Source organism: Toxotes jaculatrix, chromosome 2 (assembly GCF_017976425.1).
Source record: "Toxotes jaculatrix isolate fToxJac2 chromosome 2, fToxJac2.pri, whole genome shotgun sequence".
In the NCBI taxonomy this organism is placed as follows: Eukaryota; Metazoa; Chordata; class Actinopteri; family Toxotidae; genus Toxotes; species Toxotes jaculatrix.
The window spans coordinates 13,031,133-13,298,276 of record NC_054395.1 but is presented as its reverse complement, the minus strand read 5'-3'; the positions used below and the strand labels follow the sequence as shown (position 1 = coordinate 13,298,276).

Genomic DNA, 267,144 nt, shown 5'->3' with positions numbered 1-267,144 from the left:
ACAGGAAAACCTACTGATGCAACATAATGAACTATCATAATGACAATTTAATTAGAGGTTTATTATGTTAAGAAAGCCGACTATAGCTCCAAAAGCTGTCTGCTGCACCCGACTGTCTTTTCAACTTTAACACCAAACTTAAGTTTTATAATTTCTTATTAAATAAACAGAGAAACGTACAAGCAAGAACTTTTAGTGATACAGTTTCGCAAAAGACCACCAGATGGACCTATACTGTGTGCAGACAGTGGGTGTCCGGTGATGCTGATTTGACGGCCATATGTAGAATAAATGCTCAGTGAGCCTGTATGAAAACAAGACTGGGCATGTGTTCCTAAAGTTCATTGATGAATTAGTGTTTATCCGTGGGTCTATACCTGACAGGCACCCACCACCACAGTTGTATAACTTTCTCTGCGGGTCTATACTGGGAGGTTTAAGTAGCCTGTTCGTACTGCCCCTTTAACTTCTGAGCCGATTTCCAGAAAGCAACAACCTGTAACAGGCTCAGCGATCCTCCCCCTGATGGATTATTTAACAGGCGCTGAGTGCCATGTCGCCTTCTGCTGTAGGAAGAAAAACACTGCGGAATATTTTCTGAGGCACATGATACACGTTATTCGGAAGCAAACAGGGTAAACAAACAACTTAAACAATACAAAACACTATTGATTACTGGAACACAAAAAAAAACAAACAAACGCGTGCAACAGGTGTTCAGCATCCTGCGGGCGTCAGACAGAAAAGAAGCGGATTACTGGCCCACATCGTCGGGCAAAACATAGAAAGCAGGTTAGTTTATCACTCAGATACAAACTGGCGGACTGAGTTTTATTCCAAGCATGTAAAACGTGTCGCTTATTAAAATGTGCAGCGTATGAACGGTAACGCATCAGGCTTTGAACATTTGGCTCTGGAAAAAATGTGGTGCAGTAACTGATATTTGCAACAAAGTGAACTGACTGAAAATATCTGAAACTTTGTAAAGTACAATGCTGATCCCGTCCTCACCGTGAACTGATCGGGCTCCAGCCAGGCAACCGCAGAGGAAAGGAGTCGCCCGATCTGCAGCAGTCATGGTGGTGGAGGGGGACAGGACGCTGCTCGCCGCAAGGCAAGGGGATGTGCAGACTCTGAAAGTGCAATTAGCGGCAAAAGCGCTCACCGGCGACGTTAAGGATGTGCTGGGGGCTACACCGGTCCACCACGCAGCCCGGGCCGGGAAACTGACCTGCCTGCGTTTTCTGGTGGAGGAGGCAGGACTGTCGGGCAACTGCCTGGCGAACAACGGGGCGAGCCCGGCGCATGACGCAGCCGCCACCGGCAACCTGGCCTGCTTACAGTGGCTACTGACCCAGGGTGGATGTCGCCCAGAGGTGAGTGACCTGAGCTGTAGTCGGACTAGCTGAAGTGTGGCAGACAGTAGCCTAATTCTCTGTTTCCTTTGACCTGGCTGCCATTTCTTAGTTGTGAAGCCTACGTGCCAACCCCCCAGGCACCCAATCCCTCTCCACCACGCAATCCCTTTCCAGTTGGACCTCTCAAACTAGAATCGAAGAGGTCCAACTATGGTCCAGTGGACCTCTTCAGTTATACTCTGACCAGTGTCCATGTAGTTTCATGCTTCAAACATTTAGTGTTTCCTAACACAGTTTGCAGTTGAAAGTGGAAAAAAAGCTCCCGAAACTATATTTAGATCATCATCAGATGCCAAACCTATACTAATAAAATCCAGTGAGTATAGCAGCTTTTCATGGAAGAATGATCCATCTGTTCCTTTTCAGAGTGAAAACCCAGAGATACAGCTCACTGCCTTTAATTGAGAATTACCAAATAACATTTTTCAAATAAATTCTACATCTTTTACAAGATGTTGTGTCTCTTTTCAAAGAGTCACTTCCACAAGTGGTCAGTAGACCACAAGGGCAACATATATGGTCTAAACCTTTCCATGACACTATGAATTCAATTCAACTCCCCAAGGTTCTGAAACTGTAAAACACAGAGTCTTTTTTATCTTGAACGGTGATCAGTTATCAGTCTGATAACAACAAAAGATGACTTCATCCAAGATGGGAACTGCCATCTCTCCACAGAGGTGATCTGACTGAAAACCAGAGATCCTTAGACATTCTCAACAGCCTGAACACTGTTTTGTTGCTATTTTAATGAGACATATTGAAAGGCGGCATGTGCCAACACTCCAGTGTATATAAATTAGTCAACTGTTGGTCAGTGAGGATGCACTAAAAAATTTACAAGTCCTCTTTGTTAGTTTGTGACTTTTTGTTTTTGTTCTGGTTTGAAAGCCACTATGCTGCACTCACCTCATGTTTCTATGGTAATGAGGTATGCAAAGCTGGATTTGCAAATGCAGTATCCTTTATACAGTACATGCTGTGATGCAGAGAGAGCACAGAGGGAAATGCATAATGACAGTGTAGCCTGATGTGATAGTAGGGAAGATGTTTGGCATTGTTAGTATGGTTAAACCTCCACATGACGGATTAAACCTTATGACCTCTTATGACTGAATTACCACGTTTCCATGTCCCTGCTGGTAGAAAGATGCAAAGTATTCAGAGCAGGGAAGAAATGCAGCAGCTACTTTATGGGAGTCATAGTAAAGGATGTACTGTTCTCTAAAGTATACCCCCATGTACCACAAAGTTTATATATGCTAATGTTGAACAGCACTTATATAGCCATTATAGTCTGGGATTATTTTTACAATATGTTGTAAATATGTGTTGTGTTTCTTTAGAAACACAGACTAATAGATGTCCTCTCTATCACACAGACAGGACTCAACATTCTCACTTAGTCTCAGTTTAAGATTTTCCAATTCACCTTTAAGACTGCAGAAGGAAACCCATGCAGACTCCAAACATTAAGGACCCGGCCAGCTCAGTCAGATTCATCGCCAAAGTACTCCTGGTCTGAAAAGACAGTGCTAAGCCAGCATGCTGACCAACAGTTTGTCTACTCTTAGTCAAAAATGATTCCAACACCACAGAAACAGAAGTACCACACTTGAGTCAATCAGGCACTCGATCTGACCTGTAGTAATCTGTGATTCTAAATTTGAAACACAGAGTAATAAGAGCTCTATTATCTACTTACTGTCTCCATTACTTTTGAGGACTGCCTGACAGAGCGCAGAAGAGTGACAAGGAGCACCCCAAGCCAAGAACTAACTGATAAGATACTTGGCTGACATTTAGTAAAACCTATCAATTACCAGTTACAGCGCAATTCACTTGATGGGTGGTCAATAGTAAGCTTCCACTTTTAACTATTGAGTCTTTTGCGCTGTCACTGCAGCATGATACCGATTTTATATGATGTTAATGATGTTCATTTGAGTCATTCTGCTGTCTCACATTACAGTTTTAGATTCTTTGATAAGGCTTGTTGACGTGTTCATATACATCTACCCAAAGAACATGTATATATACTTATTTTTTTTCTGAAATACCTATTTGTCCATCTCTTGATACAAAGAACAAAAAAAGTATGTTTCAGGTAAACACAAGTAAGTTTTATAAGGAACATGTCACGTTTTACATGTCAGGGATGGATGAGAGATTTGAAAAAGCCATGATCTGTGAGTCTTTTTGATGATTTAAACATTTTTAGTCATGACAGGTATTTGGCTTTAATTTCTGTGTTGTATCAGATGCTCTTTTCCAGCTTTGCTGATTATACTTTAGGTTTGAGTGCAATCGTTGGTCTATACTGCTTAGAAATGCAGCAAGTTAGAAGCTCAAGGATATACTAAGTTTCTCATTAAGAATGGGGTGTGTGTGTGTGAGTTTGTGCAACAACGTGGAAGTTCAAAGGTAGTAAAATCTGTATCACAATGAATAAGTCTTTCTTTTGATTGGAAGTTGATTGTTAGGTACTGCTTCCTCAAAACAAAAACTTAAGCAATTAATTTTATAATGTGAAATCACACTGCTGGCTTCTACAGGAACAGTACTCTATATCGCTGATTCACAGTCTAACTCCGTAACTCTTGGTGCTGAATCTGTACTCCAGTAAAGTATTTTGGTTATTAAGCATTTTAATCAATGGGAACTTTAATTTCAGAATACAATATTTCAGCTCTGTTCCTCTTTGGTTTGATCTATAGGACAGGGACAGTTCTGGGGCCACTGTTCTCCATCTCGCGTCCCGCTTCAGTCACCATGAGGTCACCGACTGGCTTCTCAAGAGTGGTGAGGTGGATCCTGGGGCCTCCACCGATACAGGAGCCCTACCTGTACACTATGCTGCTGCCAAGGGAGACCTGTCGTCTCTACGACTTTTACTGGGGCACAGCCCAAGGTAAGAGCAGCTTACCAACTCTTATTTTTTTTCCCAGATGTTTAAGAAATAATTCAGACTGATACACGAACAGCCAGAGTTTTGTCCACTAGATCAGCTTCGGGCTCATGCTGTATTTTTCCATGTACAGTAACTACCAGCGGTGGCGGGAAGCAACATGAACTTTGTTTTTTGATACCTGTGGAGCAATCTACATACTTGTGCACAAATCCCATTTAGGAAAAAAAAACCTCTTAGGGGTTTAACTTTCCCAAAATACTGCACATGACCACAGTCCGCATGTGCTACTTATGTAATACATCTAGAATAATTTCCATACTGTTGCCACAGGTCTGTATATCTGTGAGAGCTACGCCAGAAATCAATTAAGTGTGTGAGATCTGATGTTTGTGTTATCAACCTGCACTGAGAAGCAACAAATTCTCACATTTGAGAACCTGTAACTGACAAATGTTCTGCATTTTTTCTTTAACCTATCAAAATAGTTGCAGATTAGTGTTAATATGTTAATGTATGTAATATGTTAATAGTGTGTGTAAGCATGTGTGTGATTACCCCTTGATTAATATCACCCTTAATCAGTGCATTGTCAGGCCCACCTGTGCCTTACAGAGATAACACTGGTCCATATGAACCATATGATCGCCATGGACACGGGTGAGGACTGAATTGCTGTGTTTGGGAAGCAGCACTGATCACACAGGATAAGCACCAACTAACACCACAAACTCTTTATATGCAGAAGTCATATCACATAAGGGAGGCAGGGTTTAGGGTCACTGCATTCTCCTTTCAGTCAGCTCCACCAACTGCCCCGCACCAAACAGCAGACAGACAAAGCTAGCGACTATCTGGTGAACACAGTGGGCAGCTCAGAAGGTTTTTTTTTTTTTTCTACAACGAACGTCAGAGAGGTTGGTTTTGACTGTAACAAGATGTGTGATGATCACAATGCAGCAACTTAAGTGCAGATTTTGCAGCCCCAGTATTAAACAGTTGTTACGCAAGTTTGGCCAAATGCCAAAAAGTTAGTATAACTGTATTGTTCAGAGTATATAGATAAAAGTATCACTGAAAAAAGCTCCTCTGTCAAATATGCTGCATTGACAAAGTGAACTGCAGTTTTGATGTATAGTGTATTATCATCAGACCACTGTGAACATATTTTGTAAATAAATTCACAGGCACTGCCAAGTAGATCAGTGATCTACAACCGTCTCAGCACGGTGTATATCTGTCTCATGTAATACCACATGTTACTGTGGTCTTATTCCAGAGCATTAACCGGTATCATAGCCAGTGTAAAAGTATTTAAACTGCAGGAGTTCAGCTGACAGTTACAGACACTGGAGTAAACACTGTGAGAGCAGGTGTTAGTTGCTGAAACCGTGCTTAATATTCCATGAAGAGCTCAATGTCCTAACTCGTAATCTTTATGTTATTATCAGATCGTGATTTGTTTAATATTTTTTATGGCTGCATTGCAGCAGTACATACAAATAAATGCATTTCACTGACATATACAGCAAATTCACTGGTAGGGTTAAGTGTCTTGCTCAGGGAGAGAGAGCATTAAATAATGAATGCTTTTTAAACCTTTTTTATTTTAGTCATAAAATAGATCCCTGTGGGTAATGTTATGTAGGCAAGATGACTGGCCTTGTTCATTTTGTTTTTCAGTTTGGCGTTATTGGTAGGAACACCTGTCGGGTTATAAAAGAATAAAAAAGGAAAATATGGAGATAACTGCTGAACTGAAAGATGTTCTCTGTGTTGGTGTGACTTCAACTACCAACAGTGATCAGAGACAGCTGCCATACAGAAATAGAAATGTAGATAATTTACCACACAGAACAGCCTTATCTGTTGAATTGTTTTGACTTTGCTGACCTTGGCAGGATGAACAGCTTCGTCCAGGCTCTAACTCCGTGCTCTGCACCTCCAATATTGTCTGGTTGCACCCCAGACAGGTGCATAGCTGCTGAAAATTTAATGACTCTCAGGGACACGGTAGCTCCCTGATAGCTGGGTCCCATTCACTCTTCTCCACCACCCCTCCCTCTGTTGCTGTTTACCACCATCTCCACGGTGACACACAGTAGCGCCAACCGGCGATAAGATAATGAGGAAAACAAATCCATTTGAATAGACCGCTTTCTAGTCACTAGCCTCAGGCATTGTTTAGACTGGAACTTTGCAGCAGCGAGATAGCATTGTTGTTTCACGGTTTATTACAAGCTACAAATTTGTTTCAGCGGGTTTTAAGATGTAATTGGATGGACTTGAAAAATCACAAGGATAACATGACCCCCTCTGTTACATCATCACTTGAGTAACTGGCAGCCTAGTGATGGTACAACATAATGGGAGTGTTGCTGTACAGAGGTATTAGTACACACACTAATAGTAAACAGTAAACAAGCAACACCCACTACAGGTTAAGTCCTCTGTTGATTTTCTGTTGTCAGTATTATACTATGGTCAGCTCTATTTCACACAGTTAACACCAACACAGCTTCAAGACACAGAAAAACCTCCACACAAGACATCACACTTCGACCAAGGCTTTAACTAATACAGACTTTTGAAGGCTGAGATAGATATCAGTTATAACAGCTATTTTGTAATTGAATGTGACAATTTCATGACAGAAAATGGTAAAATCTATAAGAGTTAACCCCCTCAATTTGATTCTTAACACAGTTTTTTGAAGCAATTAAAACCACTACAACCACAAGAATTCACAAGTACAATTTCCATCTGTCCATTCAACCAGCTTATGATGGAAGACAAGCACCGGTTTAACTTCACATGCAATAGCCACTGAGGTGGTTGCTTATTTTAAAAGTATATACTCACTGTATTTGGATTTAAATATCACAAATGTAACAACAAATATGTTTTCTTCTGAAGGACATGCAGACAAAAGTCCTGTGTGAACTGAGGACAAGCTCTCAGCAGACGCCTTATCATAAAACTGCTGCAGTATTTAACTGCCTGCAATTCTCTGCTCATTATGCAATCCCTGTCTTTTTGTTTGTTTGTTTGTTTTAAGATCAGTGGAACACAGATGCGGCTTTGTTTCCTGACATTTTAGTGTTAGATTTATAAGGCACATCTGAATCGGCAGGTCATTTGCACATTCATCCCAGTGAACCAAAACCAACAGGCTTGTGTGCTGTGCCTCTGCTGATAGCCTCAGTACACAAAAGACTGAATGAATGAGAAAGAGAGAGAAAAAACAGGAGAGACCACAGACAGGTTATGTAATCAGTTAATGCAGATTAAGATCTCTGGCCCAAGCCATAATTCCAACATGTAGTTGAGAAGGGTAGACCTCTACATTAGGATATTCTAGAAAGTTAGTTATCTAAATATACAAGGTGGACTAACAGGGGAAATCACCCTGCACCCAACTATCTGACTCAGTGGCATGTCAAAGCTCAGGTGCTGGAAACACAGAGAAAAGTAATGACAGCATTATGTTAATAAAGACAACACAAAGTGATTAAACTTCAACACAGAGTACTGTCTCAGGATATGACTGCTCTCTCTGCTTCACCTCTAAAGATCATTCACATTATTATGATTAGAAGACACTTTGATGAGCATCTAAAGTTGGACTGATACTTATTGTGTAGCAGCTCGCAGAGGCTCAATTACTGCTTTCTGACTTTGAGCTGATGTTCCGCTTCAATCTTAGATACACAGAGAGTGAGGGGTAAAAAGGAGAGAAGAGTTTTTCAGCCATTTTCTCAGCCATCGTCTAAATTGCCCACATTTTCTCCAGCTTTAATCTCCTTAATAACTTCTTGGTACAAGTTGGATAAAAACCTCTTTCTGTTCTCTTTTACAACAGGGGGTTTAAACTGAGGAAGTGCTATGTAGCGTGACATTTTCAGATGCTTTTGGGCAAAGGGCCTACAGTATTACAACTCCACACTTTGTAAGAGTATTGTTATCAAGTTAAGTACCTTAGATGTGCAATTTTTAAAGTGAAGGATTACACGCTCCTCTACAGGTTTCAAAACTCTCCAGGTAAACTGGCAATATTCAAAAGAATCAAGGTGAAAACAAGGCTGTTTTAGGAAGTTTTGATTATGTGTAGCTTCGGTGGGAAACATAACCTAATCCCTAGTGACACACCTAAGTGTTCTACTTATTTTGGATCACATAAAATGTCAGTATTTTGTGGTCCTCTCATTTTGAGACTCTGTTGTCAACAACTGCCTCTAAAAGAAAATATCGATGAGCAGTATAGATGTGTATCATGCAATCGATACATTTCCATGTTGGTATATGTAAAAACCTTTAACATGTCATACACAAGACACTGAGGTGACATAACTAAAGAAAGCGTATACATTTTCCCACAACAGTTTTCATTATTTAGACAGGAAAAGCCATTAAGAAGGTAATAAGCCTTTATCAGGCAAGAAGACCATTAGTGTGACATCAATTACTTTGCTAGTAATGAAGATAACCTCAGTCTTTGTCACCGTGTTCAGGGGGGGGAGGGAGGGGACGGTGTACAGACAATTACTGAGGTAAATTACTCATCGGAGCTGAACTGGAAATGTATCAAATGTCTTCTACTTCAGAGTGTTTTTTTCCTTTTAGTGACAAAGTGACGGACAAGGCAGCACCACTTGTGCCACTCGCTAGCTGTGTCGTCACACAAGGCTAACCTCTTTCTTAGCTCTTTGAAATCCACACCTGTTATCCAAAAGCACTTCTTGGAGTGGAGAGAATATTCAGGCCGCTTCACTCGGGAGAGCTGAGACAAAGGCAGTGCGTGTTTTGTTCGAATCGTATCCATCTAACCTGGAATACACTCAACTTTGTCACTCTCTAAGAGTTTGCTGTTAGGATTAATGACAATGATGTAAGCTTCCCTCCTACACAGACCCCAGAGCACAGGTGAACGTCAGCCCACTTTGGTTACAGTCATGAATAATTAACCTGTCTGCCCACTTCCTGATGACAGAATCGCATATTACTTCCCCTTCTTATTTTGAAATATTTAAGATGTGCTTGTTTTTATTTGGAACTTTTCCCTCGATCATCCAAACAGGCCTCAACTGTTTTACCTCAAAAACAACCCTGAGAAATAAACTTATCTGACTATCAATTTCTTTGGTATGCTCATAATTTCCACAGAAGATTCCCTATCTACTTTCTGACTCAGGATATTATGCATTTTAGATGTGGATCAGAACAAATCATCATCCACATGTAGTTTTAATGCGGGGTCTTTAGTTGGTAGAGTGTTGGCCTTGAGCTGCATCCTTCTGAGAGAAAGCTTGGCAGGGTCATGTTTGTGTCTATAGGATCCACCCGTCCACTTAAGCCCTGCCTCTCATTTCCCTCACCTTCTCTACTCCTCCTCCCTCACCTGCTCAGTCTGTCTTGGCCACTGGCAAACCTTTCGTTAAGCACATGGCAAGACGGGCAAAGCCAGTGGAGTGGTAATCCTCTTAGGAGACTCGTTGTTCATTTGTCAGTGTCCAAATAAAGCACGACCTTATGGGATTTAGTGCGCAAGCGCTCATTCACTCCCTGACCTCCCGCTGTGACTGAAAAGATCTGGGACAAGGAGGAAAACACGCATTGGATGAGCTTTTGCCTTGGAGGCGGGGCTAAGGGCGTTTGGAAACAAAGGGGAGCAGGATTTGGCTCAGCATCACTGCTGTCTGCTTTTAAAATAGCTGCATGTTGACATTGACAAAGGCACAAAGGCATCTTTTCCTGTCAGTTACCTGTTGCTAGATCTACGCTTTAAGAAAAAAAACTTGCATCGACGTTATTGTTTTCAAGTCATTTTCATAAAGTGTCCATCCACTGAAATGTGGCAACAACAGAAAAACGACAATTTCTTCTTCTAACTACTTGTTTGGTTGGCATGCAAATTTACCTGTGCAACAGAGTATAAAAGTGTATATTTTTGTTTTTGCTGTCAAACAACTGTAAGAGTATAAATACTTTGATGATAAAGTATGTATTGGCTGATTATGATATCTGCATCTGTTTGAGTCTTGCCTCAAACTGTCAACTTAAAATATTTTTCAACATAGAACACACACAGCACAAACTGTAATTATAAATAAGGTACATAATGGAAACTTTAGGTGTTCTGTTTCTTTTAGACAGGCTTTGTGTAGTGGTTTTGCATTCAGTTTAAACGCTACTTTGTCATTTGAAACCCAGGTTCTCCTATTAGTTTATGAGCCTTAAAAAGATTCCTGCAAACAAGCGCACACTGTTGACTACAAACTTTTACTGCTTGATTTGTTTCGGTGTCAAAAGCCTTTTTAGATAATCTACAAAAAATATATGTGGCTAGGTGCTGGGAAGAGTTTTACATTCTGGGCCTGGACATGAAACTAGTTACAGATTCACCAGTCAGTCCTGATTGTTCCAAGGTACTGCAAAGCAGAATCTAGTCACACAATTAAAATCCCAGGGAGCTGAGTGTAACATCCATTTCTGGATGTCAGCAGATGTTAAATGAGATAACACTGATCTGCTTTATTTGATGCAGACTTGTATGCACAATTAACTCTGCTTTTGTTAATGTCAAATAATTTTCTGCAGGTTTAAGTGATAAAGAGAGGATAGGCTGCAGCAAAGAACCTCCATCATAGAAATCTCGTCTCCATGAGTCTTTTATTTACCTCTCCATTTCATTTCCCTACAGCGTTGTCAACTCCCAAACTAAGAATGGTGCCACACCGCTCTACCTGGCCTGCCAGGAGGGTCATCTTGAAGTCGTCCAATACCTGGTCAAGGATTGTGGAGCAGATCCAAGCATCAGAGCCAATGATGGGATGACACCACTGCATGCTGCTGCCCAGATGGGCCACAACACCGTCATTGTTTGGCTGGTATGTTGGAATCGTGTGAGGACACTACTGGTCCAAATCTTGTAAACAAGTACAGAGAGCTTAGATTTGTTCCTAGATCCACATCCCATACTTATTGTGTTATATTTTTATTCTTTTATTTTTTTTTTAACTAAGTCTGATAAAATGTAAACAATGAACTCACAGATGTCTACGATCATGCAAATTAATGGTGGGTAATTTATTTGTTAAACTGATATTGTAATTGATGTTATGTAATGTTACATAATTGATAATCTGAGCTCTAGTCTGAGCCAACCACTTATTTTGTATCCAAAATGACTCTTCATTCACACCAAAAGAACTTTGTTTCATCATGATTTAACTCTATGATCTAAATTTTTCTGAACTGCATACATTTAAAATTTAACTTTCTACTTTCTCTGTTTCATCATTTGTTTAAAAAATGTGCAGAATTCCTACTGTTCTTAAACATGGCTGTGACCCTTATCATTATTCTCCCTCCTTTAGATGAGTTTCACAGAGATCAGCCTGACAGACAAGGATGGTGACGGGGCCACGGCCATGCACTTCGCAGCCAGTCGTGGCCATGCGAAGGTGCTCAGCTGGCTGCTGCTGCACGGCGGAGAGATCGCCACTGACAACTGGGGAGGGACCCCGCTTCACGATGCGGCAGAAAATGGTGAACTGGAGGTGTGTGTTTGCAGCTTATTTTTATTTTGTTTTACTTATGTAGTCCTCAGAGTTAGATTGGAATTAAGAGTGGCATGAAATAAAGGTGAATAAAACTGTTCCCTTTGGCATTTTTTAGTATAGACAGTGAAACAAATCACCAGAGAATGAAATGCTGTTTGATTTTCATTAAGTGATTACAATTACTTCTCAAAACTCAAATAATACAGTAGAAATGTTATGAAGCAGCATGTTAATATTGGAATATTAAGACTTTCCACAGATATTATTTTGTGTTTGATAGGTAAATCTTTAATTGGACAGTGGAGTGACACTGTTTATTACTTTTACTATTTTAAGAATATTATATTCATTGCTCTGTGGGATTGCTTTGACACTTGGTGCTCACATATCCATAATGGGTTTCACACATAACCATCTGTTTTGAATGAAAGTCCTCTAGCTTATGGTTTTGCCTCCACTCCAACCTAATACTTTGACTAATGTTTTGTTGTATCCAAGTCTAGTCAGTTAGCTGTTTGAGCATAATGTATTACATGCAGAGGAAATTACATTTTTGTGTAAGAAGCATCTGGTAGTGACCCTTACAAGCTGCTGGCTGAAGGCTTTGACTGGAGAGAACATTTTAAGAAGCTAACGGAAACACAAGTCAGTGTGGGAACACTAAGGTTGCTCAGTCTGATAACAATAGGATTAATGTGGTTTCCACCTGCCAGTTGACACGAAGGTTTCTAAACAGACGCTTTAAACCAATTCCAAGTTTCTTCTGATTACCAAATAGCCCTGCTTTGTGTTACAAAAGATGTTTCATCCATCATTTAAAAGCCATGGAAGTAAAGTGTAACAATCATATATTCTTATATATTCTTAATCTTCTTTAGGAAGGAAATATTTAGTTGCCTGTTACCTATTATAGTAATTTATGAGTAAGAAACGGGTAATATGTTTCATCCTTCTATGGTCAGGGTGTGATGACTAATAAACTAAAATGTAGTAAGAAACAGGGATGCCCATTTGCCCCGTTAATGTGCATACTATATAACCCGAACATCCATCATTTTGGTTACTTAGAAAGAATATATTTACATTTAGAATCATGGTATTATCAGTATAAATTTATGATAAGAACATTTTTATGCATGGCAGTCACTTTCACTGTCAGTGTAACCTTCTCCATCTTCCTCCTGTCTTCTATCACTTTTTCTGTCTCCTTTGTCACATCACTCTTTAGTGCTGTCAGATCCTTGTGGTCAATGGTGTGGACCTGGGCATCAGGGACCAGGACAGCTTCACGGCAGCCGACCTGGCCGAATACAATGGCCACTCCCAGTGTGCCAAGTATTTGCGCACTGTGGAGAACATGGTAAGAGACAGCGACTCTCAACACGTTTCTACACTGCATCCTGACCTCTAACCTCCCTGTGAACGGGGTCAAACTGAGGGGGAATATGTGAGTGAGAATCACTCGCAGTGAGAATCACAGCATTTTATCTGCACAAACCTCTAAAGTTTAATCTGTCTATTCAAGGAAGTTGTACATTTAGCCTAAGTACACACTTTAACAAAAAACTAATTTCAGCACGACCAGCTTCGGGGTGGGGACCCCTAATGGGGACCAAGACAAATTGGAGGGGTTGCATGATTAAGGGATAAGAAAGAAAACTAGGTAATTTTTTTTTTTTTTTTAAAGCTTTTCTCAAATTTTTATAGTTTTTGTCAAAACCTTGCCTCATTGTAAGGGGTCACAAGCCAAGAAGTTTGTGAACCCCTGCTTTAGGTATCACAATATTTGTCTGCTGAATGATCGGACACTGGGTAATTTCTCATTAAAGGTGGGGGACATGTCTTACCAATGTGTTTTTTGCACTTTCTTACAATAATTGGTCCTGTGGGAGCTCAACTCTTACATGTCAAAACAGGAGAACATACACTATTTGTTCTAGACAGAGAGCACTTGTACAGCATGTGAAATGTTGCTTTGTTCTTTCAATACCACCTCAGTAACCAGACTCCACTTCATGTTACTCTGGATGAAATTATGAGTTATCATATCTGCTATAGTGCCTACATTTCATGACCAAACTGTAGTTCATAATCTGCATGGTATTAGTAAAAGTTTGTTTCAATAATTCTAATGCTAACATGGTTTCTGTCCCTGAACAAAAACAACACAACCTTGAAAAACACAAGTGTATGCACTCTGCAGCCACAAAATAGCTGTCGCTGAGCCAACATGTCCCTTGACTGACATCAGTTTTTCTCAGCTAATTACTACAGCTATTAACACTTGACATTCAGGGGACTCCATAACTTCAACCCACTCAAATCCCCAAGTGGCCAGAGGAATAATAACTCCTCCACACTGAACTCTCTCTGGTGTGCAGGAAACATGCACCCCACCCCCCCTCGTATTCATCCCATAAGGGACACTGTCTCCTGCGCTGTGGGAAAAGCAGAGGGCCCCAGAGCCTTTCTGATCAGCTGTGAGATGTTTCATTAGTGTGAAGTAATTAAATTCATAATGCTGTTCTCCCCATGTAACCCATCAGGGACTGAGGGGTGGTGGGATGGGAAATTATGAATGAAAAAGTGATCCATCTTTTATAATGACGCTGTATCCATTTGCAACTAAAATTAAAAGAACAAGACAGGTTTTAATAATGAGTCATTAATTAAGAATTAATGACTAGATTAATGGTTTTATTGTATTTACTTTGGTGGAAATCATGTCCACATGTTGCACAGTTAAACATAATAGATATAATGGCACTTGTATTCATGAGCTGCATCCTCTGACAGAGTGTTGAGCACCGTGTTTTGTCCCGGGACCCCTCAACGGACCTCGAGTACAAGCAGCCGGACTCGGGCCTATCGTCCCCAAACACCACCATGCCCCCCGCCAGCCAGGTGGCCCACTTTGACATCAGTTCACCATCCAGCTCCCTGTCCAACTATGACTCAGCCAACTCCAGCCAGTCCAGCACTGGGGAGAAGAGGAGCAGCTTAACAACGTCACGAGGCCCACCTGCCCAGCTGAACACAGTTGCACATGCAGGTGTGAAACTTTTTACACTTTAGAGCTTTGTTTTCTAATGTGAGCACTAACAAGGTTTCTAAATTTAAATATCAAAGCTTGATAAGCTCAACAGTCAAACAGATTATTGCTCGGCTCATAATCACAATGTCTGCTGAAACAAGCTTTGCTGTTTTCATTTTGCCATTAATCCTTGACTGTTTCTTTTACATGCCAAGTAAAGCATCTCAGCAATGGTGGAAGCCTCAGCTATTTACTTAAGTAGAACTAGCAAGACGCAGCAGTCTGCTTCCTGTTTTTCCAGGTCACAGGTGCATTACATACTGTTGCTGCACCCTAGTGGTCTGTATGCACAAATTTTGTTATGGATGGAGAGGTGGAGTATCAGAGTAACTCATTTTGAACAATGTATTAAGAGAATTGAATGAAGTAAATATAAAAAAAATCACTTAATGCTTTGTTTTGTTATCTTAAATCAGCAGTTCACCCTGTTTGGTCACCGTGTCAGTAAGCTAGGTCTACATTAAACATGCGTTCATGAACCATGTCCTTGTCACAGGTGCATCAGAGTCGGCCATTTCAGACATGCAGGCGTACATGGACATGCTAAACCCAGACATTGGCTCTGACATGCCCAAGAAGAATGACATACCGGCTGATGTCACCTCCAAGCCGCCGCCACCACCACCAACTTATCCACCCCCACCTCCCCCACAGTGTCCTCCGGTACCCCCACCACCCCCGAGCTACCCAGCACCACAGCCCCCTCAGGAGCCAACATCAGCAGAGTTCCTGAAGGTGAAAAGCAACTTGCGGCACGTGGAGTGCAACACCCGCAAGAGGGAGGTAAGGTGGTGGTGAGCTCCCAACATGATCTCAAAAGATGAATCTGTTTATAAACTGAGCATCAGAGCTGTGCAAAGATTCCCTCTTCTAGACGGAAGTTACTTAAGAATTCCCTCAGTTACATTTTTTTCATGGTGACTGTTGTTGCTGCTCGTCCATGACATTGTAATAATTCCTAGTGTCTTATATTGGATGATGCATGTACCAATATATTATGTGCAGTAGGTTTAAGTAATTGTAAATCAGATATGAACACATTGGTTTATTGCTATTATAGATATCACAAGTTTTGACATCATGAGTGATATGGAACAACCCTCAACAAGCAGAAGGACCAGGGTGTTTGGGATAAATTGGCCATTAACTGCCATTTTCCCTTGTGTCTAATCAGTTGGGCTGTTGGCTCTTGTGTAACAGTGCTCCTAGTCTGGATGTCCACAATGATGTTATTGTGTTAGCATGGTTAAACGAGGCTAACGAAGATGCTCATTACCGTGACAGGCCTCCGGGTTGACACACACTATGGTTGTTGTGATGTGTGTGAGCTTAATTCTAGTAATTAATCTGGCCACAGATCACTCAAAAGTGTGTTTGAAGAGCTGACAAGGAGGAGCAATTAAAACTGAGAACAACAATAGTTTCAGCGCTGCTTCCGATGCTGCTGTAAAGCCCATTAAAACTGGATGCAAAGTTGTATTTTTAATTTAATTGTTGAGATGTTCAGAAAGCAATGTAATTATGACAAAGATAACCAATCAGAGGGATCACTTTCACTTCATGAAGAATTTATTTCCTGATTGTTTTAGTCTTTTCTGCAAATATAACAGAAGAAAAATATATATTTTTGCAATGTTTTCATTTTGCTTGGAAATTGTCAAATGGCACATACCCAAGTTAAAGGTTGCCAGTGCTGCACTGTTTCATCTAAAAGCAAAAGTATGGTAAAAAAAAAAAAAAAAAAAGTTAGTGAACTGCAGAACCAGCTGATTTGCAGGAGAAATAAACTATTCAGACAGAAAGATAGAGGCTCTATGTATGTATCTGCTATGCAAAGTTTCTTTTGGCTGTTATAAAGTCCACAGGTAGCGAAAGTGCCCTGTCTCCAGGGTGAGCTCTATATCTTTGCGTGAACACACATGCGCAATCAGCCATGTGGGGGAGAGTTTTTAATTAGTGCCGCCCCCTCTCCTCTCTCTACCCAGGTAACCAGCCCGGGGCGCGCCCTCATTAACAATTTAACAAAAGGAACACATGTACACATGCGTGCACACACACACAAACACACAATTAAGATCAGCATGTACCATATACATTGGGAAAAACAAGCTACCTTGGGTGCCATGGTGACAGGAAACAGAAACCCCATCCAGAGATAGAGCAGATCAGATGGACCAATCTCACAACCTGTAGACACATTACAGCTTGGTGTGTGGAAAATTTACCAACAAATTCTTACTGACTCACTAAAAAGCAATGCAGGAAACTGGTTGAATGCAGTTTTAGGTGAAGGACGTTTCAGGTTTTTTCTTTTTTTCCCATCAACGTACAGGCTTTCGCAGTAGCTGCTTCTCTTGCCTCATTTGTATGGATTTGCTTTGACTGAAGTCAAATGTTTCGTGTGAACCAGCCAAGCAAATGGCTGCTTTGTCACACTTTTTTTAATTTTTTTTTTTTTTACTTTTTACATCTCCTGCAGTCCCTGCTGAAAACCTGGACTACGATTATTGTATTTTCCACCATTTTTTGCTGCTACACTGGGGCACCAAACTCTAGAATATTCTAATAATCCTAAAGCTTGAAAGATTTGAGGGAAGCCGGCCATTGGTGAGGGCAGCACCAGGGAACTTTGCGTTTTGCATAAGAGGCACTGGGCAGGGTTGGGGAGTGGTTGGTCTGTGGGCTGGTGGTGACATCATTGTCACTCCTGTGGACAGCCCGATAGGTTACTGATGAGGCCTGTGGGTAAAGTGAGAGGGCAGGTAGAGTGACAGGCGTAGCGCTGAGTGGAGAGGTGGCGACGCTCTGGATCTGGTGACAGCTACTCTCTGTGCTTTGCTTTGTGGATAAGGCTCTGTTCAGACTGGAGGAGAGCTACAAGGGAGGAATTGTTACACTGAGGTAAGGTGTTAAAGAGGAATAAAAGAAAGCTTTGTTTTTATTAGTGGCAAAAGTGATGCAGATGCAGCAAACATATTCCAAGTTGCTTTGCATATTTTGGCTAATCTCCAGGTTCTGGAGTTCTGGTTGAGCTGCTATATGGTTGGACAATGAACGTGTAGCACCTGCTGTCATGTTTTAATTGTGCATTTTCCTTTGCCTTTCTATTCTAAATCGGTTGTTGGGAAGTATGTATGTACGTGTTTATTCATTTTAAAATTACACAAACAGCCTATCCGTGTATGACATTTTGTAATCTGAGGCTTTTGCGAAACCACATGCAAATGTTACTGAACCACGTCAAACGGCAACCACTCTAATCAACCTTTCATGATGCATACAAAAACATTAGACTGTAAAAGCAAATATGTAACAATGACTTTATGCTGACAGACAGATCCATATAATGGGAAGAAAGGCCATCTGTGTGTGTGTGTGTGTGCATGCATGCATGTCTGTGCGTGTGTCCGTGTTAGTTCGTGGGGGATGGGAAGGTGCAGCTAAAATGCTTTGTACATTTGCTATTGTTGGCCCACCTCCCTGGGGGATGACAATAAAACCATCTGTAGCACTCCCCTGATCACATTACCCTCCCACCTGATGAGTGCTCAGGGACCATTTCTTTGACAGCAGACATGAGTCAACAAAGCTAAACAAGCTTATAAGAAGTCAGAACATGACACCACAAAGGAGGAGAGGTCAGGGGTCAGCTGTCGATTATTTCCACTTACGTTAGCATCAGACATCTGTTTAACGTCTGGGGGCTCAGGATTTCATAAGAAGTCATGGCATCAGTAAGCAGCAAAATGTATATGAACTCAAGTCAGATTTGAAATGGCGAAGTAACTTTACATGACGATTAAGGTATGATTGTAGTTGACAACATTGAAGGTTAATTTTTGAAAAAATATACCATAAATATTTATATTACTTTTTCACAATTACTCACTACTTTCACTCACAGGGAAAAAAAAACTGTAGGAAAAAATTAAATGCAAAGTTTATTTGGCAGAGTACTGAATGCAAATGCAAGGCTTTTTGCATTAGGAAAATGTATCCCCAGACTGACTACATGGAGCACATTTGTCATAACGACTGCTCCAAATGTAAGGTGAACTTATTCCCTGTTGATGTCAGATTACTTTGAAATATGTACAGTGTGGCCCATATATATTCTAACAGCAGCATACAAGGAGTCTGATATCCTGCCTTTACAGCTCCAGGCTGAGATGGATGTCAGAGCCGAAAGCGAGAGTGCTCAAATAAAAGGGTTAAGTTAGTAACCTCTGACCCTACTCTGTGGACAGGGGGGTCTCTCTTACATTGGACCCAAAGCTGCATGATAACTCATGTTCTGTGGCCCTCTTGTCTTAACATGAAACATTAATGCTAATGTTTCAGGTGAAATGAATTAAAGCCTTGTTCTGCCATTCAAATAAAGCCGCTTTGGTCACATGAGAGAGCTAATCTGGCAACAAAACCAGTGTGTTCACACCAAGATTTAGCCTTATAAATCCAGTGAACCACAGAGTATTTCTGAAATATGATTGTGCTATTTTGTCTGCCAAATATGTATGTTGACAAATATAATTTTAGCATCATAATTTATCACTTCCACTTTCTTTGACTCTTTTTTCCTTGAACACAAGATAATATGGATACAAACAATTGTATATTATTGTACGAAATGTAAATAATTCATGTTTTGCATATTGAACTCCCATTTCTTGTGAGGAAAGGAAATTTACTACCATGTAATCGTAGCCAGTTTCACTTTGGGCTGTAAATTATGATTATTTTCATTTATGATTAACCTGCCAATTGATTGTTTTTCTCTATAAAACACCAGCAAACAGTGAAAGGGTGACGTCTCCAAATTGCTAATTTTGTCCGACAATGTAAAAACAAAAGTTATTCAGGTTTCTATCAATGAAGGCAAATGATTGCCATAAATCCTCACATTTAAGAAGAGGGAACCAGGGAATGTTTTGGTCAATCAAACATCAAAACAGTTGACAATTTATTTTGATCAGCTAATTGATTGATTAAATGGTCATTTCAGCTCTAGTTCCACTTAACCATTCTAAGGAGCTAAAAACAAAAACAAAAAAAAACAAAACATGTTTCTAGCACAAAACTCTATCCAGTTTTATTTACAGTTTCTGGGGTAATTCATCAAAAAAAATTGTAAAGACTAAAGTTTGAAAAACATAATTATTATCTTTATCTCTTAAGCAACTGACTACTGGAGAAAACCACGAGAAATTGCGGCGTGTGGATTCAAACAGGAAGTCGAGAAGCTTCAGCAAGCAGCCCAGCACTGGGGACTACTATAAGACCCTGGGCAGCGACACAGCCGAGCCCCGTGGGAACAAAGGCATGGCGCCCAACGAGGAGGTAAGACAGATCTCTGCATTAATATATTCAGTGTTGTGGCAACATCACACATCATCTGGTTCATTAAAGTATATGGATATATAATATGTTCAATAAGTGTGTTATATTATAAGGTCTCTGCCATCTTGTGCTTGCCAGATATTGATACATCATGACTTTTTAGCCTTTAAGAGGGCATTTGCTAAAACAATTTATTCATGTGCATTATAAAAAAAAACATGGTGATATGTAACATCATGTTTACAGTCATCCCAGACATCCACTGGGAAATAATCTCTCAAAACTAGGTCACCTCACAAACTTAACTAATGTCCTTTTAAAGTGGTGCAGCTTTGTTCATAACAGCAGCTGATTACAGACAACGATTGAGATTATGAAGGGTTTTTTTTTTGGGGGGGGGGGGTGTTTAATGACTAAATTGTAAGATCAACTATAACATATATGGCTATGTAATGTACCAATATATTACATACTAAAGCGTTTGTTAAATTGCAAAACAATAGTGTATGGTCTGCAATTATAATGGTTACAGGTATAGGGTTTGTAAAGGGTTAATATCTTGCACCCTTGCACTCTTTGGGATTGTGTGGGCATCTCAGCTCCTTATAAGGTCCTTTTCAGGATAAGGGTTTGTCGGGTGATGATGCATTGGCATTAGGTTACCACTGTGACTGCACTATTTGCCTGTACGTTGCGCCTTTCAGCATGTTCCTCTTGAGCTTTTGTTTGCCACCTGATGCAAACTGCCCCCTCATTTCCATTGCCTCTTGAGTCTCCACCCCGTTGTGCAAACTGTTCAAGAACGTACAATAGAACAAACTTGGGACAATCCCAGACATGAGAGCACTTAGCAGTTTAAAAAAAAAAGGAGAATATCCCTAAACTTTGTATTTTTCTATGGCCAAAGATCTGTTGTATGCATTAGCATATATTAGTTGCAAGGAGGTTAAGCTACAAACAAATCTGTGAGATCGCATTAAACATATATAAATGTGAAATGTGTGAAAAGATGAATTTATTATTACATTCATAATGTTACATTCACATTTTCTCACTGTGATTTTCTGATAAGTATAAATGCTGCAACCAACTACATTTCTTTTCAGTCAAATTCGGCAATAAAAGCTCACAAATATAAAATGCATTGCACTATTATTTTGATGATGAAATGATATTGAATTGTAAACATTTACAGAACAGAGCACTGGCCATCACCCAATTCAAACATCAAGCCTCTAAACACTGCTCTGACGCGGGCCTCCTGAGATGAAATTTTCTTGAAGACTTTTGCACCACATGAAATAAAATGTTTGTTTTGTATGAAATGCCTAGTGTTTTACTGAAGTTTGATGTTTGATTTTGGTATTTCAGTTACTGAGGCTGGGTAGGCTGTAAGAATAGCATATTTCTCAAACTTTGGGTTGACATCACTCAGAGCTGTCATTGGTTGCTGTTAATCTATTGTGCAACACGCTAGAATAAATTTTCTTGTGAAAGTTTGTATAAGGTGCTAGATTACAAGTCAAAGTAAATTTATTTTTTTATGTGCCGCAATAATATTCATCAACAAAAATATCTGTCTGTAATTGCATGTTTCCCAGGATCATTGGTTAAAACACATTTGCTGTCACATGCCTACACAGGCAGCTGAATGAAGAGAGTCTTTTAGACTCTCATCAGTGTCCCAGGAGATTATATTCTCATGAGTATCAGGGGTGGGGTAATACGGGGTATAATCCACATTTAGCCAATTAAGGCCACAGTGGGGCCCCTCCTGGTCTCAGAGACACCCTAGCAGATGGGCCGGCTAATCAACAGAAGCAACGGCACGTGCTGCCAAGACCCATCTGGACATGGACCTCGCCCCAACCCTCTGGGGGGGTTTGAAAAGTAAAGGGGGCAACAATGACGAGCACACGTCTGAAGAATAAAGGAGGGGCGGGGTCGAGTTAAATGTCACGGTCCATTAACTTGCATCCAGCAGAGTTATGGCACGCTTTCAGAGCGTGTCAGACGCGTGTGTGCTGAGGGAGTGCAGGGTGTCGGGGTTAAAGCACTATCACTTGCAGTGACAGATGGTTTCTTTCCACTTGTTTTCCCTCAGTGTTTCCCCCCAAGAGATTAGGCTATATTAGCGCTGTTAGTAGCAATAGGGTGTTATGTCTTTATGAGTTGATTAAAGATGGCAGGAAGCAGAGGGAAGGCACCTCTATTTGAGCTGCATACATCTGTCGCTGTCGACAGTCTGTGTGCAAGAATTTAATGCTTGCTCAGCCCAGCAGGAGTTTAACTGGCATGCCAACGCAAGGGCAGGGAAAACAAATTCACTGTCACGGTTGATTTATTAATTGTTTTCAGGTAATAAATAAAAACATTACTTTTTATTTATCATTCTGAAGAAGTGATATTTTAAATGATTACCTTTTTTTTTTACATGCTTTAACAATGTAAAAGCTGGCAAATGGAACGCAAAAATCACTTAGTGTAGAGGGGAAAAAAAAAAAGATTTGAGATTTTGATGATCAACTTTTAAGTGGTGTTTAAAATTAAGTGGACAGCATCACTACATGGCCCACCTGTCTCAGCCCTGTAATCAGTGACCAAATATTTGCTAATAGAGTGACAACAATGTGGTTGATATGAGATACCCCACATGGGTAACTACAACAAGTTAATGGGTATAAAATATAACTAATGCCCCTCCTCTTCTCTGACCAGGGCTCCGTGCTACTGGAGGAGCCTAACGACAGCCCCGCCCACAGCTCTGAGAATGGCACCACAGAGGAATCAGTCCCGCCTCCACCTCCACCACCTCCGCCCCCTCTTCCCCCAAGCAACCCGACGCCAACACCCCCTCCACCTCCTCCGTTGCCCCCGGAGACGCAAACCACCCAGAATAATGCCAGTACCACCTCCACCAACAAGCGACGCCCATCTTCCTCATCAGGAAGTGAGTGGTCCTTATATTTTTTTTCCCCTACTTTCTCCATTCTTTACATTTTTTTTCCTTTGTTCTCTTTATTTCCCACTTTATTTTCTGGAATTAAATGTCTATTCAGCATTATTTAACCAAAAAAAAGCAACACATTCATGCACATTTTTTCTGATGTTTTGCTTTCACAACGTTATTGTGCAATTATTCCTAGACAGCAGAGTCACATTGTTATGGGCAGTGTAATCTCACTGGGTATGGATGAGCTAAGTCAGACTCCAGCATCCTAAATAACTGATTATAAATTAATGATGTTGGGCTACAATTACCCTGAGAACTGGTTTAGTGTTCAGCCATTTCCTTAAGTGCCCCGTTGCCCTGGATGCTGGTGTCCGACAGTGTACATGTTGTTCTACTTACAGGGAAATGTTAACTGTGTAATGTTGTGAGTTTTTTAAGTGGTAAAAATGAACTGTCCAAGGTTCTCATGAATCTTGGAAAATGACTCCAAGGCTTTAAAACTCAAAGACTCAAACTACACATTTGAGCCCTAGAATTTCATCCAACAAGCTTTGAGATTTGAGAAGTTCTTAAATTTGAGTACACCTAATAAAATGTGTGATCCTTGCTCAAGTTATCAGTACAGTATCATTTAGTTTCACCATTCCCTACCTATGTACCTCTAAGGACTTTAAAGAAAAATGCCTGCCCCAATCTAACTAATAAGTAATCAACCACAAAATAAAGTAACAAATAATATAGCAAATACAACTGAAAGCAAATTAAGCTAACACACTACCATATGAAAGAAACATAAGAAATCTACATTACTTAGTCCAGCCAGTTAAGCGCTGATAACTTTTGAACCGAGGAAAGAAAAACTTCCCAGACTAATCTTTCTCTGTTACTAAAAAACAAAAAAAACTTTTTATCAGGTTAAAGACAACTGGCCACGCAACTAGTACTCAGACATCAAACAACAGTAACATACAGAGAGATAAGAGCTGAAATATGCATATTTGTCTCTGGTAATAATTATTATACTAATGTTCTATTCTGCTAATATTTCCAAGTCCTTTTCTCCCCATTAACCTTTTAATATACATGTCTGTTTACATGTTCCTTCTTTCACCTGCTCCATTTCCTCCTGTTTCTCTCTTTTGTTTGATTTGTGTGTGTGTGTGTGTGTTTTGTTTTTTTTTATTATTATTCTTTTCGCCTGCCATGGTCTGTCCTCACTGCTGCTCCGTCAAGCTGGGGATAGCTCTGCCTCTCAAGCAGAGGGAGGGGCACTAAGACAGATGAAGAGTAAGTACTGACTGTGAACCAGTCTTTCAGCTAAATCAGTTCACTCCGTTACACATCACATTTATGGTTGACAATAGGCTTTCACACTTTCCTAATAAAGATTTTAAAATGATCTGTCTTTTCATAGAAATATTTTGACTCTTGCTGATTTATATCAAACAACAGTGATTCAACCGGTGTATCCACTTTATTAGTTTTAAAAGAAATATTTCACAGGAGGTTGAGTGTTTTTACTTCCAATAGGAGAAAAAAGGCCTTTGTTCAAAAATAAATAGTGTGTTGTGTGTTGACAGCCTGATGTCCACCATGACTAGGCAGACAAAAAAAGCAAAACCCACAGAACATTTCCTGTGCAAATTCAGTGCAGAATTTCTGGTGATAAGATTATTCGTCATGGACCAGGCATTCGAGTCAAAAGCAAAGTCATAAACAGCAACATAAGTTAAGCTGTTAACTGTTAAATCCTTCACTTAGGCACCTTTTTACAATCTATGTATTTTATGTTGGCGCTTTGTTTGCCAAATATCCAATTGTCTCATCTATTTATGCTCCACCTGCTGCCTAATGGCAGGATAGCAATAAAACACTTAAAGAGTAGTGTATGTTCACTAATGGCATGATTTGTGCTACAGCGTTAATCAGGCAATAAACAGGCTGTTGGGTGGTCATAAAATTGAAAAACCACCAGCTGAGAACAACACATCTGAGAGCTCAAGATGAATTTACAGCTCAGACATTGAGACAATGGCAACAAAACAGTTGGCTGAGTGAAAATGCCGCTGCAACACTGGAAATGGTTATTAGTTCTCTATTGTTTTCTATTGATCAACAGAGGCAACAGAATTGTGCTTTTTATATTGTACAGGACACGTCTATCATGTGCTCTCTAATGATATGTTTTGTTCTATAGCATTAACTGGGTAATAAACAGGCAGCTAGGTAGTTATAAAATTAAAAGCCACCAACACATCTGAGAGCACAAGATGGGTTTACAGCTCAGACCCTCATTGAGACAACGGCAAGACACCAGGTGGCTGATATAAAACACTGCTGCAACACTGTCAACAGTTAGGAGTTCCCTATTGATTTGCACTGATTAACAGGATAGAGAGGATCCTACTTTTATACAACAAGACATTTACAGTACACACCTCCGTCTGATGTGCTGTCAACAGATCCAGCAGCCTGACCACTCTTAAAGTTCTAACCCAGAGCAGAAAACTGTCCATCATGAGGAGCTATTTGTCAAATGTTCCCTACCTGTCACAGCTCCACCCTCCTTTTCACTCTCTCTGGCAGACCTGCTGAGTCCACACCCCTAGCCTAAACAGAATTTAACCAACATACATACATAACCTTTGACTCCGAAAAACACTCAAACACAAAGGTGTATTCAAACAGGTATAAGCGCACCAACTTCTCAAACACATCTGACTGTGGATAATCAACTGTTCAGGGGTTATACAGTGAAGATTTGTGAGGGGTAAAATGGGTGAAGGTAGGCTTTTTATATTGCCAAAATTTGAAACTGTACTGTCTTATGTGACTGATCCGGTTACATTTTAACTAAGAATATTTTTACAAGAATTTGTTTTTAGAAGAGCATTGGCTGCCCTCACTGCATCCGGCAAAGAAGATTTACTGAACAATATAATCTGTTCAACAAAAAGTTAAAGAGCTGTCACATGTTGTGGTGAAAGTGTGTCAGGGTTCAACTGTTTTTTGCTTTTATCCACAAACATTTTACAGGCAACAGTTGTGTGTGTGTATAAGCGAGCATTGTATAAGGCTTGTGTATGGATGTCGGTCACTAGTCTCTCTCTCTCTCTGTAATCCAGTGAATGTGGGGTGAGACTGTATGCCTGTCATGAATGCGTGTATGAGTGAAATGTGTGTCAGAGTTGTTGCGGAGACGATTGGTCCAGTAGGGTGGACTAACGAGCTGGGGATTGAAGGGTGACTCTGCGTGTGTGTTTGCGCATGTGTGTGTGCACACGCCTGTCCATATCCATGTGTGCTCGTGCGCATGTGTGTGTTAATTCCTGGCCGGCTTGCCAATGGCTCATTGTCACTTCCAGTTACTGGTGATTCCTTTAGATTTCCCCCAACTGTGATGATGGGTCTTTAATAGAAAGCTGCTCTCTCCTCCCCAAGAGAGACAGCGAAAGGGAGAGCAAGGGAGAGTGAGGAGGGGTGGCAGGCTAGCGAAGCTCTGTGTCGAGCTAGACCCCATTGTGGTCACCTCAACTGGGAACATTTTTACGGGAGGACTGTTTTTCCATTCCTCAAGTAGAAAATGAGTGATCAATGAGGGACTGAGGAAATTCAACTCATTGGAGGTTTACATTCACTAAAACAGGTGAGGTAGCTGTTGGCTCTTGGTGTATTTGGGTCACAATATTTGAAATTTAAATGTAAAATAAGTGTGTAGCTGCTATAAAAGTTAGTTGTGCACTGCATTATTTCATTATAGCATGTCACAGTTCAATTTTACAGTGCGTCTTAAGTTTGTTGTATATATAATGCTAATAGCTACATTGTCATTGTTACATATTTTAGCACTTTTCCCACTGCTTGAATATTCGTGTTATATGGTTCATCATGTATTAATGTCACCATTTTGAAATGTTTATGTTCTGAAAAACATTTATGGATAAATCAGCAAGTCAAAACGTGGCCACACATGTAAGCACTACTTTACCTTCATTTCAGATTTCTTTAATTTTCTGTCCTGTGAAAACAAAGTTCCTCTGTAGTGGCATTACTAACAGAGACCATAGTTGAAATCTGCCTGAATTCGCTGCATTGTTCACTATAAGCAGATTAGGGTCCATAGAAGCTGAATGTACACATTTTTACCATCAACCTACTTCTTAAAAAGATGAAAGTTCAGCTTAGCTGTGTATATTAACATAGGGTGACACTGAAAGAGATTGTGTGCCACCTTTCTTTGGATTCACTGTAGTGAAATAATTTTGAATTGCTCCTCCCCATCTTATCATGGGTCACTGCAACTATGGGCTGATGCAACAGCTGCCTAATGTGCCAAATTCTCACTGCTTCATTTGCAGTGACTTTGAAATGTGTTCACTGAAGTTTGGTAGCTGGGAGATCATTTGATTAACACAAATACTGTAATCATTCCAGAAAGACATGTCTTAAGCAAACCCTGAACACAAAGAGGTGCAGTATGTGAAAGTAAACAAATCTAAAAAGAAACGTATGAAGCTTATCCATGAGAGACAGTAGCTCAGTACAGCATAATGACCTCCCATCACTGTTCAACCTGCTCCAGGTCAGCATTGTTACCTGCCTGATCGGATGAAATATTTAACACTGAAATGCCACCCAACCCCTCTGTCACTCCCTCTGCTTCAGTGCATCTCTCTCACTCTCTGTTTCTCTTTCCCTCCATTCTGTCTTTCAACCTGGTTTCACTTTTCTGCTCCATCCTTTTGTCTGCAGGCACAAAATCTTTCAACATGATGTCCCCCACTGGTGACAACTCGGAGCTGCTGGCAGAGATCAAAGCAGGAAAGAGCCTCAAGCCCACACCTCACAGTAAAGGCTACACCACCGTCTTTTCCAACAGTGGACCCACAGGCAACAATGTAGGTTCACAGCCGTCCTCCATTACTGACGATACATTTATGTTGCAATCACTGACAAATACAGAATTGCTAATTTAAGAAATTTAGCCATTGCTTTTGCCATTACTTGTGGATTTGTCACTCTGTCTCCATTTTAAATCAAGTACCTGTAAATGCAAACATGCTGGCTTAAATGAATTGGCAAAAAAAGATAGAAATTAAGGAAAATGATCTGAAACCATGACATTAAATTTCCATTAGGATGCTTAATTATGCCTTCTAGCAATGTCCATCTAAGCATGTAGTTAAGAGAGGGGTCTATCTGTGTCTTTATTTTCTTCCAGGGAAACACCCCATCTCCACCAGAGACCCGCACATCTAGCCCACCAGCCAAGGCACCATCACCTCCACCTTCCAATACGTCTGTCACCTCCCCACCCATCACCCCAAGTCCCAGCCCCAGTCCCACCGGCTCTGGATCCGCCAGAACCATGTCGACCTCTGCGAGCTACGAGCAACTGCCCTCCAACTCTGTGATCAATGGGAACAGTGGTAGCAGCATGGCAGGAGCAGAGTCGGGACGCAAGAGTAGCCTTGCGGACGTGGAGGCGCTAGTTCCCACTCATGATGAACAGGGAAAAGCAATACCTGAGTGGAAGAGGCAGGTGATGGTGCGAAAGCTTCAGGCCAAGATGCAAGAGGAGGAGGAGCACAAGCGCAAGGTAGGCATGATGTTGGCAGGCTGTACATAGGTCTGGAAGTTAAGTTAGGTCCTAGCTATCCCCATTTGTGGTCCAGTAAATTTAAAACGCTCTGTGAACTTGATATATGGCTTGAGTTTCAGATAATTAACACCACAAAGGGGATAACTGGAGCTCAAATTTGAATTTGTGGATTTTTATGATTTTGAAAGAAGTTTGTGTGAATGTGTTTTTGGTATTTATGCATGGCACACGCATTGCTCTCTCTTTTTGACTTGTCAGTTAAACGGTTGAGGGTGAAGTCAAGACTACAGGTTCACAAGTTCATTTGGCATGTATGAACGACATGACAGCTTAAGGAGAATGATTCTGTGTTGTCAAATGAGCTGCAAATTAGGATTTATTAGCATTTTTGCAGTTTAATTGCCGTCACATGTCTCACTCTCATCCTCAAAACAAATGCCAAAGTTATTCACAAGGCTTTCGGTCAGCACACTCAATTCTGAACTGCAGTCTTATACTCTTAAATGATCCAGCAGATAGAAATGTCTCTCCGGTGTCCTGATGCTGGAATGTAGTGTTTTGTTTATTGTTGAGCTGCATCATTACAAAGTCTAACTGGCTGTTGGGCCTAAAAGTATTAAACTAAGATGAACATAAAGAATTTATTGATGTATTTCCCCCTGTAAATAACACATCGTAAGAAAACTTGTCAGTAATTGCATGAAATGGCACTGGACCTACCATGTGCTCACTATTTTAGTTACTACTGTGTTTCTTTAGGCATCTCTATGCATGTTTTTTTTTTCATATTTATAAAATTCATAGTCTTTGTCAACAACAACAGGCTTTTTGGAGTGCAGTGAACTGAAAACTTGGCTACAGTGCCCATCACAGCATTAACACACTTGACTAACAGATTCACAGTGTGGGCTGGTTTTTGATGGAGTTTGCGGCTTCAAGTTGTTACATGCTGATTCAGTGGTGTGATGCCGGGCCCATTCACACTACAAGTCAACCAGTACCAATAACAAAAATACAAAAAAATACATAACAATAATAATAATAACTACATTTGTATGGTACTTTAGTCTTAAAATTGCAAAATACTGCAAATAAAATGTGCAAGCAGTGAAAATACAAAGAAACAGTATGCCATCTCTTTCAATTTTTTTTCGTTTTGTTTTGGTTTTTTTGGCAGGCAGATCATGACTACTCTTCAAGAGTAATTCCACACTAAGTTCCTTACTCAGAAAAACCTTTGTTGCACTGACCTCTCTGGGTTGACAGTTTCAACTCTGTTGCACCTTTAACCACACCCAGTGTGGTTTTCTGTCACTGTTGGGTGTGGACTGAAGTGTGTCTGTCTGCTGCACTGGTACCAGTACCCAACACTGATGTAACACTGCAGTCTTACATCATATTTGGGTTGCAGACAGAACAGGCAGCAAGATGAAAAATTCAACAGCTGGATATCAGTGAAAGCAGAATTGTCAGTTTTGTGAAGTCACTCTTTAAACAAAGAGAAAACATCAAAGACTGAATAAATATAGATGGAAAAGATCTGGTCAGTGTCAAAGGCCTAAAAAAATACAAATGTAGACATGTTGTAAGCTTATAACACATCTAAATTCTAGATATGATATATAGGTATAAGTAATATATTAATTAATTTAAAAGGAACAAAGCTTTTTCTGTTCTCTTTGACTCTAAATTAAAGCAGGAAGTTTAGTGCTAATAATGAGGCAGTGCCATTGCACCACTAAATCCATGTAAAACCTGTGTGTCAGGATGGATTTGCACTGAAGCGTGTATTCACACCAGGAACTACGAGCTGAAGGAATCCCTCCCTCCTTCCCTTTTTTCTTGTCCTCTGGTCTCCTTTGACCTCTAGTTTGCGGCAAGTGGGCACTACCAGCCTCAGGAATGGCACTACTCCCATGTCCACAATGCCATTTTGGGCCCATTTGGGGAACTGATGACAGAGCATGACCTAAATCGTATTGAGAAGCAAATTGAGAACCTGCAGGTCATGCACAAGGTCTCGGAAGTCGAGAAGGAGCTAGAAGAACTAGAACGGGAGCTTCACCAGCTCCTGCCAGTTTCTGCTGCCCTCAATCAAGGGCACTTCTCAGTCAATCCAAAGCAGGTACATGGCCAAGCTGAAGACCTTCCAGCCTGGTGCAGCAAGATTTCTACCCTACTCAAGAGTATGGCCATTCTTCTTGCCACCCTGGGGGGAAAAGAGATCGACATCTTGGACCTTATATGTCCTGGATATTCTCAGGAAGAGGCAAGGAATGTGAGCACAGGTCAGACTGAAACGGCAGGATCAGCTGGCACTGGATTTATTGGAAGGTCTCAGTCCTTCTCAACAAGAGAGGATGTGGAGAAGGAGATAAAGCAGTGTGGAGTTTCTGTGAAGAACCTCAAGGCCAATTATGAACTTCAGAATCAGTCGCAGTCTGCCGACAACATAGCAAACAGGGTATACAAACGTAAGAGGTCACTCCCTGTGGTAAGTGAGTCTAGTTACCCTCCAGAGCCAATTCAGGAAGATGTCCCTTGTTCCTCTGCTACAGTCCACGACTCCAATACCAATGGAGATTTACCTTCAGTGGAGGAATCAGTCTTACAACTTGTTGAAGAGCCAGTTATCGTTGCATCTCATGCTCCTCAGACATATGCGCCCCCTGAGATAATGGCTCCAAATAACATTGAACAGTTCAATCAGGTTCTTTCTGCAGACCCTATTTTAAATAATGATCAACTAACAAGAAGTTTGGAGGTGCAGACAGATCTAAGTTATGTCCAGGAATGGATTGAAATGAGGAAAGAGAGAATTGTTTTCCTGTTCCTCGAACACTGGCGGAAGTACACAATCTCCGAATCTTATCGGACCAAATACACAGGCAGGAGAGGGAATCATTTAGATGTGGGCTGGGAGGACTACAACCAATTTAGTGCACAGATTAGCGGAGAGATACAGAGTGAAGACGACAAACTCCTCCTGTTCATGAAATCAAAGCAGGTAGTAGGGAATCTGATTGGCCACTGGAGGACAATCATGAGTCAAGTGCCCACGCGCCAGATACGCCGGCTGAGTCGTGCCCAGATGATCTACTGGCCAGAGCACTTCTTGCCACACATCAATGGGTCACCTGTCAGCTATGAAAGCCTAACCCTGGACCTTTTCATGCTTGGATACTTCCAGCTGCTAGAAATGAACATGTCTCGCAGTGAGCGCAAATTCCGCCACCTGTTGTGCTATGAGATGTTCGATCGTCTTGGGAGCCATAAGTGGGAGGTCATAAGGCAGTTTCACAAGGAAGTCATGGAGGAAATTGAGAGAGGGAAGCGAGATTGGGTGGATGGGTTTGAAGATATAAAGTTGAAGTATTTTGGAGAGTCTAATGAAGGGGGAGGTGTTATGACAGCTTCTCTATATTCCATGTCTCCTGACACGTCTGTTATGACAATGCAGGAATCACTCCCTCCCCCACCTTCGCATCCTCCTCCTCCACCACCACCTACCCATCCTGCACCCCCACCTCCAAAGTCACAGTCTACTTCACCTGCACCACCACCACAACCTTCCCCATCAGTCTCACAATCAGATGTTTCTGTATCATTATCATCACCTGCTTCAGACCAGGATGGTGTATGCAACAATGGCCAGTGTGTGGAGCAGAGAACCCCAAAGAACTCAGTGGAGGACAATGCTCAAGGGGATGTAAAAGCCAGTGAGCAGATGTCATTAAATGAGACTGTGGTTTCTAATGGGAAAAGTTCAGAGCAGGACCATATGCAGAGCTTGGCAACTGAAACTGTACAACAAACTGACACAACAACAAAGGCTGAGACACTGGACACAACAGAGAGCTCAGGACCAGATCCAGGGAAAAATATTACTGTTAATATTATAGAGGAACCTTGTGTTGATAAATCTCCACCAAGAGATGAACCCAATGAAGACTCAATTAAAGTGATCTATGAGCTAAAAGAGTTTAGCAATGAGGAAATCATTAGATACATTGACAGAAGTTTTGCGTTTTGGAAAGAAAAGGAAGCTGAGCTTTTTGATATATAACAACCATGCATTAAAGGTCCACTAAAAACCCAGTTCACCTGTGCAACCAAAGAGGAGAAAGCAGGATCAGGGATATTGACCTGCACAGTGGAGTATGCTGACAGAGGCAACTAATCTGGTGTGCTAGCATTTAGGTCACATAAGGGACTTAACTGGAACAAAGCAAAGAGCATCCACTTAGCTGTACTGACTCTACCGTTTTCATCTGCTTAAGTGGATGAAAAGATAGCGTGTGAAGTCGAAAGACATAAATTTGCTACAGCCGTTTCATTTTGAATTGCGTTGAACAAAGAGCTTTTCGCATGTAGTATGATGGATTGCCCTGGTGCACTGCTTCTAGGAGAACAAGTTTTTAAAGGAAAAGATATGCCATAAAAGTTGTTGTGTATTGTGTTTTAGATCATCTTTTTAATCAACGACATGACTGGTAAATTGGTTTCTATTGAATAATTCAGATTGCATTTCATGTTCACAGAGTCTATAATCCACCACTTCAGAAAGGCTAAGGGATTTACTTCACAGTTGAACTCTGAGTACCTGATTAGAGTACAGTTTAATAAAACTTAACCTTTCACTCTTCCAAAACGCTAATACTATTTCAAGTGCTCTTTATTGCTTCACTCAAAGGCAATGAAAATAGGTCTTAAGTTTGTTTGTCAGAGTTTAAGGTTATTTAGTAGACAAATGGTCCTTGTTTTTAAGTATGCATTACAAGGATTAGTCATGTGGAAAATGCAAGGCCTTTTGTTACTTTTACTATTAATTCAGAACTGCAAATTTCTGTCTATCATCTAAATGAAACATCAACTCAAGAGTTTGTAGTTATTCCATGACGTATGTTCCATCCTTTTGTTAGTCTATTTATAATGTGAGTGTTTAAATTTGTTTTCTTTACCCTTTATTATTTGGTTTCTACATTGCTGTAGGAAATAAAGCGTGGTGACATTTTTGTGATTATAGGATTTCAGTAGTTCTTTCCTACACTATTCTACATTAACTGTTGGGGGTTACTCTACCGGTGAATATTTGAATTATTCAAATGGCCATCAGTCCAAATTAATATATTTTAAAAGACGCTGTTTCTATCACGGTGAGAACCTAAGTAACCCCCCTGATATATGTACCAGTGAAAGAGCCACTGTCAAAGTCCAAGCTCTTGATCCTGTACTGGGACACTTGAAGCTGTCGAGAACTGCACTATTCTCATAGCGCGTCTTCTGCAGCATCAAGATTACCTTCAAATAACCCTCTTAGTACCCCCTGCTGTCATGCTATCCGTGGCTTACAGGAGCCATAAGGAGGTTACAGTGAATCTTGATCATCTCACAGCTCAAAAAGGAAGGCAGTCAGCTGGTAAACTTAAAGGTATAAATATAGATTTGCATTTATGTAGAGCATTTGTGTCAGATTTGATGAATGTAAACAGCACACTACAGAGGGAGAAGTGACACTGTTAATTGTGACAGCGAAGTTAGACAGTGCAAATCATGTGCAGTCAACATTTTTAGCCAAAGTAATGAAGAATATTAGCAAATAAAACAAAGAATAAATGTAAAATTCAGCAGAATGTGTCCATGCTATGCAGAGGTATAAGCACTGTGTGTTTTTATGCAATGCAAAATTGGTAACAGTTCATATTTGATTAACACTAGAGGTCTCCTCAGGCATGAAACAGAAACCCGGCTAAATTCACAACCGATGGTGGCCCACAAGCCCAAATTGCAAGTAGCCACAAACTACCAGAATGTGACAAATCATAATAATAATAAAATACTTGCCTTTCCTGTTAGTAGATATCAATGTCAACTTGCCTTTTACCAACATTGGCCAGATGACTCTGGCTGACGAGCATGAATCAAGAACTACTCACTCAGATGAGACCAACATATTCATAAGCCAGAACAGCGTACAGGCACAATCTCAAGTTTTCCCTGATTCATTGGAAATTTTGAGAAGCTCCTCTGATATGTTTTTAATTAATCTATTATTGATTGTAATGGATTCTGGCCAGGCTAATGCCGTGTACTGGCTACATTCTCTGGCTCATGCAGATGCAGTCTGCTGGCACAACAGATGACACACACGACCCAAATACCAATACTTTTTTGGAAGACCTTCAACAATCCACTGTCCCTTAAATTTCCTTTTCTCATTATTTTCAAAAATGGCCCAGCTACTTTTTAGCAGCTACTTTTCCAACCAATTCAAGTTTAAAGTTGAAAGCAAAAGGGTGTTGATATTTACTGATTCCCTTAAGGAATAAGTCACGTGGTACTCCAACATGTCAGCTTATCACAAGAAGGCCACAGGTTCAATTCTTGCAGAGTCTGTTCACTAATATAGTTCCCTGCTCTAGAAGGTTGTGTGGATTGAGGATTTTGATACCAAGGTATTTATGTGAGTTATGTAATGTGAGTTAAATGAGCAGTGCACAACACTAATATTGGAAAGGCAAGAGGTTCAAGATATAAGCATGGCTTTATATCAATACATTTGTGGTTTGTGGCTAAAAGTACTCATTGCTACAAATGCATATCACACTAACAAGCTGTATTCACGGGATATGACAAAGCCAAAAGAACATCAGTACATCATAGGTTCTATGCTATCAGCCTATACAACTCATTTTAAGGTAACACACACAACAAATCTGAGACTCTTGACTTGGTTCATGTTACTGAAGGATAAACAGTAAATACCCTTATTCCAGTGGTAATACAGTCCATATTTGACCACGTAAATTACTAGCAAATTATAGTTCTAAAGAATCTATCTGCAAATTTTTGTTTATTTTTTTTTTCTTGCGCTGTAATTCCCAGGGGAATCATTAAAAATTCACTGTGTGGATAATCTTACCTCGATTCATGTTTGCGAGGGCAAGTGAAATGCTTTAGTAAAAGGAATGCAAAAGGGTAATGTATCTTGTCAGGTGAAGATGAGATATCCAAGATGGCTGCCCTCTGGCTGCTGCACCTCCGATTACAGCCTGAAAGAGAGTAAAGGATCCAGTTACTGTATGTGTGCACTGTCAGAGAGAATGTCCTGTAAAACAGTGTCCTGTCCATTTGAAAGGCTTTATTTGAATTCAAAGACACAGGAGAAGAGTACCTATTGTGAGTTCTGTTTGCTGTTTTAAGTACATACATCAGTTTACACAGTACGCTATTTCCAGCGCTACATTCAGTTTAGTCTTTTAAGTCTTCCCTAAAGGCTATTTGTCTAAAATTTGACATATGAGAATGTCTGAGTTGGTCTGACTAATAGGTGGACAAATATTTCATTACAGGTTTCTCTCTGTGCAGGTGCTTACCTGCCCTCTCCAACATTTAGAGAGACCACATGTGAACTGCAGGCCTCAATACTGCCTTTTGTGATTGATGTAATTGTGGTTTCAAAACACATGACACAAAAAAATTTATATAAAAAGTATTAACTACTTAGAAACTCCAGTTAACCCAGTTTCAGTAAGGAAGTTTACTGAGTTAACCATTCAGAGTTTAAAATCATGGAACTGCCAAAAAACTGCAACGCAAATTGATGTATTCGGAAACTAAACTGAGTGGTCAATGATTGTTTTACACAGGTGAAGAGTTTCAGACACAAAACTGTGGGACACAGCTAATTGCTTTGAACATCAGTTAGGTCATGTTTTATATGATTTTGCAAACATATTGCTGTAATAATTTCAATTTAGACTGATGACCAAATCTGTGAAGTTACAAGTTACATTGATCATTTTGCTAATACAGACAGAGGCAATGCTGAATGAAGCTGATGCTGGTCAGGTATTTTGCATTATTTGATCCTTAAATCATGAAAGAACCTTGGTCAGTTTTTCATACTTTTTTCTCGTTCATTTTTTTTTTCCTATTTGAAATACAACTTAAATTTCACTTAAACATTCTGTTCAAATTTGTTGGAGGCTGATCTCTTCATTAGGGGATGAGGTAATGTAACGCAGGATAGCAGGGTTTCTGTTACTATTACAATCCTTTAACAACTGGTATGGGTCCCTATCTATCTCTCCTCCCTGTTCTTCTACAGGCGGAGGAGGAGGCAGCACGCCTAGCATCGATGCCAGCTTGGAGGAGAGACATGATGAAGAAGAAAATGGATGAAGAGAGGTGAGTAACGAAGCTGTGTTGCTCTGCATATGATTTTCATCTCACCTTGTTGAATATTAATTACATCTTGAGCCAGTGGGGGAAGATTATGCTCACTGTTTGTGTATGTTAGTGTATGTTAGTGTGTTTAAGCGTCTCTTTTTTAATGTTAGATTATTATGGACCCCAAGAGGCCATTCTGCACAACACTGCAGAATGGCATCAATTGTCATAAATTATTATATTCTATTCTAACTAATTTATTGTAGAGCACAAAGTCTTATTTCTGAGAATGGAACTAGCACATCTGACACCTGTGTTTGCAAAACAGCATGTTCAAAAACTCTTGAGCTCTTGTCCACAGGAATGTAATGTACCTCAAGCAGTGACCTGTGTGTCTTCAGTGTCCATTAAATTTAAGAAGGGGACCATGTTTACAAAGACATTTTTAAAATGAGATGCATCGCTGGAACCAAAAAACAAACAAAAAAAGAAGACATTTGTTCTGTTACATTCTTTAGAGTATTGTGTTAAACGTTTTGTGCATCTGTTTGGAAAGATGTTTTTATTTTTGTAAAACTATATAACTGTTCAACTATTTCCACATTGTTTTAACTTGTGGAATAACTGTTGTTGCTCTTTAAGATATTTACACCTTTTCTTCTTGTGCTTACTTTCTCCTGATGTGACAGGGAACAAAAAAGGTAAGGAAACATTATTTATTCTAACTAGTAATGCTTACATAATATTTGAGACTATAAATCTGAGATCACGGACTCCATCTAGTGGTGAAAAGTGGTCACATCATGTCCCATGTCTTATTGCTAAATCACACGGGTTTATCAGGATTAATTAAAAATTATACGGGGCAAGCAACAGAAATGACTCCCTATCTACAGTAACAGCCACAAACTAGTACCAAATAAACCTAAAACTAGGAAAAAGTAAAAGGGCATGGAGGAATCACTCCAGCAGTCACATGTACAGTCAGGAAAAAATGCAGTGTTGTGCAGTTTTGTTGTCGTAACATCTACCGCCACTAGGTGGCACCTTTCTTTCTCACTGACAAAGGTATGACTACTGAAAACTGAGGAGGAAGTTTTACCTTACACTGAACATAGACTGTATAAGACATGGATGTAGCACCCGTGACGTCACCCAGTTTGTGACCAAACCATGGGCATTTGAGCTGCGCCATCTTGGAGTTTAGTTGAAGTGTACTTTCCATATTTGGCGGAGAGGCGGTTACTCTACGGGTCAGCCGGCCGAGAACCCGGCCACTTAGCTCGGAGCAACCGAGCTAGCCTAAGGCTAATTAGCTAATCAGCTAGGCTAACAAGCTAAGCAGGGTTAAGGTTAGGGGTTAGAGTTAGCTAACCCTAACCCTAACCCACCACGCGACAGTCCCCGAGTCCGACCCGACTAGCTCGACCTCATGTAACCGCGACGCACAGCATCTAACAGAGATCACAATGTTGCTGCTGTGTTTTAAACATGACTGTTTCAGATAGAGAGGTTTTAGGTGGAGCTGCAGGGTTTGGTGGAGTTGTGGGGGGGAATTTATTTATAACTGTGAAACAATCATTATTTCATTTTAATATATATTAAAACGTTTAAAAACATAATTATTGTCATTCTTATTAATGATAGTAATAATAATATATTAAAATATTTAATATTTACCGGCTTTCACCGCTGCCTCTATCCACAGTTACAGCCGCACACAAACAGCAGCAGCCGCTTACTGACGGAGCTGCTCTGTCCATGCAATGTCGGACTTTATAAACAGAAAAATGAGACGAAATAAAATTGTAGCCTAGTATTCCCGCAATAAACGGACTCTGAGAGCACAAAACACACTGCAACGGCGTTCCTAACATTAGCTGCTCTGGTCCTCTACGAAATGAGGACGAAATGCTCCCAAAACTTCTTGTAGCAGCCCTGACTGTGATTGCTGCTGCTTCAACACAGGTGTTTTCGCTCGCTTCCTAAATTAATCCCACGTGACCTCATTACAGAGGGACGTTATGTGACTCTTTTATTCCTTCACCTGCCGACCTCCGTTGACATTACTGATTGACTGATTGATTATTTGATTGATAGGTCAATCCTCCTAATCTGTACATTAATTGTAAACATGGAAAAAAAATCCCTGCTGACCTCAGTGCTCAAATAGACTTTTTCCGCAGCAGACACTTTGTCTTGGCATAGAAGCAAAGGGCACATACAAAATACATACAATAATACATACAAAACATTTAGGTGAGCTAGTTTCAGGGCCCTGTCCGACACGTTCCATTCTGGGACACTTCATGGAACTGTGTCATTCTTAATTAAACGTGTTTCACCTGCACTTTTACTGCTCTGACAAGTCAAAATCTCTGCTGTGAAAAAGACCTGTTCAGGAAAATCAATTCAAAAACACTAAATTAGCAAAAGTAACAGACAAAAAAATACACAAAACATTGTGTACTTTTCATGTCTTGGGATAGGCCTCTAGCTTCAATGAAAAAAAAATGCCTCTTCAGTTTTGTTGCAAAGGCCCTCCCCTGATTCATTTATTTTCAAAGGCTTCTCCCTGATCTACTGTGGCTTGGATTGTGCCTCATTTCATAAAGCGACTGCCAAATGGATACAAGTAATTGTAAATGTAGAAGATGACCAAATTTCATGTGAAGAAAAACTTAGAATATGTAAATTTCCTGTACAATTCTAATTACTTTTGTTTTTGAACCTTTCCTCATGGATCCATGTAGAAAAGCAGAGGAGCAGGCCAAACAGGCCAAGGAGATAGAGGAGAAGACAGAGCTGGAGCGACTGCGGACCCTCGGCTACGACGAGACCAAGCTGGCCCCCTGGCAGCGGCAGATTATCTTGAAGAAAGGGGATATAGCCAAACAGTGAACTGGGGAATGTCCCCCTCCTCTGCCCTGCAGCACTCCACACCCTCACACACTCACCCCAAGGCCTTCACTGAACGCCTCCCCATCCCTGATCCTCCACCCTGCACTGTACACTGGACAGTGGGGAATGCTTGTCCCCTCTGAACCCTGTCTCACTCTTTGGCCACCAGAAACACAGGATCATGATGTGGTTGCTGCTGTCCACAGGGGCTCTGAGGCTCAGCTTGGGTGAAACACAGCAGTGTGACCCTCCACCTCCCACTGAATGTCTCTTGGACACAAACTCTTGGCACTGATTCTCCTGCTCAAGACATTTGCAAGAGATGCATCTGTCCTGAACTAAATTAACTATATCTGTAGTATATTTCCATTGGCTTTCCTGCAAATCAATAGAAGCTATTTTACATACTGTAGAAGATTTAAGTGACTTGCGATAGACAGGATAGAACAGGCTACTTATGAGCATTTTTGCCATTGGGGAAAAAGCCTGTTATTGAATTTATATTTTCCCTTTACTAGCCCCATTAAGAAATGAATGGAAAAGTAGCTCCATTACAGTTTTGTCATCTAAACATGGCATGGATATATCAGCAAAGGCTTGTTACAGCCTAAAGCAGCTAATGCATTATGTATGTAGACAGTATCATATCTTTATCATGTTATATACTTAGTCATGAGACTTTTGTATCAAACTCATAGGAGCACTTTCTAAATTGCTTCATTTTACTGCCAGAGTTGTAATCCTAACACTACTCAAACTAATCTGTTTCTTTAGAAAAGCTTGTTGTCTCTTCTCAGTGGATTTGGAATATTAATATTATATCCTATTTTAAATAATGTAAAGATTATGTAGCTGTGCAAATTGAATTTTATTAATTCTCACTGAAAAACAAAAGCTGCATTGTTCCAATTTCACTTTTCTATATATGTGACCTAAATGTTAAGCTATTGTGATCATGAATGTGAAATGTTGTGTGCATGTGTTGCATAATGTGTATCAAAGCATGTTGTGATGTATTATTCAGCACATTTGACCCCAGGGCCCTGGATTTTCAGAGACAAACAAAGACACATGTGGTTTACCATCCCGCTTGTTTCTTTTTGAAAATGGCCTTTTCAAAAAACAAAAAAAAACAAAAAACAAGTTATGCACATGTGAAGAGTGGCATCTCACACCAGACGTCTCTCTGCACACTGAGTATTGCAAAGGTTCAGAAAAGACAGTTTGTCCTGTGTGCTGTTCCGGCCTTTGTCCCACTAACCTGGAGGATGAATCTTTGATGAGCAGATCTGCTTACAGAGCGCTCTCTGTCTGCCAGAAACAGCCGTAACATCTAAATGGTTCTGGTCCTTAGATAATGTCAGTTGTGTTTTAGTAATCTGCAGCCACTAGTGTGAGGAGTCCTCTCTCAATACTTGACCGTGTCTTCAGTCAAATATCTGATCACAAAAAAGATTAGCAAAGGTTATACAATGTACTGTATAATTAACTCTAGACATAATTTTACATAACAGAACTGACACAAATGCCAAGTTGATTATGATACAGCTAATTTTATTCAGAATTTCTCTGGTCTAAACAGCTCCTCCCAGTTCCAGAGGTTTTAAAAAATTCCCAGGATTCACACATTTTTTGGGCACTGGCTCATTAAATTAGCGGTTGAATATCAAAGTGTGGAAAATCTGAGTTGATTATTTTTGACAGCGCAGGTTTAAAATGTTGGCAAAGCACAAACCTGTGCCGCAATGTTTAAGAGTAACTGAAACTCAAATCATGTCAAATGTCTTTCTGAATACAACACACTGGTATTCCCACATGATGCAAAATATTCTCTATGTTTACTACAGTTATGTTGGATGTACATTTTTACAAATGTAGGGTGTCGGGCGTACATGTCGTCATGAAAGACATGATCCTGGTTGGGGAATCATTTGGAAATCTAATTCACTTTCATCGGATGCCATATGATGTTGAAATTGAAAATGATGTAAACGTCATTGCCATTTGATTTTCTATATATATATATATATATGTCTATCTATCTACCTATATATATATAAACTCTGTATATAGTGACCCTCTCAGAATTTTGACATTTCATTGTTTCCATATTGCATCGTATTACATGTCTCAGCCTTGCTTGAATAGTATGTTGGCAAATTCATGTATAATTATATTTTCAGACTATTAAAAATGAAGAAAATAAATCTTTAATCACCAAAGTTCAGAATGTGTTTCTGTTGCTTCAAACTGAAACCTGTGCACCATGAAATCCACTAGAGTAGTACAACAATAAAACGACAAATGAATAAATGATACTTGACGCTTATAATGTTCAGCTGTGTGGAATTTTGAGCCCTCTTTTTGTGAATCCTTATTCGTATTAGGATTTTACTATGTCACATAATCTCTACATGCACAGTATATCTGACGTTTAGACGTGTTTAGATTATAGGCCAAGGTCTCCTGTTGGTCACCAGAGGGAGCCAACGCACTGCTGCAATGTAGGTGAATAGGATGTCAATAAACATGAGGAAGAAAGAAACATAATAGAAATTCGGTGGAAGAGAAAACAGATGATATTTTATCTTTATGTGTTTGCATAAAAATCCCGACTGTGTGCACAGGTCAAATTAAAACTCCGATGTTTTACATGCATTTGATTGAAAGCTTTACTGGACTGGAAAGTAAGAGCAGCGTCACAGAAACAGCGGTTAAATCCAAACAGTGATATGCTTTTCTGTGGGAATCCTTCACCTGGTTTCACCTGAATGGCCACCGTCTGTCTCATTGATCTGACACTCACCTGTCGTGACGTAGGCAGCTCAGCTTAATGGGCGCTCCTCTGCAAACAGAGGAGGAAGTGAGTGAGTGAGTAAGGAGAAATGTGACAGAGGGGAGCGCAGGACTACAGCTGTTGCCTAAGCTGCACTTCTCAACACACCAGGACAGCAGCTCTCAGACTCTCCGGACTGACCTGTTTTATCGTTTAATAGAGAAGCCTGGTGTTCATAAACTCATCTCACACAGGTAAGACAAGGCGCTCCGAAGCTCGCAGTCTCAGTGTTTGCATGAACTGCGTGTCACCTCGCTGTTATGAACCATGGGAATGTGAGGCAGACATTTTTTTCTCTCTTCCACCCTAATCCGTCTTTCAGCCAGCGAAGTTATTGGAAATCCAGACTACGACTGAACAGGGGGAAAAAACACAAGCCAATAATTTTATTTTGCTCTTTGTCTTATCACAGTTGACTATATATTTTAAAACCGTATTTAAAGCAAACTTCTTATTGTCTGTTATGAATTCCATTTTAATATGTTTATAATAGTGTTAGGCTTGCATAATAACGTGGTGATGTGTCTGCACTTCACTAATAGTCCTTGAACAGGGCAGGTCCGGAGTGTTTATCAGAAAAAAAAAAAAAGTGTGACTTGTAGTTTCTGGTGTGCACAGATTTGTCAGAGCAGATCTCTATATGTGTGTTGTTTTTTTTTCTTTATGTGGGCAAGTGCAGTGTAGGAGGGAGCAGTGAGTCATGGGTTGAGTCCCTTGATATGAGTTTGAGGACTGACACAACTCGCTGCTCTGTCCGACTCACTGAATGTGTGAGTGGGGAATTGGATCATGGGTTAGACTCCCTTCTCTGATGGGAAGAGATTTCGGAGCCCCACTGTAGGTCAGTGGTGGTATTTGAGGGTCATCTGTATTACCCCTGCTGTTTTCCCTTGTCTCCATTTAAGGTGCTAGTTTATACATGTTCTCTGCTTGTAGTTTGAACTCATGTCTCCAAGTTATTCATGCAGCAGCTGTAATTCTTTTTGCCCCTCCTCTTCAGACTCCTCCAATGTTGTAGGTGCTGAAGCGCTCAGTCCGAGGTCACGGGCAGGAGGACATCATGTCCCACAGCCAGTCAGACAAGTGCATGGGCGACAGTGCCCCTCTAATTCTGGAGAATCGCTTCTCCATGGAACTACATATATCTGAGCCAGGTGATGATTGCTACCAGTCACAAAGTCCCTCCACACCCCAACCTGAAACATCCACACCCCAGGAAGATGGAGGAGACAAGCTTGTGGTGCCTCAGCAGGTGGTTTTGAGCACCCAGAGTCCTGCAGCAATGAAGGTTGGAACCCACCAGCTCATCCCTAAGAATTTAGCCACGACTAGTCGGCCGAAAAACCGCCACCACACCACCGTGGTAACATTCCCAGTGGGACTGGAGCACTCCAGCAGTGGGACCCGGGTCCGACACTCAACCCAGGGGCCAGATGTGTCCTGGGAGGATTATGACAGTGATGGAGATGGTTTTGCTTTGAGGAGGAATCGCAGGAACAAGTCATACAGAGCAGCTGTGACTAGCCTGGATATTGATGCCATAGCAGCAGGACAAGGGGCTGTAGCCACACTGAAACCCGTCAGAGAGGACAGAGCACCCAGTCCTGGTCCAGCTCGCAGCCCTGGACGCAAGGTGAATATGAATCAAAGGGCAATATTGTAAAAAGAGAATTATAAAAATCCATTTATCTCTGATATTAGGCTATGAACATATAGTGAAGGGCTACCAGTAGCAGTCATATTCCAGTAATGCAGTTATATTCATTTGAATGAAGTTCTTTTATTTAGAAATCTGGGGTATATTGCAACAGTCTTTGAACCAAACTGGTTGAATGAAGGATTGATGAAAACAGAACCAAAGCTGATAGAGTTTTGTTCTTCTAATAGGCTCACAGGTCACAGCCAGCATAGCCAACAGTGTTGGTGGTGACCTTTGTCAAATTCTCCTTTAGTCATAGGGATAATGGCAACTGTTTCCTATCTTCCATAGCAGTCCTAGAGCTGAGTAGGACCTCAAAGGGTTTTTTTAAGATTTGAAAGAAAGAAGTATGCTGAAGACAAAATGAGATCTTGAGACAAAAAAACAATTAGAAAAACTGAGTGTTATTAATGCACAAGTATTCCACAGTGATAAACTCAGGCTGCACTGCTGTCTCTCCTCTAGCGAACCCTGGGGAGAAAGAGGAAACAGAACCAACGTGGATCCTTCAAAGACGGTATGTTGACTAATGTGTCACTCTGTCCACTGCTCTAAATTTGGCTAAATGACTACAAATAACTGGGAAATAACAATGACGTTTTTTCATTGGGTTTTCAAAAGAATAATGTAGCTAGCTGGATGTGAAATGTAGATGCCATAATCTCCATGTTATAGCTCAGAAAAGATCCCTTCAGGCAACTGGAGAGCACAGGAAATCATTCACTCTGAACGCTCGCAGCATGCTGAATGTCTGTTCAGGCCTGAAGGTGGATACTTCTTCCTTTTGATAAGTGTTTTATTTTTAAAAGCAGTTTTTCAGTTACAATTGTGTGGGTTTGCGTTGAAGAATTGTTTGTCTCCCTTTGTTTGAGATTCATTCTCACCCATGCTGTAATTAAGTAAGTGGTTATGAAAACTGTTCTCTGTGTGATTTCAAAACTCATGTGAACCCAAATCACAAAATCACCGCACACTGAGACCGAAGTGATAGTTTAAGTGATGTTTGTTGATGCTGATGCGATCCTCAGCTACACCACGCCTCTATCAGGAGATCCGTGAGCGAGGCCTGCACTCCACCAACCAGGATGAGCTGCTGGATGACTTTGTAGTGGTGGAGCCTCCTGTGGAGGACCAGGGCATCGTGGTGAAGAGCTACCGGCCAGCACAGCTCACCTGGAGCCAGCTACCGCAGGTAAACCTCTCATTCGCAAAGTGTGAGCATCGAAGGAAACAAAATCAAGTTCAGCCTGTGTTCTGTGAGGGTGCTTGAATTAATAACTGTTATAATTACACAAATGTGCATGTACATAAATCCATTTCAGAGAGACTAACAGCCAGTATGTTCATCTGATAAAATATTGTTCTTTCTTGGTCTTTAACTTTCATTTTCATCAAAACTTACAGTACATGTTCCCGCTGCTGTGTAAACTCCCACACTCCATGACCCTGTGTGGGAATGGTGGCTAACTTTGCTCTAGATGTCAGAACATCCACTGAGCCAGTTTGACTGACTTTTTTTTTTTTTAATCATTTTCAAAACAAACTTCAGAGCATAATGTAGGAGTTTAACATTGGTTTCTTTCTTCATGTCCTACAAAGGTGAAGGACATGGGCATTTTGACAATGATCTCACCTCAGGAGAGAAAGAGACAGGAGGTAAGTATGTGTGTGTTTGCTGGTCTGTGTTTGTGTGCATGCATCACATGCACTTCCAAGTGCGCCTACAGAAATGTCCTAGAAGAGATTGCCATTTACTTTGATGTACCACAGAAAACAGGACAGGTCTTACACAGCTCAATGGCAGAGCATTTTTTGGTAATAAAATATCTGAATGAAGACACAATGGCTTCTTTCTACACTGACTGTTTTACATCAGCATCTAACAGCCACACACACACAAAAAACACTAGAATGTAATTCAACCGTAAGACATATTATACTTCTAATTAGGTGCATTAACATGCTGATGAGATTTCAACAAAGAAACTAACTTTTTTTCACAAAACAAATTGGTATTTTCTGCTTTGTGATAAAAATGATTTTGTTTACATCATCTGTTCTTGTGCTTCTGTTACTGAGCTATAGAGAAAAATAGCCACAGGATGAGGTTACAATATAGACTGTTACTGGAGTAATAAAAATCTGTAGATGTAGTCAATAATAGTTTTTATTATTGAGTTATCCTCTATTTTATTGCACTTCCATAAAGTCAGGGTACCTACAAAAGAAAAAATAAATTGTCAAACATTATGCAACAGAGACTGTGATACCTGGAGTTTTAAGTCCCTCAAAAACACTAGATCCTACATTTCCCATGGTGCAACTCAGTTTAATCTTTCATTTCATTTTGAGACCCAAGATAACCCTGATGACATCAGAGAAGTAAAGTGTTCCCTTTAACGGTTTTTTTCCATCCCAGACCTGCCGAGATCGTATTGAAACAAGCTGAAACTCATTCTCAGAGGCTGTGTCTAAAGGCTTTCTAGGAAATGAAGTGACTCAAAGAGCAGAAACAGGGATAGATAAAACAAGTTTGGGTAAATTTAGTACAACAACAATGCCAGTTCAGTTTTATTGCAAAGTAATTCCAGGAAAGTAATTGACATACTGATACCATCCACACAGTGTAGCACTATCTGAGAGTGGAGTTTCCCTTTTGTAATTTGTCTTCACAAACAGTCTAACAGCAGATGTTGTGTCAATACCAAAGGTCCACCCTGTGTGCACTACAGTCCTTGAATAAAGCCACACCCTGCCAGTGTAATCACACTCTCCCGAGCAGGTGCTTGTCTCAGTCTATTGCACCTTTAGTCACCTCATGGGTCTAAGTTAAAGTGCTTAAGCAGTGCCCTTCAGATTTCTAGCTGTCCGTGGCAGCTTAAATTCTACCTTTTAGGGCTATGAAAGCATTCGGTTGGGGAGCTAAGATCAGCTAAGAGATATTGCTCCTCTGCTGGGCATGCTGTAAAATCAGGTAGATCTGAACAGTGAAAAAGTCCACCTTCTTTAGTTTAAACAGAGTGGAGCTCCACCAGTTTCACGAAGCAGAAAACCCCAGTATTTACTATTCTTTAGAGAAATTGTGAACTTTTAGTCTGGAACATTCATGTTCCTGTCTGAGGAAGTTGTGCTCTCAATTTAGCCCAGGCAATACCCTTTGGTCCTTACAGGAGTGTGGAAGGTGTGCCATCACCACCTGATAGCTCACCTAAGATCCTGATCACAAACAGCAGAGGTTAACTAAACCTGGATTACAGATTATTTATACTGTCATACAGTAAGAACTACTGTACCTTGAACCCTGCTACAAAAAAAAGCCACTGCTGATGTGTCATCCATTTTGGATCTCTTTTGTTGTCTGCTGGTATATTTATGTTTTTTGTTTGGAAAACTGGCAAACCAGTACTGCAGTAGGGGATTTCTGTGAAAAAAACCATTCATACTAAACATCAGCCTTTTGTGTCAGCCTATATTAAAACCTAGATTCACCATTTTTGCACCAATATTCAACATGCAGAGAGAAAATTGTCTTAGAGGAGTGCAGAGGTTCAACAGCAGCCTCAATAGACCAGAATGCATTGCAGTCACAGCATGCTTGGTTTTTTTGTGTCAGGGACTTGTCTGTTGTACGTTGTTGATTTTGAAGACCTCCATTACCGCTTTGCTTTTTCCACCAAGCATAAATCCTCTACATTTGAATGAGGCCATTTTGCTGGATAATGTTAAAGGGGATTCTGGGAAATGCAGGAAAAAACATGGGAGGAGAGAGGTGTAAGAAAAAGTAAATTCAAAACTGACATGACATGATGACGAAATAACTTAAAACCACAACAGGATGTTTTTCCTTTTTAAAGGTTAAAGCTGAAATGTACATGTGGCAAATGTTGTGATGATGTTGTGTCCTCTACATACACACACTCATTCAGGTATGTGTGCTCATTTGACAGGCCATTTTTGAGATAATCACCTCTGAGCATTCGTACCTGCACAGCCTGGGCATTCTGGTGCGGCACTTCAAGAACAGTGAAGCGCTGAGGAAAACGATGACAGCCACAGAGCACCATCACCTCTTCTCCAACATCTCGGTCATCCACCAAGTCAGCCAACGGTGAGCTCAACGCTCTTACAGCCTTACAGCCTTACTGTGTGTGTGTGTGTGTGTGTGAGAGAGAGAGAGAGAGGGCGATGGAAAACTATTTGTGGGGGATGTACACCGCCTCTTACAAAAGGATCTGATGATGCTATCAGTGTGTGTAGCAGTATGCCCGGTATCTACTGATCTACTTTACAGATTTTAAATAGAGCTGCACAATGTGTGTGTACTTATAGACATTATACATTATACATTATATTCCCACTGAGATATGGTTTCAAGTGTAAAACGGGTTGACTTAAAAGTTTCAGGTAGAGCATTGGCCCTTAGCATATCTTTAGTATCCTGTAGGCTCTATCTACATGTTAAAACACGCTAACCAAACTGGTTCTGCTGCCTAGCTGCTCTGAGTGTATTCCTAGCTTTAAGATGATAATGTGCTTGAGAGCAGCCTGTGTTGCTCTGTGAATTGCTGGCTGCTTCCACTTGGATGAATATAGATTCAGTTCTCGCAACAAGAGAAGAAGTGTCCGTCTGTTTTTGATCCTCTTGTTGTCTGGTTCCAAGTAAAACAGTGAAACTAGAAGGCAGAAAGTGTCTCAGGATCTGCTGTATGACATACCTTACTTACAGTATGTGCATTTGAATGGGTGTCCTGTCGTTGCTTCCTGGGTTGGGCTGTTGTTTAGGTGTCATTTTACGCTTTTTGTTAAAAAGGCATTTTCACAAGGGTGGGGCTGAAAGTCATTCAAGTCAGTCAAGTCAGAAGGGGCCACATAGGACTTAGTAAAAATAAAAATTTGACATAAGTTTAGTATTTTAGTTATATTGGGAGCTTGAAATGATCAATCTGTGTGCTTTCAGGATTGTTCTGAAAAACATTCTTCCAGTTACAAACATCATTCAACATTACAGCAAACATAAATTTCAACAGGGGCTCTCTAATGTAAACTGGCTATGATTTGACAAAGCCTCACAGAACTTTATTTGTTGTAGCATAAAGTTTCTAGTTTTATTCAATTGTCAGAACTGACTTGAAATGTTACTGCGTAACAGTGATAATTCATGTGTACACTGATGGTGAAAGTGTGCTAATATTCTGAAATGTATTACCTAAGTTATCACATTCAGCCTGAACATACGCTGTCCTCGCTCAGCTGTGTGGATCCTGCTCAGGTAATTAGTCTGTGGGAGGGAAAACGCAGTCCTCTCACAACCTCCCCCTCTCTCTTCATTTTAAGGTTTTTTGAGGACCTTGAACGGCGTCACTATGACAACGCTGTGATTCGGGACATTAGCGATATTGTTCAGAACCACGCTGCCCACCACTTTGAGCCTTACATTGGCTACTGCTCCAACGAGACCTTCCAGCAGAGGACGCTGCAGAAGCTGCTGTGAGTAGCGGAGCAAACAGTAACATGCTGTTGAGTTTGTGCAGTAAGACGGCAGCTAAACTTCCCTTTTTCTTTGTGTCTCTTAGGACCAGTAACATTGCGTTCAAAGAGACCTTGAAGCAAATTGAAGGGAGCAGTGAGTGCGGAGGCCTCCCCATGATCTCTTTCCTCATCCTTCCCATGCAGCGAGTGACCAGACTGCCACTGCTGCTTGATGTTAGTTTAATCTTTTAATCTTTACTTTTCTACATGCACAGCTCTCAAACCCATTGGGACCCATTTTTTTTTTTTTTTAATATTAGAATTTCTCTTTATATATAAAAAATATAATCATTGCATTACAACTTTGACTGTCCATGGATTTGTTTTTAAAAAGTTGTAGCAGAATACACCTGAGTAATAATATATGGTGTGGTGAGACATACAACGTCCAGCTGACCCACGTTTTCAAAAACTTGTCCCTTTGCAGTCTAAATGACAAAGTTGTGCTTTCCATTTTAAAGAAATCATACATATTATCAGTCTAGCCATGGCAGGTATGGTATGCTGCTAAGCCCCGCGAAAGCCCGCCCCCTAAACCTTACACTTAATCTACTTACATCTAATCATATGCACATACACCATCTCAAAACTTTGACAGCCTCTTTTAAATTATTTTGTGTTATTCAAACAAATCCATGGAAGCTGTTCAGCTTGAATTGGAAACTCCCCTGTTACAGCCTCTTCAGTCTCCTTTTTTTAGTTGATTGGAAGACATGTAACAGCTGCAAATACAAACTATACAACATGTGCATATATACAGTACTAGAGTAATGATCAGAAAGTTTTTAATGACTTAGGAACTCCATATTCTAATTGTTGTCATGTAGAGTGATGCTGAAGGTAGAGAAGTAAATAACTGGAAGTAAATAAGTGGTATTTTTTGTACTTTTTTTTTTTTTTTTCCTCACAGACAATCTGCCAGAAAACTCCAGACAAGACAGCGGAGTACTTTGCTGCTGTTTGGGCGCTGAGCGCCATCAGCAAGGTAGGGATGCTTGGTCGTGTGCCGAATCTCCAACTCTTTAGTGACCACATGAAAGTGGATCAGGAAGCTGGTGTGTTTTTTAAGGTCTAGATTGACATTATTTTCATTATTATCATGAACATCTCAACAGTTGGTCTCTAGCTGCAATGATGGAGCAAGGCGGATGGAGAGGACCGAGCAGATGTACACCATCCAGAAACAGATGGATTTTGGTAAAATCAAGGTAAGAGCTGACCACATGTTCCTGCACCAGCACCCACAAGGAAGAATACAGTCAGTGTAGTGTTTCCTGAGTTTGACACATAAATCTTGTGTCCTCACAGCCATTTCCTCTGGTATCAGCATCACGGTGGCTGAAAAAGCGTGGCGAGCTGACCGTCAACACTGAGGAGCTCAGCATCTGGAGGGCTTTCAGCAACAGGAGCTACTACCTGTTTCTCTTCAATGACGTACTAATTGTTACCAAGAAGAAGAGGTCAGTGGGTGGAAAATACAAAGAGTCTTTTTTGAATATTATTCCTTTAAATTCTAAAATGTTGTGATGTGGAAAAGGGGTTTTACAAAACAGATATACAGATGTTCAAGTTAAACCACAAAAATGTAGGTAAATATTCTCTGGGATGTAAATCACAGTCAGTGAGATACAATCTAATGTCACTGAAGATGCAGTACACCTCATGTAATGATGCAAGAATACAAATCACTTTTTAGAATGAAAAAGTGGAGTTAAACTGGAGTCTAGAGAAGACAAACTTCACTATCACAACCAGTTTATGGAGCAATTCATGAACTTTGGGGTTCTTCCCTGGTGACTGTGGACACTAAGTAGGTCCAGCTGCCGACTGGCAGGGAACTTGAGAAACAGAGAGGAAGGGGACAGAGTAAGGAGAGTATGGATGTGCGTGCATACTTGAGATTCTTCAATATTGCATTCAGCTTGTCAGCTTGGCTGACTGCAGCTTTCTGTTTTGAGTTAGGGAGAAACCAAACAATGTCACCTCAGAGGAAGGAGTTACCCATAACACTGGAGTCATTTTGAGCGTTGTAAAGTCAATACTGTGACTCGGTAATATGTAGGAAACGCTGTTAGCAGATGGCTAAGAAATGTGGTTTGCTTTGCTTTGTGTGTGTGTGTATGTGTATACACATATAGAGAAAAATTGCAGCTGAGTTTAGCTACACTTTATTGTGCAAAAACGTTATTTCATTTAAAGTTACATTATTTCTGTGAATATTTTCTGTTTGTTGCATCCAAGCGATAAAAGTTGTCTATCTGGTTAAAAAATTAAGCCGAAACTGTTTGTATATTCAGTGAGGAGACCTTTGTGGTGATGGACTATGCCACTCTGGAGAATGTGGAGGTGGAGGTCGGGGAGGATAGTGAGGAACGGATGTCTCCACCTGCCAAGAACAGCTCCAGCTATCTTTCCTTCAAACTGCGGATGAGCAGGAACAGCGAGGGGAGATCAGAGCAAATCTCCCTGGTGGCCGAGTCCAGGTACTGCTATCTTCCATTTAATTAACTTAGTATCTCTAAAGTGGGAATTTCCATTTGAAAACACAAGATTTCAGTATTATAAGATTACATTAGGTAGTTTACACCCCTGTCTGTGTTTGTGTCACATACTGATTCATACATAAATTCAAAAACAGTCTTACTATCTCTGAATGTTGATGGTTACATTTAAAGTGGCCTCAGGGAATCTTGGTCCTATTGTGATTTATTCAAAATCACATTCCCTTGCATGACCTGGAAACCATATCTGATAGCTTGTGTCTGGCTCCCTCTACTGACAGAAGTCTGAATACCAACCTAAAATGCTCCCATCCTCTGAGTTTAGAACATAAGAATCTCTTTTTTTTGTTTGTTTTGGACTTCTCACATGTACAGTGGTAGTGACACTATACTGGGTGTGGAGTTGTAGTTAACAGTGCTCTTTTTGTCTTTGTTGCCAAGGGTGGACCGGGCACGGTGGATAGTCGCTCTTACAGAGCACAAGCAGGAAAATGTCTACACTTGTACACATGGTAAGTCTTTTTTTTTTTATTTACCAGGGATGTCATTCTTTGATACACACTGAGTTATCTCTGAGTTTGACCTTAATTTTCAGTGTGTGTGTGTAATCAGAGTGTATGATAAATCTATTCTCTTACCGTCATGTACAAATTATTCGACTGTTGGGTGATGTACAGATAACAGATGATTCCCATTTATATTCTATTTCAAATGATTGTGCAACCATTTAAAATGCTGTCTTGTTCACACACATATCAGACCTGCATAGTTTTTTGCCGTTCTTTTTTGCCGTTCTTTGCCACAATTGTGAAATATTTCCCTACATTTACTTGATCTGTGTGAACCCTGACCAAACCATATAGTTCAAGGAGCTCTCTCTAGACATCTGTGATAAAATTGCTGTGAGGCGTAGATCAGGCCTTCAATAATTATCAAATGAAAGCAGTTTGGAACTGCAAGGACTCTTCCTAGAGTTGGCCATTCAGCCAACTGAGTAACTAGGTAAGAAGGGCCTTGGTCAGGGAGGTGACCAAGAACTGGACGGTCAGTATGACAGTGCTTCAGGTGTCCTCGACATCTCAGCAAAACTCCATCAATCATATAACAGCCCACTTCGTGTTTGCCATCACCTGGCAAATACCATCTCTTTGGTGAAGCATGGTGGTGGCAGCATCATATTATGGAGCTGCTTCTTAGTGGCAGGAACAGGCAGCCAAATACAGAGAGGTCCTTGAAAAAAATGTGCTCCAGAGTGCACGTGACCTGAGTCTGTGGTGACGGTTCACCTTTCAGCTTGACAATGACCCGAAGCATAGAGCCAAGAATATGTTGGAATGGTTTCGGGACAAGTCTCTTGACTGTCCTTGAGTGGCCCAACTAAAGCCCAGACTTAAACCCCTTAGAACCTCTGTGGACAGACCTGAAGATGGCAGTTCAGACTCTTACTGTCCAATCTGACAGAGCTTGAAATGTATAAAGCTTGTAGACACTTATCCAATTCCTGCCAGGGGAGCTTCTTACAAAGTACTGGACTAAAGGTCTGAAGACTTTTGTAAATGAGACCTCAGACTACAAATATGTTTTCATGGTGTTATTGTGGGTTATTGAATGTAAACTGTTGGGTGTCCATTTAGAATTAAATCTACAACAGAATAAAGTGTGTAAAATGTGTGGACTTTGTGAAGCCACTGTATATGTCAAACACACCTTGGACATCCACAGTACAAATTTCAAGACACGACAGATGTGGAGCAATCCTTCAGATTCCTGTAGACTGGGTCTTGGTATCCAGGATGTTGATTGGCCAAATAAGATGAAAGCACACAGTATTTTGCATATGAAACAAAAATCTTTTTCAAATTTAAGTAGTTATCTTGATCATACAAGTACACGCCCTTGTGACACTCCTGTTAATGGCATATTTAAAACAAAGACCATCACATACGCAGCACTCAGAAGTGTTTGTTTAATGGCTATTGTTTAGACTGTGTCTATCTCTATCTAACATTTGATATCCAAAGGGTGTGCCTTTCCAGGGAAAATGACATATCCCAGGAAGTAATGCAATGGGCTGTAGATATTCAGTCATGTGGCAAAAGCTGTGTTTTTACAGCACAGCAGGGTTCTTAAGTCTTCACAGCCACTTAATGAGAACCACACACAAAGTGCTGAAAACAGAAATATAAAAATCCAGGAAAATATACTGTCTGTAACATAAAAGCTTTGGTTTTATTTCGGTTTCACCACATAGCATTATGGGAATGTGCTTCAGATCTGCCACAGTATGAGGCCACTAAAGCCTACATGCCAAAGGAACCAGATGAGCTGGGACTGCAACAGGCTGAGCTTGTCATTGTCCTACAGAAAGAGGAAGGTGAGGCCATGGTTGTCACTACCTGTAATACAACTTCAAATCTAGACCTTCCAGCTCAGTGTGTCCCCATCTTATACAGTTCATATAAAAAAGCATGCATGACTGCTTATATGGAAACTTACACTGTGTGCTCTTCCTAGCCTGGTGCTATGGGGAGAGAATGCGAGACGGAGAGAGAGGCTGGTTTCCTGCTAGCTGCGCCACAGAGATCACCAACCCTACTGCCATGGAGAACAACGTGCAACGCATGAAACGCCTGCGCAAAGAGACCAACGTCTGAGTGACCCTCGATGGTCATCATGTCAGGATGAACAGAGGGTGGACAAAGTAACAGAAACACCTCAAAGTAGATTTGTGATACACACTATGTTCAGTTTTTGTTGAAACTGCATTGCTGATTAATGAAATTGGACCGAGGATAATTATTATAACCAAGTTCATTACCGAGACTGAAAGACATTTTCTAGGATATTAAAAGCATTAGAAGTTAACGCCATCCTTGTGCCCCAATAGTGTAAGATGTATACAATTCAATCATTCTTGGTCTTTAGTTTGAATCCAGCCAGTGTCCATGTTTGCTGTTGCTCTCTATTGTCAAACTATCCAAACCACTCATTTCAAGACATGGCCATCAGGTTGAATTAGAAGTTAAATCTCAACAAAAAAAAAAAACTATTTGTAGCAGAGCTATTGTATATTGAGGTGTTTCTGTCCACCTTCTATACTGCATATGCAGCCAATAATTTGCAGTAGCAGGATTTATTGGCCAACAGTGGACACCTTACTCAGCCTGTAAGGCACTACCATATTATTTCCTTGTTGGTGTAAATGTAAATTTCAACTTACCAGCTGTCGTAAATAATCAACCTTGGATACAGACTAAGGTCTTATTTCTAATCTAAGAGCTCCAAAATAAAAAAAAAATAAAAAAAAATACTGTCTACATACACCACAGTGTGAGAAGCTTCATGCAGAAAGTGTAGGGTATTTCCTACAGTCTGCTTTCAGGAGTCACCTGACCCCAAGATGAGGAACTATATCTGAGTAGTGCTGAATACTGGTTACATTTCTTTGTATCATATTGTGTTAGTATCAATTAAAGATGCTGTCTAAGGTTTCTTTGTTACCAGAGTTTTGGTAAACATTTGCTATTTTAAAATGTAGTTTATGGTATAGTCTATTGTGCCATTGTTGCATCAGGTTGATTAAATAACATTTACTGCACCGAACAAGATTATATTTGTTTAAATATATGAAATGAAACAACTGTCTTCTCTCTAACTGAAAGAATACAAATTGTGTTTGTGCCATTGTGTAGAGCCTGTATACTTGAAAAATGAAATAAAAAACCACCAGTAGAGACAGTTTTTCTGGTTTCTGGACTTTTATTTGAGCTTGCATTTTGTTAAAATGTTTGAATACATAAAAAGTTATTTAAAAATGTCAAACTGACCAGATATCAAATTCCATTTTTTTTCTTTAAAAACCATTTGGTGTAAAAACTTAGGACAGGTTTAGAAAAACATTTGCTGTTTCCCCAAAACTTTTTGTAGCTGTCACATAAAAATAATGGAACAAAAACAAGTCTGCATAGATTCTGCAGGCAATCGGTGGTAATCTGGTCAAATGCATGGTGCAAGCTTGTGACGTTCGTCAAGTCAAATCTTTATTGCTCAGATCTTGTTTGATGTTTCTTCTTGTTGACAAAAAAACTGCAAAAGAACAAAATTATCAAATTAGTACATTAATTGTCCATCTGTATGCTTAATTTTAATTTGACATTTTCAGCCATTTGGGCTTAGTCATGTAGCTTGCTATATAAGGAGTTGCCTGAAAATGTGCATCATCACCAAATAGCAGAAAAAGAATCCAAAGCCCAAAGCTACTGTTCATATGAAAGTGAGACAATGGTGAGTGGGCTCTGTCCTGCCAGACAGTTTGTTTTATCAAATCCACTGCATTACCTCATGCTTTGGATCATCCATTACAGAGCCAAAAAAAGTACAAATGACAAGCTAGGAAGCCTTGGGAAAACACAATAAAATAATAAATTAAAATTAAAAAAAAATAATAAAATCAAAGCAACTCCAGTATGCACTGATAATATATTTTACTGTCAGCTTCAGATGCTGAATCTGAAGAAGATATCTGAATGTGCAGCTAAACCTGATCCTAATGATGAAGACTGAGCCACGTCAGCCATCACGACGCTATAGACTCACCCGGACGATGGTAAAAGATGGTAGGTGCCGGTGGGCAGTTTACTTCCTACTCAGCCCCACCCTGCTGGGCCTCGGGAGCGGACGTTTTCTCTGCAGATGGGTCACCTCCTGTCTTGGCCTCCTTGGGTTCCTGGCCGGGTTTGCCACCAGTCTGTTGGCGTCTACGGCGGTAGTTGAAGTTACGGCGGTAGCGCCGCTGGCGGGGCTGTTGGTTTTGACCACCTTCGCCACCCTGATTCTCCTTGTCCTCCTCACCGTCCCGCACCGGTCTGGGACGGGGTGGACCCCTGCAGTGAACAAAAAAAAAAAAGAAGGCATGAAGTTGTAAGCATGATGTATACAGTGACTATGAAGTGGAGATATCATGCAAAGAACACATCATCTACTGAGACAAGATGCAGTTTTATAGTCCGAACACAATTGCTGATTTGAAAAAAAAAAAAAGAATACACGCCGAATTTGGATGCACAGCTGCAATTTGAGGTTAGGCTGCAATAAAAGGAGGGCTCCTCTGGCCAAAACAAGTGGCACTATTAAAAGGTTCTTTTTAGGAGACAAATTTCATTCAGTGGACTTGAGGCTAGCATCCAGACTGTCCAATGTTTTACTCTCCAATTATTGCAGCCCTGCTTCAATGAAGCCAACATGCAAACCTTGGTCTGAACCTTGGTCGGAAGCCTCTGTAGTAGTTCTGCCTCGCTGGTTTGTTGCCCTGGTCTGGACCTCCCTGGCTCTCGTCACCCTCGCCTCCCTGAAAGCAAACACATCAAACTGAAACTGACACACAGTGTTTACTGGTGTCAATACACAGGCAAACCAACGTTTGAACTTTTCTATGTAGACTACAGTCCTTAGTTGTAGTGAAAATGGCCAGGACGTCATTGAATGTTGAGAATGATAAAAACGCAACATCAGGTAGCTCTGACGTAGCTGAGGGGCCTATTTGAGTCAAGTTTGCAAGATATTGGCAAGACCCCCGATACACCAAGATTAATTGTTCACAACCACGTGAGCGCTAGAGAGGAGAGTGTTTCGAGTCGAGTATGACATCAACACATCAAAGGTCCCAACTTTGTTACGGGACAGCTGGGTGCCTGCTTCAGGATAGTAGCCCTGTGACGGCGTACCTCAGTCATCTCTCCGCGTGGTGCGTTGGTGTACGGGGGCCGGCGGCCGTAGCGTCTACGTACAAAGTATGGCGGGTAGCGCCGTCTGCCAGGGTAAGCGGGTCTGCGCTGCTGTTGCTGTGAGTCTCCCTCAGGGGCGCTCTCTCCCCCTTCTCTGCTGCTTTTGTCACGACCTCCGCTGCCAGGCTCACCCTCTCCGTCACTCTGGTAGTTCTCTGGATAGTCTCCACCACGGGGAGGGCCCCTCCTTCGGGGGTAGCGCCTATAGCGGTTCCTGTCAGCGGCATACTTACTTCCCTGGACTGCAACGCCTCCTGGGCCAGTGACATTTGCCGCCTCTGCTCCCTGTGCAAATATGGGTTTTATTTTTTAAAAATGTAATTACTTCAATTACAATTAATTATATTGTTTTAGAAAGCTGCAAATTAAAATCAGAGGCTCAGACTGGCTTGCAAAACTAAATTACCACTCAGACTATAGTTTACCTTCTCTCCCTCAACTACATCAAACTCCACAGTTTCTCCATCTCCAACACTGCGAAGGTATTTCCTCGGGTTGTTCTTTTTGATGGCTGTCTGAAACCATGAGGATGACAGATGTGAGCTTTCATATTCATGACTTTTAAAAAACAAAAAGGAAATGCCACTACCTACAACTTACCTGGTGTACAAAAACGTCCTCTTTTGTATCATTCCTAAACAAAGGAAGAAAACCGCTCTCAGTTACATCTAGTTGGCAGTATCCTGCTGAGCCACACAGTGCAACAATGTATCACTAGACAGATTGCAGCTAAATCAGCAAGTGTGAGTATTAATTAAGTGCTGCATGTAACAACAGTATTTAGACAGACAGACAAATCATCTGGTCAGCTTTGTAAGCAAATCAGAGCCATAATAGGATTGGGAATGTTCCTTCACTCACTCACACACTCACACACACACAAAACATTAGGGTCTTTAGCAAGCAGGGTTGGGGGTGGGGTTCACTTACCTATTGATAAAACCATATCCATTCCTGACGTTGAACCATTTGACTGTACCCAAAACTTTTGTTGCTGCAAAAACATGCAAAAAAAGAACAAAACCAATTAAATGTTATGCTGTTAAGATATCAAACAGTGTATAAATGAAAGGCTTCAAACAAACTTTTCCCTGTTTCACACTCTACCAATGAGAAACAGTAAAGGAATCCAATAACGACAGATGATGAAAAACTAACCAAGGCCACAGATAATATGGAAGTTATATTTAACTCCCAACTGTCACCCTTTTTATAGATCCTGATGCTTAGGGGTGCCCTGTACCAGCTGCACTTGGTGTGAGACATGACCCAAGATAACTATGAGCCAGTAATGGCTACCACATTTCTCATGTCGATCTAAAGACGTGTTACTACCGGCATTATCAGTGTCTCTGCCTTATAGTTATGCTGTAGTACAAAATGTCAAACATGGCTGATGTAATATCATAGCACACTGTGGTCGCCCACAACATTTCAAAGTTCAACTACTACAGACCTACTGCCCCATTTTAAGCCGCACTGCTCAATGCCTGAGCGTTCACACGTGGTAGAGTCGCGCCCGGATACGTTAGCAAGTAGTGAGCCCAGCTGGCTTGTTAGCATAGCTATGTAGCTAACTGGGTCTCAACCATGTGGTTGGATTAGAGCCAGCAAGCGGAAATAATCGTAATACATCAGACAACATTTATTATGATCAAATGTTTTGTAAGAATAAACACGAAACTACTGTTGTTATAACTGTTTACAGCGAGCAAGCAAATAAATGGCGAAAGAAATCCATGGAATCATACGGCGGACATTTTGGGTGGCCCCTTCAGCCATGTAAATAGCTAACATTAGCCGGCTAGGCCAACACGGGTTCGTTAGCCGCCGAGCTACCATTGCTGTTAAATTGCTAGGCCATAATGATAGCCCTAAAAATCGAGCAAAATTCGTCAACCGCTGACAGTTGTATTCTAGTGTATTTGGAAACGAACACTGATATGATCGCTTCGCCACCTACAATGTACAAAAGTCTGTATGTGTGTTTCGGCTATTTTGGCGAAAAAATACCATCGTGGAACTAGGCTCTTTCGTGTGAACAAAGGGACGGTCAGCAGCTAACGTTAGCTTGCGTTCGACAGCGGCCGTAACCAGTTCAGTGAGCAGTATGAAATAACTCCGTGTTCCACCGTGATATGTGGTTAACTTTTGGAACATTATAGCTAACGTTAACTTTCTAACGTCTCGACGTTCGCTCCTATTGCCTGACCACCAAAAAAACTGTAGTGACCCAAACGTTGGCGTACAGATCCGGGTCCTAGTAACAGCTGAAGCTGAACTTCAACGGTCGTGCATGTGACGGCCAACCGGCAACACAGGATTCCGTGGCGGATACTGAACGTTAGGAGGCGGACAAGCAGGAGAGATTATCGACTAAAATTGAAGGATTATTTTCACCTATCGCATACTCTCATCTGAAAGTAATTTAACATCTAAGAGACACTGTTAGTAATGTACAATTGATATTCAACAAATTACCAAGCAGTGGTAAAGAGGTAAAACTAGCACTGATAACACGATCCATCTTCCAACTGACATTTTTAGGACTTATATTTCACCAGTTGACAGTAAAAGGAAATTCATTTTCCTTTACTTAAAATAAAACCTTTATTGGCTAAATTAACGTTTTTGGCCCTCTGCTAATTTCAAATATTCTATGCGAGTTAAAGACAATATAAGATTAACGTAGATATCCAACGGTTAAACGAGCCAGCGATTCACTCATTAATGTTAGCAACCGCCGCTTTTGCGCATCGCCTCTATTGGGTCCCACACCACGTTAGCTCAGTTAGCTAACTAGCTAATTTCCCGTAGTCTTACCGATGACCTTCTTATCCCCCGCGGAAGCTGCGGCTGCTGGGCTGGATGGGCTCTCCGCATCGACAGCAGGCTGCGGCGGTTGTTGTTGTGTCTCGGCCTCGCTGCTCATGGTTACTACTGGTTGGTAATGGCTTCTGCCGGCGGCGGCTCTCTGCTATGTTTCCCGGTGCTAGATGGTAACCTGGGCCGGCGGTGGTGGGGGCTACTGCCTTCGGGCTCTCTGCTTTCCTCTTTCCGCTCCCGTTGCCGATCGAACTGGGCAGAATGAGAAACTGTGCCGGGGAATGTTCTTGGTCGGAGGCCCGCCCAACGACTTTTCGAATTGGCTGGAATCATTATCGGAAAACAAAAAGCGTTCCTATTGGCTAAGACGATTGTCAATATCCTTTCAGTGATGCGTTTCCTAGATATGATTGGCTAAAGGAGATGTACCTGTCCATTTTGACCGCCCCATAGTGATGTCTAAGCCAGACGAGTCAGACAGATAACCGTGACACTTTTGGAACAGTGTGTCTGTATGGGTATGTCATGTCAGTCTTTTGACGGATGTTTCACACAATGTCCAAAAACTTTCAAAATATGATGACTATAATTATTATTATTATGCCACACTTACAAAATGGCGTCAGGAAATGGTTTCAAAAGACACCGAATGACACCGATATTTTCATTTAATGTTTTTAATGCCTGGGGAAAGCACGTCTTCACTTCAGTTGACTTATTTTGCTTAACTGGTGTCAGTAAGAGACCCACTGACATTTGTTCATGGAGAAGTTTAAAAAAAGAAAATTTTACTTTTTTCTTTTTTTTTATCTTCAGGTGTCTCTCAAGCCTTGGAACATAATTTTCATTTTGTAAACTGTGTCTACCTGAGTCTGAATAGATGGATTGTTTGTAGGTCTACCATCACTAATGGCAAAACATTAAATGCTTGTAGACACTGCACGCACTGTATCCCCGTGTGCACTGAGTGCAGCCTTGTGGAAATGTATTGAGGGATAACTGACCTAAATTAAGGGAAGGATTAGGAAAGCCTTAATATTTTATTTCCATGATATAAATGTTATATTTATTATACTTAATGCACTGTCACAGTTGAATGGTACTACCTCTCAAACATACATGATATCTTTGAAGATTTAGGTAGAGGGCTGATTCTGGCGTGCTGTTCCGAACATTTAGTTCTCACCAGCCTATACACAGTCAGTTGATGTCAGTGCGAACAATTTAGTTCAAATGTGATTAACTGACTATTTTGGATAAAGGTCTTCTTAGACATGATGTTTGATTGCATCCTGAAATTATTCAGAATTCACTGGTAGAATATTTAAAATCCTGTCAGTGCTAGAGTAAACAGTTTATTGCATGATCATGCTTCTTAAACTTAAAAATCTTTAAATTTAATATATACAAATGCTCAAATAGTGACAGTGAATTCTGATATAATACACTGTACACAAATTGAACAGATGGGTTAAATGCTATCGTTATCCTGACTGAATTCAGAAACTCCACTTCCAGTTGCACAGAGCAGACAGACCCAGACCCAGTGCGAGACAACCCACCACAGCCCCCCCCCCCCCCCCCCCCCCACCCCAACACCCATTGTCATGTTAATGCTCCACTGGCACTGTTTATGAGCACTGGCTGATGTGTGAAGAACTCTGTGTTAATGGCCAAGCCCCATTCTCCCACACAAAGATGGGCTTTAGCATTGACCCCAGAAAGCCTCCCCACGAAGAGACCCCCCTCCTTCTCCAAAAAAAAAAAAACAAATAAAAAAAAAAAAAAAAACCTTCTTCCTGCCTCCATAAGAACACAGTCTACATCTGAAAGGATTCTTTTGTGCCAAGGGAACAAGGTCCAAGGCAAAAGAGGGAGAGTGTGGATGGGGGAGGGGCTCAGGGGGCTTGGATTTGTATGGATGGCTGGGACAAGAAGAGGTAACCATAAGTTCAGCAGAGGATTGCTTGGCACTGGAGTGTGTGGCTTTGAGGACTCTCGTGCCTTTCACTATAAAGTGTTTATGTTTTCTGCACCATGGTAGTGAGGCTGAGATTGATTATTATCCACTATCACTACAGAATTCAGCTACACATCTCTGCAGATAAGCAATGATAAGTTCAAAGAAACACATAAGGAAGAGAAAAATAGCTAAGAAAATCTACCCAAAACAATGCATATTTCACTGGGTACATAACGTTCATAAAATTAGTTGAAAGTTGAATTCAGAGCAGTTTCAAATCATGGATATGTGACTTCTTACATACATATTAAGTGAATAAAAAAGTATATCAAAATAAAGGGGCCCAATTAACGACTAAGAATTTTAGAGTTTTTTTTTTTTACTCATTTGTGCGTGGTCTTACACTCCATGACTACTGTTAATATTGCAATAAACATATTTTGTGAAACTGGTTGACAGCTATTAAAAGTCCCTTTTCCCGCTGTGAGCTGCGTCAAAACTGATTATATGTGCATACTTCAAAGAGTAATTCTACTGTTTTTGGGGCTGAGAGAACATTAAAACTTTGAATACAGATTTTATAACATCCCAACAATGTTAATTAAAAAAAAAAAAAAAAAAAAAACAACTCCAAAATGTATAAAAATGTAAAAGAATTTATTGATAAATCATAAACAGTTTGACGGAATAAGTAATGAGAATGATTCAAATGCTAACCTAAACTCTTCTGGTTCTTCAGGTTTAAAAAAAAAAAAAAAGTCACATTTTCTCATTTTCCTTATTGTGACAGGAAATACAGGTCATCTCCATTCTTACTAGGAAAAACACTGACAACCATGTTGGACACAAAGTTTCACGAATTGAAAACTCATATTAATCACATCCCGTCGTTGCCAACACGCACCTGAGATATGAGTAAACATTTTTGGGTTTGGCTGCAGTTGCTAACCCATGATTAAGTTGTTCAAAACTCTGAAAATGGCCAATGTGATGTACTGTTGAGAATGGCCTTCAATGTGCATTATGGGAGAAGGAATCCAATGTACCCAGAGGTTGTATAGTTTTTACACTGGTGTTGTAGGGAGCTGATCACATCTCTCCACACTGTGCAATGATGACGGGGAGTTTGGGCTTGTTGTTGGGACCTGTAGGGACGTTCTGTTGGGAGGAAGGAGCACAAATTTAGAACAAAAAACTCTAATTTAAAACAACTGAATGTTAACCACAATTTAATTTACATCAAGTGTCAAAGGCTGCATTTCGGTCACAGGTAGGACGCCTGCCCTGATATATGTGTGACAAGTTTTAAACATCACTGTGGAGATAATAATGTCCAGGACACTGAAGTCCGTTAATGAATGTGATGACAAACAAGCATTTAAGACACATTCTGACACTGATGTGATGAGTGAAATAATTAGAGGATATATAACAAATCAGTACATATTTTAAACACATTGTACAAGTGTTCATAACTCAGTGATGAGTATCCTGCAGCTTTCTAACAATATTTATAAGCTTGAATATTTTTTCCCTCCTGTCACTGTTTTGCTTTGTATTTTTTGTCAATTTACAGATCAGTTTAAAATGTATTTACTGATGTATTCCTGCCAAAGGAGGAGGATGAATTTGAATCATTTTAAACCAACATATGAATATTCAGATGAGTTCTTACCTCAATTTTTCTCATGATCAGCAAACCATCGATCACTTTTCCTGAAACAGTCGTGAACAAGACAATTGACAAATTAAAACACATAACATAAACAAATTAATTTACAGCTCTGAATGAATATGAAAGCAAAATTAACATTGTAGACTTACTCACCAAAAACAACATGCTTCCCATCTAACCAGTCACATTTAGTGCAGGTGATGAAAAACTGACAACCATTCGTCCCTGGACCACTGTTAGCCTGGGAAGCATTATTTGAGAAGATCAAAGTAAGACTTACACTACTGACAAATGATGGCACTTTAAAACATATTAAGGTTTGAGTTAATTCACTCTGAATGTATCAATCAAATCCTATTGTCTACAGAGATTGGAATCAGTCCACTCTGAATGGATTAATCAAATCCTAATTAACTTATTTTAATACAGGATATACAAATGATTGTAGGAACCCACCCTCCCCCCATCTCGATTTGGTTGAAGTCAAAGTTAATAGGCCCTTTCCTGATTCAGGAATGTCCCTAACATCAGTGGACTGTTCTACATACATACCATGGACAGAAGACCAGGCGCAGAATGCTTGACTTTAAAGTTTTCATCTGCAAATGGACCTCTGTAGATGCTGCAGATACCAGTTCCATCACCCTTCACAGAAAAGAAATACTACATAAGACAGGACTCACAACAGAGAAGGCTGTACATTCACAAAGTTTAGATGAGCTGTAATTCATCACACCTCCCCCAGAGGGTGACAGACCAAAGTATCTTCTCCCTGCTCTGTTCAAAGTTCAACTGCAATTCGTCCGACATCATGGCAAGATTTATGTCATTCAGCCAAGACAAGAAATGGCAGACGGTTTCCTAAGTGCTTTAGAGACGTGTGCAAAACGCTGTGAGTCATGATGGCTCAGTCCGTACAGTGACATACAGTCACCGAAGCAAACTACATACCTTTTTTTTAAGCACCAACTAGTTCACCAGCTTTTATAGTACCACTTTCTTTATGTTGTTTATGTTAAAACATTCCTTTACCTTCTTTCCCACTCAGGTTTTTCTTTTCACATCTATCTAACATCGCTAACCCCTGAGCCGTAATCCTATCAGAGACCACTGAATTTGCATTTACCTATTTTACCCACCCACATGAGCTTTAGCACCCACAACAAGCAGAGATGTATGATTTCTTCAGCTAAGAAACAGGCTCTCCAAAAAACAAACAAACAAAAAAAAACTACCCTCACCTATTTATTGGTGTCAGAGGAATAAGAACATTTCTGGTGTAACTTATGTGAGTGTTCTACACGTTCTCGTAGTTTACTGTAGCCTCACAGTAACACTAATCAGACGGCAGATGAGGTGTGTGTCTACTTACATTTACAAAGTCCCCTCCTTGGATCATGAAGTCTTTGATCACCCTGCCAAAGGAACAATTAGTCAATCAGTAAACTCAGTTCTTCTGAAGTAAAAGTTCACCTTTGGTAGGAAACTGTTACAGAAGATTTAGTCAGGGAATCTCCAGCAAAGGCACTTTAAATTTACATTTAATACATGTTCTAAGGTGAGAAAACAGGAAACCTTCCAAAGACAGCAATTACTTTTTATAAACACTGTGATTCCCATAAAACACTGCAACATATGACCACTGTTTAGTCCAGACGACTAATCAGAGTTCTCTTCCATCTTGTTGCCATGTTGTGTACCTGTGGAATGTGCAGCCTCTGTAACCAGTTGGGACTCCATCCTTCCTGTGGGACAGATGTTTGAGACAGAACAAAATGGAGTGAGCAGTAAAGACAAAACACACTGACAGTACTGTATTACCAGAGATCATCCTGGGCTGGCAGCCATCATTTAAACAATCCTGATGTGTGGGGAGCTATTATCTTTGCATACTGGAATCAAAATGAAGGAAGACTGTTGGTCGCATAAAGCTAACCTGTTCCTGTTAAATGGTATCATATTGCTTTTTTGGGATCTGTACCATGAAGCAACATTAGTTGGTTATCTAGTTATCTTTGGGCCTAACTCAGGTTTTCCAGTATCACAAACCTGGCTGACTTTTAACTGTTACCCTGTGCGGTTAACTTCAGAGGATCAAAACAGTCGGACCACTGACCAATCAGATCACTAGAAAAATTCCTCATTCATTCCTACAGGATCCCAGAATGGACAAAAGAGCTTACAATTAAGTGACAAATAATGAAGAGCAATTGATATCTTTCAGAGATAAGTTGAATTGTTTTGCTGTCACAGGCTTCCCATGTGTCCCCATGGTTTTAAAACAGAGCTTCTAACAAACACACACACACACACAGTGTTTCTGCTTTTACACTCTTATTCCATCAGTGCAGCTCAGAATAAGAAAACTGAAGATACAAACTCAACCCTCTATTGTCTTTGATCAGAAAAGTGATCCACATGATTCAATATTTCTCAGGATTATAATGCAACATTTCAGTCATGTAGGCCTCATCAGACATGAACTAACTTCATCCTCCTCGATCTCTGCTTTTGTGCATCACATATTCATAATAGTTTGTTTGTCATCAGAGAAAGCTCACAACTCATTTTATGCTTGTTTTATGATCATATCGTTTACTTTTGATATAGTGAAATTTCCGCTGCCTTTATAACCACATTTACATGCATTACATCTCGTATCATGTAAGTACTTAATTCATGGTTCTTACAAACACACTCATAGCCAGGTGGGAGAACCAGAGTTTACAGAGTGATACCTGGGAAACCAGTCATTCAGGATGGCTGATAACCCAGATAAACCCAAGAGAGCCCGTCTCAGTTGAATTTACTTTGTGGTACAGGTCTCTTACCCTGATTCTCTATTCCTCTATTGGAGGATGTAGCCAATAGAAACCTATTGTGTTAATCAGGTTTTAGCTTTACCTGATACAGGGAAACTGGTATTCATCTTTCAGGGATCAGGCTGCTTCCAAATGCTGGGACTAATCAGATTGTGTAAGTGTATGTTAAAGTCACTGTATGAATGCACGGCCTGTTAACTGTGCAGAATAGGGAAGCAGTTCTTTTGCACCATCAAAGAACACAACCCTGTACTGTCTTACCTGAACTCTCCAGTGCAGAACTGCCTGTAAGAGATGACAAAACTGTAAGAAACATCTCTCTCTCAACTCAGAAATAATAATGTTTTTTAATAAAAAACAAAAAACATCACAACATATTGAAAAGAAAAGAAGAAAAACAGAGCTTGTGATTCGATAATCAGATCACTCTTTGATGCAGACTCGACTCTCTCCTTACCGGAAGTTCTCCGCTGTCTTTGGCACCACATCAGCAAACAGCTCAATCTTCATCCGTCCGACATCCTGACAAAACAATTGACACACACACAAAATAAAGAGATATCCAATGAGGACAGAAAGATATACACCACAAAATAAAGGACCACAAAATAGATGATTAGAAACCAATCATCCCTGCCCCTGGAAGCTGTGACACTAACAGCCCCATCTGGACAAACCAGTTACACCGAGAGTTGGCAACAGCACGTAGCTCCAGGACATGTTCTACTCATATGTCCAGTACCGCTTTGACTGAATTCTTCTTTTCTTTTCGTCCTGCTTCATCTAGCCTCAAGTACAACGACACGTTGTCTTCTTCACCTGACGACTTTCAGATGAAAGTCTGTTGATTGTGCTGAGAACACTAAGTCAGCTGCGTTTTATTTCAACTATACACATACGATTACCCTGTGGTCGAAACATACATAATAGAAATATGTTATTGTGAGGATGTCGCAGTTTGTGTGTTCATATACATGCATGTGTATGTATGTACTCAGCAGCATGGGTGTCTGTCCACCCAGGCGTCCCACAAACCAGAGGAACAAGGAAGTGGAACAAGTAAGTGGCCCACTGTTAAAACAGTGTCTGTTTTAACAATGAGCTGCAGTAAAATGGTTTGTCGTCATGACATCACTGCACAAATGGCCCTTCACTCCAAGCAACCTTTAGACCTTTAGGTCTGTTGCTGCTTGGACAGTGCAGCATATTTATAATATCTGTGCGATGAAATGAAATACAGAAGTGTGTTGACACGGAACAAACACCGACCACAGAACATTTTATCTGCTGAGGGTTTTTTTCTCTGGCTGGAGTGTGACGTCCACTGAAGTCAAGCGCTTAACAACAGGCAAGACAGCTTGAAACGTGTTATAAAAATGATAGGCAGCATCTACATTTTGAAGAATTTATACCGGTGAACTACTTTTATTGCAATGCTGGAATGAGGGCGCCAAATTTCAAAGATCATTTCTTTCATTCATTCTTTGAAAGCGAAAATGCCAAATGGAAATGAAAAAGGAAATCAAGCGCACTGATCCGATTTAGACACCAGACCAAGGGTTTCACTGAACAAGCTGGTTAAAGAATACAAAGTCCACAACAACGATGTCTACCACACCCTCACTGACTCTCCTGCAAATTCCCGTGCCCAGGGATATAAGGACTCACCGAGAGCAAATGATCACACAGCAAACAAATTAGGCCAAGAACCTGTGACAAACTGCGAAGGCTCTGCAAACCAGCTGTAAGTGCACGTTCAGCCAAACACTAGTAGACTAGTAATAATCATACTAGGCCCTGTAGAGGTGCTTTTGTGACTTTTTATTTCTGTTTATTAAAATCTCCCATTGCTCAACTGCAGTGTTAAAGTTTAACACAATCCTTGCGCATGCTTTTCAACTTTTCTCCCTGAGCTAATGCATCAGGAGTATTTCTGCTTAAATACTTAATGTTAATAGTGTAGCTAGAGGTCAAGCATAGTTGGTCATGACCTCAGACCGTGCAAACTTTTCAACAGACAGAGGATTTCATTAAAAGCAGAGTACACCAGCTGTTTTTGTTACAGTCAGGTAGGAAGTTTTTCTAAGAGTAACATCAAGCCTCCAACGTTGAATGCTTGACGGTGTTACCTGGAATTACAGGATAACTGTATAGGGACATGGTGTCAGCGAACAAAGCAAGTCACAGGGTGCGGTTTCAACACACAAGCATTGTTACAAGGGACTCCGTTTCTATCTCATTACCTGTTGTAGGACATGCAAAAAGAAATAACAAGAGGAAGTCACCTCTGGGCACAGGGGAGGGAAAACAAGCAGAGTTCCTTAAAGACAACAAAGGAGTGTCCAATTAGTTGTTTGCATTCACGGTGGATAGGTGGAGCCATAAAGGGCTGCTTAAAGGACAAATACACCCTCCTGCAGTCATACACCTGCACCGAGGATTGTTGATGAAAGCATGTAGGGCCTTCAGCTCACACTACTGGATGACAGCTAAGCACAGGGATCTCTACTGAGTGTCACTGGACTACAATAACTCCGAGCAGAGAGGTAAAGCCTTGATAAGGTTATCACATAGTGTTCAGTTTTATACTTGCTGAGTAAATGCTGCATGCTTTAAGTGGCAGAACACGCTTTACCTGTAATCAATGTTACAAGTAATGTGGAAATTCAGGATGGTGTGGGTGTTGCTGGGCAAAAAAAAATTGTTACAACAATGGCAAGGTGACATGGAACTGACTTAACAATAAAAAAGGGAAGTCACAACTGGCTGAGATAAAAACTTTTCACTTTTTTAGTGTGAATACAACATATTCAAGAACCAAAGTGTGTTTCACGACTGATTTTTTTTTCTTCTAAAATACATAAAAATGCTTGTCAATGAACTGACAGTGAACTACAGGAATCATCAGTGTTGTAAATATGTCTTACACGTGAAGTTTGCTGATATAGCTTGTGATCAGGATTTGAATACTTTCTGGCTTTTCCTCTTTGGCAGAAAAAAGGAAAACAAATACGGAGAGACAGTTCTGCCACCAGCTGTACACTGGCCATTCACCTTCTTTAACTGAACAAACTAAGTGTTATCTGGTGTTTGCAAATGCAAATAGCCATTTGATTATGATAACACCAGATGCAGTGATTATGTAATGTATAGCATGCAATTACTAATCAAATGTGACACTTGACCATTCAACCTGCACAACCTGGGTCTGTAGGCTACTTCAGTTTCATTAAGACAAAGTTTTATGAATGTAACACATAAGTCAGCTATGTTGGGTTATGTAAAATATGGTAAAATATTCAAAACAAATACCAGGAAAAGACGAGACAGATAGAAAGATAGATGGAAGCTTGCAGGAGAAAAACATGCAAATAGTCTCACAACTATGCAAAAGCAGTTGTGAAAGCGTTTGATGAAAATATTTGAGTACAGTCTATGATCTACATGCTTTTTCTTGTTTTTAATTACTGACTGTGCTCTGCCATTTGTCTAAACAAAGTTCCTCACCAACAGTATCCTGTCTTTCACAGTTCTCCCTGGAGCATCTTGATACTGAACTGAGCATTACCGCAATAACATAAATGCTGCCAGAGTTGCCAGCGTCTCTGGCAACGAGCCACACTATCAAAATGCTGGCCATTATAAAGGAATGGAAGGAGAGGTCTGGCATTCATACAGACAACACTGAGATGTATCTGTTACTTATGCTTTTCAAGTTGGGACTGGACGCGGTGGTCTTTTACCTATGCTGTCGGAAGCTGCATACCTCCTTTTTAAGCATGTGCAGCCGGTCCATCATCCTGGCTGACTTGGTGATGGTGTTTTGTATGTCGACTGTGTGGTTGCTCGGGGCTGAAAGGTCTCTTGTGTCACCCTGCTTCCTTTTGGCTCATACCTCGGCGACATTTGCAGCACTGCCACTGCCCATGACATGTTTGGGTTTATTGGACTACTGTATAGAAGATACCTGCATTGGCAACCAGAGCGCCCTCTGCAAATTCCTCAGGAATTTGGTCTTGACATTGCTGTTGTGGATAGTAGCTGTTATTTACTCCTTTGGAACCATGAACGCTAAGCTGATAGAACTAGATTATGAGACAGGGGTAAAGGCTGTGGTTTGTGAAGTTGAGGGGTCTATGCTAGTTACCTACTTCACTTTGGGCCTTTTCACCATAGTACTTTTCGCAATGCTGCCCTTTTGGTCAAGAATTCTCCAGTGGGTGAAAGAGGCTGACAGGATATCTGAACTGAGGGAAGAACAAGAGAACCAGAGGAGCGACTTCTTCACTTCAACCCCCTCCACGGAAACAAAAAGGTGTCAAGAGAAGTATCTGGAAGAGACCATCTATCCACGACCGCCTCTGTGGTTCAGCCTAACTCTGGGCTTTACTATGTTTTGGATGCCTTATCTTGCAATATCTGTAATGTGCCTGGTCTTTGGCTATGGAGTACCCGCCTACATCACTGTTAACCTTCTATGGCTGGAGTGCACCAACAGTTTACTGGTGGGTGTGGTGTTCTGGGTGAAGAGCAAGTCGCAAGGGCCATACAGCCATCTACCAGAAAATGTGTGCCTATGGAACGTTTACTGGCATTTGAGTAAAGGAACGTGGCAGCAGCAGCGCCCTACAGCTGTGTTCAACCCATCAAAAGCGAAGAGAAACACTCTTCTCTATGTGTAATACAAACACGTTCAACAATGACCCATCACACACCTGACAGCACATGACAAAAGTGAAACCAGTGATACGAGGAAGTCAATTAAAACATAAGAATGTCCAAACCTCTATGGTTAATTCACCTATGTGAATATCATAACAGTCAATAAGCGTATTGAAGACACAGAAATGCTGCATCTCTCATGTCTCCATCAGCACATACATGAGTTCCCTGGAACTGAACAGGAAAGTGATGCAGTTCAGAAGAGACTGCGACCGGACTTCTGTGTCTGTGGCCACTCACAGCAACTCTAAACTTCTGTAAATATTTTCTAGTTGCATGTGTATATGCTTGTCATATAGTCCTATTTAAATATCATTTCATATTTAGGGGAAAAGGTATGATGACTATTTATTTTTCTGCCTTTTGCTTAAATAGATCCAGTTTGGTCTAATCTGCTCTTTTCAGCAACATAAGTTTAATGTGTACAGATCATAAAGCTCCAGAACAGATACTTAACGGAGACTGTGATGAGATGTTTTCTCGGCTGCTGTTGTGAAGCCTCATTTTCTCAATCAGCTTCTTACCATGAGCAGCAGCATCCTACATGGACATACAGTGTTGATGTCAGGTTACAACAGTGCTGGTTGTTTCACATGACAGATCTGTGACTGTGCTATTTTCGCTGTGCTCTTCTCACTGTTTTTAAATGCGTTGGGCTCAGTCAGGAAAAGATAACAACACATACTTTTAACAATGAACCAGTCAATGGTGAAGTTGTTTGCTTTTGTTTCCAGCACTGATCAAACCGCACAGTCCTGATGAAGCTGATGATTTTATACCTAATAATAGCTAGTGACTCTAAATTTGTTCATTGACTTTCTCTAGTCACGAATAGCCTGTGTCACTCAAAGAAAATTAGTACATGCCACAAACGTGTTCACTGAAGGTAGCTTATTTCAGGCAGCACTACATGCATCCTAATTAATACATCTATTGGTCAATGCTGTATTTTTAAAACTACAAAATGTAATGACCATCTGTGCTGACATGCACATGGTAAATCAGGTAAGGTATTTCCAATGCAGAGGGCTGGTTATTAGACAACTCTGAATTGGCTACTTTATCAAGCTTGCTAAATGCACTCAAACATGCAGTAAACCAATAATTTCAGCAACTGGATTCATTAACTTATTCTGAATTGAAAGAGTTGAAATGATTCCATGTTGAGACAGATGCTCACACAGGAACACAGCTCAGTGACAAGTTACCATGGCCTGAATATGTAAATATTAAATTTCATTTCCTTAAGTTCAACAAGTGAATTCAGGTATAATAAAGTGCCAGATAAAGAAGTCAGAAATTTAATAAAAAACAACTAGGTTGATAACAGGTGTACTTGTCAAACAATCTGCTGTTCAAAGTCATTTAAATTCAAACACTGAATGCACCTTTCACAGACAGGTATGTGCAGTGTGTTCTCATGTACATATTATTTACCTGTTACAATGTATTTGGAAACTATCACATCAATGAATTTCTATGTTTCTGTTACAGAGATAGATTTTGTATTTATTTTACCTGGTATAAATGGTGGTTCTGATTCATACTGATTGAATTCATTCCACCACCCTTCTTTTCAAAAACACTCTGCCAGCACCACCTTCTGTTCTCCTGTAGCCTGTCCTACTGTCTACCATATCAAATCTGTCTGGGATGTACTGGATGTGAAAAATGTTTTAAGCATCAATAAAACATCTACAAATCAGCAAAATTCTTTACTGTCTGGGTGTTCTATTTTTCTAATAATTATATTTTTGTTTAGCTATTAACATATTTATCTCGAGGAAAATGTTTAATGCATTTTATTTAAGTCAATGAACTAGAAGGAAAGCATTTTCTTTATTTTTACATAAACATATTGGGATAATACATCTGGATACTAATCTGCCCATAATTTGCAAACCAGAAAACAAATGTACTGGATATTTTAAAATGAACTTTTTACCTACTTTCTTATTTTACAAGTGGCAAAAATAGAAAGGAAGTTCAGACCAATGCATGCAGGACTTAATTTCTCTAACATAAGTAAGAGATTCTGGTTAAACAAGTTTTAATTTCTTTAAAAAATCACACACACACACACAGACACAATTATGTGTTTCCAGTCATATATTGGGTTCGTATATTGGGTGTGTGTGTATATATATATATATATATAAATAATCAATGATAACACTTCTATAAAATTGCTATAAAATCATTTTTAAGATATTGTGAAGACAGGCTGAATGAGGCCTTTTTGATACTAACAGCGTATGTGCAACAAACAGATATCACGGGGCGAAATAATGAACCTGTTCGAACTATAACACCCACTCCTCCATTTCAACACTTATACCGTAATCACGCTACGAGACGCTCACGCCAACATAAACCGCTGAGAGAAAAGTAAACCCTGCTATTGTTACATATCAGATGTGTGTATTAAAAGGAAGCAAGTTAAATACCACCAACGTAGTTTACTGGATCACAGTTTTTAAAAAAAACGAGACACTATGGTGAGGGTAGTGAGATGTGGAAACGTTAACTCAACGTTAGCAACGAGCTAAAGATACCTAAACTCATCCTTTCACTCACCTGCCCTCCGATGGTAATGTCGAAGAAAACTATGGGGTTGTTGGGGTTTGTTGCCTGAACAGACATTGTGACAATCTCCTCGCTTTTTTAGACCGAAAGAAGAAAGTTTTATCTCATAAGACACAAGTAAAATCCAGAATAGGCGCTGCTTGGACCTACGGCGGCTCAGAAGAGACACGTTACGGGTCGTAGTTCGGGACAAAAACTTACAATCGCGAAAAAGCTGGGACAATTTCACGAGGGTGCCGCCTCGTGGTACCCTAACTTTAGAGTGTAGCTACATAAAAACAAATTTGCCGCAATAATTGGGTAGCCTCGTGAGTACTTGTGCTTTTGCACTGAGCTTGTAAAGCCAGTAGTTATGTCTTTAAGATTTTATTGCAGTGGAATACTGTAGAGTTGCTAAGTGCTGCCAGTTAGCTGTCAACTTGTCCTTTCCTTTCTTTTTGTGACTGTTTTACTTGCTGCTGTAACATAACAATTCCCTCTGAGGGATGAATAAAGTATATCTATCTATCTACTTACAGACAGATCTGTTCCACCTAAGCCTCATACAGAAACATACTCCTGTTAACACAAATATACACATAATAGTAATCTGGCTTTACATTATGCTCTTTCTGTAGCAATTTTCAAATCATAAATATACGTTTTTATTTATAAATGTTAAATCAAAAGCACCTTTCCATTTATCCTCTCATAAGCAATCAGGGTTTAAACAAACTTTAAATATTATAGCACTTACTACTCATGTTGAACATTTACATCCACAAAGTATTACCAGTAAACGCCCAAAGTAACCCAAATGTAAAATCTTAGACAGAAGTCAAGGTTTTTGTTAGCAGTTTTATTTCCACAATAAAATGTAATGGTACAATTTAACATAACAGAAAGGTGGCTCCACAAAAAATAACAAATTGCAAAGTGACTACAAAGATTTGTCAAAGCTGTACTAAAGCACTGTGATCAAAAAACGTTTATCAATAAAGGTGTTAACAGACTAATCGGTCAGCAGGGAGATAAACTGAGCAAAAGCAAAAAGCCTCAGGGACAGTTAATTCTATGTGAAGTAATAAGGTTTCTTAACATTGATGCCATATTCTGAGAGGGCAGGAGTCAGGTCTTCCATAGTCAGAGTGTACTTCTTATCCTGTGTATGGAGAAGAAAAAAAAATCTCACATACAGCACTGTCAAAAACATTGTATGGAGGTATTACATTTATAACGCATGTTAAAAATGGCAGAAACACTGACCTTTGTCTTACTCCTTGAACTTCCTGAGGCCGTGCCCTTCATTTTACAGTACTGCAGCGCATCATTGGCAATGTCTGATATAAACTTCTGAGAAGCAAGGGAGATCAGACGGATTCTGTAGGGCAGAAAAAGAAAATAATTGCTATGTTTTTCTTGGCTGTACACAGGCAGATTATGTCTTTCTTTCTATATACAGTATCATCAGTGTACAGATATATAATGGCTCCTGGGCTTTGTTAAAATAAATAAAAATCCCATATAATAAGTCACACAGGCATGGCAGTCAACCAAACATCAAGTGAGTTTTTCTTAGTTATAAAAGTCTACACTATCATTATTGCAGTGGAATTAACATTCAGATGACATAGTCGTCGTCACGAGCAGTAATTACAACACTCTAAGCTACTTCAGCACTTGAAGCAGATTTTGTTTCCCCAAATCACTGAAAGCATAAGAAACATACTAAACAGGTTTCAAATGTGTCAATGCTCAGATCTGTTTTTATCTTTTTTTAATGGCAGATTCACTTTAATATCTCACCTTACCAAACATAGTAGCCCATTCTCCTGTCTCAGTTAACATTCAGATTCAGAAAACTTTATTTGTCCCTGGGGGGCAATATAAGGCACACTGAGCAGCATGAGGTGGGAAAACAAGACACTTAAAAAAAAAATAGAGTAATACACAATATATACAAAAGCTATGCAAAGTGGATAAAGTGCAGACAGGGTAAGTGTAAACTGGAATTACAGGGATTATATATTTACATGTTATTGCAGAGGTAGTATGGATAATAAATAGTAATAAACAACATCAGAAAACAGGTGCAATGTGGCTCTAGGTTGTCCAGAGCATCGAGACACATTATCCTTTTTAAGAATCTATATGTGCACTGGCCATTATCTTACAAAAGATTTTTGTTCTATTCATAATTTTAACATTTAACTCAAGATTCTGTATATCTGATCTTTAAACTCATAGTGAGTCATTTAATAAATCTACATGGACTGGTAAATGGACTGCTTTTATATAGTACTTCTGACTCAAGGGCTTTACAATAGGCCTTTCATTCTCCCATTCAAAAGCTCTTCATCCGCAGCTGCTTTGTGCCTTGTGTTTTGCTCTGTGGTAGTTGTGACTAACTTTTAAATGTGACATCTATGAATAGCACCATGATTTTTGTCTCTTGGTTCCAGTGGCTTTCTGGCAGACCCTACACAGACTTACATTCTTGGGTCAGAAGCCTCAAAGCCAGCCCGGTTGAGGTAGTACCCTGTAACTGCATCAGGAATCTGAAAAAGAAAAAAAAAGGGCAGACATCAGCTTGTGGTCAAAATTCACACAGGCCACTTCCTGCTTGCTACGGACTTATTTATGTATATTATTACTGCGTGTCTATCCTTCAGTGATGATCAACTTAATTTCCTGTAGCCTCTGGAAGGATAGAGGCGGTTAAGTAACAAAATTTCATTTTTATTGCAGGTAGGGGGATATGAAGTTGTCATGAATGATAATTTAACGTTAACTAACCATTTTATTTCACTGAAAATACAGGGAAATTATTCAGCATGGCTTCTTCATGGTAGTAATGGATTTACAAGACTTTTATGTTAATGCGATTAAGTGCCTTTATTTTCCAATAATTAAATTCTGCCAAAACCAAAAAGAGACAAACTGTGCCCATCTTCACATTTAATAGGATCAGTTTGTCAACTGAATACATTTGAATTTTCTAAAGGTTATCAGTTATGCAACATCCTGAGAGATATGCAACATCCTGAGTTTCTGGTCTCTCTGACAATGTGCCCCTGTGTGTGAATGCAGCCTACAGCGAGGTGACTTACTGTGGGAGTGTACTCTTCCAGTTGCATGAGGAAATCTGCCAGGGGCGTGGTGGAGACTGCAGGTTTTACATCTCCATTGGTGATGCCACCAGGCATATAGACACCGTTGGAGACAGATGTGTCTGTTGATGGTGTCACCATGGCGGCAGATGCAGAAGCTGTGATAGAAATTACTGGGTTAAGTTTAAATAGAATCAAAGAATCAACTTTCTCAAACAATTTGAATAAAACTGAGAATTAAGATGTCCATGGAGAAAGGATGAATTACAGGTCTGTTGGGTTTGACTTCATTAGTTTTAGCCTAGTGTCCCGAATAAAATGCCAGCCGCGTTTATATTGTAAAAAACAAACAAACCATCCATATTTAGTAGGGAAAAAACACTAGGCAGACTAACTTGAACAAAGCTAAGTGCTTAGCACAATAACATTAGCCAAAGTCATATTACGTTACCATTACTGGTGACCGAAGGGATGCTGCTGACATTGGTCGTTGCATTATCGTTTGCGATACAGTTGCTTGAAGTTGAAGACGGCGTAGATGGCACTCCGGTGGTGACAGATTGATTAACGTTGTCAATGTTCATGTTGATATTAATGTTAGCTAAGGTGCTAACCTTGGCTAGCTAGCAAAGAAAAACGTCCAAATACGAACAAAAGCGCGGCTCCGTGCTTTATAGCTCTAAGACTAGACCTATACAAAGTACTATGTTGTGAAGTAAAGCTACTTCTGTAAGTTGGAAGAAATAAAAAACACAGAATCAAGCGTTAGCTAGCATCAGAAATGTTTGTAGCTACTGTGCAACAGAAAGCTCAGCTCACGCAGCAGAGCTACTCGCGTCATGTGACCCTTACTAAACTTACGGATGTGACGAAGATAGCCTAAGATCTCCGAGGACCCTCTACGTTTACGTTTATTTGCTGCATTGTGGGTTTTGATTCAATTGTGTCAGCAGCTAACTGGGTAGATATCTGTACAACATAACATGCTAAACGTTACCGATATATATCTGCTTACTGTTAATAGTGATAGGTGAACCTATAGTTTTAACACAACAGTCATTACAAAACACAAGAAACAAAATACATAAAATACAAAAATAGCAATACTAAAAGCTAAAAATGTGGCTGTCGGATTTTTTTCTGTTAATCTGTTGATAGACTTTTGACTCACTGGACTAGTGTGCTTGGTAAACCAAATGAAAGAGCACAGGAATTCTTTAAATAATGAAGATGTAATTATCACTCCACTGTATCTGGGGGGGTCATTTGAGGAGTTTGTACATTACATTTTATAACTCCGTTATGGTTGTATTTGGTTATGTTCTTTTTTTTTTTCAACAAAGGTCCATATTAGGGTGCATTTCCCTCTCATCTTACAGTAATGTGATTCTCAGACTGAGACCTATCAGTTACCAAGGTGCGGTGAATGCGGCAGGTGTTCCTCCTGCACACTGTAGGGGGCGGTAGGAAGCTCTCGGACTGCTTCGGGTTTGACTTTAATGCTCGAAGAAGTGAACCACTGACTGTGCTGTTGTAGTCATTCGCTTTTGGTTGTTGTCGTGTTCAGAGTAAACTGGACCAACGCTGAAGACAGACGGAAGGTTTTGACAGCCGTATGGGACAAAACAGGTACTGAGCCAAACAGCCATGCAATAAACCGAGACAGATATTATTTAACAGAAACACTGTTTTAACACATTTTAGCGGGCTAGCTGCTCTCATATATGTTAGGGTCTTCAGCCATTTGGATGGATAAAAACTGTAAAGCCCACCTTCAAATGGTGGCAGAGCAGAGATGGAGATGTAGTAATAACCCAGATCACAAGAAATGTGATATCCCTGACAGGGACCGTCGAGGTGATCATCATTGTGTGAGGTCTCTCTGTAAGCTTTGTGTTAAAGTTCACAGGGAACCAGAATGACTTCACCTGTCCGTGTCATCGTGGTGGGTGCTGGATGTCGAGGGGAGATCTACTCCAAGTATGCATCCATCCACCCTGAACGCATGAAGGTCAGGAGAAAAGACTCTGCAGCCCTGTGTTATAGACAAAATGAGGCAATTCAGTGGACAGAAGGTTTTTTTGGGGGGGGGGGGGGGGGTTCTTAATTGACAGTGCTGACAAAGCCATATCTGACACCTGAAAATCTCTGTGAGCCAAGGAGGAGATCATTGACAAGCTACCCATGAAAGAAACAGAAAGGTTTATGAGTTTTCTGTAACAATATAGTTTGAAAAAGTGCAGTGAATTAAATACTTAAACTGCTGTGATTTTGCTTTCATGGGCCATAATGTTCATTCTTTAAAAACGTTTTTAATACCGCACACTTTTACTGGTAACAGTGTTTTCCCTGTTGTATTGCTGCTTTAGTAAATTTAGTAAATTATCTGAACATTTTTTTCCACCACTCCCAGGTATTAAGTCGTAATGTTGTAACAGAGTTATGTCCCACATTGTTTACTCTTATTTCACCATTACAGGTTGTTGCAGTTGCTGATCCAAGGAAATTTGCTCGCACTAAACTTCAACAGCAACACAAAATAGTGGATGAAAACACATTTGACAGTGAGCATCCCAAGAAAAAAAAAAGAAGCATTTTATTGTTTAACATCATTTGTCTCTTGCTAAATTATTGAATGCTCTTTATTTTCAAACTAGACTGGCAGAGTATAGTTGAAAGAGAGAAGTTTGCAGATGCTGTGCTAATTTGTACTCCAGACCACCTTCATAAGGTAAACATCCAATGTACATGTATATTATTATTATATTAGCATATAACACTCAGATGTATCTATTCAAATTTATTATTAAATTGTTCTGAAAATTATCTGTTTGGAAACTTTTGTTATTGTTTCTTGGCTAATCATCTATTAAACTAGCTTTGTCTTTTTCAGGAACCTGCTGTGGCCTTTGCAAAGAAGGGCTACCATATTCTGCTGGAGAAGCCAATGGCTGTGAGTGTTTTGTTAATGAGATTAAACATGAACCATCTTAACAGAGAGCAGAACTTTAACTTTGAAATGGGTGTTTGCATGTTAGTTTGTAATTCTGTATTTTGATTAAAAGCGACCCTTTTAGAAAAAAAAACATTTTTCACCACATTCGAATGTAATTTAATTCATATGGCATTGGATTTCTTCTAAGCACATTACCACATTGAGAAAAGATATAATTTCATCCTTATTTGTAAATACTAAAACTCCCCTCTGACTTTTTCCTCCCTGTGATTGCATTTGTGTGACACTCTTGTCCTCCTTGCACATTATTGCCTGCATGTGACTGTAGACGACTGCCGAAGACTGCAAGGCTGTTGTGGAGGCTTGCACTAAGAGTGGTGTGATACTGTCAGTGGGTCATGTCCTCCGATATGATCCCGTCATCCACAAGATAAAGGTGAACACTTTTCTGTCACACACTGTTCATCAAAATACATGACAGTTTTCTTCGCTAGGCATAAATCACGGCTTTTGGTTTAAAGATGTACATTTGGGTGCCTGATTCAAGTTAACAACACACTCAGAGCATGTGTAGTACCAAGAATTACCTTAAGTGAAAATTCTAAATTGTCTTTAATTGTGTCAAATCAATCAACATGGTTAATGGTTTAGAAATAGCAGGGTTAGAAAATCTGACAGCCGCAAACCTGTGAATTGAATTCTAATAAAGTTTGTTTTGGTAAGATTGATGTTTTGGTTGGAAATTAAATTAAGCAATCTTTTTCTAGGAGCTGATAAATGCTGGAGTTATAGGTGATGTGATTCATATTCAGCACTTTGAGCCGGTAAGAATGCAAACAGAATAAAAGTATTTGTGTATTGTAAATCTTCAAGGCTCCTTATCAACCTCATTCATTTAACAGTAATATATAAAGAACTTCATAAACTCAAGAGCCTGATGTTCCAATCAAATATAAATTCTCTTAAATTTTGTAGAGAATATTTACCCATGAAATTAATGCAATGTTACATTTATACAATATGTTTAAAAGCAGCATCAATCTCTTCTTCTAGGTTGGGTTTTATCACTTTGCTCACTCATTTGTTCGAGGAAGCTGGAGGAACGAAGCTGAGAGCTCTTTCGTTCTTTTGGCCAAATCGTGTCATGACATTGACCTAATATACGACTGGGTTGGAGCACGGAGGTAAACCATCAGACAGCGGACAATGATCAACTCAGATCTTGTGTAGGGTTTGGAAATAATATGCAGTCAACACCAAAACATGAATAAGTTAGCTGGTCAGCTGGATGATATCAAGTGAACCAGTCTGTCTGATGTCTCTATCCAGATGATGCTAGTAGGAACTACACCCACTGGCCTTGTGGTTTTGTTGTGCCTCAGTATCTGTGTTTGTAGGTGAAAGGAGGTTGTTTTCTGTGAGTTTAATCTGTTTTTCCCAAGATTAATCATTAACAGCAACTTGTACTTTGCAGGTGTGTGAAAGTATCATCATTTGGATCTGTCAGCCACTTCAGGAAAGACAACAAGGTATGTGGTCTGGTCACTACACACACACAAACAAACACACAAACATAGGAAATTTGTTGCAGTTTCAGATATGAGCAAACAGTTTCCTGATTGTATTTTCTTATATATTTTTACAAATCCTTGCTGAAGATCTGTGAACGCTTTGTGGAACAACACATCACATCACTTGAATTCTTTTCAACAGTGCTGAGTGGTGTTTTTGTGTCATTAAGATGTATCCATGGTAGTTCTCTGTTCTACTGCCAAGAGAAATCTCTGTTCTGATCATGAATATTACATTTGATAGTTTATTTTTTTGTCAGCCACCAGGTGCTGCAGATCGCTGCCTGGATTGTCCAATAGAAAGAGACTGTCCATACTCGGCACGCAGAATCTACCTGGACAGAGTGAAGCAGGTTACCAATTCATCCCTCTGTTTACACCAAGTATCTACTATACTTAACCATCTCTGAACATAATACTTTACTTGTTATATATAATTTTAAATGTACTGTGTGTATGCTAGGGTCACACTGGCTGGCCTGTATCAGTCATATGTCCGAACTCATTGCCTGACATCGAGTCGGTGACTGAGGCTCTGAGGACTGGACCATATGGACGCTGTGTGTACGAGTGTGACAACGATGTCTGCAGTAACCAGGTTAGAAAACACTGCCTTTGTAACACATTCAAGATGGCACAACATAGTGTCCCTCTCTAACCCAATAAGTTTTGTTTTTTGCTCAAATACATCTCAGATCTCATCAGGAATGCATCAGTTTCCATGGTGGTATCAAACATAAGTTCAATCTAACCTATAGTATCAGATAATTTCAGCTAATGTTCCCAGCCTGCTGCTAATACACAGAGCTGCGAGAGACCTGACATGTAAGAAATCAAAGTAAAATATATCAGACTATAAAATACTGCATGATTTTCAAATAAAACAGTATAGTCAGTTTTTTTAAAGCATCATCTCAGATCCTATCTAGAATATTATGTGGCATTACTGTATTTACTTTGCATTAAACCACAGGCTGTATTGCCCTGTTGCACTTGCTCACGCTCCCTTTTATTATTTACATTCTTTCCTGCTTTCAGAAGTTATTTGCTTATGTAATATTGGTCTTTTTTTCTCTCTCCAATAACTTAGAAAATTTCTCTCTTTCAAAGATAATTATTTAAATGGACAACTTATAATTTTCTTTCCTAAAAAAATACTGTATTTATGGCACGTAAGCTGACATTATGTTAGGTCATTATTTATGTTTAGAAGCATAACACTTTTTTTTCGCTTTTGTCTTGTCTGTTCTGTTTTCCCAGGTTGTTAACATGGAGTTTGAAGGGGGTCTGACAGCAGCCTTTTCCATGGTAGCCTTCACCGAGGAGATATGCAAGCGAAAAACGACCATCTGTGGCAGTAAGGTAGGACTGGAAGGAATGTGGATTGCACACAAGAAATGCTAATATTTAACATACAAGAAGTGCTGCAGAGAAAATAATATTTTTCCACTGGATTTTCGAACGTGGCTGCAGGGATTTGCTCCCTTTCAGCCTCAAGAGCATTTGTGAGGTCGGGCACAGATGTTGGGTTCTAAAGCTTGGTTTGCAGTTGTCGTTCTAATGCATCCCAAAGGCAACCAGTAGGGTTGAAGTCTGGGTTGAGGTCAGGGCTCAGGTCAGACACAGTTAAGCATCAGAATGCAGCCTTTAAGACCAGAAAAAAACGCAAATTATGCCACATATATCAAATGTATATATCTCTCTTTCTTTATATATATATATATATATATATATATACAGTGAAGTGTGTCTTCACAGGGGGAGCTGTCATATGATGGCCATGAGGTACGCGTGTTTGACTTTCTGACCCAGAGATCCACAAAGCACACAGCACACAGTAATACTCCCAGGCAGTTTGGCATGAGTGGGCACGGTGGAGCAGACTATCACCTTATTGATGCCTTTATTTCTGCTGTGGCGGTGAGTGCTTATACATACTATTTTTTTTTTTGGTTGATATATAATTTTCTCTAAAGCTTTTATTTTTCTTCTTGACCCACATCAGAATCATCTTCTTCTCTGGCTGTTGCAGAACATGAACAGCTTTGATTTGAAACGTTTACGGACGGCTGAGTCACACTCGTGGCTGTAGCTGTTTAGAATAAGGACAGATTGTGAATATTCACTGTATTTACATGTTTGTGCCTATAGGTGAGGCTGTGACACAGGATTTAAAGGATATTTAGGATTTGGAAACACTGACTGTGATGGTTGATAAGCTGTGTGTGTGTGTATTTGTCTGTGCAGAACAATGATCCATCCCTGACGCGATCGGGTCCTGAGGAGACACTGCTGAGCCATTTGCTGGTGTTTGAAGCTGAGCGTTCGCGACTGGAGGGCAGGGTGGTGTACTGTGACGTCAGCCAGAGCTAGATGGCTGAAAAACACTTTGCCATGAAAATTACGTCACCTTAAAAATCAAAAACTATGAATATATATGGACGATTGAAGACACAGTTAGACTTATAAACGAAAGGCCAAATCTTAATGTATTTCTGATGATTAATTTGTTTATATTGCTCAGGGATTTTAACTGTGTGTTTGAGTGACAGAGTGAATGAGTGAGCCTGGTAAGTTTTACAATTTTATAAGTACAGTGTAATGTAATGGTATGTAATGGTATTTTCTGAGTAACTAATGTTCATGTATTGTCATATAATTTCTACTAAAATGATGGAAATCTTTGTAATTTAAATTGTTTTTAAATCATTGTTTGCTCTTAATGTGCCTCTGAATGTCACCCATACACAATATGGCTTTTCCCACCTGTGTCAATGTGCAGAAGAGATTTCAGGATATTTATAATTCCTGAAGAGATTGATCTGTTGCTCTGAACATGCTTCATGAAATTCTCAGGACTCACAACATTAATTAACTAACATAAATTTATTGAAGGCATATGTGCCATTGACTGTGAACAACTGCACAGAGGTGTACAACATACAGCTCTACCAATTCTTTTAAATCCAAGTTAACCGTTACCTTAAGTAGGTTATTCTCTGTTTAATAACTGGTGCATTTAAGCCTTGCAGCATAAACATCCTCTAAAAAGCATATAGCACAATATCAACTCTCAAACTCATGGCTTTGTGTTGCTCTGTGATGTATGTGGTAGCTCATGGCAGCTCCAAACAGCAGCACCGAAAGCACCAGGTCAGTCTGTCGTCTTTTTCCTCTGAATCTGAGGGATAAACTAAAGTAAAGCTTTTCTCCATGCCTATAATAAACCTAATGAAATAAGCCAAAACAAGGATTTAAATATCGGAATATTAATAAAGAACCGGCTGTGGATTTGTGAAACTTTTTACTTTTGCTCATATAGACATAGAAGAGTTACATTTTAACAGATTCATAGGGATTTGTAACACAAAGTAATCTGATAAACTGAAAGACTTAAGTTAAAAGTCTAACAATTTGCCTTGTACAAATCTTTTTATGTATTTAATTTTGATTGTGTCCTTTGTACTCACCCTCTTTTTGACCAGTGTCAGGAGATCCTCTCCACTCATTGGCTTCTGTCCCTCCAAGAGGTTGATTAATCATTATACATACTGCTAACAGCCTGTGACTGATCATTCTATATCCTTGATCTTTGAGCTTCATGTTGGATAGCTCCGCAATTTTCAAGATAAAATTAAAACACTCACTTTGAAGGGAGCAGAGATCAGGTTGATAGATGGTGGTGTTATTCCCAGGAGCCGGCAAGCAATGTTACTGAGACTGTCCATGTCCTGGAGGTGAGAAAGTGCAGTTATATGCAGTAGTAATGGTGATTTTATCACATTGCAGGTTTCAACTGTTACATTTTAAATTCGTTTTCACAAATATATTGCTGCTAAGAGACCCTCCAGTGGCCTTTAAAATTTTGTAAATCTACACCAGAGAAGAGGTGGTGCGGGGGGATGCAAGTGACAGTTAAAAAACAAACAGAGGAGTCAGTGGAAGGGCCAAACATGAGACAGTAGCTGGATGAAGTCTCTTAATATGCCATAAACTCACTGCTCTGATTGTACTAGCTGTTGTGACAGAATCTCAACTCTCCACTGACATTTCATATCCACATACCCACTGACTTTGGTTTTTCTGGAAGTTAAGATAGGACTGCAGAGTAAGAAGCTCATTGACTCTGTCCTCCACCATACTCAGGTACTCTGTGACACTTTCATCCTTTTCTCCATCAGAGGAGGCCAACTGTTTGAAGATCTCCGAGCTGTCATAACTGACCTGAAGCAATGATTTGATACCTAGTAAAAAGAGTTGGAAAGTAATGAGCTCTTTTCTGTACTTGTCCATATTTATTAATGTGAAGTAAAGCTGGTGACATGTTCTCTACTTTTGTTTCATGGTCTATCAAGACAGCAGATGCAGTTGCTACTTAACACATGGCAGATTTACATGAATTAACACAAGCACTTACATCCTGCTTTTTCTTATGCTTATGTGCTTTTAACCTATGTGTTTTAAAATTAACAGATAAAAACACCATTGTTTATCATGTTTCTGTTGCCCCTATTCAAAAGCATGATCTTATGCAGAGGTGCCCTATGCTGTACCTGCTTTGAGCTGATCTAGGAGCTCTTCCTTGAACTGAACACGCTGTTGATAAACTGTGAGCTGTTGCTCAGCTGCTTCTTGTTTGATGGAAACTCTCATCTGAAGGTCCTGCTGCTGTTTGTGCTGCTGCTGCTCCTCAGCGCAAAAAATCTCCCTTTCTTTTTGAAGCTTTCAGTCCAGTACATAATAGTAGACAGTGCACAACCACAATCACATTTTATTTCCTTCTTTATCTGTCTTTCTATTTCTCTAACACACACACACATACAACCTGAGAGATCTGCCTTCGAAGGCTCTCTGCTTCTTTGTGCTGATAGTTGACCAAGTTCAGTAAGGTGTAGTTCTGCCGCTCCACTGAGGAAAATACATCACAACATATTTTGATTGCTGATTAAATACCCAACTTTCATTGCTTCTATCATGTTCAGTGCTCCACCAATTTTTTTCCATACTTTGTATGAAGTTCCTGACCAGTTTGTCCAGGTCGTTCTCAGCTGTGTCTCTGAGGATTTTTTTGATAGCATCCTCAAAATCTTCCAGTGTCCATTCCTTAGATCCTAGTTGCTTGCACTTCTCCACTATGGGGACAAATGGGGAAAAACACATACAAGGTCCTTACTTTATCCATCATGCCAAATGGACACCAGAGTTCTGTCATGTACAGCAAACCTTTTTATTTTCCTTATTCAATTCCTTCAAGACATTTATCAATTAATATGGAATACTGATTCAAAATGTTTAGATAAAGAAAATTCATAAACATGTGCCACCAAAGTTTAGGACTGAGATTACATTAACTTTGGGCCGTGCCGTAGTAATATTGTAATCAGCATCAATAATTAATGATATAATTCATAATTAGAATTATTTATCATTAAGTAAATATATATTTTTTTATCATTATTATATATCACTTCAGCCTCTAACCAGTGTTTAAAACTGTTGTGCTCTCAGAATAAATGACAAGTAACAATAGAAAAACCTCTCTTCTGTCCAAGCATCTGTCAGTGAAGTAACATATTTTCAACACAAGGTGTCACTAGTTTATTGGATTAGAAGTCAACACATTAGGATTAGAAGTAAACACTGGACTGAGGTGACAGTCTGAAACAGTCTGTAATTAGCACTAACAGACTGTGGAATATCACAGCTATAATGATGAAGCATATAATGACTGTGTGGAAGAAAGAAGCCAAATACTGTCCACAACTGGAGAAAGCAAGACACATTACCAAGAAGCTTTGTGCACTTGTGTATCTATCAGACTGCTGAAACTAAAAACTATGAAATAATATTTCAGTTTCCTTAAATGGCTGACATGGTGTGGTCCCAGGACAGTATGCGATTGTTCTAATGTGCAGTCTGGAGTGTATTTGTTCTCATTGTTATCCCGGAGTGGGGATTCAAAATAACGTGGTCTAGCCAGAACTCATTTTGTGTTCAAAGCATGAGCTTTATGGTCACCTTTTCTGTGGTCCATGTCTTGGTTGCTGTGCACAATAGCCTTTATGTCTTGGAAAGCCTCAAAGTTACAGGAATGGGAGATTTCTCGTTCCAGGATGCTTCTTTCTTTGATGTACTGAGCAATATCCTTAGCATTCTGGTCCGTCAGCATCCTCAGTTTTTCCTGGATTGTTGCACTAAGTGTGAGCCATAAATTTACAACACATTAAATGGTTATACTTAGTGAATGTGCTTCATGCTCATGAATCTAAGCTATGGAAAATTAGTAGTATATTAGTAAAAAGCAAGCAGACAAATGCAAGTGTGCCTCAAATGTATGAGTTTGGCAATGAGGTCCGATCTAAAGCACTTCTTTTTTGTTATCAAAGTACTTCATGTCTGCTATTAAATATTAAGGCATCTAAGTAGAGCTGACAAGCAGTCTCTGCCATTTTCTGTTAAAAAACTAAATGGGGGTACAACTGATATCTGTCCAAATTTATCTTTTTATTTAACTAATAGGTAAAAATATGAACATGTGGCCCAAACTAACAATTGCACAGAGTGGGTCACAAGAAATGCAGATATATTTAGTGCTGCAGAATAGTTTACCTGGCATTAAAGGCCTCAGTGCATTTAGTCATCAGGTTACAAATATCCTTGCGAATTGCATGAAGCTCCTGGATGAGATAACAGAGTTAACTGTCATTCTCAAAATATTACCCCTTTAGCACCCCTTCACTAGCCCTGCCAGAACAAGATATCTCTACCGTCAACATCCAACTCGTCTGGCACTATTCCCAATATTCCCTGGCTTTGTGGATAGTGTTTAATATTCTGTTGTAAAATAATTCTAAAACTTTCTGTGACTTCAAGAAGATGGATGGAAGTATCGTTCTGGTAGTTCTCTCTTAATACTACCCCAGTTTCTACATCCTGGTAGGATGTAGCAGCAGCAAAACACAAATTTAAGAATTGGCTGATGCTAACTGAATCTACCTTTTCCAATCGAGACTGAATGTGTAAGAACTGCTTCCTCTCCGTCTGCAGTATCTTCAGCTCCTCCCTTAACTGTCCATTTCTAGTCATCAGCTCATTGAAGCATTTGTGACCCTAGAATAGAAATGTACCTGGAGTCAGAATAACAAAAAAATAAAACCAACAACAACAAATAAACGAAGAAAATAAACAGAACCATTACAAAAATATGAAGTAAGTGGAAATCCAATTTCAGTCAACAGGAAAGTGGATTCTCTGTGTAACACTAACCCTGTGCAGTTTGTTTTCTATTAAGCGTGTGGTTTTTAGCCATTTGCTGTTATCAGATTTCCAACTATGGTGTGTAGTTCCCCCTCCAGTCCTCTGTCCTGCCAACTTCCTCTCCCATTTCAAAATCTGAAAACCAAGCCAACAAGCAGGATCAACTGAATTCACTCTACAGCACTCTGTCCATAGGAAAACACTCTTTACCTGATCTTTCAAAGATGCCACTTTGCCTTTTTCTGCCCTCAGTCTCTCATCTATTTTGTCTCCATAGGCCAACATGGCAGTAAGGTCCTGAACAACACTAGCATCGTTCCAACAAGTCTGAGAGACTCCAAGGTTGCCTAAAAGTTTTTCACGTTCATCCTGGAGCCTCTGGATCTCTCGCCTGATGGCACAAGACACAAACACAAATGAAGTTTGGACAACACATGTAAAACTTACGGAGGATATAACAAGTTATGCTTCAGGCAAACATGAAAACAGAGAGCAGATGTCTTTAAAAGCAACACAGGTCTCATTAATGTGAGAATGAATTGTTTTAACTACATACTCTTTCTACTTTACAAGGCATCCTAAACTGACGTAGTTTGCTTAAAGAGATTCTTCCATCCTAGGCTTCAGTCTGGCTCATAACCTTTGTACATGCCTTGCTTTCCTCACTCTATTTCACCTCCTGACAACTAGTTTTATGCACAAATGGCTGTAGTTCTGATCAATGGTACACAGAAATTTTAAGATTTCCATCAGCATTTTTAATGTCATTATGCTCTCGAATACGTTAATGTTAATAACTATGGCCATTTAATTAAATGTATTAAATCTCTTCAGTTTCATATTTAAGACATATAGAATGGACTCAAAACATTGGAAAGTGTCTCTGGAACTGTCAAGAAATGGTAAATGAAGGAGGCCTCTTACTTGTCTCTGTAGATGAGGACTTGGGTTTTCTCAGTATATGCCCGCTTGGCCGCCTCTGCCCTTCGATACTGGAGCTGCAGTTTGTTCAAGTCTGTTTCAACTGCATTAAAGAGATATGCTGTAGCTATGTCCCATTTCTTAACTTCTGTTTACTCTCTTATAAAGTTGATTTGAGACATAGAATTATAGTGAATCAAAAAGTCATTGCATCTGAAACATAGCCCTTAAGTACCATGCTTGTCACACAGAAATGCTGCTACCTGTGTTACTGCTTCAGACTGGGATTGAATGCTTTCTGTGTTGAGTCTGTGTAATGTAGAAATTAAGAAATAAACATCACATGATGTGAAGCTGTATGAAAACCAGCACCACTTACAAAAATCGCCAAGGAGTTGAGTCATGTTAAACTTTGGTCCGTCTTGAGTCTGAAGGATAAAATAAAGTTAAACCTGTATTAGACTGATGACATATACATGGTGACAACACAAAGCAAAACATATAACTCCCTTAGCTGGGCTAAACTATAACGTTAGCCAAACATTGGTTGTTATTCCTCGGCAAATAAGGCTGAATTAGCCAGAATAATCTACTTCCTTTATAGTAGACTACCACTGAGGTTAAAATAATTTAACGCTAAGCCACTGTAAACAGTGCTTAACTGTCGTTAGCTATATGCTAGGACAGCTACTTAACACTGACGTTAACGTTAGCGAAATTCAGCTAGTTAGATAACTAATTGAATTAATATTAAGTTTATCAGCCTGCTTAATTAGTTTCGGTTCTTTGGCGTTAAGGTTAAACCCACTCGCTAAAATTAAAACAGGTCAACCAGAGTATGAAAACGCCTAACTCACTATGTATGTTGGGTAAATCAGTTTGCAGAATTAAGTTATGTGAGAATTTAACTAACGATAGCAACAAAGGTACAACCGTTAACTGTTCTTTTGAAGCTAGCTAACAACATCAGAAACCTAAGAGGGCAAAAATGGCGTTAGCAGTTAGTCACATAATTAGGCACACAAGTGAATTAAATAAACCACCACCACCAAACATGACTTAGAATTTTGTAGTAATTTAGTAATCTACCATAAGACTGTATCACAAATAATATGGTGCCAATTTAGCAGAAATTGGCGCAGGCCTTTACAGCAGATAAAAGTCTCAGCAACTCACTTGACCTTAACCTCCCAGCTGATGGTGCTTGACTGGCCTTGCTAAACTTGGCTTCCTGTTATCTCAAAGTAATGAAAATCTATTTGAATCTGAACATGCTGAGGCTAATGATGCCTGCATTTAATTTACCAGAACCTAATGCTCATTGTTGTTGTTTTTTTTGTTTTTTTTAATACAACCATCCGTTTTATTGTAATTAAATTTAAACTAGTGAGTAAAGCCAAACAGGTTATTTCTGTGCATACACAGTGTACTAAATAGAGCATGACTCACATTGCCTTACACAAGGTAAAACAGCTCAGCTACAATTTTATCAGGCAATCACATTCCATTATGGAGGGAGGTGTCCTCTAATTACCCTCCGAACACAATAATGTCAACAGCAGTACTCCATTCCTGGACCTTGCAACACATCTAGGATGACTAATTCTGGAGTATCTCCCACAGTCCATGCTCCCAGATGGATCACATTGTGTTGATGGTTGGACTAACACAGTTATAAGAACACTGAGGCCAAAAGGGTGTGTAGAGAAAACTGAAGAAATGACGAAATGATTGAATCACAGAAAAACATTTTTGTGCCAGGATGGGATTACAGCAGTGGTGTGAATAGGCACTCCTTTGGGCAATGTTTCCTTTTCCATTTGAGGTAATCTGCTTACTAATTTATAATGTTAACCTCAGTCTACATTTTTTATTTTTCAGAATAACAAAGATCAACCTGAAGGAGTTCTCTTAGCCTGTCTTTATGAAGATGTTTGGCCCTCACAAGAACAGGTCTCTCTCTCTCTTTCTCTCTCTCTCTCTCTCTCTCTCTCTCTCTCTCTCTCTCTCTCTCTCTCTCTCTCTCACACACACACACACACACACGCACACATAAAAAATGCCAGATAGACTGGCGACGTGCTCCAGGAGAAGTTTGCAAACTGAGTCAGCAGCTGTATTTTTGAATGACTCAACCAGTCCACCACAGAGCCCTTTCGTTTCTCAGAGCCCTGCCCTCAACCCTCCCTCACACACAGGCATGAACGGCCTACATTTACCCAAGGCCTTACCTCACCACAGCATCACTTACTCCAGCTTTACTTGGATACGTCTGAAATTGCCAATAGCAATACAGAAATATTTTCCAAGCAATTCAACTCAGTGGTCGGTATTGTTAGAAAGGTTATCTAAAGACATATTTCATGTTTTATTTTTTCATTGGATTCTGTTTTTTTTTCTCTGTCTTTTGTTTCCCTTTTTTGCTTGAAGCTCAGTTTTTTTTCCCCATAATGACTGGTGACATGCTGTGGCGAGTGATGTGGTGAATTTTCTGCAGAGCTAATAATCCAATGATCCTCCGAGTCATTTACAGCATGAATCAGTCATGTTGCCAGTAAGAGACTCCCACGTCTGCTTTGACTTTTCACAGAGTCTCCTGTTTTCATCCAGTAATATCTACTGGAGGGCTGTTATAATGTCATACTGAGTATTTCCTACTTACAACACTGGCATCTGTGAACAAGGAAGTGGAGGAGGAAAGCAAGGAGGGGAGCAGTAAACTGTAAAACTCGGTGCAGTCTATCTGTGACTCAACAGGAAGTGATGGAGTTGAAGTAAGTAAGGTGAGAGAAGGAAAGGGAGGAGGGTGGGAGTGAGAGATAGAGTGAGGAATAAAGACAGAATGACTTTGTCATGCCTCAGGACTCTGAGCTATGTTGTGTGGAGAGACAGAATAAGAGAGAAGCTATCGTAGTTTTCTGAGGAAATCGGTGAACCGTGAAAATACAGCTGGCCTCATCATCCCCACCCCATCACCCCCACGACTCAGCAGAATAGAGTCATGACGTGCACACACACACATAAATAAATAACTTGTAATAATAAGCAGTTGAACAACTATATTACCAAACTTGACTATTTCCTGTTGTCCTCCTGAAAGGTCACCCTGTGTGTCATTTGGTGATTCAAGTCGACTTTGACCCCAGAACAAGTTGTGATCTCTGTGAAAACAAGCAAATATTGACAGTGTCATCCTGTCACATCCATTTACCCGAAATGAAAAACACTCTGTATGTTTGTCCTGAACTTGTTCTGGTGCCACGAAATAATATTTTCTTCTCTGACAAAGAAGAAAGGTATCGTTGCTCCGTTAGAATGAAATAAGATTTTAAATAAAGTCAAATCCATTGGCAATATATGGTTTCTCTAAAAAGTGCAAAGCCTCTTTTCTCCCTCCTTTACCCTCCCTCATTTCAACTGAAATTCTTAATGAACTGGAGATCAACTTCACAGCACTGCGGAAGGCATCCTGCTGGGCCTGCAGACCCGCTGCCCACACAGAGGCCTGAAACCACGGGTAGGGAAGCTGCCCAGGCCTCCAGTGCTGCATCCTGGGCAAAGAATTGCTCTTTTTATGCTTTCGTCTCTGCCATTCATTGAAGCTGTCACCATGAAATTAGATGTCACAGAGTTTAAATCACTTCAATCTTTGCCACTTCCTCAGTCACTTTTTTGCCTGCTGAATCTGTTTTGTCTTTCTCCGTTGGTACCCTGGGAAAAAAGAAAACTCTTTTGCTTTCTTGTCATCTACAGGGATTACACCACCACACATAAAGCTATGTGTTTATACATGTGTTTGTATTTTGTGTTTTCCACTTCTAATCCATTCACTTGCTTGTAACTACATTTTATTCACAGAACAAATTAGTAGCAATGCTATTCATGCAGTTAAAAAAATCAGTTTTGCGTAAGAATAGATTTCACGGAAAGCATTTTCTTTCGGCCCTCAGTGCGGTTCCTGAGCTATCCACCAATCAAAGCTAGCAGAAACATCATTCTTCAGCCCATCCTCCTCTTCTTCCCGGTGGCTGTTGGTTCTTTGATAACTGAGCTGTCTCCTCACGGGATGAGGTCAAAGGCCGTGGTGCAAAGCCCACTCAGACATTTGAGGAGCCCGATTCCTGCCTGACGCCCCCAACATGTCAGACCCAACCACAAGTCCATTAAAATTGAAAAAGATTAAACGAAGGGTGTGTTTTTCAAATCGGACATAGCTCATTCTGAATGGATGGGACTGATTCAGAAGTTAATCATAACTTTTGTAAACCTCTTTATCCCGTATGCATAAAATAAGCTCGTAGAAATGTATAAAACATACCCTCTGTTTGGCAGAGTGTCTACGTTGAAATAAAATCGTCAAACATGACTGTTCCCTTTCAGGCTGAAGGAAGTGGTGGGTGGTAACACAGATACAAAAAAACAAATGGCAGTAAACTAGACCTGAGAATTTCCTAATAATTTCTCTCTGGTTTTTCACAATCAAAGCAACTTCATCCAGAGTTGGATGACGATGTTCCTTTTGTCTACCCCACGCTAGTTTACTCATCCATTCAAAAACTTTTGATTTAATGGATAGGAATTTTAATTTCTTGCACATGTAGCAGCTGTAACTAAGCCATTTAACCTAATTATCTATTTTAAATGTGTACATTCAATAAACATAACTGTGGTACAAAGATACAAGCCTTTTTATTTGTTAGAACCTCTAGCATTTATTCTCAGGAATGACAGCATTACGATTAAAAGGAATGTGAAACTCAAACATAAGACAGGTCGACCATGACTTTGAAAACAGCCACAGGCTTGTCTGTCTGCAGTCTGTAACAGCGCTCTAATTACTATTACATGTTTGTACACAGCTGGTTCCTCTATAAGAGAATTCCCCACGTCACCATGTCAGCAGATCAACCTACACAAATGTATTTACCATAGAACACGTATGTTAACACCTACTTACTTCATTTCCTATCCCAGCTTGAGACATTGTTAAATGAGTGGTGGGCAGACATTTATTTTCTGAGGTATTTCTCATTTCAGGGGTTATATCTGCTGTTCACAGCATTTTCTGGAGAGATATGATCTAGACAGATCTGCTCTACCTATCTGGCTTGATGTTTCAGGAATTATTTTTGCTGTTTATTTTCAACCCTTTCCTGCTTTAACCTTGATGTTTTGTCTCCAATTGAGCTCATAAAAAAAAAATCATAAAGAGGTCATTGATTTCGGCCCAGCTTTGATGGTCCATCTTTAATTTTGTAACAGCATGAGGGAGTTCCTTCAGAGCAATCCATCACATCTTTGAAAAAAGCACAAGGGCGGGGTGGGGGTGGGGGGGTTTACAGATGTGGGAGGTGGGCTTCTGGGCTTCTGACTGCACTGACAGCTGTGAGGGACGGAGGTCTCTCAGAGCAGGAAATGACTTGACCTCCCCTGTGGGAGACTGGCCCACCCCGACAACAACCCCCACAGCTCTGTGCATCCTGGGTCACCACAAGCACCCACAGAGGGCCGCAGATCAAGAGCAGAGCGGCAGGGACGAGAAAATCAGCTGGTCCAGGTGGCAAAAATTTGAAATTTTGGATGGCGCAATGTAAACGCTACATGACAAAACAGACCAACATGGCCAGACTAAGGCCTTTGAAGGGACTGTATGTATCAAGTTTCAAAATCAAGATATGAGCTACACCATTACTCTTTAAAGACAAAGCTTTACGTCACAACTGACAGCAGTTTTACCCGTTTATGTCACGCTGCATTACATGTGCTACCAATCACTTCATTGCACAACAGGAAGTTGATCAAACAGCTTATTTGCTGAAAAGCATGAGTATTCCTTTAAGCAAACAAGTTACGTCGGCCAGAGAGGGACAGTTGATGATTGCGGCAATACAAGCACATTACATGTGGCGTATTTATTTTGTGGGTTTTTAATTTACAGTGGGTACATAGGTTTAAGGCACTCCTTAATCCATATTTGGCCCTATATGGATTTTATTGGAGTATTACAACAGTGGAACAAGTGAATAATAGGAAAGAAGGTGGGGAGGTCACAGGGTCATTTGGCATCTCTTGTACACTTTTATGAGGTGGTTATTTTATTCAGCACTTTACAGTATTTAATGTGCCTATTTTGTCAGTGGATTTATGTGGATTGTTACCACAGTAAAACATTATTTGGCAGTCTGGAGGAAGGCTGTAGACTCAGTGTGGTCTGGACTCTGTGGTAAAAACAAGAATGGCCTGCGCTCACTTCTCTGTTATTTTCTGGTAAATGGCCTCCTGTATTGTCCCTCTGTCTCTCTCAGCGTGGGTGAAGACAAACACAGACAGTGAACTCCTATGTGACATGCAGGCTTCAAAACAAGTCCTCATCCACCACAAATAGGCTGCCAATCTTGTACTTGTTCCTCTCTATCAGCCCCATATTGTACTCACGCCAGAAGCCACCCACACTCTCTCCGACTCCCACACAGGTCAGACAAAAATTGTTTATTGTGTTATGAAGGGCAATTTCCCATACACTCATTTATTACACAGCTCAGATAAAAAATGATTCAAATTCTGATTCTGTTTCACTTTGCATAGGGGAAACATTGCTTGCAAAAACTGGAAATGTATCTTTCTGATTTATGAACATTAACATAAATTATCTTAGAACAGACATTTTGCGAGACTTTGAACCTTGAAGCAGTCACATGTGACATCCACAAATTTTCTCTCCCATTGGCACTGAGGACAAGCATTTTGTGGCTAATTACAGCCACGCCTGGGATGATTTCCTGTATGACTAAAGGCTTTTTTGACCCATAGATTGAACTGAAAATCCAGCAGGTGAATAACCTCTTCTCTGGTTTACAGTGACAGAGTTCAGATCCTTTAAAATCTCCACTACTAGTCATAGGCCTGTAGGTAAAAGTACAGAAATGGTCGCAGCAAATTATACTTAAGTATCAGCAGCTTTAATGTACAAACAGCATTTTAAAGTTGTGGTTGGTCAAAAAAAAACCCAAAAACCTGATTTGAACTCTTTGGTACTGTTTGGTAGTTTAACCAAGAACTATGCATCATATTTTATGAGAATATCATGTGTTTCATATGTACACTTTGTACACTGTAAAGTAATGTTTGAGACAATTTTGACAGTGGAAGGCGCTATATAAATAAAATTGAATTAAACTGAATTAAATCTGCAACGTAAACAGAGACAATATATGTCAGTCAAATGTGGTGGATTCAAATATACAACATTTCCCTCTGAAAATGGTGCTGGAATTAAGTGAGTAGAGTAAAATCAAATAGCAAATATTAACATTTAAGTACAAAAGCAAACTAAAAAAAAAATGTAGTTATTTATGGTTTAGGAGCCATAGCCCTTTTTTTTCCTATTGGTGTTTAATTTTTCCTCATGGTTTTTCTATTTTAGGCGGATTTTTTCCCTTTAAGGCGGTCTTGGGTGGAGTTACAGAGTCGTGCTCTTGGTGCTGGATGCGTTTATAAGGAGATGTGGAAAACCGCGTCACTCTGACAAAATGAGTTTCACCTCCCAGTGTTGTTGACAGAGGAGGGATGTTGCACATGGTTCAGTTTTGACCCGGGGACTCGTACTATTACAGACAGATACAGATTTTCTCACATTGGACGGGATTAGATCGCGTGATCCGGCTTTAAGCGAGGGAGAAGTAGTCTGCATTTTCATGGTAAGACCTCCATCCACTTACTTATGAAAATCACAATGTTCATCGATGGAAACTGGATTTTAAGTCTATTTAAACTGACCGCTCAGGAGCAGGGTTTTATGTGATGTGACCGGGAAAGTCCTCTTATTTCAAATCATTCTTTTAAAGCAACATTGGTTGATTTCCTCTCTCCAGAGAAACTTAAAGTTACATGTGAAAATAATCGGATGTTGCTAAAAAACACAGCACTTTGTTGTTTCTTTGAAAAGACCCTTTAGTTGAACTGTACGTAGATTTATACAGCTCAGCTGTGTGGGTCATTTGTCTGTGGGCAGCGGGAGAGATTGCTCTCTTCAACCGCTGCATGGCTCCCCGATGTCCGCCCAGTGAGTCCATCGAGGCGGGATGGTTTTGGCATTGCTCGGCCTGTCTCCGGTGGGCCGCTAGCGGGCGCTGTAGAGAGCCTCAGTCATGGGCTAAATACCTTAGTTTGTGTGTGGTGGTCAAAGTAAAAATAAATAGCATGAGTTCTAGGTATGATGATAATTATCTGTGTTTCTGTTTCTGTAAGTATGGAGTTATATCTACATGTAGTCTATTGACATTTTAACTAGTCTAAAGTTTAAATAAAATTCTATAAGGAAAATGAAAATGAACATTATGAAGTTAAATAGTTGCTTCACAAGATTATTGCATTCACATTAGATTTATAATGTATGTTATTTATTTATTTTTATTTACAGGCAGTCACATTTGAAAGCTGCACATGAACTTGCTAGAGGAAATGCACTTCTGTGTAGCTGTAAATAGTTCAGCCTATAAAGATTTAGCTTTTATTCTCCTTCAGGTTTTCTCTGTTCTCCCCTTTACAGAATTTTGTAATATTACAAAATTATTCATTAAAATTTGTGAATGACTGACTTTAGTGATTTAATTTGAAGCCTAACAGTCAAAATTACTGTCTGGAGCTGTGATTCATTAACTCACAAAATATAATATTTGCCATAGCCTCCATGGTAACTTCCACACCTGCTGGCTTTTTCCACCACCAACACCTACTGAATCAGCATCAATAATCAAATACGGCTCTTTTTAATCTGATTCATATGATTCATATCATAACAAACTGCATGACTGTCATTAAGTAAACTATAGTATAGTTCATGAATGAAATGAGTCGATCCCAGTGAGTAATCATTCACCTGCATCCGTCCCACAGTCAAGATGATTTAAGTCAAGATTCGAAGAGTCAGATTCAAAGTAACGTCAAGCAAGGTGTTGTGAAATGTAGCGTGCCATAATGATGAGGCTGGATCGTGTACAGTAGGAAATAATAATTATAACAGTGTAAAAATAAGAACTAAAATTGTTATTATTATTATTATTATTATTACGCTAAAGTGTATATTGGTCTGATATGTGGCATATACTGGCCAGGTGGGCTGTGCAATTTTCCCAGCGTATAGAAAAGTGGATGAAAAGATTGAATTCCCTCATACTGTCATCTCTTAGTTTATTAGAGACACAATATTTTGGTCGTGGATCGAGAACATAAAAATGTAAAATGTACTAATGTCACAGTTTCAAAGCAAACGACAGTAACATCTTGTACATGCTCAAAAGATTAAGATTCAGTGTTTTTGCAAATGATAAAGAGAAATATAACTGCATTTTGTTTTTTCGTCAGATATCTTGGTCATACCACAAACTGCATTTTTTTTTTACTCAAATGCCTCAAGGTTGGATCTCGGCACTTGTGTCCCATTGTGCTGTATTGCATCGAATTCTCATTATCTGGTGAAGTGAATGGTTTGGCAGCTCGGGCCTCACACAAATGTCCCATCAAAAGCCAATACATGTAGACTATACCCTGTGTCTGCAACAGGTCTGGTTTGTTAGTAACCTTAAAGGTTTGTTAAACCCCAGTCACACATTTATATATCTATTCTTTAAGGAAACCATTCACACTATTTTGATTATTTTTGTAATAGAAACTTTTATCTAGGCTGCAAATACTAATCTTGAAAACTGTGTTTTAAGTCATAATAAAATAACATAATATTTCAATTCACTTTTAGTACTATGGCCTACTAATGTTGTGGTGGAAATATTTACATCAAAGGCACTTGGTAAGATTTCTGTAGGCTGTGAGTGTTACTTCGCCACTAGAGTTTACAGCAAGTAATAATTAGGTGATATAAATCGCATACTTTATGCCAGCATCACAATAAAATAATATGTAAAAGTCCAGTCAGTGAATGGCCTCTTGCCTGAGAAAAAAAAGTGTGGTGGGGACAGCCAAGGACAACATATCAAGGCTCCCTTATGAGATAAACAAACAGCTTTTTCCAGCCTCTGGGTTGTCCTTCCAGCAGTGCCAGTTCATGCAGTTCTCCTGCTGGGGGATTTGTGGCACAGGCTCATACCTTGGCCATGTCTGCTTGTCTCCATGGCATATCTTCAGTCCTAACCTCATGGGAGAGTTCACTTGGGTTTTCAGGCTAGTTTCGCTGCGCACCAAAGTGACACAAAGGCTCATTCATGCCCGAGAGTGGCTCCATTCATGGACGCTGAGTAATTGTCGGTAGAATTCATAATTGTTCAGCGTCTTCCATCTCCGAGGTTCACTGGCGGAAATGACGCCACAGTTGGTTGTTTTAAGGATTGCATAAATATTCAAATGGATACATGGGTCACTGTCGTGTTTGTAGTGGTTTTTTTGTTGAATTATACATGCTCTGCATTGTTCACTGCCCACATCGGCTGTAGACCTGTTGGTGACGTGAAACAAAGCAGGACTTTGAAGAATAAGATTGCAGTGTGATAGTAAAACAGAGACCTCGGGCGAGTGTGTGTGTGTGTGTGTGTATGTATGTAGGGGGTGGATTCTTAATTAGCAGTTTCTGAGCATTTTTTTCAGGAGAATTGCTGCATAGTTTAATTCTACAGACAGGAAAGGGAATATAGAGGATACAGTATCTTCAGTTTAGTGCTCACACTTTATTGTGAAATGCAGTTTTTTTTACTGTAGGTGATCAAGGCAGTAATTATCCATGTTGTATCTGCATTGTAAATATTGTTTTGAAAGCTAAAAGTGGCACATTTTCATGTGTGCACAATATTGTGGATAATTTACTGCCAGAATAAAAGTTACCCAGACGTATAACATTGATTACAGGGATTACATTGGCATCCCTACTGGAATCTGGAAGGTAATCAGGACTTAGCTCACTGACACAGGATAGAGTCCTGCTGACAAAGGGGCTTGGTTTTAAATCCCTTCAGTTGTCAGATGGTGTGTTTAACCTAAGCTCCCCCTTTGCCCTTCCACCTTGTGTTTTCACCTTTCACGTAGGTAGGAAGCAGCCATTGTATATGTACTTAAATATTAAAATGGTAAATATCTGATCCTCTTAAACACCTTAATAAAGATATTTCCTTTCCTTACAGTGTAAATGTCCTTTTTTCATAAGTGCTAAATGAATAAATTAATATATATTAGGACAACCGACTCTTAGTCAGACCAACGTTTCCTTTAAGAGTGTGTGTGTAAGTGCGGTGCTTTGGTGTGCCGTCTCAGTGGTGGAGTTTGTCATTCAGCATCATAGGAATGCTGCACAATTAGTCCCTGTTATAAGGGCGGATACAGCAGGGTTTCATGGTCACATGGAGGAAGGAGGGTGAGGAGTGGTGCTGGCCTCCCACATCTGACCCAGAGGTTGCGCAATAGCCTGCTCATCAGACAAATGGCTTTAAGCTGGAACCACAAAGAGATACACATGGCAGCTGCCAGAGCAGACTGAAGTAATTTACTGGGCTTTTGTTGTGACTGTTGTTTCTTGGAGGCTCACCTACATCGGTGCAGTGTTTCAGGAATGTAAGTTATTTACTATGTTTAGCAAATAGTCAAGACAAACTAATAAAAGATGTAAAAAAATCACTTGCCTACTTCGCTCACAAAATGCTTTTTTAAACTTACTATAATATAATAATATAAATTATTAAATCTATAGATGATATATGCTTTTGTGTTTCGAGCTTCAAATTAATTGTTCTATAGTATCTGCCCTGACCTTTGACCTGCCTGGTAGGATGAGAGCATGCAGCTGGATGTGCTGGATGGGGTTGTGTTCCAGATGTACATGGTTTATGAGCATTTCACACTGATGAAGGTGTGACCAGAACAAATGGAAGGGGTGCTATAATTCAAAAGCCAAATGTGGAGGAGACGCTTTTTTTTTTTTTAGTTTTAAAAACTTAAAGAGCATAATTCTTACACACCTGGATTAATAAGGAGTGAATGTTCAGGTTTTCCTGTTGCTCAGGAAAAGATGAATCCCTCACCACTCCGTTTTCTGTTTCTCTCCCACAGCTCACCACTGGCTAGGATGAAGCCGTGATGGGTTTGATGGAGCTGACTTGTGCTGGAGCTTTACCAAACGGACCTTCATGATTTTTAAGAACACAGCTACCTTTTTGCTGTAGCATGGCCAAGAGGCAGACTAACTACTGGGAAGAGCATGACCTGAACAGGTACGCAAACGCCATTCTGGCACTGGCAAGAACAAAACGTTAACAAGAAACAATTATTAATATATATAACTATAACATCACGACTTTTACTTTCATCATATAGCATCAGGAGTATGATTCTGACTTGGCATTTTTTATTATTCTGATATTTTTCCATGTTTGATGTATAAAGAGAAAAAAAAAATTACTAATAAAAAATCAGCACCTCACACATATCCAAAAACAAATCTTCAAGATGTTATAAATGATGAAAACTTGCTTTCATTTAAATTTGCATTCACTTCAGATTACTCCCAGGGGTAATCCTCTAATTGTTTCCATATGTCTGTGATCAGAATTCATCATATCCTTTGATTTAAAACACACAATAGTCGTCCTCTATCCTTAGACTGTTGACATTGGATAAGGACAGAGAATAAAACCCCATCTAACTGGGAAAAAGGAGGGACCCCCTTTCAGAATGGACAGACATGCAACAAATGTTGTGTATGTTGGTAGAAAATACCAGTGATTGTAGCAGAAATATATAGCAAAATAATATGAAAGAAAATTACAATATTAGGTAAATAAGGAGCAAACTTACATGAAGATTCAGAGAAGACGTCCAGCAACTTGCAGTGGTGTTACATAATGTAAATACATAAAAATGAATGCAACATATATTCTGTTAAAGCATACGTCGTGCTTGTTATTTCACATATAATGACTTACTTGTGGCAGGTTATGTGCAGGAATGATTTACACACATGCACAGCTCTGTGTGGATTTCTCAACCTCTCTTGCTTTGCAGAGTGTGCTTTGGCCTGAGTGCTGACATGGAACACAACCTGACGGAGCTTCAACAACAGCAAACGGCCAAGGAATTTAACTGTGAGTCCTTTATGTATTAGTTTTACATATCATTTCTCCCCCCCCCCCCCCCCCCCCCCCCCCAGATTACAGATTGAAAACTATTTACAACCAGCATAGATGAATACGGCACAAATGACAACTTCAGTGTCAACTTCAGTTAATATTTCTTAGAAACATTATAATGGTAATTTTGTTTACTTTGTTTAATTAAGTAATTATTATTGATAATTGCAGGGGCTTTGAAAATGAATTACTGATGCAATAAACTTTAGACGGGGATGAGTTACATTAGAAATAAGCCATAAACCATAAAATAAGCCAATAAACAAAATTTAGAAAAGTATAAAGACAGTGATTATTTTTCACAGCATTTAACATTTTTGATTAATTTTCAAATTAAGTTAATTTATATAATTTTACTAATATAATAGATTTATATTCTTAAGTTCGTCTTTGCTTGAAGAATTAGAGCCTAAAAGCTGTTTGACTAATAAAAAAAACATGTAGCCAGGGTTTAGGTGACTTTTTGTCATCACGGGACTCAGCAGTGTATCAGAGAAGGAGGAGGCAAAGCTATCACTCCCTGGTCACCAACTGTTCCTGCAGTCTGGGGCACGTCGGATGTTTCCACAGAGAAGGTTATGGGAAGCTCTGTTAAGATTGTGGCCTGCCCCGCAGATAATAACGATTCCCGTGTTAATCAGGGTGTTGTGGCTGATGTTTGACGAAGAGGGTGATAGGTTAAGCGGTTGTTTTCAACATGTTTTTTACTCTTGTTTCCTGTAAGATACCTTCATCAAAACAGGAGGGTTTTTTTTTTCTGAGTAGAATGGGCAGCCTACTCCCCCTGGTATTTTTTCCCCTCCTACACCATCATGACACTCTAGAGTTTTTTCTCATTGCAAGTTGTTTTCCATGTTTCTTCCTCTGAGAGTTGTTTCCACCCTGACGGAAACAGCAGTGATAGCAAAACCTTGTATAAAAAAGCTGTGGTTTTTTGCTGTACAGTGAAATTTAGGGTGTCATGAGGACATTGGTTTAATACGTGATTCTTTTTCCCTTTCCCAGACAATATCTCCCTGCCCCAATCTCCATTCTACTCCGAGTCTTATCGCCTACCGTCTGACAACATACTGCGGCCCCATGAGGGAGACCAGGTGGTCCCCTCTTCTCAGAGACGGACAGTATTCGGGGGCCTCCAGAGAGAGACCAAACCCCTGCCGCCTCTGCCTGACCCTGAGGAGCTCATGGCGGATGAAGCAGCTGATAACGAGGTGGAGTTTTTCACCAGTGACAGACAGCGCCTTTTGCCCAAAAGCTGCCCCAAGGCCGTGTCCAGGGGCAGTAACAGAGACTGTGGCCAAGTAAATCAGGCCTACCAGGAGAGCTCATTGCGCGCAGGTGCTGCTGGGGTTGGCTCCATGGCTTTCTCCTGGCCAAGCAGAGAGGACAGACCAACAGGTAGAGGAGGTGGGTTTGTAGCCTATAACTGGGCACCTGCTCTCCACAGAGAAGACCATCAGCATGTGGCGTCAGCAGGTGGGGATCCTTTGTGTAGCAAACAGCCGGACGAACACCATTCCTCCAGATTTCGTTTTTCCCTCTCAGGCCCTGCTTTCCAGCCACTCAGCAGCACCGCAGCCTGCCCCTATGACAAGCCACAAATCCCTCCTCGTATCCCCATCCCTCCAAAACCTCCTGCTCTCTCGAAGACTGAGGAGGACAAGCCTCCCAAAATTCCTCCAAGGGTCCCTTTAGTCCCGCCCTGCCCACCACGTACCCCGAGCCCCAAAAGCCTTCCAATTTATATCAACGGTGTGATGCCTGCCACTCAGAGTTTTGCTGCTAACCCAAAATATGTGAGTAAGGCATTACAGAGACAGCACAGCGAAAGGTCGCCACCTGCAGCTCAGTTTTCTCCCTGCATTGTTCCTATTTTGAAGGATGGCAGACAGGCCAGTGCCACACACTACATCCTCCTGCCGCCGGGCCGACCGCCGTACACAGACAGACGAGAGAGACTCCTCAGTGAACCGGCGAGGATGGGAAATGCTGGCGTCTGGCAGAACAGATAGAAACACTCACTTATGTCACTACTTGATGACTACAGAACTGTGACTGGCATCGTGTGAAAACATCTTCATGCTACATTTGCATGTCTAATATCGTACTGGTGTTATTTTCAATGCCTGATGTATTCTAAGATCACTGATACCGGACCACACTGTGAGGTTTTTGTCTGTTTATAACTGAACATTTACCAGTCAGTATTTTAGCAACGCCTCCTCTAGTTCAACCCAGAAAACATCATAACATTCCAGTGTTTTCACTAATAGTAGAGAAATATTTTCCTTTGCTTTTAAATCTGACAGCCACACGCTCATATCACTACAAGAAACTGAGCTAATACTATATTTCTTAAAAGTGAGCAAATAATTACTGTATGCACAAGCTGGGCTTGTACATGTGTTTTTTTTATGACAATGCTGCTTTAAATCATGAGTGTAATGTATTGATAGATTTAATGTTCTGCAGAATCATTCTCACGTTAAGATAATTATCTATGTTAAATTTGACAGTGACCAATGTGGCCAATATTGGAATGACACAGGTTTTAAACCACAGTGATATGAAAGAGTTCACCTGACCAGACTCTTTCTTTATAAAGTTTCAAGAGAGTTTCCAAGTTTCCAAGATGTAAATGCACTTAACTTTTGTTAAGGAGTTTATTTCAAAGTTACACCGAGCTACATTCTACCTACAAAATACTCAACATTATCATTTCAGGTATTGATTTGTTCATTGTATTCTATTCTCATGTGCACAGCCTTTAATTTATTTAAAGGTACATTCTGTGATCTTAATGCAAACAGAAGAGTAGCCAGACCTCCAAAGTTCAGAACAGATGACTGAAACCTGCTCTTACATTGATTGACCTCTGATACGCATATGAAAAACACAAGCCAACATCTAAGTCATACATGTTTTCTGTTGCTGTTAAAGGTTTTACACCAGCTGTGTTTATATACAAGTATGTAAAACAGGCCTTTATTTTCGATCATGATGAGTTGATAAACACTAAATATGAATAATTAAGGCAAGCTGTTCCATAATGTATGTGAATTTAGCTCAAATACTGCAAATGTGGTAAAAAAATGTACAGGTTGGACCTTTAATGATTCCTTTTGTGTCTGTGTGTGAGCATGGAAATCATGTTACATTTACACTGTTGACGTGCAGACCCACATTCACAGCCTTTGTTACAACAATGGGTTGGAAGTTCTCATGAATGTTCTCTGTCAAATTTGACCTGAGAAAAGGCTGTTTGTAAGTTCAAGATGTTGTTGTGTCAAATCATTGAGAAATTGTGTTTTTAATCTATTTATAGAAATAAAAATAACTTATTCATTCTATGATTCAGTGTTCAGTGTTTTTTGTTGATGGTCTCTGCTTTCTCAAATTGGATCCTCGTGAAATTACAACCTTCTTGTGTAAAGAGAAGACAAACTTCAGCTCCTTTTTTTCCCCCCTGTTATTGTACCATAGATGTTTAAAGGAAACTATAATTAAGAGGAAGCTTATTCTGGAGCCGTTTCATTTACTCATAAATTAGTCAACTAAATTGTGATTCTACATGACGCATATCATAATACAAACAAAGTGACTTTAAACCTTGTTGGTTTATAATTGATCAACACATTTTTGGAAAATGCATTGCAACCTACACTAGATAAGAACAAGTGAACACATTTACAATACTTTTAAAAGTCCTGCACCTAGAAGATATATGATGTCTACTTGAAAAATGTCTAATTCTAATCAAACAACATCCTCTCAGAAAGTTTGGCAAAGCAGGGAAACACTCAAACTGGAGTTCTGAGACAAATTTTAATGGAGCGTTAACATCAGCAGGATGATTGATGTACATAAAATAAAGGCTACTGTTGGTCAGTTTCCTTGGTCAAGCGAATGATGGTGGAGACAGTGTGACAGTGCCTTTAGTCGGAGAGCCTTCAGGAAAGCACAAATAACCATTTCTTGTCCATGCTACATTATCTCCTCACTTTATATTCACAGTTCATTTGCCATCAACCATATGGCGTTTGGGTATCATGGTGTTTCAGGAGGCTAAAAGTACAAACCATACAACTATGGTGTTGTACCACATCATGCTCATGTGCTGCATGTCTTCTGTGTCCCTTTCCTCTGACCTCTACATTTATTATTACTCTCCATTGGAGCAGTGTAAGGAAGAAGAAATGTAGTAAAACATAATCTTGAAAAAAAAAAAACCCAAAACACTATTGTTGCTTAAGTATCTAACTTTTAAATGTGTTCATAAGAGGAAACAGGCGCGCTTCTCCTGCGCTGAAGTTCAGTCAGGTGATCTGTCTTTGAAAAATTCTACTGCTGGGTTCTGTAGTCTACTCGCTTCAGAACCAAGTCAGGAAAAAAGGTGGAACTGAAAAAAAAAACAGCAATCTTCTGACGCATTTCAGCATCGTGCTTTGAGGAACGCTTTATGCTGAAATGCGTCAGCAGCTTTGCCTCCTGACTGTAAATATATTCATTTAAAAGATCAAAGCTCAAACCTTTTTTCCTGACTTGGTTCTGGAGAATGCAGACACCAACTTTACAAACTCCATGATTTAATAAATCCATGTCTTGTTCATTCAGAATTAGTTATGTGTTAAACATTTAATCAAAATGACATGGCACAACAAAAAAAACAAAACAATTATTCTACGATGAAATAATTCCTTGTGCTTGCAAAATAAGTTAAAAAATAAACACAGAAAAACCTTTGCTAACCCCTCCTCTCACCCCCACCCTGCTGTACCCTCACCCCTGCAGTTCCTTTATGGGCCTTATTGAACTTTGACCTGTGTTCTTCTACAGGCACGGGCCTCAGCCGTCTCATCTCCTCGGGCTGAGGTCCTTCGTGCAGCCTCTGGGCTGTCAGAGATGGGATTTTGACGATCGCTTTACCGCCAGGCCCGGTTGAGCAGTTTGACTTCTGCCAGGCGTTTGCTGATCATGGTGGCAAAGAAAAGAGCAAAGAGTACGCTGCTGATCAGCATGTAGTCGTAGTCGTCTTTTAGAACGTCGAACTGCTTTGAGGGATACACGCGTGTCTGATAGATGTCCAGACCATATGCCACCACCTAAAAAGGAAATAAGTAACATTATCAGATTGAAGTTTTATTTAGCTGAAGGGGAGAAAACATTGTGTTGACTTTAGCAACACCTCTTTTGGATAGATTGAAATTTTATGGCCACAGTACTGAGTCATTTACTCAGCAAAAAACAAAAACAGACGACACCATAAATTACTGTGTTCAAGTTGCTGGAGAAAAAGCAAAAATGTAATTTTAATACACAGTGGCAGCTGAAAAAAGGCAGAACAAAAATAAAAGCTTTCCACGCCATCTTTCTGTCAAAACATTTTTCTAATGAGGCAGACAGCAGCTAAAGTTTGAAGGCTCTTCTGTCCTGGTAATCGTCATTAAATGCGTTTGTTAGTATCGTGAGGGCAGACTCACCAGACAGGTCGACTCAAGCCCAGAGGGGGCAGTGTGAATTCCTCGCACTCTTGATACAGTCTGATTGTAGTTGATGAACCACTCTGTACGGATCAGCAACTCTGGTGCGTATGGGATCAGGTTCTCTTCACTGGAGATTAAGTGAACAGGTTAGACTGATCAAAAAGGAAAAAAAAAAAAGAAAAATATCTATAAAATCTTCTGAAACATATATGACTGAAGGGCTTACCGGCTTTGCTCAGACACTATTTCTGGCCTCCGAGGGTCCAGGAACATCTTGGGCAATGACAAAATCCCTCCAGATGGCAAGCCAACTGTGACAAAGCAAAGCCAAAGAAACATTAAAAAAATGGCACTGGGCCAAACAATGTTGAAAAGACCTTTTCGTTTATGAGAAAAGGTGGGTTGTTCTCAAATCTGTATCTAAGTGGAAAATATGTGGCAGAAAGCAACACATGCCACTGAGACTCACTGAGCAGATGGCGGCTGGTGATGCCCTTCTCGGTCAGAGTGGCCTCCATGGTAGAAATGGAAGAGGGGAAAATGTAAGACTGCTGAAGCACTTGAGGAGCGTGTGGTCGATCCAGCGAGCTGAACACGGTGCTGTTGTAGAGCTCCATTCCTTCATACAGTTCAATAACAGAGAACTCGTTCCTGCGAGACTTGGTGCTCCAGTACTCGTACTGCGGAGTCAAACGGAGGCAGGGGACACATTCAGCAGGCAGATCCCACGAAGTCTGTGTGTTAATGTATTCAATGTTCAGTTGTAACTGTAGCTGTTACTAAACACTCACCACCACCCAGTTTTCAGAGTGCACAACGTGAACCGGTCCTCTGGCCTTTCTCTGAACGGCCTCGTGGAAGATGCGACCAGTCACGCCATCAATCAACAGGATCCCGACAAAGCTGCGCTCCTGATGTGAGTCTGTGCTCTCAGTCACCACGGCCAGCAGATTGGGGTTCAAGTACTATAAAAAAATTTGATAAATTCAGCATTTTAATCAAAGTTGAAAAATACATATTTTGTGAAAAGACAGATTTTTTTGATCATATTTAAAGCAGAGGTGTCTTTCAGTTACACATTTCCAGACATGTTAACAACCTTAATGATAGGGTGTGATGTCTAGGTCTAAAATAGCATCTCTCTCCATTTAAAAATATACAGGATCTACTGAATCACAAAATAACAAAGTGGCTTTTGTGGCTGTGTCTGATAAAAATGTTGCACCGCTAGCAGCAAGGCCTAAAATATGGCAGTGCTCACTGTCCCATCAGTCTGTCCAACACATTGATCAGCGCTTACTGGACAGATGACTGGAGATTTTGAATCCTTATGGGAAAATTCCTGATGATAATAATGACCCACATTTTCCCTCTAGAGTCACCTATAGGACTATTTTTCCCACACGACTAATAAAGCTCTAAGAGAAGGTAAGACACCAGTTTGTTATTTGTCCTTTTCCACACATTAATATTGTGAGATGTCCTGAACACTGCAGCAAGGAGCAGGAAAGAACTATAATAAAGAGTGTAAAAAAAACTGTTTCTTATTCCCACTGACTCTGATTCTTATTCAGAGTCAGTGGGAGAGACTGATTATGATTCACTGGGGAAACAGTGACATGACATGCTATGTTTCTTGGAAAGATGAGTTCTCAGTTTACATCAGACGACGGGGAGTGACTCCGTCTTTATGACTGAGGTGGGAAAGACGGGGCAGAACAGACCAAATCCATCACAAATAAGAGCAACAGCATAATTTTTAAACTTTCTCAACAGTCTTTCCCAATCCGCAGAGTTAGTAAGGCTTTAGGGGAAGTCACTGTACCTTATATAGGACACTGCGGTCTCCCATTACTCTGCCCTGGGAGTGCACATGCTCATTGGGCCTTTTCCCTTTGACCGCGACAATCCTCTGTACCTCGGCTGGGACGACCACCTCCCAGATCAGCTCAGTGGACAAGTCCTGAGAACACAAAAACATCCACATTCATTCTTTCTTCCAATCAGTCAGGTGATTTTGTGATAGCTCACAGTGAGAACAGGAACAATGAACAGACCTCATGGTGTAATGTTCATTCTCAGGATATTTTACACATTATTGTGCTTGGCCACTTTATATTCAAACTGAGAACCTCTGAAGAAAGTCTTAGTCACATACACTCTATTAAGTATTATTATTATGTCAAATATATTTGAATGTTTCTGATCACTTCTCCTATGGCTGAAATATAGAAGAAATTTATAAACAATATAAATATTGCAACCATTGTCATCATCTTTGGCAACCAAAAGCTGAAGCCTGGTGTTGGCAAGGCTTTCTAAAACTTGTGTGCAAAGAACTTTGAAACAGTGCAGCACAAAAAAATAGTTGACTTGCCGTTCGTAGCCTGTAGCCAGAAAGTCTTCCCTGGCTGGAGTCAACAAGGTAAAAGAATATGGATGAGGCCATCTCCTGGAGCTGCTGCAGCACATTCTTTGTAGAAGGAAAGGCAGACACCTGGGGAAAAACCAGTAAGATGATATAGTTTTTACAGGCCGTTTCTCAGTTGACAATATTGTGGACCCAAAACACAGAGTGTCACTGCAGTTAAACTCTATATTTATACAATTTTGTACTGTTTTGTACAACCTGTCCACAGACAGACAGAATGAATCAAAGAATAAAAAGAAGAAAGATCTGAATCTATGAGTGTTGGTCTGATGGGAGTGTATACAAATGGTTTTGAGACACAACCTACAGTATATGTAATAGTTCATTCAGAATGTTGATCTGGTTTACAGTTTGGCACTGACCTTGTACTGGTCATCTACGAGAAGTAAGACCTTAGCATAGTCCTGGTCCATGAGCGGCAGCATGAGTGACTGAAGTATTGGCTGAGGCAGAGTGGGTGGAGTGATGTGACTCTTCTTTCCAAAGATGGGGTTAAATACATGGAGTGTGGCCAGGCCTGTGTCCTGATTAAAAAAAAAACAGATAAAAAAATGATAAGAAACGGTAAAAATAAACATACAATACTTCTAAAATTACAGGTCAGAACAAAAAAAGTATTAAAAAAAAGCATAAGAAAGATTTTCTTATGCTTATACATGCTGAGCAAAATCTTTATCTCTAATGTCTCTTTTCAGATAACAACTCTGCTTTAAGTTTAAGCAGCCCACAAGATAATGAAACTGAATCCCATAAGTTCTTTAACCACAGAGCTCAGAACCCTTATTATTAAATACCTTGTCTTTGATGAGCAGAGTGCACTGTGGGGGATGAGGGAAGTGTGCCGTGGTCCGCTGCACCATTAGTTTGAAGGCAGCATTAGCTGGGATGTTGTCCAGGTAGTGCCTCCATAAAATACTGCCGGTCTTGCTGTCGATTCCAAAGAGCTTAACAGAAAAGAAGCAAAGGATGAACTGTACAGGAAGAAGTGAGTTTCAGAAAAGTCTGATGGAGTCTATTTATTAGACTCCATCCAGTTTTACTTTAAGCCTTGTTTGATGTTAGACAAACAAAAAAAACAACAACAACACAATCTAGTTTGACCACAACTGTGCAGCACAGCTCATCTACTGAACACTAAGTGAGAGGGTAAGCTTTAGCTTCGTACTTTCCCAGATGCAGTAACCATAACCATCATTTTCTGCAAGTTGAACTCATCTCTGGACAGGTTCTCGATGGTCACGTCATTTTTGACTTGACTGCGAGGCTTCCGTGCGTCGTAGAACAGCTTCCAGAGGTGGGAGATCCAGGCCTGCAGCAAGGTCAACTGAGAGGAGAGCCTCTTCAGCACCATGGACATCAGGCCATCTGGACAAAATTACAGCATGAGCATTTAAGGATGAGATTTAAGAATCACAGCTTATTAGACCTTTGTTGCAGCGGACATATTGTCGCTGCAAGCAAAGCACAGGTGCACCTCACAATATTAAAATGCTCTATGGATGACTGATCACTGTGTGAAAACTAAAATACAGTAAAATAATACTTGTTAGGTAGCAGCCTACTGCTTGCATCATGTGTGACTTAGAGAAGGTTCAGGAGACCCTAACCTTAAGACAAGCAATCAAGTGTTACTGAAGAGGAGTCTGTTACCTTGAATGGCTGAATCCAAACGCAGCAATAAAAACAGGACAAAACAGAAGGAAGTGAAGCTAACAGCAACCAACAGATACATGACCTCAACATTCCCCGAGAACTGTTTTTTAACTGGCCGTCTGCCTGCAGCAACTGTACAAATAAAAGCTACAAGTGTGATGACTGAATACAGGTGCTGGGCAGCTGAAGTAAGGCTAAAAGTAAAAGCAACAAAACTAAAGTTAACTACTAGTTCTAAATTAGTGGATAACAAATGTCAAAATGATCAAGCTTCACAAGACGGATAAGATTAGAAATTAGACAACTGTCCTAACTTTTCTAGAACATGCAGGAGAATTTGGGAGCTACTGAAAATAACAGATAAAATATTGAATACTTATCCACAGCAGGGATTGGTAATTGAAGATGGAAACGTGGGAGTAAAAAACATAAAGAAGGAATTCTGGTTTGACATTTACCGGCCTTTTTGCCAAACTCTCCCTCCAGCTCTGCCTGCGTTCCTGTGAGGGGCAGATCCACCATTTCCATTGTCACCACATCAGACAGGGCCTCCTCTCTTGTCCATATTACACGCCCTGGAAAACAAGACTTATTATTGTTCTGTAATCATTCATTCCATATTCCACACCCTGTGACAGTATGCAGTTTGCGCTGACGCTTTCTGTGAATTATGACATGACGCATTTTTCTCCTCTGCGTGCTTGTGGAAAGGACAAGATTATGTGTACATTACGAAAACAGAGAGTCTGTTTGTGCTCCACACAGTGGTCAGATGTTGGCAGTATTTATGGTGATTAAGAGGTGGAAATGTAGCAAAATGTTATCATAAGGCAAAAGCATGGCTCACCAGTCTTTTTGCACTTTGGAAAGATCTACTGAATCTTAACAGTAAACACCACGAGGGCTAGACTCGCACATAAATCAAAGATTTCACCTAATGACCACTGACCATTAGCATTATTCTCAACCACACACCACATGCAGTCAACTTTATGGACCAGACTTTTGCATTGCTGTGGGACCTGGCCAAACTACATCCCTGGAAAAAAGATGGACTGCTTTTATTTTGTCTGTTGCTTTGTTACTATGAAATTTTGAAACGTTGGCGCCCCTCAGTGGTAGAATCAAAACTGACAAGTTCACACCAATACTTCAGATAAAATTAACAGTGCAGACAGACACTCTCCAACACTGATAAAGCTTCCAGTTTTTGCCATCCATACCTGGCTGTTGTATGAAAGTCAGTGTGTGGTCTTCTGTCTGTACCATGACCCTGTAGCCAACCGAGTCATCTTTCTTGAGGAATGCCTGTACATACAGCTGAGAGACAGAATAAAAATGACTTAGATTGGAAAGCCGTTGTTAACACCATAAAGATTGATATACATAAGCCAGCTCCCAAACTAAACTGATCTGCTCTGAAAGTCATCATGTTCAACGTTGTATAAAAGCCAAGATTGTGCGACCAGCCGCAGAATCACTGGGGAAAAACAGCATAGACATACCTTCTCTGGTTTCCCACCATTGGGATCCATATTAAAAATCAGTGTTGTGTCAAGAAGTCTGCGTCCAGTTTCTGCACTAAACAGGTTAACACTGCAAGCCTGAGAGGAAGAAGCACATACCATATCTTTCACAGTGGGGAAAAAAGAAATAGACTCTTGACTTTTAAAGACACATTGAATTAAGATCAAAAGACTATTTAAACTATCTCTACAACTGAACAGCCACGTAAGAAGCCTGACTAGGAAGTGTTCTCAGCTACAGTGTAACACATGTGATTTATTCATCAACATGCCAATCACACATCAAGCAAACAAGGGGACAACTAAGACTGTACTAAATCTTCTGATATATACTGTACCATTCATGTGCCAAAAGGAGTAAACCACATACTAAAAAAAATTTGAATGCACAATTTCTCATTAACTCACAGTTCTGTTCTTGGGTGACATGACAGCAGCAACAGTTTTCTCTCCAGTGGTAGAAAATGACACCAGCATTGCCTTTGAACCGAGACAAAGTAAATGCATCATCAATCATTTTCACAAAACTAACTACTGCAATATCTCAGCACGACACAGAGATTTACCCTTTTTTTTAAAGATCATAAAAATATTACATTTTAGGATACTTTATAACCTACAGTGCGGACATATTTACAAGAAAATACTGCGATTTTTGCTTTACAGATAGCCTGGAAATTTGTAGCATTTCCTTCTGTAGATGTTACCCACCCATTTGCCTCTGACAGTCAAATACTTGATCAAGAAAGCCATCTGACATTTACATTTTAGGCTTTTATCCAGAGTGATGTACAATAATTGCAATACCATAGTAAGTACTCTAAAAAGAACAAACACTCTTATAAAGAAAACATTAGAAACAACAAGTAATTTGGATTTTAACTGACAAAATCTCAATGCTGTATGAGACAGAAGTGCAGCATAGAGAAACAGTTACGTACCGGCTTAAAATCCCTCAGTGTAACTATCTGACCATTGCTGAGCTGGAGAAGCAGGTAGTGTTCAGGCCCGAGCTGAAGGAAGAACTCTGACAGCGGTGGCCGAGCTGCGTTGGGCTGAGTGGACACCAGTGTGGGATGGAAGCCGGGGGCAGCTTCAAGTCCCAGTGACTAGAAGAAGACAAATGGAAATACACTGTAAAAATAGTAGAGACAGTTCTATTGTGTTGGTAGAGAAATGCAGAGAAAAGAGAGGATTGGAGACTTTCACATACCACAGCAGAAGACCCAAATTGTTATATCATAAAGTAGAAAAAATTTGACTGATTTTATTTTACTTTGGTGGGTACCTGCAGGGGGATCTGGGTTATATGCGACTGCACATGTAAGTCAAGCATGTACAAGGACACTGTTGCAGAATCCACACATGTCAACATCCCCTGTCCGACCACTGCACAACTGGCCTGTATGCTGGACAGCCACGGAGCCTCGACTGAGATCTGAGGACAACCCAAGCAAAGGCGTCAGAAATGTGGAGTTTTATTAATACAATGCTACATTAATGTGGTTTCATTGACGTATTCAAAACAATGTTTGCATTTTATTTGAGTATCCCAATATTATAATAATTATATTCTACAAAGCATCTATATATTTTACAAAGCTACAATTAACCAGAATTACCTGCTTGATTATCTCTCCATCCTCCACACTGTAAGCAACAATAGTAATGTGGGAATGGGGAACGACTCCCAGAGCATAAACTTCACCATTTCCACCTGAATACACAGCCTGGTAATCTATGGTTTCGCTGTAGAGATAAATAGATTGAAAGTTACCAATTTTTATAATATTAATTTCATAGTGTTGACATAATAAATCTAAAATACGGTCATTTACCTTTCTGGAAGATTCTCTATCCATCTTTGATGTCCATTAGAAAGGTAATGGAGAGAGATGGCAGCTTTCTTCAAGACAGCCACATGTTTCACTGTGTCTTGCTGTCCAACCAAACATGCTGCCTGGAAACTAAAATGTATAACAAGGTCAGTTAACACCTAATCAAAATAAGGGCATTTATAAACTCACTCACTGCCACTCAAAGAGTTAGTCACCTGCCAGAGTCAAGCACAATCTCCCAGTTCAAACCACCAACATTTATCTCCCAGGAGCGCAGCAGACGACCATTACCAACCACCAGTACCGCATCTAGGAAACAAAAAATCAGTTAATGAGGTATCTGCTTTCAGTGGAGGAACTAAAAGCTCTATAAGCCCAACTGCAATCACAAAAATCACCTTGTCCATGTTGCAGAAGAGCATCAATGTTTCCCTCTGATCCAATCTTGTCCACATGTCGCCAGACTGTAGCAGACATTGAAAGCAGTAATTTAAGATCATTAATGTCATTGTTATGTACTTGGACCAACAGGACTATCTAGTATGAGAGACTAACCAAATACTCACATAATTCTCCAGTCCTGGTGTTGAGTGCAGCAAAAACATTCTTCTCTGTAGCCAGAAGCACCTTTTTGGATGACTGCATGTGTGTGTCGAAATGAGAAAAACGAACCTTGCCTACATATTGTTGCCTCCTATGAATCACAAGAGAGAGGGGGGTCAACAAGCTAGTTTATAGTTATGGTTAAGGCAATGACTGTGTCAGTACAGAGATCATACACCAGTAATATGACAAACAGCTCAAATTAAAATTGATATATATATTAGTGGGCAGTGTACTGGTTACTGTCGGTTAAGTTACAATGCTTTCCAAATGCTTAGAGATCACTTTCATTCATATTTATATTCTTATTGACTTTACTGAATCATTAGCTTCCTAGTGGCAAATGTACAAGTGTGAACAAGCTAACAGCACCTGAGCGAACCTAGTAATTAAAGACTCTTATATTCATTTAATTTGATTTTTTCTTTTGGCCTGTTCTCTCATACAAAGTCCAGCTCAAACACACCGGGTCGCAGCTAGTGGCTGTGACAGGTGTTAGCATTAGCATCTCCACATTAAAACATGACTCTAAATGGGACACATATTTAGTTCGTTCTTTGTATTCCTCTTACCAGTCAAATTTTCCTACTTGATCCTCGAACACGGCCTCGACAGTGCTATATAAAATAATAAATTTCAGGCACAACAAAATTAGCTTTGCCATTGCAGCAGTAGCTTTAGCTTGCTCTTCAAGGGAAGGAGGAAGTCGGACGGTGACTGGCTTCCTTTTTGTCCGGTGGCTGAAAGGTGCTGCCCCCTAGTGGCGAGAAAGACACACAGTTCCAAATGGGGTGACCACGATTAAACAGACAGGTGTCGGTTTATTAGGTAAAAATGTTCAACTGTCTTCTACCTGCAGATATTTAAACAATATTGTGGAGCAATATTGTTCAATGTAATGAATTAAATAGCTTTTGGCCAAGATAAATTTGCCCTGTTTAACCTTTGTTTTTATTTTATTTCTTTTTTTATGCAGGCACAATTTGGCAAAACATTTTAATTGGACTTATGGTCAGTTGTGAACATTATTTAAAATAAAAGTAATTCTAGAAATGTCCTTGTACCATACACAATAGAAATGATTAGTTTTTAAACGATAAGCCAGAAAACGAATCCTGCCCCACTGTGCAGTCCAGTGGGAACAAAGGCAAAGAGTAAATGTAAATGAGTGACCAGGATGAGGTTTGAGGCATACAGATTTTTAGCGCCCCCTGTGATTTACCTTCACAGTTTCTTGTTCCAGTAGCAAGTTTTTTCTACGGGATTTCAAGATGGCGTCGAGCGGAGGAGATGGGGAACACGAATGGACAGCGGCAGTGCGGCCGCTTTTATCGGCTTCTTACACCGCTTTTGAAACGAAGGAGCTACCTCAGCTTATTGGATCTATAATCAACAGGTAACCGGTTACATGTCAATAAATTGCGGGTCACAGTTTGATAAGACACAGGCCATGTCCACCCAGGAGCTAGCTGGCTGGCTAACTTGCTAACTTAGCTCATTTGGTTAAGTTCAATTGGAAACGTTACCCACTCAGCTAACGTTAGCAGCTAGCAAGCTACCTGAGCTTAACTTCCACTGGCATCGAGTCAGTTGCTGACGTTAGCTAGTGAGCTAACGGCAGCTAACTTACTCAAAATGCTGTGCAGCTTGTCTAGGCTGGTAACTCTTAAACGGTTTGAAACAAGGCACAACACATGACCAATGGACGTTGATCTTTAATATAACATTTTCATTGTGTAAACGTTAATCGACGTCGCTATGTAACGGGTATGGAATTTGCTTCATCATTAGCTAGCTAACACAAACATTAGCCAGCAAGCGAACTAATGGGCCTTCCAAACGGACTGGATAACGTATCGTTGAAATGGCCACAGTTATATTTGACTACGTCAGCTAACCTCACTTAGCTAAATGTGATTCGGCTTGTATGCTGAGCTTGCTATATCCTGTTTACTCGGGTCATGTCCAAAGACTGTTTATGTGTTAACTGGTTAACAGCCCTTCAGTTTATCGTTATCTGTTCTGTGGTTGGGCTGAAAGTAGGCGGAGATCCTGTTCTGTCCACTCAGTTTTGATGGGGTGGTGATGGGCTGCCGTTATTGCATTATCAATCAAATGATAACCTAGCAATGTTGCTGCGTAATTAAACACAAGGCTAAAGGTGTTGTTGGAAAACCGACATTGTGCTAAACCATAAAAAGGGCTGGTGCAGTGCTTGTCACTCTAGGAGAGCTTGTCTTTGGAGGCGAGTGTTAGAGCCAGTCATAACTATTGTCGGGGACTTTTAACTGATTCTCTCGTAAAACTAGGCAGCTTGTGGACATTTCGCCCATGTATACATCACCATGAAGTGATTATCAAGTCAGTTGTGTACCTGCAGTGTACGTTAGCCAGGATGTCACCTGATACTCCTGTTCAGTTGTGACATCAGCTGATCCCTCTGGGCGTTCAAGAGCTTCCTGCTGTGTTTATTGGTTTCATTTTCCGAAGCAACAAGCAACCTGCAAATATGAGCGCCACTGCTACCAAGCCTGTTAGTTTCGTTTTCAAATAAAACAAGCTACCGGCAAGTATCTAAAGTAAAACAGTTGCTTGGTTGCCTCATCCTGTGAGGAGCCTTAACTATCCTAACAGTCCATTATGTAATAGTCATGTTGGAGAAAACGTAGATAGTCTTTTTTTAGTCGAGTAACCTTAACAAGCCTGTTTCTCACTAGGCTCTAAGAGTATATGGAGAGCAAATGTAAAATTCAGACCACACCAGAAGAAAGCACCAAAAGCCAAGTTCTACTAATATCAGTGGTAATGCTCCTGTCTTATCTTTAATTAGGTATTTCCTGAGGACAGGGGGCTTTGTAATTCTGTGGTTACTAAAGAAGTAGGCTTATATTGCTAAAGTAATGGTGTATATTATTGATGTTATACGTAATCTATTTATATGGTATAGATTATGTGGACTTGGTTTAGCCACACAAATTTTTCAGGCTCACTTTGACTTTACTATGTCATGCTGCCAAAAGCCTGCATAAGTGCAGAGATTTCACGTAACAGAATGTCTGTTATTGCAACTTTGTTGTTAGTAGCCGCATTGATTTTATTTTTCATACCCTGTTCATTGCAGTTATTATTTATAAAATCAATGTTGACTATTATTCCAGTTTGAGATTGCACAGATTGGCTGTGTTATTTTGAAAATTTAGGCGTTCTCTGTCCGATGTTTTGATGGAATGAAGTCCAGTTTGACTTCACAAAAGCTTTTTTCATTAGAAGTCATTTCATAGTGAATTTAATTTTTTTATAATTTAAAAGAAGAAAAAAACATCTAACATATCAAAAATACTAATTTAGTCTCTAAGCCTCAGAGGGGGCCGGTTGGTATACATGTTTGATATTGCTATAACGTTTGTAATGCTCGTTCATTAGCTACGCAAACGTAAAGAATTTTTCAGCCACATCGACCATTCAAGAGTTTCCAAAATCTTCAGATTACGCTGAATGAGACCTGTAAGACTGGTTTGACTTTTTTTCTCTTTAACAGAAAAGCTGGTGTCTACAACAGTTTTGTTGTCAGCATAACACAAATACAGACAGACAGCATGCATACTTGAACAGCTACATTTACAAACAGCCATACACACATGCTCCTAATGAGTTAAAAGTTGAATTTAAAACTAAATAACAGCTAAATTGAACAGAAATGTCTGAAGCTTATTTTTACTAAGTGCATAGTCACTGAAAGCTCAGTTTTTCATTGCACTCTTGAAATTTGAAGGAAATGTAGTTATATGTGTTACATTTCCTTGACCCTAATAATGTGCAGCTTCTTTGTGGTCAGGAAAAAAAGGCAATAAAATGACCTAATCAGCAGTACTTGCAGGCTTGTTTTAGGATAAGTAGGAGCTGGAGAAATGATGATTTTGTTTTTGAATTTTAGAAAGCAGAGCTGTTTTCTGTGTATTTATCTGTTTTGGTGATTGTAGACACTTGGAGCTGTATATTTCTTTGGAGCGGCACATTGAAGTGCTTTTGTACTGTCTTGAGAAGATTAATGTATTGGATGCTGCAGAGAAACATTCACCAGTATGTTTAGTACAGATAAGATGCAAAAATGCAGGGTTCATGTCCCTGTCAAGGACTAAGAATGGGTTATTCACACAGGTCGGTTTCCAGCAACACAGACGGCCTTCCTTCTGCCTGGAAGTATGTGATCAGATCACAGATTGAAGAGGTGTCACTTGGCTCGGGCAGTTTGTGTCGCTGCTGGAAAGATGGTGTAGGGCGTTGCTGATGTTTTTCATCAGTAACATTATATCAAATCTGTGTGTTTCCAGGTGTTTTCAGGGCATTAAATAGGCTAATCCTAACTGCATAATTAACTACAAAGTGATTTTCTCTTGTGGCAGACTGCAATTAGCCAAAGAGCAGATCTCTCAGGCATTTTAGAGAAGACTGCGTAGACGGTGCACCAGAGGGCAATGCACAGTGCTGTGTCACTATACTGACAATCAGGGCCAGTTCTGTTTTCTTCTTTTTAATGTGAGAATACATTCATCGACACTCACTAATAAGAAACTGTCGCAGTTTGTGAAATGTGGCTAAATGCACACAGATGTTCCTATAGAATAATAATTTCTCCAGGTCCATCTGGGAAGCTAAACAGGTAACAACCTCAAACAAGGCAGCAGACAAATATTATGGGTGTTATTAAGTTCTCCAGACGTAAGCGCTTCTCTTAGAAGCACCACAATGTCGTCTTTCTGTTCTGTCTCTCCCAGCTCTCTCTCAGTCCATTTAGAAAAATGCAATGATCTATCAAAATTAATATTGACAGTATTTAATGAGATATTTCACTTGTCATTTGCAGTGAATCAGACATTCTTCACCATGACAAACAGTATGAGCCTTTCTACTCATCGTTCGTGGCACTCTCTGCACATTACATCACCACAGTATGTGGACAAAGTATGTATTTTTTTTCTTTTTCTTTCTTTCTTTGATGTAATAGATAAATTACTACTGCTTTTCAGCTACAATATTTAAATGTTATTGGTAATGTTTCTACCAGCCAGTAAATTATTTTTGCTTTGTCTCTCTAGTACCAAGAAATCAGCTGCTGTCGGTTGCTGCGGCGTGCAAAGTATTGATTGAGTTCTCATTACTGCGCTTGGAGAACCCAGATGAGGCATGTGCAGTATCACAGGTAAGAGACAGACTGCAGGGGAGAGTGTAATGTTGTGGGACTGTATTCAGTTTACACCAGACAGACAAAATGCTGCTAAATTTTTCTCTGGTAGCTATTTTCTGCTTGAAAGGACGTTATTTTCTGTATAAGCCCACAAGTTAAATTGTGATGAGTGATGCTGTTTGTTTTTTCCTCAGAAACATCTGATTCTTCTAATAAAAGGACTTTGCACTGGTTGCAGCAGACTAGATCGCACAGAAATCATTACTTTCACTGCTATGATGAAGTCTGCCAAGTTGCCTCAAACCATCAAGACCCTTTCAGATGGTAAGTTCCCCTTCACAGTGGAACTAATTAGCATTACTTTTAATACTGCTCCATTTTTTTATAGAAAAAAGAAAATTAAAAACTTTGAAAAAAGCATTTTAGACTTAGTTTCTACATTGGCTGTGATTTTGTTGGTTTGTCAGTTTCCTGTATTGACGAGTATAGTGATTGTTGTGTGATATTTTTGGCATTTATCCACACTGGGGATGAAAAATTGACAGAATATTCCCATTGGCCTTTGTGCAAAGCAAGCAAACTTCAAAGGTTTGGGATGTCACTGAGAAAACTGTCCTTGTTCATTTAATAGTGGAAGATCAGAAGGAGTTGCTCAGTGCTGTGAACCCAGAGCTTCGACAAAAAGAAGTACAAATGAACTTCTTTAATCAGCTGACTTCAGTATTTAACCCTGACCTTACCACCATCTTGGCCTCCCCATCAGCAGCACAAATGCAGGCAAGTGTTACAGCCCTCCGGCTGCCCGCTCTGTTACTTTCATCAGAAGTTGACAGCCTAACCACAGTTGAATAGCTTGCTTAAGTTTCTTCTTTCTTACTGAAAATAAACTCACTCTTAATCTGTAATTTAATTTGCCACAAAACAGCTGCTCCTTGAGTGCAATGATTGTGAAAATAAATCATCATAATTGTTGTGTTTTTCAACTCTTTCTCCAATTATAGGCTGAGAGCGATTGCGATGACCAAACCACAGATCAAGCTGTTCAGGCCAAAATGAAAAATGCCTTTGTCTCTCAGAATGTGTCAAGCTTACAGGAACTTGGTGAGCAGTGACTTGGAGCTTAATTGCAGGATGATGTTGGTTTATTAACACAAAGTTTGCTGTTTTATCACATACATATTTTAGAGAGCATCCATCATTTAATATGCATGAATATTGCAGAATAAATTTCTTTACTTTTTTTGTGTGTGTAGCCACTTGAAGAATTCTCTCCTTTGACATTGTGTTTTCAGTTAAGTTATTTCACAATTGAGTGTTAGTTTAGGATTTTAAGGCCACACCCAGCGATTTAAGTGAAGCACCCATCACCTTACAACAGTATCCTGCTGGTAATTCACCAGAATCTTGGTTTAGTTTGTTTTACCTTCGGCTTTTCAGGCCACGTAACAGTCACTATTGTCCATCTTTGTATTTCCAGGTGGGTCTGAGAAGTTGCTACGAGTGTGCCTCAACCTGCCCTACTTTCTACGCTACATCAACCGTTTTCAAGATGCTGTATCAGCCAACTCTTTCTTTATCATGCCTGCCACAGTGGCTGATGCCACTGCTGTTCGCAATGGGTATTTTTTTTTTTAATTTATTAAGTTAAAATGTTCTAAAATAAAGTGATATACTGTATATAATGATTCATTTTGAAGGGACAATATAATTGGTACGTTTCTACGCATGTATTAGATGACTAGTGTTTGGAAAGGTTTTTTTTTCACTCACAAACATTCAATTAACTTTCTATTCTTAAAACCCATACCCAGATTTCACTCACTGGTGATAGATGTAACCATGGCTTTGGACACACTTTCCCTGCCTGTACTGGAGCCCTTGACACCAGGGAGATTACTGGATATGACTGTGCTGGCTTTGAGCTGTCTCTATGCTGGTAGGTGGTAACTCTCTGTGGGTAAAATAAAATTACACTATCCAGTATTCAACAACCAGACAAGGAGGAATTGTAGTCAGGGCAGCAGTACCAATTTTCTTTTACAAACAACAAACTTAAGAGACCATAAAGCAGTGCAGCAATATAATGCATTTGAATATACTAGCACCAGCTGGAACAACATCTATTGCTCTTTGTCTCTTTTCATCAACAGAATGCAACAATTTCATAGTCGTTCTTTGTATAGTGTTGAAAGTCAATTTGGTAAATGTCAAAACTATTTTTACCTGTTTAGGTGTGAGTGTGGCCACTTGCATGGCCATTCTGCAGGTAGGAAGCGGCTTGCAGCTTCGATCTGCCTCCACTGGGACTAAAGAGGAGGACTATGAAAATGACGCAGCAACAATTGTTCAGAAATGTGTGAGTATTATGAGTACACCATTATCAGTGTATGGTCATGTGTTAGTTATGAGACAGAAAGTCCCATATAGACACTATAGACACACTATTCACTGTTGCTACTCACAGGTTTTTACATAGACCTTATTTACTGACTTCAAATAATGAAACTAGTTTTGGGGACATATATTTATATTCTACGTCTGCATAGAGGTTATTGTTTCATACATACATAATTTCATCACACCTTTTCCTGTGGGTTTATTAAATAATTGCTAATGACTGCTTTGTTAAAGATCTGCACATTTAAAATGGTAACAAGTACAAAATTTGTGTTGGCAACAGCTGGAGATCTATGAAATGATTGGACAAGCCATCAGCAACTCCCGCAGAGCTGGAGGGGAGGTAAGTACCAGGTTTGAGTGCCATACTAGAATAGTTGAGGAATAATATTAGCTCAGTACCTTTTGCTTTCCTGTGCCACTTTGGGAGTTTATTGTTTTATAGGTTAAACTAAGTTAAGAATTGAATTAGAGATGTTTATGAAATACATTCTTGTTGATCTTTTTTTTTTTTTTTTTTTACTTATTTGTATAAACAGCACTATCAGAACTTCCAGCTGCTTGGAGCCTGGTGCCTTTTAAACAGCCTGTACCTGATTCTTAACCTGAGTCCCACTGCCCTGGCGGATAAAGGGAAAGAGAAGGATCCTCTGGCTGCCCTGCGTGTCCGGGATATTGCTGCTCGCACCAAGGACGGCGCAGGATCGCCTAAACTTGGTCCTGGCAAAGGGTAATTTCCAGTGAATATGTGATAAAATAATCTCTTTGGTGCCATTGTGGCACCGTTTTATTTATGGCTTTTCATCAGTTATGCTGTTTTTAAATTTGTATAAACTAAGTCGCTGGCAGTGGTTACTGCAACGAAATTCCTGAAATACCTACATTTTGTACAGGAGCCTTAGTAGGTTGCAAGAAAGGCCTATATTTAAAATTAGACTGTTCTGGATATAGAGTAAGTTTATTGGCTTATTTATAAATTTAAAAGAACCATCTGCATATTTCTGATTGTGTGCATCAACATGTATTAATTGTATTAATTTTTTTTCTCCTCAAGACACCAAGGGTTTGGAGTTTTGTCCGTTATCCTGGCCAATCATGCCATCAAACTTCTGACTTCACTTTTCCAGGATCTGCAAGTTGAGGCTCTGCACCGGGTAAGTGAAGCCCTTATATACTTAATACACTTTCTTTCTTGTGTAAATTAAAGAAAATGTCCATTATTTTATAAAAATTTGTCTAAATGTTGTACTTGTGTCACACACCACAGTACCACTATAATCACAAGACTCGATTTGTTACCATCATTGTAGAGGTATTAAACCCTCCTCTGGCTAATGAAGTGTGAGCTTTCATCCTGTTGTTTGGAGAACCACAAAATTTCCTGTCCTTCAGTTAGGCTGCCGACCTGACTTCTCTTTCTGTATAAATTCTCTTTTGTTTTGGCCAAATCATCTGTCATTTGGTCTAGCCATATACAAAGCCATTCTACTTTATTAATTCTGAAAATCTACAAAATAAGAGAAGGTGAGGGAAAAACATGCTTAAAAATCCTGTATCTCAATAAATGCAAAAACCCCCACAAAAACAAATCTTTTATTTCTCAATACCCATGATCCTTTATTCCAATCCCTCCACCTGCAGGGTTGGGCGAGTGATGGGCCACCAGCCGAGCTCAACATCATGGCACAGAGCACTTCCATCCAGAGGGTCCAACGGCTCATCGACTCTGTGCCCCTGACCAATCTACTTTTCACCCTTCTCTCCACTTCCTACAAAAAGGTGCAATCATTTATATGCATGTATCTGTAGTTTGCATAATTACTGGTTGTGTTGTATTACTAATTTCACTGTACAGTGTTTGACATAACGCGAAAGGTAACATAAATTAGTTGGGTACAGACACATTAAAATGTACATACAAGACAAAACAGATACCGTGCTACAAGACAATAGATGGAACAAAAAATTAGAAATATTTTAGCTGCCATGTTTGTCCTCGGCATGCAGTTTTTTCTAACAAAACTGGTGGCTGATTGAACAAGAGTGTGAAAAGTGTGATTGAGAAAGATTGAGAAGTGTGGCCATCTTTTAACACTGCTGTTGTTTTTGATGTTATCAGGCTTGTGTTCTCCAGCGGCAGAGGAAGGGCTCAGTCAGCAGTGATGCCAGTGCTTCTACAGATTCAAACACCTACTATGAGGATGATTTCAGCAGTACAGAGGAGGATAGCAGCCAAGGTACTTCTGCTTTCTTGGATTTAAGAAATTATATCAGCACTTCATAAAGTTTCTTTAAAAGTGAAAGTTCATGCCACTTAGCAACTTTAGGTTTTGAAAAACAAGAAGACATAGCTCATACCTCTGGCCATTGTCTGGACATCATTTTAACTTAAATCCTGATTGTAGGAGCACAGATGACACAAGAAACAATGTATATTTTTCTGCACAGCTTTGATAATACAGGAACAATAACTCACAAGGTCTAGAGAAAACATTTTATTCAGTTTGAAAAGAGTAGATGACATGGGACTGACACAATAGGGGAAAAAACAGCTACACTATTCTTATTAACTGATTTGAATTTGTAGTTACATATTGTAAAAATGCAGTAGAGCAAGATGGGTTTACAAAAAAGAGAAGACAGGTGGTTATTGGGGTGTTAAGTAAAACAAAATATATTACATCTAGAATTATTATAGTATGCACCACAAAAATAAAGTATGGTCAGTTCATAATCTAATTGTAGACGTGATGGAGACACACCTGTACTCTCATCACTTAATGAGCAAATTGACCAAGAAGCCGTTATCCCATAAGCTTTGTGTAAGGCCCTCAGTGTATGCCTCAGATTTCTCTCCATCACAGTGTGGATGCAGGTGCTGATACCAGAGTCATGTTTGTGTTTGACCTCTGAGATAGTGTCAGCCCTGTGCTGTATCAGTGAAGCAGTGAAACAGCTGTGCTGTCAGTGGAACAGTCAGTCAGGTTATGGCAGCAGTGAGAGGGGTAAACACATACACACGCACCCAGTGAAGTCATTAATTTTCATTTGTCCCTTCATCACAAAATGACAGTGTAGTTGACAGTGTCTACTATTTCAGCAGAGAGAAGACAGGAGAAGACAAGTGCAGCTTGTGTTTCAGGTCAGCAGTTTTCTGTCCTCAGGTTAAAGACTTGGTGTCCACTTCACTGTCCTAGATTCATTTTGTTATTGTATGTCTCACAATTTAGGCTCTGAGCTGTGGCCCTACTAGCTTAGAAAATGACAGAGCCACAGGTGAAGAAGCTTTGGCAAAATAGCCTCTACTCTAAAAAGTGCTTTGTGTTGTAATTGAGATGAACTAAATTTATTTAGATTTTTTTTTTTTATTTGTCAAAGAGGTTCATCTGTGGCTCGGTGTGGTTCAAAGGATAATACCAGTGGTGTTGACATGTGGGTGCTCATTGTTGTCTTTACAAGCATTAATACATGGGAGAGATTGGCAGTGAATGGAAAAGTCAGCTGTCTCCTAAAAGCTCTGTCACCCCTTCATCATCCAGTCTGTGCCTCTACCTTGTCCTTTAGTAGTTCTGTGCAATCATTGCAAATAAAGTGGCTTCTCTCACGAGAACCGCTAATGGTAATGCTTTAATAAATTAGATATTCTTTCACAGAATTAAGTTCAACTTAAATCTTTTGTTTACATTTTGTCATTTATCAATACTAAGCTAAATATTTAAAATGACTTTTGATATTTTGGATATATTACCTAACCCTGCCTCAGATCAGATCATATTCATTATATTCTTCTTACTTGTCATCGCATTACCCATCACATGCCTGAAAATGTGCTAAAAAATAAAAAATACTGTAGCACCCACATCAGAACAGTGGTATTATTCTTGAATAGGACAAATTCAAGTTGTGCTTGTGAACTATGGGCTTAAACACACTATGCTACGTCTTGCTGTCACCTGAAAAGTTATGATTTTTGTATGTTGCATGCAAATGTGAATATCAACTTAAAGTGATATTCTTTTATAACTGAAAAGTTGTTTCTTGTTTTTGTATTTGAATTAATCTGTACGTACTTCAGCTGGTGACGCCTGCAGTCAGATGCTTTTCAAGTCTAATCATAATGTTGCTAAAATACATTTAATTGATTCATATCTGCTGAACTTGGTAGCCTTGTGGGGGCCACCACCTACAAGGATATATGTGTGGGTTAAGTGTTCTACCAGTTGGGTGGCAAGTGAAGACAGGGGCTTTGGTGGACCAACCATGGTTATAAGGACTAGCTTTGAGAATGCGTCCTCTCTGATGTGGAAGGAGAGAGGGCTAGTGAGGAGATCAAGTGATAAACTAGATGTTGTTGGGCTCCACCTGTACACAGGACCCGTTTTGAAACTAATCCAAAACTGTTCTGGGTGAGAGATGTAGAGTGGGTGTGGGAAAACTCACAAGCAGCCAGCAGCGCTGCTGTGTTGGAGCTTTTCTTGGAGAACCAGAGGGTCGGCTCCATGCAGCTGTCAGTCACAGTGAGGCAGACTCTCATTTTCTGTGGTTTTCTGGTTCTCCTGGACTAGCAGGGTGGGGTCCTGTAGTTCAGAAATGTACAAGTTCCATAGTTCTGTGAGTTCTGTGAAACGTAAATGCATATTTGCAGATGGGTGGAAAGACCTCGAATGGGTTGATTAGAAGGAATGGCGTGCCAGATGTGAACCTGAGTGGTGCCTTGTGACTTCTCTGCGGATCGTGGACTGTCCATGACACACTCTGTTTGTGCATAATGTAGTGATAGTGTAGTAAAACACCTTAGGCCTTTATAGTTCTATAATTAGATCTGTCGCCATATGTTTAACACTCCGGTGAAGACAGGAGCAGAGCTGTCATCTGAGTTTGATCAGGCAGTGAAGATGCCAGACAAACTCTGTAAACCCAAATGTACTGTGAGGGTGAACTCAGAACTTCTGGCAGAGCCCGCTGTCTGCAAGGTCTTCATATTCCACCTCCAAAGGAATTTTTCGAGTGTCCCATGGGAGGTTGGGGGACATAGATTTAAGTGAGCCGTGATTACAAAAAAAATTCCTCAGCTGAGGGGCAGCACCAAGTTGTGGTCAAAAGGTGGTTGAAGTCTGTTGTGGCAAAAACCAAAAGAACCTGTTGTTGTACACCAGGACAGGGAAGCAGTGAAACTGAAAAAGTAAACCATTTTAGCCTCCAGGATGGAGATGCTTTCTTTGCATACGCTGTCAGATTCAAGCGTTCATTAAATAACTGCTTTTTTTTGCCAGGCTTCATTAAGTCTTAAATACTGAATGTAACAGAGGGATTATTCATTTGGCAGAATATGTTTTTACATCAGTTCAGAGCAAAGAAGTTGACTAACAATCAAGATTAGGTGATAGCTCATGTGACAGAATCGTCCCTTTATTGTTACAGCATGATATCATTTAAGAAAGTGCTTAAAAATGTTGAAAGCTCACAAATCTGAAACTATCAGCTAAATCTGAACTTAATTTAAAATAGCTGTTTGTTCTAGCTGATGCATGATGCTAGTGCATAAAAAATCCAGTGGCTGTGACATGTTGATCGTGCTCTCTGTTATGGAATAACACAGCAGTGATGTGTACTCAGTTCAGTGGATACAGCTTCCTTTGGAGAGTAAATACACCTGTATTGCATCACGTGTGAACCTGACCCAAGCATTGCTTGTCTCTTATTGCCAGTAGCAATAGAACGTATATGAACACACACAAACACGCAAACACGCAAACACAAACAAACACAAATCCAGATACGAAATCAACATTGCTTTCTGTTAAATGCTTAACATTTTTAAGCAGAGTGTTTTGTGTTTTTAAAGGACCCAACTTACTCTTAATTAATTTTATTCTTCACTAAACAATTAAGCAATTTTAAAAAGTAATCAATGCCCAAATGTACTAACCCATGTTTCAGTGGAACGTCTTGGACTTTGTTGAAGCTACTCAACTAGAAAACATTCAGTACCCATAATAATGGCAATAAAACTTTGAGGCAAGATATTGGCTATGAGAATGTGTCTGAGAAATTTTCTCAGAAAATAAATTCTGTTGTGCTCTTCTTTAAGTGGATATTCACCAACAGGGCGTCAGTATATGTTCACTTTTTTACTGCAGTGTTTGCCTCTTGTCCACCGCCTGCACGGTGTTGTAAGTGTCATGAACTAGTTTGAAGCTTTTTACATTTTGCCTTTTGATGACACCACTACCACCACTCCACACACATCTTGTGTCTTTGAAAGCTTCTCAACTCCACTCTTAAGACATTCATTTAAATAATGTTGTCTTTCTCTTTGTAGATGATGACAGTGAACCCATCTTGGGGCTTTGGTTTGAAGAGACAATTTCTCCCAGCAAAGACAAGGTAGCTCCCCCACCACCACCTCCACCCCCACCCCTGGAGACCTCTCCCAGACTGAAGAGCCCCAGCAAGCAGAATCCGAGTGAGAATGGCAACATTTTAGCTGGCCGTAAAGACCCAGAGCTGGTGAGGAGTCATTTGTGTGTACCTGACAACATAGAGAATAATGCTGCTACAAGTCCATCGTAAATAATATATGAATTATTTTCTCATGGCAACATACCTGCCATTATGTCTTGTAACAGTCTGTCAAGGTTTTAACATGTGACAACACAAAAAACTCAAATATTTGTTTGTTCCTGTAGTTCCTCAGTTTAGCCTCCAGCATTCTGAACTTCATCACCACGTCAATGCTCAAGTCCAGGAACAACTTCATCCGCAACTACCTGAGCGTGTCTCTTACAGAGCAGCACATGGCTACACTAGCCAGTATCATCAAAGACGTAGACAAAGATGTGAAAGGTATGACTGAAAAAAAAATCACAGACCGCCTAACATACAAATCATCTCCAATATTTACCATAATTTCCTTTTCTTGGCTTAGTAGCTAATAATGGGTATAGTTCATAACTGGTGGACAGCAATGCACACAGCAAGGTTTAATGTTTTTTCTTATTTTTTATTCAGGCTCCTCAGATGAAGTGTTTTCTTTAGCTCTGTATCACTTCAACCACACCCTGGTAACATCAGATCTTCCGTCCCCCGCCTTGCAGGTGAGAGAAATTTATTTGTTCTACCAGTCACTTTTTCACAAAGAGAAAAACAGACTTTTGATCAAAAATGTCTGTGATTAATAATAATGAGAATGGGTTATTCAGTGTCTTATTAGTGTACCTTTTGTCCTTCCCAGAGCACCCTTCTTCAGCAGTTAGGAGTTGCACCCTTTTCAGAGGGTCCCTGGCCTCTGTACATTCACCCACAATCATTATCAGTCCTCTCCAGACTTCTCCTCATATGGCAGCACAAAGCCAGTGTGCAAGGAGAACCAGATGTGCCTGAATGTATGAAAGTCTGGGAAAGGTATGGCAACCAATTCTCATTCGCAGTCTCATCTGGCTGTTATGTGTAATGAAGCGGTTTACACTTGATGCTGTCACCATAATACCTTGGAGATCAGTTTGTATTGTTGTAAACTGCTCAAGCTGTTGTATATTTGACCAGTAGTTTCAACAAACAACTGGAGCGCATAGACAATGTCATGCTTCACTTTGGCATCCATATTAAGTTACAAGAGTGTAAAATGGTATTTTAAGCTTATTAGTATTCGGACATCTGGTGGGCTATAGCTAATTAAACCACATCTGTTTTCTGGAAATGTATAGTATATGTACTATATTCTGGTTTACACTTTCGCGCATTCTGTTTTAAGTTCTCTTTTTTCCCCTCATTTCTCTTTTCTACTTCGTTTTACCTTCCTGCTTTTCAGGTTTTTGGGAACATTGAAGCAACACACTATCCAGGGTTCTGTTCATGGAGAAGATGACCTGAATGTGGAGCACCTCCAGCTCCTGTTGCTCCTTTTCCACAACCTGTCAGAGCGCGGGCGACGGTCGGTCCTCATCCTGGTCACCCAGTCCATCACTGAAGTGGCACAGAGCAGAGACTCCCAGCTGAAGGCCGTGCCCCTCAACCTGGCCCGCCTGTTGCTGGTTTTTGACTACCTGCTACGCCACTACTCCAAGGCTCCGTTGTACCTTTTCGAACAGGTTAATTCTTATTTTTTAATTATTATTATTGTCTCAACCTGATGTTAAATTGCATATATAAAGCTCAGTTGTATTTATTTCACAGGTATATGTTTATCAAAGCTAACTAATAAATTCCTTCTTGATTATAACACGGCTCAAAAATATCCACACAGTCACTTTACTAGTAAATTTCTATGGAGCAGCTACAGGTTTCACCTCTTCTTAATACCACAGATTCAGTTATATCTTGAATTCCAGATCTGGTAAATTGCTGTTTTGAGTAATTTTGATGTGATTACACTGGCCATAAGAATAACAGCCATATATCATTTTTCTAATGCTAAATCTTGAATAAATGTGTGTGGGACTATGATGACATGAAATTTATCTACTGTCCACCATGAATGTTATTTATAGGTGCAATACAACCTCCTCACCCCACCGTCCACCGGGCCAAGTTCTGCTCAGGAAGGTGGCAAACGCAACAGTCTCCCACTTTACTATGGATTCAAAGAAGTGGAGGAGAACTGGGCTAAACATTGCTCAGCAGGTAAAAGCAATAAAAGAAATTTACTTTTTTCGCCACTTACCTTAGCATGGCCATGCTAGGATTATGATTATCTGAGCACTGGTTATCTACCCACCAAAGTCACTGATATAGAAGAACTTAAATAGCAACATGCATGATCATATTTCTTATTGTCTGTGTTCTTATTTTGTATCTGTGACTAGAATGTTGCTGTTTTCATTGGTCCTAGATGAGAAAATAACACCTTGTTTTCGTGTATTTTTTACCTTTTTTAGATTCAAATGTTCAGCCCAAATTCTACTGCGTTCTGTCCCCCGAGGCATCTGAAGATGATATTAGCAGACTAGATAGCAAGGTGAGACATTTTGTATCAGAAGGTTTTCATTCATACAGCTGTGTGTGAGTTCTTAAGATGGCGCGCGTGTGTGTGTGTGTGTGTGTGTATATATATATATATATATATATATATATATGCTTCCCCATATTCTAACAACCTTTTTTTTCCTGATAGGTCTTTCCAAAGCTCTTCAATGGAGCAGTTAAATATGATGAACTGTATGCTTGGCTCATCTCACTCCTGGCAGCAGGTTCTCAGTTTGACACAGCAAGAAGACAGGAGAACAAGCCCATCACTCCTATGGTAAGAAGGCACTACATGACCAAACCAAGAACTGTGCTGACAGACTAAACAACCCCATGATCAGGCTGGGGTCACAGGTTTGCACAAACTGCAGCAAGCATCCGTTGCCTGAAGCATTTCATGTTACTAGCTCACTTTGGTTGCACTTTTATATGTCATTCATTCACACTATTTAAAGACACACAGACCAAATGTCTGCCTTGATGATTGATCTTCAATCAATAGAAGCTTAACAGCAACAGACTTCAGCTCTGATAGCGACTGAGCACAATTTGGTAAACATTGTATGTTTATTACCCCACACAGGAGGCCTGCTCCCTTCAGTACTACTTCCTGGTATTGTGGAGGATCCTGGGAGTTTTACCTCCCTCGAAAGCCTACATGGAGCAGCTGAAGACCGGCTGCAGCGATCCCAGTGAGAGCGACATCCTGCACACACTGCGATGGTCCTCACGTCTCCGTGTATCTACCTACGTGAACTGGATCAAGGTCTGTTGAGAGTTTTAAGTACTACAGAATGCCTTATTAGCATGATAGGTGCTAAAGCAATTAAATTAGTATTTTTTAATTAAAAATATTACATTTGACTTTGACTTGTTTTGCACTTTTGGGATTTTATGGCTATTCTTCACATAATTATTTAGCTTTTTAAAATAAGTTTTTCAGATTTGCGTTTTGAAAATGTTTTACTTCTTGCCCCTGTGCCCTGTCTTTAAACCTGTAGTGTAATATCTTTCATCCTTTTTCATTGTTGTTTATTTTGTTCATTTTTATGTATGACTATGCCTATGCCATCATTGACAGGAACACTTGGTGAAGCAGGGAATGAAAGCAGACCAAGCAGCCTCACTTGTTGAAATGACATGTGCTAAGTGCAGTACTGTTAAATACGATGTGGAGCTAGCTGAGGAGTACATTGCCAGACAGGTAATGATTTCAGCATCATCACTGATCGTGTGTGTATCTGTTGTTGTTTAAAGTTTTGAACTCCTTTGTCAATCTTTGACGACTTGATTTTGTTGCAGATTTCCACCTTCTCCAGCGTAGACCCAAACGTCATTCTTCCACTCCATCAGTTACCCTCTCTGCAAGCCATCTATACACTGGATGCAGTCATCTCTAAAGTACAGGTTTCCTTAGATGAGCATTTGTCCAAGGTTGCCATTGAGGCAGACACCCAAAAGTCCTCTGAGTTCACAAAGAACTTGCTGCCAGCAACACTACAGCTCACTGATGTTTACACGGCCTTTACAAGGTGAGAGGGATCACCCTGGCTGCTTTGTTGTGCTCACTTCTTAACATGTGACAAATGATCCAGGCGACATTTCACCGAGCAGGTTGATTCCAGTTGTCGAGGACTAAAACACAAAAATGCCTAAAGGCCTCAGCAGGCCTCCAAATGTAACACACAGCATGACAAGAACAATAGAGGACAAATACCTACAACCCAGCAAATACAAACAAAATTTACAGTGCCTAACTGGCATGGCCTATGTGGTCTGAGCTCACTTTGGTTATAAATTAATGAGAAACCCATCTTTTCAAATCCACTTTGAATATGCTGTCACGTCATCAGTTTTAGGCTTAAAGAAAGGTTGTTTGTTGGTACAGCACAAGAGTAAAGGAGTGTATTTTAACCCATCGAAGTCTTAAAACAAAACAGTGATATTGTTATATAACTGTGTGTATCTTTAGTCAGTGATACATAATTACATATAAATACACAGGCACAGATTTAAAAATCATTTTATATGTAGAAAGATATCTTTATTAAATTGACCCTTTCCTTAACTGTTAGCAGGTTTAATTTTTAATCTTTTTTTTATCCAACTCAACATGTAAAAGAATGAAGTTTTGAAAATATTTATTTAATCCTAAGATTGACCTTAAAATAAACTTTTAAAACCATTGATTTATCTGATAGAAATTGATCTAATTCACAGTCTAAATACATAACACAATTCTTACTAGTATTTGGAGTTTCCTCCTCTTTAACTTTAAACTTGAGTTCTCGTCTGTGACTTCAGGGATGACTCCAGAGCCCTAATGCCTCCATTTTGCAAAGAGCGCCGCTTTGTAACATAACCACTTGGCCAAACCATATTTATTTTTTTAGTATTAAATCCAATAAGTGAATAAGTATATCTTTTTTCATTGTCACCTGTGAGAGTTTTCTGTAAACCTTAAAACCTAAAACCTACATATCTGTCTAGAAAAATAAGAATCTGTATTGTCGTCCTTTGTCTTAAACTGTTAAACCAAACTTGTCATGACCAGGTCTTACCTACTAATGAACATCCCAGAGGAAGGAGAGAACAAGCTGACAGATGCCAAGCTCCAAGGTTATGCTGCGGTTCTGTCTATTGGCTCCACCCGCTGCAAGGCCAACATGCTGGGTATGAGGAAGAATGACTCAGGAACAAAGTTGTTAAACAGAACATACACTTTGTCAGCCTCTCTGTACTCTCACCGTTTTAACATGAACTTTTTTAAATGAAACTTTACAGGTCACAGTATTATGCAGAACTTACCATCGGCTGTACAGACAACATGTGAGACTTGGAACAGCATCCACACCAATGAATTCCCCAACATTGGCTCATGGGTATGTGAATGAAGTTGTCCCGTACAGCTCAGTTTAACTTGGTCTCTCTTTGTAAGCACGTCATTAAGGAAAATATACAATTTTTTGCCTTTAACAGAGAGTCGGTACTAAGCCGTTCACTATGAATCTGTTTTGAAGGTAAAGCGCTGTAAAGCGCTTTGAGACAATTCTGGTTGTGGAAGGCGCAATATAAATAAAATTGAATTGAATTGAATTGAATTGAAAAGATGTGTAAATTTACAATTTTTTTTTGTAACACCCACTCCTACTCCAATTCTCAGATGGACAAGATGACCACAAAATGCTACATTCTCTCACCATGCTGTTTGCTCTGGCCAAGCTGTGTTTGGAGCAGATTCATTTTTTTTAAATGTGTTATTTATTTATTTCAGTAACAGTAACTGTAGTTTTTTCTTTCCTATCCATGTCTTTATAATAGGCTGTTCATTTTAAATTATTCATCTTATTGAGGTTTTCACTACCTTAAAGCATTTTATAAATACAGATATATCTAATGTAATTACAAAAGTGTCAAAATATCAGGTTTTTATCCATATTAACCCACTTGACACAGCATGTCATATTAAAAAGTAATTGTATCAGAAGTAATGAAACTAATAGCCTGGTTTGTTTCCTTTCTCAGCGAAATGCTTTTGCCAATGACACCATACCATCAGAGAGCTACATCAGTGCCATCCAAGCAGCTCACCTGGGCACACTGAGTTGTCAGTCCTTGCCTCTGGCCTCTTCTCTTAAACACATCTTACTCTCGCTGGTTCGCCTCACCGGCGACCTAATTGTGTAAGTGCTTGTCCAGTCCTGTTTAAAACATTTAACCAATAGTATGTGATGAACAGAGTAAATATTGTTGCGTTTGCACGTTTGTCTCTTCAGCACGGAGGAGCTGAACCCTTCACAGGTTGTGCGCACCCTGCTGCCTCTCCTCCTGGAGAGCAGCACAGAGAGTGTGGCTGAGATCAGTAGCACCTCACTGGAACGCATCCTCGGCCCATCAGAGTCAGACGCCTTTCTAGCCCGCATCTACGAGCGTTTGGTAACTGGGTGTTACAACATCATTGCCAATCACTCAGACCCCAACAGGTATAACTTGTTAGACCTGGATTAAACAATATATTTGACATAATTAACATTAAATCACAACTCTTTGCAGTGTGAAACTGGTGTTGATAGGGCTGAGCCCACTGAGAATATTGCCCCATTGTGCAGCTTTGTCTAGCTTTTAGCCTATTTTAGCACATTGTTTTTGTTCTGCTCTTAGAACCTTTGCTCTCCTATTTTCCTAGTGGTTTGGATGAGTCTGTCCTCGAGGAATGCCTTCAGTACCTTGAAAAACAGCTTGAGAGCAGTCAAGTCCGCAAGGCCATGGAAGAGTTCTTTTCCTTCAGGTATCTACTCCACTTATAATCCAGGCAGAATTATATCATATTTATACATTTAGCTCACTTATTTTGTGCACTTATCTTTTCCAGTGGTGAGCTTGTCCAGATCATGATGGCAACAGCCAATGAAAATCTGTCAGCGAAGTTCTGCAACAGGGTGCTGAAGTTCTTCACCAAGCTTTTCCAGCTCAGTAAGTCTCCTCATGTCAGACTTAATTTCGTTTAATTAATTGCTGCTCCAGTTGGCCCCATTTGAAGACAAAGTGAAAAGCTTGCCGTCATAGAGAAGAATGAAAATCGTAGACACACATTTCCAGACAAGCTCTTCTCAAAGGCTTGCACGTTGTTGCACTTGGTTGTACAGGTGATAAGTGGCAGAAGCATGGAAATGTTTGAAAGCTTGAGAGATAAGCTCAAAACCTACGTTCTTTGTTGCATTTACGCACCTGTCCTGGCCATGAGGTGTTTGAAGTGGCTGAGCCTGTCTGATCGTTTGTTTTGTAAAATAACAAAAACTGTCAGATACAGCCCTTTGTATTCTCATGTCAGAGTAATGTGGCAGTGGGCTTCCAACAAACGCTTAAATCTCATGCTGTCTTCCCCAGCGGAGAAGAGCCCAAACCCCAGCCTGTTGTGTCTGTGTGGCTCTCTGGCCCAGCTGGCCTGTGTGGAGCCCTCTCGTCTGCAGTCCTGGCTGACACGCATGACGGCTACCCCACCAAAGGACTCAGAGCAACTCGAAATAGTGCAGGAAAACCGACAGCTTCTGCAGCTGCTCACCACTCACATTGTGCGTGACAACAGCCAGGTGGGCGAAGGAGTGTGCACCGTGCTCCTCAGCACACTCATACCCATGGCAACAGATATGCTGGCCAATGGTGACGGAACAGGCTTTCCTGAGCTCATGGTCATCATGGCCACACTTGCCAGCGCTGGACAGGGAGCCGGCCACCTGCAGCTGCACAGGGCAGCCATCGACTGGCTGACCAGATGGTGAGAAATCAGCTTCACTGACATGCTGTTCCATGATTTAATTTATATCAGGGAACTGAATGTTCTTTTTTTGGCTTCAGGGCTAGAGCTAAAGTTACCAGAGATATTTCTCGATAAAAGGACGTACACACTAATGGGTAGTGCTTTACTTTGAGTGATCTTAAATTTCTGGATATTTATTTATAAATTCCTCTAAATGTCCTCTGCAGCAAAAAGTATTTAACACAGAAGAATGTCGTGGAAAAAGTGAGCACAAACGTGTCCCAAGGAAAGGTATGTTTTTATATTTATCAGTAAATTGCATTAATATATAGAAATGCCTTATACCTTTGACTCTATCCAGGTGTATATGTATTTTAAACACTGCCCTATCATGTTTCCCATTTGACTGTTCCAAAGGGAGGTGTTGTCATTTTAGCCATCAACTGTTAAGTAATTGATGTGCACCTGTTCTTTGGTTTCAGCACGCAAGCATGCTGGAATGCTCATGCCACATCATTTCCTATCTGGCTGACGTGATGAATGCCTTGCGGCAAAGCAGTGGACAAGGCACCTCAGCACTGCTGATGGAGGGAGAAGAGAAGGCCATGGAAGTGGACTCGGACTGGGTGGAGGAACTTGCAGTAGAGGAGGATGATTCCCAGGCAGAGGACTCTGTGAGATCTCACCCCTTTATGTCTATCCTTAGGAAAGCTACATCAGATCATGTTTTGTATACTGATCTACGCACAGTTGTCCGAGTTTACATTGCGGGCAATAGAAAAAAAACAAAATGTTGTTTTGAACCCATTGCTGACCACTTGCCCCAGAAATCTTGCTTAATAGTCATTTTCCTGCAGCCGGCTGACTTTGATGTAAAATCCCTCTGACTAAAAACCCCTGACTGTGGTGCATAGTATGTCTTGGCTCTTAGTCTAGCTCTTGGCACTGTCCATTAGTGCAAAAATGACAATGATAACATAATGGGATTTGGTTTCATGTAAATTTCTTGAGGAAATGTTGAACTTTTCTTTTATCCAGATACCAGGAATTCTGCATGTGATTCCTCTGCTACTTTAAAAAAATGTTCAGTAGAACTAAAATCAATGAAATGCACCAGATAAAAGTATAGTTTTTCAACTTGGTTGAAACATTTTGGAGCAGCAACATTGTCAAACAAGAATCTAAGAGGAACTTAGACACACATTCAGCTGAGTTCATGTAGATAGACTGAAGTGCATAATGTGATGTGCAGGAAACTGACAATACGATATTAAAACAATGTGCTACTTGATATTCATAGAAACATATTCAAGAAAGTTACTCAGTTAATGGCATTTTTGTTTGCTGTACCCAGTTTTTGCTCCATCAGTTGTTAACTTCAACAGTCCATCTTAATATGTTTGTCACTGTTTGTCAGGATGAAGACTCCCTTTGCAACAAACTCTGCACCTTCACCATTACTCAGAAGGAGTTCATGAATCAACACTGGTAAACAAAAGTTTATTTTTCCCTGTGTTTTCAGTTTAAATCCTGAATGAGATCAGGGGTTGTTTCATGGTCAGCTTAAGGGAATTTTAGCAGGCCATAGGTCTTTTAGTGCAAACTAGTATTCTCTTACACCTAAAAATAGATTTGTCACACAGGAAAGCTTTCATTACTCAGAATAAAGAAAACGTTGGGCCATAAAAAATGACTGTAGGTTCACATACATCAGGAAAGTTAAAATGAAACAGGATACCTACACACTGTTAATATAGAGAAGAAACGGTACACAAAAATATGTTCATTTGTAATATAGTTCAGCTTTAGGCAGGTAAAAGGAAAAGTAACAATATGCGTTTGTGACACCTTTTCTATTTGCAGTGTGTTTTTACCTGTTCTAGTGTGTTAGATTGCTAACAGTGAATTTAACTAGTGAAGTTTACTCTGTACTCATTCGGCTGCTTAGTTTCTGATTTCCCAACACCTAAATGCCTTGATGTGGATACGGTCTCTGCTTTTAGAGTCTAAGCCTAACATGTGAGCAGCATTTTGAAGGATTTGTTAGCTGAACTCAGGTCTTATAATCTTTTTGCTTAACTGTAGAATTTGGTTATATTTGTTCTGTCTTTGTTGTGTTTATATAGAAATGAGCTGTAGATGTTTGCTTGATAAAAGGCCATCTGTGTGTTCTGTTATATGTACCTTCAGACTTAATATAGAAAAAAGAGTATGCATGCCATATCCTGTCCTTACTAAACTGATGAACTATACACAGCCGTGCCCTGTTCCTTTTTATTCTGCAGGTACCACTGTCACACCTGTAAGATGGTGGATGGGGTAGGTGTGTGCACAGTGTGCGCCAAGGTCTGTCACAAAGACCATGAGATCTCCTATGCCAAATATGGCTCTTTCTTCTGTGACTGCGGTGCCAAAGAGGATGGCAGCTGCCAGGTGAGACCGAATACCTCAGGTCATCATGGGAAGAGAACAACAGCGGTAACTTTGGCTTGCAAGTCATTCCCCCATTGACTTCCATCCAGTCATTTCATTCTGTCAGGGTTATAGCTAGCCCACACATGTGGCCAGAAAACAAGAGGAGTCATGTTACAAATGTCTGTTGTCAACATTTCGTGTATTGAAAAGGCCAGCTTTCCTAGTTAATCTTAAACAATGGATTTCTGAATGTGCATGTGATGATGAACAAACCATCAACTACATTTTACCCTCAGTTTACTGTTAGTCTGATAAGATGTATGATAGGCCTTTTGCATTCTTTCTTTGTGTTTGTGAATGCAGTGTTTTCTTCTTCTGTGTCAGTCTTGTCATTATAATGGTTCATAACACTTTGGTTCACCTTTGTAAATCTACCTTTTTCACTTCTGTAATTTTACATTATATGAGTTGAACTATACCACAAAGGGTTAACAAAGTAAAAATATGGTATTGATATTCAGAAAATTCCATTTATGAATCCAGTTAATAATTGTTTGAGTGCTTTCAGGGGTCTTTTTCAGTGTTATTTATGTTTGCCTGTGGATGCAGTTCAGATAGCGCCTCCATCCAAAACAGTCTCTCTTACCATCCTTTTGACTATACACTCCACATTGTGGAGAAGCTAGAAAAGTGAGAACAAAATCAAGTTATTTTAATTGTAAAGAAGTTACAGATGATGTTCTTATGCGAAAAGCTTGAATTTGAAGTGCTGTATTCAAGTATATATTCAAGGTGCATGTGTGTGTGTGTATGGACACTGTTGCTGTTCTCACTGCTCTGCTTTGTGTTATATCATCAACAGGCCTTGGTTAAACGCAGCCCCAGCAGTGGCATGGGCTCAACCCTCAAAGAGTCATCTGCATTCCAGAGTGAACTGCGTATGCCCGAGAGTGCTATCCGCCACCAGAACGCCTCACCCTCTGACAAGGGCAAGGTCACAATCTGTGATGGCAAACCTGGTGATGAAGACAGACCTAAGAAGAGCAGTGTGTGCAAGAGCATTGAGGGATGCCAGGAAGAGTTGCTCGCACAAGTGGTGAGAAAAAAATACCTGTATCTTTTCTGTATTTATCACTGTCCCTGTTTGTGTCTGGTGTCTCTTAAAGCAGTGACCTTTAAGATTTCTTTTACATGCTCAGCACCGTACATCGTGTGACTCACACTTCTGGCTCTCTTTTTCCATGGCAGATGGGATCATCCACTGCAGCAGTCATACTGGAGATGCTCATGTTTCTCATGGAAGCCATCCAGACTAACTTTCAGCAGGCATCAGCAGTGGGAAGCAGCAGCCGGGCTCAGCAAGCCCTCAATGAACTGCATACTCAGGACAAAAGCGTGGAGATGACCGACCAGTTAATGGTATGCTTTATATATAGAAATTGTAGGGGTTAGGAAAATGATTCAGTTCCTTGATCATTTATTTAAACCTTAACAGAAGCTGGGAATTATTTACCCTCTTTGACTTGGTGTACTTAACTGTTGCTTTTCTCCTCAGGTGCCCACACTGGGCTCTCAGGAAGGGGCTTTTGAGAATGTGAGGATGAACTACAGTGGCGACCAGGGACAAACTATACGCCAGCTCATCAGCGCTCATGTCCTACGCCGTGTTGCCATGTGTGTCTTGTCCTCTCCCCATGGCCGCCGCCAGCACCTTGCAGTCAGCCATGAAAAGGGAAAGGTAGATTGGCAAGACTGTTGTTACACCAGCAAATAAAACTGCACTTCTGTTAATGTTGAATAGTTGCAAATAATATCTGTTTCTGCCCGCTTTAATGTGCATATCTGTTTGGTTTTCTTTCAAGTTAAAATGATTACTTTTGTTCTAATTGTATGTATAAGAAATCATTCAACTAGTGTTTATTTTCTTAAGATTCTTCACCAGTTTGCGGTGTCTTCCCTGTTACAACACCCCATAACCTATTTTCTCCCTATCTCCTGCTTGACAGATAACAGTTCTGCAGCTGTCCACTCTCCTGAAGCAAGCTGACTCGAGCAAGAGGAAACTAACACTGACCCGTCTGGCCTCTGCCCCAGTCCCTTTCACTGTTCTCAGTCTCACAGGCAATCCTTGTAATGAAGATTACCTGGCTGTGTGCGGCCTCAAGGTCAGAAAATCATCTTTTTCTCCATTTTGGATTATTGTTTTTATATTATTATATATTATTATATTATTATATTATTGTTTTTATTTTAGTTTTTTTTTCACATTTAATTTGAAAATGTACAAAAATGGAAAAGTGTAAGTGTTTTTCAGTTGAGAATAAGAAACCACAACTAATTTGTAGTATGCCAAGTAGTAGACATTGTAGAATCCCTAGTAGGTAGCCCTGCAAGTTACGCAAGAATATTCAAGAGAATTTCTTTTTGCAAATGAATCGCTACTGTAGATACTGTTGGTATTTGACTGTCTTTTCCTTGTTTCTCTTTCATTTTTTCCCCCAGGACTGCCATGTGCTAACTTTCAGCAGCACAGGATCTGTGTCAGACCATCTGGTTTTGCACCCACAGCTGGCTACAGGGAACTTCATCATCAAAGCTATCTGGTTACCAGGCTCTCAGACTGAACTTGCCATCATCACCGCCGACTTTGTCAAGGTATGCATTAATAGAACAAGAATATTGTATGTACTTTTAAGTTAGAGGTATTAACATATTATTTGTCCATGTTGAAAAAACATTTGTTACTACATGTCTTATTTGTCTCCCTTGCTTAACAGATATATGACTTATCAGTGGATGCCCTGAGTCCCATGTACTACTTCCTGCTCCCAAGTTCCAAGATCCGTGATGCCACATTCCTTTTCAATGAAGAGGGGAAGAACATTATCGTCATCATGTCTTCAGCAGGCTACATGTACACCCAGATCATGGACGAATCTAGCAGTGCCCAACACGGGCCTTTCTATGTCACAAATGTTTTGGAGATAAACCACGAAGACTTGAAGGTAAGTGGGACTTAGGCCACGAACATATAATAATTGTGATGTTTTGCAGAACGTTATCACATCAACAGCAAAAAGGTCAACACTACTGCCATTACTCCCATATTGAGGTAAATTCTATCTGTGACTCCAGGATAGCAACGGCCAGGTAGCTGGGGGTGGTGTGTCGGTCTACTACTCCCACGTGCTACAGATGCTTTTCTTCAGCTACAGCCAGGGAAAGTCCTTCGCTGCCACAGTGAGCCGCAGCACCACCGACGTGCAGAGGCTCTTTCCCATCAACATCAAAGGGTAACACTTTTTCCACACCATATACAGTCTCTTCACTTGCCTGGCACTGCACTGGATCTGGGAAATGTAATGAGTAAATGGAAGAGGTAACTATGTCTCCATCTCTCTCTTGTCCCCCTGCCATCTTTAGCTCTAATGGAGGCAGCAGTAAGATGTCACCTGCTCTGTGTCAGTGGTCGGAGGTCATGAACCACCCAGGCCTGGTGTGCTGTGTGCAGCAGACGACAGGCATACCTCTGGTCATCATGGTCAAACCCGACACCTTCCTCATCCAAGAGATTAAAACTCTGCCAGCCAAAGCTAAGGTAATGGACATTCATCACACACTAGCAGGTTAAAACATAGAAACCATATATTTTTCCTGAAGAAAAGTGTCATCTGTGGGGTTGCTTCTGTGGCTGTTTCCTAAGGTTAACATTCATTTGTCACCTCTCTTCGCCAGATTCAAGACATGGTAGCTATCCGACACACTGCCAGTAATGAGCAACAGCGCACTACCATGATTCTTCTCTGTGAAGATGGAAGCCTGCGAATCTATATGGCAAATGTGGACAACACCTCTTATTGGCTCCAGCCCTCACTACAGCCCAGCTGTGGCATCAGTATTATGAAGCCTGTCCGAAAGCGCAAAGCAGCTGCTACCAGTGAGTTTGAGGCCAATAAAGTACAGCTGTTATCAGTCATCAGGGGCCATAAGCAAGTGGATCCAACACAGAGGAATAACACACGCCAATTTTCATTAAAAATTCTCTAAATACATTTAGTGCTTTCTCAGGATAATTCTCAGTCTGCCCTGTAGAGGAACTGATTCATAAGCAGTCACTCAAAAACCGATGTCAGGAAAGTGAGAACTTGTGTTTGCTAGTTCCTTATTTACATACCATATGCTTTGTCCCTGTAAAATGTTCAGATTTTAATGTAATGATTTTGCTCTCAGCCACGCGGACCTCCAGCCAGGTGACATTTCCAGTGGACTTCTTTGAACACAACCAGCAGCTAACAGAGGTGGAGTTTGGGGGCAATGACTTGCTGCAGGTCTACAATGGACAGCAGATCAAACACAGGCTCAACTCAACTGGGATGTATGTCGCCAACACAAAGGTAGGGACATTTAAACAAAATGATTTGTGTTAGAACATTTCTTAAGAGACTGCTCTGCTTTTGTCTTATGTAGTAAACTACTACTGTCATCTGTGCGTTTATTCTTTGCTATTTTACATTAAAAGCACTGTTAACAGCTAAAACTAAGTACACTAAATAAATAACGGGACAGATGTGAGTCTCCATTTCACAGTGGAGCTTTTTAAAGCTCTGCTAAAATGGAGGTCATACAAGCTAAACATGTCTATACTGTTGCTGCATTGTTGTGTGTTTGATAAATTATGCAAAACACTTAATTAGAGGTTGTCGTGATTCTGGTTGTTTCCTCCTAGCCTGGGGGATTTACAGTGGAAGCGGTCAACAACAACAGTTCCATGGTAATGACGGGAATGCGGGTGCAGGTGGGCACTCAGGCGATAGAGAGGGCTCCTTCCTATGTGGAGGTTTTCGGCCGCACCATGCAGATAAACCTGACGAGAGCCCGCTGGTTTGACTTCCCCTTCACCAGAGAGGAGGCCCTGCAGGCTGACAAGAAGCTGTCCATCTTTAGTAAGAGGAAGAATGTGAAATGAGTGTGATATCTGGTTGCATGTGGTGGTTATTCGGATTACCAGTTACTTCAGAAATCATTTCAGTGATTTTCGTAGCTCATTGATGTAAGTTACAAAATTTAACAACAAAGAAGTGACACTGAAAACTCACCTCACTGTGAATGTTAGTATTTTGCATCCAGCCTTTCAACACCAAGATTCCTGTATGTCAGAATGAAATCGGTTTGGCAAACCCTTTAAAGCAATGCTGGAGTTTGAAACTCATTGAATGACCATCAAAATGTTTTGTTGTTGTTCATTCTCAGCTTTCTCCAAAACACCAATATTAAATTGTTTTTTTTTTGTCCAAAACGAGCATATACTAACTGTGCCACTGGAGTTCTTGCAGCAAAATTAAATTGTTAATGAGTGTATAAACAAATGATGATTGTTATTGCACTAAGTTGTTCCCTGCAGACAGTTAACAAATCTTCCTGTTTATTTTAAAGTTGGAGCATCTGTGGACCCGGCTGGAGTCACAATGCTTGATTCAATCAAGATCTACGGTAAAACCAAGGAGCAGTTTGGCTGGCCTGAGGATCCACCAGAGGACTTCTCTTCTGCCTCGGTTAACAATGTCTGCAGTCCCAACCTCAACCAGGGCAATGGCGCCTCTGATGGAGACATAGCAACCCCCACTACCACTAGCGGCAGTGTCCTGGAGAGGTACGGACTTTCCATTTTAGGGTTCATAAGGCCAACACAAATTGTTGGAATTTACAGTTCTCAATCCCCTGTAGTTCACTTAACTGCACTAATGATCTGATGAGATTGTGTGACCATGTCTTTGACTTGATAATGTCCCAGCTCGTGGCTTTTAGACTATCTTTTATCTACACTGTGAGATTTAACCTTTTAGTACCTGTGGGTGTATGAGACCATTGTGGGTCAGTCAGTGAGCAGGACTGTTTTAATATAATCTTGGATTTTGGTATGGTTGAATTTCTTAAATAGCTTTCCTGAAAATTTAATGTTATGATATATATGGATGTTAGAATAAAAAAAAATGCATATTTTGATAGATATAGATTTTATTAATATGCATCACTGTTAGTATATCTTTACCCTTCATGGGCCCAGTGATGTAGCAGGAGTTGTTGGGGTGAGCCTCAAGTTTTAACAACAGGGGTTTGGTTCTCTTCAGAGTATTTAGTGCATGGCTATCGTGATGTCATCTTTTCTTGCATGCTTCTCTTTTGTTCAACTGAATCATTTAATTTCACTTGTTTCTTTCCGTGATCCTCACACTTTTTTTTGTTCTTTTTCTTTTGCTCCCAAAAATACAATAAAAAGTTGTGAAACTGAGTCCTTATCAACCTTGGACCGGTTAGTAACTGCCCTTTCTCTGCTTGTTTGTATGGTTTTGTGCATGTGTGCCAGTTTGTGTGTCCATGCCTGAGACTGTGAACATGCCATGCACCATCTCCACGCTTGTACAAAAAAAAAAAAAAAAACACTTATTCTTGCATTCAGTGTTGTTTTGGCATTTAGAATAGCACAGACTGCAACAAGTTGAGATTTTCTTTTTGTTTGGTTGATTTAAGGTAAAACCTGCAGTAGCAGCAGTGTTGATCTTCTTTCTTGTTTTCAGGTTGGTGGTTAGCTCCCTTGAGGCTTTGGAAAGCTGCTTTGCAGTAGGTTCCTCTAGTGAGAAGGTAAACAGAAGTAGATTTTATTCTTTGATGCCTTGTAAAAGTAAAAACACGTCTGAATGAAATATCTTGTGTTAAACTTGTTTGTCTTATCTTCCATTGTTGACTGCGTGCCTTTAACTCTTCGTAGGAGAAGAATAAGGCTGCAGCACTAGAGTTGGCCACTCTACTCCTGTCCATGCCGACCCCTGCAGGTGTGCAGCAGCAGACCAAGGGACTTCTTGCCAGCCTGCACACTAGTCGTACTGCCTACCACAACCACAAGGTAAAAAAAAAAATCCCAGGTGTCAGACTAAACCAAAATCATACACTTTCCCAGGACTTGGTGTTGCAGTGTATCCTGTAAAATCATTTGTGTACTTTATCAGTAACACTTCCATCATCATTATCCTCCAAAATGTAGTGAAATCATTTTCATTTTCAGAATCAAAGTTCAGATATAGAAATGTGACATGCAGTACTTGAGTGAGGAAGGTGTCATGTATGATGGAAGTAAGCCACCAAGATTGTTTGGAAATTTGAATAGTGCGTAGTCAGCGCTGACGAAATCAGTCAGTCCTAGTTGGTGTTAAATGTGCTCATCCTCTACATCATCTATGAAGAACTAATGTGACGGTTACTTGCCTCTTTTCATCAGGACCAGTCCCTGTTGAGTAATGCAGTGCAGTGCCTAAACAGCTGCAGCCGTGAGGGGAGGGAGCTCGACCCTGATGTCTTCCAAAGGCTCGTAATCACTGCCCGCTCCATTGCAATCATGAGACCCAACAACTTGGTGCATTTCACAGAAACTAAGTCACTGCACCATGACTCTGGTAAGAGGCTGTTCGGCTGATGACGAATGTTGACCAAAACTAGAGAATAACATTTTATATGTAAATGATTTCTATGATTACACTGCCTGTAATCATAATTTAATGATTTACAGACTGTGTTAAAATAAATTCTTCTAAACCACAGTTGGTTAAAATGACTTTGTATGCGGTTTGGAGACTAAATAATCTAAAAGTGCCAGATAGCAGTCATTCATGTTCTTGTCCTAATCCAGAAATGACAGAAGACGGGCAAAAACATGTGGATGGCGAAAACTGCAATTTCATCACACAGCTGATGAATAACTTCTGGAAGCTTCATGCCCTCAAACCAAAGAACGCCTTTCTTGCTCCTGCTTGCCTGCCCGGTAAAAGCAAACATTCAAACTCCAGAGTTTTTTAATTATTGAAAGTCGTAAATATGTAGACAGTCGATCATGAGTAAACATATTTTGTTCTCCCCCTAAGGCCTGACTCATGTGGAAGCAACAGTAAATGCCTTGGTGGACATCATCCACGCATACTGCACATGTGAACTGGATTACATCAATGTGGCCTCCAAAATCTACATGCAGATGTTACTATGCCCTGTAAGTATGAAACCTGTGTCAGTAGAATCATAATTCATTTGGAATTCTTGATACTTTCTGTAGTTAAAGGCAGAATATAGACAGACTATCAGTAGGTAACCACTGTGCATTTGATCTAATTTTAGGACACCTCTGTGAGCTTTGCTTGTAAGCAGGCTCTGATCAGAGTGCTTAGACCAAGAAACAAACGGCGACATGTGACCCTTCCGTCTCCCCCACGTTCCAACACACCTATGGGTAAGTGTGCACAGGCTTTAAGAAAGAACCAAAGTCTATACTGTTTGTTAGTAGACGTACTTAAATCTTGGATAACTAGAGGCAATTTTGTGGGGTTAAGTATTAAAACTTTTGAGTTCTTATGGTTTGATATTACAAGGCACAGTTTGTTGAATGTTTAGTATACACCTTTGATGCCTGCTCTGTGTAATAAAACACACTGAATGTCTAAACAAAGAGTTGAAACCTCTTTTGAGGCTCCTGTAATCACAAGTGGATTCACTTCTGTAAAACCTGAATCATTTCCTTTACCAGGAGACAAGGATGATGATGACGATGACGATGCAGACGACAAAATGCAGTCATCAGTGCTGACTGGAGGAGAGGAGGGTAGACAGGAGAGTCAGGAACAGAGTGAAGTGGACCATGGTGACTTCGAGATGGTGGTGAGCAAAGAGGGGCAATTCAGCCTGTGGGTTGTATTTGACATTACTCCTGCATTGTTTACATTGTGACAACAAAGTGGCTGACCCAGTCTTCACACAGAAATAATAAACACATTTGAAATATCATATGGACTTTTTTGGAATGATCCTACACTTAGTAATGAAGCATGAGATAATGGACATGGTTTAGTTGATTTAACAATAGAAAAACTGTAATTACAATAATTAATAGGTCCTCACCAGCTGCATTTCATAAATCAACCATGTGCATTGCTGTTGATTGATCATATTGATATGATTAAATAGTTCCAATTTTTCATGTATCACATAGTTAATGCATCATATAGACCATTAATAAACTCACCCAGCAAAGAGAAATGGCACAGCTGCTAATAAAGAACCTTGATCTTCTTTCTCTGGCATATGAGTTTGTCTTCAAGTATGAATCTGAGTTGTTTTTTATGTTAAGATACACGTTGCATTAATAAATACCATGCCTTTGCTTTTCTGTCTCCACAGTCTGAGTCCATGGTCCTGGAGACAGCAGAGAACGTCAACAATGGAAATCCATCTCCCCTGGAGGCTCTGCTGGCTGGAGCCGAGGGTTTCCCTCCCATGCTGGACATCCCTCCTGATGCAGATGATGAAACTATGGTAGAACTTGCCATCGCTCTCAGCCTTCAGCAGGATCAACAAGGTAAGTAGCCAGAAATGACAAAATAAAGAAATAATTCTATGGCAACCCATCATGCCTGGGAGTCCCCCGTCTGTGATGAAACAGTTCTCAGCTATTAAGGATACAGCTGTTTAAACCTAAAAAATGAACTTAACTACCTTTGGTGATCAGTATGTTTAGTTAGCATTTGTACTTTTTGACATTTTTAGGCAGTAGCAGCAGTGCCCTTGGCCTTCAGAGCCTTGGCCTGTCCGGCCAGGCCCCAAGCTCCTCTTCACTGGACGCAGGCACCCTCTCAGACACCACTGCATCAGGTAATAAGACCACCTCCATGACAGCATGTGATCATATGTGATTTAATAACTGCAACTTCACATTATCTAGTCAGTCCTTAACATGAGGCGCTTACATTTTTTCATTGTTATAATTTTATGTTTAAATTGCCAAAATCTAACAATATTTGCACGAATACTAATCATATCCCACCTTAAACCTCATAATTTAATCTGTTGCATGGCTTGTGGTCTTAGTTTGTAGTTTTGAAATTAAAACAGTAATTTTTCCTCTTTAGTTTGTCACAGTTTCTCTACTAGCTATATGGCAATAGATATCTATAGATATAGGTAGCTCCTCACTGTCAAGATAATCTTTATAATTTTCTATGACAATGTCCAAAATAGATTGAACAGAAGAAAGAACAACCCATAATGGCAGGTTGAAATGTTTTGAATGTGCTGCTTGTTTTTATTTTTTTGTTTTTTTTGTATTGTTAGTGCACAAGTGTAAACTAAGATCATGTATCCTGGCCAGATGACCGTGGTGTATTTACTGTTACAGCTATTGCTATGATTTCAGCCCCGGCGTCAGATGATGAGGGCAGCACAGCTGCTACTGATGGCTCCACACTGCGGACCTCCCCAGCTGAGCATGGAGGCAGTGTGGGCTCAGAGAGTGGAGGTTCTGCAATCGACTCTGTAGCAGGGGAGCACAGTGGTGGGTGATTTCAGAAAAACAACAGTGACCCCGAACACAAATGCGAGATATTTACTTTTTTTTTAGGGTTAAGGTTAGGGTTAGGGTTTTTAAATATCAGACTTATATTCAGAATGTTAAATACACGTCTGAATTGAGATTCTAAATATATAGATATCAATCTGTATCTGTTTGAAGACCGATTTTCAGACCATTTAAAAAATATTGGACCTCACACTCTTCTTTTCTTAAGCTCTGATAACCTTCTTAATACAATAGTTTTTAGGTTACGGATCATCATACATGGTACTTTGTCCACCCTTCCCTTTCCCCTTGCCTCAGTTTGAGGTTATGATATCCCCATAATCTGTCATATAACTAATTCACCAATAAATTAAGTGTCATTGTTTCAGAAAAGCACGTATAACTTTATCATTTTGGAACAGAATCTTAATACTTATATGTGACTATGTTTCCAGTTTGCTTAGTTGTATTTGTGCATGCATGTGTACAGTGTCAGGACGCAGCAGTGCATATGGAGACACAGCAGTGGAGGGCCACCCTGCAGGTCCAGGCAGTGTGAGCTCCAGCACTGGAGCCATCAGCACCACCACGGCCCAGCAGGAAGGCGAAGGCTCAGAGGGAGAGGGAGAAACCGAGGGAGACATCCACACAAGCAACAGGTCAGACAGTCTGAATGTGAATGAGGAGTTTAGATTAAGTAGGAAGGTTCAAGTTTAACCTCTGCTTACGACGAATGTCTGCCCTCTTAAGTGTTAAGAGACTTTCCCTCTTCCATGGGTAGCAGCTTGACCATGGCAAGGAAAGCGATTTGTTTTTGAGGAGCTGATGTTGTCATTAAAAATGCCACATTACGCTCAATATGGTGAACTTAGTTAAGGTGTAAAAATAAAAATGTTTTAACTTTTTTTTTTTTTTAAATTTTGTTTTTGTTGATAGGCTGCACATGGTTCGTCTGATGCTACTGGAGCGCTTGCTTCAGCATCTTTCTCAGCTCCACAATGTAGGTGGAGTCCAGGCAATACCTTACATGCAGGTCATCCTCATGTTGACCTCTGACCTGGATGGTGAGGATGAAAAGGATAAGGGCGCCTTGGACGACCTGCTTGGACAGCTCATTGCTGAGCTTGGCATTCACAAGAAGGTAATCATAATCTCTTTGTGATGAATCAGGCTTGCTGTGTCATTGTTTTACTGATTCCACGTTGTTCCTCTGCAGGATGTGTCCAAGAAGAATGAGCGCAGCTCCATCAATGAGGTTCACCTGGTCATCATGAGACTGCTCAGTGTCTTTATGTCTCGAACCAAGTCTGGCTCTAAATCGTCCTCTGAGGTACATCCTCTTTCTTTTCTTAATGCTCTTCTTGTAGATCCTGTTGAAGTTTATCAGAGTGTCTAATTTAATATATAATTTTAAATCAGTACCAGAATAAACATGTCTAGATGCAGATGAAAGTTCCAGCAGGAGTTTCAAGACAATACATGACATTTTTGTAGATAATTCAACACCAGACACCAGCCAGAAATATCGGAAAAAACATAATCATGTGTGTTCAAGTCAGGTATTGTCTCTTCAAAGCCATCTTAAAGTACCTACAGTATGCAGCTGCAGATCACATTAATCAGATGTAATATTCTGTATGACAGAATTTATCCAGCCTAACGCACACAGTTTCACGGGTACTTAAAATTAAGTAGACAGTACTTTGTACTTCATGAATTTTGACAGCTGCTGGTTGCTCCTCTCTCTCTCTTCCAGTCATCGTCCCTGATTTCCAACGCCACAGCAACTGCCTTGCTTAGCCTGGGTGCCATTGACTACTGTCTTCATGTGCTCAAGTCTCTCCTGGAGTTCTGGAAGAGCCAACAGGGTGAAGAGGAGCCAGTGACCACCAGCCAGCTCCTCCGCCCACACACGGCCTCCTCTCCTCCAGACATGAGCCCTTTCTTCCTACGCCAATATGTCAAGGTATCAGATAACAGGAAACCTCATTATCACAATAACTTGAAATCTGATTGTTTCGTACATAATGTAGATGCAAACTCACTGTGTTGTTCCTGGCAATAGGGGCATGCTGCTGATGTGTTTGAAGCCTACTCTCAGCTGTTGACTGAAATGGTGCTGCGGCTGCCATATCAGATCAAGAAGATTGCAGACACCAACCCTCGTATCCCACCTCCAGTCTTTGACCATTCCTGGTTCTACTACCTGTCTGAAGTAAGCTGTTGAATATATTACTTGTGGGATTTTCCTTTTAAGTGTCTGTCTTCAGATAAGACATAAACACATTCCTTAATTCTTTTTTTCCCTTTTCTCCTCAGTATCTGATGATCCAGCAGACACCGTTTGTCAGGAGGCAAGTCAGAAAGCTGTTACTGTTTATCTGTGGCTCTAAGGAAAAATATCGTCAGCTGCGGGATCTGCACACTCTTGACTCCCATGTGCGCAGCATCAAGAAGCTTCTGGAGGAGCAGGGCATCTTCCTCCGTGCTGGCGTGGTCACAGCCACGTCTGGCTCAGCTCTACAGTATGACACACTCATCAGTCTGGTGAGTGTCCTCTGAACGGTCATTAAGATTAGTGACTCAGAGCTGCATTTGTATGCTGTGTACTGGAGATAAATTATTTCATAGTCCTGAATTGTTTTTTGTTTTAGTAAGCGAACATATTCTGCTAAATTGATACTTCTGTCAGCTGCTGTAAGGACTGATATTTTTGGATAACGTCCTCTGATTAATTCTAACTTGTTTCTCTTGTTTTAGATGGAACATCTGAAAGCTTGTGCTGAAATAGCCACCCAGAGGACAATCAACTGGCAGAAATTCTGCATGAAGGATGACTGTAAGTTGTTTAAGATCAGTTTATGTAACTGGAAACAAACTTTTAAGGCCAGTGCCGTTAACATTGTTTCCCTCTCTTGTCTCTCCTCTTATCTGTTGTCCTCTTCTCTGTCCAGCTGTGTTGTACTTCCTGCTCCAGGTCAGCTTCCTTGTGGATGAGGGTGTGTCCCCAGTACTGCTGCAACTGCTTTCCTGTGCCCTGTGTGGCAGTAAAGTGCTGGCCAGCTCCTCCTCTTCCTCTTCATCATTCTCAGGAGGCGGCTCGAGTAGTGCTGCACAGACAGGAGTTTCTCAGTCCTCTCAGAGCAAGTCCTCCAGTAAAAAGAGCAAAAAAGAGGACAAGGAGAAAGACAAAGAGGGTGAGGCAGCGTCATCACAGACTTTCTCATACTTCATACTATTGCTGGTTGTTTAGATGGCCCACACTGAATGATGGAAGAGGCTCAAGACACCCAAAGAACCTGAACAGGACATTTGGGTATTAAAAATAGATTGTAGATGCTAGTGTCCTGACTGTGTATCTTTGTGCACTGTCCACAGGTGATGGAGTTGGCAGCCAGGAGGATCAGCTGTGTATGGGTCTGGTCAGTCAGCTTAACAAGTTTGCAGACAAGGAGACACTCATCCAGTTCTTGCGCTGCTTCCTACTGGAGTCAAACTCATCAGCTGTGCGCTGGCAAGCCCACTGCTTGGCACTTCATATCTACCGGTACTGTTTAAACACACTTCACAGTCAGCTTACTTTATTCTCACTGTCATACTATTATTTTGTCACACACACACACACACACGTCCAGGCCAACCAGACCTCAGTTAATATTTTGTCTTAAATGTAGACCAGTACAACAATAATACAAAAAGTTATAAACAATGGAATTAATTCGGGACTAAAAGCATGACTAAATGACTAAATGGTGAAATCATAACCTTGGCTGTTTGCTGACATCTGAATCTATCCGCAGGAACTCCAATAAATCTCAGCAGGAGCTGCTTTTGGAACTGACTTGGGCCATCTGGCCTGAGCTCCCTGCATATGGCCGCAAAGCTGCCCAGTTTGTCGACCTGCTTGGATACTTCTCGCTCAAAACCCCTCAGACAGAGAAAAAGGTTTGTTTGAAGGCCTCACATAGTGCTATAATGATAGTGCTCATAAATCTCTGAAATCGTTCTAATTTTGTCCCTTTCCTGCTCCAGCTGAAGGAGTATTCTCAGAAAGCTGTGGAAATTCTGAGGGCACAGAACCATATCCTGACAAATCACCCCAACTCCAACATCTACAAGTATGTCTACCAAAGCCTGCGATGTTGTAGCATGAAGAATGCAATTTCAAGCAGTGTGCGTCATCTACATAAAACTGTAATCTTTTGTGTTTTCTTCTGCAGCACTCTGTCAGGTTTAGTGGAGTTTGATGGCTTTTACCTGGAGAGTGATCCCTGCTTGGTGTGCAACAATCCAGAGGTTCCCTTCTCGGTATGTGCAACACAACCTCAATTATTGGACACAGTGTGTAGCCAAAAAGGACACAAGAAATTTAGCTAACAGAATCCCAGTGCAAGATTTTACAACTTTGAACAGCTTTTGCTTTGGTTATGGGTTTCTGTTGGTGGTTGGTCGGTGCTTAGGATGCTCGTCTCCATATCTGCACTACTGTTATTTATATTGCAAACACTGGCAGAATGATGAACATAGGGACAGAACAGAGACAAGTCACTAGAATACTCCCACGACTCATCTATGGTAGGACCCTACTCAGAGTTGTCTTGTGTGTTTTGCATTTGTCCTCCAGAATATAAAACTGTCATCTATCAAAGTGGACACCCGCTACACCACCACACAGCAGGTTGTCAAGCTCATTGGCAGCCACACCATCAGCAAAGTCACAGTGAAGATCGGCGACCTCAAACGCACTAAAATGGTCCGCACCATCAATCTCTACTACAACAACCGGACTGTACAGGCTATCGTGGAGCTGAAGAACAAGTATGCTTCAACAAACTTTTTCGGTTATTTAACAGTGATAATTTCAGATACAAAGATTATAAGATACAATGGTTCACTTACCACTATTCACTTGATGGTATAAAGTTAAAACTCTTTGCTTTTTATGTGTAGGCCCGCTCGTTGGCACAAAGCCAAGAAAGTTCAGCTGACGCCTGGACAAACAGAGGTGAAGATCGACCTTCCTTTACCCATTGTTGCATCCAACCTGATGATCGAGTTCTCTGATTTTTATGAGAACTACCAGGCCTCCACTGAGACCCTGCAGTGTCCCCGCTGCAGCGCCTCTGTGCCCGCCAACCCTGGCGTGTGTGGCAACTGCGGTGAGAATGTGTATCAGTGCCACAAGTGCAGGTGAGCAACAGGTTTCCTTTGTATTCCTGAAAAGATAATTGGAGACATTGAAGTGGATTGAATTTTAACTTGGTGGTGGTCTCCTATCAGGTCTATCAACTACGACGAAAAAGACCCTTTCCTGTGCAATGCCTGTGGTTTCTGCAAATATGCCCGGTTTGACTTCATGCTTTATGCTAAGCCGTGCTGTGCTGTGGATCCCATTGAGAATGAGGAAGACAGGAAAAAGGTAAGTGTTCACTTGTTGGTAAAGAAATGAAAATGAAAAACAAAGGAGTCAAGTTGGTAAAGAAATGAAAATGAAAAACAAAGGAGTCAAGAAGGCCTATACGATTCCAAAACTTAAATTTGATGCATGCTAGTGTCCCCATTTTTTTGAAGAAGAAAGCAGATGAGTGAAGTAGTTTTCCCTGAATGAATTTTGGAGTCTATGTCTCTGCCTCCATCTTCACTCTGCCTCCATTTAATCTGTGCCTTTTTTGTTTGTGTAGGCTGTGACCAACATCAACACCCTCCTGGACAAAGCTGACAGGGTCTACCACCAGCTGATGGGACACCGACCCCAGTTAGAAAGCCTCCTGTCCAAAGTCAATGAGGCAGCACCAGAAAAGCCACAGGTCAGTCACACAGTGTTTTTTCAGTCTAATGCTATATGTTGAATAAGAAGCTATGGCATGACTACTATTTTTAAAGCCAGTTTGTCCACATTTGTTAATATGAACATAAAATGTAAAATACTGTAGCTACAGAAATATCACTTAAGTACTTTTAGTTATTTATGTGTATATTTTTTGAATGGCTGTAACAGACATTGGCCAACACACTGCAAGAGAAAGTAAAATCTTTTTAAAGCCCATTTTAATGTCAACAAACTCATCCCATGATATTATTTCCTTTTTTTTTTTCTTCTCCAGGATGACACTGGGGCAGGTGCAGGACTTGGTACATCCTCTGCTAATGTAAACAGGTACATTCAGCAGCTGGCCCAAGAATACAGCGGAGACTGCAAGACATCATTTGATGAACTCTCTAAGATTATACAGGTTTGGGAATTTTCCTAGTAACTCAGCATTTGTTTTGTCTTTTGTGTTTTTTCTTCTCCTGTTCACGTGTAACTCTGGCATTTTCTGTTTGTTTACAGAAAGTGCTTGCATCTCGTAAAGAGCTCCTGGAGTATGATCTGCAGCAGAGAGAGGCCGCCACCAAGTCATCACGAAGCAGTAGCAGCCACCAGCCAACCTTCACCGCCAGTCAGTACCGTGCCCTCTCTGTGCTGGGCTGCGGCCACACATCCTCCACCAAGTGTTATGGCTGCGCCTCAGCTGTCACAGGTCACTGTATCACACTACTCCGGGCGCTGGCCACTAATCCAGCCCTGCGGCAGATCCTGGTCCTCCAGGGACTCATACGGGAGCTGTTTGAGTATAACTTGCGACGTGGTACAGCAGCCATGAGGGAGGAAGTGCGTCAGCTGGTCTGTCTCCTCACCAGGTATGTCCTTTCTTTATATGTGCGATTGTAGTTGCGTCTAAGAGTTAAATAAGAGACTGTTACTTTTTGTGTTTTACTTTGTGTGCCTCTACAGTAAATTAATAATCTTTTATTTGTTGTCTCTCGTTTTCTTCCATGTTTTCCTGCTTCAGAGATCACCCAGAGGCCACTCAGCAGATGAATGACCTCATCATCGCTAAGGTGTCAGCTGCCCTGAAAGGTCACTGGGCCAATCCTGACCTGGTATGTCATCTTGCATGTCCTGCTATTAGCTGAAAAAACTAAAGTAAAGAAACAATGAGATTCTGTTACTGCAAAATGTTTTTTATTAGAAAATCACATATTTACTGAGAATTTTTACATTTTGTTGAAGAATTTTCTATTTTGATATGAGCATAATGTCACGTTTTACCAACAGGTTAGCAATCTGCAGTATGAGATGCTGCTGCTGACAGACTCAATTTCAAAAGAGGGAGGATGCTGGGAGTTGCGTCTGCGCTGTGGTAAGTCTGTTTACTTACTCTCTTTAGCTGAAAAGAAGTTCAATCTCTGCCCTGATTCCCTGACTTGGAAAATTATCTGGAGCTGCTTCTTCTTCAGATTTCTTTTTTTTTTTTTTGCCATGATTTCATTCAGCTGTCCAACAGCCTTTAATGTTTTTGAGATGTCATTGTTACTGATCACAACTGAGGTCTGTGCCTAAAAGCACTGTATGCTCTTTGTTCACATAGCTCTCAGTCTGTTCCTCATGTCGGTGAACATAAAGACACCTGTAGTGGTGGAGAACATCACTCTCATGTGTCTGAGAATCCTGCAGAAGCTGATCAAGCCCCCTGCTCCCACAAGCAAGAAGAACAAGGTAAATATACTGGAACTCTGCAGCTCTGTTTAGGTAGAAGATGGTAGGTTGAAGAAATTTTCATTACCCAACCATTGTTGGGGCCACGCTGAAAAATACCAGAGCCCATTTTATAAGATGAAATATAATGATAATAAATTATTACAAATGTAATATTTCATTCAAAATATGCTCTGGAATGTAAAAGTTGCATATACAGTGTCTGTCAGTTACCACTTGGTTGTTTCATGTTCCCTTACACAACAGTGTGTGTGTGTTTGCTTTTATTCAAAGGATGCTGCCACTGAGTCCCTGACCACAGTCAGGCCCTACAGTAATGAAATCCATGCCCAGGCCCAACTCTGGCTCAAGAAGGACCCCAAAGCATCTTATGAGGCCTGGAAAAAGTGTCTCCCAGCAAGATGTAAGTACTGCGAATGAACAAATATACAGTACATCCGTGTAGCAAGATGGTCCTCTTATTTATTTATTTGTTTATTAATTTGTTTGCAGCAAAACAATTAAAAACTCATGATAGTAAACTTTTCTTGGTGAATTTATCTTGATGACCGCAGGCCAGGAGACTGTGTCGAAGCCTCAGGGGAAGGCTGAGTTGCGGAAGCAGTATCTGTTAGAGAAGTATGTGTGGAAGTGGAAGCAGTTCATGAGGTCCCGAAAAGGTGAAAGCCTCTTCCCTCGCCTGCTCAAACTGAGTCACAACAACTGGCTGCGACAGGTAAAAAAAATTAAGATAATGTTTAAAATGTAGCAGGAGAGATGAAAAGACAGTAACTATTTTAAAACTGTGAAACTGTATTTTTTTGGCTTGTTATTTCACAAACTAATTAATGTGTTCTCACAAAACAAAATTGTTGACTAAAGTTATATTTGTTGCAGGTCCTTTTCACACCTGCCACTCAGGCAGCCAGACAGGCAGCTTGTACTATTGTGGAGGCCCTTACAACAATCCCGAGTCGCAAGCAACAGGTCCTGGATCTGCTCACGAGGTATGAGCCTGAAACACAAAATCCAGTTATCATGTCGTATGGTACTGGGAATGTAAATAAGCTGTACAAAACGTCAATCAGCTAACTATCCGATGTAAATATCTCAGTCAGAGATCACGACAAAAAACGAATTAATACCAAGAAGTGGAAAATGTGTTCAGAAGGGAGATTTGAGCATTTAAAGCCCAGCTGTAAACCTAAATTAGACTTAAAAGCTAAAAGCTTGTTATTTTCCTGTGTGTCTGTCAGTTATCTGGATGAGCTGAGTGTGGCTGGAGAGTGTGCAGTGGAGTATCTGGGTCTGTACCAGAAGCTGATCAAGCCAACACACTGGAAGGTTTACCTGGCTGCCCGTGGAGTCCTGCCCTACATTGGTAACCTGATCACCAAGGTAATTAGTTCAACAGAAACGTAAATACATACAGAACATTTGCATGTGCCACTAGTTTCCTTAAATTAAAATCGAGTGAAGATTTATTAGATGCAGTGGAATATATGAAAATTTTATCTTCTAGAAAACAACGTTGTGCTTTTTTTAATGTGTTATTGCTTTTAAAATGTCTGATATCTACACTGGTAACAAATATGTCAAGGCACAGTATTAATATGTCAATGAAACTAAACCTTTTAATCCTCGATATAGGAAATAGCCAATCTGCTGGCTCTGGAGGAAGCTACACTGAGCACAGACTTGCAGCAAGGCTATGCTCTCAAGAGCTTGACTGGTATGTTAGTCTTCTTGCTACTGTTTATCTGACAAACAAATGTAGCCGACCTCAAAGCAAACTTGAATATTTAATTCATTAAGACAGATTATCTTCACTTGTGTTGGTGTCTTTTTTGAACATTTAAATGATTTGTGTGTTTGGTTTCACTGCAGGACTGCTCTCTTCCTTCGTGGAGGTGGAGTCCATTAAGCGGCATTTCAAAAGTCGGTTGGTCGGCACAGTGCTCAATGGTTATCTGTGTCTGAGGAAGCTGGTGGTGCAGCGCACCAAACTCATCGATGAGACTCAGGACATGCTGCTTGAGATGCTGGAGGACATGACGACAGGTCTGCGCTGACTTATGTTCAACAGACGTGAAATTTAACCATGTCACAAATTTTATTTTATTCATCTTTCTTCACTGTTTCCATTAATCAGTAATAATAATAATAATAATGATAATAATTCAATAATAACTGTTCATAGGTACTGAGTCTGAAACCAAAGCCTTCATGGCAGTGTGCATAGAGACTGCCAAACGGTACAGCCTGGACGATTACAGGACACCTGTGTTCATTTTTGAGAGACTGTGCAGCATCATCTATCCTGTGAGTTGCCTTTACGCTGATTTTTCATTTCAAAAGTCCTGCATGATCCAGTGCTCTAAAATTCAGTGTAGCTGTGAATCTGTCTTCATGTGGAGCTTTTGTTTCATCCCCTGTGTTTAGGAGGAGAATGAGGTGACAGAGTTCTTTGTGACCCTGGAAAAGGATCCTCAGCAGGAGGACTTCCTGCAGGGCCGCATGCCAGGAAACCCCTACAGCAGCAACGAGCCCGGCATCGGCCCTCTAATGAGGGACATCAAGAACAAGATCTGTCAAGACTGCGACCTGGTCGCACTTCTTGAAGACGACAGTGGCATGGAGGTAAAGTGGCCCTATACTGTAGACACTTTGTTTTCATTCCCTTTGTGCAATTTCTTTTTTGATGCTAGCTTTTATCAAACTCTTCTCTGTTTCTCATGGAACTCTAGAAGTTGACATGTTACAAGAAATTGATCTGTAGCTGCTCTGTTCCCCTTAGCTTCTGGTAAACAACAAAATCATTAGCTTGGATCTGTCAGTGGCTGAGGTCTACAAGAAAGTGTGGTGCCCTACAAATGAGGTGAGTCCTAATAAGTGTGTCAGTGAATGCTTTGAAGAACATTTGGAATTGTGTCATTAAATGAATACAGTGCTCTAAATAGCAGCATAAATAATAATAATGTGAGTCACGGAGCCTGCTGGCTTTCTTTTTCAAGGGTGAACCAATGAGAATCATCTATCGAATGAGAGGTCTGCTGGGAGACGCCACTGAGGAGTTCATAGAGTCTCTGGACTCAACCACAGGTTTGGTTTGCTGTTAATCTATTGTATGTTCCTAATTTTAAGCCAAGCAGAGTTTAACACGCATTTGTCCTAAATATCTCATGTAAATGCTGTTCACTAATGCCTGAGCCATTGAAATTCTTCTGGACATTTTGTTTGCCATTACCTGCGATCAGTACAGAGTGGAAAAAATGAAAATACAAATATCTTATCCCTATTGATGGAAAACTATTTTTCATTGCCTTTTTACAGATGAGGAGGAGGACGACGAGGAGGTGTACAAGATGGCAGGAGTCATGGCACAGTGTGGAGGACTGGAGTGTATGCTCAACCGACTGTCTGGCATCAAAGATTTCAAACAAGGAAGACATCTACTCACTGTAAGCCAACTTTTTTTTTTTTTTTTTTTTTTTTGGCCAAAACAATTGTAGCATTTACTCACTGACCTTCAAGTCATACTGAAACTTGCAAATAAAAGCTGATGAATGTGAATTATGTTCAAGCTTTAACCCAGCTGGGGTTTCTGATAACAGGAAAACACAGAAACCATGTATGCAATGTTCACAAAAATCAGAATCAAAATCTAAACAGAGCTGCAGGGTTGACCAGTGTCTGACTTTCTGTCTCACTCACAGGTTTTACTGAAGTTGTTCAGTTATTGTGTGAAGGTGAAAATCAACAGGCAGCAGCTGGTCAAACCAGAAATGAACACGCTCAACGTCATGCTGGGAACTCTAAACCTGGTGAGTGTCAGAGTGACTGCGTAACGTAGTGAGGAGGAGGGGGGAGTTGCAATTTATCAGTTATTGTGTTCAGTGTTTCAGAAAACTTTTAATGTTCTTTTACTTCAGGCATTAGTCGCAGAACAGGAGAGTAAGGACAGTGGTGGAGCCTCCATAGCAGAGCAAGTTCTGAGCATCATGGAGATCATTCTGGATGAAGCCAATGCAGAGATTTCAGAGGACAAGGTAAGAAAGGAACGCACTGAGTAAGAGAAGAAGTAGACACAATAATGTTATCAAAGCCTGAAAAAAATCTATTCTTGTTATTGTTTGATTTAAATGGGAGCTTGTTTGTCTTTGACAGGGTAACCTGCTGCTGACAGGAGACAAAGATCAGCTGGTCATGTTGTTAGACCAGATCAACACCCCGTTTGTGCGCTCCAACCCCAGCGTGCTGCAGGGTCTGCTGCGCATCATCCCATACCTGTCCTTCGGTGAACTGGAGAAGATGAGGATCTTAGTGGAACGATTCAAACCATGTTGCAGCTTTGACAAGTGGGCACCACTTAGCTTTCTTTTATGTGACCTTTTTAAATTGAACAGTGTTTAGGTTCTTGCATGTATAGAAACACTGTCAGCCATTACAAAAAGTTGTTACATTATCAAGCAGATTGTTTTCAGAGAGCGTTTGTGTATTGCAGTTGTTGAAAACGTACCCCTTCCTTTGTTTCCTAAGGTACGACGAGGAGCACAGTGCAGATGACAAAGTGTTTCTGGATTGCTTCTGTAAAATCGCTGCTGGTATCAAAAACAACAGCAACGGCCATCAGCTGAAAGACCTCATTCTCCAAAAGGGAATCACACAGAGTGCACTGGACTACATGAAGAAACATATCCCAAATGCCAAAAAGTATGTGTCTCAGATCTTCCTAAAGATAATCAGTCAAAAGCTTTGATATAATAAAACATCTGTGCATCTGTCGCTTAAACTATTTTCTTCTGAACTCTCTCATTAGTCTGGATGCAGATGTCTGGAAGAAGTTCCTCTCCAGACCAGCTCTACCCTTCATTCTCAGATTGCTTCGTGGTTTGGCTACCCAGCATCCCCCCACACAGGTACTAAATACTAGAAATAAAACGCTCGGTCAGAGCTGCCTAATACCCAGCAATGGAAGACTGATTTCTCAGGACAGTTCCCACACATGAAGAAACAGTTACACAATGAACCATTCAAATATTTGACTTAATTGACAAACTTAGCATCTGCAGTTCTTTTGCAAACAAACACACCAACCTGCCAAATATGACTGGATGTATTTTTGTCTTCTGTCCAGGTGCTCATAGGCACAGATTCAATAACCAACTTGCACAAGCTGGAGCAGGTATCCAGTGACGAAGGCATCGGCACTCTGGCAGAGAACCTCCTGGAGGCCCTGAGGGAGCACAGTGACGTTAACCTGAAGATTGAAGCAGCCCGCAGGGAGACCAGGGCTGAGAAGAAGCGTATGGCTATGGCCATGAGGCAGAAGGCCCTGGGAACACTGGGCATGACAGTACGCTTTTCCTCTTTTATCAAACATTTTCCTTTTTTTCTCCTTAGTTTCTTTACATACATTTTATTTGTATCTCAGCTACTGTGACTTTGTTTCACCATGTTATTAACACAGCCCACTTGTTGATGTGTTGATTTTTGCTTGTGTTTGCCTTTCAGACCAATGAGAAGGGTCAGGTGGTGACTAAGACCTCACTGTTGAAGCAAATGGAGGAGTTGATAGAGGAGCCGGGCTTGACCTGCTGTATCTGTAGAGAAGGTTACAAGTTCCAGGTACAACAACATATCAAGGATTATGGATCACATCATGTTGTAGAAGTTGCACAGTTTAGTTTAGTTTGGCTTAAATTACTAAGTGTCAGATGTCACTTTCAGGCAGATAAACTGATTCAACAGATAAGGTTTTGTGGTGTTTTGAATTAACATTTGGGTCCTCCTCTCTTATCCTAGCCAACCAAAGTCCTGGGTATTTACACTTTCACAAAGCGTGTGGCCTTGGAGGACTTCGAAAACAAGCCTCGCAAGCAGCAGGGCTACAGCACTGTGTCGCACTTTAACATAGTCCACTATGACTGCCATCTGGCAGCTGTCAGGTACAAACAAATGCAATCGTGTATCTGCTGATGTTTAGAGAACTTCAAAAATTGTTCTACTGGAGCTTCACCTTTGATTTAGTAATCTGAGCTTTTTATTTTTCCTTTTCCCCCGGGGTAGGCTGGCCCGTGGGCGAGAGGAGTGGGAGAGTGCTGCTCTCCAGAACGCCAACACCAAGTGCAATGGGCTGCTTCCTGTGTGGGGGCCGCACGTGCCAGAATCAGCCTTTGCTACATGCTTAGCAAGGTAAAATCGTGCATCAGCACACACATACAGCAAAAATGTCATTTCAGAAGGCACGTAATAAATCATTCCCCACTTCAATTTCTACTTCTGCTGCACAGGCACAACACATATCTGCAGGAGTGCACAGGCCAGCGGGAGCCCACATACCAGCTCAACATCCACGACACCAAACTGCTGTTCCTTCGCTTTGCTACCGAACAATCGTTCAGCGTGGACACGGGAGGAGGAGGCCGAGAGAGCAACATCCACCTCATCCCTTACATCATCCACACTGTGCTCTACGTCCTCAACACGTATGTACCTTTTTGATTTAAAATTGTATCTGATCACAGAAATGACTTTTTCTGCCGTCACCTCGCTTTACTTTGCAAACCGTGTCACTGCAGTACAAGGGCTACGTCTCGGGAGGAGAAGAACCTGCAGAGTTTCCAGGAGCAGCCGTGCGAGAAATGGGTGGAGAGCTCATACGAGGTGGAAGGACCGCACTATTTCACCATCTTGGCCATGCACATCATGCCGCCTGAACGCTGGAGGAGTTCACGTATATACTTCCTCCGACGACTCCTGGTCAACGCACATGCCCGCAAGGTTTCAGCAGTCTGCACCAACAAGTATGGCCCTCAACCGCTTTTTTTTTTTTTTTACCTGCCGCTCTTTGTTTTACAGCTGAAGCAGGCTTAAACTTGTCTACCACATTAAATTAAGTTGGAAATGGGGCAGCATCAACTTTAGGGTGCCCCCCCCTTTCCCCAGTGCTATTTTCAATGCATCTTTTACCTAGCTGAAAACAATTTCTACCTGAGTTAAGAAAACATACTACATTTTGTTTACCATAAATAGAGGTTTCATATCATATTTATAATACATTCATCTCAAAATCTTTCTCCTTTTCTTTTTTATTATCAGACTCACAGACAAAGCACCAAAGGAATATGCAGTCTATCGCTCGCCTCTTCTCTTCTGGGGCCTGGTGGATCTTGTCTATGACATGTTCATGGTAAGAACATGATGCAGATTAAAACTACTGTGCATATTGATGCCACAAACCAATGATGTTCTGCTATGTCTGTGTTAAGTGTTTTCTTGGGGTGATTGGGCACCGATCAGAATCCTGTTCAAGTCTGAGCTTTGCAGTCTTTGTTGTGAAGTTGTACTCTAACTTCTGATGAATGTTGTTAGCTAACAACAAAAACCTTGATGTAAATATCTGAGCAAAGTTTTGAGGCCTCATTGTCTCTGACTTTGTGAGACAGTCATGTAATGCTGAGACTAAAGCTACAGTAACTGACCTCGCTGCCTTTCTCTCCTCTGCTTTTTGTCCATACAGAAAGTACCCACCAGCAACACCGAGGGGGGCTGGTCCTTCTCGCTGGCAGAATATGTCCGTCACAACGACATGCCCATCTATGAGGCCTCAGAGCGTGTGCTCAGGGCCTTCCAGGATGAACTCATGCCTGCCGAGTCCTTGTCAGAGTTCTTTGATGTTGTAGGTCAGTATCTATACACACACCTGATTAACTTTATGACTGCCCAGCTTATCAAAAGTAAAAGATAAAAAGGTTCTTAAACACTTCATTTTGAGATTGCACTCATAATCTGGATAAATTTGGGAAAATGACCCAACTGGCAGAACTGTCACGGTCTTCTCTATTGCAGTTCTACTTTTTCATTTATGACTGGTCAGCACTTGGTTTTACATTCTTGCCTTGAGTCAGATCAAGACTGTAATGTGGCGTAAACGTTGACACGAAACATGTCGTGTTTCTTTTCCAGGTCTCCTCTCTGAAATCGCAGACCCAGACCTCTTCCTGCAGGATTTGTTGAACTCTTTGCCCTGATGGTCAACCTCAGCCCACACCCCTCCAACAGCCCTGCAAATAACACTGGGACACCTACCAACTCCAAAAAAATAACTTTCTTACTTTACACACTGACACAAGCAGAGTACACACACAGAGTATACACCATGCTTCCTGCTCACTTCCCCCCTTCATATGACATCTTCAAATTAACTTCAAGCAAAATCTATGTGTAGTTTAAGAAAAGAAATCATCCACTTTCGGCAACATCTCTGTAATGTTTAACACACAAACACAGTGCTGTTAAAGGGCGGGGGAACACACTAAAACAGAATTATACGTGTTGCCCCTCATGATTCAGACCGCTTCAGAGTAGAGTTGACATGACTCAGTTTCTCGCCAGGCTCGAGGCAAGAGATCCGAGATTCAGCTGATCATTAAACCAGAAGTGTTTTGTGTGTTTTTCTGGTTCACGACTGTTACCGCCTTTTAAGGACATCACAGATTGTCAGTCATAGAATGGCAGACTGAGAGTTTAGATATTCATATTTAAAAAAAAAAAAAGAAAAAAAAAAGTTGTCCAACTGACAGGAATAACTCGTGAATTCTGTTTTAGGGTGGACACATTTTTTGGCTTTTCAAATCCCCCTCCCCGCCTGGTATTGGGGTGCAATGTTAAGGTAACAAAAAATGTTTTGGGATCTGACCCACCACATATTACGAGTGGCATTTGATTTTATCTTGTTTTCATTTTTTCGTTTGTTTGGTTTAAGTTTGTTTTTTGGTCAGGGCTTTTTTAAATGGCAGAAGGTTTCAGTGTCACATGGTTACGAGCTGACCTGTCCTTTATTCCGGGCTTTTGCAGTTTGGTCTTCATGTAGGTTCGAACTGGAATTTGAGTGATGGACAGAAAAAAAGATGTTTTTTGATTTCGTGTGTATGTGTAGGGTTTCTTTTATCAACCTCTGAAGCAAAATGAGGAAAAGAACAATGAATAAAAAGTTTGTTTTATTTTTTTCCATAAAGCTATGCCTTGGTGACAGAGTGAACTTTGGACTTGTGAAAGATTCCATCTGTTGCAATGAAATTATCAGACCTGTCTAAATTAATAATAAAACAGACCTACATTATATCCTTAAACACTTTTTTCTTTGACTAATTGTTTTGTTGTTCAGTTTGTTTTCTTTCCCGGCAATTTCTTTATTTCTCGGACCTCTCTGCAATCTTAAATTTAGGATTTGGTTTTCCCCAAAATCACTGGCAACACTCCTGTGTCAGTCCCCACATCAGAAAAAGTTCATCCTCAGTGACTGATCGACTTCTTAATACAGACAGTTAAAAAGGTGTCCTTGTACTCAAGAGTTGAATGCATGGTGTGGAGTTCGCCCAGTTTATTGTTAATTTGCCTATTCCCGCTGCTACAATGTTCAACTGTTGCTGAATGTCTGCTTTTTGAATTTAGCTTAATGATTAATAAAGCCGTAATAATTCCAAATGTGATCCAGGGTAACCTCTTCTGTTCCCTCTGCTGTTCACTTAAAAATGTCCTGATAGGCATAGAATAGAAATGTATTTTAAAACGCAGTGTAAAACTTTTTACATTCAAACTAGATCAGATAACTGATGTAGTCATGTGTACTTAGTCTAGTAGGTTTTCTTTAAAACCGTTCACATCTATTTTAGAAGAGTAAAGGGGCAAAGTGCAGTGTAAACTACAGTGTGTAGTAGTAGAGCCATTAGAGCCATTGCATTTTGATGGTTGTCATTATTTCTGGTCAAAACGGCAACGTCCCTGCTTTATTCAAGTCTGTCTTAAAACAGCACACGTTTCATAAGCATCGAAAGATTACGGCCAACAGTTTGTTTTTTCAGTGTAAATATGAGCATGTGAGGATTGTTTTAAGATTGGTATGCATTCTTTTAATTCATTTGTTAATCTAAAATTTAGCCTTTCATGGTGTTGGCCTAGACCACACCTGAGATGAGAAGCAATTAAAGTTTCACAAGCTTCAGCTAAATGTAAACACTACACACTACTCTTCACCTGAGTTGTGGATTCAAGAGCTAAATTCACCTCTGCTCTTTCATGCCCAGTAATGAAACTGGAGCCAAAAAAAAGCTGAGGGAACTTTGGACTTTTCAACAGTTTTATTAGAAACCTTCACCAGTGCTCCTGAGGTGAGTCCAGGAGAAAATACCATTGCTGTGTGGATCTAAACGTTTTGCGGCACAAACACCACAAGGGGGCGATGTTCATTAAGACACAAGGATGTGAGATGAATAAATTGTTCCCTATTTTCAGTGTTCACTGAATAAAATACAGGCACTAATATAAACAGCCAAACCAAACAAATTAACATTTGCATTTTAAACTGGTCAAAATAAACTGGAAACCATTTCTAACACATTCAGTAAACAACAGTTTATTTGCAATTTGTAAATGAAAGCACATATTGCACAATTCACTTATGGCTTTTGAAACATTTTAATTAAAAAATAAAATCATTCACAATGGCATAAAAACATCTACAAATAAAAATATGCATTGGCATAAACAGTTCCCTTTATACAAAGGAATATGGCTTTAAGTTAACAAAACCTCAACAACATGGTCTTTAAGTGACCAGTGACAAGGAGAACTAAGGCTTAAGGCATAAAATGCACATTTTAGGGCCCTTTAATGGACCAATAAAATCACAGTGTATCGGTCATAGATCTCCAATCTTTTCAACCTTTTACACTTACTGGTAAAAGAAAAATAAAACAAAAAAAAAAATACAAATAAAAAAGAAAAGTAAAAAAGCAAAAATAGCTTTACTTTTTTTTGATTTACTGTTCTTCTTTCCATCTGAAAAATGTTCTCCATGCAGAACTTCTTCTTGACATGTTGCCAGTATGCTCAGTACCTCAGATCACACACACAGTCCCGCATGTTATATCACATTTCATGTTGTCTTCATTTATGTGTCCACGTTTTACTGGCAGCACAGTGGTGCCACGTCCTCCGCAGGTGAGGGGAACAGCCTCATGGCCTCTCTGGAGGATTTGGTGTAGCCATTGTGGAAAATCAAGGCCTTCTTCACTGCAAAGAAGGAGACTGTCTTGTCCCAAACATCAGAGCTTGATACCCCAGTGTTGAGTTGACTTTCCAGGGCTGAGCGGAGCCTCACTGCTCTGTCTGTGCACTTCCTCTCCAAAATCATCATTTTACACATGCTGAGGAAAAAAGAAGAGAAACAACTGATTAATGATGGAAATGCAAAATAGACAGCAGTTTTAAGTTTAGCCATTAACAGAAAGGTGAACCTCCACATATGAGTTTTCTCCATTTGAACTTACGTTGTGTGCTGATCCCTCATGGTGACTGAGAAGTCAGATGGTGTCCCGTCAGTCCAGGCCTGTGTGGAGTACGAGAGGTGCTCGGGGTTATGATTTTACCCACTGAGACCAACATCCTTTATATACTTTTACCAACTTTCCCATCGATTTAATGTGATGCTGCTTCTCACAGTGGTTGGCCAATCACAAAGCAGTGTTATGACAATAGGATGCGAATGAATTAGTTGAATTCATGGGGCACAATGGCCCCAATCCAAACAAACAGGTGGGAGGGGCCCTTCACTGGCCCCTTGTCGCTCAGCTGATGCGCCACAACAAGGGAGACATCCCTGGTTATTGTATGGACTGGGAGTGATATGTGGTGGGAATATGAAGGAAAAACATCTGCCGGGAGGAGGACCTACATGGAGGAGAAGGACGTCCATTTAGAAGAAGTCCCTCTGTCCATGTAACAAGATGGTGGACATAGATGTTAAGTCTGAAGCTGAATGGCACACGACCTGAGCTCCCACTTTTCTACTCTAAAAATGTGCTGTTTGATAAATTTGGAAGAAGTAGAGCCCATAAGAGAAGACTCAATCACAACAAATGCTTTAAAGTTTCTCATTTTCTTATTACTTGTCATATTTGTGTCTTTAATGTGTTTGTTCCCTGAATCCTCTTTTTGTCACAACAATCTAATAATGTGAAACAACATTCAGACAGCATATGATTATTACACCCTTTCCTTCACAAACTTTGAAAACAAACTTCATCAAACTATCCTCAAAGTTTCCCACCCTCCATAGACACACACACACACACACACACACACACACACACACACACTCCCTATTCTTCTTCTTTAACTTTCTGTCTCTATTTCAGCCTTTCCAATTCTCACGGAGAGCGTCTCCCATGCTTGATTGGCTGACAATAGCGTACGATCTGTCCAGATGGTGTGCCTGGAAGCCCTGTCTTCCTGGGTGTGTGTGTGTGTGTGTGTGTTGGGAGGGGATGGGAAGGGAGGGTGGGGGGGGGTGGGGGGGGGGGGGGGGGGGGGGTGGGGGGTTGGTCACTCAATCTTTGTTCGATGGGGCACACTTCCTTTGTGCAGCCGGCCTCAGTGTCATTAACACTGAAGTGTGGGAAGCCTGGGACCACAGCGGCTCCCACGTTCCACACAGGCAGGAAGGGAGCGTGTGACTGAGACGTGGCCAGCGGCAGGCAGGTCGGCCAGCTGTGTGTGTGTGTGTGTGTGTGTGTGTGGGAGGGAAAGTGAGTGTGGGAGGGAAAGTGAGTGAGAGTGTGGCTGCCTGTGTGAGTATGTGGGGGTTTGCCTGATGTGTGAACATGTGCTTGGAGTGTGGAGACTGTTGGGATGTTTACAGTTTTGTTTACAGCGCTTTTCTTCTCTAACAGCTCAAATCATGTACCATCAAATTAGAGTGGACAGACCGAACTTCAAAAGCATGGCCACTGAGTTCTTCTTCAGAGCAACACATCCAGAGTTAGCACTGATTTTTCATTGACTCTTATTTGGAGTTTCTGGGAATCAAATGGAGTCTTGTGTCTTGTTTGTTTATTCAGTGAACGAATATGGCTCAAGACTGAGAGTCATTTTAACACTTTTTTATTATATGATATAGTGATGCTTTTAAAGCAACTAAAAACATATCTCATTTATTAATAAAACTAAAAAGTAACTGAATAATTAGCAATGACACTGTTGTACTCACACAGATACTTGCTGGGATCTTGGAACATGGCAGTGTGCAAGAAAGTTGGACCTGGAAGTCGGTCTGAACAGTTTGACAGGTGTTTACAACCAGCATTTTGGATAATTATGATCAATCATAATATCTGACATCACTTTGCCCACTACAAACCAGGGAGAAGAGCACAGAAACACATCATATGAATGACCCAGTACTGTTCTAGCAGACAGTCTATTGTGTTTTTCCAGAAAACAAGAAAACAAGATTTCATGGCCTTTAATGTACAGATTGTGTTGGTGTGTTGGGCCAAAACCTCACAGAAAATTAAAGTTAAATTCACAATCTACACGTTCTCCTGTCTTCATCAAGAAAAACTTTTTTTTTTTGAGTTCCAAACTTACAGAGAAGCTCTTATTTTTCAGACGTCTCTAAGACATCTCAACTGTTGCACAGCTCCACGAGGGAAGTCTGCCGTGTCAAACTGGTGGAAGTGGCTGCATGTAGATCTTTTCTAAGGGTTGGCCCTCTGTAACACCCACGTGTGCCTGGTGGCGGAGGCACTTTGTGCTCAATTACGTGGTGGTGGAGATGACATGAGACAGCGGCGTGCTTCCCTCTGGGGTCACCACTTTCCCATATCAACACAAGCGCTGGGTCAGTCTCCCAGCTATACCACCCCCCCCCCCCCCCCCCTCCCTCTCCCCCCTCCACCCCGGGCTCTTTCTCTCGCAGTCTATTCCTCCACCTGCTCCCCGGAGACACACTCATTGTCCCCACGGCTATAAACACTTCATTGAGCATGTGGCAGCCCTGCGTTCCTCAAAGCCCTTCCCAGCGCTCTCATTGGCCCAGGGACTGTGAGAAACTCCAACAAGCCCAAGACCCACACATTCATATGGAGATTTGGGCGTATAAATACAGGGCAGAGGCAGCAGAGAAGGCAGCTCAGATTCAACTGGCTCTTCAAACCGAGCAGGACCGCTCTGACTCTACAGCTATGGCACCCACTGTTTTTGGACAAGCAAGCTACTCTAAGGAACACCTGACTCCTGCCCATAAGGTAAACACTTTTTCTATAAAGTCACTTTATTTATTTTTTTTAATTTGTTCAAATAACACAAAAAAAATTCTAGTGTTCAAGTGGACTAAATATTTTCTCTTTTTCTTTTCTTCAGCTGAGAAAGCCAATGGTGGAGAAACTGCGCAGAGACCGCATCAACACCAGCATTGAGCAACTGAAATCCCTGCTGGGTCCAGAGTTCCTCAGGCAGCAGCCCGATTCCAAGCAAGAGAAGGCGGACATCTTGGAGATGGCTGTGTCCTATCTGAGGAACTGGCAGCAGCAGAAGCAGCAGCAGCAGCAGGTCAATCTGACCTCTGGCCTGATGACGGCCACTGATGGCTACTCCCGCTGCGTGCAGGAGGCCGTCAGCTTCCTGTCCCACTGCGAGGTCCAGACTCAGGCCCACAGACGGCTGCTCAGCCACTTCCAGGGCCTGCAGGCGTCCAGCAGGATCAGCCACAGTCCCTGCACCCTCTCACCTCCCGGCTCTCCCCTCCATCAGGTCAGCTCCAGCAAGGCTGTGAGCCAGGCCAGCTGTGGACTGTGGAGGCCCTGGTAGGATGGAGGCATCATCACCTCCACGCAGAGAGAAAGAGAACTACGTCTGTGAATGTCATGGACAGAAAGTTGAAGACTCACTGAAGTCTGTTTCCTTTTGCTTTGGCAGGAGATTCAATATTGTTGAGCGTTTTACTAGTGTGTGGCAAAATGGGCTAAATGTCCCAGTATTCCTTTGGAAGGACTGAAATGATTCAGGTTTTACTGAATTTGTACACCATGTGTATACACATTATACTCTATATAATTTAGAGTGTTCTCTCTCTGATTGTGTTAATTGTTCCTGTGGAAAAACCAGATCCTGAATTTTGTTTGTTTTGCAAACATCCCTGAATTATCTTATTGTAACACCCACATTGGGTGGAAACTATTTAAGTGTCTGAGACACTGTTTGACTGATGTGTTAAACCACTGTCTACCTTTGATACTGAGTATCACTGACTGATACATTTCATCAGCTTGAAGCTGATGAATCAGCAACATCCCATAAATGGATCCCATGGATCCAGTTTTACTGTAAATCTTGTTATGATTATTCTTAATTATGACTATTTGTAACCACTATTTGGTATATGTGTGAAGGAGTGTTACTGCTGAAATTGTCCCTGTTAACCGCTCAGTTGTGATGTTCATAATAGATGTTTTTTTTTCATCTTCAAATGAATACCTTTTATAAAGGCATTTTGTGTTAACATCAATCTTTACTAAAAGAATCTGCTGAATTGCTTCCTTGAGAAGTTTGCTTTTGAACATTTGAAAAAATAAATAAATGGAAAACTTCACATGAAGTTTTGAAAACATAAACTAATATAGTGCCACTTTTTCTTTATTCAGAAATCTTCAGTGCTGAGTGTCGGAGGACAAAGTGCACAGAAAAGCACACAGAAAACTGTAGTTTGTGTGTGTTGTCTGTGTGCTGGCACCAACTTATGGTCTTGATCGCTGAACGACAGAATGAATAATTAATGAATTCCTGTAGGAAAGTAGAGTTCGTGTTTTGGTCAAAGTTTAGAAGTAGCTCCATTAAGAACTTATAGTTTTCACAAATCCTGCCACACCACAGAGTTTATCAGCACAGCACTCAACTAACAGCACTTCACTATTGTGTTCTGCTCAAGAGAACAGCGCCTTAGAAAGCAAGGTTTGGTTCCTGCAGCAGTTTTTGTCAGATCTGTTCGTAACTAACTAACTCTGTACATTCACTTTGTTGTCATTCAGGCTTCTGCTGCTCCAGTAACAAGCCAGAGTGTTTGTGTTTGGGAGAAAACAGTGTAAACACTTGTGCATGGGCTCCAAAGAGCAATAATTAACATACATTTACAAGATAGTCCTCTGCAAAGGAGAGCTAAATTGTATTTATTCAGACAATATAATAATATCTATATGCACTGGTCTAGTGCAGCTGAATAGTGGTTCAGTATATGAAAAGTATTAGGATTTAAAATTGTATTTCTTACTACCAGTAATAGTACTGTGTTTTGACTTGCACTGATTTGCTTGCAAAACATATTTTCTCTCATTTCTGTGTCATTCTTCTCAATGGCCTGATTTTATTTCAACAAATGAGTTCAGGAAACATGCATGTTCAAATATATAATAAACATTATTCAGGGAATTTTTTGGTTCCATTTTTGTTTTTTGGTGTTACTTTTTTTTCCCAGTATTTTTTTTTTTTTTTTTCTTGATCCAATGTTTCCCACAGGGATCATTAACATTTCATCTTTTCTGACCTTCCTGGTGCACAGGTGTTTCAGGCAATTGAAAATCTGGGGTGTGGAGACACCCCTGCTCCGCTTATGTCACATGTCCCACTTCTGTTGTGGTGGTAGTGGCATGCTGTCTAGTGCTTGAATTATGTCTGAAGTGCCACAAAAGTCTTTCACAACTATTTGTGTGTGCAGAAGTTGTGGAGAATGTGGCATGCCTGGGACTTTCTCAGGGTCTAGTTGGCCAGGCCAGATGGTCTGGCTGAAGCTGCCTCCCCTCCCCCTTCAACAGGAGATCAAACACCGTAGCTAATGTGATGTGTAACAAGACACACTTCTATTGTTCCCATCTCGGGGCCAGTGAATAGGCACAGAGTGTGGGAAACGGGAGATACCACACTCACAGAGAGATGGCTGACGGGAAGCCGCTCTGTGCCGCCGCAGGTCTGAGCGATGGCCGAGACTTTATGGCAGGAATTCAGAGCTCTCAGGCTGCTGGTGGGAGGGAAACTCGTCTTCACACACACTTGTAGACAAAGACCCCCAGCAGCCGTGTAGTGCACACTAGCTTTCAGAGGAGGCACAAATTCACACAAACATGTCGACAATGAAATCAATGGCGGGGACAGATAATAAAGCCAAACGTGAACGTGACTTGACAGATTGGCAGTTACTGTGTTTTCAAATGTTGCAATGAAGAGAAACAAGATATTTACCCACATACCTACATATGCAAATGTAAAGATATTATTTATAATTATAAATACAGTATCTGATCTGAGTTAAATGGATGCAGTTCAGGTGCCTTGATAGAAATTTAAAGCAACATATGTGGCAACCAAAATATCAACAGGTCACACCTGCTCAGATGCGAACAGGAGGGAAGTTACCACAGAAGTTCATTAACTCAAACGCTGTTGTCCTGTACAATTGTACAGTGCTGCTTTCTTACTCAAATATATACATTTTGCAGGGCTTTACACTTGTGTTATTTGTTGCTGCTGACAGGAAAACAACACTTCTATAACTCATTTCAAATGCATTTTGACCTTATTAGAAATGTTTTAGAGAATTATGTCAACATGTAAAGGGGCATGTGAATCTAAAACATTCTGGAAAAACTGGAAACTTGTCATAGTGGAATTCCTATTTAGTGGATTTCCATTATTTCATCACCTCCAACTTTGAGGGAATTTAACCTGTCAACACTCATGTACAATTTACTGCTAATACCCGTTAACTTTATTGCCAGTGTGTGGATGTTTATTTTTTTATTTTTTGAACAGACATGTAATGGAGTAGTATTTCTACTGTGGCATTACTTCTTTGACTTAATTAAAAGTTGAAGTCCTTCTTTCAGCATTGTAACTGGATGGCTGAGCCCCTAAATTAAAAAAAGTCAACGCAGACCAAAGGCAGACAGACTGCTCTGTGCCAAGCAGTGAAGTCAGTTGACTTGATTTTTCCCAGATGGACCAGGACACTGAGTTTCTGTTTGCCTCGCAACAAAAGATCAATTAACATTCCCAGTGGAGCATTGAGGAGCGACATGGCTTTTGTAGGTCATTTACCCTGATGTTGTGGGACTGGTGGGAAACTAGAGAGACGGGACTACTCACACTGTGTCTACAAGGCCGGTTTCACATCTGGGGCCAGCAAGTGATGAAGGCCCTCAGAGGCACACTGCCAGCCCTCTCATAATGCCATTAACTTGGACACTAATTTGACACAGTTCACTAATAACAGGGCTTGCAGACCCTCGGGAGAAGGAAGACAAGAGCTTGTAATTAAAGTCTGCCTACTGTTTTTCAGCAGGCACTTATATGTGATTAGAAACAACAATAATGCAAGTCCATGCACCAAAATAACAAACATTTCTTTAAGAATAAACTTGGTGAAATAGTTTGCAAACTTAATGTCTGTGAGGAATGCACTTGTACTACTGCTGTTTTTTAAATAATTTCCTGTCATCAACTCTGATACCTGTAGGAGGCCCCCTGGGGAATAAAGTTAGGAAAATATGAAGTTTAATGAACTAACAAAGCCTATTCTTTTCAGTGTAAAATACCTATCAGTTCTACTCATGCAGGGCTTCAGTGATTTGAAATTAAACATTTTCTCATATGACTTTGTTCATGTCTGAGCATGCTGTATTTCGCATGAAGTCAAATGAGCTGCGCCATCATATTTTCTTTCCCTGTGAACGCACATGAAATGCGCTTTTATTTGTTTGATCTTAATGAGGGAAACAAACTGAGCCAAAAAGTCACGCTGATGCGCACGAGATCATCTGCTGCACTAACTACGCCGCACGCAGACTTTGACTCGCGCCGCAGAGAACGTGCTCAACTTTACGGCTTTCACACCTGAGACGTGAGTCAGCAGCAGCAGCCTTTGATCGGTGTCTTTCCTCGGGTTATTGCAGTGTGCCTTCACACGTTAGTACTGTGGGAAACCCTCGACGTTTAGGAGCCTGAAGTGAGCTGTGACTTTAAACAGCGCAGAGTTACAAAAGCAACAGGTGGGTAAGGAAATGTTTCACCTGCAGCCAGGTAATGCCACTCTTTGACGTTGATGACTTCCTAATACCCGCTCTGCCCTTCCCCCTTTGTTTTCCTCCTTATTTTAAACATATTTTATCCAAACTTTGACGAGCAAGGCTAAGAGTCACTTGTTTTGCTGAAAACAACATTTTCATGTCTTCAAATTCTCCAGTTTCTGCACCAAACAGGAGCAGTTTTTTTTTTTTTTTTTTTTTTGAGGAAGGGGAGCTGTCTTTGAAGAGAAAATGAAAGCCTTCAGTTTAAATTGTTTTACTGCAGTGAAGCATTTGGTGCTTAATTGCAGTTACCCCCCTCTGAAGGATGTTCACTTCTGTGTGTAACACTTTTCCTTATTTTACATCCTAAAAGTCAAATTCTGACCTTCGGTCCATGATGAGTTTTCAAAAGAGTGCCTGACAAAGTTTTAATTACCTGTTGCTTATCTTGGGAAACATGCCAAGGCACAGATACAGGCCCTATGAGTTATTGACATGCCTTCTATTGTTGTGCTGGGAGTCCCACTGGTCAGAGTGTGGGAACCCCAGCCCTGCCTGAGCCACATGGCTTTGTTATGCTAATCTCCCAGTATAAAATGAGGAGCAGCTCCTCCAGAGACATCAGAGCTCACACAGCTGCCCAGAAGAAGCTGCTCACTTCACCTGCACAGAAATGGCTCCCTGTTCCACCAACTACTCCTCTATTCACCACATCAGGATTTCTGAGAAAGACAACATCAAAGTGAGTACCGCATGGGAATTGAATGCTTTTGCATCAACTTGTAAAGTACAAATTGTTTATTACTGATGTGAATCGTGAACTTAACGTGGCTATCTGCTCTTCCATAGCTGAGAAAACCCATTGTGGAGAAAATGCGCAGAGATCGCATCAACAGCTGCATCGAGCAGCTCAAGATCATCCTGGAGAAAGAGTTCCACAAACAGGAGCCCAACTCCAAGCTGGAGAAAGCCGACATCCTGGAGATGACTGTGAGCTTCCTGAGGCAGCAGCTGCAGCCGGGCCTCTGTCACAGCGACTACAACCAAGGCTACTCTCACTGCTGGAGGGACTCTCTGCACTTCCTCTCTGCCGGCTCCAGCTCAGAGGCCTCTGTCACTCCTCTGCAGAGCCTCCAGCAGCAGGAGCAGCAGCTCCATCAGGCCCAGAGAGCCAGCAGCTCCTCCCCAGTCTCTCCCACCCTCAGGCCCACCACACTGCAGGACAGCAGCAGCAGCAACAGCAGCAGCAGCAGCAGAGGCCCTGTATGGAGGCCTTGGTAGAGACTGTGTCACACAGACACTGTGAGACCTGAGGGAGTCTGCTTTCTCCCTCACTATGTAGGAAATGTATTTCCAGCCTGCTCTTTCATGGTGGGTTTCTTTATTGTCTCATCACATTGATGGACAAGTAGTAAAAGCAAGGCTCTCACTTACTTGAAGATTGTCCTGCTTTGATCTTGATTCACATCTAATGTTTGCTTTTTCCTTGTGTTTAAAGCTGGAGGTTGATTCTGAGTGATGATGGTTTTGTCAAATTTTGTGAAATGATTGTTTACTCCAGTGGAGTTTATCTTTGGACTGCTTGATGTAACAATATATACAGTATATATATCTGCCATACTGTGTTTTACTGACAGCTTCTGTTGAGAATATTTCTCTTCTGTTTTGAATTATCTATGCCAAATTTTATGGATGAGAATGATGACGTGTGTGTTTGTGCATGTGTGTGAAGTGGACGTACATATTAACATTCTGTAATGGGATGTTGATATGGCTGTTTTGCTATTACATTTTGGCTCTTAAAAGTTATTTCTAACATTTGTATGACAATTAACAATAAAAGATACAATCATTAAAAAAGCTGATTCCAGATTTTTTTTTTCATGAATTGAGGACAAAAATACTTTTCATATATATTGCACTCGTGATCCTAGTCTTCATAATAATGATCTTCCTTTTAAATGGCCAGCTTTCATAATGAACCTTTGATTAAATCTGTCTTTATTTAGGAGAAGGTGATGTGATGTTTGATCCGGGAAGCAACAGGTATCAGGACGTTTTGGGACTTTCAAACTACTCAAGTAAAAATTTGTGTCAAGATTTAAAATGCTGATACAGACATGTCCCTCCTCAGATTTAAATTTTATGTGTTTGGAAGCAGCATTTATTTGAATTCTATTAATCCAGAGCTTTTAATGAATAATGAAACTGTGTAAAAAAATAAATGAGCCACACACACACATGCATGGCATACTTGGTGTATCTACAATTAATAGATATACTTAAAATGTAAAGAAAAGTAAATACAATTTATTAAAATCTGGATTTCCAAAGTTAAGTAAGGGTAAGGAGTTGGTTGCATATTTTTCACTAATAAACACTCATGTCTCATGGCATATTGTCAAAAAGTTTCTTCATTTATTAAAGGCAAATTATTCGCAACAGACATGTTCAACAAACCATTCGACTTTCAAATATACCATGACATAAACTTTTAACTTAAGAAAGTTAAACCTCACACAATGAATACATTTTCACTTACATAAAGGAACAACACATTTATAATGACCTCAGTGTGAGGCATGAGAACACTGTGAGGAGCACTGTTGCATGTGCATAGTCAATGATCCCCAGTGTGACCTTATTAAGAGGATAAAATACCTATTACATCTTCTCATCAATATGATGAAACACTAAAACACTCAGTATTACCATGAAAGAGCAGGCTGGAAATACATTTCCTACATAGTGAGGGAGAGAGCAGACTCCCTCAGGTCTCACAGTGTCTGTGTGACACAGTCTCTACCAAGGCCTCCATACAGGGCCTCTGCTGCTGCTGCTGCTGTTGCTGCTGCTGCTGTCCTGCAGTGTGGTGGGCCTGAGGGTGGAGGAGACTGGGGAGGAGCTGCTGGCTCTCTGGGCCTGATGGAGCTGCTGCTCCTGCTGCTGGAGGCTCTGCAGAGGAGTGACAGAGGCCTCTGAGCTGGAGCCGGCAGAGAGGAAGTGCAGAGAGTCCCTCCAGCAGTGAGAGTAGCCTTGGTTGTAGTCGCTGTGACAGAGGCCCGGCTGCAGCTGCTGCCTCAGGAAGCTCACAGTCATCTCCAGGATGTCGGCTTTCTCCAGCTTGGAGTTGGGCTCCTGTTTGTGGAACTCTTTCTCCAGGATGATCTTGAGCTGCTCGATGCAGCTGTTGATGCGATCTCTGCGCATTTTCTCCACAATGGGTTTTCTCAGCTATGGAAGAGCAGATAGCCACGTTAAGCTCATGATTCACATCAGTAATACACCTTTAATCTGACTCTTAACTCTCCTGGGTTACTTACTTTGATGTTGTCTTTCTCAGAGATCCTGATGTGCTGAATAGCTGAGTAGTTGCAAGGAGCCATGTCTGTGCAGGTGAAGTGAGCAGCTTCTTCAGGATGACACTGTGAGCTCTGATGTCTCTGGAGGAGCCACTCCTCATTTTATAGGGAGATATTAGCATAACAAAGCCATGTGACTCAGGCAGGGCTGACACTTGCAACAATAGGACACACATCAATAACTCTGAGGTGAAGCTATCACAGCCTGACCAGAAGAGATAAAACCGTTCCTGAGATATATATCAGACTGTGAATGATGTGCTGTCAGTCTCTTATCAGGGGCTGCTGCTTATCTCTCAGTCCAGTTACACAGGGTAACACAGGCAACTCCTGATGTGCACCCAGGGAGCAATTAAAGACAGGATTCAATGCATTGGTGGTTTTCAGGGAAAGGCATGTGAGTGTAAATTCATTAAATTCTGCTGTAAAACAAACCACATTTGTTAAACTGAGATATCGACCTGAACTGTCAATTACGAATATCTGGGCATTTCAGATTTTTGCAATTTTGTTCCTTTAATTTTAACATTCATACATCTGCTAATATCAGTTACAAATTCATTTCAAATTAGATGAAACCATTTAGAAAATAATTACATGAACTACATACAGAGTGTGATTCGTTGAATCTGGAGCAGGAAAGACAGTCAAACAAAACCACTACAGATTGTTGACTTCTGCTGGTACCAAGCAACAGGTAAAGGGGCTGCTTATCTTTTTGAGGGTCACGGGGAAGGGGTGGGGCCAATCCCAGCAGAGACTGGGTGAGAGGTGGGGTATGCTCCGGACAGGTTGCCAGTCCATCAGAGGGCAGGGTAAACATTTATTTTGAATTTCTGGTTTGTATCTCAGGACATTTTGCACAGTCACTGTGGTCTTCTGATTAAATTGGACAATGTTCGATCCTAATGTATCTGTCAGACCAACTTTACCCCCAAAAGTACAAATTAAAGGAAGAGTGAGAAAGACCTGTTTTGGCTTCAGATGAAACACACGTTTTAAACATTGTGTGATGATGAATTTTAATTTGCCAAAATGCACTAGATCAGAAGGCTTGTCAAATAAAGCTTCTGAAACCTTCCCAGCAGCACCTTGTCCTGGTGCTTGGAGTGCTGACAATAAAACTCCTGCTTGCTCACCCATGGCACACTTCGATTGTTGACCGAGGGTATTAAGCCGTGAGTGGACAGAGGGACTGTGGGAAAGCCAAGCTCGGACTCTACTCACACATCTACTGGTCAATAGCGCTGACCTCTCAGCCACAAAAGACCTTTTCATCTCTCCTCTCAAACAACAGCCAACAGCAGCACTGTGACACACACACACACACACACACACACACACACACACACACACACACACACACACACACACACACACACACACACACACACACACACACAAGACAGGCCAACTGTGTGTTTATTTGATATGCAATGAGATGTTACGTCATGATGCTTTTCTGAAACTTTTCTTTTTTTTCTGTGACCAGCTGCCACTTGTTGTTGTTGAATTCCTGGAAATATGATCATGCCATTTGTTTTTTGGTCGACCCAAGCTGAGGTTTATATACTATAAAAGCTTTACAGGTCGCATTATCAAATATCAGAATCTCAAAAACAACATCATAAAGATAAGATAAAAAATTTTTCTTTTATTTTTATTTTCTTCAACAAATTAACATTTTTTCTAATGAAATAATTACCTGGATTTTTTAAGGTACCTTCTGGAAACAAGTGAAATAATCTCCCACTGCTGACAATGTGCTTTACTTGTTTTCACAAAAATGACATTTCAACCATCAGCGTTAGTGTTTCAGTCCCTATTACAACTACCAGGGGGCGCTGTGGTGAAAAAAAAAAACCCTCTGTACCACAACTGGACTATCTTCAACATACACACACACAACTGGCTGCCTTCTTCCTGTGTTAAGAATAAATTCTTGTTGTTACATCTTTGAAGACACAGAGCTGTTGAAGGGATGATAACTGTAGGTATTTGTGTAGAAAAGGTATTTAAAATGTGACTTTTGGCAGTGTTTAATCAAGGGATTTAAATTAGTCATGAGACATGAATGTCCACTTGACCATCAGCTCACAAGCACACAGTGCATTAACAATTAAATCACACAAAATGGACATTTTATCAGTTTTAATTCAGAAATTATTACTCCAAAATAAGTAAAAATTCCACAAATGAAATGCACACAAGTTGAAGATAAAGTTTGTTATTTATTTATTTGTTCTACTTAAAGATACTTGAAAAGTCTGGATCTTCAGTGATTAAAACTTTAGAGCGAGAGTTTCTAATCTGTAGGTGAGTATAATCAGTGGAGGTCTAGTGAGACACATTTAGTACAACTTTATTTGTGTACATAAAATAAAAATTTAAACAAAGATGTGAGATAACCACAAAGGTGAATCCCAGTGTGCTTCACACATTATTTTACCTACATGATTTGTAGTTACTCTTCTTCTACTTTTCATCAGATGAAATCATTACACGCTTCACTATTTGCTCATGGTGTACATTTGAATGCAGTTCTGGAAGTGGGCAGTCGTGTTCATTTGCGGCTTCAGGACAATAATATAAATTTTAGGCAGGAAGTATCCCCCGAGGAAGGCCAGGACGCTGAAGAGTATGGCAAACACGTGTGCAGCCATGGTGAACGGGCCTCTGCTGATGAGGTATAAAGTGAAGAAGCTCATCCAGGAGATCATGTACACCATGAGGCTGAAGGTGACACACTTGGCCTCGTTGTAGTTTGCTGGCAGGTCTTTCCCCATGTAGCTGAAAGAGAAGCAGAGGATGCTGAGCAGGGAAACATAAGCTAGCTCGAGGCCCGAGCCAGGTGAGAGGGTATTACTGCACTCCAGGACAATGCTGTCCTTGTAGAAGTCAAGATCCTGGGACGGCTGGGGAGGGTTGATGGCCTCACGGAACACAGAAATGAGCAAGATGGTGACAGACACCAGGAAAATGGTGAGCTCTGGCCCATTTTTTTTGGCCCACTTGTCATAGACCGGCGGCAGCTTGGAAGCAAATTTAAAAATGCAGACAACCTGGAGGGAACGCACAGTGATGCAGGCCAGGCACACAGTGAAGCTGACGATGAATAGAGGCTGCTTGAGGATACAGGCCAGAGGAGACGGCTGGCCAAAATGGCACAAAGAGCTTATGGCAGCAACGGTCAGGGCTGCCAGCATCAGGAGGCAGGTGCGGCCTCCGGCAGACTTGGCCACGGGCGTGTTCAGGTTGAGCAGGAGGATTACTGCAGAACTGGAGGTCATGAGAAGACAGGTGGCCAGAAAGAAGAGCAGGGCGATGGAGAGGGGGGCGTCCCAGGCGAGCAACAGGACTGTCCTATTCAGACACTGCTCGCTGCTCGATGGAGCCCACTCCTCCGGCAGGCAGGGCTGGCATATGGTGGGTTCTGAGGAGGAGACACAACAGAGGCGCAAAGAGACAAGTAAAAAGCTAAGCTGGGTTTTGTCCAGTGTGATGATGTTCACATTTAATGTTATAGTCTAGAAGAGAAAAGACATTTTGTTCATAGTATGAGTATCAGCTCATTGTATGAGCATTGTGCACCACCTGCTGGTCAGTCTCACACACAACAGAAACACAACGCAAAAAATATTGCTGCGTTGGATCAATTTGTTCAACAGTGGTTGTAACAGTCTTCCAGAGTTTCAAGCAGAATTCAAAAGGAGAAAACAAAAAAAAGAGTTAAGGAACTGCCAGACTTCAAAGATCACGAGATGAACTGTCACCTGCGTGATCTCTGTCCTGACTACTGGGACAGTTGCTCTTATGTCTTCTGTCTTATATTTTGTTTTTGGATATTTTTATGTTTAGCTTTTATTTTCTTTCACACTTTAGAACAACCTCTATCACATGTGTCACACACATATTCACCTGCACCACTGATGATGCTGACATCCAAGACATTTTGTTTGTTCAGTGTAATCAATTCGTAAAATGTTGGCTTATTCAATCTCCCATCTTTCCCATGAGCTGAGAGATGAGTTTATTACTTTCTTAATCATGGAGCAAATATCTCATTTAAGAAACACCTTTTCATCTATCCTTTCGTTTTGATATATATTTTTTCCAGCCTTTGACCTCTTTGTGTGTGTGTGTGTGTGTGTGTGTGTCTTTATTTTACCACTTTTATTGAGGAATGTGGCTTCAGGACAAGCCTGGCAGTCGAAGCAGCAAGTGTGTTGCCCCATCAGGAGTTTCTTGTGGCCCTTTGGGCAGGGTGGAGAGCAGATGGATAGTGGCACCTACATGCAATCAACAGGGATTGAGAAAGATTATAAACAATCTTAATTTGATCAGAATCTCCAGATTTGAAAACAGAGATAATCTGCATGTTGGTCTTACTGGTGTTGAACGCTGTGTGTTGTACCACTCGATTTGATCATCATCAATTGTGAGCATAATGGGATCAGGGCTGAAGGAGCCCACCTGTCTGAGAGACCAGTCTGTCCCCCTCCAAACCCAGGAGATGATGTCATATCCTGTGGGCGGGTCACCGTTCTCATCAAAGTAGACAGAGGTGTTATCCAGAGAGAATCGCACCTGCTTGAGCCACGAGAGAAGCTGTCGGGGCGCAGTGAGAGGAAACATCAGTGCTTGGGTAAATGTGGTTCTGAGAGATTTTGTTCACTGGGAAAACCACTAGTTTACATTTGCTCACCTCCCACGGATACACCCTCCTCCTCTGGCACTCTCCAGAATCACAGCCAAGAGCTTGGTGCAGAGCATGAGCCACAGCGTACACAGCCTTATACACATTGAAGGAAGAGGTAATGTCATATTTCTCCAGTGAGAAATTCTTCCTGGCGAGGCTGTACAGGTCTGTGCTTTGTAGACAGTCATTGTCTGGGTTTGTGGTGCCATTGGAGACTTTCTGGGTGTTACTCTGTTGCATAGAAGCCTGAACAACCTGTCTCTCAAAGTCCCCAAAACCAGAAATAGCTGCATATTTGATGGACACACCAAGCACAGTGCCGATGGTGTGGATCCCAGGAATATCTGATATAAGAGTAGCTGATGACCAGTCCTCCGTCCCAATCCACACTTTATCTGTCACATTGTGCTCAACGACAAACGGGAAGAAGCCACTGAGCTTTGACTTGCTGGAGAAGACTACGATGGTGTTGACTTTGGTTGTCAGTATGCTCTCCACCATGTTCCTCATGGTCTGGGCCGTGTCAGCACTGAGTGAGGGGATGACTCCTTGGTAGGCAATGCAGATGCCGTGGTATGGTGCTTGGTTGGAAAGACTCTGCATACCCTCCAGGCCGTAGGCATTGTCACTACCTAAGAGAGCAATCCATGTCCAGTTGAAATGAACTAAAAGCTGGATCATGGCAGCGACCTGGTTCTTGTCACTGGGAATTGTGCGGAAAAAGGCTGGATAGAGGAATTTGTTGCTGAGCATTTCATTTGATGCTTCATAAGAAATCTACAATGAAACAAAGAGGATGAGGAATGACTCAGTGTTGCATGCAGGTCTTTTCAGGTCATATTTCAAGGGCAATGATTGAAACTTACTTGTGGTATGAGATAGGCCCCCAGCAAAGAAGCAGGGGTGAAAGTTTTGCTGCTGCTGTCCGGCCCAATCACTGCCACTGCATTTTTACTGTTGTGATAGCCTGGGTCTGTGTCTCCCTCTGTCCCAGGCGTAGAGGGGCTCTGGTTCTGCTCCAACAGGTCCAGTGTGGCCAGGACACTGGCCGGCACTGAACAGATGTCGTACATCTGGTAGCCCAGCTTCACTCCTGGTAGAAGAGGCTTTGGTCCACTGCTGTTATTGATTTCCTCCACAGCAAATCTCATGGCTTGCATCAGGTGAAAACCGTGTTTGTTGGGCGTACCTCTAAAAATGGTTACACGTAAAAAGAAATATCAATTAAAGCAAATGATACTCTAGATGACTAAAAAATAACAATATTTGGGTTGATATCAAAGCCACACCAGTGGAGTTGGAAGTTTACTGTCCAGTAACGGAGTAAAACTCACTCATCACATGGCCCCAGAGCTGGCAAACTAGGAGTTGGTCCATCTGTGTAATGGAGAGGAAACATTCCAGCGATGCTGAAGTTGCCCTGCAGTTGCATGCCTTGTCCCTGAGAAGTGTAATCCAGTTCCCCATCAGTCAGCTGCACCAGCAGCCAACCCAAGAACAGAAATGCAGCACCAAACGTATCCATGCTTCACCTCCACCTCACACACGCTGCTGTGGGTCTCAGTGTCGTTTGCCAAATGGATCAGGGGATGTTTTTGAAAGTGTGGACTGACAGAGGGAGGGATGAGAAGATCACTTTTGCATCTTTCCGGGGATTGTTTGTTGACTGAAGTATATTTGCATGTGTAATTTGTTTGTGTGACTGTAGGGTGTCCCTCTCATTAAAATAAATTGCATAAATGTAACAAGGCATGAAAAGGGAGACCGGTGTTTTTTCCATTAATCTTTGACAAGCGGCACAAACCGGTAAACCAGAGCAAATGCAGACAGTTTATGGCTCAGTGCTGATTTATGAGTCATAAAGCTACTTCACTTTATCTTAGACATTTTAAAATACAATTCAACTTGAATTCAAATTCAGGTCGGTTTTAAAGAATTTTCAAAATCATTCTTTCTAATATTTTTGTTTGTCTCACTTGAGAGTTTAAGCATCTTTTTACTGCTCAACTGGATAATCGCATGATACTGTCGCTGATCGCTGCACTTGTGACATAATGCATAGGTTCAAGATGGAAATCTTGAGGATGAAAAGCTCTATACATTTAGGTCCAATGCAAGGATTTTTAAAAAAAAGCACTTACTTTAAAAATCAATTTTTCCACATTTTTCCACCCTCAAATGATGAGTTAATGTATCAGAAACAAAGGTGATTCTGTGGACACACAGGACGTCTTATGAACAACATTAGATATACAATAACTTTAACAGTAACATTCATGACAGTGATCAGGGCTAAGTTCTATATAGTTAAATTTAACTTTTTTTGCATGTGTTGTATTTTTTTTTATTAACATCTTCTGTTTAGCTCGGGTCTATTTAGAAATTAATTCCCTCCAAATTTCAGTCAAGTCAGTTATCTGTCTCGTACCTGCAGTAAATTGAGCCACAAAAAGGGTTTCATAAAACAAAATGTTGTCTGGGCAGGAAACTACACTTTTTTTTTTATTCTTCCCAGTCATCTTGAACAAAAAACAAACAGTGTGACAAAAAGTCAGACACCATAATAATTAAACCTCACACAAAGGTAGCTTTCTTGGACATTTTATTGAGTATAAACTTTTTATTGTCCAGTTTGACACTCTGATAGAAGGAGTAGTGGTAAAATCAAATGTGACTTCAGATTTTACAGCCTATTCATCTTTTTCACAGCAGACATTTTCCACTTTCACTTGTCATAGCAGGGTCCTGGTATAGACCTGCTATGACAAGTCAAAATCTCTGTAGTGAATTAGATCTGTTGTCCACTCCATCTCACTGGAACCTTCAATAATTAGTGTTGTTATTTATATCTGTGTTTTTGTTGTTTAGATAAAAATGTCAGTCATGAAAAAGGATTGTGCAAGTGTGGCTGAATTTGCATTTTGGTTGATATTTGAGCACACTTGTTGTACTAACATGCAATTTGCCTGACGCTCTCCTGTATCCAGAACCCAAACCCATTGTTTTGACATGAATACTGAGCATTTTGTCAACCACACTATTGTGTAGGCAAATAGACATGTAAATATCCATGTCTGATTTGTGTGAAAAATATTTGCATTTTTTAACAGAAAAAGGATTTGGTACTAGCTTTAATGGTAGTTTCTGTTCAAACATGTGAGGCAGCTGATTTAATTAATGCTTACTTTGTCAGTTATATATTTAACAGTAAATTTAAGACATATTAAAATAACAAAAAAAGATTCATTAAAGCAAAAGCTGTTATTCAATTATGTTTTATTTTGTTTTCCAGAATTTAATTATTTGACTGGATTTTAAACATTGGATTTTTGGAGATATGTTTCTGTCATTAAACCAAATTACCAATTTTTTTCCTCTAAAAACTTTCATAGCAGGAAAGGCACAGGTGCAAACAATAACACCGGTGATGGCTCATCAATTGTTCCAGGAAATCATGCCAGTGAACTAACATGCTCAATAGGCCTTTTTCACAAAAGACACTTTGACATGGCACAGTAGAAAAACTGCAGGTGTAAATAATAAAATGAATTATGTCTGAATTCCATTTAGCTGCTTCAGTTTCAGAAACAAAAACATCAGTGGGGTATATATCATGTAACATTTATAATTGTATTTCACAAACCTTATTGGGTATACAGAATGTAATAACCAAGTAATATCTAGACCTCCTTTTAGTGGTTCATGGTTTAGATTCTTAATCTTTATACCCATGTAGCTTTTCATTAAATAACACAGACCATCTGGAACAGCTTCACAAGCAAACTCTCTATGTGTGAAAGGGAAATTATAGCCTAAGTCATCATGAATTTCTTGTAAGTATAATAAAATACAAAAATACAAATACAAAATCGATACCACAAAGATGCAAATATGTTATGAAGTATTATGAGGACTTAAGTTGTCCTTATATAAAGTTGGTGATATCTAGACATTTTCACAGGTAGTTTGGGTGGAGAAAAGTCCTGGGATAGCAGAAAACTTAAGACACCCAACATAGCATAGACACTTTTGTAAAATTCGGTTACTTTGAATTAGTATCCTTAAAGTTTAACATCTCAGACTCCCACCCCCTACAGATGTCTCCCCTGTTAGAACAGCTTCTTTAAAACGCCCACGTTTGTTTTTCCAGAGTAAAAATTTAAAGAAACTTTATTTAATTTATGTAACGTCTCTGGATAAAGGGGGTGGCGTCTGGCTCTGCTTGCGTCACTGCTGTGCGACGCACATGTTGAGGTGAAAGTGCAAGGCTGCCATTTTTTCGAAGAAGCCTTCCTGATTAGTTAGACGAGCAGAGACGAGTTGTGAGTTTCACCGTCACTTCTGAGCAGATGTTTCTCACCTGTTGGCGAACTGAAGACTCACAGTGCAGGTATTTTACTGAAACTCGGTGTATTTGAACTCGGGTCGAGACGGAGGCTCTGCTCGGCGCTGCGGACGGCTGCTTAGCTCGGCGGGCTAACATTAGCTGTGGCTGTAAACAAACACTGCAGACAGTGGAGGAGCAGCTGCTGGTAAACCACCGCACATTCTGCGGATTTGTTCAGCAGATTTTGGTCCAAAAAATATCAGCCAGATAGAGAGCTAACATCAGGGGGGAGCAGCGGGCGGCAGGAGGCGGTTTGAGGCTGCATGTCTGCAAGTTTGCGACACTACTTGAGTTTTGATGACAGTGCGAGTTCTTCTAAACCAGCTCGGAGCTCAGTCGCTTTAGAGCGGGTCGGGGGGTCTGTCGGGTCACAGGGGACAACACACGGACACGGGCTCACACACGCAGCGTCATGTCGTCCTTCTCGGAGTCGGCCCTGGAGAAGAAGCTGTCGGAGCTGAGCAGCTCGCAGCAGAGCGTCCAGACTCTGTCTCTGTGGATCATCCACCACCGCAAACACTCGGCCCTCATCGTCAAAGTGTGGCACAGGGAGCTGAAAAAAGGTGAGAGCCGCCACTGCTGCAAAAAATAGCAATGCATATTGTAGGTTTTGTGCAACAAAACAGGATGCTGGTAGCGTTCAACATATTGTGATTAACTGTTAGTAGATTCATTAGACACTGTCTCTGATTAAACGAGGTTAGACATAAAGGAAATGAAGACCTTTTCTTGCCTTTGTGCTATGATTCCTAATGCTTAACTTCACCCAAATACAGTTATTACATATAAATAATAAGTGTTTTGTCAAAAATGAGCATCCAGAGTCCAAAATAGTTTAGTTTGTTTAGCACAATGAGAGAGAGGACCTCATGGCCCACATACCTGTAAAATGTCAAGGATAACAAACAAAGTCCAAGACTTATTTCCACTGTGGTCCTTAATTTTCAAAAAACAAACAAACAAACACAAAAAATGGGACAGAATTGGTGCAGGAGTCCAGGTGTCTCAGCAGCATCATGTTAACAGTAATACAACATAAAACGCAACACAAATGAGAAATAGTTTACACATTTTCTTTACTCCTGCAGATAACTAACCATATCTAGACATTGTGTTGTCATGGTGGAATTCTTCCACACACTGCACTTTCATAAATTCCATTCCCTTATACAGCAGATAATCAAACAGTTAGGCCTTGTTTTTAGAGTCATTGTATAGTTTGGACCTTCTTAAAGTACATCCAGAAAACCTGTTGCTTTTAAAGAGCCATGATTTCTTCACAGAAAACCTTTCACTCTGCTGTGACTATGGATGCAATGTTAAACATACCGAGAAACATGACAAATCAGTTCCTGAAGTAGAGTAGACCGGTATGTTGAAGAAATATAGGTCAAATGACAGAGTGAATGACACTTTATTGCAAAATAATTTGAATGTGTTGACCATCATATGTTGATAATGCAATGTAAGAATGAACTTTTCTAATTGAATCTTCAGTATAATAGTTTAAATAAGCTGTTTTTTTTCATGTGTTGTCCAGCTAAAAGCAACAGGAAGCTGACCTTCCTGTATCTGGCCAATGATGTCATTCAGAACAGCAAGAAGAAAGGACCAGAGTTCACCAAAGACTTTGAGTCCGTTCTCGTCGATGCCTGCTCTCATGTTGCCAGGTAGATAATAATGTGGCCACTGTATTCTCTCAGACAAGCTACAAATAAAAGGCTGTGTAGTGAGTGTGTGTGGGTGTGCCCTGTATGTGTAGATGAGTGGCATGGTTACTGCCCTGAAGCTTTTTGATAAATAGTTGAGTATCTAAATCTAGTTTTTCCTTTTTGATTCTTGTTTTTGGCAAAAATCTGCTACTGGGGGATAGTATTTTAAGGATGGAATTCAGACAAAAGGAAAAATTTGCATGTTATCCATTTTCCCATCCAAGATTGTTTATAGGTTTGTCTCAGGTCTCTATCAAAACTAAAACGAAGCCACATTTATGCAGCTACAAAAAAACAATAACCGTATCAGAGAAAAAAAGCAGAAATTAGGTTAAAATCTTTTGAAATTTGGTGCCCATATTACTTTTTTTAAATGATGCACAAACTGTTTGGAGGATGGTTTGTCTTGTACTGAACAGTGCTGTTCCCCTGCATACCTTCAGTGAAGCAGATGAGAGCTGTAAAAAGCACATGGAGAGACTGCTGAACATCTGGAAAGAGAGGAACCTCTACAGGAGTGACTTCATTCAGCAGCTCAAACTGGCCATAGAAGACTCTAACAGCCCCAGGCCTTCAGGTTAGACGACTGTCACATGATCTCACTGTTGCACCTACACATGAATCTATATGATATTTGTTAGGGGTGGGTGTTACCACTGAATGTGGTTTTGATCTGACGTCACGTAAAACCGGGTCCACTATCAATGATACAGATGCCCATATTTGTCATTATTATTAAAATGACATGACGTGATATGTAGGGAAGAGAAGTGTCTTGATTAATGAGGTGGATGAGGTGAATGCATCATTAGTACAATGTTTCTGCATATATTTTTAAGCACAACCGTGTCAAAACAAAAGAGTAGTAAATAACAAATATTTATTGTGTGAGTTTGTAGAAATAATTAGGTGATCACTGCACACGTGCACGTAGCAGCAGGAAAAGGAGGAGCGTTCATGTGCCCAGAACGTGATCTAACATAAGATGGATCAATATTTTTGGTTTTAATTCTATTGATAGGGTGATGATTGATTCTCAAAACAAAACTTAGTATCTTTGGTACTGATATTTTAGGTATTCTTGTTTTTGTATTTTAAAACCTTTTATTCTGATCCGCGTTATAGTGGAGAAAAAATTCTAGAAATTTAAATGTTAGAGTTTTCTGATTTGTTAGAGCTGGAAATGAGCGTTGGACGCTTAATTTAAAAATAGTTGAATGTTGACCTAACTGCCATTTCAGAATAACTTCACCTCTGCCTCTGATAAAATGGCAAAATTTCAGGATTTCTTTTTAAAAAAATAACCCCAGAATTAACTTTAGTGTAATTTCTAACATGAAATGAATGCAAGGAATTCAGTTTTATTTTTTTATCTGCAGCATAATATGTACGACTAACTACATACGATGGTAGCATTTGTTTTCTGTTCTGTGGTCTCTAAACTTGACAATGCAGAAGAGAAGAAGCCGGTGAAACGTAGCTATCAGAAGATCCAGGAAGATGAAGAAGATGAGGACGACGACTACAGAAGCCACAACTCACCTCACAGCACAGATGTCTCTGCGACTCAGCTGGTAAGGAGACTAATGTTTTCCTTGAATTACACTGGATCATCAGCTCTCATTAACTTTCAGTGACTCTCATTAACTTTCTCCCTTTGTGACACACTTTCAGACAGAGGAGCTGGTGAAGGCCCTGCAGGACTTGGAAAACGCTGCATCAGGGGACGCAGCTGTTCGTCAGAAGATCGCCTCACTACCGCAGGAAGTCCAGGACGTTTCCTTGCTGGAGAAGATCACTGGTAAGACCTGACAGCACAGTTTGATTAAAAATGAGTTTTCTTGGAATGTTTTATTTAGATATTTTTCTCAGCATGGATCTGCAGTGTTCTTATTTTTCCTCATTATTGAAGCTTAAGAATCAGAATCAGAAACACTTTATTGCCAGGTATGTTACAAAAAAGGAATTTGACATGGTGTTGTTGGCGCAAAACAGGAGACTGGACTGACAAGTTCCATAACACATGCAAGCGAAACATACTAAATAGAAAGAAAGAATTCTGTTAATGATGAAGAACAGTAAATAAAACCATGTACAGAGTGTTGAAAGTAAAATGGAATTGTTTAAATCACGTGTTTACAAGCAGTCAGTTTTTAGTCAGTAGGTTTGGTCAGTTTCCAGTAATATTGTTTATGACCATGTTACAGTAATTAGAATAATTCTATTTATAGAACTTCTATAAACATAGGTTAGAAGACAATATCTGTTGACCACTATGGGACAAGATATATTATACTAAACATAAAAAATCTATTGAGACAAAGATAAAAAAAAAAGACAAAAGTAAAAAGAAACTGAGTAAATGAACAAAAAAAAACAGATTTTAAAACAGATGAAAAGGTCTAGAAGTAGAAGAAAAGATCCAAAGTTAAATGACTTGTCCATAAAGAAACTCTGAAAATAGATATAATCTGTGACTTTAACAACCCACTTTAACCCCATTCCAGATAAGGAGGCAGCAGACAAGCTGTCAAAGACGGTGGATGAAGCCTGTTTGCTGCTGGCGGAGTACAACGGCCGACTGGCTGCGGAGCTGGAGGACCGGAGGCAGCTGGCTCGCATGCTGACTGAGTACATCAGCAGCCAGAAGGAGGCGCTCATGGAGAGAGAGAAGAAACTAGAGGCAAGGCACAGCATACAAACATAGCAACCAAAGGCATACAGAGGACTGAGACATAGATCTCTACCTGAATATGTTTGTGTTAAAATTTCTCCTTTACCAGTTAACTTTGAGTGTTTATTCAATACAAACTCACTCTTTATGTTTTCATGGGCAGTGTTTTCCTGTTTAGCTGCAGGGGCAGGATAGGAACAAAAAGTTTTATTCTAAAAGACTGTAACATTGAAAGATGATTTCCAAAGTTACAGACACACTTGATTTCTGTAACTGTCTTTATTAAGAGAGAAGTGAAAAAATGCAATATGTCCTTTAGATCTTTTTCATCAACTGTCTTGCTAGTGAGAATGCCAGTAATGCCTAGTTTTGTTTTAATCAGCTCTCAACCTGTCTATTTTTTTCATTGAGGACTTTGGTCGTATTTTTGCAAAAGTATTTTAAAGAACGTAGCCAAAGAGATTGTCCATCTGCCACTGGCATTTGAACACACACACAAACTGTAAATTTGTCAGAAGTCTGGTTCTAGCTAACAGAAGCGTGGCTGAGACAGCATTAGCATGGAGGACAAAGAAACAGTGGAAAGAAAGATTAACAAGTAACCTGATTACATCCTGAGATTCCCCCCAAGAAACCTTTGTTTTTTAAAATTATTTATTTCTGATTCATGACAACTTAGGTCTATTTATTGTTTTCGTAGTGTTGGTTGTAATTCTTTGTATCTTATAGCTATAATCATGTTACTTACTGTGATCTGCTTTATATCCCAGTTGAACTTATCTGAAAAATTTAACTATAAAATCACGGCCAAAAACCGTTCTTTGTAAAAAATTGTTCAAAATGTTCATAGACCAACTTCCTGTCACACTGCACTTGCACAGTTTGCACAGAGCTCCTCTGAAAATATGCATTATTACTGACATTTTGGCTTCACACATTTTCTTTTTAAATGAAGTGGTTCGGTTAATCTTGCTTATTTACAGCCTGTCTAATTGATTACCCATACATATTTAGTTATTATAACAGGCGGCCATGATGGCTCAGTGTACCTGTGTTCTATGCTTTGTAGTGTAATCATTTTTAACTCACCTGTACCTGTGTTGTGTCCACTTGATTGCCCTCTGCAGGAATATAAGCAGAAACTTGCGAGGGTGACCCAGGTGAGGAAAGAGCTCAAGTCCCACATCCAGAGTCTCCCTGACCTCTCCCTCCTGCCCAATGTGACTGGTGGTCTGGCCCCGCTCCCCTCGGCTGGAGACCTCTTCTCCACCGACTGAGAGGTCTTTTCTTAGACAAACTGCCCTGACGCTCCTCCCCATCCAAACCCAGCCCCATGTTTGATTCACAAAAATACTCCCAGCTGTGTCTCCAGCCAGAGGACACATGTGGTCAAACCTCTCTCAGCGGAGTAGCCAGCCCACCTGCTAACGCCAGACCTGCGGGACAAGAGGGAGGAAGGGACATTAGAAGGAAGGTTTGGTGAAATCGAAACGCTCTGCAGAGGAGAACAGAGACTCTGTCAGCCGGGATTTTTCCTGTTCTCGCTCAGTCAGGATTCCACTCCACCAGCTTGGAACGAGTTTGTTTCCTGTTTGTTTTTATTTTATTTTATTTTTTTAAATGCTGGAAATGTCACTGATTTAGGAGGAAGGGGAGGGGTGAAGAAGCAAAGCTTTGACAGACATAAATGTTGGTTTTCAGGGGCCTGTCAATCAAGGTGTCTTTCTGTGTGGTATATTTTGGATTCAGTGAGCAAAGGTGGGCCGTTTGCTCTCACAGTACTCAGAGGTTGCAACTACACTGTGAAGAGGATTACCGCATTAGTTTTATTTTTTGACTTTCAGTTGGCTTCTTATTGACACATAGATAGATGGTTTAATGAATGCGTAGGACGATATGTTGTTTCAGATGTCTTGTGGTAACAGCACAGTCAATAACACTTCGTAGAATCTGTGACTAACGAATTTTGTGTGGTTTGTGTTCACATTAGCATATTTTTCTCATTTACAGACTAAAACTGTGCAATGCAGAGTACACGTTTGTTTTCAAGCTTTAATTTGGACAGATGCTTGAAATGTGATAAAACTAATTATGTTCATAAGTGTGTACTAGGCAAGGTTTGAGTTTGACAAAACGAATCCTGGAAGTTTGAAGAAACAATTCAAAGTTTGCTTTCTAAAAAACTGCCTGGTCTTTATTTGTAGGAAAACATTTATGAAATGCTGAAATTCAAAAATACAGTAACTCTGGGATGGGGGAAAATAGAAAGACTAAAGAATACAGTTTTTTTTTGTTTCTTTTTTAGTGTGTGTAGGGTTGGGAAACAAGGGGAAGAAAAATGTATAAAGCTAACTAGGTCACAGCAGGACCTTAATCTGATAGTGTTGTATATCATAAGATCTGCTTTGATATTGAAATAAACAAATTAGACAGGTTGTCCAGTTACGTTTACTACCTTAGATATGTGAAACAAACTGGAGCTGTCATCTTCAGCTTCATTCTCAAGTATTTAAGAAAATCTTTTCACAAGGATTCATAATATTAAATTCCAACAATTTGATTAGAATGTTGAACGATAATGCCTTCCTGTGCGTAGATGAAATATTTTACTGAAAAGTAGCCGCAGCAGATTCACCTCTGGAGTTTTTTCTCAAAATTGACAAACCTCATTACAAATCCTTTAATTTCAATATTAAGGCCCAATGTAATATTTTGGTACAGCAGTTTGTGAGGTTTTCTCAACCATTCTGTCAAAGCCAGAACGATAGGTATCATTTGTTTAGCTCATATTTGAATTTTAGTTGTCTGTATACAGAGAGAAAAAAAAATCATTTATGGAGGAGTTTTACGATAAAACGTGCGAGATGTTTACCAAGACAAACTACTCATTTTGTTAAAACCTTCAGAAGCCAATCACAGCTTCTGCTGCAGGTGAGATGAATGTTTTCTAACATTAAAGAAGATTACAGTAGATGTAATTTACCTGCTGATGCTTGGGTGAGAAATGCTGCTACAGATCCTTTCCAGTAAACCCTCTGATTGATTGGAGTCTCATGGCAGTAAGGAAACCATATTTCCAACAGCCGGGGGGGAAAAAAAGAAAAAGAAGTGAGTCACAGCAACTTTACAGTGTTTGTTAAACCAAATGTGTGGATGTTACCATTAGAGTTATTAGTGGGGGCCCAAAACACATATTTGGGCTTTTACATGACCCTAATGTTAAACTATGGATGTTAAAGTGGCTGAATTTTACCTCATTATATGATTCAGTTTTGATTAAAATATAATTCAATTCACTGTTCAGGAAGGATTTCAGCAACATTTTGACCCAGGTGTGCTTCACTGTTGGTATTAGTTAGATCTTTTCTTACCTACTTGCCGTGTGGTATGTGTTTCTCTCTGCAGAATCATACTGTACTACTAGGGCTCTGCTAGTACAAGTAGTATTTTTCTGTAATGAAAGTGATTCAGTGGATGCCAATAAACTGGAACCATTTGAACAATTACATGAGTATTTTAGATCAAGTATATAAGGTAAATATATAGACACTGTTAGGTGTGCTGCTTGTAGGTTTGTTGCCTATAAAAAAGGGGAAAAAAAGCATTTCTTTACAGTATGAAATTGTATAACTGTGTGTATATAAAAACTAGGATTAACAGTCAGGTCATTATGTCACAATTACAAGTTTTGGCACCCAATCACTATAAGATCTCAACCATGAGTGGGAAACACCTATTGCTCTGTGATGCATATCAGCTGTCAGTATTATAGGGACGCCATCGTTTAGTTAGAGGTGTCCGTTAATGTAAAGGTCATATTTTTATCTCCCTCTGCCCTTGTTTCCTTTCTTTTCTTTACTGTCAAGTGTCAGCATAAAATGACCCTAAAACTACTAATAAAAGCAGCTATGTAGGTATAATAAAAGGAGTATAGGCACGCTATTTAGGCACATTACTTCATACCATACTTTATAACACTTTATACCATTTTTCTTTTTGTGCATTTTCCAACCTACACTACAATATTATAGCACAATGCTACACACCACGTGTGTATTACTAGCAGGTCATATCTGTCCTTGTAATAGGTAGATCCAGACAAATAAATGTACAAGTACCACACCCGAAACCACAATGCACGTTGTGGCTCTGCACAGGAAATCCAAGTTTCCATTGATGTATGCTTCTTCTAGAATGTTGGCTCCTGTTCATCACAAGATTCTTGGGTGTCACAGGGAACACATTCTAAGATCGGTCACAACCTGCGTGAGTGGACACAACTACATATACTGGTTGAGAGTCTGGAGAGAAACCTCCGCCTACAGATACAAAGAACAAAAAAGGCAAAGAGCAAAGATGAGTGGGACAAGCTCAGTGTATAATGAGCTCCGTATGGAGAAACAGCTTTGTGACGCGGTGATTAGAGTGGACGGCGTTGAATTTCACGTGCACAAGCTCATCCTGTGTAACTGCAGTCCATACTTCAGGTGAGATGGTTACAATATAAGTGAAACTGATCCATGTTAAGATATAATGCTATTAAAAACACATGAACCTATGAAATGTTAACACATTACACATATAAAGGAAACCAGTGTTTTGTAAAGTTTGTACTAAAAGGTGCATGTTCACTGTCTGCACACAATCAGCAAAATCTTTCTGTCTTTCTGTACAGTATACTGGAATGCAACTATTTAATTTGATGTGACATCTATACACTGATTTACAAATTACAAATACAAATTAGTTTTCAAATATTCATGTCATGACTATGTGTTACTTTAAAAAGCAACAGATGGTTTCAGAACTAATAAATATTTGGAAGTCCAGTTTATGTATTTTTCAACAAATTACTAACATATCATTTTGGGGATGTGAAGTTAATTTAAGCCACTCTGTGCAGTAGCATCTACTTGAGCTTGCTTCCTATTCTGCATTTCCTTTTAACTTGGTCACAGCAACCCTGAAAAGGTCAATGGGAGCTTTATATTTATACTTTTATTTTGTGAAGTGTGAATATCAAGAGCATGTGGAAAACTTTGTTTTCACTGCCTTATTTTGTGTCTTCCCGGGCCACAGAGCTCTCTTCACCCACTGGTCTACCCCAGACAGTCGAGTCTTTGACATTCCCAATGTGTCATCTGACATGATGAAGCTCATCATTGAGTTTGCCTACACTGGCTTTGTTCCTGTGACACAAGAAAATACACAAGAGCTTTTTATAGTGGCCGACCGTTTCAATGTAACGGGCATCATAAAAGCCTGCAACAACCTCATGGAGGAGCAGCTAACCCCCCAGACCTGCATCGGCATCTGGTGGTTAATGGAAACCTATTACTACCCCGAACTGAAACACAAGGCCTTCTGCTTCATGTTGAATCACTTTGAGGAAGTTGCTGTCACCTCGGAAGAGTTCCTGTTGCTCTCTGAGCAGACACTTGCTGAAATCATTGAGAATGACCAACTCAGTGTGAAGAAGGAGGAGACAGTGTTTGAGGCCATCCTCCGCTGGATCGCCTACGTCCCAGAGGAACGCAGAAAGTACATCTCCCTGCTTTTGTCAAAGGTAAGTGAGGGGTGAACAATGGCTGAGCTGCCTCTGCATTCACCTCTACATCTTTGACATCTTGCTAATGTTGTTATCATGAATACAAACCCTCCTTAGTAAAATCTGTGTCACTTCTAAGAACATGTGGTTCTTCGTCAAGGCCAGATGTAGAGAGGTCAAGACAAAACAAGAGTTAACTAAACTTAATTAAGGGGAAGAGAGATGTAGATCTATTTGCAATAATTCTGTATTAAACCTTTTCAACATCCAAATGTTCAAGGACTTTGATGAATTTGAAGTTTGAGAACTGTTACAGGCTGTTATACTATGCATTTCTGTACTGTAATTTCTTGTTACTTAAAGGCCAGCGTATATGCCAATACAATATACAGTATCTATAATAAGCTAAAGCAATGTCGGAGCATTGGCCATTGGTCTTTTTCTGTCTTCATGTCTCTGTGAAGGTCAGGCTGGCTTTGATGAGTCCAGAATACATCATGGAGAGTGTGAAAGACAATGAAATGGTGAAGGCGAGTGAAGAGTGTCAACAAATTCTCCTCGAGACCATGGAGGTCATGCTCGAAGTCAGAACAACGAGGTTCTCTGACTCTGTCTTCTATAATCCTTTGGCCCGTCCACGCCTGCCCTCTGCCATCCTGTTGGCCATTGGAGGCTGGAGTGGTGGAAACCCCACCAATGGCTTTGAGGCGTACGATGTCCGTGCAGACCGCTGGGTCAAAGTAACTGAGATTGAGTGGGCTCCCCGGGCCTACCATGGCACTGCCTTCCTCAATGGATCAGTTTACTGTATCGGTGGCTTTGACGCCATTGAACAGTTCAGCACTGCACACAGGTTTGATCTGGGCACGCACACCTGGCAGGAGGTGGCACCAATGCATTCCTGCCGCTGCTATGTCAGCGTAACTGTGATGGATGGGTACATATACGCCATAGGAGGTTATGATGGGCAAGATCGACTTGAAACTGCTGAGCGCTATGAGCCTAGAACCAACCAGTGGACCTACATTGCGTCCATGCACGATCAGAGGAGTGACGCCAGTTGCACAGCCCTCCGTGGAAAGGTGGGTATGCTGAAGAGAATCTGAGAATGACTGAGATGGTTTTATCTTAGGGCAAGGAGAGCACAGAAGCTGCACATTTCTTGCTTGACTTTTTGAGCTTGCCGAAAGAAAAACAGAAAGTTACGCTGAACAAACCTAACTAGATTATTGAACTTGATTATTTAGATGGTGCTAATAAGGGAACCTCATTGGACCACACTTCAACTTTGAGGGGGGAAAAAAAATCTTTTTCTCAAGACCCCCAAAAAAATGAATGCCAAAAACAGTATTATTCATCCACTCCTTGCAACACATTATGCAGTACTGCCTCTTTTTCTCTCACCTAAGATGCGGAAATATGTCTAGAAAACACATTTTTGACCAGATACTAGGCTAATGTTTTTGAATAGTCTTCTTCAGCTGAAGTCCTCAAAAGCCTACTTACTACAACTTTAATTCTCTCCAGGTCTACATTTGTGGTGGCTTCAATGGGAATGAGTGCCTGTCATCAGCTGAATGTTACAACCCAGAGACCGACCAGTGGACACTGATTGCCTCTATGGGAACCAGGCGCAGTGGAATTGGGTTGATCGCCTATGTAGACCATGTCTTCGCAGTAAGCACACTGAATACTGCTGACACTGCTTTTTTTTTTTTTTTTTTTAACTTAAATCCTACATAACTATTTAAACTCACACAATAAATTCAGGGCTCCTCCATAAGGGCTCCAGTATAAAATGAGACAAAAGACAGAAAAAAGTAAAAGCAATCCTGACTTAATATTTAACCTTTACTTGTGTAGGTTGGTGGTTTCAATGGAACCAGCCGTCTGCACACTGCTGAGGCCTACAACCCAGACACCAACACCTGGCACAATGTGCCCGCCATGACAAAACCCCGCAGCAACTTTGGCATCGCAGTGCTTGATGACCGCCTCTTTGTGGTCGGGGGATTCAACGGCTTGACCACCATCCTTGATGTTGAATGCTTTGATATTGAAACTGGTGAGTGGTCTGATGTCCATGACATGGAGATCTCCCGCAGCGCCCTGAGCTGTTGCGTGGTGTATGGACTCAACAACATAGCCGAGTACGCTGCCGCCCGTTACTCCCTGCAACTCTCCAATGAGGAGGATGAAGCGGAGTGATGAAGATCTGACCATGACTTTTATTGTTCTGTAAATAAATCATCATCAAACTACAGCATTTCTATTTTCAGTTTGTGTCATAACTTGTCAACTTGTTGCCAGACCACTTATTTACCCCCCATGGTCTCTGACTTCACTTCTGAACACTGATGGGAGAAAAAAAAAGAAGCAAATCTCATTGGACAAGAATCAAAAATATCTTAAAGTCAGTAGAGACAAGCAGACAAAGTGAGACTTGACATTACTTGACAAATGCAGATATATAAGTAAACAAGTAATTTGCTACACAAACATTTGGCAGCTCCAGGCAGCATTAAGTCGGCTGGTCCACAAAAACCTCTCTTTTAAACTGAGTAATAAACTAATATTGTACCAAATAAACATGTAAGCAACAAATTCAGTAACTTGTGGATAGGAGTTGAAGATGCAGACCACAAAATGGCAATGTGTCTGATTTGAGTTTGGCCATTGGCCTTTGTTGTGTCATGCGCCATCTCTCCCCTCATTGTCTGTCTGCTCTGATCCAACAAAGGCAAACCACCCTAAAAAAACACAAACAAATGATTAAACAGTATATGAAACAGGGACTTCACCTCAAAGAGCTGCTTGCAGAGGAAAATGAAGAGGAGATGGAGCATCACCTGCTGGTGGTAATGTTCTTACAGGAGAGGAGAACTACAGACCTTGAATACGGCCAGTAATTTTTTGTCCCTCCATCCCACATGTATTTTGTGGACTTGTTCCCTGGGGTGTCTTGTGGGGACAGCTAGCTGCTGGGACCTGAGGGCAAGCAAGCCAGCTGATCTAACCAATGTACCAACCCTGATCATGTGCTCACATCAAACCCATTTAACTATCAGATACACCTAATTAGACCTGTTAGCCATATTTCTATTTAATAATTCTGATAATGATGGATGAGCTGGTATAAACTCATGAACTTCTCATTGCTCTCTGGTGGCCAATCAGTGTAATGACAACACTGTTTCTAAAACCATCCACAACATGCCAACAAATACACTGATATCAATACATATGCAAAAAGCAAATATCAGCCAGTTTATCGGGCTTTACACACAAGAACTCACTGCTCCACTTTGCTATATGCATTTATTGACTGCACCTGGCCTGCAAGGTACTGGGGAACATGCACATATTCACACAAGCACATCACATAGGCCAGTCGACAAGACTTTGTGGCCTACTGACAGCTGCCTCACCAGATGAGTCAACCTCATCTCATCCAAAAACAAATCTAGAAACAGTCTGTGTATCTTTTGGTATTTTAATTTTCCTTCAAACGCTGATATTAAAATAAAAAATTAAAAAAGAGTGCTTTTTTGATTTTCGTTTTAAAATACAAAAAACAAAATTGAAATAAGAGGCATTTTTAATTTTTTGTGGGTCTGAAGGGAGTCCTCGAAATTTAAAAATTACTTAGATTTTCTTTTTGTACTAAGCGTAACAAAATACAAAATCACGAAGAGGCAGAAACGAAAAAGGACCATTTTCTTGTGTCCACTACCGGATGTTATCATTGTTTTCTTATTTTATTTAATGGAGACTTGCTGCCTGCTACCAGCTGCAGGATTTTCGCCACCTACTGTTCTTTATTTATAATAATCTGGCGTTTGGGCGAACGGTAGAATCCAGCAGCCAGGAAGAAGAAGATGGCCTAATTCCTGTCAGACCGGTGCGCCCAACCAAAATGTCCTTGGAACCTTACAGCCAGATTATTTTAGCCATGGCTAAACAAGGCCTTTCTTCTGCAGAAGGTCCCTTGCTGCATGTTGAACTGTAAGATGTTTTAACTTCCAGAGTTTGACTTTCCTAGTACTAGGGATGCAACAACTAATCGATTAAAATCGATTATTAAAATAGTTGGCAACTAATTTAATAATCGATTAGTTGGGTCTACGTTATCATGCACATAAGTGCAGTTGCTACCCCGTGATGTGGGGGCAGTAAGCCAGCCAAAGCCGCGGTGGCAGTAAAGCACCAGTAAGCTCGATGCCGACTGTCGTAAAAGAAGAAGAAGCAGGTGAAGCGAACCAATACCGCGCCTTGTGTAGCTCACCTGGAAGAAGCGTTTGAAAAATGGCGGAGGCGGTCACAGCAGAGGATAACGTTTCAGCGGAGGAGGCTAACGTTAGCAGAGAGAAAAATGTACGACCCAAGTCGTCAGAAGTATGGGAGCACTTTACATTAACGCCTTCAAAGAACAGCGTTAGGTGCAAAATGTGCGCAGCTGATCTCGCCTGGCACGGCAGCACAACATCACTGCATGAGCACCTGAAGAGGAAGCATATCGAAGCCATGGGCGAGATTCACGGTAAGTTCGTAGTGAGTTGATTTATCACGTATCCATCAACAAAACAAGAGAAAATGGGCAGAGGGTATTTTTGTCCATTAAGTTTTTTTTAAAATTGGCCTGAAATCATGCGTTTGTCCGTCAAAACGGACACAAATCTGCCGGAAACTGTAGACATATTTGACGACAATTAGCTGAAATTAAGTCGGAGAGACACAGGTGGATAACATGACGTTGTGAAGTTTTTTTTATTATTTTATGCAATTATTCAGAGACAGTTTAACGCAAAACCTTCATTTCTTCATAACAGAAACTTGAGCAGTATCTGATCAAATATATGACTGCATTTCCTTTTTAATCTCTGCACATGGCAGCATTACCCAGTGTCCATTTATTTAATTTCATTTTGCCTTGTCTGCATTTTAGATCAATAGTTATTAACTATTAAAAAGATGTTGTATGTTTACTGTGCTTCTGTGCATACTCACACTGCACTTTCTCTCTCACCTCAGAAAAAAACATCCCAGCATTTGTGACTATGTTTTGAGGAAGAGCTACACACCACAGCAATCAGCTGTTCTCACTGATGGTATCCTGAATATGCTGGTTACAAACATGAGGCCACGATCAATGGTGGAGGATGAAGGATTCAGAAAAATAATAAACACCTTCAGCCCTGGTTACGCTCTTCCCTCAAGGACCTATTTCACCAGACTGATGGAGAAGAAATACCAGGAGACATTCCAGGGCGTGAAGAGTGCCATAAAGGCCACCAACAGAAAAATTGCTCTCACCACTGATATATGGACAAGTGTAGCCACTGAAGCCTACCTTGGTATTACAGGCCATTACATAGGAGATGACTGGGACATGAAGTCAGCGTGCCATAAAACCATGCCACTGGAGGACAGGCATACAGCATCGCACATTGCAGAGTGGTTGGAGGAGGTAGCAGCCAGGTTGGAAATTCCTCTTGGCAAGATTATCGCCGTTGTGCATGACAATGGTGCCAGTATTGTGGCTGCGGCAAAAACACTGGAGGAGAAGCATGGGTGGTCCTCTGTCTGCTGGACTGGCCACACCTTGCAACTGGTGATCAATTCTGCATCTAAGCACTTAAGCATTGACAAAGCTATTGGGGCTGCAAGAATCCTATGCCTACCCAGACCCAGACCTACAATAAATAAATTATTGAGGGATTTTACATCATGACGGGGCGCTAATATTTTAACCAGCACAGCTTTTCTAGTCTTTACGGTATCTGTGTAGCGGACCTTACAGACCAATTGCATGCGAGTCAAATTTGAGAGTGGAAGCGCGACTCCGAATACAGAGATGAGAGAGATGAGAGGTGAGTGACAGGTGGAAAGGGAAGTCAACGATACAGGGAGATGACATTTATAGACAAGTGAGCCGGAGACAGGAAGAGAAGACAGAGACGAGTGAGCAGGAGACAGCGAGAGAAGACAGAGGCGAGTGATTGGGAGACAGGGAGAGAAGACAGGCGAGTGAGTGGGAGACGGAGAGACAATGGCCCTGATACCATCCCAGCCCAGATTTAAAGTCCTGGCAGGAGAAGTTTTAGCTCAGTTCTTTCACTGAGCAACAGAAAGTGGGGGCATAAAATATAAGAGGGGAAGAAAGAGAAACTGTAAAACTGTTCAATTGTTAAGATGTGTTTATATTCATTTATAGTAAAAATTTGTTGAAAATTTTTTTTTTTAAATGCAGCCTTAACCCAATGAGAGAAAAACATTATTATTAATATTATCATATGTATAGTTCAATGTACACATGTATACTTCACAACTTAAGTCACAATAAATATTTTTGAATTGTACTTTTAACTGTTTAACAGTCAGTTGCAGATGTTGATACAACTATGAGGCTACTTACCACAATCTCTACAGTACCTCCACTTGTGCAGGGGCTAGTGAAGTCCACCCAGAGTCAGAGTCAACAGCAGTACAGGCTTTCCAAGTGACTGCTACAGAGCAGCTTCAACAGCGATGGAAAAATTACACTACTTTCTCAGAGAAGGCACCAAGCACAGTGATCCTCTCCTCTGCACTGGACCCGAGGTTCAGAAGATTGAAGTTTCTGACTCCTGAGCAAGTCTTTAACGTGCAGAACAAAATACAAACACATGCCCTTGGAGTAAGTAGGGAGATAGAACCTCAGCAGCAGCATGAGAATGTCCATGACTAAGCCAGTGCCACCTCCACCATTACTAAAGCTGCTTCAGGACCTACAACTCTTGATTCACTGCTCGATCCTGGAACCAGCAGTGAGGAAGATCAGAGAGAGGGGGAAGCTGAGGATTTCAACAGCCAAGTGAGGAACAAAGTCCTTACGTACTTTGGAGAGAAGCCCCTTGCCAAGGAAGAAAATCCATTACATTGGTGGAAGACTAACAAGAATAGATATCCCACCTTGGCTAGGTTAGCTAAGTTCTACTTATGCATCCCTTGTACCTCAGCACCATCAGAGTGCCTCTTCTCTACAGCAGGCAACATGGCTTCCAAGAGGAGAGCCAGCAGGGGCGGACTGGGGTTGAAATTCAGCCCAGGAGCTTGGTTTGGAGAGGCCTTTTACGCGATCGCACAACAGATGTAAGTGGAACTGCGATTTTAACATGAATGCTTTATTTGCAATATAAAAACAATCTAATGATATACAGTAAGTAGAGTGTACTAAAGTAAGCTACAAATGCTCACACATACTATGCATACTCAAACACTATGTTTATTTAAAAATTAAAACGTGTGCGTGTGCGCGGAGAACAGGCAAAATTCTGTTCAATTTCTGCTTTATTTGGTAGCATGAAAACATGGAAAAGAACACGCTTTGTGTATTGCTTGCATGTGGTTTTGCTCAAATAAAAGCAATTAAGTGTGTGTGTGTGTGTCTGTGGCTTCTTTCTTAATTTACCTGGCCCGTCTTTGTTTTCTTTTGACAATTTGATGACTAACTGAGCGGCTGAGCCAATTACATATCAGTAGAAATGGGGATCATCTCAAATTGGGAGGGGCCGTTCGTATCCCCCCTTAACATCCAAAATATTAGTTTCACCCAGTCCAGTGGTGCGGAATCAACCCAGTCTAACGTTAGGTTCATAGACTGTATAAAACACGGACGTAGCACCCGTGACGTCACCCATTGCTTTCAGGGAGATTTTTTATGACATTTTGAGGTCAAAAAAAATTTTGACTTTTTTTGGCACATTTTGACAACTTACTATACTATGATGTTTTTTATGACATTTTGAGGTCAAAAAAATTTGACTTTTTTTGGCACATTTTGACGCCTTACTATACTATGACGTTTTTTATGACATTTTGAGGTAAAAATTTTTTTTGACTTTTTTTGGCCGATTTTGACGCCTTACTATACTATGACGTTTTTTATGACATTTTGAGGTCAAAAAAATGTTTGACTTTTTTTGGCACATTTTGACGCCTTACTATACTATGACGTTTTTTATGACATTTTGAGGTCAAAAAAAATTTTGACATTTTTTTGCACATTTTGACGCCTTACAGCCGTATGACGTTTTTTATGACATTTTGAGGTCAAAAAAAATTTTGACTTTTTTTGGCACATTTTGACGCCTTACAGCCGTATGACGTTTTTTATGACATTTTGAGGTCAAAAAAAAATTTGACATTTTTTTGCACATTTTGACGCCTTACAGCCGTATGACGTTTTTTATGACATTTTGAGGTCAAAAAAATTTTTGACTTTTTTTGGCACATTTTGACGCCTTACTATACCATGACGTTTTTTATGACATTTTGAGGTCAAAAATTTTTTTGACTTTTTTGGGCCGATTTTGACGCCTTACTATACCATGACGTTTTTTGACATTTTGAGGTTAAAAAAATTTTTGACTTTTTTTGGCACATTTTGACGCCTTACAGCCGTATGACGTTTTTTATGACATTTTGAGGTCAAAAAATTTTTTGACTTTTTTTGGCACATTTTGACGCCTTACAGCCGTATGGCGTTTTTTATGACATTTTGAGGTAAAAAAAAAATTGTGACTTTTTTTGGCCGATTTTGACGCCTTACTATACTATGACGTTTTTTATGACATTTTGAGGTCAAAAAAAATGTTGACTTTTTTTGGCCGATTTTGACGCCTTACTATACTATGACGTTTTTTATGACATTTTGAGGTCAAAAAAAATTTTGACTTTTTTTGGCACATTTTGACGCCTTACAGCCGTATGATGTTTTTTATGACATTTTGAGGTAAAAAAAAATTTTGACTTTTTTTGGCACATTTTGACGCCTTACTATACTATGACGTTTTTTATGACATTTTGAGGTCAAAAAAAAATTTGACATTTTTTTGGCACATTTTGACGCCTTACTATACTATGACGTTTTTTATGACATTTTAAGGTAAAAAAAAAATTTGACATTTTTTTACACATTTTGACGCCTTACTATACTATGACGTTTTTTATGACATTTTGAGTTCAAAAAAATTTTTGACTTTTTTTGGCACATTTTGACGCCTTACAGCCGTATGACGTTTTTTATGACATTTTGAGGTCAAAAATTTTTTTGACTTTTTTTACACATTTTGACGCCTTACTATACTATGACGTTTTTTATGACATTTTGAGTTCAAAAAAATTTTTGACTTTTTTTGGCACATTTTGACGCCTTACAGCCGTATGACGTTTTTTATGACATTTTGAGGTCAAAAAATTTTTTGACTTTTTTTGGCACATTTTGACGCCTTACTATACTATGACGTTTTTTATGACATTTTGAGGTCAAAAAAAATGTTGACTTTTTTTGGCACATTTTGACGCCTTACTATACTATGACGTTTTTTATGACATTTTGAGGTCAAAAAAAATTTTGACTTTTTTTGGCACATTTTGACGCCTTAAAGCCGTATGACGTTTTTTATGACATTTTGAGGTCAAAAAAAATTTTGACTTTTTTTGGCACATTTTGACGCCTTACTATACTATGACGTTTTTTATGACATTTTGAGGTCAAAAAAATTTTTGACTTTTTTTGGCACATTTTGACGCCTTACTATACTATGACGTTTTTTATGACATTTTGAGGTCAAAAAAATTTTTGACTTTTTTTGGCACATTTTGACGCCTTACTATACTATGACGTTTTTTATGACATTTTAAGGTCAAAAAAAATTTTGACTTTTTTTGGCACATTTTGACGCCTTACTATACTATGACGTTTTTTATGACATTTTGAGGTAAAAAAAAATGTTGACTTTTTTTGGCACATTTTGACGCCTTACAGCCGTATGACGTTTTTTATGAGATTTTGAGGTCAAAAAAAATTTTGACTTTTTTTGGCACATTTTGACGCCTTACAGCCGTATGACGTTTTTTATGACATTTTGAGGTCAAAAAAAATTTTGACTTTTTTTGGCACATTTTGACGCCTTACTATACTATGACGTTTTTTATGAGATTTTGAGGTCAAAAAAAATTTTGACTTTTTTTGGCACATTTTGACGCCTTACAGCCGTATGACGTTTTTTATGAGATTTTGAGGTCAAAAAAAATTTTGACTTTTTTTGGCCGATTTTGACGCCATACTATACTATGACGTTTTTTATGACATTTTGAGGTCAAAAAAAATTTTGACTTTTTTTGGCACATTTTGACGCCTTAAAGCCGTATGACGTTTTTTATGACATTTTGAGGTCAAAAAAAATTTTGACTTTTTTTGGCACATTTTGACGCCTTACTATACTATGACGTTTTTTATGACATTTTGAGGTCAAAAAAATTTTTGACTTTTTTTGGCACATTTTGACGCCTTACTATACTATGACGTTTTTTATGACATTTTGAGGTCAAAAAAATTTTTGACTTTTTTTGGCACATTTTGACGCCTTACTATACTATGACGTTTTTTATGACATTTTAAGGTCAAAAAAAATTTTGACTTTTTTTGGCACATTTTGACGCCTTACTATACTATGACGTTTTTTATGACATTTTGAGGTAAAAAAAAATGTTGACTTTTTTTGGCACATTTTGACGCCTTACAGCCGTATGACGTTTTTTATGAGATTTTGAGGTCAAAAAAAATTTTGACTTTTTTTGGCACATTTTGACGCCTTACTATACTATGACGTTTTTTATGACATTTTGAGGTCAAAAAAATTTTTGACTTTTTTTGGCACATTTTGACGCCTTACAGCCGTATGACGTTTTTTATGAGATTTTGAGGTCAAAAAAAATTTTGACTTTTTTTGGCACATTTTGACGCCTTAAAGCCGTATGACGTTTTTTATGACATTTTGAGGTCAAAAAAAATTTTGACTTTTTTTGGCACATTTTGACGCCTTACAGCCGTATGACGTTTTTTATGAGATTTTGAGGTCAAAAAAAATTTTGACTTTTTTTGGCACATTTTGACGCCTTACAGCCGTATGACGTTTTTTATGAGATTTTGAGGTCAAAAAAAATTTTGACTTTTTTTGGCACATTTTGACGCCTTAAAGCCGTATGACGTTTTTTATGACATTTTGAGGTCAAAAAAAATTTTGACTTTTTTTGGCACATTTTGACGCCTTACAGCCGTATGACGTTTTTTATGAGATTTTGAGGTCAAAAAAAATTTTGACTTTTTTTGGCACATTTTGACGCCTTACAGCCGTATGACGTTTTTTATGACATTTTGAGGTCAAAAAAAATTTTGACTTTTTTTGGCACATTTTGACGCCTTACTATACTATGACGTTTTTTATGAGATTTTGAGGTCAAAAAAAATTTTGACTTTTTTTGGCACATTTTGACGCCTTACAGCCGTATGACGTTTTTTATGAGATTTTGAGGTCAAAAAAAATTTTGACTTTTTTTGGCCGATTTTGACGCCATACTATACTATGACGTTTTTTATGACATTTTGAGGTCAAAAAAAATTTTGACTTTTTTTGGCACATTTTGACGCCTTAAAGCCGTATGACGTTTTTTATGACATTTTGAGGTCAAAAAAAATTTTGACTTTTTTTGGCACATTTTGACGCCTTACTATACTATGACGTTTTTTATGACATTTTGAGGTCAAAAAAATTTTTGACTTTTTTTGGCACATTTTGACGCCTTACTATACTATGACGTTTTTTATGACATTTTGAGGTCAAAAAAATTTTTGACTTTTTTTGGCACATTTTGACGCCTTACTATACTATGACGTTTTTTATGACATTTTAAGGTCAAAAAAAATTTTGACTTTTTTTGGCACATTTTGACGCCTTACTATACTATGACGTTTTTTATGACATTTTGAGGTAAAAAAAAATGTTGACTTTTTTTGGCACATTTTGACGCCTTACAGCCGTATGACGTTTTTTATGAGATTTTGAGGTCAAAAAAAATTTTGACTTTTTTTGGCACATTTTGACGCCTTACTATACTATGACGTTTTTTATGACATTTTGAGGTCAAAAAAATTTTTGACTTTTTTTGGCACATTTTGACGCCTTACAGCCGTATGACGTTTTTTATGAGATTTTGAGGTCAAAAAAAATTTTGACTTTTTTTGGCACATTTTGACGCCTTAAAGCCGTATGACGTTTTTTATGACATTTTGAGGTCAAAAAAAATTTTGACTTTTTTTGGCACATTTTGACGCCTTACAGCCGTATGACGTTTTTTATGAGATTTTGAGGTCAAAAAAAATTTTGACTTTTTTTGGCACATTTTGACGCCTTACAGCCGTATGACGTTTTTTATGACATTTTGAGGTCAAAAAAAATTTTGACTTTTTTTGGCACATTTTGACGCCTTACTATACTATGACGTTTTTTATGAGATTTTGAGGTCAAAAAAAATTTTGACTTTTTTTGGCACATTTTGACGCCTTACAGCCGTATGACGTTTTTTATGAGATTTTGAGGTCAAAAAAAATTTTGACTTTTTTTGGCCGATTTTGACGCCATACTATACTATGACGTTTTTTATGACATTTTGAGGTCAAAAAAAAATTTGACTTTTTTTGGCACATTTTGACGCCTTACTATACTATGACGTTTTTTATGACATTTTGAGGTCAAAAAAAATTTTGACTTTTTTTGGCACATTTTGACGCCTTACTATACTATGACGTTTTTTATGACATTTTGAGGTCAAAAAAATTTTTGACTTTTTTTGGCACATTTTGACGCCTTACTATACTGTGACGTTTTTTATGACATTTTGAGGTCAAAAAATTTTTTGACTTTTTTTGGCACATTTTGACGCCTTACTATACTGTGACGTTTTTTATGACATTTTGAGGTCAAAAAATTTTTTGACTTTTTTTGGCACATTTTGACGCCTTACTATACTATGACGTTTTTTATGACATTTTAAGGTCAAAAAAAATTTTGACTTTTTTTGGCACATTTTGACGCCTTACTATACTATGACGTTTTTTATGACATTTTGAGGTCAAAAAAAATGTTGACTTTTTTTGGCACATTTTGACGCCTTACAGCCGTATGACGTTTTTTATGACATTTTGAGGTCAAAAAAAATTTTGACTTTTTTTGGCACATTTTGACGCCTTACAGCCGTATGACGTTTTTTATGACATTTTGAGGTCAAAAATTTTTTTGACTTTTTTTGGCACATTTTGACGCCTTACTATACTATGACGTTTTTTATGACATTTTGAGGTCAAAAAAATTTTTGACTTTTTTTGGCACATTTTGACGCCTTACAGCCGTATGACGTTTTTTATGACATTTTGAGGTCAAAAAAAAATTTGACTTTTTTTTGGCACATTTTGACGCCTTACTATACTATGACGTTTTTTATGACATTTTGAGGTCAAAAAATTTTTTGACTTTTTTTGGCACATTTTGACGCCTTACTATACTATGACGTTTTTTATGACATTTTGAGGTCAAAAAATTTTTTGACTTTTTTTGGCACATTTTGACGCCTTACTATACTATGACGTTTTTTATGACATTTTGAGGTCAAAAAAAATGTTGACTTTTTTTGGCACATTTTGACGCCTTACTATACTATGACGTTTTTTATGACATTTTAAGGTCAAAAAAAAATTTGACATTTTTTTACACATTTTGACGCCTTACTATACTATGACGTTTTTTATGACATTTTGAGTTCAAAAAAATTTTTGACTTTTTTTGGCACATTTTGACGCCTTACAGCCGTATGACGTTTTTTATGACATTTTGAGGTCAAAAATTTTTTTGACTTTTTTTACACATTTTGACGCCTTACTATACTATGACGTTTTTTATGACATTTTGAGTTCAAAAAATTTTTTGACTTTTTTTGGCACATTTTGACGCCTTACAGCCGTATGACGTTTTTTATGACATTTTGAGGTCAAAAAATTTTTTGACTTTTTTTGGCACATTTTGACGCCTTACTATACTATGACGTTTTTTATGACATTTTGAGGTCAAAAAAAATGTTGACTTTTTTTGGCACATTTTGACGCCTTACAGCCGTATGACGTTTTTTATGACATTTTGAGGTCAAAAAGAATTTTGACTTTTTTTGGCACATTTTGACGCCTTACTATACTATGACGTTTTTTATGACATTTTGAGGTCAAAAAAATTTTTGACTTTTTTTGGCACATTTTGACGCCTTACAGCCGTATGACGTTTTTTATGACATTTTGAGGTCAAAAAAATTTTTGACTTTTTTTGGCACATTTTGACGCCTTACTATACTATGACGTTTTTTATGACATTTTGAGGTCAAAAAAAATTTTGACTTTTTTTGGCACATTTTGACGCCTTACTATACTATGACGTTTTTTATGAGATTTTGAGGTCAAAAAAAATTTTGACTTTTTTTGGCACATTTTGACGCCTTACTATACTATGACGTTTTTTATGACATTTTGAGGTCAAAAAAAATTTTGACTTTTTTTGGCACATTTTGACGCCTTACTATACTATGACGTTTTTTATGAGATTTTGAGGTCAAAAAAAATTTTGACTTTTTTTGGCACATTTTGACGCCTTACAGCCGTATGACGTTTTTTATGACATTTTGAGGTCAAAAAAAATTTTGACTTTTTTTGGCACATTTTGACGCCTTACAGCCGTATGACGTTTTTTATGACATTTTGAGGTCAAAAAAAATGTTGACTTTTTTTGGCACATTTTGACGCCTTACAGCCGTATGACGTTTTTTATGACATTTTGAGGTCAAAAAAATTTTTGACTTTTTTTGGCACATTTTGACGCCTTAAAGCCGTATGACGTTTTTTATGACATTTTGAGGTCAAAAAATTTTTGACTTTTTTTGGCACATTTTGACGCCTTACTATACTATGACGTTTTTTATGACATTTTGAGGTCAAAAAAAATTTTGACTTTTTTTGGCACATTTTGACGCCTTACTATACTATGACGTTTTTTATGACATTTTGAGGTCAAAAAAAATTTTGACTTTTTTTGGCACATTTTGACACCTTACTATACTATGACGTTTTTTATGACATTTTGAGGTCAAAAAAATTTTTGACTTTTTTTGGCACATTTTGACGCCTTACTATACTATGACGTTTTTTATGACATTTTGAGGTCAAAAAAAATGTTGACTTTTTTTGGCACATTTTGACGCCTTACAGCCGTATGACGTTTTTTATGACATTTTGAGGTCAAAAAAAATTTTGACTTTTTTTGGCACATTTTGACGCCTTACAGCCGTATGACGTTTTTTATGAGATTTTGAGGTCAAAAAAAATTTTGACTTTTTTTGGCCGATTTTGACGCCATACTATACTATGACGTTTTTTATGACATTTTGAGGTCAAAAAAAAATTTGACTTTTTTTGGCACATTTTGACGCCTTACTATACTATGACGTTTTTTATGACATTTTGAGGTCAAAAAAAATTTTGACTTTTTTTGGCACATTTTGACGCCTTACTATACTATGACGTTTTTTATGACATTTTGAGGTCAAAAAATTTTTTGACTTTTTTTGGCACATTTTGACGCCTTACTATACTATGACGTTTTTTATGACATTTTGAGGTCAAAAAAATTTTTGACTTTTTTTGGCACATTTTGACGCCTTACTATACTATGACGTTTTTTATGACATTTTAAGGTCAAAAAAAATTTTGACTTTTTTTGGCACATTTTGACGCCTTACTATACTATGACGTTTTTTATGACATTTTGAGGTCAAAAAAATTTTTGACTTTTTTTGGCACATTTTGACGCCTTACTATACTGTGACGTTTTTTATGACATTTTGAGGTCAAAAAATTTTTTGACTTTTTTTGGCACATTTTGACGCCTTACTATACTATGACGTTTTTTATGACATTTTAAGGTCAAAAAAAATTTTGACTTTTTTTGGCACATTTTGACGCCTTACTATACTATGACGTTTTTTATGACATTTTGAGGTCAAAAAAAATGTTGACTTTTTTTTGCACATTTTGACGCCTTACAGCCGTATGACGTTTTTTATGACATTTTGAGGTCAAAAAAAATTTTGACTTTTTTTGGCACATTTTGACGCCTTACAGCCGTATGACGTTTTTTATGACATTTTGAGGTCAAAAATTTTTTTGACTTTTTTTGGCACATTTTGACGCCTTACTATACTATGACGTTTTTTATGACATTTTGAGGTCAAAAAAATTTTTGACTTTTTTTGGCACATTTTGACGCCTTACAGCCGTATGACGTTTTTTATGACATTTTGAGGTCAAAAAAAAATTTGACTTTTTTTTGGCACATTTTGACGCCTTACTATACTATGACGTTTTTTATGACATTTTGAGGTCAAAAAATTTTTTGACTTTTTTTGGCACATTTTGACGCCTTACTATACTATGACGTTTTTTATGACATTTTGAGGTCAAAAAATTTTTTGACTTTTTTTGGCACATTTTGACGCCTTACTATACTATGACGTTTTTTATGAGATTTTGAGGTCAAAAAAAATGTTGACTTTTTTTGGCACATTTTGACGCCTTACAGCCGTATGACGTTTTTTATGACATTTTGAGGTCAAAAAATTTTTTGACTTTTTTTGGCACATTTTGACGCCTTACTATACTATGACGTTTTTTATGACATTTTGAGGTCAAAAAAAATGTTGACTTTTTTTGGCACATTTTGACGCCTTACTATACGATGACGTTTTTTATGACATTTTGAGGTCAAAAAAAATTTTGACTTTTTTTGGCACATTTTGACGCCTTACAGCCGTATGACGTTTTTTATGACATTTTGAGGTCAAAAAAAATTTTGACTTTTTTTGGCACATTTTGACGCCTTACTATACTATGACGTTTTTTATGACATTTTGAGGTCAAAAAAAATGTTGACTTTTTTTGGCACATTTTGACGCCTTACAGCCGTATGACGTTTTTTATGACATTTTGAGGTCAAAAAAAATTTTGACTTTTTTTGGCACATTTTGACGCCTTACAGCCGTATGACGTTTTTTATGACATTTTGAGGTCAAAAAAATTTTTGACTTTTTTTGGCACATTTTGACGCCTTACTATACTATGACGTTTTTTATGACATTTTGAGGTCAAAAAAAATGTTGACTTTTTTTGGCACATTTTGACGCCTTACTATACTATGACGTTTTTTATGACATTTTGAGGTCAAAAAAAATTTTGACTTTTTTTGGCACATTTTGACGCCTTACAGCCGTATGACGTTTTTTATGACATTTTGAGGTCAAAAATTTTTTTGACTTTTTTTACACATTTTGACGCCTTACTATACTATGACGTTTTTTATGACATTTTGAGTTCAAAAAAATTTTTGACTTTTTTTGGCACATTTTGACGCCTTACAGCCGTATGACGTTTTTTATGACATTTTGAGGTCAAAAAATTTTTTGACTTTTTTTGGCACATTTTGACGCCTTACTATACTATGACGTTTTTTATGACATTTTGAGGTCAAAAAAAATGTTGACTTTTTTTGGCACATTTTGACGCCTTACTATACTATGACGTTTTTTATGACATTTTGAGGTCAAAAAAAATTTTGACTTTTTTTGGCACATTTTGACGCCTTAAAGCCGTATGACGTTTTTTATGACATTTTGAGGTCAAAAAAAATTTTGACTTTTTTTGGCACATTTTGACGCCTTACTATACTATGACGTTTTTTATGACATTTTGAGGTCAAAAAAATTTTTGACTTTTTTTGGCACATTTTGACGCCTTACTATACTATGACGTTTTTTATGACATTTTGAGGTCAAAAAAATTTTTGACTTTTTTTGGCACATTTTGACGCCTTACTATACTATGACGTTTTTTATGACATTTTAAGGTCAAAAAAAATTTTGACTTTTTTTGGCACATTTTGACGCCTTACTATACTATGACGTTTTTTATGACATTTTGAGGTAAAAAAAAATGTTGACTTTTTTTGGCACATTTTGACGCCTTACAGCCGTATGACGTTTTTTATGAGATTTTGAGGTCAAAAAAAATTTTGACTTTTTTTGGCACATTTTGACGCCTTACAGCCGTATGACGTTTTTTATGACATTTTGAGGTCAAAAAAAATTTTGACTTTTTTTGGCACATTTTGACGCCTTACTATACTATGACGTTTTTTATGAGATTTTGAGGTCAAAAAAAATTTTGACTTTTTTTGGCACATTTTGACGCCTTACAGCCGTATGACGTTTTTTATGAGATTTTGAGGTCAAAAAAAATTTTGACTTTTTTTGGCCGATTTTGACGCCATACTATACTATGACGTTTTTTATGACATTTTGAGGTCAAAAAAAATTTTGACTTTTTTTGGCACATTTTGACGCCTTAAAGCCGTATGACGTTTTTTATGACATTTTGAGGTCAAAAAAAATTTTGACTTTTTTTGGCACATTTTGACGCCTTACTATACTATGACGTTTTTTATGACATTTTGAGGTCAAAAAAATTTTTGACTTTTTTTGGCACATTTTGACGCCTTACTATACTATGACGTTTTTTATGACATTTTGAGGTCAAAAAAATTTTTGACTTTTTTTGGCACATTTTGACGCCTTACTATACTATGACGTTTTTTATGACATTTTAAGGTCAAAAAAAATTTTGACTTTTTTTGGCACATTTTGACGCCTTACTATACTATGACGTTTTTTATGACATTTTGAGGTAAAAAAAAATGTTGACTTTTTTTGGCACATTTTGACGCCTTACAGCCGTATGACGTTTTTTATGAGATTTTGAGGTCAAAAAAAATTTTGACTTTTTTTGGCACATTTTGACGCCTTACTATACTATGACGTTTTTTATGACATTTTGAGGTCAAAAAAATTTTTGACTTTTTTTGGCACATTTTGACGCCTTACAGCCGTATGACGTTTTTTATGAGATTTTGAGGTCAAAAAAAATTTTGACTTTTTTTGGCACATTTTGACGCCTTAAAGCCGTATGACGTTTTTTATGACATTTTGAGGTCAAAAAAAATTTTGACTTTTTTTGGCACATTTTGACGCCTTACAGCCGTATGACGTTTTTTATGAGATTTTGAGGTCAAAAAAAATTTTGACTTTTTTTGGCACATTTTGACGCCTTACAGCCGTATGACGTTTTTTATGAGATTTTGAGGTCAAAAAAAATTTTGACTTTTTTTGGCACATTTTGACGCCTTAAAGCCGTATGACGTTTTTTATGAGATTTTGAGGTCAAAAAAAATTTTGACTTTTTTTGGCACATTTTGACGCCTTACAGCCGTATGACGTTTTTTATGACATTTTGAGGTCAAAAAAAATTTTGACTTTTTTTGGCACATTTTGACGCCTTACTATACTATGACGTTTTTTATGAGATTTTGAGGTCAAAAAAAATTTTGACTTTTTTTGGCACATTTTGACGCCTTACAGCCGTATGACGTTTTTTATGAGATTTTGAGGTCAAAAAAAATTTTGACTTTTTTTGGCCGATTTTGACGCCATACTATACTATGACGTTTTTTATGACATTTTGAGGTCAAAAAAAATTTTGACTTTTTTTGGCACATTTTGACGCCTTAAAGCCGTATGACGTTTTTTATGACATTTTGAGGTCAAAAAAAATTTTGACTTTTTTTGGCACATTTTGACGCCTTACTATACTATGACGTTTTTTATGACATTTTGAGGTCAAAAAAATTTTTGACTTTTTTTGGCACATTTTGACGCCTTACTATACTATGACGTTTTTTATGACATTTTGAGGTCAAAAAAATTTTTGACTTTTTTTGGCACATTTTGACGCCTTACTATACTATGACGTTTTTTATGACATTTTAAGGTCAAAAAAAATTTTGACTTTTTTTGGCACATTTTGACGCCTTACTATACTATGACGTTTTTTATGACATTTTGAGGTAAAAAAAAATGTTGACTTTTTTTGGCACATTTTGACGCCTTACAGCCGTATGACGTTTTTTATGAGATTTTGAGGTCAAAAAAAATTTTGACTTTTTTTGGCACATTTTGACGCCTTACTATACTATGACGTTTTTTATGACATTTTGAGGTCAAAAAAATTTTTGACTTTTTTTGGCACATTTTGACGCCTTACAGCCGTATGACGTTTTTTATGAGATTTTGAGGTCAAAAAAAATTTTGACTTTTTTTGGCACATTTTGACGCCTTAAAGCCGTATGACGTTTTTTATGACATTTTGAGGTCAAAAAAAATTTTGACTTTTTTTGGCACATTTTGACGCCTTACAGCCGTATGACGTTTTTTATGAGATTTTGAGGTCAAAAAAAATTTTGACTTTTTTTGGCACATTTTGACGCCTTACAGCCGTATGACGTTTTTTATGACATTTTGAGGTCAAAAAAAATTTTGACTTTTTTTGGCACATTTTGACGCCTTACTATACTATGACGTTTTTTATGAGATTTTGAGGTCAAAAAAAATTTTGACTTTTTTTGGCACATTTTGACGCCTTACAGCCGTATGACGTTTTTTATGAGATTTTGAGGTCAAAAAAAATTTTGACTTTTTTTGGCCGATTTTGACGCCATACTATACTATGACGTTTTTTATGACATTTTGAGGTCAAAAAAAAATTTGACTTTTTTTGGCACATTTTGACGCCTTACTATACTATGACGTTTTTTATGACATTTTGAGGTCAAAAAAATTTTTGACTTTTTTTGGCACATTTTGACGCCTTACAGCCGTATGACGTTTTTTATGAGATTTTGAGGTCAAAAAAAATTTTGACTTTTTTTGGCCGATTTTGACGCCATACTATACTATGACGTTTTTTATGACATTTTGAGGTCAAAAAAAAATTTGACTTTTTTTGGCACATTTTGACGCCTTACTATACTATGACGTTTTTTATGACATTTTGAGGTCAAAAAAATTTTTGACTTTTTTTGGCACATTTTGACGCCTTACAGCCGTATGACGTTTTTTATGAGATTTTGAGGTCAAAAAAAATTTTGACTTTTTTTGGCACATTTTGACGCCTTAAAGCCGTATGACGTTTTTTATGACATTTTGAGGTCAAAAAAAATTTTGACTTTTTTTGGCACATTTTGACGCCTTACAGCCGTATGACGTTTTTTATGAGATTTTGAGGTCAAAAAAAATTTTGACTTTTTTTGGCACATTTTGACGCCTTACAGCCGTATGACGTTTTTTATGACATTTTGAGGTCAAAAAAAATTTTGACTTTTTTTGGCACATTTTGACGCCTTACTATACTATGACGTTTTTTATGAGATTTTGAGGTCAAAAAAAATTTTGACTTTTTTTGGCACATTTTGACGCCTTACAGCCGTATGACGTTTTTTATGAGATTTTGAGGTCAAAAAAAATTTTGACTTTTTTTGGCCGATTTTGACGCCATACTATACTATGACGTTTTTTATGACATTTTGAGGTCAAAAAAAAATTTGACTTTTTTTGGCACATTTTGACGCCTTACTATACTATGACGTTTTTTATGACATTTTGAGGTCAAAAAAAATTTTGACTTTTTTTGGCACATTTTGACGCCTTACTATACTATGACGTTTTTTATGACATTTTGAGGTCAAAAAAATTTTTGACTTTTTTTGGCACATTTTGACGCCTTACTATACTGTGACGTTTTTTATGACATTTTGAGGTCAAAAAATTTTTTGACTTTTTTTGGCACATTTTGACGCCTTACTATACTGTGACGTTTTTTATGACATTTTGAGGTCAAAAAATTTTTTGACTTTTTTTGGCACATTTTGACGCCTTACTATACTATGACGTTTTTTATGACATTTTAAGGTCAAAAAAAATTTTGACTTTTTTTGGCACATTTTGACGCCTTACTATACTATGACGTTTTTTATGACATTTTGAGGTCAAAAAAAATGTTGACTTTTTTTGGCACATTTTGACGCCTTACAGCCGTATGACGTTTTTTATGACATTTTGAGGTCAAAAAAAATTTTGACTTTTTTTGGCACATTTTGACGCCTTACAGCCGTATGACGTTTTTTATGACATTTTGAGGTCAAAAATTTTTTTGACTTTTTTTGGCACATTTTGACGCCTTACTATACTATGACGTTTTTTATGACATTTTGAGGTCAAAAAAATTTTTGACTTTTTTTGGCACATTTTGACGCCTTACAGCCGTATGACGTTTTTTATGACATTTTGAGGTCAAAAAAAAATTTGACTTTTTTTTGGCACATTTTGACGCCTTACTATACTATGACGTTTTTTATGACATTTTGAGGTCAAAAAATTTTTTGACTTTTTTTGGCACATTTTGACGCCTTACTATACTATGACGTTTTTTATGACATTTTGAGGTCAAAAAATTTTTTGACTTTTTTTGGCACATTTTGACGCCTTACTATACTATGACGTTTTTTATGACATTTTGAGGTCAAAAAAAATGTTGACTTTTTTTGGCACATTTTGACGCCTTACTATACTATGACGTTTTTTATGACATTTTAAGGTCAAAAAAAAATTTGACATTTTTTTACACATTTTGACGCCTTACTATACTATGACGTTTTTTATGACATTTTGAGTTCAAAAAAATTTTTGACTTTTTTTGGCACATTTTGACGCCTTACAGCCGTATGACGTTTTTTATGACATTTTGAGGTCAAAAATTTTTTTGACTTTTTTTACACATTTTGACGCCTTACTATACTATGACGTTTTTTATGACATTTTGAGTTCAAAAAATTTTTTGACTTTTTTTGGCACATTTTGACGCCTTACAGCCGTATGACGTTTTTTATGACATTTTGAGGTCAAAAAATTTTTTGACTTTTTTTGGCACATTTTGACGCCTTACTATACTATGACGTTTTTTATGACATTTTGAGGTCAAAAAAAATGTTGACTTTTTTTGGCACATTTTGACGCCTTACAGCCGTATGACGTTTTTTATGACATTTTGAGGTCAAAAAGAATTTTGACTTTTTTTGGCACATTTTGACGCCTTACTATACTATGACGTTTTTTATGACATTTTGAGGTCAAAAAAATTTTTGACTTTTTTTGGCACATTTTGACGCCTTACAGCCGTATGACGTTTTTTATGACATTTTGAGGTCAAAAAAATTTTTGACTTTTTTTGGCACATTTTGACGCCTTACTATACTATGACGTTTTTTATGACATTTTGAGGTCAAAAAAAATTTTGACTTTTTTTGGCACATTTTGACGCCTTACTATACTATGACGTTTTTTATGAGATTTTGAGGTCAAAAAAAATTTTGACTTTTTTTGGCACATTTTGACGCCTTACTATACTATGACGTTTTTTATGAGATTTTGAGGTCAAAAAAAATTTTGACTTTTTTTGGCACATTTTGACGCCTTACTATACTATGACGTTTTTTATGAGATTTTGAGGTCAAAAAAAATTTTGACTTTTTTTGGCACATTTTGACGCCTTACAGCCGTATGACGTTTTTTATGACATTTTGAGGTCAAAAAAAATTTTGACTTTTTTTGGCACATTTTGACGCCTTACAGCCGTATGACGTTTTTTATGACATTTTGAGGTCAAAAAAAATGTTGACTTTTTTTGGCACATTTTGACGCCTTACAGCCGTATGACGTTTTTTATGACATTTTGAGGTCAAAAAAATTTTTGACTTTTTTTGGCACATTTTGACGCCTTAAAGCCGTATGACGTTTTTTATGACATTTTGAGGTCAAAAAATTTTTGACTTTTTTTGGCACATTTTGACGCCTTACTATACTATGACGTTTTTTATGACATTTTGAGGTCAAAAAAAATTTTGACTTTTTTTGGCACATTTTGACGCCTTACTATACTATGACGTTTTTTATGACATTTTGAGGTCAAAAAAAATTTTGACTTTTTTTGGCACATTTTGACACCTTACTATACTATGACGTTTTTTATGACATTTTGAGGTCAAAAAAATTTTTGACTTTTTTTGGCACATTTTGACGCCTTACTATACTATGACGTTTTTTATGACATTTTGAGGTCAAAAAAAATGTTGACTTTTTTTGGCACATTTTGACGCCTTACAGCCGTATGACGTTTTTTATGACATTTTGAGGTCAAAAAAAATTTTGACTTTTTTTGGCACATTTTGACGCCTTACAGCCGTATGACGTTTTTTATGAGATTTTGAGGTCAAAAAAAATTTTGACTTTTTTTGGCCGATTTTGACGCCATACTATACTATGACGTTTTTTATGACATTTTGAGGTCAAAAAAAAATTTGACTTTTTTTGGCACATTTTGACGCCTTACTATACTATGACGTTTTTTATGACATTTTGAGGTCAAAAAAAATTTTGACTTTTTTTGGCACATTTTGACGCCTTACTATACTATGACGTTTTTTATGACATTTTGAGGTCAAAAAATTTTTTGACTTTTTTTGGCACATTTTGACGCCTTACTATACTATGACGTTTTTTATGACATTTTGAGGTCAAAAAAATTTTTGACTTTTTTTGGCACATTTTGACGCCTTACTATACTATGACGTTTTTTATGACATTTTAAGGTCAAAAAAAATTTTGACTTTTTTTGGCACATTTTGACGCCTTACTATACTATGACGTTTTTTATGAGATTTTGAGGTCAAAAAAAATGTTGACTTTTTTTGGCACATTTTGACGCCTTACAGCCGTATGACGTTTTTTATGACATTTTGAGGTCAAAAAAAATTTTGACTTTTTTTGGCACATTTTGACGCCTTACTATACTATGACGTTTTTTATGACATTTTGAGGTCAAAAAAATTTTTGACTTTTTTTGGCACATTTTGACGCCTTACAGCCGTATGACGTTTTTTATGAGATTTTGAGGTCAAAAAAAATTTTGACTTTTTTTGGCACATTTTGACGCCTTAAAGCCGTATGACGTTTTTTATGACATTTTGAGGTCAAAAAAAATTTTGACTTTTTTTGGCACATTTTGACGCCTTACAGCCGTATGACGTTTTTTATGAGATTTTGAGGTCAAAAAAAATTTTGACTTTTTTTGGCACATTTTGACGCCTTACAGCCGTATGACGTTTTTTATGACATTTTGAGGTCAAAAAAAATTTTGACTTTTTTTGGCACATTTTGACGCCTTACTATACTATGACGTTTTTTATGAGATTTTGAGGTCAAAAAAAATTTTGACTTTTTTTGGCACATTTTGACGCCTTACAGCCGTATGACGTTTTTTATGACATTTTGAGGTCAAAAAAAATTTTGACTTTTTTTGGCCGATTTTGACGCCTTACAGCCGTATGACGTTTTTTATGACATTTTGAGGTCAAAAAAAATTTTGACTTTTTTTGGCCGATTTTGACGCCATACTATACTATGACGTTTTTTATGACATTTTGAGGTCAAAAAAAAATTTGACTTTTTTTGGCACATTTTGACGCCTTACTATACTATGACGTTTTTTATGACATTTTGAGGTCAAAAAAAATTTTGACTTTTTTTGGCACATTTTGACGCCTTACTATACTATGACGTTTTTTATGACATTTTGAGGTCAAAAAAATTTTTGACTTTTTTTGGCACATTTTGACGCCTTACTATACTATGACGTTTTTTATGACATTTTAAGGTCAAAAAAAATTTTGACTTTTTTTGGCACATTTTGACGCCTTACTATACTATGACGTTTTTTATGACATTTTGAGGTCAAAAAAAATGTTGACTTTTTTTGGCACATTTTGACGCCTTACTATACTATGACGTTTTTTATGACATTTTGAGGTCAAAAAAAATTTTGACTTTTTTTGGCACATTTTGACGCCTTACAGCCGTATGACGTTTTTTATGACATTTTGAGGTCAAAAATTTTTTTGACTTTTTTTACACATTTTGACGCCTTACTATACTATGACGTTTTTTATGACATTTTGAGTTCAAAAAAATTTTTGACTTTTTTTGGCACATTTTGACGCCTTACAGCCGTATGACGTTTTTTATGACATTTTGAGGTCAAAAAATTTTTTGACTTTTTTTGGCACATTTTGACGCCTTACTATACTATGACGTTTTTTATGACATTTTGAGGTCAAAAAAAATGTTGACTTTTTTTGGCACATTTTGACGCCTTACTATACTATGACGTTTTTTATGACATTTTGAGGTCAAAAAAAATTTTGACTTTTTTTGGCACATTTTGACGCCTTAAAGCCGTATGACGTTTTTTATGACATTTTGAGGTCAAAAAAAATTTTGACTTTTTTTGGCACATTTTGACGCCTTACTATACTATGACGTTTTTTATGACATTTTGAGGTCAAAAAAATTTTTGACTTTTTTTGGCACATTTTGACGCCTTACTATACTATGACGTTTTTTATGACATTTTGAGGTCAAAAAAATTTTTGACTTTTTTTGGCACATTTTGACGCCTTACTATACTATGACGTTTTTTATGACATTTTAAGGTCAAAAAAAATTTTGACTTTTTTTGGCACATTTTGACGCCTTACTATACTATGACGTTTTTTATGACATTTTGAGGTAAAAAAAAATGTTGACTTTTTTTGGCACATTTTGACGCCTTACAGCCGTATGACGTTTTTTATGAGATTTTGAGGTCAAAAAAAATTTTGACTTTTTTTGGCACATTTTGACGCCTTACAGCCGTATGACGTTTTTTATGACATTTTGAGGTCAAAAAAAATTTTGACTTTTTTTGGCACATTTTGACGCCTTACTATACTATGACGTTTTTTATGAGATTTTGAGGTCAAAAAAAATTTTGACTTTTTTTGGCACATTTTGACGCCTTACAGCCGTATGACGTTTTTTATGAGATTTTGAGGTCAAAAAAAATTTTGACTTTTTTTGGCCGATTTTGACGCCATACTATACTATGACGTTTTTTATGACATTTTGAGGTCAAAAAAAATTTTGACTTTTTTTGGCACATTTTGACGCCTTAAAGCCGTATGACGTTTTTTATGACATTTTGAGGTCAAAAAAAATTTTGACTTTTTTTGGCACATTTTGACGCCTTACTATACTATGACGTTTTTTATGACATTTTGAGGTCAAAAAAATTTTTGACTTTTTTTGGCACATTTTGACGCCTTACTATACTATGACGTTTTTTATGACATTTTGAGGTCAAAAAAATTTTTGACTTTTTTTGGCACATTTTGACGCCTTACTATACTATGACGTTTTTTATGACATTTTAAGGTCAAAAAAAATTTTGACTTTTTTTGGCACATTTTGACGCCTTACTATACTATGACGTTTTTTATGACATTTTGAGGTAAAAAAAAATGTTGACTTTTTTTGGCACATTTTGACGCCTTACAGCCGTATGACGTTTTTTATGAGATTTTGAGGTCAAAAAAAATTTTGACTTTTTTTGGCACATTTTGACGCCTTACTATACTATGACGTTTTTTATGACATTTTGAGGTCAAAAAAATTTTTGACTTTTTTTGGCACATTTTGACGCCTTACAGCCGTATGACGTTTTTTATGAGATTTTGAGGTCAAAAAAAATTTTGACTTTTTTTGGCACATTTTGACGCCTTAAAGCCGTATGACGTTTTTTATGACATTTTGAGGTCAAAAAAAATTTTGACTTTTTTTGGCACATTTTGACGCCTTACAGCCGTATGACGTTTTTTATGAGATTTTGAGGTCAAAAAAAATTTTGACTTTTTTTGGCACATTTTGACGCCTTACAGCCGTATGACGTTTTTTATGAGATTTTGAGGTCAAAAAAAATTTTGACTTTTTTTGGCACATTTTGACGCCTTAAAGCCGTATGACGTTTTTTATGACATTTTGAGGTCAAAAAAAATTTTGACTTTTTTTGGCACATTTTGACGCCTTACAGCCGTATGACGTTTTTTATGAGATTTTGAGGTCAAAAAAAATTTTGACTTTTTTTGGCACATTTTGACGCCTTACAGCCGTATGACGTTTTTTATGACATTTTGAGGTCAAAAAAAATTTTGACTTTTTTTGGCACATTTTGACGCCTTACTATACTATGACGTTTTTTATGAGATTTTGAGGTCAAAAAAAATTTTGACTTTTTTTGGCACATTTTGACGCCTTACAGCCGTATGACGTTTTTTATGAGATTTTGAGGTCAAAAAAAATTTTGACTTTTTTTGGCCGATTTTGACGCCATACTATACTATGACGTTTTTTATGACATTTTGAGGTCAAAAAAAATTTTGACTTTTTTTGGCACATTTTGACGCCTTAAAGCCGTATGACGTTTTTTATGACATTTTGAGGTCAAAAAAAATTTTGACTTTTTTTGGCACATTTTGACGCCTTACTATACTATGACGTTTTTTATGACATTTTGAGGTCAAAAAAATTTTTGACTTTTTTTGGCACATTTTGACGCCTTACTATACTATGACGTTTTTTATGACATTTTGAGGTCAAAAAAATTTTTGACTTTTTTTGGCACATTTTGACGCCTTACTATACTATGACGTTTTTTATGACATTTTAAGGTCAAAAAAAATTTTGACTTTTTTTGGCACATTTTGACGCCTTACTATACTATGACGTTTTTTATGACATTTTGAGGTAAAAAAAAATGTTGACTTTTTTTGGCACATTTTGACGCCTTACAGCCGTATGACGTTTTTTATGAGATTTTGAGGTCAAAAAAAATTTTGACTTTTTTTGGCACATTTTGACGCCTTACTATACTATGACGTTTTTTATGACATTTTGAGGTCAAAAAAATTTTTGACTTTTTTTGGCACATTTTGACGCCTTACAGCCGTATGACGTTTTTTATGAGATTTTGAGGTCAAAAAAAATTTTGACTTTTTTTGGCACATTTTGACGCCTTAAAGCCGTATGACGTTTTTTATGACATTTTGAGGTCAAAAAAAATTTTGACTTTTTTTGGCACATTTTGACGCCTTACAGCCGTATGACGTTTTTTATGAGATTTTGAGGTCAAAAAAAATTTTGACTTTTTTTGGCACATTTTGACGCCTTACAGCCGTATGACGTTTTTTATGACATTTTGAGGTCAAAAAAAATTTTGACTTTTTTTGGCACATTTTGACGCCTTACTATACTATGACGTTTTTTATGAGATTTTGAGGTCAAAAAAAATTTTGACTTTTTTTGGCACATTTTGACGCCTTACAGCCGTATGACGTTTTTTATGAGATTTTGAGGTCAAAAAAAATTTTGACTTTTTTTGGCCGATTTTGACGCCATACTATACTATGACGTTTTTTATGACATTTTGAGGTCAAAAAAAAATTTGACTTTTTTTGGCACATTTTGACGCCTTACTATACTATGACGTTTTTTATGACATTTTGAGGTCAAAAAAATTTTTGACTTTTTTTGGCACATTTTGACGCCTTACAGCCGTATGACGTTTTTTATGAGATTTTGAGGTCAAAAAAAATTTTGACTTTTTTTGGCACATTTTGACGCCTTAAAGCCGTATGACGTTTTTTATGACATTTTGAGGTCAAAAAAAATTTTGACTTTTTTTGGCACATTTTGACGCCTTACAGCCGTATGACGTTTTTTATGAGATTTTGAGGTCAAAAAAAATTTTGACTTTTTTTGGCACATTTTGACGCCTTACAGCCGTATGACGTTTTTTATGACATTTTGAGGTCAAAAAAAATTTTGACTTTTTTTGGCACATTTTGACGCCTTACTATACTATGACGTTTTTTATGAGATTTTGAGGTCAAAAAAAATTTTGACTTTTTTTGGCACATTTTGACGCCTTACAGCCGTATGACGTTTTTTATGAGATTTTGAGGTCAAAAAAAATTTTGACTTTTTTTGGCCGATTTTGACGCCATACTATACTATGACGTTTTTTATGACATTTTGAGGTCAAAAAAAAATTTGACTTTTTTTGGCACATTTTGACGCCTTACTATACTATGACGTTTTTTATGACATTTTGAGGTCAAAAAAAATTTTGACTTTTTTTGGCACATTTTGACGCCTTACTATACTATGACGTTTTTTATGACATTTTGAGGTCAAAAAAATTTTTGACTTTTTTTGGCACATTTTGACGCCTTACTATACTGTGACGTTTTTTATGACATTTTGAGGTCAAAAAATTTTTTGACTTTTTTTGGCACATTTTGACGCCTTACTATACTGTGACGTTTTTTATGACATTTTGAGGTCAAAAAATTTTTTGACTTTTTTTGGCACATTTTGACGCCTTACTATACTATGACGTTTTTTATGACATTTTAAGGTCAAAAAAAATTTTGACTTTTTTTGGCACATTTTGACGCCTTACTATACTATGACGTTTTTTATGACATTTTGAGGTCAAAAAAAATGTTGACTTTTTTTGGCACATTTTGACGCCTTACAGCCGTATGACGTTTTTTATGACATTTTGAGGTCAAAAAAAATTTTGACTTTTTTTGGCACATTTTGACGCCTTACAGCCGTATGACGTTTTTTATGACATTTTGAGGTCAAAAATTTTTTTGACTTTTTTTGGCACATTTTGACGCCTTACTATACTATGACGTTTTTTATGACATTTTGAGGTCAAAAAAATTTTTGACTTTTTTTGGCACATTTTGACGCCTTACAGCCGTATGACGTTTTTTATGACATTTTGAGGTCAAAAAAAAATTTGACTTTTTTTTGGCACATTTTGACGCCTTACTATACTATGACGTTTTTTATGACATTTTGAGGTCAAAAAATTTTTTGACTTTTTTTGGCACATTTTGACGCCTTACTATACTATGACGTTTTTTATGACATTTTGAGGTCAAAAAATTTTTTGACTTTTTTTGGCACATTTTGACGCCTTACTATACTATGACGTTTTTTATGACATTTTGAGGTCAAAAAAAATGTTGACTTTTTTTGGCACATTTTGACGCCTTACTATACTATGACGTTTTTTATGACATTTTAAGGTCAAAAAAAAATTTGACATTTTTTTACACATTTTGACGCCTTACTATACTATGACGTTTTTTATGACATTTTGAGTTCAAAAAAATTTTTGACTTTTTTTGGCACATTTTGACGCCTTACAGCCGTATGACGTTTTTTATGACATTTTGAGGTCAAAAATTTTTTTGACTTTTTTTACACATTTTGACGCCTTACTATACTATGACGTTTTTTATGACATTTTGAGTTCAAAAAATTTTTTGACTTTTTTTGGCACATTTTGACGCCTTACAGCCGTATGACGTTTTTTATGACATTTTGAGGTCAAAAAATTTTTTGACTTTTTTTGGCACATTTTGACGCCTTACTATACTATGACGTTTTTTATGACATTTTGAGGTCAAAAAAAATGTTGACTTTTTTTGGCACATTTTGACGCCTTACAGCCGTATGACGTTTTTTATGACATTTTGAGGTCAAAAAGAATTTTGACTTTTTTTGGCACATTTTGACGCCTTACTATACTATGACGTTTTTTATGACATTTTGAGGTCAAAAAAATTTTTGACTTTTTTTGGCACATTTTGACGCCTTACAGCCGTATGACGTTTTTTATGACATTTTGAGGTCAAAAAAATTTTTGACTTTTTTTGGCACATTTTGACGCCTTACTATACTATGACGTTTTTTATGACATTTTGAGGTCAAAAAAAATTTTGACTTTTTTTGGCACATTTTGACGCCTTACTATACTATGACGTTTTTTATGAGATTTTGAGGTCAAAAAAAATTTTGACTTTTTTTGGCACATTTTGACGCCTTACTATACTATGACGTTTTTTATGACATTTTGAGGTCAAAAAAAATTTTGACTTTTTTTGGCACATTTTGACGCCTTACTATACTATGACGTTTTTTATGAGATTTTGAGGTCAAAAAAAATTTTGACTTTTTTTGGCACATTTTGACGCCTTACAGCCGTATGACGTTTTTTATGACATTTTGAGGTCAAAAAAAATTTTGACTTTTTTTGGCACATTTTGACGCCTTACAGCCGTATGACGTTTTTTATGACATTTTGAGGTCAAAAAAAATGTTGACTTTTTTTGGCACATTTTGACGCCTTACAGCCGTATGACGTTTTTTATGACATTTTGAGGTCAAAAAAATTTTTGACTTTTTTTGGCACATTTTGACGCCTTAAAGCCGTATGACGTTTTTTATGACATTTTGAGGTCAAAAAATTTTTGACTTTTTTTGGCACATTTTGACGCCTTACTATACTATGACGTTTTTTATGACATTTTGAGGTCAAAAAAAATTTTGACTTTTTTTGGCACATTTTGACGCCTTACTATACTATGACGTTTTTTATGACATTTTGAGGTCAAAAAAAATTTTGACTTTTTTTGGCACATTTTGACACCTTACTATACTATGACGTTTTTTATGACATTTTGAGGTCAAAAAAATTTTTGACTTTTTTTGGCACATTTTGACGCCTTACTATACTATGACGTTTTTTATGACATTTTGAGGTCAAAAAAAATGTTGACTTTTTTTGGCACATTTTGACGCCTTACAGCCGTATGACGTTTTTTATGACATTTTGAGGTCAAAAAAAATTTTGACTTTTTTTGGCACATTTTGACGCCTTACAGCCGTATGACGTTTTTTATGAGATTTTGAGGTCAAAAAAAATTTTGACTTTTTTTGGCCGATTTTGACGCCATACTATACTATGACGTTTTTTATGACATTTTGAGGTCAAAAAAAAATTTGACTTTTTTTGGCACATTTTGACGCCTTACTATACTATGACGTTTTTTATGACATTTTGAGGTCAAAAAAAATTTTGACTTTTTTTGGCACATTTTGACGCCTTACTATACTATGACGTTTTTTATGACATTTTGAGGTCAAAAAATTTTTTGACTTTTTTTGGCACATTTTGACGCCTTACTATACTATGACGTTTTTTATGACATTTTGAGGTCAAAAAAATTTTTGACTTTTTTTGGCACATTTTGACGCCTTACTATACTATGACGTTTTTTATGACATTTTAAGGTCAAAAAAAATTTTGACTTTTTTTGGCACATTTTGACGCCTTACTATACTATGACGTTTTTTATGAGATTTTGAGGTCAAAAAAAATGTTGACTTTTTTTGGCACATTTTGACGCCTTACAGCCGTATGACGTTTTTTATGACATTTTGAGGTCAAAAAAAATTTTGACTTTTTTTGGCACATTTTGACGCCTTACTATACTATGACGTTTTTTATGACATTTTGAGGTCAAAAAAATTTTTGACTTTTTTTGGCACATTTTGACGCCTTACAGCCGTATGACGTTTTTTATGAGATTTTGAGGTCAAAAAAAATTTTGACTTTTTTTGGCACATTTTGACGCCTTAAAGCCGTATGACGTTTTTTATGACATTTTGAGGTCAAAAAAAATTTTGACTTTTTTTGGCACATTTTGACGCCTTACAGCCGTATGACGTTTTTTATGAGATTTTGAGGTCAAAAAAAATTTTGACTTTTTTTGGCACATTTTGACGCCTTACAGCCGTATGACGTTTTTTATGACATTTTGAGGTCAAAAAAAATTTTGACTTTTTTTGGCACATTTTGACGCCTTACTATACTATGACGTTTTTTATGAGATTTTGAGGTCAAAAAAAATTTTGACTTTTTTTGGCACATTTTGACGCCTTACAGCCGTATGACGTTTTTTATGACATTTTGAGGTCAAAAAAAATTTTGACTTTTTTTGGCCGATTTTGACGCCTTACAGCCGTATGACGTTTTTTATGACATTTTGAGGTCAAAAAAAATTTTGACTTTTTTTGGCCGATTTTGACGCCATACTATACTATGACGTTTTTTATGACATTTTGAGGTCAAAAAAAAATTTGACTTTTTTTGGCACATTTTGACGCCTTACTATACTATGACGTTTTTTATGACATTTTGAGGTCAAAAAAAATTTTGACTTTTTTTGGCACATTTTGACGCCTTACTATACTATGACGTTTTTTATGACATTTTGAGGTCAAAAAAATTTTTGACTTTTTTTGGCACATTTTGACGCCTTACTATACTGTGACGTTTTTTATGACATTTTGAGGTCAAAAATTTTTTTGACTTTTTTTGGCACATTTTGACGCCTTACTATACTATGACGTTTTTTATGACATTTTAAGGTCAAAAAAAATTTTGACTTTTTTTGGCACATTTTGACGCCTTACTATACTATGACGTTTTTTATGACATTTTGAGGTCAAAAAAAATGTTGACTTTTTTTTGCACATTTTGACGCCTTACAGCCGTATGACGTTTTTTATGACATTTTGAGGTCAAAAAAAATGTTGACTTTTTTTGGCACATTTTGACGCCTTACAGCCGTATGACGTTTTTTATGACATTTTGAGGTCAAAAATTTTTTTGACTTTTTTTGGCACATTTTGACGCCTTACTATACTATGACGTTTTTTATGACATTTTGAGGTCAAAAAAATTTTTGACTTTTTTTGGCACATTTTGACGCCTTACAGCCGTATGACGTTTTTTATGACATTTTGAGGTCAAAAAAAAATTTGACTTTTTTTTGGCACATTTTGACGCCTTACTATACTATGACGTTTTTTATGACATTTTGAGGTCAAAAAATTTTTTGACTTTTTTTGGCACATTTTGACGCCTTACTATACTATGACGTTTTTTATGACATTTTGAGGTCAAAAAATTTTTTGACTTTTTTTGGCACATTTTGACGCCTTACTATACTATGACGTTTTTTATGAGATTTTGAGGTCAAAAAAAATGTTGACTTTTTTTGGCACATTTTGACGCCTTACAGCCGTATGACGTTTTTTATGACATTTTGAGGTCAAAAAATTTTTTGACTTTTTTTGGCACATTTTGACGCCTTACTATACTATGACGTTTTTTATGACATTTTGAGGTCAAAAAAAATGTTGACTTTTTTTGGCACATTTTGACGCCTTACTATACGATGACGTTTTTTATGACATTTTGAGGTCAAAAAAAATTTTGACTTTTTTTGGCACATTTTGACGCCTTACAGCCGTATGACGTTTTTTATGACATTTTGAGGTCAAAAAAAATTTTGACTTTTTTTGGCACATTTTGACGCCTTACTATACTATGACGTTTTTTATGACATTTTGAGGTCAAAAAAAATGTTGACTTTTTTTGGCACATTTTGACGCCTTACAGCCGTATGACGTTTTTTATGACATTTTGAGGTCAAAAAAAATTTTGACTTTTTTTGGCACATTTTGACGCCTTACAGCCGTATGACGTTTTTTATGACATTTTGAGGTCAAAAAAATTTTTGACTTTTTTTGGCACATTTTGACGCCTTACTATACTATGACGTTTTTTATGACATTTTGAGGTCAAAAAAAATGTTGACTTTTTTTGGCACATTTTGACGCCTTACTATACTATGACGTTTTTTATGACATTTTGAGGTCAAAAAAAATTTTGACTTTTTTTGGCACATTTTGACGCCTTACAGCCGTATGACGTTTTTTATGACATTTTGAGGTCAAAAAAAATTTTGACTTTTTTTGGCACATTTTGACGCCTTACTATACTATGACGTTTTTTATGACATTTTGAGATCAAAAAAAATTTTGACTTTTTTTGGCACATTTTGACGCCTTACAGCCGTATGACGTTTTTTATGAGATTTTGAGGTCAAAAAAATTTTGACTTTTTTTGGCACATTTTGACGCCTTAAAGCCGTATGACGTTTTTTATGACATTTTGAGATCAAAAAAAAATTTGATTTTTTTTTGCACATTTTGACGCCTTACAGCCGTATGACGTTTTTTATGACATTTTGAGGTCAAAAAAAATGTTGACTTTTTTTGGCACATTTTGACGCCTTACAGCCGTATGACGTTTTTTATGACATTTTGAGGTCAAAAAAAATGTTGACTTTTTTTGGCACATTTTGACGCCTTACAGCCGTATGACGTTTTTTATGACATTTTGAGGTCAAAAAAAATTTTGACTTTTTTTGGCACATTTTGAGGTCAAAAAAAATGTTGACTTTTTTTGGCACATTTTGACGCCTTACAGCCGTATGACGTTTTTTATGACATTTTGAGGTCAAAAAAAATGTTGACTTTTTTTGGCACATTTTGACGCCTTACTATACTATGACGTTTTTTATGACATTTTGAGGTCAAAAAAATTTTTGACTTTTTTTGGCACATTTTGACGTCTTACTATACTATGACGTTTTTTATGACATTTTGAGATCAAAAAAAATTTGACATTTTTTTGCACATTTTGACGCCTTACAGCCGTATGACGTTTTTTATGACATTTTAAGGTCAAAAAAAAATTTGACTTTTTTTTGGCACATTTTGACGCCTTACTATACTATGACGTTTTTTATGACATTTTGAGGTCAAAAAATTTTTTGACTTTTTTTGGCACATTTTGACGCCTTACTATACTATGACGTTTTTTATGACATTTTGAGGTCAAAAAATTTTTTGACTTTTTTTGGCACATTTTGACGCCTTACTATACTATGACGTTTTTTATGAGATTTTGAGGTCAAAAAAAATGTTGACTTTTTTTGGCACATTTTGACGCCTTACAGCCGTATGACGTTTTTTATGACATTTTGAGGTCAAAAAATTTTTTGACTTTTTTTGGCACATTTTGACGCCTTACTATACTATGACGTTTTTTATGACATTTTGAGGTCAAAAAAAATGTTGACTTTTTTTGGCACATTTTGACGCCTTACTATACGATGACGTTTTTTATGACATTTTGAGGTCAAAAAAAATTTTGACTTTTTTTGGCACATTTTGACGCCTTACAGCCGTATGACGTTTTTTATGACATTTTGAGGTCAAAAAAAATTTTGACTTTTTTTGGCACATTTTGACGCCTTACTATACTATGACGTTTTTTATGACATTTTGAGGTCAAAAAAAATGTTGACTTTTTTTGGCACATTTTGACGCCTTACAGCCGTATGACGTTTTTTATGACATTTTGAGGTCAAAAAAAATTTTGACTTTTTTTGGCACATTTTGACGCCTTACAGCCGTATGACGTTTTTTATGACATTTTGAGGTCAAAAAAATTTTTGACTTTTTTTGGCACATTTTGACGCCTTACTATACTATGACGTTTTTTATGACATTTTGAGGTCAAAAAAAATGTTGACTTTTTTTGGCACATTTTGACGCCTTACTATACTATGACGTTTTTTATGACATTTTGAGGTCAAAAAAAATTTTGACTTTTTTTGGCACATTTTGACGCCTTACAGCCGTATGACGTTTTTTATGACATTTTGAGGTCAAAAAAAATTTTGACTTTTTTTGGCACATTTTGACGCCTTACTATACTATGACGTTTTTTATGACATTTTGAGATCAAAAAAAATTTTGACTTTTTTTGGCACATTTTGACGCCTTACAGCCGTATGACGTTTTTTATGAGATTTTGAGGTCAAAAAAATTTTGACTTTTTTTGGCACATTTTGACGCCTTAAAGCCGTATGACGTTTTTTATGACATTTTGAGATCAAAAAAAAATTTGATTTTTTTTTGCACATTTTGACGCCTTACAGCCGTATGACGTTTTTTATGACATTTTGAGGTCAAAAAAAATGTTGACTTTTTTTGGCACATTTTGACGCCTTACAGCCGTATGACGTTTTTTATGACATTTTGAGGTCAAAAAAAATGTTGACTTTTTTTGGCACATTTTGACGCCTTACAGCCGTATGACGTTTTTTATGACATTTTGAGGTCAAAAAAAATTTTGACTTTTTTTGGCACATTTTGAGGTCAAAAAAAATGTTGACTTTTTTTGGCACATTTTGACGCCTTACAGCCGTATGACGTTTTTTATGACATTTTGAGGTCAAAAAAAATGTTGACTTTTTTTGGCACATTTTGACGCCTTACTATACTATGACGTTTTTTATGACATTTTGAGGTCAAAAAAATTTTTGACTTTTTTTGGCACATTTTGACGTCTTACTATACTATGACGTTTTTTATGACATTTTGAGATCAAAAAAAATTTGACATTTTTTTGCACATTTTGACGCCTTACAGCCGTATGACGTTTTTTATGACATTTTAAGGTCAAAAAAAATTTTGACTTTTTTTGGCACATTTTGACGCCTTACTATACTATGACGTTTTTTATGACATTTTGAGGTCAAAAAAAATGTTGACTTTTTTTGGCACATTTTGACGCCTTACAGCCGTATGACGTTTTTTATGACATTTTGAGGTCAAAAAAATTTTTGACTTTTTTTGGCACATTTTGACGCCTTACTATACTATGACGTTTTTTATGACATTTTGAGGTCAAAAAAATTTTTGACTTTTTTTGGCACATTTTGACGCCTTACAGCCGTATGACGTTTTTTATGACATTTTGAGGTCAAAAAAAATGTTGACTTTTTTTGGCCGATTTTGACGCCTTACTATACTATGACGTTTTTTATGACATTTTGAGGTAAAAAAAAATGTTGACTTTTTTTGGCACATTTTGACGCCTTACTATACTATGACGTTTTTTATGACATTTTGAGGTCAAAAAAAATGTTGACTTTTTTTGGCACATTTTGACGCCTTACTATACTATGACGTTTTTTATGACATTTTGAGGTCAAAAAATTTTTTGACTTTTTTTGGCACATTTTGACGTCTTACTATACTATGACGTTTTTTATGACATTTTGAGATCAAAAAAAATTTGACATTTTTTTGCACATTTTGACGCCTTACAGCCGTATGACGTTTTTTATGACATTTTGAGGTCAAAAAAAAATTTGACTTTTTTTGGCACATTTTGACGCCTTACTATACTATGACGTTTTTTATGACATTTTAAGGTCAAAAAAAATTTTGACTTTTTTTGGCACATTTTGACGCCTTACTATACTATGACGTTTTTTATGACATTTTGAGGTCAAAAAAAATGTTGACTTTTTTTGGCACATTTTGACGCCTTACAGCCGTATGACGTTTTTTATGACATTTTGAGGTCAAAAAAATTTTTGACTTTTTTTGGCACATTTTGACGCCTTACTATACTATGACGTTTTTTATGACATTTTGAGGTCAAAAAAATTTTTGACTTTTTTTGGCACATTTTGACGCCTTACAGCCGTATGACGTTTTTTATGACATTTTGAGGTCAAAAAAAATGTTGACTTTTTTTGGCCGATTTTGACGCCTTACTATACTATGACGTTTTTTATGACATTTTGAGGTAAAAAAAAATGTTGACTTTTTTTGGCACATTTTGACGCCTTACTATACTATGACGTTTTTTATGACATTTTGAGGTCAAAAAAAATGTTGACTTTTTTTGGCACATTTTGACGCCTTACTATACTATGACGTTTTTTATGACATTTTGAGGTCAAAAAAAATGTTGACTTTTTTTTGCACATTTTGACGCCTTACAGCCGTATGACGTTTTTTATGACATTTTGAGGTCAAAAAAAATTTTGACTTTTTTTGGCACATTTTGACGCCTTACAGCCGTATGACGTTTTTTATGACATTTTGAGGTCAAAAAAAATGTTGACTTTTTTTGGCACATTTTGACGCCTTACTATACTATGACGTTTTTTATGACATTTTGAGGTCAAAAAAAATGTTGACTTTTTTTGGCACATTTTGACGCCTTACTATACGATGACGTTTTTTATGACATTTTGAGGTCAAAAAAAATTTTGACTTTTTTTGGCACATTTTGACGCCTTACAGCCGTATGACGTTTTTTATGACATTTTGAGGTCAAAAAAAATTTTGACTTTTTTTGGCACATTTTGACGCCTTACTATACTATGACGTTTTTTATGACATTTTGAGGTCAAAAAAAATGTTGACTTTTTTTGGCACATTTTGACGCCTTACAGCCGTATGACGTTTTTTATGACATTTTGAGGTCAAAAAAAATTTTGACTTTTTTTGGCACATTTTGACGCCTTACAGCCGTATGACGTTTTTTATGACATTTTGAGGTCAAAAAAATTTTTGACTTTTTTTGGCACATTTTGACGCCTTACTATACTATGACGTTTTTTATGACATTTTGAGGTCAAAAAAAATGTTGACTTTTTTTGGCACATTTTGACGCCTTACTATACTATGACGTTTTTTATGACATTTTGAGGTCAAAAAAAATTTTGACTTTTTTTGGCACATTTTGACGCCTTACAGCCGTATGACGTTTTTTATGACATTTTGAGGTCAAAAAAAATTTTGACTTTTTTTGGCACATTTTGACGCCTTACTATACTATGACGTTTTTTATGACATTTTGAGATCAAAAAAAATTTTGACTTTTTTTGGCACATTTTGACGCCTTACAGCCGTATGACGTTTTTTATGAGATTTTGAGGTCAAAAAAATTTTGACTTTTTTTGGCACATTTTGACGCCTTAAAGCCGTATGACGTTTTTTATGACATTTTGAGATCAAAAAAAAATTTGATTTTTTTTTGCACATTTTGACGCCTTACAGCCGTATGACGTTTTTTATGACATTTTGAGGTCAAAAAAAATGTTGACTTTTTTTGGCACATTTTGACGCCTTACAGCCGTATGACGTTTTTTATGACATTTTGAGGTCAAAAAAAATGTTGACTTTTTTTGGCACATTTTGACGCCTTACAGCCGTATGACGTTTTTTATGACATTTTGAGGTCAAAAAAAATTTTGACTTTTTTTGGCACATTTTGAGGTCAAAAAAAATGTTGACTTTTTTTGGCACATTTTGACGCCTTACAGCCGTATGACGTTTTTTATGACATTTTGAGGTCAAAAAAAATGTTGACTTTTTTTGGCACATTTTGACGCCTTACTATACTATGACGTTTTTTATGACATTTTGAGGTCAAAAAAATTTTTGACTTTTTTTGGCACATTTTGACGTCTTACTATACTATGATGTTTTTTATGACATTTTGAGATCAAAAAAAATTTGACATTTTTTTGCACATTTTGACGCCTTACAGCCGTATGACGTTTTTTATGACATTTTGAGGTCAAAAAAAAATTTGACTTTTTTTGGCACATTTTGACGCCTTACTATACTATGACGTTTTTTATGACATTTTAAGGTCAAAAAAAATTTTGACTTTTTTTGGCACATTTTGACGCCTTACTATACTATGACGTTTTTTATGACATTTTGAGGTAAAAAAAAATGTTGACTTTTTTTGGCACATTTTGACGCCTTACAGCCGTATGACGTTTTTTATGACATTTTGAGGTCAAAAAAATTTTTGACTTTTTTTGGCACATTTTGACGCCTTACTATACTATGACGTTTTTTATGACATTTTGAGGTCAAAAAATTTTTTGACTTTTTTTGGCACATTTTGACGCCTTACAGCCGTATGACGTTTTTTATGACATTTTGAGGTCAAAAAAAATGTTGACTTTTTTTGGCCGATTTTGACGCCTTACTATACTATGACGTTTTTTATGACATTTTGAGGTAAAAAAAAATGTTGACTTTTTTTGGCACATTTTGACGCCTTACTATACTATGACGTTTTTTATGACATTTTGAGGTCAAAAAAAATGTTGACTTTTTTTGGCACATTTTGACGCCTTACTATACTATGACGTTTTTTATGACATTTTGAGGTCAAAAAAATTTTTGACTTTTTTTGGCACATTTTGACGTCTTACTATACTATGACGTTTTTTATGACATTTTGAGATCAAAAAAAATTTGACATTTTTTTGCACATTTTGACGCCTTACAGCCGTATGACGTTTTTTATGACATTTTGAGGTCAAAAAAAAATTTGACTTTTTTTGGCACATTTTGACGCCTTACTATACTATGACGTTTTTTATGACATTTTAAGGTCAAAAAAAATTTTGACTTTTTTTGGCACATTTTGACGCCTTACTATACTATGACGTTTTTTATGACATTTTGAGGTCAAAAAAAATGTTGACTTTTTTTGGCACATTTTGACGCCTTACAGCCGTATGACGTTTTTTATGACATTTTGAGGTCAAAAAAATTTTTGACTTTTTTTGGCACATTTTGACGCCTTACTATACTATGACGTTTTTTATGACATTTTGAGGTCAAAAAAATTTTTGACTTTTTTTGGCACATTTTGACGCCTTACAGCCGTATGACGTTTTTTATGACATTTTGAGGTCAAAAAAAATGTTGACTTTTTTTGGCCGATTTTGACGCCTTACTATACTATGACGTTTTTTATGACATTTTGAGGTAAAAAAAAATGTTGACTTTTTTTGGCACATTTTGACGCCTTACTATACTATGACGTTTTTTATGACATTTTGAGGTCAAAAAAAATGTTGACTTTTTTTGGCACATTTTGACGCCTTACTATACTATGACGTTTTTTATGACATTTTGAGGTCAAAAAAAATGTTGACTTTTTTTTGCACATTTTGACGCCTTACAGCCGTATGACGTTTTTTATGACATTTTGAGGTCAAAAAAAATTTTGACTTTTTTTGGCACATTTTGACGCCTTACAGCCGTATGACGTTTTTTATGACATTTTGAGGTCAAAAAAAATGTTGACTTTTTTTGGCACATTTTGACGCCTTACTATACTATGACGTTTTTTATGAGATTTTGAGGTCAAAAAAAATTTTGACTTTTTTTGGCACATTTTGACGCCTTACAGCCGTATGACGTTTTTTATGACATTTTGAGGTCAAAAAAAATTTTGACTTTTTTTGGCACATTTTGACGCCTTACAGCCGTATGACGTTTTTTATGACATTTTGAGGTCAAAAAAATTTTTTGACTTTTTTTGGCACATTTTGACGCCTTACTATACTATGACGTTTTTTATGACATTTTGAGGTCAAAAAAATTTTTGACTTTTTTTGTCACATTTTGACGCCTTACTATACTATGACGTTTTTTATGACATTTTAAGGTCAAAAAAAATTTTGACTTTTTTTGGCACATTTTGACGCCTTACTATACTATGACGTTTTTTATGACATTTTGAGGTCAAAAAAAATGTTGACTTTTTTTGGCACATTTTGACGCCTTACAGCCGTATGACGTTTTTTATGACATTTTGAGGTCAAAAAAATTTTTGACTTTTTTTGGCACATTTTGACGCCTTACAGCCGTATGACGTTTTTTATGACAGTTTGAGGTCAAAAAATTTTTTGACTTTTTTTGGCACATTTTGACGCCTTACTATACTATGACGTTTTTTATGACATTTTGAGGTCAAAAAAATTTTTGACTTTTTTTGGCACATTTTGACGCCTTACAGCCGTATGACGTTTTTTATGACATTTTGAGGTCAAAAAAAAATTTGACTTTTTTTGGCACATTTTGACGCCTTACTATACTATGACGTTTTTTATGACATTTTGAGGTCAAAAAAATTTTTGACTTTTTTTGGCACATTTTGACGCCTTACTATACTATGACGTTTTTTATGACATTTTGAGGTCAAAAAAAATTTTGACTTTTTTTGGCACATTTTGACGCCTTACTATACTATGACGTTTTTTATGACATTTTGAGATCAAAAAAAATTTGACATTTTTTTGCACATTTTGACGCCTTACAGCCGTATGACGTTTTTTATGACATTTTGAGGTCAAAAAAAATTTTGACTTTTTTTGGCACATTTTGACGCCTTACTATACTATGACGTTTTTTATGACATTTTGAGGTCAAAAAATTTTTTGACTTTTTTTGGCACATTTTGACGCCTTACTATACTATGACGTTTTTTATGACATTTTGAGGTCAAAAAAAATTTTGACTTTTTTTGGCACATTTTGACGCCTTACTATACTATGACGTTTTTTATGACATTTTAAGGTCAAAAAAATTTTTGACTTTTTTTGGCACATTTTGACGCCTTACAGCCGTATGACGTTTTTTATGACATTTTGAGGTCAAAAAAAATTTTGACTTTTTTTGGCACATTTTGACGCCTTACTATACTATGACGTTTTTTATGACATTTTGAGGTCAAAAAAATTTTTGACTTTTTTTGGCACATTTTGACGCCTTACAGCCGTATGACGTTTTTTATGAGATTTTGAGGTCAAAAAAAATTTTGACTTTTTTTGGCACATTTTGACGCCTTACTATACTATGACGTTTTTTATGACATTTTGAGGTCAAAAAAAAATTAGACTTTTTTTGGCACATTTTGACGCCTTACTATACTATGACGTTTTTTATGACATTTTGAGGTCAAAAAAATTTTTGACTTTTTTTGGCACATTTTGACGCCTTACTATACTATGACGTTTTTTATGACATTTTGAGTTCAAAAATTTTTTTGACTTTTTTTGGCACATTTTGACGCCTTACTATACTATGACGTTTTTTATGACATTTTGAGGTCAAAAAAATTTTTGACTTTTTTTCGCACATTTTGACGCCTTACTATACTATGACGTTTTTTATGACATTTTGAGGTCAAAAAAAATGTTGACTTTTTTTGGCACATTTTGACGCCTTACTATACTATGACGTTTTTTATGACATTTTGAGGTCAAAAAAAATTTTTGACTTTTTTTGGCACATTTTGACGCCTTACTATACTATGACGTTTTTTATGACATTTTGAGGTCAAAAAAATTTTTGACTTTTTTTGTCACATTTTGACGCCTTACTATACTATGACGTTTTTTATGACATTTTAAGGTCAAAAAAAATTTTGACTTTTTTTGGCACATTTTGACGCCTTACTATACTATGACGTTTTTTATGACATTTTGAATTCAAAAAAAATTTTGACTTTTTTTGGCACATTTTGACGCCTTACTATACTATGACGTTTTTTATGACATTTTGAGGTCAAAAAAATTTTTGACTTTTTTTGGCACATTTTGACGCCTTACTATACTATGACGTTTTTTATGACATTTTAAGGTCAAAAAAAATTTTGACTTTTTTTGGCACATTTTGACGCCTTACTATACTATGACGTTTTTTATGACATTTTGAGGTCAAAAAAAATGTTGACTTTTTTTGGCACATTTTGACGCCTTACAGCCGTATGACGTTTTTTATGACATTTTGAGGTCAAAAAAAATTTTGACTTTTTTTGGCACATTTTGACGCCTTACAGCCGTATGACGTTTTTTATGACATTTTGAGGTCAAAAAATTTTTTGACTTTTTTTGGCACATTTTGACGCCTTACTATACTATGACGTTTTTTATGAGATTTTGAGGTCAAAAAAATTTTTGACTTTTTTTGGCACATTTTGACGCCTTACTATACTATGACGTTTTTTATGACATTTTGAGGTCAAAAAAAATTTTGACTTTTTTTGGCACATTTTGACGCCTTACTATACTATGACGTTTTTTATGACATTTTGAGGTCAAAAAAAATTTTTGACTTTTTTTGGCACATTTTGACGCCTTACTATACTATGACGTTTTTTATGACATTTTGAGGTCAAAAAAATTTTTGACTTTTTTTGTCACATTTTGACGCCTTACTATACTATGACGTTTTTTATGACATTTTAAGGTCAAAAAAAATTTTGACTTTTTTTGGCACATTTTGACGCCTTACTATACTATGACGTTTTTTATGACATTTTGAGGTCAAAAAAAATGTTGACTTTTTTTGGCACATTTTGACACCTTACAGCCGTATGACGTTTTTTATGACATTTTGAGGTCAAAAAAAATTTTGACTTTTTTTGGCACATTTTGACGCCTTACTATACTATGACGTTTTTTATGACATTTTGAGATCAAAAAAAATTTGACATTTTTTTGCACATTTTGACGCCTTACAGCCGTATGACGTTTTTTATGAGATTTTGAGGTCAAAAAAAATTTTGACTTTTTTTGGCACATTTTGACGCCTTACTATACTATGACGTTTTTTATGACATTTTGAGGTCAAAAAATTTTTTGACTTTTTTTGGCCAATTTTGACGCCTTACTATACTATGACGTTTTTTATGACATTTTGAGGTCAAAAAAAATTTTGACTTTTTTTGGCACATTTTGACGCCTTACTATACTATGACGTTTTTTATGACATTTTGAGTTCAAAAAAATTTTGACTTTTTTTGGCACATTTTGACGCCTTACTATACTATGACGTTTTTTATGACATTTTGAGGTCAAAAAAAATTTTGACTTTTTTTGGCACATTTTGACGCCTTAAAGCCGTATGACGTTTTTTATGACATTTTGAGGTCAAAAAAAATTTTGACTTTTTTTGGCACATTTTGACGCCTTACTATACTATGACGTTTTTTATGACATTTTGAGGTCAAAAAAAATTTTGACTTTTTTTGGCACATTTTGACGCCTTACTATACTATGACGTTTTTTATGACATTTTGAGGTCAAAAAATTTTTTGACTTTTTTTGGCACATTTTGACGCCTTACTATACTATGACGTTTTTTATGACATTTTGAGGTCAAAAAAAATTTTGACTTTTTTTGGCACATTTTGACGCCTTACTATACTATGACGTTTTTTATGACATTTTGAGGTCAAAAAAAATTTTGACTTTTTTTGGCACATTTTGACGCCTTACAGCCGTATGACGTTTTTTATGACATTTTGAGGTCAAAAAAAATTTTGACTTTTTTTGGCACATTTTGACGCCTTACTATACTATGACGTTTTTTATGACATTTTGAGGTCAAAAAAAATTTTGACTTTTTTTGGCACATTTTGACGCCTTACTATACTATGACGTTTTTTATGACATTTTGAGGTCAAAAAAATTTTTGACTTTTTTTGGCACATTTTGACGCCTTACTATACTATGACGTTTTTTATGACATTTTGAGGTCAAAAAAAAATTAGACTTTTTTTGGCACATTTTGACGCCTTACTATACTATGACGTTTTTTATGACATTTTGAGGTCAAAAAAATTTTTGACTTTTTTTGTCACATTTTGACGCCTTACTATACTATGACGTTTTTTATGACATTTTAAGGTCAAAAAAAATTTTGACTTTTTTTGGCACATTTTGACGCCTTACTATACTATGACGTTTTTTATGACATTTTGAGGTCAAAAAAAATGTTGACTTTTTTTGGCACATTTTGACGCCTTACAGCCGTATGACGTTTTTTATGACATTTTGAGGTCAAAAAAAATTTTGACTTTTTTTGGCACATTTTGACGCCTTACAGCCGTATGACGTTTTTTATGACAGTTTGAGGTCAAAAATTTTTTTGACTTTTTTTGGCACATTTTGACGCCTTACTATACTATGACGTTTTTTATGACATTTTGAGGTCAAAAAAATTTTTGACTTTTTTTGGCACATTTTGACGCCTTACAGCCGTATGACGTTTTTTATGACATTTTGAGGTCAAAAAAAAATTTGACTTTTTTTGGCACATTTTGACGCCTTACTATACTATGACGTTTTTTATGACATTTTGAGGTCAAAAAAATTTTTGACTTTTTTTGGCACATTTTGACGCCTTACTATACTATGACGTTTTTTATGACATTTTGAGGTCAAAAAAAATTTTGACTTTTTTTGGCACATTTTGACGCCTTACTATACTATGACGTTTTTTATGACATTTTGAGATCAAAAAAAATTTGACATTTTTTTGCACATTTTGACGCCTTACAGCCGTATGACGTTTTTTATGACATTTTGAGGTCAAAAAAAATTTTGACTTTTTTTGGCACATTTTGACGCCTTACTATACTATGACGTTTTTTATGACATTTTGAGGTCAAAAAAATTTTTGACTTTTTTTGGCACATTTTGACGCCTTACTATACTATGACGTTTTTTATGACATTTTGAGGTCAAAAAAAATTTTGACTTTTTTTGGCACATTTTGACGCCTTACTATACTATGACGTTTTTTATGACATTTTGAGTTCAAAAAAATTTTGACTTTTTTTGGCACATTTTGACGCCTTAAAGCCGTATGACGTTTTTTATGACATTTTGAGGTCAAAAAAAATTTTGACTTTTTTTGGCACATTTTGACGCCTTACTATACTATGACGTTTTTTATGACATTTTGAGGTCAAAAAAATTTTTGACTTTTTTTGGCACATTTTGACGCCTTACTATACTATGACGTTTTTTATGACATTTTGAGGTCAAAAAAAATTTTGACTTTTTTTGGCACATTTTGACGCCTTACTATACTATGACGTTTTTTATGACATTTTAAGGTCAAAAAAAATTTTGACTTTTTTTGGCACATTTTGACGCCTTACAGCCGTATGACGTTTTTTATGACATTTTGAGGTCAAAAAAAATTTTGACTTTTTTTGGCACATTTTGACGCCTTACTATACTATGACGTTTTTTATGACATTTTGAGGTCAAAAAAAAATTAGACTTTTTTTGGCACATTTTGACGCCTTACTATACTATGACGTTTTTTATGACATTTTGAGGTCAAAAAAATTTTTGACTTTTTTTGGCACATTTTGACGCCTTACTATACTATGACGTTTTTTATGACATTTTGAGTTCAAAAAAATTTTTGACTTTTTTTGGCACATTTTGACGCCTTACAGCCGTATGACGTTTTTTATGACATTTTGAGATCAAAAAAATTTTTGACTTTTTTTGGCACATTTTGACGCCTTACAGCCGTATGACGTTTTTTATGACATTTTGAGGTCAAAAAAAATTTCGACTTTTTTTGGCCGATTTTGACGCCTTACTATACTATGACGTTTTTTATGACATTTTGAGGTCAAAAAAAATTTTGACTTTTTTTGGCACATTTTGACGCCTTAAAGCCGTATGACGTTTTTTATGACATTTTGAGGTCAAAAAAAATGTTGACTTTTTTTGGCACATTTTGACGCCTTACAGCCGTATGACGTTTTTTATGACATTTTGAGGTCAAAAAAAATTTTGACTTTTTTTGGCACATTTTGACGCCTTACAGCCGTATGACGTTTTTTATGACATTTTGAGGCCAAAAAAATTTTTGACTTTTTTTGGCCGATTTTGACGCCTTACTATACTATGACGTTTTTTATGACATTTTGAGGTCAAAAAAAATGTTGACTTTTTTTTGCACATTTTGACGCCTTACAGCCGTATGACGTTTTTTATGAGATTTTGAGGTCAAAAAAAATTTTGACTTTTTTTGGCACATTTTGACGCCTTACTATACTATGACGTTTTTTATGACATTTTGAGGTCAAAAAAATTTTTGACTTTTTTTGGCCGATTTTGACGCCTTACTATACTATGACGTTTTTTATGACATTTTGAGGTCAAAAAAAATGTTGACTTTTTTTGGCACATTTTGACGCCTTACTATACTATGACGTTTTTTATGACATTTTGAGGTCAAAAAAAATTTTGACTTTTTTTGGCCGATTTTGACGCCTTACTATACTATGACGTTTTTTATGACATTTTGAGGTCAAAAAAAATGTTGACTTTTTTTGGCACATTTTGACGCCTTACTATACTATGACGTTTTTTATGACATTTTGAGGTCAAAAAAAATTTTGACTTTTTTTGGCACATTTTGACGCCTTACAGCCGTATGACGTTTTTTATGACATTTTGAGGTCAAAAAAAATTTTGACTTTTTTTGGCACATTTTGACGCCTTACTATACTATGACGTTTTTTATGACATTTTGAGATCAAAAAAATTTTTGACTTTTTTTGGCACATTTTGACGCCTTACAGCCGTATGACGTTTTTTATGACATTTTGAGGTCAAAAAAAATTTTGACTTTTTTTGGCACATTTTGACGCCTTACTATACTATGACGTTTTTTATGACATTTTGAGGTCAAAAAAAATTTTGACTTTTTTTGGCACATTTTGACGCCTTACAGCCGTATGACGTTTTTTATGACATTTTGAGGTCAAAAAAAATTTCGACTTTTTTTGGCCGATTTTGACGCCTTACTATACTATGACGTTTTTTATGACATTTTGAGGTCAAAAAAAATTTTGACTTTTTTTGGCACATTTTGACGCCTTAAAGCCGTATGACGTTTTTTATGACATTTTGAGGTCAAAAAAATTTTTGACTTTTTTTGGCACATTTTGACGCCTTACTATACTATGACGTTTTTTATGACATTTTGAGTTCAAAAAAATTTTTGACTTTTTTTGGCACATTTTGACGCCTTACTATACTATGACGTTTTTTATGACATTTTAAGGTCAAAAAAAATTTTGACTTTTTTTGGCACATTTTGACGCCTTAAAGCCGTATGACGTTTTTTATGACATTTTGAGGTAAAAAAAAATGTTGACTTTTTTTGGCACATTTTGACGCCTTACAGCCGTATGACGTTTTTTATGAGATTTTGAGGTCAAAAAATTTTTTGACTTTTTTTGGCACATTTTGACGCCTTAAAGCCGTATGACGTTTTTTATGACATTTTGAGGTCAAAAAAAATTTTGACTTTTTTTGGCACATTTTGACGCCTTACAGCCGTATGACGTTTTTTATGACATTTTGAGGTCAAAAAAAATTTTGACTTTTTTTGGCACATTTTGACGCCTTACTATACTATGACGTTTTTTATGACATTTTGAGGTCAAAAAAATTTTTGACTTTTTTTGGCACATTTTGACGCCTTACAGCCGTATGACGTTTTTTATGAGATTTTGAGGTCAAAAAAAATTTTGACTTTTTTTGGCACATTTTGACGCCTTACTATACTATGACGTTTTTTATGACATTTTGAGGTCAAAAAAAAATTAGACTTTTTTTGGCACATTTTGACGCCTTACTATACTATGACGTTTTTTATGACATTTTGAGGTCAAAAAAATTTTTGACTTTTTTTGGCACATTTTGACGCCTTACTATACTATGACGTTTTTAATGACATTTTAAGGTCAAAAAAAATTTTGACTTTTTTTGGCACATTTTGACGCCTTAAAGCCGTATGACGTTTTTTATGACATTTTGAGGTCAAAAAAAATGTTGACTTTTTTTGGCACATTTTGACGCCTTACAGCCGTATGACGTTTTTTATGAGATTTTGAGGTCAAAAAAAATTTTGACTTTTTTTGGCACATTTTGACGCCTTACAGCCGTATGACGTTTTTTATGAGATTTTGAGGTCAAAAAAAATTTTGACTTTTTTTGGCACATTTTGACGCCTTACTATACTATGACGTTTTTTATGACATTTTGAGATCAAAAAAATTTTTGACTTTTTTTGGCACATTTTGACGCCTTACAGCCGTATGACGTTTTTTATGACATTTTGAGGTCAAAAAAAATGTTGACTTTTTTTGGCACATTTTGACGCCTTACAGCCGTATGACGTTTTTTATGACATTTTGAGGTCAAAAAAAATTTTGACTTTTTTTGGCACATTTTGACGCCTTACTATACTATGACGTTTTTTATGACATTTTGAGGTCAAAAAAAATTTTGACTTTTTTTTGCACATTTTGACGCCTTACTATACTATGACGTTTTTTATGACATTTTGAGGTCAAAAAAAATTTTGACTTTTTTTGGCACATTTTGACGCCTTACAGCCGTATGACGTTTTTATGACATTTTGAGGTCAAAAAAATTTTTGACTTTTTTTGGCACATTTTGACGCCTTACTATACTATGACGTTTTTTATGACATTTTGAGGTCAAAAAAATTTTTGACTTTTTTTGGCACATTTTGACGCCTTACTATACTATGACGTTTTTTATGACATTTTGAGTTCAAAAAAATTTTTGACTTTTTTTGGCACATTTTGACGCCTTACTATACTATGACGTTTTTTATGACATTTTAAGGTCAAAAAAAATTTTGACTTTTTTTGGCACATTTTGACGCCTTAAAGCCGTATGACGTTTTTTATGACATTTTGAGGTCAAAAAAAATGTTGACTTTTTTTGGCACATTTTGACGCCTTACTATACTATGACGTTTTTTATGACATTTTGAGGTCAAAAAAAAATTAGACTTTTTTTGGCACATTTTGACGCCTTACTATACTATGACGTTTTTTATGACATTTTGAGGTCAAAAAATTTTTTGACTTTTTTTGGCACATTTTGACGCCTTACTATACTATGACGTTTTTTATGACATTTTAAGGTCAAAAAAAATGTTGACTTTTTTTGGCACATTTTGACGCCTTACTATACTATGACGTTTTTTATGACATTTTGAGGTCAAAAAAATTTTTGACTTTTTTTGGCACATTTTGACGCCTTACAGCCGTATGACGTTTTTTATGAGATTTTGAGGTCAAAAAAAATTTTGACTTTTTTTGGCACATTTTGACGCCTTACTATACTATGACGTTTTTTATGACATTTTGAGGTCAAAAAAAAATTAGACTTTTTTTGGCACATTTTGACGCCTTACTATACTATGACGTTTTTTATGACATTTTGAGGTCAAAAAAATTTTTGACTTTTTTTGGCACATTTTGACGCCTTACTATACTATGACGTTTTTAATGACATTTTAAGGTCAAAAAAAATTTTGACTTTTTTTGGCACATTTTGACGCCTTAAAGCCGTATGACGTTTTTTATGACATTTTGAGGTCAAAAAAAATTTTGACTTTTTTTGGCACATTTTGACGCCTTACAGCCGTATGACGTTTTTTATGAGATTTTGAGGTCAAAAAAAATTTTGACTTTTTTTGGCACATTTTGACGCCTTACAGCCGTATGACGTTTTTTATGACATTTTGAGGTCAAAAAAAATTTTGACTTTTTTTGGCACATTTTGACGCCTTACTATACTATGACGTTTTTTATGACATTTTGAGATCAAAAAAATTTTTGACTTTTTTTGGCACATTTTGACGCCTTACAGCCGTATGACGTTTTTTATGACATTTTGAGGTCAAAAAAAATTTCGACTTTTTTTGGCCGATTTTGACGCCTTACTATACTATGACGTTTTTTATGACATTTTGAGGTCAAAAAAAATTTTGACTTTTTTTGGCACATTTTGACGCCTTAAAGCCGTATGACGTTTTTTATGACATTTTGAGGTCAAAAAAAATGTTGACTTTTTTTGGCACATTTTGACGCCTTACAGCCGTATGACGTTTTTTATGACATTTTGAGGTCAAAAAAAATTTTGACTTTTTTTGGCACATTTTGACGCCTTACAGCCGTATGACGTTTTTTATGACATTTTGAGGCCAAAAAAATTTTTGACTTTTTTTGGCCGATTTTGACGCCTTACTATACTATGACGTTTTTTATGACATTTTGAGGTCAAAAAAAATGTTGACTTTTTTTTGCACATTTTGACGCCTTACAGCCGTATGACGTTTTTTATGAGATTTTGAGGTCAAAAAAAATTTTGACTTTTTTTGGCACATTTTGACGCCTTACTATACTATGACGTTTTTTATGACATTTTGAGGTCAAAAAAATTTTTGACTTTTTTTGGCCGATTTTGACGCCTTACTATACTATGACGTTTTTTATGACATTTTGAGGTCAAAAAAAATGTTGACTTTTTTTGGCACATTTTGACGCCTTACTATACTATGACGTTTTTTATGACATTTTGAGGTCAAAAAAAATTTTGACTTTTTTTGGCCGATTTTGACGCCTTACTATACTATGACGTTTTTTATGACATTTTGAGGTCAAAAAAAATGTTGACTTTTTTTGGCACATTTTGACGCCTTACTATACTATGACGTTTTTTATGACATTTTGAGGTCAAAAAAAATTTTGACTTTTTTTGGCACATTTTGACGCCTTACAGCCGTATGACGTTTTTTATGACATTTTGAGGTCAAAAAAAATTTTGACTTTTTTTGGCACATTTTGACGCCTTACTATACTATGACGTTTTTTATGACATTTTGAGGTCAAAAAAAATGTTGACTTTTTTTGGCACATTTTGACGCCTTACTATACTATGACGTTTTTTATGACATTTTGAGGTCAAAAAAAATTTTGACTTTTTTTGGCACATTTTGACGCCTTACAGCCGTATGACGTTTTTTATGACATTTTGAGGTCAAAAAAAATTTTGACTTTTTTTGGCACATTTTGACGCCTTACAGCCGTATGACGTTTTTTATGACATTTTGAGGTCAAAAAAAATTTTGACTTTTTTTGGCACATTTTGACGCCTTACTATAGTATGACGTTTTTTATGACATTTTGAGGTCAAAAAAAATTTTGACTTTTTTTGGCACATTTTGACGCCTTACAGCCGTATGACGTTTTTTATGACATTTTGAGGTCAAAAAAAATTTCGACTTTTTTTGGCCGATTTTGACGCCTTACTATACTATGACGTTTTTTATGACATTTTGAGGTCAAAAAAAATTTTGACTTTTTTTGGCACATTTTGACGCCTTAAAGCCGTATGACGTTTTTTATGACATTTTGAGGTCAAAAAAATTTTTGACTTTTTTTGGCACATTTTGACGCCTTACTATACTATGACGTTTTTTATGACATTTTGAGTTCAAAAAAATTTTTGACTTTTTTTGGCACATTTTGACGCCTTACTATACTATGACGTTTTTTATGACATTTTAAGGTCAAAAAAAATTTTGACTTTTTTTGGCACATTTTGACGCCTTAAAGCCGTATGACGTTTTTTATGACATTTTGAGGTAAAAAAAAATGTTGACTTTTTTTGGCACATTTTGACGCCTTACAGCCGTATGACGTTTTTTATGAGATTTTGAGGTCAAAAAATTTTTTGACTTTTTTTGGCACATTTTGACGCCTTAAAGCCGTATGACGTTTTTTATGACATTTTGAGGTCAAAAAAAATTTTGACTTTTTTTGGCACATTTTGACGCCTTACAGCCGTATGACGTTTTTTATGACATTTTGAGGTCAAAAAAAATTTTGACTTTTTTTGGCACATTTTGACGCCTTACTATACTATGACGTTTTTTATGACATTTTGAGGTCAAAAAAATTTTTGACTTTTTTTGGCACATTTTGACGCCTTACAGCCGTATGACGTTTTTTATGAGATTTTGAGGTCAAAAAAAATTTTGACTTTTTTTGGCACATTTTGACGCCTTACTATACTATGACGTTTTTTATGACATTTTGAGGTCAAAAAAAAATTAGACTTTTTTTGGCACATTTTGACGCCTTACTATACTATGACGTTTTTTATGACATTTTGAGGTCAAAAAAATTTTTGACTTTTTTTGGCACATTTTGACGCCTTACTATACTATGACGTTTTTAATGACATTTTAAGGTCAAAAAAAATTTTGACTTTTTTTGGCACATTTTGACGCCTTAAAGCCGTATGACGTTTTTTATGACATTTTGAGGTCAAAAAAAATGTTGACTTTTTTTGGCACATTTTGACGCCTTACAGCCGTATGACGTTTTTTATGAGATTTTGAGGTCAAAAAAAATTTTGACTTTTTTTGGCACATTTTGACGCCTTACAGCCGTATGACGTTTTTTATGAGATTTTGAGGTCAAAAAAAATTTTGACTTTTTTTGGCACATTTTGACGCCTTACTATACTATGACGTTTTTTATGACATTTTGAGATCAAAAAAATTTTTGACTTTTTTTGGCACATTTTGACGCCTTACAGCCGTATGACGTTTTTTATGACATTTTGAGGTCAAAAAAAATGTTGACTTTTTTTGGCACATTTTGACGCCTTACAGCCGTATGACGTTTTTTATGACATTTTGAGGTCAAAAAAAATTTTGACTTTTTTTGGCACATTTTGACGCCTTACTATACTATGACGTTTTTTATGACATTTTGAGGTCAAAAAAAATTTTGACTTTTTTTTGCACATTTTGACGCCTTACTATACTATGACGTTTTTTATGACATTTTGAGGTCAAAAAAAATTTTGACTTTTTTTGGCACATTTTGACGCCTTACAGCCGTATGACGTTTTTATGACATTTTGAGGTCAAAAAAATTTTTGACTTTTTTTGGCACATTTTGACGCCTTACTATACTATGACGTTTTTTATGACATTTTGAGGTCAAAAAAATTTTTGACTTTTTTTGGCACATTTTGACGCCTTACTATACTATGACGTTTTTTATGACATTTTGAGTTCAAAAAAATTTTTGACTTTTTTTGGCACATTTTGACGCCTTACTATACTATGACGTTTTTTATGACATTTTAAGGTCAAAAAAAATTTTGACTTTTTTTGGCACATTTTGACGCCTTAAAGCCGTATGACGTTTTTTATGACATTTTGAGGTCAAAAAAAATGTTGACTTTTTTTGGCACATTTTGACGCCTTACTATACTATGACGTTTTTTATGACATTTTGAGGTCAAAAAAAAATTAGACTTTTTTTGGCACATTTTGACGCCTTACTATACTATGACGTTTTTTATGACATTTTGAGGTCAAAAAAATTTTTGACTTTTTTTGGCACATTTTGACGCCTTACTATACTATGACGTTTTTTATGACATTTTAAGGTCAAAAAAAATGTTGACTTTTTTTGGCACATTTTGACGCCTTACTATACTATGACGTTTTTTATGACATTTTGAGGTCAAAAAAATTTTTGACTTTTTTTGGCACATTTTGACGCCTTACAGCCGTATGACGTTTTTTATGAGATTTTGAGGTCAAAAAAAATTTTGACTTTTTTTGGCACATTTTGACGCCTTACTATACTATGACGTTTTTTATGACATTTTGAGGTCAAAAAAAAATTAGACTTTTTTTGGCACATTTTGACGCCTTACTATACTATGACGTTTTTTATGACATTTTGAGGTCAAAAAAATTTTTGACTTTTTTTGGCACATTTTGACGCCTTACTATACTATGACGTTTTTAATGACATTTTAAGGTCAAAAAAAATTTTGACTTTTTTTGGCACATTTTGACGCCTTAAAGCCGTATGACGTTTTTTATGACATTTTGAGGTCAAAAAAAATGTTGACTTTTTTTGGCACATTTTGACGCCTTACAGCCGTATGACGTTTTTTATGAGATTTTGAGGTCAAAAAAAATTTTGACTTTTTTTGGCACATTTTGACGCCTTACAGCCGTATGACGTTTTTTATGAGATTTTGAGGTCAAAAAAAATTTTGACTTTTTTTGGCACATTTTGACGCCTTACTATACTATGACGTTTTTTATGACATTTTGAGATCAAAAAAATTTTTGACTTTTTTTGGCACATTTTGACGCCTTACAGCCGTATGACGTTTTTTATGACATTTTGAGGTCAAAAAAAATGTTGACTTTTTTTGGCACATTTTGACGCCTTACAGCCGTATGACGTTTTTTATGACATTTTGAGGTCAAAAAAAATTTTGACTTTTTTTGGCACATTTTGACGCCTTACTATACTATGACGTTTTTTATGACATTTTGAGGTCAAAAAAAATTTTGACTTTTTTTTGCACATTTTGACGCCTTACTATACTATGACGTTTTTTATGACATTTTGAGGTCAAAAAAAATTTTGACTTTTTTTGGCACATTTTGACGCCTTACAGCCGTATGACGTTTTTATGACATTTTGAGGTCAAAAAAATTTTTGACTTTTTTTGGCACATTTTGACGCCTTACTATACTATGACGTTTTTTATGACATTTTGAGGTCAAAAAAATTTTTGACTTTTTTTGGCACATTTTGACGCCTTACTATACTATGACGTTTTTTATGACATTTTGAGTTCAAAAAAATTTTTGACTTTTTTTGGCACATTTTGACGCCTTACTATACTATGACGTTTTTTATGACATTTTAAGGTCAAAAAAAATTTTGACTTTTTTTGGCACATTTTGACGCCTTAAAGCCGTATGACGTTTTTTATGACATTTTGAGGTCAAAAAAAATGTTGACTTTTTTTGGCACATTTTGACGCCTTACTATACTATGACGTTTTTTATGACATTTTGAGGTCAAAAAAAAATTAGACTTTTTTTGGCACATTTTGACGCCTTACTATACTATGACGTTTTTTATGACATTTTGAGGTCAAAAAAATTTTTGACTTTTTTTGGCACATTTTGACGCCTTACTATACTATGACGTTTTTTATGACATTTTAAGGTCAAAAAAAATGTTGACTTTTTTTGGCACATTTTGACGCCTTACAGCCGTATGACGTTTTTTATGAGATTTTGAGGTCAAAAAAAATTTTGACTTTTTTTGGCACATTTTGACGCCTTACAGCCGTATGACGTTTTTTATGAGATTTTGAGGTCAAAAAAAATTTTGACTTTTTTTGGCACATTTTGACGCCTTACTATACTATGACGTTTTTTATGAGATTTTGAGGTCAAAAAAATTTTTGACTTTTTTTGGCCGATTTTGACGCCTTACTATACTATGACGTTTTTTATGACATTTTGAGGTCAAAAAAAATTTTGACTTTTTTTGGCACATTTTGACGCCTTACAGCCGTATGACGTTTTTTATGACATTTTGAGGTCAAAAAAAATTTTGACTTTTTTTGGCACATTTTGACGCCTTACTATACTATGACGTTTTTTATGAGATTTTGAGGTCAAAAAAATTTTTGACTTTTTTTGGCACATTTTGACGCCTTACTATACTATGACGTTTTTTATGACATTTTGAGGTCAAAAAAAATGTTGACTTTTTTTGGCACATTTTGACGCCTTACTATACTATGACGTTTTTTATGACATTTTGAGATCAAAAAAATTTTTGACTTTTTTTGGCACATTTTGACGCCTTACAGCCGTATGACGTTTTTTATGACATTTTGAGGTCAAAAAAAATGTTGACTTTTTTTGGCACATTTTGACGCCTTACAGCCGTATGACGTTTTTTATGACATTTTGAGGCCAAAAAAATTTTTGACTTTTTTTGGCCGATTTTGACGCCTTACTATACTATGACGTTTTTTATGACATTTTGAGGTCAAAAAAAATGTTGACTTTTTTTGGCACATTTTGACACCTTACAGCCGTATGACGTTTTTTATGACATTTTGAGGTCAAAAAAATTTTTGACTTTTTTTGGCACATTTTGACGCCTTACTATACTATGACGTTTTTTATGACATTTTAAGGTCAAAAAAATTTTTGACTTTTTTTGGCACATTTTGACGCCTTACAGCCGTATGACGTTTTTTATGACATTTTGAGGTCAAAAAAAATTTTGACTTTTTTTGGCCGATTTTGACGCCTTACTATACTATGACGTTTTTTATGAGATTTTGAGGTCAAAAAAATTTTTGACTTTTTTTGGCACATTTTGACGCCTTACAGCCGTATGACGTTTTTATGACATTTTGAGGTCAAAAAAATTTTTGACTTTTTTTGGCACATTTTGACGCCTTACTATACTATGACGTTTTTTATGACATTTTGAGGTCAAAAAAATTTTTGACTTTTTTTGGCACATTTTGACGCCTTACTATACTATGACGTTTTTTATGACATTTTGAGTTCAAAAAAATTTTTGACTTTTTTTGGCACATTTTGACGCCTTACTATACTATGACGTTTTTTATGACATTTTAAGGTCAAAAAAAATTTTGACTTTTTTTGGCACATTTTGACGCCTTACAGCCGTATGACGTTTTTTATGACATTTTGAGGTCAAAAAAATTTTTGACTTTTTTTGGCACATTTTGACGCCTTACTATACTATGACGTTTTTTATGACATTTTGAGATCAAAAAAAAATGTGACATTTTTTTGCACATTTTGACGCCTTACAGCCGTATGACGTTTTTTATGAGATTTTGAGGTCAAAAAAATTTTTGACTTTTTTTGGCACATTTTGACGCCTTACAGCCGTATGACGTTTTTTATGACATTTTGAGGCCAAAAAAAATTTTGACTTTTTTTGGCCGATTTTGACGCCTTACTATACTATGACGTTTTTTATGACATTTTGAGGTCAAAAAAAATGTTGACTTTTTTTGGCACATTTTGACACCTTACAGCCGTATGACGTTTTTTATGACATTTTGAGGTCAAAAAAAATTTTGACTTTTTTTGGCACATTTTGACGCCTTACAGCCGTATGACGTTTTTTATGAGATTTTGAGGTCAAAAAAAATTTTGACTTTTTTTTGGCACATTTTGACGCCTTAAAGCCGTATGACGTTTTTTATGACATTTTGAGGTCAAAAAAAATGTTGACTTTTTTTGGCACATTTTGACGCCTTACAGCCGTATGACGTTTTTTATGACATTTTGAGGCCAAAAAAAATTTTGACTTTTTTTGGCACATTTTGACGCCTTACTATACTATGACGTTTTTTATGACATTTTGAGGTCCAAAAAAATTTTGACTTTTTTTGGCACATTTTGACGCCTTACAGCCGTATGACGTTTTTTATGACATTTTGAGGTCAAAAAAATTTTTGACTTTTTTTGGCACATTTTGACGCCTTACTATACTATGACGTTTTTTATGACATTTTGAGATCAAAAAAAAATTTGATTTTTTTTTGCACATTTTGACGCCTTACAGCCGTATGACGTTTTTTATGACATTTTGAGGTAAAAAAAATTTTTGACTTTTTTTGGCACATTTTGACGCCTTACAGCCGTATGACGTTTTTTATGACATTTTGAGGCCAAAAAAAATTTTGACTTTTTTTGGCCGATTTTGACGCCTTACTATACTATGACGTTTTTTATGACATTTTGAGGTCAAAAAAATGTTGACTTTTTTTGGCACATTTTGACACCTTACAGCCGTATGACGTTTTTTATGACATTTTGAGGTCAAAAAAAATTTTGACTTTTTTTGGCACATTTTGACGCCTTACAGCCGTATGACGTTTTTTATGACATTTTGAGGTCAAAAAAAATGTTGACTTTTTTTGGCACATTTTGACGCCTTAAAGCCGTATGACGTTTTTTATGACATTTTGAGGTCAAAAAAAATTTTGACTTTTTTTGGCACATTTTGACGCCTTACAGCCGTATGACGTTTTTATGAGATTTTGAGGTCAAAAAATTTTTTGACTTTTTTTGGCACATTTTGACGCCTTACTATACTATGACGTTTTTTATGACATTTTGAGTTCAAAAAATTTTTTGACTTTTTTTGGCACATTTTGACGCCTTAAAGCCGTATGACGTTTTTTATGACATTTTGAGGTCAAAAAAATTTTTGACTTTTTTTGGCACATTTTGACGCCTTACAGCCGTATGACGTTTTTTATGAGATTTTGAGGTCAAAAAAAATTTTGACTTTTTTTGGCACATTTTGACGCCTTACTATACTATGACGTTTTTTATGACATTTTGAGGTCCAAAAAAATTTTGACTTTTTTTGGCACATTTTGACGCCTTACAGCCGTATGACGTTTTTTATGACATTTTGAGGTCAAAAAAATTTTTGACTTTTTTTGGCACATTTTGACGCCTTACTATACTATGACGTTTTTTATGACATTTTGAGATCAAAAAAAAATGTGACATTTTTTTGCACATTTTGACGCCTTACAGCCGTATGACGTTTTTTATGAGATTTTGAGGTCAAAAAAATTTTTGACTTTTTTTGGCACATTTTGACGCCTTACAGCCGTATGACGTTTTTTATGACATTTTGAGGCCAAAAAAAATTTTGACTTTTTTTGGCCGATTTTGACGCCTTACTATACTATGACGTTTTTTATGACATTTTGAGGTCAAAAAAAATGTTGACTTTTTTTGGCACATTTTGACACCTTACAGCCGTATGACGTTTTTTATGACATTTTGAGGTCAAAAAAAATTTTGACTTTTTTTGGCACATTTTGACGCCTTACAGCCGTATGACGTTTTTTATGAGATTTTGAGGTCAAAAAAAATGTTGACTTTTTTTTGGCACATTTTGACGCCTTAAAGCCGTATGACGTTTTTTATGACATTTTGAGGTCAAAAAAAATGTTGACTTTTTTTGGCACATTTTGACGCCTTACAGCCGTATGACGTTTTTTATGACATTTTGAGGCCAAAAAAAATTTTGACTTTTTTTGGCACATTTTGACGCCTTACTATACTATGACGTTTTTTATGACATTTTGAGGTCCAAAAAAATTTTGACTTTTTTTGGCACATTTTGACGCCTTACAGCCGTATGACGTTTTTTATGACATTTTGAGGTCAAAAAAATTTTTGACTTTTTTTGGCACATTTTGACGCCTTACTATACTATGACGTTTTTTATGACATTTTGAGGTCAAAAAAAATTTTGACTTTTTTTGGCACATTTTGACGCCTTACAGCCGTATGACGTTTTTTATGACATTTTGAGGTCAAAAAAATTTTTGACTTTTTTTGGCACATTTTGACGCCTTACTATACTATGACGTTTTTTATGACATTTTGAGGTCAAAAAAAATTTTGACTTTTTTTGGCACATTTTGACGCCTTACAGCCGTATGACGTTTTTTATGACATTTTGAGGTCAAAAAAATTTTTGACTTTTTTTGGCACATTTTGACGCCTTACTATACTATGACGTTTTTTATGACATTTTGAGGTCAAAAAAAATGTTGACTTTTTTTGGCACATTTTGACGCCTTACAGCCGTATGACGTTTTTTATGACATTTTGAGGTCAAAAAAAATTTTGCCTTTTTTTGGCCGATTTTGACGCCTTACTATACTATGACGTTTTTTATGACATTTTGAGGTCAAAAAATTTTTTGACTTTTTTTGGCACATTTTGACGCCTTACTATACTATGACGTTTTTTATGACATTTTGAGGTCAAAAAAAATGTTGACTTTTTTTGGCACATTTTGACGCCTTACAGCCGTATGACGTTTTTTATGACATTTTGAGGTCAAAAAAAATTTTGACTTTTTTTGGCACATTTTGACGCCTTACAGCCGTATGACGTTTTTTATGACATTTTGAGGTCAAAAAAAATGTTGACTTTTTTTTGCACATTTTGACGTCTTACAGCCGTATGACGTTTTTTATGACATTTTGAGGTCAAAAAAAATTTTGACTTTTTTTGGCACATTTTGACGCCTTACAGCCGTATGACGTTTTTTATGACATTTTGAGGTCAAAAAAATTTTTGACTTTTTTTGGCACATTTTGACGCCTTACTATACTATGACGTTTTTTATGACATTTTGAGGTCAAAAAAAATTTTGACTTTTTTTGGCACATTTTGACGCCTTACTATACTATGACGTTTTTTATGACATTTTGAGGTCAAAAAATTTTTTGACTTTTTTTGGCACATTTTGACGCCTTACTATACTATGACGTTTTTTATGACATTTTAAGGTCAAAAAAAATTTTGACTTTTTTTTGCACATTTTGACGCCTTACTATACTATGACGTTTTTTATGACATTTTGAGGTCAAAAAAAATTTTGACTTTTTTTGGCACATTTTGACGCCTTACAGCCGTATGACGTTTTTTATGACATTTTGAGGTCAAAAAAATTTTTGACTTTTTTTGGCACATTTTGACGCCTTACTATACTATGACGTTTTTTATGAGATTTTGAGGTCAAAAAAATTTTTGACTTTTTTTGGCACATTTTGACGCCTTACTATACTATGACGTTTTTTATGACATTTTGAGGTCAAAAAAATTTTTGAGTTTTTTGGGCACATTTTGACGCCTTAAAGCCGTATGACGTTTTTTATGACATTTTGAGGTCAAAAAAATTTTTGACTTTTTTTGGCACATTTTGACGCCTTACAGCCGTATGACGTTTTTTATGAGATTTTGAGGTCAAAAAAAATTTTGACTTTTTTTGGCACATTTTGACGCCTTACTATACTATGACGTTTTTTATGACATTTTAAGGTCAAAAAAAATTTTGACTTTTTTTGGCACATTTTGGCGCCTTAAAGCCATATGACGTTTTTTATGACATTTTGAGGTCAAAAAAATTTTGACTTTTTTTGGCACATTTTGACGCCTTACAGCCGTATGACGTTTTTTATGACATTTTGAGGTCAAAAAAAATGTTGACTTTTTTTGGCACATTTTGACGCCTTACTATACTATGACGTTTTTTATGACATTTTAAGGTCAAAAAAAATTTTGACTTTTTTTTGCACATTTTGACGCCTTACTATACTATGACGTTTTTTATGACATTTTGAGGTCAAAAAAAATTTTGACTTTTTTTGGCACATTTTGACGCCTTACTATACTATGACGTTTTTTATGACATTTTGAGGTCAAAAAAATTTTTGACTTTTTTTGGCACATTTTGACGCCTTACAGCCGTATGACGTTTTTTATGAGATTTTGAGGTCAAAAAAAATTTTGACTTTTTTTGGCACATTTTGACGCCTTACTATACTATGACGTTTTTTATGACATTTTAAGGTCAAAAAAAATTTTGACTTTTTTTGGCACATTTTGACGCCTTAAAGCCATATGACGTTTTTTATGACATTTTGAGGTCAAAAAAAATTTTGACTTTTTTTGGCACATTTTGACGCCTTACAGCCGTATGACGTTTTTTATGACATTTTGAGGCCAAAAAAATTTTTGACTTTTTTTGGCCGATTTTGACGCCTTACTATACTATGACGTTTTTTATGACATTTTGAGGTCAAAAAAAATTTTGACTTTTTTTGGCACATTTTGACGCCTTACAGCCGTATGACGTTTTTTATGAGATTTTGAGGTCAAAAAAAATTTTGACTTTTTTTGGCACATTTTGACGCCTTACTATACTATGACGTTTTTTATGACATTTTAAGGTCAAAAAAAATTTTGACTTTTTTTGGCACATTTTGACGCCTTAAAGCCATATGACGTTTTTTATGACATTTTGAGGTCAAAAAAAATTTTGACTTTTTTTGGCACATTTTGACGCCTTACAGCCGTATGACGTTTTTTATGACATTTTGAGGCCAAAAAATTTTTTGACTTTTTTTGGCCGATTTTGACGCCTTACTATACTATGACGTTTTTTATGACATTTTGAGGTCAAAAAAAATTTTGACTTTTTTTGGCACATTTTGACGCCTTACAGCCGTATGACGTTTTTTATGAGATTTTGAGGTCAAAAAAAATGTTGACTTTTTTTGGCACATTTTGACGCCTTAAAGCCGTATGACGTTTTTTATGAGATTTTGAGGTCAAAAAAAATTTTGACTTTTTTTGGCACATTTTGACGCCTTACTATACTATGACGTTTTTTATGACATTTTGAGGTCAAAAAAAATGTTGACTTTTTTTGGCACATTTTGACGCCTTAAAGCCGTATGACGTTTTTTATGACATTTTGAGGTCAAAAAAAATTTTGACTTTTTTTGGCACATTTTGACGCCTTACTATACTATGACGTTTTTTATGACATTTTGAGGTCAAAAAAAATTTTGACTTTTTTTGGCACATTTTGACGCCTTACAGCCGTATGACGTTTTTTATGACATTTTGAGGTCAAAAAAAATTTTGAGTTTTTTGGGCACATTTTGACGCCTTACAGCCGTATGACGTTTTTTATGACATTTTGAGGCCAAAAAAAATTTTGACTTTTTTTGGCACATTTTGACGCCTTACTATACTATGACGTTTTTTATGACATTTTGAGGTCAAAAAAAATGTTGACTTTTTTTGGCACATTTTGACGCCTTACAGCCGTATGACGTTTTTTATGACATTTTGAGGCCAAAAAAAATTTTGACTTTTTTTGGCCGATTTTGACGCCTTACTATACTATGACGTTTTTTATGACATTTTGAGGTCAAAAAAAATGTTGACTTTTTTTGGCACATTTTGACGCCTTACAGCCGTATGACGTTTTTTATGACATTTTGAGGTCAAAAAAAATTTTGACTTTTTTTGGCACATTTTGACGCCTTACAGCCGTATGACGTTTTTTATGACATTTTGAGGTCAAAAAAAATGTTGACTTTTTTTTGCACATTTTGACGTCTTACAGCCGTATGACGTTTTTTATGACATTTTGAGGTCAAAAAAAATTTTGACTTTTTTTGGCACATTTTGACGCCTTACAGCCGTATGACGTTTTTTATGACATTTTGAGGTCAAAAAAAATTTTGACTTTTTTTGGCACATTTTGACGCCTTACTATACTATGACGTTTTTTATGACATTTTGAGGTCAAAAAAAATTTTGACTTTTTTTGGCACATTTTGACGCCTTACTATACTATGACGTTTTTTATGACATTTTGAGGTCAAAAAATTTTTTGACTTTTTTTGGCACATTTTGACGCCTTACTATACTATGACGTTTTTTATGACATTTTAAGGTCAAAAAAAATTTTGACTTTTTTTTGCACATTTTGACGCCTTACTATACTATGACGTTTTTTATGACATTTTGAGGTCAAAAAAAATTTTGACTTTTTTTGGCACATTTTGACGCCTTACAGCCGTATGACGTTTTTTATGACATTTTGAGGTCAAAAAAATTTTTGACTTTTTTTGGCACATTTTGACGCCTTACTATACTATGACGTTTTTTATGACATTTTGAGGTCAAAAAAAATGTTGACTTTTTTTGGCACATTTTGACGCCTTACAGCCGTATGACGTTTTTTATGACATTTTGAGGTCAAAAAAAATTTTGACTTTTTTTGGCCGATTTTGACGCCTTACTATACTATGACGTTTTTTATGACATTTTGAGGTCAAAAAAATTTTTGA

The 267,144-nt window shown here is 38.3% G+C and overlaps 16 protein-coding genes across 29 annotated transcripts; 10 read left to right on the top strand and 6 right to left on the bottom strand.

The window, feature by feature from the left end:
• Positions 1 to 693: 693 nt before the first annotated feature.
• espn (espin) lies at positions 694 to 42,148 on the top strand. Of its 3 annotated transcripts, XM_041066077.1 has the most exons (15): positions 694 to 792; positions 989 to 1,376; positions 4,136 to 4,329; positions 11,027 to 11,213; positions 11,703 to 11,885; positions 13,117 to 13,248; positions 14,685 to 14,940; positions 15,479 to 15,765; positions 20,158 to 20,319; positions 23,038 to 23,269; positions 28,025 to 28,170; positions 28,494 to 28,871; positions 36,985 to 37,064; positions 37,727 to 37,747; positions 39,800 to 42,148. In XM_041066077.1, exons 2-15 carry the CDS (start codon positions 1,077 to 1,079, stop codon positions 39,945 to 39,947), a joined length of 2,706 nt encoding a protein of 901 aa, XP_040922011.1. In that variant the 5' UTR covers positions 694 to 792; positions 989 to 1,076; the 3' UTR covers positions 39,948 to 42,148. The 3 variants fall into 3 exon arrangements, with proteins under 3 accessions (XP_040922011.1, XP_040922019.1, XP_040922003.1); XM_041066085.1 differs by having other exon boundaries at positions 694 to 1,376; positions 37,736 to 37,747; XM_041066069.1 differs by having other exon boundaries at positions 694 to 1,376.
• A 659-nt stretch (positions 42,149 to 42,807) lies between these two features.
• On the top strand, positions 42,808 to 56,250 carry arhgef16 (Rho guanine nucleotide exchange factor (GEF) 16). 2 transcript variants are annotated; one of them, XM_041048414.1, is made up of 15 exons: positions 42,808 to 42,977; positions 43,784 to 44,416; positions 44,948 to 44,999; positions 45,511 to 45,674; positions 46,082 to 46,138; positions 48,430 to 48,590; positions 49,817 to 49,969; positions 50,056 to 50,185; positions 50,922 to 50,996; positions 51,127 to 51,219; positions 51,320 to 51,471; positions 52,309 to 52,494; positions 52,954 to 53,024; positions 54,785 to 54,886; positions 55,027 to 56,250. In XM_041048414.1, the coding sequence occupies exons 2-15, from the start codon at positions 43,844 to 43,846 to the stop codon at positions 55,164 to 55,166; spliced, it is 2,109 nt and encodes a 702-aa protein (XP_040904348.1). In that variant the 5' UTR covers positions 42,808 to 42,977; positions 43,784 to 43,843; the 3' UTR covers positions 55,167 to 56,250. The 2 variants fall into 2 exon arrangements, with proteins under 2 accessions (XP_040904348.1, XP_040904347.1); XM_041048413.1 differs by having other exon boundaries at positions 54,764 to 54,886.
• Position 56,251: 1 nt separating this feature from the next.
• On the bottom strand, positions 56,252 to 61,392 carry ybx1 (Y box binding protein 1). 4 transcript variants are annotated; one of them, XM_041048415.1, is made up of 8 exons: positions 61,119 to 61,392; positions 59,226 to 59,289; positions 58,896 to 58,929; positions 58,721 to 58,810; positions 58,236 to 58,580; positions 57,762 to 57,859; positions 57,109 to 57,395; positions 56,252 to 56,598 (listed from the first exon to the last, which is right to left on the bottom strand). In XM_041048415.1, the coding sequence occupies exons 1-7, from the start codon at positions 61,225 to 61,227 to the stop codon at positions 57,155 to 57,157; spliced, it is 981 nt and encodes a 326-aa protein (XP_040904349.1). In that variant the 5' UTR covers positions 61,228 to 61,392; the 3' UTR covers positions 56,252 to 56,598; positions 57,109 to 57,154. The 4 variants fall into 4 exon arrangements, with proteins under 4 accessions (XP_040904349.1, XP_040904352.1, XP_040904350.1 ...); XM_041048418.1 differs by having other exon boundaries at positions 58,299 to 58,580; XM_041048416.1 differs by having other exon boundaries at positions 57,774 to 57,859; positions 61,119 to 61,391.
• A 2,336-nt stretch (positions 61,393 to 63,728) lies between these two features.
• Positions 63,729 to 75,066, bottom strand: ppih (peptidylprolyl isomerase H (cyclophilin H)). Its single transcript, XM_041060620.1, has 9 exons — positions 74,881 to 75,066; positions 68,039 to 68,103; positions 67,843 to 67,866; positions 66,460 to 66,504; positions 66,132 to 66,174; positions 65,312 to 65,404; positions 64,913 to 65,000; positions 64,760 to 64,800; positions 63,729 to 64,242 (listed from the first exon to the last, which is right to left on the bottom strand). The coding sequence occupies exons 1-9, from the start codon at positions 74,944 to 74,946 to the stop codon at positions 64,174 to 64,176; spliced, it is 534 nt and encodes a 177-aa protein (XP_040916554.1). The 5' UTR covers positions 74,947 to 75,066; the 3' UTR covers positions 63,729 to 64,173.
• Positions 70,001 to 74,004, top strand: si:dkeyp-100a1.6 (probable G-protein coupled receptor 160). The gene is made up of 2 exons (XM_041060608.1): positions 70,001 to 70,127; positions 71,112 to 74,004. Exon 2 carries the CDS (start codon positions 71,163 to 71,165, stop codon positions 72,261 to 72,263), a length of 1,101 nt encoding a protein of 366 aa, XP_040916542.1. The 5' UTR covers positions 70,001 to 70,127; positions 71,112 to 71,162; the 3' UTR covers positions 72,264 to 74,004.
• A 640-nt stretch (positions 75,067 to 75,706) lies between the features above and the next one.
• taf10 (TAF10 RNA polymerase II, TATA box binding protein (TBP)-associated factor) lies at positions 75,707 to 78,833 on the bottom strand. The gene is made up of 5 exons (XM_041045676.1): positions 78,430 to 78,833; positions 77,979 to 78,136; positions 77,362 to 77,426; positions 76,135 to 76,249; positions 75,707 to 76,030 (listed from the first exon to the last, which is right to left on the bottom strand). The coding sequence occupies exons 1-5, from the start codon at positions 78,560 to 78,562 to the stop codon at positions 75,941 to 75,943; spliced, it is 561 nt and encodes a 186-aa protein (XP_040901610.1). The 5' UTR covers positions 78,563 to 78,833; the 3' UTR covers positions 75,707 to 75,940.
• A 640-nt stretch (positions 78,834 to 79,473) lies between these two features.
• On the top strand, positions 79,474 to 85,216 carry zgc:154075 (uncharacterized protein LOC556929 homolog). The gene is made up of 14 exons (XM_041056206.1): positions 79,474 to 79,607; positions 79,881 to 79,989; positions 80,458 to 80,542; positions 80,636 to 80,709; positions 80,872 to 80,931; positions 81,263 to 81,370; positions 81,702 to 81,758; positions 81,988 to 82,118; positions 82,409 to 82,463; positions 82,766 to 82,858; positions 82,969 to 83,103; positions 83,766 to 83,867; positions 84,264 to 84,425; positions 84,753 to 85,216. The coding sequence occupies exons 1-14, from the start codon at positions 79,594 to 79,596 to the stop codon at positions 84,876 to 84,878; spliced, it is 1,311 nt and encodes a 436-aa protein (XP_040912140.1). The 5' UTR covers positions 79,474 to 79,593; the 3' UTR covers positions 84,879 to 85,216.
• Positions 85,217 to 98,203: 12,987 nt separating this feature from the next.
• On the top strand, positions 98,204 to 107,157 carry LOC121200232 (ERBB receptor feedback inhibitor 1). 2 transcript variants are annotated; one of them, XM_041065395.1, is made up of 4 exons: positions 98,204 to 98,380; positions 102,732 to 102,892; positions 103,683 to 103,762; positions 104,813 to 107,157. In XM_041065395.1, the coding sequence occupies exons 2-4, from the start codon at positions 102,846 to 102,848 to the stop codon at positions 105,817 to 105,819; spliced, it is 1,134 nt and encodes a 377-aa protein (XP_040921329.1). In that variant the 5' UTR covers positions 98,204 to 98,380; positions 102,732 to 102,845; the 3' UTR covers positions 105,820 to 107,157. The 2 variants fall into 2 exon arrangements, with proteins under 2 accessions (XP_040921329.1, XP_040921337.1); XM_041065403.1 differs by lacking the exons at positions 98,204 to 98,380; positions 102,732 to 102,892 and adding an exon at positions 103,282 to 103,545 and having other exon boundaries at positions 103,587 to 103,762.
• A 456-nt stretch (positions 107,158 to 107,613) lies between these two features.
• On the bottom strand, positions 107,614 to 118,044 carry emc1 (ER membrane protein complex subunit 1). Its single transcript, XM_041060791.1, has 22 exons — positions 117,914 to 118,044; positions 117,305 to 117,432; positions 117,137 to 117,202; positions 116,954 to 117,047; positions 116,739 to 116,867; positions 116,523 to 116,649; positions 116,189 to 116,338; positions 115,842 to 116,009; positions 115,309 to 115,380; positions 114,880 to 114,978; positions 114,598 to 114,694; positions 113,833 to 113,949; positions 112,887 to 113,086; positions 112,516 to 112,665; positions 112,084 to 112,245; positions 111,668 to 111,787; positions 111,116 to 111,253; positions 110,082 to 110,255; positions 109,760 to 109,970; positions 109,517 to 109,601; positions 109,288 to 109,417; positions 107,614 to 108,909 (listed from the first exon to the last, which is right to left on the bottom strand). Exons 1-22 carry the CDS (start codon positions 118,003 to 118,005, stop codon positions 108,730 to 108,732), a joined length of 2,889 nt encoding a protein of 962 aa, XP_040916725.1. The 5' UTR covers positions 118,006 to 118,044; the 3' UTR covers positions 107,614 to 108,729.
• A 563-nt stretch (positions 118,045 to 118,607) lies between these two features.
• On the top strand, positions 118,608 to 168,581 carry ubr4 (ubiquitin protein ligase E3 component n-recognin 4). Of its 7 annotated transcripts, none has more exons than XM_041066637.1 (106): positions 118,608 to 118,737; positions 122,206 to 122,303; positions 122,438 to 122,541; positions 122,721 to 122,850; positions 123,158 to 123,303; positions 123,528 to 123,627; positions 124,004 to 124,145; positions 124,338 to 124,462; positions 124,758 to 124,882; positions 125,207 to 125,266; positions 125,463 to 125,653; positions 125,978 to 126,077; positions 126,565 to 126,702; positions 127,043 to 127,160; positions 128,027 to 128,065; positions 131,246 to 131,433; positions 131,613 to 131,769; positions 131,935 to 132,020; positions 132,158 to 132,327; positions 132,734 to 133,013; positions 133,413 to 133,545; positions 133,800 to 133,879; positions 134,036 to 134,164; positions 134,471 to 134,653; positions 134,969 to 135,091; positions 135,190 to 135,419; positions 136,442 to 136,560; positions 136,672 to 136,769; positions 137,413 to 137,570; positions 137,664 to 137,870; positions 138,074 to 138,175; positions 138,260 to 138,360; positions 138,775 to 139,162; positions 139,372 to 139,435; positions 139,627 to 139,818; positions 140,562 to 140,632; positions 141,430 to 141,622; positions 142,422 to 142,655; positions 142,808 to 142,978; positions 143,115 to 143,297; positions 143,566 to 143,724; positions 144,062 to 144,214; positions 144,337 to 144,564; positions 144,695 to 144,852; positions 144,983 to 145,157; positions 145,295 to 145,496; positions 145,790 to 145,953; positions 146,286 to 146,502; positions 146,993 to 147,209; positions 147,837 to 147,869; positions 148,135 to 148,198; positions 148,326 to 148,460; positions 148,833 to 149,007; positions 149,241 to 149,372; positions 149,473 to 149,594; positions 149,720 to 149,831; positions 150,126 to 150,256; positions 150,776 to 150,953; positions 151,142 to 151,246; positions 151,788 to 151,925; positions 152,419 to 152,587; positions 152,865 to 153,069; positions 153,145 to 153,258; positions 153,685 to 153,894; positions 153,994 to 154,143; positions 154,248 to 154,475; positions 154,689 to 154,767; positions 154,883 to 155,125; positions 155,307 to 155,475; positions 155,729 to 155,873; positions 155,961 to 156,046; positions 156,149 to 156,236; positions 156,553 to 156,746; positions 156,879 to 157,118; positions 157,209 to 157,347; positions 157,610 to 157,735; positions 158,033 to 158,161; positions 158,260 to 158,609; positions 158,762 to 158,852; positions 159,028 to 159,112; positions 159,341 to 159,468; positions 159,742 to 159,871; positions 160,023 to 160,183; positions 160,345 to 160,454; positions 160,704 to 160,845; positions 161,098 to 161,179; positions 161,335 to 161,508; positions 161,648 to 161,769; positions 161,890 to 162,087; positions 162,245 to 162,325; positions 162,462 to 162,549; positions 162,781 to 162,908; positions 163,164 to 163,271; positions 163,380 to 163,496; positions 163,615 to 163,805; positions 163,987 to 164,160; positions 164,267 to 164,366; positions 164,585 to 164,803; positions 164,962 to 165,075; positions 165,253 to 165,395; positions 165,517 to 165,642; positions 165,741 to 165,935; positions 166,029 to 166,253; positions 166,549 to 166,639; positions 166,970 to 167,132; positions 167,416 to 168,581. In XM_041066637.1, the coding sequence occupies exons 1-106, from the start codon at positions 118,613 to 118,615 to the stop codon at positions 167,478 to 167,480; spliced, it is 15,594 nt and encodes a 5,197-aa protein (XP_040922571.1). In that variant the 5' UTR covers positions 118,608 to 118,612; the 3' UTR covers positions 167,481 to 168,581. The 7 variants fall into 7 exon arrangements, with proteins under 7 accessions (XP_040922571.1, XP_040922598.1, XP_040922562.1 ...); XM_041066664.1 differs by having other exon boundaries at positions 128,024 to 128,065; positions 141,430 to 141,577; XM_041066628.1 differs by having other exon boundaries at positions 128,024 to 128,065.
• A 4,791-nt stretch (positions 168,582 to 173,372) lies between these two features.
• LOC121195430 (transcription factor HES-5-like) lies at positions 173,373 to 174,099 on the top strand. The gene is given in 4 exon segments (XM_041058893.1): positions 173,373 to 173,402; positions 173,404 to 173,457; positions 173,460 to 173,537; positions 173,653 to 174,099. Coding segments are annotated over 4 exon segments (609 nt in total).
• Positions 174,100 to 178,918: 4,819 nt separating this feature from the next.
• On the top strand, positions 178,919 to 179,624 carry her12 (hairy-related 12). The gene is given in 3 exon segments (XM_041056357.1): positions 178,919 to 178,970; positions 178,973 to 179,085; positions 179,193 to 179,624. Coding segments are annotated over 3 exon segments (597 nt in total).
• A 1,521-nt stretch (positions 179,625 to 181,145) lies between these two features.
• Positions 181,146 to 181,827, bottom strand: LOC121193934 (transcription factor HES-5-like). Its single transcript, XM_041056367.1, is given in 3 exon segments — positions 181,146 to 181,577; positions 181,667 to 181,773; positions 181,776 to 181,827. Coding segments are annotated over 3 exon segments (591 nt in total).
• Positions 181,828 to 183,996: 2,169 nt separating this feature from the next.
• LOC121191208 (taste receptor type 1 member 1) lies at positions 183,997 to 187,929 on the bottom strand. The gene is made up of 6 exons (XM_041052347.1): positions 187,739 to 187,929; positions 187,271 to 187,595; positions 186,411 to 187,181; positions 186,095 to 186,313; positions 185,874 to 185,994; positions 183,997 to 185,138 (listed from the first exon to the last, which is right to left on the bottom strand). The coding sequence occupies exons 1-6, from the start codon at positions 187,927 to 187,929 to the stop codon at positions 184,216 to 184,218; spliced, it is 2,550 nt and encodes an 849-aa protein (XP_040908281.1). The 3' UTR covers positions 183,997 to 184,215.
• A 2,737-nt stretch (positions 187,930 to 190,666) lies between these two features.
• rprd1b (regulation of nuclear pre-mRNA domain containing 1B) lies at positions 190,667 to 197,049 on the top strand. The gene is made up of 7 exons (XM_041056348.1): positions 190,667 to 191,354; positions 192,332 to 192,461; positions 192,947 to 193,080; positions 193,959 to 194,077; positions 194,178 to 194,304; positions 195,011 to 195,186; positions 196,305 to 197,049. The coding sequence occupies exons 1-7, from the start codon at positions 191,204 to 191,206 to the stop codon at positions 196,452 to 196,454; spliced, it is 987 nt and encodes a 328-aa protein (XP_040912282.1). The 5' UTR covers positions 190,667 to 191,203; the 3' UTR covers positions 196,455 to 197,049.
• Positions 197,050 to 199,554: 2,505 nt separating this feature from the next.
• Positions 199,555 to 202,933, top strand: LOC121191203 (kelch-like protein 10). Its single transcript, XM_041052334.1, has 5 exons — positions 199,555 to 199,664; positions 200,257 to 200,743; positions 201,190 to 201,807; positions 202,253 to 202,402; positions 202,589 to 202,933. Exons 1-5 carry the CDS (start codon positions 199,570 to 199,572, stop codon positions 202,931 to 202,933), a joined length of 1,695 nt encoding a protein of 564 aa, XP_040908268.1. The 5' UTR covers positions 199,555 to 199,569.
• The last annotated feature ends 64,211 nt before the right edge of the window (positions 202,934 to 267,144 follow it).

Coding starts and splice junctions, on each gene's coding strand:
- espn (XM_041066077.1), top strand. CDS start 1,077: ATGGTGGTGGAGGGGGACAGGACGCTGCTCGCCGCAAGGCAAGGGGAT. Junction 23,270..28,024: donor CCCATCTTCCTCATCAGGAA/GTGAGTGGTCCT, acceptor TTTTGTCTGCAG/GCACAAAATCTTTCAACATG. Junction 37,748..39,799: donor TGTGACAGGGAACAAAAAAG/GTAAGGAAACAT, acceptor GGATCCATGTAG/AAAAGCAGAGGAGCAGGCCA.
- arhgef16 (XM_041048413.1), top strand. CDS start 43,844: ATGTCCCACAGCCAGTCAGACAAGTGCATGGGCGACAGTGCCCCTCTA. Junction 44,417..44,947: donor CTCGCAGCCCTGGACGCAAG/GTGAATATGAAT, acceptor TCTCTCCTCTAG/CGAACCCTGGGGAGAAAGAG. Junction 45,000..45,510: donor ACGTGGATCCTTCAAAGACG/GTATGTTGACTA, acceptor TGCGATCCTCAG/CTACACCACGCCTCTATCAG.
- ybx1 (XM_041048415.1), bottom strand. CDS start 61,227: ATGAGCAGCGAGGCCGAGACACAACAACAACCGCCGCAGCCTGCTGTC. Junction 59,290..61,118: donor GGGGGATAAGAAGGTCATCG/GTAAGACTACGG, acceptor ATGTTTTTGCAG/CAACAAAAGTTTTGGGTACA. Junction 58,811..58,895: donor AGGACGTTTTTGTACACCAG/GTAAGTTGTAGG, acceptor TCATGGTTTCAG/ACAGCCATCAAAAAGAACAA.
- si:dkeyp-100a1.6 (XM_041060608.1), top strand. CDS start 71,163: ATGCTGCCAGAGTTGCCAGCGTCTCTGGCAACGAGCCACACTATCAAA.
- ppih (XM_041060620.1), bottom strand. CDS start 74,946: ATGTCTGTTCAGGCAACAAACCCCAACAACCCCATAGTTTTCTTCGAC. Junction 68,104..74,880: donor ACATTACCATCGGAGGGCAG/GTGAGTGAAAGG, acceptor TTGTTTTGTCAG/GATGTCGGACGGATGAAGAT. Junction 67,867..68,038: donor AAGACAGCGGAGAACTTCCG/GTAAGGAGAGAG, acceptor CATCTCTTACAG/GCAGTTCTGCACTGGAGAGT.
- taf10 (XM_041045676.1), bottom strand. CDS start 78,562: ATGAACATTGACAACGTTAATCAATCTGTCACCACCGGAGTGCCATCT. Junction 78,137..78,429: donor CCCTTCGGTCACCAGTAATG/GTAACGTAATAT, acceptor TTTCTATCACAG/CTTCTGCATCTGCCGCCATG. Junction 76,031..76,134: donor GTTCAAGGAGTAAGACAAAG/GTCAGTGTTTCT, acceptor CTCCATACACAG/GATAAGAAGTACACTCTGAC.
- zgc:154075 (XM_041056206.1), top strand. Junction 82,464..82,765: donor ACTTCAGGAAAGACAACAAG/GTATGTGGTCTG, acceptor TTTTTTTGTCAG/CCACCAGGTGCTGCAGATCG. Junction 84,426..84,752: donor CCTTTATTTCTGCTGTGGCG/GTGAGTGCTTAT, acceptor TTGTCTGTGCAG/AACAATGATCCATCCCTGAC.
- LOC121200232 (XM_041065395.1), top strand. CDS start 102,846: ATGGCCAAGAGGCAGACTAACTACTGGGAAGAGCATGACCTGAACAG. Junction 102,893..103,682: donor GAAGAGCATGACCTGAACAG/GTACGCAAACGC, acceptor CTTGCTTTGCAG/AGTGTGCTTTGGCCTGAGTG. Junction 103,763..104,812: donor AACGGCCAAGGAATTTAACT/GTGAGTCCTTTA, acceptor TCCCTTTCCCAG/ACAATATCTCCCTGCCCCAA.
- emc1 (XM_041060791.1), bottom strand. CDS start 118,005: ATGGCAAAGCTAATTTTGTTGTGCCTGAAATTTATTATTTTATATAGC. Junction 116,339..116,522: donor ATGGAGAGATAATCAAGCAG/GTAATTCTGGTT, acceptor GGTTGTCCTCAG/ATCTCAGTCGAGGCTCCGTG. Junction 113,950..114,597: donor GACTTTCATACAACAGCCAG/GTATGGATGGCA, acceptor CTTGTTTTCCAG/GGCGTGTAATATGGACAAGA.
- ubr4 (XM_041066628.1), top strand. CDS start 118,613: ATGGCGTCGAGCGGAGGAGATGGGGAACACGAATGGACAGCGGCAGTG. Junction 162,550..162,780: donor GTCTCTGGACTCAACCACAG/GTTTGGTTTGCT, acceptor GCCTTTTTACAG/ATGAGGAGGAGGACGACGAG. Junction 164,367..164,584: donor CCCAGCATCCCCCCACACAG/GTACTAAATACT, acceptor TCTTCTGTCCAG/GTGCTCATAGGCACAGATTC.
- LOC121191208 (XM_041052347.1), bottom strand. CDS start 187,929: ATGGATACGTTTGGTGCTGCATTTCTGTTCTTGGGTTGGCTGCTGGTG. Junction 187,596..187,738: donor GCTCTGGGGCCATGTGATGA/GTGAGTTTTACT, acceptor AACCATTTTTAG/AGGTACGCCCAACAAACACG. Junction 185,139..185,873: donor CACATTCCTCAATAAAAGTG/GTAAAATAAAGA, acceptor TCTCCTCCTCAG/AACCCACCATATGCCAGCCC.
- rprd1b (XM_041056348.1), top strand. CDS start 191,204: ATGTCGTCCTTCTCGGAGTCGGCCCTGGAGAAGAAGCTGTCGGAGCTG. Junction 191,355..192,331: donor GCACAGGGAGCTGAAAAAAG/GTGAGAGCCGCC, acceptor TGTGTTGTCCAG/CTAAAAGCAACAGGAAGCTG. Junction 192,462..192,946: donor GCCTGCTCTCATGTTGCCAG/GTAGATAATAAT, acceptor GCATACCTTCAG/TGAAGCAGATGAGAGCTGTA.
- LOC121191203 (XM_041052334.1), top strand. CDS start 199,570: ATGGAGAAACAGCTTTGTGACGCGGTGATTAGAGTGGACGGCGTTGAA. Junction 199,665..200,256: donor AACTGCAGTCCATACTTCAG/GTGAGATGGTTA, acceptor CCCGGGCCACAG/AGCTCTCTTCACCCACTGGT. Junction 200,744..201,189: donor TCTCCCTGCTTTTGTCAAAG/GTAAGTGAGGGG, acceptor GTCTCTGTGAAG/GTCAGGCTGGCTTTGATGAG.